Source organism: Oryctolagus cuniculus, chromosome 10, assembly GCF_051225735.1.
Source record: "Oryctolagus cuniculus isolate XC-2025 breed Fujian yellow rabbit chromosome 10, ASM5122573v1, whole genome shotgun sequence".
In the NCBI taxonomy this organism is placed as follows: domain Eukaryota; kingdom Metazoa; phylum Chordata; class Mammalia; order Lagomorpha; family Leporidae; genus Oryctolagus; species Oryctolagus cuniculus.
The window spans coordinates 123880759-124165828 of record NC_142876.1 but is presented as its reverse complement, the minus strand read 5'-3'; the positions used below and the strand labels follow the sequence as shown (position 1 = coordinate 124165828).

General features: G+C 55.7%; 2 protein-coding genes and 2 long non-coding RNA genes across 18 annotated transcripts; 2 read left to right on the top strand and 2 right to left on the bottom strand.

Annotated features, from left to right (window-relative positions):
- The first annotated feature begins 13579 nt into the window (after positions 1 to 13579).
- LOC149124474 (uncharacterized) lies at positions 13580 to 20150 on the top strand. Its single transcript, XR_016215173.1, has 2 exons — positions 13580 to 13908; positions 18721 to 20150. It is a non-coding gene; the product is annotated as an uncharacterized LOC149124474 (long non-coding RNA).
- A 29582-nt stretch (positions 20151 to 49732) lies between these two features.
- Positions 49733 to 221124, bottom strand: LOC149124473 (uncharacterized). 15 transcript variants are annotated; one of them, XM_089305674.1, is made up of 5 exons: positions 153752 to 154473; positions 141146 to 141313; positions 135634 to 135714; positions 114415 to 114508; positions 49733 to 50168 (listed from the first exon to the last, which is right to left on the bottom strand). In XM_089305674.1, the coding sequence occupies exons 2-5, from the start codon at positions 141152 to 141154 to the stop codon at positions 49933 to 49935; spliced, it is 420 nt and encodes a 139-aa protein (XP_089161800.1). In that variant the 5' UTR covers positions 141155 to 141313; positions 153752 to 154473; the 3' UTR covers positions 49733 to 49932. The 15 variants fall into 15 exon arrangements, 3 of the variants coding, with proteins under 3 accessions (XP_089161800.1, XP_089161798.1, XP_089161799.1); XM_089305672.1 differs by lacking the exon at positions 141146 to 141313; XM_089305673.1 differs by lacking the exons at positions 49733 to 50168; positions 141146 to 141313 and adding an exon at positions 95462 to 96529.
- An 8179-nt stretch (positions 221125 to 229303) lies between these two features.
- Positions 229304 to 268130, top strand: LRRN1 (leucine rich repeat neuronal 1). Its single transcript, XM_051831912.3, has 2 exons — positions 229304 to 229703; positions 264559 to 268130. The coding sequence occupies exon 2, from the start codon at positions 264733 to 264735 to the stop codon at positions 266965 to 266967; it is 2235 nt and encodes a 744-aa protein (XP_051687872.3). The 5' UTR covers positions 229304 to 229703; positions 264559 to 264732; the 3' UTR covers positions 266968 to 268130.
- Positions 232252 to 260868, bottom strand: LOC149124472 (uncharacterized). Its single transcript, XR_016214510.1, has 2 exons — positions 252380 to 260868; positions 232252 to 237140 (listed from the first exon to the last, which is right to left on the bottom strand). It is a non-coding gene; the product is annotated as an uncharacterized LOC149124472 (long non-coding RNA).
- Positions 268131 to 285070: the final 16940 nt, after the last annotated feature.

The window sequence follows — 285070 nt, the reverse complement described above, 5'->3', positions numbered from 1 at the left end:
ACACCGCCACAGCCACTGTGCACAAAAAGCCGGCTGGACCTCTGAAAGGGGGTGACTTTCTCCCTGTGTTTAAACTGCACTGCAGGATGGAGTCACCCTCCTACCTGAAACCATCAAAAATCTGGACCAAATACATGGAGATGGCTTCAGAGACCCTGAACACCAGGCAGTAAGTTACCTCCATCGTAGGGGCCGCCGCTGTGACACAGGCTGTGGCCTGTGACGCTGGCATTACATAGCACAGCTCCAGATCAAGTCCCAGCTGCTCCACTTCTGATCCAGCTCCCTGCTAATGTGCCTGAGAGGCAGCGGGTGATGGCCCAAGTACACGGGTCCCTGCCACCCATGTGGGAGACAAGATGGAATTCCTGGATCCCACCTTCATCCTGTCCTAGTGTCAGCCAAGAACGGTCGTTTGAGGAACAGACCAGTGGATGGAAGATCCTTCTGTCTCTCCCTTTCTGTCACTCTGTCTTCCAAATTTATAAGATAAATTTTAAAGAAAGGAGCATGATCTTTGAAAGACAGAACAAACTACGTGAGCCCTGTGATTGAGCCAGCACACTCTCCAGGACACACTCGGGAAAGGAAACTGAGGCAGAGCCTGGGGATGCCTTGCTGGGCCTCTGGGCAGACTCCAAGGCTGGCGCACCCAGGACATCAGATCGAACACAGGGCCTGTGCAGGAAGAGGGCTCTGGGCATCCACAAACGGTCCCCCTGCTGGGCAGTGCAGCCCCAGGCGCCCAGAGAGGACCGCCCACAGAAGAGGTAACAGGGCGGTTTCCACACATCACACCGGCTGCTCCCACACCTGTGGAGTGTCACGTGCCGTGGAACAGAGAGTTCACGCAGAGGACTGTTCTGTCACAGCTGGTGTGCAGGGCAGCCCCTAAGACAAGTGTCCTGGCCCTACTGATGGGTGGAGCGGATGTGTGGGCCACAGAATCGGTCACAACCCACATATGCCGTAAGATGTGGTCTAAAAGCTCACAAAATCCAGAGCCGCCAATGCCTTCCGTTCACTGTGTCGTCTCTCCCCCTCCCCACAGGGTGACACCTCTCAGCCAAGGTGATGTCAACCATGGCACCTTCTCCTCGGAGCCTCAGCACCCTGGGGCGTTCGCAGCGACAGGAAACGGGTCTGTGGTCCTCCAGGCAATGCTTGAGAATTCTGTGAAGGAGAAAGTGCTGCTGCAGAGCTTCCCAGGGCCTGGTCCCCTCCTCCCGCCTCAGGAAGTGGCCAGCTCCCTCCTAGCCACGAGGAGGGCACCGTGACCAGGTTCAGGCATCAGAGTGACGCAGGTGACAAGGCACAGACGCCGCTGGCTGAGCTCAGGCACAGAGATACCTCCTCGCTTTCCCGATCCTGAGCCCTGAGCCCACCTGGCCGGCCAGGAGGTTTGACTGAGGACTAGCAGAGTAAGGGGTGGGTCTGTGAGGCAGAACACCAGCCAGCGGCCTCCAACATGGCAGCCCCGGGGTGGGGGGGCTTCCGCGGGAGGTGTGGCAGGGAGACCCCAGAGCGGACGCACAGTCACACGTCATCTAACTCCATTTACAAGGGAAATGGGCCCAGCTGAGGACACTGACTTTGAAGGTGAAGCGAACACTCAAGATGACAACTGGGAACGAAATCCGGAGGTCCAGCTGCCATCCGAATGTGGAGTGCTCCTCTAGGGTTGAGACGCCGCCCCTGCTTCCTGGGGGGGGGGGGCTGGTGCAGGGTCAAGGTAGTAGCCTGCTTCCTGGGGGGGGGCTGGTGCAGGGTCAAGGTAGTACCCCTGGCCGGCGCCGTGGCTCAATAGGCTAATCCTCCACCTTGCGGCGCCGGCACACCGGGTTCTAGTCCCGGTTGCCCCTCTTCCAGGCCAGCTCTCTGCTGTGGCCAGGGAGTGCAGTGGAGGATGGCCCAGGTGCTTGGGCCCTGCACCCCATGGGAGACCAGGAAAAAGCACCTGGATCCTGGCTCCTGCCATCTGATCAGCGCGGTGCGCCGGCTGCAGCGGCGGCCATTGGAGGGTGAACCAACGGCAAAAGGAAGACCTTTCTCTCTCTGTCACTCTCTCTCACTGTCCACTCTGCCTGTCAAAAAAAAAAAAAAAAAAAAAAGGTAGTACCCCTGCTTCCTGCGGGGGGGGGGGGCTGGTGCAAGGTCAAGGTAGTACCCCTGCTTCCTGGGGGGGGGGGGCTGGTGCAGGGTCAAGGTAGTACCCTGCTTCCTGGGGGGGGTGGTGCAGGGTCAAGGTAGTACCCTGCTTCCTGGGGGGGCTGGTGAGTTAGGCCAACACTGAAGGCCACAGGTGTGGCAAAGGATCAGGGGACTTCCAGCTCAGCCCTAGGTTACATCCTGGTTCCCGGTGCTGTGGCATAGTGGGTAAAGCTGCTGTCTGCAGGTAGGCATCCCCTGTGGGCTCCAGTTCAAGTCCTGGTTGATCCATTTCCAATCCAGCTCCCTGCTAATGGCCTGCGAATGCAGTGGAAGATTGTCCAAGTCCTTGGGCCCCTGCATCCACGTGGGAGACCTGGAAGGAGCTCCTGGCTTCAGATTGACCCAACTCTGCCCATTGCAGCCACTTGGGGAATGAACCAGCAGATAGAAGACCTCTCTCTGTCCCTCCCCACCAGCTCCCGACACTCCATTATGTAACTCTGCATTCGGATAAATAAGTGAATCTTAAAAAACATCTTGGTTCCCGAGGAAGGGCCTGAGCAGCTGGAGGGACTCTGATGTCACCTGCTCCCCCGGGACTGCTGAGAGGACCAGCTGCCCCGTGTTGGGACACAGCAGGGACTCAGGAGCACAAGCCAGGACTGACTCCCCGCCTTAGCTCTGGCAGGAGATCAGACGGCGCGTGGCTGCTGACAATCACACCTTCCTCACCTCGCGGCCGGGAAGTGCACTGATACCCACAATGCCTGCTGTCGTGCACTTGACCCGAGAGCCTATGAGAGAAGAGGGCTCAGCAGCCTTGTAGAGCCCTGAGGGCCATTCCCCGGGTGCAGCCAAGCAGATCTTTAAAAACTCCTCTGTCAGCCAACAGTCAGTACCACACACCCATCTGTCTCACTCCTGTCCTGCTAGGCAGAACGCAGGACCGGGTCTCAGAGCAGGTGCAGCGAACCCGCAAACACCACGTCCCCAGGACAACAGTGTGTGAGTCCACGGTGGGGACCACAGTCCCCCTCCGGTGAAGCAGATGTCTCGGTACAGGGACCCACTCCCTTCCCACTTCAAATCAGACCCAACCCCAGCCCTGCCACACTTCTAGACAGTGGTGTGTATTGAAATGACCGTCTCCGATGAGGGAGCTGGAGTGTGGAGGCACAAACACAGCACAGAGTCTGGAGCGGGGGCTTCACCGCCCCCAGGCAAGGCCCTGCAGGCTCTGGGCTGACCTCCTGCTCCTCAGCTAATAGCCGGAGCACGGGGGCTGGGAGCACTGGCTGTGGTGTGGGACGAGGGCGGTGGGATCTGTTCTACCGAGGCCACGCCCACGGGGCTCCTCCACTCCAGGCGTAGTGGGAAAGCTCCTCCCGCACTCACAGGCGACGTGCCGAGATTCCAGCACGCAAGCCCCCTGGACACGGTCACTTTGAGAATACCGAGAGGAGTGGACCGCTGGCCACTTCGAGCACCATGTGGACTCACCAGCAACCCGAGGGCAGCCCTGGGGATGCTCCCGAGGTGCCCACAGAGCCTCTCCAAGGGCTGCAGAGACCCTGCAGAGGAGGCCGACAGGGACCCGAAACAGCAGGGTGCGGAGCAGGAACACGGCCCAGCAGACCGGCCCCCTTCCTCCAACCACGTCCGCGTCTCACTCATGTCGCCGTGAAGCCTCCTTTCGTTTCCAAGATCATCAGAGCTGAAGACGCCAGCGTTCTGAAGCTCTCACGGAAGGGAGCAGACGGGTGCTTGGAAGATGTGTCTTGCTAGATCTAAACCCGTCTTCTCTTCACACAGCCAAGTGCAAACACGGCTTCCAGCGCACAGAAGGCGCCATCAAAGCCGCGCCCCACTCCCCTCACACTTCCAGGCCTCCTGCACTGCCAGAGGCCAAGGCCCACCAGGTTTCCGACGTGGAGGACCTGGGCCAGGCTCACCGTGATATTCCATCTCTGGTGAACCGGGCGGAAGTTGGAACCAAATCCGGGTTCCACCATTGTGGCTGAGCACCGGGACACGACGGGACACCGCAGGGCGAGGGGCTGTGCTCGGCAACTGCAGATGGCCTGACAGTGACCGCCTCGCTGGGCGCCTGCCATGGCCCCCAAGCTGTCCACAGCCCTGGGAACAGCACAGCAGGTTCTAAGAAGGCCTCTGCCCCGGAAGTGACGAGACGGAAACTACACAAGTGAAACATGGAATGAGAGCAAGCCTGAGAGCTACGCCCCTGTGCCCGCCAAGCCAGCAGAACACCGCAGGGGCCATCGGCGAGGGCCGAGCAGACGCTGAGAGACGTGGGAAGGATCGCGAAGCGGGAGGCAGGACCTGGGGTCTCAGGACGCACCCGAGGCCGGGCAGGACCGAGACCGACAGAACTGTACCCGGCAACGGGGAGCCCCGGGAAGCCCGCTGTGGCACACGCAGGGGGCCCTGCCAGGAAGGGCTGCCGGCCGAGCGTCGGGAGCCAGACAGCTAACATACGGGGACCACTACGACGGGAACGCAGAGGGTGAGGAGCAGGACAGAGTCCGGGGCGGGGAGCAGGCAGCGGAGGGTGGGGCACGGAGGGTGCTGGGGCTGCTGGCCTAAGGCATTCAGATGTGAAGCAGACAGGACACCCGGTGGGGAGCACCTGTGGGCTCAGTGTGACGCCGAGACCCCTGCAGTGGGCTGGGCTTTACCCTGGATTCTCACGCCCTCACCCTCCACCTCAGCAACACCTCCCACACAGAACTGCTGGTCCCCACCCACCGCCGCCACCCCACCCCTGCCACCTGCCTCAGATGCTGGCCCCCCATGCTCCCCTGTTCCCCCCTCTCCCTCCTCCCATCCCCCTCGCCCTGGCAGGCTCCATCAGCAGTGCCCCGCCTAAAGCAGCTCACGCACAACACAGCGGCTCGTGCCCAGGGCTGCTTGGGCTGTGGACCGAGAGGCCCCTGTCGCGTCTCCACACCCCAGCCCCTCGGGGCTCTCTGTCCATGTCGGGTGCTTCTTCCACACTGTGGGGGGGTCAGGTGAGTGTGGACAGCAGAGCTGACCCAGGCCCACCCCACACCAGCTTGGGGACCCTGGGGAAAAGAACTTTGACCTTCAGAATTTAGGAAGAAAATGTCTCAGAAAGGAGCAGCTATGATCAGTGGAACCTGTACCACGTGTAACCACACAGGACCCCGTGGTGGGCCAGGCCTGCACCATGCGTGACCACACAGGACACTGTCATGGGCCAGGCCTGCACCACACGTGACCACACAGGACCCCGTGGTGGGCCAGGCCTGCACCACGCGTGACCACACAGGACCCCGTGGTGGGCCAGGCCTGCACCACGCGTGACCACACAGGACCCCGTGGTGGGCCAGGCCTGCACCACGTGTGACCACACAGACACCGTGGTGGGCCAGGCCTGCACCATGCGTGACCACACAGGACACTGTCATGGGCCAGGCCTGCACCACACGTGACCACACAGGACCCCGTGGTGGGCCAGGCCTGCACCACGCGTGACCACACAGGACCCCGTGGTGGGCCAGGCCTGCACCACGCGTGACCACCGGGATATCACGATGGTTTCAGCATGGCCACAGAGCTCTTTCGGCTCTGGGTGTCGTGTGCAGCACAGGTCCACGGGAATTCACTGCGCAGGGCATGAAGAGGGCTGAGCAGCAGCCCGGGTGGCAGTGGCCACGTCAGCCCGTCCCCGTCTTTCTCCAGGAGGCCACACAGCCCAGTGGAGGAGGGCAGTGAGCAGCAGGCCTGTGTGGAGCTGAGCAGATTCTGTGACCACCAGGAACCTCAGTTGCTTCATCAGCTACGTGGATCGTGGTCATTTCTTCTCACCCCGCATACTCCTCACAAGCTCTGATGTGGAAACAAACAAGCAATGTGAACATGTGATGTGTCCAGTTCCGAGGCTGGGTTACAGGAAACGCTCACGACACAAGTACTGCCACTGTCAGGTTGATGGCCAAGCTTTGAGCACCGGTCCTGTTCCCCTTGGATTTCTGCACCCTAAACCAGAACGCTCTCCCTCTTTGACCTTTAACTGCCGACAGACTTCAGTGTTTAGAATTCTTTCTTGCAGCTTTTGTCTGCACGCACGTCTTCCTTCCATTCTGCCCACTGAATGCAGTTTCTGCCCTGTCCACCCTTCTCCCCGTGCCCATCTCTCGTGGACTCTTCCTCCTTGATTATTGAGACTGGGAATCAAGTCATGGAGAGGCAGAGGGGGAGGGAGAGGGAGAGGGAGGAGGGAGGGGGAGGAGGGAGGAGGGAGGAGGGAGGAGGGAGGAGGGAGGAGGGAAGGGGAGAGACTGAGATGCTGGGAAGAGGAGCAGGAGGAGAAAGGCCTGAGCGGGAGACGGGCGGCGCTGGGAGTCCTGAACAGGAAGACCCAAGAGGAGGAAGTGGGAAATTCCTGCCAGAGTTGTCAAGGGTCGAAGCCGCATGCATCAGACGCATTTCTATTGATAATTACAATTATCTGTGTCTCTGCACACTCCTCCAGCCATTAACCCCCACCTGAAGGCAACATACACGTCACATCTGTGTGTCTTTTTACTGCGGTAAAGGGTTTGCTCTAAGAGTACTCAGTGAAAACCAGCATTCTTAAAAATCACACCTTCTCGTGGGTGTGCGATCGGTGCAGTAGTTAAAACACCACTCATGACGCTTGCATCGCGTATCAGAGAGTGAACTTCAAGTCCCAGATCTGCTTCCAACTCCAGCTCCCTGCTAATGACAGTCTACAGGGCAACGGGTGGTGGCTCCGTGCGTGGGGCCCTGCCACCCACAGGGAGGAGCTGCACTGAGTTCTTGGCTGCTGGCTTCTGCCTGGCCCAGCCCTGGCTGTTGCGGACCAATGGGGAATGAACCAGGGGGCAGAAGATCTATGAGTCTGTGTGTTTGTCTCTCTGTCTCTGCCTTTCAAATAAATGTTTCAAAACCACCACTTCTCACTATAGTTGCTGTGCTTATCAAATTGTCTACTAAAGCTGAGTCACGTACAAGACCCTCTGAGGCAGAGCCGGGCTCCACCCATCCGTGTGGAAGATGGCAACAGCAGCCCTCAGCCAACCCAGCAGACTTCCGGGATCATGCTGGGCTGCCTGCTGGGGGTTAGCACTCGGCCGGGACAGCCACCTCGCTTGCACTCATTCCGCGATGACAGGTCTGGTTATTTCAGAGATGTTTACCAAGAATGGCGCTAAGAGAAAATCAAACCGCATTTACTGTGCTTTGATATGTTTTGTGCAAAGAGAAAAACGCTTTTTGACATGTTACACAGCAAAAGGGTCTTAAAAATGACTCTGTCTTGGCTTCCTCATGCATCCGCCGGCATCACCCCTTACAGGGGAACAAAGATTTGCAGCCCTGAAAACATCTTACGGGCCTTGTTGGGAACACCAGCAAAGAGCCCGGCTTTCAGATATTCAAAGTAAAAGGCAATGCACAGGAGAAAATACTAACCACACATACAACTGGCAGAACACCACAAATCAGCAAAATATATCAACAACACAGAAAAATGGGCACCAGAAACAGGAATGCTTTAGAAAAACCAGCACCTGTGGCCATGGATGCACAGAACCTCGGTCCATCACCTTAGTTCCCGGGGAGGCTAAAATGAAGCCAGAGAGAGCCATGGGTGCCCAGAGACAGGCAGAGATGAGGAAATTCACGGGACTGGGCGTGGGTGGGGTGTGGAGCCAGGTGGGCAACACCCAGCCCTCAGGCCATCGAAGGCCCACGAAACCATCCGGTCCGGCCCTGCCAAGGCCACACCAACAGGACTCACAATTCAATAAACCGGTAGCAGGCTAATTTTTAAGTGGACTCTGTATGGCCTGCAAATGATGTGATAAATCTCCAAGTGGCCCTTGGCAGAACCAAGGCGCCCACCCCTGCTACGAGAACTATCGAAATGCTCATGTAATAAGCACGCTGGACACAGATCAGCATTATCTGTTCAGGTGAATTTTACGCATGCTTTATTTCCACGTCAAAGCTGTGAGTGTGTGTACAGGATGTGTTATATCCTGTAGAGGACACACATGCACACGCACACACGTGTTTTATGCAGTAATCTCTCCTGACTCCCAGGGGACAACTGAAAGCTCGGACAGTACCGAACCTTACATGCACCATGGTTTTTCCTGTACGCACACACACACACACACACACACACATAATGAAGTTCAACTCATTAATCAGTCCCCAATAACTAATGCCAAAATAAAACCACCACGATAATGCAGGGGTAAAACTTCTGTGGGTGGGCATCTCTCTCTCGAAAGGTCGAGACCATTTTTAACCCTTCTGGGCAGCAGGTGACCGTGGGTGACCAAAACCGCACTGATATCTTCTCCCAGCACGACACTGATGTTCAGACTGCGGCTGTCCCCCGACCTGGGTCTAACCAGCCCACCACTGACTTAGCCAGTTCTGGTTTTCCTAGGAAGACTTTCTCAATCCCTGTCCTAAACTGATGACATGTAGAGTCTGGTCACTCAGGGTGAGCGCTCTGTTCTTCTGGAGTTGGCGTCTGCTTGTGGTGCAAGACAGGAACACAGCATTCCACTGTTTCATTCAATCACCAGGTGACGCAGACGTGTGCACGGAAGGACCTGTGCACGTGGAGACCTGTACATGGAGGGACCTGTGCCCAGAGGCTGTGTGCTGCCCACTCTGACGTGGAGCCATGGCTCTGCTGTGCTGGGCAGGGCCTAGAGCGGCTCTCAGAGTCCCCCCCCTCCTGGCACGCGGAGGGAGGCTCAGGGAATCGGCCGCCACGAGCGGAACGTGGAACAAGCAGTGGCTGCCACTCTGGGGAGCAGCGGGCACAACACCAGGCCTTGTGCTAACAGCCACTCTCCGGGGGGCCTTTCTCTGGCACAGCCTGACCAGGGTGAGGCCTGGGGACAAGGCGCCGAGGTGGCATCAGGCCAGCAGCCAGTGTTGAGGTCAGACCTGACCTGGCCCCAAAGCCCAGGAGGAAGCGAGCCTACAGCAAACCAAGGAGTGAACTTGGACAAGGTCTCCTCCCCAGGCCTCAGCCTCGGACAGAGACTGGATGGAGGTCCTGGTCAGCAGGCCTGGGCTGCTCACGCACACAGACAGGGCACAGGCGCTGCTGCTGTAAGCCGCGAAGCTCCGCGTGACTCCCCAGCAGCCAAAGATCGCCAACGCCTTCACCGACTTCTACTTCGCTTTTCTAGAAAGTTCTGCAAGCTTTTCATTCTGTTTCATTGCACCAGTCAGCCGTCTGACAGCCTGACGTCAGCAGGACACACCTCACGATCATCTTTTTCCATGAACAAAATGACATGCGTGAGATTTCAAAGGAAACAAATCCAATCGGTGCCTGTTGAAGCCCCCGGGTCACTGCTCTGTGTCTGTGCTTGGCTGCGGGGCCAGATGCCTACTGTGCCTGTTCTCCAAGAGGCTCCAGGCCCAGGGCCAGCCTCCTTTCAGGGAAAATGCTCACCTCCTGCACAGCCTTCTGAAGCCCCTCCTCGCACCAGCTGTGCGCTGAGTCAGCAACTTGCAGACAATTCCCTTCACGACTCTTCTCTGCACTCCCCCAGGCAAGACTCCTGTGGTTACCCCGTAGCAAGATCATATAAACAACTTTACGTATCCATCCCCAAACTCGTAGGGATTCCTACTGGAGACGCACTAACTGTGTGTATTAATTTGATAGATGCCGGCATTTTAAAGGATTGGATTTTGTGTTCATTCAGACTGGGCTCCCCGAGTACCAATCTTCCCTGCTGTGTCCTCCGTGAGTAATTGCAGTAATACAGCAGTAACAATTAAGTGTCATTTCTCTGAGCACTTAATACAGGCCACGGTGTGTGCTGAGTGTTTTACATACTTCCTAGTCAAACCCTCACAGCCCTATGCGGGGGCAGCGTGGTCCATTTCTAGATAAGAAATATTAAAGCTTGCCTTTGTTAAATACATTTCCCAATGTTAAAAACTTAGGGAGCAATCAGCTGACAAATCAGCCTGGAAACCCCAGGTTTGCTTTGCTACACCAAGCCGTCATCCGTGTCCTGCACCCCGGCCTTCCAGAACGAGGGCTTCTCGTGTCCTGCAGTGTCCGCACAAGGAGGAGAGAGGGGGGCGCTCTGGAGCGTTCCATGTTTGCAGACTGGGATGGCGCGTGCGTAGCAGAGAGGCTACACCTGCACGTTTGTCTGGTTCTGACAGCTTGCTGGCACGTGCTCGCTCTCTGCCTTCTGCACGTCTTCCAGGCATACTAAGACCGCAGTCCAGGTGCAGGAGGCCAGTGGGAAACCCTGCACTCAAGGCCCAGTGCCTGTGAAGGCCTCCTCACCCCACCCCCACCTGCATCCCCAGAGCCGCCCGGAGCCTGGCCAGCTCGCTGCAGGGGCCTGGCCACGTGAGGAGTAGAACTGATACTGTCCACGCCCCTGTGGCCCCTGAGCCCAGCATCTGGACAGGGTCTGCGTAGAGGTTCTACCAGCCTCAAGAGGCCAACGACAGCAGTGCTGAACACGTCCCGTATTTCAGGTGGTTGCTGTCTAAACCCACAGCTGATCCATACAGCAAAGCCACGAGACCCAGGAAAAATCCCGCCGAGAAGCACTGCGTGTCCGTCCCGCCACGGATTCACTTACACCCGCTTCGTCTCACCCTTGGGCGCTGTAAGCAGGTGCTGTGAGGGTGACACAGGAATGCGTCACTGGGCGAGGGTGAGACAAGCCCAGCTCCGAGAGTGGAAACGTTAACACAAGGCGGAAGTAAACACAGGGGGTGCTTATAAATTGATTCAAGAGAGTGTCAACCTACTACTCCCCTATGAAATAAAATTAATCTGTAGCTGGCTATTTAAAGCACTGATTCTTCTTCCCACTTGAATAAATTAGATTTCCCCTACTCAGGAAGTGGGAGGTTGCATAGATGGGTGCCACCAACACTTTCCCCAGTTCACGTGTCTTCCAGCAGGACGTGGCGTCTCCCAGCCACTGACCCGCCAGTGTGAAGACTGCGGCTGCAGCAAAACACCTGAGACATACGAGCTGTGAGGGCTGTAAAAGCCACTCCGTGTAGGCTTTGACGTAGTCTTTCGTGTGGTGACATGCCAATTATTTACAGTAAATTCACAATTTGAAAAGTGCTGACATGTGTATCATATTTTGAATATTATAAGAATACATGTCTTCAATTATTTCATCATTATTTAGTACTCCTTAATAAAATTTTATGCTTCTAACCAGGACTTGGAGCTTTTTTCCTAAACTTGTATTTTAGGTCTCCCAAATTTTTACCAACTATGAATGATTTTTTTCCATTTTAATATCTAACGTTTCACAGTGTTCGAATTGTGCCTTGCTGGATCACTGGATTCTTTTCTGAGTTTTGCTAGAGCTTCCTTATCTGGGAAGTGTGTGATCTTACCCCTAAGAGCATGCTCCAGAGAGCTTTATCCCCTACGGGACGTTCGTCGTAATGGATTGACTGGAGCTGCCAATCGGATGCTGGATAAAATGACCACACTCCTGCCTTCAACACGCACACCACTCAGCGAGTCGTTCTGTTGTGGCTTCCGTGCTGATTGTGAGGTATCGAAGGAGCTTCCTTGCGTTCAAGGTTGTGCTGCATGGAGCAGGCTTCCTTCTATCGCTGCTCGACATCTCTGGTTTTGAATTGGGGGTAGATACCGAATCCTGAGTAACAGTCCCTGAGCTTGTGTTCCCACTCTGGTGTGGTAAACTGGATTCCAGCTTCCTCCTCAGGAACTTGACCCCACACGGTGTTCCAGAAACCTCCCTCGTGTCAACCTAGAACCACGCCTGTGGCTCATGTGCCATCAGGCACAGTCAGGTTCGTCTTCCCCTTCAGTCAATCATCGGTTAATACCATCTTTGTACTTTGCTTGTCTGAGGACAGCTTTGTACTTGTGCAAGAATCACAGATTGGCTTTGCTGGCTCTCTAGCCTGATTTCAGAGAGCTTTCCAAGGTGTGTGTTCTGCTGGACCTGAGACTCAAGCTCTTGTGGCTCTTTATTTTGGGATTCATTTGAACTAAGTACCGAGCCAACATCAGGTACCAGTCGGCTCCTCACTGTGGCCCAGATGGCTCCATGACAAGACAGATTCATCAACATAAAAGAACTGGGGAAAACCACAAGTCCTATCCAGCACCACTTCACTCAGGACTTCTAGCACGCTCCAGCTTGTAAAGCAACAGCAAATGAAAATGCGCCCATCACATCTGTCTTGATTCGTTTTCAAGTGTATTTTGAAGTATGATTAATGCTTTTATAAATACTTTTCGCTCTTCATCCATACCAATGCAGGCTTCAAGTTAATTCACTATTTCTGACTCCTTTCTTAATGCATTTTAAAGTCCATGGCAATAAATCAACCCAGGGCAGAGTCAAGCCTGTGAAACCCGATAGATTCTCCCACACGGAGAGAGGCAGAGAAGGCAGAGCCACGATGCTGCAGACAGGCGGGGATGGGTCGTGCCACACGCGGGTTAGTCGCAGACATTTCGAAACAATTTCTAATACCGAAAAAGAACACTTAATTTCCAATTCCAAAAAAGTTCTTTCTTTTTCCTCCTAGGCAACCAATAGGCTCTGGAATATTCCACAGACTTCACACACACACACATCAACTTTAAACACACTCTTTATTGATGTCACCAGATATCTGTGTTTGAGAAAGAGGTAAGGGCAGCATCCCAGGTCTGTCCCTGGAACCCATTCTCACGGGAGGCGACCCTGTCACTTGGACATCAAAGATTTTCAAAAATTACCAACACAAAACAGGGCTTGGAAGACACAGAAACTATCAAAAGTCAGGGATGGAAAGCTGTAAGGACAGACAGCATGACCAACGGCTCCAAGCAGAGACTTCAGGTAACTCCCATGTATACAGGGGCACAGAATGCGTCCCAGATGGGAGGCAGGTGAGCCCCGGAGAAAGGCACCCCCAGGTAGTCAGCATCATGGGGACAGGGACTCTCACGGTGGACAAAGACGCGGGTAGGTCTCTACTTAACCTCACTTCCGATGCATTAGAATTAGAAATGCCCAAAGCAAAGAATTTATAAGAAAACACAAGCAGCTATCGTTACACTGGGCTGGAGAACATTTCAAAGACCTTACTGATGCACAGTAACCCACCTTGCATGGATGCACAGTACCTGCACCCTGACTGGGTGCTAGTGAGGCCCCATCCTACACTGCTGTGCCAGGACCACCGCTAACCACACACCTCCCTGCAAGCATTCATCACTCCTGCTGAGTGTGGTGGCTTTCCAAGTACTCTCCCCCGCTACTTGGAACAAACACTTCACTGCTATTAACCCAGTCACCCCGCTGTGGCAACACACACAGCGCTCCCGCCGGCTGCCGGCTGCGGCGCTCATTAACCAGCTTTGCCCGCCTCCTCACGCATGGATGGAGCTGAAGGTCGTTAGAGAAAGTGAAACAAGCCAGGCAGAGAAATGCACACACGGCCCGGTCTCGCGGGCCTGTGGGGTCTGCGGAAGCTGGTCTCGTAGAAGCAGAGTGCAGCAGCAGCGAGCAGCAGCCGGGAACGGAAGGATGGCACTTTCCCAACCATGCCACACCAACACACATCAGCTGGGAGATCACCAAGGCTGTTTGCTTTAAAACGAAGGCTTTGTGTGTGGAAACAGCTCCCAGGCACAGGAGACTGGACGATTCCTTGTAAAACTGTGAGCCCACCAAGGTTATACAACAACAGGTAAGAAATAACATGGGGAGGGGGGGCGGTGGCGGCGGTGCTGTGGCACAGCGGGTTAAAGCCCTGGCCTGGAGCGCCAACATCCCATATGATCGCCAGTTCTAGTCCTGGCTGCTCCACTTCTCATCCAGCTCTCTGCTGTGTCCTGGGAAAGCAGCAGAAGATGGCCCAAGTCCTTGGGCCCCTGCACCCACATGGGAGACCCAGAGGAAACTCCTAGCTCCTGGACAGTGAGAGAGAGAGACAGAGAAAAAGGTCTTCCTTTTGCCATTGGTTCACCCTCCAATGGCCGCCGCGTCCAGCGCGCTGCGTCCGGCGCACCGCACTGATCCGATGGCAGGAACCAGGTGCTTCTCCTGGTCTCCCATGGGGTGCAGGGCCCAAGCACTTGGGCCATCCTCCACTGCCCTCCCTGGCCACAGCAGAGAGCTGGCCTGGAAGAGGAGCAACCGGGACAGAACCCGGTGCCCCGACTGGGACCAGAACCCGGTGTGCCAGTGCCGCAAGGCGGAGGATTAGCCTAGTGAGCCACGGCGCCGGCCATACAATAAATCTTAAAAAAATAAAAACATGGGGGTCCTGTGGGGAGCAACTGTGAGCAACTCGGACTAGACTAAGTTACTGGAATTAAGACTTATTCTATGCATCTGCTTTCCCACAATATGGCGCTGAGAAGGGAAACAGCTTCTACACAGCTGCCTCCAGTTCAACCAATAAACTGTGGGACCTGCTCCTGATTGGAGGAGAGCAGCGTACTCGGCGTGTGGGTAGCCGAGTTGGGATTGGCAGAGGAGGACTATAAAGGAGGAGAGAGATGGCATGCACCAGGAACATCTAGGGGGAACATCTGAAGGAACACCCGTGCAGCCCCCGAGAAAGCCGGCCGGCAGTGTGCCGCTCCCCTGCGGAAGTGGGGAATGTGGCAGGGGGAACCGCCCTTCCACGGAGGTGGAAGGACCAGCAGCCAACCCGGGAAGGGACAGTAGCCAACCAGGGAAGAACCAGCAGCAAGCCCAGGAAGGGCCGAGCAGACAAAAGAACAGCGCAGGGTCCTGTGTCGTTCCTCCACGAAGAGGGGGAGCGACATAATGGTGCCGTGACTCGGATATGAAGCCTAGGCAGGGTTTGGTGTCGTTCCTCCATGAAGAGGGGGAGCGACATAATGGTGCCGTGACTCGGATAGGAAACCTAGGACGGATAGGAAACTTAGGAGGGAAGAAACAGGAAGAAGTGGAAAATATCAGAGAGAGAGACTAGCAAACAGCCTAGGGAAAAGCCGGACGAAAAAGGTGCCGGAAGAAGCTATTGAAAGCCTAGGCATAGACTCAGATACGGACTATGGCGGGGAAGCTAGGAGATTGAAAGCGAAAGTGAAAACTGGAGGAGGCTTGGACTCGGATATGGACTGTGGGAAAGAAGTTAGGATTTAAAGTGAAAGCAAGAAGAAACTTAGATACGGACTGCAGGTTGAAAGTGAAAGTGAAACCTAGAAGAAACTTGGACTCGGATACGGACTGTGGGGAGTAGCCAGGAGAAATGAGAGGAATATTGTTGTAAGAAAACTTAAGGAAACATACCAGGTAGAGAAAAATGTTAGGGAGGATGAAGCCGCGAGTGCAGGCCGAGGCGGAGACATAAGCCACCTTGGAATTCTTCTGGTCACCCCGGGGAGCGAGAGGCGAAGATCTGGAGCCAGAGGCAGAGACATGGGCCGCCAGGTTGAAATTCGCCAGGTTAGTCCGGGGAACTTGGACTGAATGCCGGTGGTGGCGGAAACATTCGCGGAAGCCGCCGCGTGCAGAGAGAGCACGGGGCGTGAATAGATAGGGAACGCGGGGCTGGCGCGAGGCTGTGGTGCGGGCGCGAAGTGCGTGGAGACCGCGGAGCGTGCGCGCGAAGCCGAGCCGCGCAGAGCCAGGAGCCCGCCGGCGGGGCAAGGCGCCGGGAAGCCGCGCAGAGCCGTGAAGCTGCCGCAGGGCGAGCGCCGCCGGGAAGCCGCAGGGATAAGAGAAACAGAAGTTTAGAAGTAAAATGACAGAAATAGGAATGCTGGTAGATAGAAGTAAAATGGGAGAAATAGGAATGCCCGGAGATAGAGAAATAGAGAAATAGAAAGGCCTCCCTACAACACTGCAATGTGAGAGCTTGGATTCGGTCTGCCTGATTAAGTGAGGCGATGAGCACCTGCAGGCGGCTAGCAGCTTATGCGCCGCAGGTCACCGAAGACAGGCACGAATTAACATCAGTAAGGTCTCCCCCACAATACGGCAATGAGAAGGCTTGGATTCGGTTTGCCTGATTGTTAGGGCTTGTAAGCCCCTGCAGGCTGAGCAGAGCATGCGCTGCAGGGCACCGAACACAGGCACGCATCAACACCTAAAAACCTCCTCACAACATGGCGAAGAGAGGACCCGGATTCGGTTTGCCTGATTGATAGGACTTGTAAGAACCTGTGGCAACTCTAGCAAGTAGAGCAGAGGGTGTGCCGCGGGACACCGAAGACAGGCGCGTATCAACGCCAAAAAATAAAAAGAAAGGGGGATCTGTGGGGAGCAACTGTGAGCAACTCGGACTAGACTAAGTTACTGGAATTAAGACTTATTCTATGCATCTGCTTTCCCACAATATGGCGCTGAGAAGGGAAACAGCTTCTACACAGCTGCCTCCAGTTCAACCAATAAACTGTGGGACCTGCTCCTGATTGGAGGAGAGCAGCATACTCGGCGTGTGGGTAGCCGAGTTGGGATTGGCAGAGGAGGACTATAAAGGAGGAGAGAGACGGCATGCACCAGGAACATCTAGGGGGAACATCTGAAGGAACACCCGTGCAGCCCCCGAGAAAGCCGGCCGGCAGTGTGCCGCTCCCCTGCGGAAGTGGGGAATGTGGCAGGGGGAACCGCCCTTCCACGGAGGTGGAAGGACCAGCAGCCAACCCGGGAAGGGACAGTAGCCAACCCGGGAAGAACCAGCAGCAAGCCCGGGAAGGGCCGAGCAGACAAAAGAACAGCGCAGGGTCCTGTGTCGTTCCTCCACGAAGAGGGGGAGCGACATAATGGTGCCGTGACTCGGATATGAAGCCTAGGCAGGGTTTGGTGTTGTTCCTCCATGAAGAGGGGGAGCGACAGGGTCCGGTTTGGTGCAGGGGTTGAGACACTGCTGGAGTGCCTGGCGTTCACAGCCTGGCTCTACTTCCCACTCAGCTTCCTGTTAGTGCTTCTGGGACGGCAATGGAAGACGGCCACTGCCACCTACAAGGAGAGCAGGACGGAGTTCCTGGCTCCTGGCTTCAGCCTGGCCCACACCTAGATGTCACAGCCACTTAGGGAGCGAACAAACAGAAGAACGATCGATCAATTGTTCCTCCCTCTCTCTCTCCTTCCACCTTTCTAAAGAATAAATAAATATTTTAAAAATTTCTTGCCTTTTCAATTTTATTTATTTATTATCATATAGTTGAAAGGCAGAAAAAGGAGAGAGAAGAGAGAAAAGATGGGTAGGAGAGAGAGAGGGAGAGAGAAAGAGAAAAGAGACCTCCCGTCCACTAGTTCACTCCCCAAATGTTTGCCACACTGGGGCTGGCCCAGGCCAGAGCCAGAAACCCAGAACTCCTGAGTCCCTGACATGGGTGGCAGGGACCAATCACTGTGCCATCATCTGCTGCCTCCCAGGGCACACATAACGGGAAGCTGGATCAGAAACAGAGGCAGGACAGGAACTCGGGCTCTGCTTTGGGATCTGAGTGTCCCAGGCAACAGCCTAACTGTGGTAGCAAATGCCTGCCACAAGAGGTGGAGGTTTTTAAACACACAAGATGGGGGCCGGCACTGTGGCCAAGCGGGTAAAGCTACCGCCTGCGATGCCATCATCCCAGATGGGCACCAGTTTGAGACCCGGCAGCCCCACTTCTGATCCAGCTCCATGTTAATGTGCCTGGGAAAGCAGTGGAAGGTGGCCCACATGCTTGGGCCCCTGCACCCATGTGGGAGACCTGGATGAAGCCCCTGGCTTTGGAATGGCCCAGCTCTGGCCATCTGGGGAGTGAACCAGCAGATGGAAGATGTCTCTATGTCTCTATCTGTAACTCTGCCTCTCAAATGAATAAATACATGTTAAAAAAAAAAAACACAAGAATGACACACATGGACTTCAGCTGGCGGTCACCTCCAAGAAGGGAGAGAGAGGGACAGGAGCCAACCTCAGGAGGAGCCCCGCACTTAGTGAACGTCCACTCTGAGCAACAGTGGCAGCTATGGGCTGTCCACACTTTCCTACAGGTTCCAAATATTTAACAATTCAGCCTGTTGTTCAAATTAATGATGCTCTGTGTGTGTGCGTGTGTGTGTGCGTGTGTGTGTGACAGAGCGCAAGTGTGCGAATGAGCACTAACTAGCTCCTGTGAAGGCGCCGTGAGACAGACACGTCAGGAAGGAGTCCCCTGGCTCAGGGAGCTGGGCTGAGGGGAGACGGTGTTTTTCTGGGTGTCCTACGAGCGATGGCGGAAGAGGAGAGACAGGAACTGAGAAAGCAGGAGTCCCACCTGCTGACCACAGAGCCCAGGCTGCCAGCAGCCGTGCAGGTGTGCCCAGCGCACTCAGAAGTCAGCCCCTTCTACAAGGCGACTGCAGACTGCATGGGAAATGCAACTGCAAGCTAAGCTAATGTTGGTGTAGAAAGGTCGTTACATTCATGCAGTTTTAAGACATTTCTGATGAGCACTTGTATGTGCGATTTCCATGTTTTACACCTAAAGCTCTCTTTCAATTCCACTTTTCCCCCACAGTCTTGTTGAAGCCCCCTTGAATTTCTTTGCAGTGTCCAGGAAGCCCTACTGTCTTCTGCCAGACGTTTGCTTCATTCAGCCGGCTCGTGAAGGTTTCTGAGTTTGCAGTTCTTGGAAAGGACTCAGCTGAACCCGTGGCTGACGCGTTAGATTTGGAATGGAGGGGGGACACCTCCTCTCCAAGAGGAGAGCAAGGGCAGGAGAGGTGGGAATCTGAAAAGAGAATTCAGACACGGCAAGGCTTTGCCTACGGAAGTCAGACATCAGCACGTCGTCCAGGACACAGACTGAGAGGCACGAGGGTTCCCTGCTAAACACCACTCCCGGGCTTTCGTGTCCCTGTTGTGGAAGGCAACGCTGAGGCTCGACCTGGTCAGTAGACTTCTGCCTCCTGATTTCAGGAGCCTTCCCCTGCCTGGATGCTCCCTGGCCCCACAGGCGTGAGGTCGCCCTGCGGCTCCCTCCAGGATTCCCACCACACGGTGCCTGGGACCAGTCCTCGTGGGCTGCAGAAGCGCCAGGTCGCAGTCTCCTTGATTCCAAGAAGTTCTGCTTCTAGAATGTTCTTGAGTGCATGAGAAGCCACCTTCTCACTGCTTCTAGAAAGCTCTCCTCCATGTTCCCATCAAGTCTTCCCCCTTTCCGCTCTCCATCCAGACAGCCTGGACGCGCTCAGAATCAGCAGTGGGCTGCAGATGCTAACAAAGCCGGTGTCCAGAATACCGAGCCCACCAATCGTGGGAAGTCCCCTCCTCCTCTCGTTCGTTAGGAAGACCATGTCCTGCCAGTGTCCCCTCAGCAGGGGACTTGCTATCTCAGCTGAACTTGCTGCTCGGTCCAGTCCAGTAAGCGGCCTCACTGTCCCCCCCCGGCCCGGTGGATTAATTAGTTCTTCAATTGAACTGAACGTGTTTATGCACCGCACTGACAAAACCCGGTAACAACCAACAATTGTAAGTCTCTGTATAGACAAAATGACTGGATTGAAGATTCCATTTTTTTTGCACTGGAAACTACATTCTAGCCAAGTTTCCTTCCCCCATGGGCCCTTGACTTGCATGAATTCAAAGCTGATCTATCCCAAGATGTGCTGGATGCCTCAGCTGACAGGTCAAAATGATCGTCGGGGCTGGCACTGTGGCTCAGCGGGTAAAGCCACTGCCTGCAGTGTCAGCATTCCACATGGACAGGGGCTTGAATCCCGGCTGCCCCACTTCTGGTCCAGCTCCCTGCTAATGGCCTGGGAAAGCAGTGGAAGATGGCTCAAGTATTTGGGCCTCTGCCGCCCACTTGGGAGACCCAGGGGAAGCTCCTGGCTGCTGGCTTTTGTCAGGCCCTGCCCTGGCTGTTGTGGCCCTCTGGGGAGTGAACCAGTGGATGGAAGACCTCTCTCTCTCCCTCTCCCCAGCCCCACTTCCTCTGTGTAACTCTGCCTTTCAAGTCAATAAATAAATAAATTACATCTTTAAAGATTGTCATGAGGTATGGAGTGGGAGGGAGAGCAGGGGATTTGTCAGATGTATTCAGTTTAATCATAAAGAAACCAATGTGCCCAGCTCAAGATTTGTGATCTACATGCTCCCAACACGTGCACATGCACAGTGCAAAAACTCCTGCCTCCTACTCAGGCTCCGTAAGTCTGCTAGAAACACAGTGCCCTGGCCTCAAGACAAATTCACCGCCTTGCACAGCTAGAATCCGGCCAGAGACTCAGGACATCGCAGGAAACACGATCCTCCCTCCCCGCGACTGGCGGCTGCAGCACAGACCCACAGGAAGCGTGGCTGATAGGACCACGTGCTCTCACGGTGACGTCGCTGTGACTGTGGAAGGCAGCGTGCGGGAGACTGGCAGAAAGAGAAGCGGAGCGGGGCGGGGCGGGGACAGGAACACAGAGGGAGACGCTGTCACTACCGAGTGTGAGCCTCTCTCCTCCACTGCGTGGGGCCGAGCAGATACTGTGGACCAGGGGCAGGTTCTCGGGGGAGTCCTGGGCCTGGAGCCACCACCCCATGTCCGTGCCCAGGGACGGGATCCTTAGGAGAGGACGGGGCAGAGAAACAAAGTGACTGCCTGTGAGGCACTGGGACGCTGGACGTCTTCAAAACTTTCCAAGAAATGCCAGTGGTGAGAAGACGGCATGAGTATCTCTAAAAATTGCACCAAAATAAAGTCGCCTTTTAATTTCAATTTCCATGAACTTTCTGAAGAACTTTTAAAGCCATGGACGCTGGATGAACTGCTGGCAACATATGCCACACTGATCCTATAATTCACTTTTGTATATGTTAGGAATGAAGGAAAAAACCACATAGTAACTGTGACAGAAGGTGTAAGTGGACAGCCTCACGTAAGTCAGCCCCAGGGGGGCCCCTGAATTAAATCCTCACAGTTCTGGATGAGATGTCCTGAATTTAAAATGCCCTCCCCTTATAAATGCTGGTTTGTACAGTTTCCTGAATTTCTTCAAAATTACATTTCACATTTTCATTATGCATATCCTCCCTATGTATGCTCACCTTTTAAACTTTATTGAGTATTTCTCTCCCTTTTTCTCTGTTTATGGCCATTTTCCATGAGTAAGCAAACGTTTCCGTCACTACGCAGGAATTCCCACCCAGCCAGTGGGGAGAGGAACACCTAAGCGGCTGAGATGCGGGTGGCAGGCACGGGGCTAGAATCGCCCATTAGCCACACGACTGCTCGCGCCGCCAGCGTGGCTGTGTGCTCAGAGTGAACCTGCGCCTCGGCAGCACTGGAAACCAAACCTGCCACGAGCCAGCACCGTCACCCACACACAGCCACAACCACTCAGATTACTGAACCTATAAATGCCACGGTGCTCAATTCGAATGCAAGCTGCTAATAAACTTCACAAAAGAAGGGAACCAATTATACGTGGAGGAGGAGGAGAAGGTGTTCCCAGCCAAAGTCACGGACAACATCCCCGTAGGCTGTGAAGCGCGAAGCGCTCGCTGCAGATTCAGGGGCCGCTTCCGCGTGGTCTCCCGTGACGACTCAGTGTGGACCCCGGCAGAGTGCACAGAGCTCCACATCCATGCTGGACCAACGAAGGGAGCCAACTCCTCACACCAAGAACCACTCCCTGAGGAGGGCAGAGGGCTCCTGCCCACTGCCTCGGTCTTGATTCACTTAACTTCTGAAGGCGCAAACAAGGCACGGTCAGGAAGATGGGAAACTATTTCTGAAAGAAGAAAACAGACCAGACAGGTCATGTTTCCCAGCACTCAGATAGGTGACAGTACACAAAGCGTGTGCCCAAGTCACACACAGAGCACGGATCCCGGAGCCCCGGGAAAGCAGTCTTGCCGGGACATTTCCGCCTCTCTCCAAGGTGCTGAAGCCCAGGAGCTGACCGTCAGCGCCGACCACTGAACAGGCACATCTTGGCCTGTGGTTCCTTCCACAGACAGTGCGACTCCCATCACACAAGGATGAAGCTGGGTGGTTAACATGTCCATTAACCAGTTAAACTGCTAGCTCTAGAGAGTGCCAGGATAAATTAGTCATAAGCGGGTCGCCAAGGAAGGTCCTAGTACTTTATAAAGTCACCTTCAGTCTTGCCTTATGTGAGACTGTAAAACTTTGCAGGGACAAATTAATTATATTACAATTAACCACATGGCTATGTGTAGAAACACACAGATGTCTCAGATTTCATAATAATTTTGTAATAAAAATATGTTCAGCTGTTTGCCCAGAACATTTAGAAATTACAGCCACTACAGCTCACTTGGGTAGAAATCCACAGGACACGATTTCAACCACTGCCACTGAAATATCTCCCCATGTGTTACGTAAGGTTGAACTCTAGTTCACCTTATCTCACTAACACTCAGAGAGCCAGAATATTCAGGTAAACTCACACCTCACTCAGAAGGAATAAATGGTTATTAATATGCTTATATTTATGCTAAGGAGAGACTTCTACCTCTAAGACCTCCAAGATCATTGTGTATTAAAGGAATAATAATTTTCATAGGCATTAGGATCATGGGTCACTCTGGGGGAGGAAGACTGAGTGGGTCAAGAAAGCACAGGCCCCCTGGGGAACCTGAGGGTCACAGGTCCTATGGACTGGTGTGGGGGGACGTCACATGGATTTCCCATGGTGTTCATTGCATATCTGTCACCTGAGAAGCCTGGGGCACAATGTGGGGACCCTCACAGACCTCATCTATTTCCAAGCCAGCTACTGCTTCCCCATTTTTAATTGCCTATGGATTCATGTATCCAGACACTGTCACATGCCGTGTCATCATCAAGTATTTACCGAATGCCTGCTGTGTGCCAGGTGCCCCACACAAAAGCTCACAGACCCTGCACCAACGAGTCCTCATAGCAGGCAACCTGTGCTTTGCAGACAAGAAAACGGGGCTCTTGATCTCGTAACACTGGTCTGTAAGTGCAGGAGCTGGGATGGGAGCCAAGGCTTTCCGCCTTCGGAGACCACGTCTCTAGGAAGCGCTGCACTCTTCCTGGGTGCCTGCTTCCTCTGTGGTCTGTCTTCCTGAGCGGCGGTGGTTATCAGTTCATCTAACTACCTCTCTAGCCTGAGGGAGCCCTGAAATCCCTGCGTGGTCATCACGGCTTTTCCCCACCACCAACCACTTCTAGCCGAGAACGCTCATCTGTCCTGGCCAAACCCATGACCGGTCACTCTACTCCACCTGCTGTGACAGTAGCTGACCTTGTTCTGTGCAGGAGTGGGGAACATTTATTTCTGCCATGGGCCATTTAGATATTTATCACACCATTCCATGGCAACAATCAAGTGTACAAGGCCTTGATCTGAGAGAGAAGGTGCTTAAATGTGGGCAAAAAGAAAGAGGAAAAGGGAGGTTGGATGGGAATAATAAAAAAATCTGCTCTTAATTTTATTGTATTTATTTTTTTGACAGGCAGAGTGGACAGAGAGACAGAGAGAAAGGTCTTCCTTTTTCCATTGGTTTACCCCCCAGTGGCGGCTGCGGCCGGCGCACCATGCTGATCTGAAGCCAGGAGCCGGGTGCTTCTCCTGGTCTCCCATGGGGTGCAGGGCCCAAGCACTTGGGCCATCCTCCACTGCACTCCCTGGCCACAGCAGAGAGCTGGCCTGGAAGAGGGGCAACTGGGACAGAATCCGGTGCCCAGACCAAGACTAGAACCCGGTGTGCCGGTGCTGCAGGTGGAGGATTAGCCTATTGAGCTGCGGTGCCGGCCGCTCTTACTTTTACAGTCGAGTTCTCTGACACAGTCCCTTACTAAATGATATCTGCCGCTCCCTCTAAGCAAATGCGCATGCTCCATGCCCTCAGGGGGTCTTCACGGGGCCCTCCTGAAGAGTGGTGCGGTTGTAGGGAGCAAACATCTCCCCCGTGCCCATGACAAGTCAGCATGTGCTAAAATCCTACTCACTCCTTCTGCATAGCTCTGAGCAGAAGTCACATGTGCCCATTCGGATCTCCCTAAGCCAAGTCTGGCTTCCGTGCTGGTGTCACCAGCATCTGAGCTGTTAATCAGGGGTTCAAGCACAGAGGAAGCTGCCGGCGGGGGTAGTGAGTGAAGTCCAAGACAGAAGTTCATCCCTGCCCGGCCACAGGGGTACGGGGTCCCACTCACACTGAGGCCAGCACACGGCCCCGGTCCCCAGCCCAGGAGGGTCACAGGGAGAAACCCACATGAGGAGTCTTTGGGTTGTTAGTAACAAAGACAAAACTCAAATTTTGTTATTTATGTCCTGTGTCCTAGCGTCTTGGGAAGACCAATGCCCCTTGGTCGTGTTCAGGAGTCGCCTCCTGCATGTCTGTGTACAAACAGATGCACACCCATGTGTGAGGGTGTGCACACATGAGGGCACATCAAGCAGTATGTGGAAAAATGGATTTAAAAGATAAGTTTATTTGTGTGCAAAAAAAAAAAATTTATACCGGCAAAGCTCTCTCCTGCCTTACTGTTGCGGGGAAATCCTTTCTAAACCCTGCTGACCCGAGAGCACACATTTCAAGGAAAGTTCAAACGTAGCTTATGATCCCCTAGAGAAAGGCTTTTTACACTCAGATACCACAATGCTTTTCCCTATAAGCAATATGAACTGATTTATTAATTTATCTAACCCAAGTGCCTGCTTGCCTTGCAAGCCCATTAAGCTGCTACCAGTTTTATGTGTTTAGCAGTAAAATAATATAAATAAGGTAATCGGAGTGCCATTTTGGTGTTTAAGGCATTTAATATTTGAGGACTACACTTTATTTTAGTGGTGGTGTGAATTTTCTATAGGCGAGGTACTTTCCTGATAATTAATTACAGATTAAATGTAAACAGGGTAGCGAAGACCCCATCCATATTCATTCTAAATTAAAAGCGGTGGTTTTTACTAGTTAGCTCTCTGAAAGGGAAACAGACCTTGACTGCACATAACAAGGTGTCCGTACTCACCTTGACTGCAATTTACCGTTGACATCTGCAGAGCCACCCGTGCTCATTTGCTCTGTAAGTCACGGTGAGGGAGGCTGAAGTCCAGGCACAGCGACCCTCCTGGGTCACCTGGGAGCTCCTGAGCATCTGAAGCAAGCGAGAGCCTCGGCCCGTGGGCAAGGAGCACACGCTGCTGGCTGGATTCGCCTGAATGCCCAGGGACACTCTGCGTGCACACCGTCGGGGAGGGCGGGCTGGGAGCCTTCACACCAGGGACACTCTGCGTGCACACCGTCGGGGAGGGCGGGCTGGGAGCCTTCACACCAGGGACACTCTGCACACCCTCGGGGAGGGCAGGCTGGGAGCCTTCACACCAGGGACACTTCATATGCACACCCTCGGGGAGGGCGGGCTGGGAGCCTTCACACCAGGGACACTTCATATGCACACCCTCGGGGAGGGCGGGCTGGGAGCCTTCACACCAGGGACACTTCATATGCACACCCTCGGGGAGGGCGGGCTGGGAGCCTTCACACCAGGGACACTCTGCGTGCACACCCTCGGGGAGGGCGGGCTGGGAGCCTTCACTCCAGGGACACTTCATATGCACACCCTTGGGGAGGGCGGGCTGGGAGCCTTCACACCAGGGACACTCTGCGTGCACACCCTCGGGGAGGGCGGGCTGGGAGCCTTCACGCTGCGCGTTCACTGCCTCCCGTGCTCCCGTGGATCCAGGACGCTCCAGGCATCCAGCTGCTGGGACCGACACTCGCTCCGGGGAGATGCCTCAGAGCCAGACTTCAGCACAAGGCAACTCCAGGGGATACGTAAATCCCAGACAGTGATTAAATGTCAATCCACACATCAATGAATCTTTCCTGAAGCTCCTAACAAAGGGAAAAAAATCAATCACTATGTAGATTCACTATTTTTAAGTTAGCATAGTGCTTAGTTTATCTCGAGGGTGAGTCCTTGGGAAGCTACAAGCATACAAAACACAGCAGAAAAGTGAACTCAAATATCTTGATGCTCAGGGGTTTCACACAGGGCTACTTCTGCCCTGCCTGACAGCACTCTGAGCATCCAGATAGAGGAGAGACAGGTCCATGGGGGCTTCTCCCCTGCCTTCCAAACTGAACACGACCATTCTTACCTAAGGTTGCATGATGCTTGGCTGGGAGTGAGACAGAGTGGAGAGGTCACACATCACAAAGCCATGCACCAAGACGAACTTCTTCCTTAAGGAAGGCCCCAGCACGCCAGCAACATGCAGGGACAGAAAACTCACCTGGTGTTCTTAACATACAAGTATAAGCAGAAGTCCCAAGAGGGGGCAGCAAAGTAACAAACAGGCACAGGTGCCATTGTGAGGAGCAGTCATCGAGGCACAGCTACAGTATCAGGATGGGGTAGTGTGAGCATAAGCAAAGGCACACTGACCAACAGGGTACGAACCAGAGTCTAGCTGTGTCCCCAGTTTAATGTTCAACAAGGTGCTAAGTCCATCTAGTGGCCAAGAGTGTCCTCGACAGATCGTGCTGGGACAAACAGATTTCAGTATGAAAAGGGTGAAGCTGGGCCCCTACCTCACGCCATATGCAAGATCAATTCAGAATGTATCAATGACCTAAAGATAAGCATTAAAATCAATGGGAAAAGATGCACAGTTAAGAGTTCCTGATCTTGGATTTAGTAGTGAATTCTTAGTGCCACCAGAAACACTAAAGGTGAAAGCAAAAAATGACATCACCAAAGTTAAAATCTTTTGTACATCAAAGGGTAGTGCAAACAAAGTAATAAATATGGCTACAGATAGGGATATATATATATATGCGCACACACACATATATATATGATTTACTATCCATATTATGTGAAGAATTCCTCCAACTCAATCACAAGGTAGCCAGTTTTAAAATGGGCACAGGACTTGAAGGAACATTGGTCCAAAGAAGAGAGATAAGTGATCCATAACCCACTGCAAAGATGCCCAACATTGTCAGCCACCATGGAAACACAAATCAAAGCTACAGAGAGACAGTGGCTGATATGGTCCACAAACTCTGTACCTAACAGAAATGGAAACCAAACCAGTGAGGATGTGAGCAGAATGGAACCCTGGCCCACTGCTGGGAGAACCTGAAATGGGCAGCCATGTGGAAAACTATTTGGGGTTTTGGCAAGAAGTTAAAATAGAAACAGCAGATAATCCAGCTACTGTTGGGCCCTACTACTTAGGGTCTACGCCCCCAAGAACTGGAAACAAGGAGAGAAACAAATGCATGCTCAGTACACATAGTAGACTCACAGAATGACAATCGCTTTAAACAACACTCCGACCTCAAAATCAGCCCTTAAGGATTCCTGGTCTGGCTGAAAAGCCCATGAGAGCGTTTCAAGCATAGAAAGCCAAGACACTATGGCAAAAAAAGGTCATACATGAAGGACCTCTGTGAGTGAGACCCCAGTGGAAAGAAGGGGTCATCAAAGGAGGTAACTTTCTCTGCAGGGAGGAGAGAACTTCCACCATGCATATGGCCCTGTCTAAATACTGACAGAGTTTGTGGACTGTAAAGGCTTCCATAGCCTTGGCAGCTCACATAAAGAGCCTTCGGTGATCACTGAAATCATACATAAGTGTGTTTACTGTTAAACTAACAACAGGAGTCACTGGGCACTAACTTCCCATGCAGGATCTCCATCCTCAAAGAGTTGTATTATGAGAGTTAACTGTAAAACTAGTTACAGTGTGTCTGTGTGTGTGCAAACTGTTGAAATCTTTACTTAGTATAGAGTTCGTCTTCTGTGTACAGTTAATTGAAAATGAATCTTAATGGAGAATAGGACTGGGAAGGGGAGGGGCAGGAGGAGGAAGGTGGGAGTAAGGGTGGGAGGGTGGGTATGGTTATCTTCCCTTCCTGAAGTTGTACTTATGAAATTTGTAGTCCTTAAAAAATAATTAAAACAAACGCATGCTCAGACATTTTGACAGCAGCAAACACGTGACAGGTGGCGTAGTCACAGAATGGAATGCCCAGCCTGGGAAAGCAGTGCTGTTCTAACAGGCTACTTCACGGACGAACCTTAGAAACACACCAAGAGAAGTAAGCCAGACACAATGAAACACCTAGAGCAGGAGATTCACGGAGACAGAGAGTAGATGAGGGGTGGTGTTTGGACACTACTTGGGATGTCTACATGCAGTACCCAAGTCCTGGGATCAAGCCCCAGTCCTGCTCTCCCACTCCCAGCTTCCGGTGTGTGCACACTGGGAAGCACAGAGTGACGGCTCACATTCTCAATCCCTGCCACCCACATGGGAGACCTAGACTGGGTTTCTGGCTGCTGGCTTCATCCCAGCTGAGCCCTGTCTGTTGCAGGCATTTGGGGAGTGACTCAGCCAAAGGAGAGAGCCCTCCCTCCTTCCCTCTCTCCTCCATCCAAACAAGTAAAGAGATAGATAAAAAGACAGGAAATAAAGTACATTAGCGCTCAGTGGAGCCTGGGCACAGAAGCTCTGGATGAGAAGTGAGATCTGGGAACAGTGACGATGCTTGGGCAACACTGCATCTAATTATGCCACTGAGTCGCACACGTAAAGATGGTAAAAATGGCTCCAATCCCTCATATTCTCATCAGCACTCCCACACTGTTGGCAGGAATGCAAACCGCTGAAGCTGCAATGGAAAACAGTGTGGAGGTTCCTCAGAAAGTTAAAAATATCACCACCATATGATCCAGCAATCCCACTTCTGGGTTTCCAAGGAGGGAAAGTCAGAGTCTCGAAGAGACCCCGGCACTTGACTGCGGCAAGATTCCCCAAGGCCGAGCTAGGGAACAACCGCTGCGTCTTCCAGCACACCAGCGGCTGAGCAAAACGTGGGGCAAGCACGCAGCGGGGTTTATCCTGCCTGGAATAACATGGAATTCCGCGCTACACAACACCATGGATGAGCCCCAAGGACGTCACACTTAGTACAAAAAGCCAGGTACAGGCAAATACTGAATAATTCGTCTCATGTGAGATGGCCAACACACCAAATCCACAGACTCCAAGGGGAGCCCGGGGTCAGGGGTCCCGGGGCTGGCAGTAGGGTAGGGGGTTGGTGATCCACAGCTCGAGTCAGGGCTCGGGAGCAGCACGCTCCAGAGGGCTGCCACACCTGGCTGCACTGTGGCCGGCAGTGAGCTGGACAGCTGAAACGTCACGGTGCGGATCTGACATAACTGCCCCATCCCCGTACAATAAACTTGTAAAGATTTTAGGTTACGTATTTAACATAATACAAAGCAATCACTGAAATACTGAAAGAGCTATTTTTTAAAATTACTATATTATTTTACATTTACATAAAAGTCAGAGTGAAAGAGGAAGGAAGACTGATTGATCGATCGCTCTTTCATCCACTGGTTCAGTCCTCAAAAGCCTGCAACGGCAGGGTCTGGGCCAGGCCGAAGCCAGGAACCTGAACTCCACTTGAGAGGCAGAACCCAAGCACCTGGGCCAGGCGCATTAGCAGGGAGCTGGGTCGGAAGTGGGGCAGCTGGAACTTAAAAATGGATGTTAGCAGCACAAGCGGTAGCTTAACCGACGGAGACACAACGGCAGCCCAGGTTAAGCTTTTTAAAATACAGGTGAGGGCTAATATTTGCATAAAATAAATATTTCCAACTGCTGTGGCTAAGGAGTGATCAGTCCCCACAGACAGCAGCTGCAGACACGGGGTCTGAGGCACTGACCCGTATGGCTAATTGACTGCCTACAGTAAGACCTGCAACGCATGAACTCATCTCCGAAGAGCAGGGAGGATGGACAGGCAGTGGGCGTAGCACAGCCACAGAGGAAAAGCACAGAATGCAAAGACAAAAGGAGCACGTTCCAGGTGAGACCTGGGGAGCAGGAGGATCCAGCCCGCGCACCTGTCACAGCCCCCGCAGAGACGCACACAGGTGCCCCGCCAGCCCAGCCCATGCCCGGCGCTGTCTTCTCACCCCTGAAGCCCATGCTGAGCAGAAAGGGCTGCAGGAAACCATGCTGGAAAGACAACAGTCGCTGTGACTGTAGCAAGAATGCACACGACAGGTGCGACTGCCATAATGCGCACTCGGGGTGGATTTACGGTGCCGCCAGCCCCATTCTTTAAGAGACGATGATGCTCTTCTGTTCCTAAAGGACCCAGGCTGTGGAGCCGAGGCACTGAGGACCCAGGCAGTGCACGGAAGTCACAGAGATGCACGCACATCTCAACGGGAACAGCGGTCCCTGGGGGTGGGGAGGGGCAGGAGGCTGCGTGACACGTCCCAGCACAGTCAGAGGGGAGGCCTGAGCACCAGCGTCCACAGCTCAGGGGTCACCGTGGGTCACAGTCACACGTTACAACAGGCGGCTCTGCGTGTGGAGGAGCCGCGGGGAGGAGGATGCCCATCGCCTGTGTCAGGCTGTGCTGCAGGTGTCGCCCTGCGCCCACAGCCAGGTGCGCACATGACTAGTTAGGCAAGGGTTTAAAAATACACACACACACATAACCATTAGAAAAGAATGCTGGCAGGCAGATCACTCTCACACCTGCTCGGCTCCACACCTGCTGCACGAACTGAGACGATGAGCTCCAAGCTGCCAACTCCACCTGGGCCAGCTTCAGGGCTGTCACCTGTAAGGTGGAGATAGTGCGTCCCTGTGTACCCTCGTGGCTGCACCGCGAAGGCGCGGGGCAGTGCATGGCTCAGGGAACGACACCTGCCGGCCGTAGTTCCGTCAGTCAGACGTCCTGTCCCCGAGCTGCCAGCACCCCTGAGCATGGCTGTGCCTCACTTATGGGGCAGGCTCCCTCCCAACTGCCCCCTGTTGGCTGCAAGCCGCTCCAAGATGCTGCTGTTAAAGTGATGGACTTTGATCTCACTGTGCTTTCTTCCTCAACTACAAAATCTTGTCCGCGAGTCAGCTGGGGAACTGGCCCTCCGACTGTCAGGGGAGGGCGGGGCAAGGCACCTGCCGGGGGCCCGCTGGGACAGCTGCTCACCCCGCTCAGCATCTACAGCTCACACGTGCAGAAGAGGATGAGATCCTCGGCCCACTCGGGACCAGAGTTCACCCAAACACGCGCTGGGACACCTGGTTCTCACACTCCTCATGCTGCTCAGGGCCCGTCGTACCTCACAGCCCCACACTTGATGAGGACCAAAGGGAAAGCAGCCTCTCCATGTCACTCAGCTTTCCAGGGGAGGTGGACACCGTGCACAGCCCAGAAAGGCCACAGGCAGGCAGTGTCCAGCGGTCACACTCAACCTCTGTCCAGCTCTGACCCTTAAGACACACACACCCGAGCTGCGTGCCAAACGCTGGCCGGTGACTAAGCAACCGGGCACCGACATCACCGCTTTCCAAGTCAAGATGCCGTCTGAGGAGCAGCTGGCCCACCCCTCTGAAGAGGCTCAGCTGAGACGGGTAAACGTGGAGGCTCCCGCCTGGCGTGAGAGCAGCGACGGCTCCATCGCCCACTGGGGACCAGGTTCAAGGTGACCCTTCCAAGATGCATCCTCAAAAAATCAGCACAGCAACGCAGTCGTAAAAATCTACCTGGGCCAGCACTGCGGTGCAGCTGAAGCCTCTGCCTCGGCTGCTGGCATCATCCAGGAAGAACCTTCTGGAAGCTGGGTAGCAGGGCCTTAATTTCTAAGACCCCTGAGCACCAGAGAGCACAGGATGTGAGACTGAACCCCCAAACCTGCGCCACCTCGACTCACGAGACTGGCAGCTCCCGCAGCCCCACATGCAGACAGGAACAGTAAGGGCCAGGCACGCGGGGGAGAGAGCCCGTTTCCTATTAGCCCGCCTCGACCTCTTCCGTACGCACGTAAAGTTTGGCGAAGTTTCTCTTCCTTCAAACACTGAGCTCCACAGCCGTGGTGAGCGGCGACTGGGCAGGTTTAAATCAGCCCCGATGAAGACCGAGAAAAACACTGTCTTTTGCTGCGAGGCTCAAACACCATCTGATATTTGCATTCTAGAAATAGAAATCCAGCCGTGTCCTTTTAAAAGGTGGCTGAATTAAACAGGCAAAATAATCGAGGGCGGACACGCACTGACACGTTTGCCTGCGTCCTCCCATCTCACAGCTCTCTCACCCCTGCCAAGGCACGCAGTCCCCTCCCCCGCAGGTGGGAGGGGGCAGGACCCCCTCCAGGTGGTCACGGGGCAGGAAGACGTGGCCCCCAGGGATGTGAGCTGACTACACCCCGCCCCAGCCAGGACCTGCCCCGTCCTTCTCCTCCAGCCACAAAGCCACCGAAAGCTACAGATCCGTGTGCGTGCACATGCGTGTCCTTAGCTATGTTTCCAGGCTGGCTCAGCACTTGTCCCACTATCAGCTGCTCCCCAGGCCACGTCTGGCCATTCTGCCACTGCCCAGTGGCTCAGACAAGAGAGCACCGGACGCCCTCCAGGCCCCACCAGTGGAAAGCCCAGCATGCTGGGGGAGCCACCGCCCAGCTGTCCTTCAGACAGACTCACAGGGGCCTCACTGTGTGCAGAGCCCCGCCCCCGGGCGAGTGTGGACAAAAGACCCCGCGTGTGGCACACACAAGTCTCATCACGTTGCTCCCGTGCTGAGCCCTTCTCCCGCCACAGGGGCCAAACGCCCCTCAGAGCCTCAGCAAAGCCAGAGAAGGCAGGAGCGGGCTGGGGACCAGGCTCCGTGCTGCCTCCACCACCAGTCTGTGTGATTGACCGCGGGCACTGCTCTCGCCCTCCAGCGAGCCAAGCTCTGCACTGCACAGCCGTACATGCTATGCCCACTGCACGAGTTCCCCACCCCTTTCTCCCCATCCGCTCAGTGATTGGACTCCGGTGGCCTGGAGGTGACTGACTCGTGTGACCCCTCCCTGGGACGCCCCCAGTCCTGTCCTAGGTTAGACCATAGTCCCACTGCTTAGACCATAACCCTCGTCATAATCACCATCATTCATGTCCGCGTGTCTCTACTCACTTTTTTTTTTTTTGATTTAAAGATATGAGTTAGAGGCAGAGGCAGAGAGAGAGAAGTCGGGGGGCGGGGGAAGCCTTCTATCCACTGGTTCACTCCCCAAATGCTGCAATGCCTGGGGCTGGACGAGGCTGGAGCCAGGAGCTTCTTCCAGGTCTCCCATGTGGGTGCAGGGCCTCAAGCACCTTGGTCGTCATCCATGCTTTCCCAGGCCATTGGCAGGGAACTGGATTGGATGCTGAGCAGCCGGCACTCAAGCTGGCACCCACGTGGGAAGCCAGCACTGCAGGCTGAGGCTTGACCCCCTAGGCCATGGTGCTGCTCCTCTAATCTTTCGTAACCAGGTTTTCACACTTGTCTCCCTTGCTCAAGTCGGTTTTAACTTACAGATCCACTCCAGTTCCCAGTACAGAGCTCGGCAGCCAGGACTTGGGAACGCTCCTTTGGTGACAGCCTGACGTGGCAAGCGGTGCGGGCGTGGGGGTGTGGCCATGAAGACGACAATGCAGCCCCAGGAAGGGGGTCCAATGCTAACTCCGCGTCAGTGGCTGCGGAAGCTGAGTCGCGGACTCCTGCTCCGAGGGTCCCCACAATGAACTTCTTAAAGAACAAACGGACGGGGGCGGGGGCATCCTGACAGCTTTGGTTATCTACTGTAAATTCTACAGTTCTTGAAATGAAACACCGTCACCCTCCACGTGCCTGCTAAGTCCAAGAGGGGAGTTCTGGCGGGAAGAAACGGTCTTTTCCAGGCACCCTCCCCCCGCCCCCACACACACACGGGCAAGGATCCTCTGTGCACCTGTGCTGGAGCGAGCCCTACACAGTGGGGAGAGGAGGAGGGAGCTGGTAAGATGTGGCACAGCCCTCCGCAGCCTTCTCAGTGACTGGGGGTCAGACTGCGCTGCAGACAGGAGGTTGGCACCCAGCAGCCACAGCGGGAGACACAGCCGTGAGGGGCACCTGCCCCCATACTTTCTCAAGGCAATGCCTGTGTTTAACTTGGAAACTGCATCTTGCCCTGATAACAGGCTCTCGGAGGGAAGTTCACGTGTGCAAGCCTCAGCGTTCAGATGAGCTTCGAGGGTCAAGCGGGAGTGGCTGGAGCTCAGCGCAGCGCGCTCCGTGCCCTCCTGGGTGGATGAAGACAGAATCCTCCATGGAGCTGCTTTACCTGTGCTGCCAGTTCCTTCAGGAAACGAATGAAGTCGATTTTGGCTTCTTGCTGATTCCTGAACAGGAACCCGATAATATAGTCCTTTATAAAAGCCACTTAGGTATCATTTAAACCATGGCAGCATTAAAGTGCACTTTTTCCCTGCGGGCTCAGGTGCACAGAAGGGAGGTTGTCTGTTCCCGGCCAGTCTGGGAACCCGGGAACCCGACGCTGGGGCTGGGGCGGGAGGGGGCTTCCCCGGGGCTGGGAGTCGGCCTGAGGAGGGCGCCCCCTTCCAGGGGAAGCTGGAGTGGCGGGGCTGCCTGCTGCTCCCCCCACTCCTGCAGGAGCCTGCGGCGTCTTCTCTCCCCACTGACGCTCGCTCCGGCTCTCCTGTCATCCTTGGCCTGACCCGTGAGTCCGTGTGTTGTCCGTGGGGATCCATGCACTCCTCACCACTGCCTCAGCCCCAGGCCACCCCATCCAGCGGTCACGAGGACGCTGCCCAGGTGAGGGGCGGGGCTCCTGGCCCTGGACCTGTTTCCTCCCAGCAGTCCCCCACCTGTCCCGTTCCTGACCATCTCACGTCTGCGTGGCTGTGGGGGAGACAGCTGCGCACTGTGGTCCTTCTCGTTCCACAGAGCATGCAGAGGTCCCGAAGTTTCTGCCCTGAGGTTGGTGACTAGCGGCCAGCTGAACCTGTCACGCTAGAAGCCCAATCCAGGGTTGGGGACATGATGGACTGCAGTGAGACTGGAGCAGCGCTGTTCCACGGGGCCACTGCATGCTCCCCGGCTCCTGGGAGCACCCCGCTCTGCTCATTTAATCTTTACTGCATTCTGCAGAGCCGCACAGGTGCCAGGGATGTGGGTTCTCAGAGGTCATGGCGGCACCGCTAGACTCCAGTGTAGATATGCCTCCGGTTAACTCAGGTTTCGCAGGAGACCTCTCGCGTAACGGGCAAAGGCAGCCACACGCTGCTCTTGGTGCTGAACTCGCTCTGCCGGCTTATTGCACAAAGGATGACTGCAAATTGCACGCTGCCATTAGGCTGCTGCAGTGTCCCCGAGAACAGGCCGGCCGCGGGCCACCCGAGACAGGCCAGCCGCGGGCCACCCCGAGCCTCGTGGGCCCAGGCTTCCTCCTGACCCAGGGCCTTGCTCCGTGTCTGAATGCCAATGCCAGGAATGCACCCCGACACATGTTCTGCGTTCACTTAAAAACAAAACAGGAGTGAGAACTAGTGAAGAGAAACACAAGCAATGACTTATCCACCCGAAATGCAGAAACGAGCGTTCAGGGGAAATCCCAGAGGAAGCCCAGTGCCCGCCGCCTCTCAGCTTCCCGACACTGGGTGATCAGCACCACCTGCTTACAGCTAACTTATTTAAAAAATGTAAAAAAGCCCCAAATTTTCAACATATTTAAAAAACTGACCACAAAGTGCATACATACCCCATCAACAGAAAGCCAACTATCTTGTTTTTGAAGATCTACTTTGCTTATTTGAAAGGCGGAATGGCTCAGAAAAGTGGGGGTTGTTGGGAGGAGAGACGTGGTCACTCCCCAGACGGTCGCAATGGACAGAGCTGGGCGGGATCACAGTCAGAAGCCTGGAACGCCAGCTGCTCTCCCACGGGGGTCCGGGGTCCAAGCACGTGGGCCGTCTTCCACTGCTTTCCCAGTCACGTTAGCTGGGCCCTAAGTGGAGCAGCCCAGACTCGAACTCGTGCTCTGACACGGGACGCCAGGGTCACAGCACGGGCTTCACTGACTGTGTCCCAAGCTGGCCGCAGGCTAACCTCCTGACATTCAATAAATAAACTGCGGCTGGTGCCGTGGCTCACTAGGCTAATCCTCTGCCTAGCAGCGCCGGCACACCAGGTTCTAGTCCCAGTCGGGGCGCCAGATTGTGTCCTGGTTGCCCCTCTTCCAGGCCAGCTCTCTGCTGTGGCCCGGGAGTGCAGTGGAGGATGAGCCAGGTGCTTGTGCCCTGCACCCCATGGGAGACCAGGAGAAGCACCTGGCTCCTGGCTTTGAATCATCGCCACACGCCGGCCACAGCACACCAGCCGCGGCGGCCATTGGAGGGTGAACCAACGGCAAAGGAAGACCTTTCTCTCTGTCTCTCTCCACTCTGCCTGTCAAGAAAGAGAGAGAGAAAGAGAGAGAGAAAGAGAGAGAGAGAGAAAGAGAGAGAGAGAGAGAGAAAGAAAGAAAGAAAGAAACAAACAAACAAACAAACTGCACACAAGGGTTTGAGGAGCATGGATTTCAAGGGAGCCCTGACTGGGAGACTCTGTGAGATGCCCACTGGGGCAGTGCCTGGTGCTCTCACGGGACACCTGTCTCAGCCCTGAGAGACTGACCCAGAGAGGCTAACGGCTCCAGCAGGGGTTTTGCAGGGTCCTGGAGCAGGGACGGAATCTACCCCGAATGCCTGGGGTCGAGCGACGGCTCACAGCCAGGACTGCTGACAGTGGGCCCGGCTCTGGGTTCCAGCTTAGACATCACTGACAGGTGACGTGAGACAGAGGCCAGGAGCACCAATGGGAGAGAGCGGAAGCAGGGCTGGGATCCCTGGAGCCTGGAACGCACCCGTCCACAAAGCCGAGTGAAACGGAGGCAGGTGCAGGTCCCCACCTGGCCTTGAGGAAGAGGCACAGGAAAAAGGGGAAGAAGAGGGAGGGACCAGGCCCAGCGCAGGGGAGGAAGCGTGCGGAGCACCCACAGACTCCGGCTGAGCAACGCCAAGGGGGCGCAATACTCGGCGCTGATGCCGGCCGAGGCTGCCCACCTCCGGGCAGGTGCGTGACTGCTGCTACCAACAAAAACACACAGGAACCCAGCTTGAGTCCCTGGGTCCTGGGAACCCACGGCTGGGACCCTGTGCCCCCACGGAGCTCAGGTGAGCAACGCTGGGCAAGAGCAGAACCGCGTCAGATTCACATGAGGCGCCCGCGGGACGAGGCTGTTCCTTTATCGTCAGCCCCAGGGTGCCGTGTGCAGCCCCCCGGGGTCCCAGGAGGACCAGAACAGGGTCAGCCTGATCCTTAATCAGCATCAAAGCACCGTGTCCAACTCCGGAGGGAGCTAGCACCACTAACAGCGCGTGTGCAAGGAGGTGAATTACCTGTGCACTGAGAGCTACTTCCGGGGGAGCTGCCTGACACCGACTCTGCCCTCGCTGGAGACGGACGGCCCTCCAGGGCCCAGCACAGACCGGGGTGGGGGTGGGGTGCTGGTTAAGCCTGGAGGCCCCAGGCAGGGTGGGGTCTGTTCGAGGCGGGACTGGACACGGAGCCCTGAGAGCTGCTAGCCACCTTACTAGGAAGGTGGCATCTCTGTCCCTCTGTTCACAAGTTGAACACACAGTGATTCAGGGGACTTCAAAATGTTAGTGAAAAATCGATTTAAAAGTTTATTTGGGTGTCAGCACTGCGGTGCAGTGGGATCAGCTGTTGTCCTGACCACTCCACTTGAGATCCAGCTCCATGCTAATGGCCTGGGAAAGCAGCAGAGGATGCCCAAGTCCTTGGGCCCCTGCACCCACGTGGGAGACCTGGAGGAAGCTCCTGGCTTCAACCTGGACCAGCCTGGTCCCCTACAACCAGTTGGGGAGTGAGCCAGCAGGTGGACAGTTCTCTCTCTTTGTCACTCCACCCTTCAAATAAACAGATAAATAAATCTTTTTAAAATATTTATTTGAAATTCAGAGTTACACAGAGAGACAAGGAGAGGCAGAGAGAAAGAGAGGTCTTCCATCTGCTGGTTCACTCCCCAGATGGCTGCAATGGCTGAAGCTGGGCCAATCCAAAACCAGGAGCCAGGAGCTTCTTCAGGGTCTCCTGCATGGGTGCAGGGGCCCAAGCACCTGGGCCGTCCTCTGCTGCTTTCCCAGGCCATAGCAGAGAGCTGGGTCAGAAGTGGAGCAGCCGGGATATGAACTGGTGTCCATGTGGGATGCTGGCACCGCAGGCGGTGGCTTTGCCCGCTATACCACAGCACCGGCCCAAATAAATCTGTTTTTAGAAATTCCTAAAGACATTGGCTTGCTGGGTGGTGAGAATATCTCCATTAAAAATGTCATTTTAGAGGGCCAGTGCTGTGGCATAGCAGGTAAAGCCGCTGCCTTCAGTGCCTGCATCCCATATGGGCACCGGTTCAAGCCCCGGCTGCCCCACTTCCTATCTGGCTCTCTGTTACGGTCTGGAAAAGCCATAGAAGATGGCTCAAGTCCTTGGGTCCTTGTACCAGCATCAGAGACCCAGAGGAGGCTACTGCCTTTGGATTGGCACAGCTCGGGCCATTGTGGCCATCTGGGGAGTGAACCAGCAGATGGAAGATTAATCTCTCTCTCTCTCTGCCTCTCTGTAACCCTTTCAAATAAATAAATCTTTTTAAAAAATAAGGTATATATAAGAGAATGCAGGTGGTATCATATAGAAAAAATATTTAAGGAAAAAGAAAATGTCATTTTCCAGAAAACAAAAAACATTTCTGACAGGGACTGAAGCTTCCCCTAAGGTCACACCAGAAGGTCGCAGGTTCCAAATCCTGTAAGGCGAGTGAGGGAGAGCTGGAGGACAAGGGAGGTGACGGCAAAGGCCAGGGCGCTCTGAATACGCCACGTCCCAGGCTCTGATCCGAAGGACCGGCCATTCTGTCACCTCTGTCACCGTGCCGTGAACGCGCTCCCCAGGCCACAAGCTCCTGGGACGACTTCGGAGGCGGCCCAGCTGTGGACAGGGGGGCAGTGCTACGAGAAGGGGTGAGACAGGAAGTCAGACACACGCATCCGGATTACTGAGCAGCCGTGGGAAACATTATAAAACGGGAAAATCAGGCTACTGGATGGAAGACGCCCGCGTGCAGCTTTAAAAATGCATGAATGAGACGCGACGGTGCGCACTGACCACAAACCACGCAGGCCTGTCCCACAGCTCCGCCACTGAGGGGAGCCTGCCACGGACTGAGACTACCTTCCAACAGGAAGCCTGTGGCCCCAGTCTCTCTCAGCCCCGGGAAGGTGCGCCAATGCAGCGCCCTCTGAGCCCCCGCGCCCAACGCCCGCGCTGCACACGCTGCATTTTTAACGACGGCCGTGGGTTCTCCCTCCTGTGTCTGCGCGCGTGGGGCAGAGCTGCGCTAACACATCGTCATAGCGATGGGGAGAAATGCTGAGATGTGTTTTCTGTCCTGGTTCCCGCCTGCAAACACCCATTGAGTATCTAACTGTGTGATTCCATGATTGAAAAATGAAGCCGACGCCCAGCTCTCCGCTCCGTGTACTGCCACCAACACCCAGTTTCTTACTGACTTTTCCTTATGAGAATAAATGGAACTCATTTTCCTACTCAAGGACCCATAAATGTCATTTTGTGTTTCAAAACCTGAGCAGGCAGATGTGGCTTTCTTGCTCGTTAACGAGAACAGCTGAGTGCAGGCACCGCAGCCCCGTGCCCCCGGGATGAACCAGCATGAAGAGCAGGGTCCAGACTGGGGAGGAACCGCCCGTGTGGTGTGCAGGGCCACGGGCACAGACCAGCCTCTTACAGGAGGGGTCTCAGTCGCCACTGTGGAGGCCCTGGCTGGGAGACGGGAAGGCGAGACTGGAGAAGGCAGGTCTTGCGTGTGGACACAGAGGCGGTCGCTGTCCACGAGGGGCCTGGGCACTGCTGTGAATCCAGTGTGCAACATCCGGGACCCACCAGTGGGGAGCCCTCCCTCAGCAACTCTTGTTCAAGAGAGACTCACCTCACACACACACACACACACAGAGCTACACAAACCTACACACATACGGACACCCACACCCACAGACATGAAGAGCCCTAGACATGCCACTACACACACCCTATACATACTCTTACACACACTACCACACACAAACCTAAACACATGTTCACATACATGCACACACTACACACCCTCCTACACACGTCCACAGACATGCACACCCCTACTCACACACTGCACACACCCCTACATACATGTCCACACAGACATACACACCCCTACACACAGAGAGAGCGTGTGTGATGCACCTGGCGCCCAGTGCCCCTGGGCCCCCACCTGCACTGGCACAGACGTTCAGCGGTGGTATCCATGGAGCCCTTCCTTGCTGGTGTCTCACTGCCTCTGGCTGTGTCACCTTGGGGTACCCAGTGTGCCCCGAGCTCTCCGGGAGAGAGCCCAGGTGAGAACTACAGAACAGCACCTCTCGGTGGACAAGGCCAGCAGCACTGTCCATCCCAGGTGGGGCGGCTCTGAGTCCCGGGCTGCCAGGGCGGCCCTGGGCTGACGCAGCAGGACCCACACCCCAAGTCCTCTCAATGACACAGCCGGCTCCCTCAAAAGGAAGCGGCCAGAGCTGAGGTCGCCCACGGGGAGACGCCACAGACAGCTGCCGGCTGGCGAGAGAAATTAGGTATCTTAACTTCACCTCCTATATTGTAACTTTAAAAAAAAAAGATTTATTTACTTATTTGAAAGTCATGGTGGGCCAGCGCCGCAGCTCACTAGGCTAATCCTCCGCCTAGCAGCGCTGGCACACCGGGTTCTAGTCCCGGTCGGGGCGCCGGATTCTGTCCCGGTTGCCCCTCTTCCAGGCCAGCTCTCTGCTGTGGCCAGGGAGTGCAGAGGAGGATGGCCCAAGTGCTTGGACCCTGCACCCCATGGGAGACCAGGAGAAGTACCTGGCTCCTGCCATCGGATCAGCACAGTGCGCTGGCCACGGCGGCCATTGGAGGGTGAACCAACGGCAAAGGAAGACCTTTCTCTCTCTCTCTGTCCACTCTGCCTGTAAAAAAAAAAAGTCATGGTTAGAGAGACAGAGACAGAGAGAGAATGAGAATATTGGTCTTCCATCTGCTGGTTCATTCCCCAAATGACTTCAACGGCCAGGGCTGAGTCAGGCCAAATCTAGGAGCCAGGAGCTGCTTCTGCATCTCCCAGGTGTGTGCAGGGGCCCAAGAACTTGGGCCATCTTCTACTGCTTTGCCCAGGTGCATTAGCAGGGAGCTGGATTGGAAGTGGAGCAGGCAAGTCTTGAACTGGTGCCCGTATGGGATGCCAGCATTGCAGGGGGCAGCTTTACCCACTACACCACGCCACTGGGGCCCCTACTGCAGATTCTTACAAATGGGAGCTTGCCCCCTCTCTGGCTCAAGTTCAGTGCAGGAGCTCCAGGCTTCACACACAAGCCCTGTGGAGCCCAGTGCCCTCCACACCGCAGGTCACACGGGGTCACCCGCCCGGCTCACACCCTGGGTAGACGCCGTGGACAGCGCAACACCACGATTAATTAAAGTACAGCCACGCTTGGGAAGAAAGCACTGGAGGTCTTTCCACCGTGAAGGGATTTTGGAGAGAATCTTATCACAATTAAATTCCAATTTCACAGCCTGCTGGGTTTTGTCACAGCAGCAGCAGCAGCACTGGGGATGGCAGGCAGCACGGAGCAGCCACTGCCCGTCCCCGGGGGCTGCGGGACTGGGATCCGCCAGGCAGGGGCTCACTGGGGACTGGACGTTCACCTTCCAGGGCTTTTCCTCTGAGTGCCTCCTGCCGCACTGCTGGAGGAGCCCTGTGGAGCCCCTGCTGCACGTCTGAACCCTCCTGTGTCTGCGTGGGGGCATCACGGGGGGACACGGGGACCTGAGAGGGGGCCGAACCCACATCAGTAGGAGCAGCAGCCAGGATGGAGTCAGCGCCAGGCGCGAAAAAAGAGCGAATCAGAGGAATCATGCGGGACCCTGCGGTGTGGGCAGGACATCCGCCCCCAGGCCAGGCCGAGGGGACTTTGGACAGAACGCCCCTCCCCACGCTGGAAGGGGCTGTCCCCCCTATACAAGCCGGCCTTCCTAACAGCGACGCCGGTGCCCTGCCGCAGGCTGCCTCTTGCAAAGCCACTGCTGGGACATTTCATTAAACGGAGATGGGTCCTAAGCACTGCGCATGCTCGAATCTCCAAAGCTGGGAGGTGTGCACCGTCAGGGCCGTGCCCACACGGACGTGGAGTCTGCGGCCCGGGAGCGGAGGCGCCGGCCGGGAAGTGAGCTCCGGTGAGGAGGGTCTGCCCCCGCTTCTCCCGACTGCGAAGCCAGGGGTTTTAGCTCCCAGGCCACATAGTTCAGTGCCTGCAAGGTGCCCCCCGGAACGTGTGACAAATGCATTTTCTGCGCACATTAATCAGTAGCCATGGGGATTTCTCTCAATCTCCTGAGAAGTGCCTCTGTGATTTAAGTGGGTAAGTACAGGGCTTGGTAAATACATGGTATCGTGGCCCAGGGGGTTAAGCCAGGCCCAGCGATGCAGGCATCTCGTCCTGGAGTGCTGGTTGGCTTCTCTTCTGACCCGGGTCCCTGCTAACGTGCCTGGGAAGGCAGCGCACGATGGCCCCCGCCACCCACATGGAGACCCAGATGGGGTTCTGGGCTCCTGGCTTTGGCCTGGACCAGCCTGGCTGCTGCAGCTACTTGGGGAAAGAACTAGTGGATGGAAGATTGATTCTCTCTCTGATGCTCTCCTTTACAAATCAATCAATAAATTTTTGGAAACAAAAGACAAGGCACACAATATCACGTGTCAAGAACTCCTCTCTCTAACTACACTGAAAGCCTGAACAACGCTGTCACACGGGGTGCACCTAAGCCAAGTCCCGTGCACAAGGGCATCACCCAACGTTTGACAAAGGGACCACGGAATGTGAACATCTAGGAGGGGTCTTCTCAGGGCCACGTCCCTCCCTTAACGGACCAAGTTTCCGAGTACACAGCTCCTGTGAGCGGGAACGTGATGGTGGCTTGAGACCAGCAGGCCGACAGGGAGTCTTTATCATCATTCCTAAAACGACGTGGGGACTGGAAGCACAGCCCAAGTGCCACGAAGCCCAGGACCCTTGCTGGCGGAGCAGGGACCGAGGCCCCACATCTGTGCCACATTTTGCTGGGACTGGGCAAACTGTGAGATCAGGGTAAGAAGCAGTTCGGGGGCCGGTGCTGCGGTACAGGGGTTGAGCCACTGCAACACCGCATTGATACAGGCACTGCTTTCAGCCCTGGCTGTCAGTCTGATCCAGCTCCCTGCTAATGGGCCTGGGAACGCAGCAGCAGACGGCCCGAGTGCTTGGGCCCTGCTCCCATGTGGGAGACCTGCAAGAAGCTCCTGGCTTCAGCCTAAGCCAGTGCCAGCCACTGCAGCCATTTGGGGAGTGAACCAGCAGATGGAAGACCGCGCTCTCTATATAACTGACTTAAAAAAATTCTTTAAAAAATTAACAGTTCAGAAACAGTCCCAGGCCAACAGGCTAATAAAGCTTGTCTTGTCTCCAAGAGTGACATCTGTGAACGGTTCTGTCTTGCGCTTCTCGGAGATTAATTACTTCGGGAAGAGATTGTTAGTAAGAATGCAAAATTCCTTCTCACGGGACAAGAGAGCGGCGGTGGTGTGGGAGTTGGAGTCCCGAGCTTGCTAAATGCCGGTTTCGCTCCTGTACTCTGGCTTGCTTGCTTGCCAGCTGTAAGGCCATGACAGGCCTCATCCTGGCCCGGGAAGGAGGCAGGCCGGGTCCTTGAGAACAAAGAGAGTAAGTTCTCCTGGAACTTATGACCCTCTGCCCCCCACCAGCTCCCTTGGAATTTATGGCCCAATGCTTCCTGGCAGTTCTCCCCCGCCACATAGCCACATAAGGTATAGCCTTTACGTTTAAATGAACCAATAAACATGCTAGGTCCTAATACCTTGCTGTATAGAGAAGAAAAAGGTAGCCTATGCAGGAAATGACCTGCACCCTTCTAAGTGTGAGGCTATAAAAACCTCTCTTATGCAAACGAGAGGGCCTTTTGCCTGTGCACTGCTAAATGGCTGTGTGTGGGTAGGGGGTCCCAGCCGGGTAACAAATAAACCTCTGCTTTTGCATCCCTGACTGTGCCTTGTACATTGATTGGGAAATTCGGACACAACAGTGGAGGGTGGGAATGAGCAGCGGCATGGGGGGGGGGGGACATTGGCAGGAGCTCAGCCTCGCTCTGTGATCCAGCAGGAAGCAGGGTCTGTGGTGGGGCGAGACCCACCCAGCCTCCCCGAGCCTTGCGGGGGTACAGCAGGGCCTCGCGTTGCACGCCACACTCAGAGGCGCTAACTTGGCCAGGACGTGCTGTGCTGTGGCTCCCAGGTCTGGCATGCGCGGGCAGGGAGACGTCATCAGCCCCACCTGCTTGTCCTCCCTGCTCCAAAGGAGCACCGCTGGAGTCCTCTGGAGCGTCCAGGAACACAGACACACATGCAAATCCAGCACCTCACGGACTTCACACCAGCCCGCCAGAGCGTGCCCACTTAATGCGCAGCCTGAGAGATCTTGCTGTAGAAAAGCAGCGACAGCGGAGGCGTCAGAAACAGGCTTCTCGCACGGAAGCCATGACCGGTGCATCAGGGAAGCGACGGGCACTAACCTGGCCGTGGGTCGAGCTGCAGGCGGATGGGACCATTCAGAGGCCGGCAGCAGCACGCAACACAGACGCCTCCTTCCGGTGCTCGGAACTGATGGGTGTGCTGGGAGCTGCTGTGCTTTATGGAGGGACGAAGGTGCACCAGGCAGGACAGGGCAGGGGAGCTCACGGTGACGCTAGGGTGCCGGGTCAGGGAGCAGAATGGGGACCAGGAGGCTCCGCGGATCCCAGAGGCGGAGGGGGTATGAGGTAGGGCCATTTATGGGAGACGGCCCTGGCAGGTGCGTGTGGGATGAACTGGCAGAGGGTGGGCAGGGGCCAGCTGGAGATGCACAGTTTCATCTGGGGCCCGTGGTCCTTATTCTCAAGCATGAAACTCTAACACTGCACACCGTGAAGTCCCTGAGAACGCCAGAAAGGCCAGTTAATTACTATGCCGTTCTCACCTCTCTGTTGCATTTCTCCACCACTAGCAAGGGAGGCATTTATAGGAACCTAGGTATACGCTGAACATCTTGATAGAAAACTTTGATTTGGCAGCTTGAAACAAAGAGCGGATTTCGTTCAGCCTCAGACAAGATGATCGGAGAATGAGAAAATGGGAGAGAGAAACGTGAACGTTGTGGAATCTATAAATTCCCATCATCCTCAGGGTGCGTAAAAGCTGAGCTAAAACGCCGGGGAGAAATGGGACTCCTGTTTGCAACAGTAGCAGCAGAGAAGCACCGGGAAAACCAGAACAGAGCTCGCTGCTCAGAGACGAGGAAGCACCTGCAAGAAGCTGCCCACAGGCTGCAATGTACGCAAATCACTAAGCTGTCTGCACTTCGACCCCTCCCGCAGGCCCTAGGAGTCAGCCTCCGGTGGCTCCTCCAATCCCTCATACACGAAGAAACCACTACAAAGTTTAAACGACTTGCCCAAGACCCCCGCTCTTAAAAAGCAGAGCCTGGCTCTCAACACGGGCTCGTCGGAGCCGCCGTTCCCGCTGTGCTGCTAGTCTGAAGAGGCAGGTGGTGTCTGAGAAACTTGTAAATTTGGGCTTCTGGCAAGACGCCGGTGCTGCAGCGCTCCTTGGGAGACCTGAACCCCACCCTCAATGGCTGGGAGCCCTTCACAGACCATTTACTGAAACACGCAAGTCGGTAGTCGGTGAGTCTGGCTGTGTTGTCTTACAGAAAACCACAAATCTGAGATGAAATCCGTTCCCCGATGCGTTGGCAACGTCGCCACGTCCTTGCAGAAGCACTGGAGAGGAGAGGATGCTCTCCTGCAGACGCCACCTCTCCACGGTGTTTCCCACGCACTCTGTTAGCTGCAGACTTGACGCACAGGCTTAGGGAAAGCCTGGTGGAAATAACTCACAGGGCACTGGTCGCCTTTCAGACGGACGCACGTCCCACCTGGTGAACTTCCACAGAGACCAGTCCTGGAGAAGTCGCTGCGTAACACGCAGAGCCCTACCACACGTTCCAGCACATAACACACCACATGTTACAGCACAGAGCTTGTGTGTCTCTCACTGTTGCAACCACAAACTTGGCCGTCTAGGCTCCTCCCTTCCCTGGGCATCTTCCGCCAGGCGCCAACTCCTGGGGCCTCCCCTGCATCCCCTTGAATGGTGCCTGGGTGTCTTCCCAGTCTAAGACCCTCCCCCCACAATCCGCCCACCAAGCTGCCCACTGCCCCTGCCTACCACCTTCACAGGTACACGCGCTGCACCAAGGGCTTTCAAAAAGTTCATGGAAACACGTATCATGGAAAAATCAGGCATGGCTTCCAAAAATGCTCATAGCACCCAAACCAGCTTTTATTTTTATTCCGTTTTTCTGCAAGCTTTTGGAATCCACTGATATACTGTTCCGTCCTCAAGACGTTGCCAAATACCAGCCACATGGGAGGTGCCAGGTGCCTGGTGCCGGGCCACTGAAGGAACAGGTACTCTCTCAGGGCCTCAGCTCGCGCCCATCCCAGGGACCACTCTTCAAGGGCGTGGCCACAGTCTGTGGGCACACACGCACCACGTGGTCCCCCTCCATCCTCCTGCAGGAAGTGTGAAGCATGTGGGCAGTTGTAGCCTTCCCAAGCTCACCCCTTCCTCAAACAGGCTTTCATGTCCATCTCTGCTGTTCTGTCCTCATTGTCCAGCCCCTCACATGGCAGCGGCAGCCACTGCCCTCCCAGCTGCCCAGGGTCAGGCTCCCAGCACCCCTACACGAGACAGAGACCTTGCTCAGCTCCAGGCTTCACGTGTGTTTACCCAGAGCTGTGGTGCCCTTGCTCTGCGCACCTCGCCCGTCCCATCTTCCTGCTCACCAGGGCCCGGCATGCCCCGCTGCCTGCTCACCAGGGCCCAGCAGCCCCGCTGACTCCTGGTCCTCACAAGGGCCCTCTGCACTTCAGGAGACAGCCCCAAACACCTCCCAGGACACCTGGGCCTCAGCAAACCACACCTTCTCCCGGCCTGTGTGCCAAGAACGATTTCACAGTCACCAACAACTATCCAAACAAAATGCCCAGTGATGTGTAAAATTGGTGCAAAGTTCAAAACCTGATATCTATTGGGACACAACCATTAGTGCACATTGTCCATGGCAGCCACTCTGCCACCAAGAGGAACAGGGACAGCCCTGAGACCCACAAAGTCAAGGACATTCACAGCACTGCCTGGGGGCGGACAGATGAAGTAACACCACCAGGTTATCACACACCTGCTCTGCACGGACAGGTGCACTCTCTGCTTACCATCTCTGTGACACTGCCCACCTCAGGAAGTGGGTGTCGGCACTGTCCACTCACTGCCTCACTGGGACCCCACGTGGGCAGTGGGTATGAGCGCTGCCCACTCACCACCTCACTGAGACCTCATGTAGGCAGTGGGCGTCAGTGCTGTCCACTGACAGTCTGAGACCCTGTGTGGGCAGTGGGCATCAACGCTGTCCACTCATGGTCTGAGACCCTGAGTGGGTTTGGGGAGTCAATGCTGTCCACTCAGCACCTCCCTGAGACCCCGCATGGGCAGTGGGCACCAGCGCCATCCGCTCACCACCCGAGACCCATGTGGGCAGCAGGTGCTATCTTCTTCCAACGGCAGCTGCAGAACGGGGCTGGCTGAGCCGACTCAGAACCAGAACCAGACCTGAGCTCTTGGATCCCGCGGCCCCCATGGCCTTTCCTCCCCCACCACCGACGAGCTCTTTCTGCAGGGTCTGGGAACAACAAATTGGTGGTCCCGAGTGAAACACATGGAGCACACACTGCGGGGGCCAGCATCACCAGCCCCAACTGCCAGGGTGTGGGCGCCAGAGGGGCCTGCGGGCTCTCCCCACTCCCTAGGGTGGGGGCCTCAGAGGGACCTGGGGGCTCTCTCCTCCCTCCCCAGGGTTGGGGCCTCAGAGGGAACTGGGGGCTCTCTCCTCCCTCCCAGGGTGGGGGCCTCAGAGGGAACTGGGGGCTCTCTCCTTGTGGGGAGCAATCCGGACTAGACTAAGTTACTCGAATTAGGACTTATTCTATGCATCTGCTCTCCCACAATATGGCGCTGGGAGAGAAGTAAACAGCTTCCGCACAGCTGCCTCCAGTTCAACCAATTAACTGTAGGACTTGCTCCTGATTGGAGAGCAGCGTACTCAGCCGAGTTGGGATTGGCGGAGGAGGACTATAAAGGAGGAGAGAGACGGCATGCACCAGGGAACATCTATGGGGAACATCTAAGGGAACCCGTGCAGCCCCCAGAGAGCCGGCCGGCGGTGTGCCGCTCCCCTGCGGAAGTGGGGAATGCGGCCAGGGGGAACTGCCCTTCCACGGAGGTGGAAGGGATAGTAGCCAACCCGGGAAGAACCAGCAGCAAACCCGGGGAGGGCCGAGCAGACGAAAGAACAGCGTAGGGTCCTGTGTCGTTCCTCCACGAAGAGGGGGAGCGACACTCCTCCCTCCCAGGGTGGGGGCCTCAGAGGGACCTGGGGGCTCTCTCCTCCCTCCCAGGGTGGGGGCCTCAGAGGGACCTGGGGGCTCTCTCCTCCCTCCCAGGGTGGGGGCCTCAGAGGGGTCTGGGGGCTCTCTCCCCCTCCCCAGGGTGGGGGCCTCAGAGGGGCCTGCGGGCTCTCCCCCCTCCCCAGGGTGGGGGCCTCAGAGGGACCTGGGGGCTCTCTCCCCCCTCCCCAGGGTGGGGGCCTCAGAGGGGCCTGCGGGCTCTCTCCCCCTCCCCAGGGTGGGGGCACCTGAGGGGCCTCAGGCTCTCTCCTCCCTCCAGCCACCTTTACAAACCAGGAAACAAAGCCCCTCTCTGGCACAACTTCAAAACTCCTTTTATCACTTTTGTCTTTTATCTGCTGATCAAATTGTCCTTTAAAAGAATAGACTTTTAAAAGGACAGTGTTGTTCCTTGCATGCACATGACAGCCTCACACCTGGGCTTCCAGCCAGGGCTGGAGTTACCCAGGGCTATCGGCTTTCATTTTCCAGGATATGCAGAGCGGATCAAAGAGAATCAGACAAACAGAAAAGCCCAATTTTCCCAGAAAGCACCTGTAAGCTGGCATCTCATGGTCAAAGTGAGCAGATTCCACAGGAGTGAGGGAAGTTTTTAACATGAGCAAACCCGTGCGGTGCCTTGGTAATACCCATTTTCACTGTTTTTAATCAGCATGTAGTCGCTGTTCGTGTGGCTGGGGTGCGGCGTTTCACTCCAGGTTCGCAACACGTAAGGATCCGATGACGGAGCTGAGCCCGGCCATCACTGGCCATCAGGAAATGGCACTGCTAACGCCCTCTCTACGGTCATTGGAACACAAAGTCACCTGTGTCGCCACCGCTCCCCTGCAGTCCACAGAAGGTGAAAAGGGACCGATACGACCTCTGGACCCAGAAGCAAGGGTACAGCCCAGCACCAGGCGGTCCGGGCTCACACCGAGGCGCCAGCAGCCAGCCCTGGGCGGTTCAGGCCCATGCTGAGGAGGCACCTGCCGCTGGGAGACGTTCACTCCATCTCTGTGAAGTGAACCCACCCCGGGGAGAAGGGTCTTGCTTTTATGTAGCTGCATCCTGATGTGTCACTCACAATAAAAACCAACATTTATTGATCATGACTGTATTTCATGCCGTCTGCATAGACGAACTTCTTTCAACCCCACAGCCGTCCTGGGAGGTAATATTTATGAAGACCTCATTTCACGCATGAATTAGTAACGGCTCAGGGAGCGCGAGGCCCCGCCCAGGGCCAGGCAGCAGGAAAGTGACTCAGTCTGGTCTTGTCCCACCCCAGGGGGCTCCCTGGGCCTGCACCCCTGCTGCAGGGCTGTTCAGTGCAACGGTGAATGGCAAACACATCTCGCAGCCCAGTGTCCTCACTGTGCTCTGGTGGCAGGGCCCTAACAGCAACGAGTTCATTTTCGGTGTCAGTATTTTTAAGGAGCCCGTTGCCATGAAGATGGAGCCCCAGAGGTCCTGCGGTGAAGGCCTTTGGGCCTGCAGCTCTGTGAACAAACAAGAAAAGGAGAGCGAACGTTCTCTCACGAGGACATGGCAGCATTTCTGCAAAGACACTGAAAATCTCGGCCCGAGCCTCCCGCCTGTCTGGAAGGCAATTTGCCATCCTTAACGAGAAAGGCGATCAATGCAGCAGTAGACAATCACGTTTTAACTACAGCCACGCACTCCCCCGATCAATGCCGAGTCACTCCACTCACAGGAGAGTGCAGAGGTAAGAATTATCCAGATTGCAAGGAATTCGTCCGTAACTGCACTCTTATCACTAATCCATCCGTGCAATTTTGAGATAATCAGTTCTAAGGGCACACCAGAATCACACCGCGAAGATGGAAAGGAAGCAAGCAAAAGCTCTCCTCTCCCTCTCAACAAGCATTCGCTTAAAATAAAAGCAAAAGCTCCAGTTTCCTCATTGTCATAGTCTTGTTTATTTAGCTAGCACTATGGGATACAATATCACCACTTACTTTGGAGCAGAATTGTGTGTGTGTGTGTGTGTTTTTTCTATTTTCTATGCTAGCTTGTTCCAGAATGGATGGGTGCAATCCAGCAGACAACGGGAAAAGCATTTGCTGGGGGCTGGGTTCTGGGCTAACGTGTCCCGCTGTGAACACATCACAGAAGGGAAGACAGCAGAGGGAGCGGTCCGTCCGCACCGGAAGGGTTCCAGCTCTCCCTGTTTCCAAGTCGGGGCTGTTGTCACCGTGAGAAGAGCTGAGCCCGCGGCTGTCCGGCTGCTGGCCCCTCCCTCTCGACGCAGTGGGGCCTGGGAGCTCTGTGCTGAACCCCAGTGCCGTAGGCACCCGGAGGTAGACATCAGGCTGACACGGAAACTACGTTCTTGTCTCCTTCGCTGGCTCAGCTCCGTCTCTCTACAATCCTGAGTGGAACCGTGAGTATCTCAGGGCTTGATGGATTAGGACGACATGCTAAGCTCAAGAGATCCTAAAGAAGCTCCGGGGGCTGGCGCCGTGGCCCGGCAGGGAAGTGGCCACTTGCCGTGGGAGGGCCCGTCCCAGTCTCAGCTGCACTGCGGCTCGGCTTCAGAATCCGCTGCCCGCCCACGCACCTGGGAAAGCAGCCGCAGGATGAGGACGTGGCTCCCTGCCTCCGTGTGGGAGACTGGGACGGAGTTCTGGGCCATCTTTGGCTGTTGTAGATACATTGACTTTAACAAAAACAGAGTGAGTAATGCTACACTATTTCAACCTGTCTTGGCTGCTGAAGTCTCTGCTGGTGCCATCTTGTATGCCATTTGTATTGTAACAATAGATTGGATTATTTTTGCTTCAGGGAAAACATGGTCAGTAACATGAAATAAATCACTAACTCAGAAAGCAGAAGCAGTGTCAGATGCACCATCGCTACAGATGCATTTTTTTTAAAGATTTTTATTTATTTATTTGAGAGGTAGAGTTACAGACAGTGAGAGTGAGAGACAGAGAGAAAGGTCTTCCTTCCTTGGTTCACTCCCCAATTGGCCACAATGGCTGGAGTTGGGCCAATCCAAAGACAGGGGCCAGGAGCTTCTTCCAGGTCTCCCACATGGGTGCAGGGGCCCAAGGACTTGGGCCATCTTGCACTGCTTTCCCAGGCCACAGCAGAGAGCTGGATCAGAAGAGGAGCAGCTGGGACTCGAACCAGCACCCATACAGGATGCTGGCACTGCAGGTGAAAGATTAACCTACTGCACCACGGAACTGGCTCTGATGCATTTTTCTTTGGTTTTGCTCTTAACCCTAACGGCTGGATCTGAGAGACAGAGAATAAACGCATATACCATGAGGACTGCCTACTCTCCCCGAGTCACCACCACCGCCACAGGACAGGAGAAGCCGGCATCACTATCCCAGCCCTGCAGAGCAATTAAATCCCAAACCCTGAAGCAGGATCTCCCTGCCCTTCTGAGGACAGCAGGAGAATTCTGTCTCCAGTTACAGCAGCGTGGGTTCTGTTAGACCACAAAGGAACACAGGGAAGATCCTGCTTCAGGGTTTGGGTTTTAACTGATCTGCAAGAGCACGCTGTGGCCTCTCCGTGCCCACGCATTCCATACGGGGAGGGCGGAGTCATCCAACCACACTTGGAGACGCAGTGAGGCCCAGGCGGGCTGCAGCTGCACCAGACGGACTTCCTGCCCTGCTGTTGTCTCTAGACGAGGCAGTGCACGACCCCCTCATACATTAGCTGGTGCAAGGCAGCCACTGGGGAATCCTGACCCTCTGCAGACGATGGGATCCAGGACAGGTCCTGCCGCAGATCCCCCCAGATCCCAAGGGACCGCGTACGCCTGCTGCGTTCTTTTTAAAAGGTGTTATACTCACTGTCACTGCACATCTGGGTGAACTGCAGCCAGCAGAAGCCCCAGAAATGCTGCACTTACTTCTGAGGGCCCTGCGTCCCCTGCGACAACACGGACCCCCAGAACCTGCCCTCTGCGTACCCTCAGCGCCACGGGAGCCATGGCCGGGTCATGGGCTGTCACTCCCTTTGGATGTGTTTTCAAATTTCACTTTCGACGATTAATTTGGACAAGTGTTGGACACACAGCTCTTCTCCAGAGGGTCTCAAAGCCCGCCACACGGCACGGCACGGCACGGGCATCGGAGGACCTCAGGGGAGTCGCCCAGGCCGGGGCCTCCGTCTCGGAGCCTGGGCCTCTGTCTTCTGGTGGCTCCCGGCCATTCAGATCTACAACCTTCTACTGAACTGGAGATTCCACACCAGACCCCTCCTTTCCCAGCACTGAAGGCCCCGGTCCCACCTCTTCCGGGGCGGCGGGGCTGGACTCGAGGCGCCTCCGAGGCAGCTCTCTGAGCCCCACCGGCGGCAGACCTGCTCAGCACCCGGGAGCCTCAGGTCAGCGCTCAGCTTTGTCTCCCCGCACCCCCCAGGCTGAAACACGGGCCAGGACACAAACCATGCTGACGGCACGCGCTGGCAGGAGGCAGCCATCCCCGCTCTCAGCCAGGAAAACGGGCACCGGGCAGGGCACTCTGGTTCTCCTACTCCTAAAGCATCCGCACTTTCCCCATGCGGCTGAAACTCTCCCAAACACGGTCTCCCACTTCCTTCCACTTCACCCTCCTGTACTGGAAACACCTGGGGCCCCGGAGCCAGCAGCGACCCCGCCTCAGCCCTGCCTCTCCCACAGGATCCGCACCTCTTCTCATCCCAAACACAAGCCCCGCCCCCCCAGCCGGCAGCACCAGCATCGGCTGGAAATGCTGCATGCGGACCTCAGACACCTGCAGGGGCCTGTGTAAAGAGGAGGGCGGCCCGGAGGTCGCGACACAGGCCAGGTTCCCACCCCTCTTCCAGGACATACCACAGGCGACCCGCAGGGACCGGCACCTCGGAGTGCTCAGACCAAGGACACAGCACAGCTCCCGGAACCCATCAGCAGGGTCCTCCTCCATGCCCCCGTGTGTCCCTGCAGCTGTCAGCTGTCCCTATCGACGCAGACATGGCCACCGCTGCCCACCATCCACGAGCAGCTCCTGTCTCTCTTGGGAAAGCTGATCAAGAAACGGCTGACAGGGAGCAGGCTGGCCAGAAAAGCAATTTCCTGGTGCTGGAACCGGGACTTCTGCCTAATCCTGCAGCCCCGAGCAGGGCAGACAGATGCCCAGTGCCCGGGTCTGAGACGGCGCGGCCCAGGGCTCTGAGAATCCACCTGCCTGCAGCTCTGTCCAGGCCAGCAGGGAGGCCACCGCCTCCACCTGCTTCCTCCTCTTCATCACGTGCTGGGAAAGAACCGCAGGCCAGAGCAAACCGTGCACGCTGGGTGCCGTGTCCCGTCCTGCACCCGGCACAGCTCGTCAGCCCTGCGGCCTCAGAGCAGGGGCTTCACAGCGCCCGGAGCCAGGGCAGCTGCTGCGGAACACTGTCCACCTGAACCCCCGGCGCTTCCTGCTCTACCAGGGGCTGAGCTCCCCCGAAGTCGCTCACCACTGCTAGCAGTTGTGTGTACAGCAACGAGGCAGAAAACACAATTTAAATGATGCGATTTGGACAGGATTTTTTTAAAAAGGAAAATTGCATCTCTCAGTGTTCCCGTTTCCTTCTAATGGGAAAATGATTGAAGGGTCCGTCTTAGCATTCGCTCCAGCAGCCGATACAAAGGCTGAACGGCAATGTAATTATTTTCCTTTCTAGTAATTAACTGGGAACCTCTAATCATTCAATCTCGGTGCATTTTGATTCATTAAAGCACACTGTTCACATGTCATTTTTTTCTCCATGAGTGCATTAAACCTTCTTAAAGAGGCGCATGTAGAAAAACCGACGGGCTCAGATCAACTGATAATTCCGTCTGCTGCACTTACACAAGATGAAGTGGAGATTCTTCTTTCCATCAGAATTACTTGCAGACCTGAGCCGCTGATAACTCCGCAGGCCGTCACTGATTTCCACCCGAGAGCAGACACCGTGGGACTCTGGCGAGCAGGAGCGGTGCCCACGAGACTGCGCTGGGGAAATGGAAAGCCAGCGCCGACCGCTGCCGACCGGTGCACAGAAACCCTGGGTACGGGCGCTGGCGCTTCTGCTTACCCGGCAGAAAATGGCAAAGTCTGGTGTGCAGCAGGGGTGAGAGTACGGCTGTAACTCAGCACCGGGGGCCTCTCAGCCCGGGGGTGACTGCAGGAAGTCACCACTGCGGGTCCAGGAGCCCCCACAGCCGCGTGAGGTCTCGGACTCCGTGTTCTCCAGGACGGGCGTCACCAGGCCTCTGCAGCCGGCCTGGAGCTGCGGGTGGCGGTAAAATGATATTTTATCCTGGGATTTTGGTTCTAGAAAACACGCAAATGATACAAAGAGACATTTCTATCAGTTTTTTTTTAATGTGCACACATAGAATACTCCTTTATTTTCACAGAAGTCTTTGGTCCTGGATCTGTAAATATTACCTCAAAAAAAAAAAAAAAAAAAAAAACCATGTTGCTTGTACTCATGGAGATTCAAAACCTGGATCATGGTACGAAATTCTGAAATTCTACTTAGTATTGAAGCAGCACTCAAACACTGTCAGGTCCTCACGGCAGTAAGTCCACCCTGTGATGCCAAAGTAGCAACACGCAGGGCCTCTGTCAGCAGCACCCGGTCCCCTAACCTTACACACACATGATGGGTGACCTCTGTTACCAGCACCCGGTCCCCTAACCCTACACACACATGACGGGTGTGTCACCAGCACCTAGTCCCTTAACCTCCCCTACACATGTGGCCTCTCTCACCAGTACCCGGTCCCCTAACCTTACACACACATGACAGGTAGCCTCTGTCACCAGTACCCGGTCCCCTAACCTTATACACATATGATGGGCGGCCTCTGTCACCAGCACCCGGTCCCCTAACCTTACACACACATGATGGGTGTGTCACCAGCACCTGGACCCCTAACCTCACACACACACAATGGGCGGCCTCTGTCACCAGGACTCGGTCCCCCAGCTCCCCAGCAACCAGGAACAACAGGTTGGGACAGACGAGGCTGGCTGTGTTCCAGCAATACTTTGTCAACACTTAAATCACAGTTTCATTTAATTATCAAGTGTCATAAAATATCCTGTTCTGCTTTTTTTTTTTAACCCTGTGAAATGTAGGAGAGATTCCTAGGTAAGGCCACACAACCCGAGGGGCTGGGCTGGGCTGACCACGGCGACGGCTCTCACTGCCCCCGGGGCGGATGCACTGTCGGTCCACGCACACGCCCCCAGCAGCGGCCCCAGCGGTTCTGCGTCCGCACACCGCGCGTCTCAGCGCCCCAGAGGGAAATCCTTCACGCAGAGGGTCTTCGTGCTTTCTGCAGATATTCCAAATGGCCTGCACCAAGGTGGGACGGGTCCAGGCCCCAGCCAGGACGCGGCGCCCGCCCTCCGCGGCCTCGCCAGCCCCTGTCACAGGGGTCCACGGGCATCATGACGGCTCTCCCCGAACCTCTTCCAGGAGTGAGCCGAGGCTTCCTGTTGGCTCCCTGGGGAAGAGCTGTCCATTCTCTCCTCGCTCTGAACTGCACGCTTCCTTCCGCTGGGGACGGTAATCACATTCTAGAGATCGTCACACACGAGGAGGCCCCAGCGGTAAACCAGAGCGTAGGCCACACAAAGCAGAGCGGCTGTGAGCTGTCACCCCTGGTACAACCCCTGCGCTGGGCTCAGTGTTGAGCAAGCAAATCACAAAACCACCCCTGGGCGCCAGCACTGAGGCGTGGCCACCGGTGACACTGGCATCCCGAGTCCCGGCTCCTCCACTTCTGATCCAGCTCCCTGCTAACGCATCTGGGAAGGCAGCAGGTGGAACCCCAGTGCCTGGGCCCTGCCACCCATGTGGAAGACCAGGATGGAGCTCCAGGATCCTGGCTTCAGCCAGGCCCAACGCTGGCTGCTCGGGGCATCTGGAGAGTGAAGGATCTCCCTCTTCCCTCTCCTCTCTCCTTCCCATGCTCTGCCTTTCAAATCAATCAATCAATTTCTCATTTAAAAGAGCAAACAGCGACTCCTATTGAGCCATTTCTGACTTGCTCATGATGGTTTTTTGCTAAGCAAAACCCTCTATTTTTACTGTATGAGGTGGAACTCACCCCTCTTTTCCAGCCTCCAGATTTTGGGATTCACGGGTGGAACCCCTAGGAGTGAGTCTGCCGTGCCCCGTTGTTTGAGGCTGACCTCTGAGTGGAGGCGGCATAGATGTGTCACCTCGGTACGGCGGCCTCTACTCCCATTTCATTGTTTTCAAACCCCCCGTCCTGCAGTTCAGCGCGTATGCAGTGTGCCTCCGATGCCCGCAGTTCAGCGCGTACACAGCCTGCCCCCAACGCCGCAGTTCAGCGTGCATGCGGCCTGCCCCGGTCACCCACTGCTGCAGGCAGCCACGGTTGCCGCGCCCCCTCCTGCCTCCTGTCTCCCCTGGAGGCAGTGTGCGCTGGGGGACTCGGAGCCCTGGCTGATCCCCTGGGATCCAGCTCCCTGCTCATGGCCTGGGAAAGCAGCCTAAGATGGCCCAAGTGCTTGGGCCGCTGGGAAGAAGCACCTGGCTCCTGGCTTCAGCCTGGCCTAGCCCTGGCCATTGTGGCCATCTGGGGAGTGAACCAGCAGATACAAGATCTCTGAAATCTAAAACTAGTCAGCGGCCTGGCCTACTGCAGACTTCAGGGGTACAAGCCACCTTCCTCCCCAGCTTCTGGTTCCAATCTGCTGCATACATCCTCCAACGCCGACAGCGAGGTCCCACCATCCACAGACCTGGAGTACTCCCTTATAAACACAGTTTAACCAAGCACAGAGCTCAGCCACCTCCAAGTCCCGGAGTGGAAGTGGGAGGAGGTGGGAGACCCCCGCAGCCCCAGCCGTCGCCGCCCAGCCCCACCACTGAGTCGGCCCTGGCGAATCCGGAGGCCACCAGCTTGTCAAGGTTAAGGGACACAGCGTGGGCCTGGGCACTGGATCCCACCCGGGCCCCTGGCCACTCCCACAACGTCTGACACACAGCTGGGGGAGCTCAAATCTCAGCGCAGACGGCCTTTCCCACCCCGTGCTTCCGCAGGGGCCGGCTGCCAGCCCTGCCCCCGCCACCCGGAGCACAGTGCTCGGAGACCAGGCTGGGGCCCCTCGCAGCAGACACTCCGGGGTTTCCTGCAGACCAGGGCCCTGGGCTGCCTCCCCATGAAAGGGACACGTGGTGACCCCATGGCAAAGACCTGGAAGTGACCCAGTGGCCGGGCCAGGCGCTGACCCCATGCAGGGACGGGTGGGGCTCCCCAGAGCTGCCTATGGGACACCGGCATCTTGATCACAGCTCGGGTTCCCACACCTGGCATCACGCACAGCCCCAGCTCCAGCAGCTGCTCACGTCTAGTCACCTGTTCCCCTGGGGACTCCCCGCTGTAGTGGAGACTCCTACAGATAGTCAAATCTTTTTCACTACGTTACAATAAACACCTAAATCAGTTAAACAGCTAGGAAAAGCAGCAAAACAAGCTGTGGTTGCAGATGAGTTACCATGGAAACAAAAGGCGGCGTGGCATCCACTCACAGCCCTAATCCGGGCTGACACCTCGCAGGAGGAGGGGAGGATCAGACGCTGTCTGTCCACCTGTCCACCCATCCGTCTGCCGGTCAGTCATCATCGGATGCAAAGGTCACCCACCTGTACCCCCGAACTTCCATTAATTTAGCTGTGGTCTGACAACTGCAACAGAAACCCGTTTGCAGTGCCAACGATAGCAGACCACAGCTTCCCACACCAGTGAGCAGTCTGTGCCTGTCCAGTTCCAGCAGCCAGAGCGTGCAGGCTCCGTACTGACCATGGAAATCTCCAGGGAACACAGAGCTGGAGACGTTCTGCCCCCACAAACCCGGAGAGTACACAGGCGGGAAAGACACCTGGTGTAGATGGTAGAAACAAAGAGCTGCCCCACGCTGGCTTCAACCAGAACACCTCCTGCTCCGCCTTCCCTCACCGGCTCAAAGACCGTGCCAGGTGCTGCCGGGACGTGCCGGGGCCTTTGCCTCCCGCCGCGGCTTTCAGGGCAGTACCGTGTGAGCGGGCGGCCATCGGGGAAAACTCACGGCAGAGAATTCAGGTCGCCAAGTTTGCGTTCTGCCTAACGTCTCTCCAACCGGGTTCTTTGTTGATATCAAGTGATGAGGCAGAGGCTCCCCCTGGCTTCCTGTGAGACCCTCTGCGAGTCGAAGCGCACCATCAGAGACCCCCTCGAGAAACTGATCAAACCGACACGCATGAATCTGACCCGTGTGACATTTGTACCTTGGAGCACAATGACTGTGGGTCACCTTGGTGTTTTCAGTCTCACCAGGTATGGACTGAACTGTTACTTCCGCCCAGCTGGATGGACTAACACCCCAGGGAGGCTTCTGCAGATCTTGGGACACGAAATGCTACATCCCCAAGAGGCAGCTTCAGGGAGAGCTTGCTGGGTGTGTGTGAACAGGCGCGGGCCAGGTGCTGGGGAGCAGGCCCCAGGGAGGGAGGCACGCAGCCCAGCTGACGCTGCACCTGCTGCCAACCACGCAGAGCTCCGGCACACGAGCAGGAGACACGCACAGCCCCAGTTCTCCCCGGCTCTCCAGTCACCTGGGCAACTGCGGGTGACGGCAGAAATCACGTCAAAGGCCAGGAACAGCGAAGATCGCCAACTCCAAAGTCAGTATCGAGGACACACAGCAGATAAAGTGCGAATTCAGGGGTGGAGAAGCACCCCTGTGCGGCAGGGGTGCAGATCACAGACACATCAGGGAGACAGCGCCTGCTTTCACTTTTGGTCATTTCCGTCTCTCGGTTGGGAGGGTTAAGGTTTACAGGGCGGTGGAAGACTCCTGCATTCCTGAGGAAGATGCACTTCCCAGCTCGCCCCTGTGCACCTGCACCCCCGTCACGTCTCTGCTGCTGCTGCTCCGATGACTGCACTGAGTGCAGGTTTCAGGCCTGGCCTCCCAGGGTCATCCCACTGCCTCCCAGGGTCATCCCACTGTCTCCGTGCAGCCACCCTGAGGGCAGGGCCTCCGTCTCTGCGTTAGATGGGGCACGGAGCTCCCAGAGGGAGTGGGACTTGCGGCTCCTGGACTCTGCTACCTAACCAGGAGAATCGGGCTCAAAGCCAGCACCCGCCGCTCAGGTCCGTTTAAAGGACGAGCTGTTGTCTGTATCAGTTGCCCAGGACTTCCATAGCAGCGACCACTGAGCGTGTCAAGTTCTCTCTCAGTCCCGGAGACTGACTGCCAATCCAAGCACTGGCGTGCCACGCTCCCACTGGAGGCGCACGGGAAACACCGCCCTTGCTTCCTCCTGGCTCCTGGTTGGCCTGTGCAGTCCTCACACTCCTTGACTTGCGTCTGCCACTCCGTCTCTGGTCTCTGCCCCGATCGATCTTCACACAGCCTGTTCTGCATGTGAGTGTCTGTGTCCCGCCCTCTTCTTACGAGGGTGTCAGCCATTGGCTCCAGGGCCTGCCACCATCCAGTACAACCTCCTTTAGGATTAATTACAATGCACTATCTCCTTTCTCAAACAAGCTGAGAGATGGAGACTGGCAGAGAAAAACCGCTGAACGGGAGGGGCAGAGGGGCAGGAATTAAACTTAGACCAACCGAGGAAATCAAGTATTAACCCAGAGGCCCAAGGGAAGCCCGTGGAGAATGCATGAAACAAACTTGCCCACAAATCGGACTTCGGGAGGCTCGACCCAGAAGGCAGGTTCCTCTGACCCCCGGGGACACTGCTGCGTCCTGGGCACAGACAGCTGCCTGCCAGACGCGGGGACACGGGAGCTGGAAGGGCCCCAGCTGGCTCCGACTGCTCCCGGGGGGCTTTCACCTGTTACCTGCGCACTGCCCATTCTGTCTCGATTTAAGATCAATAAACCATGGCCAGCTGGCTTTATGTGCGACACGAGCGTCAGGTAGATGGAGAACAGAGAGCAGGCCTTCCGGAAGCTTCCGTGGAGGCCCCTTGGCGAGCTGGCAGGGACGCGAAGAGATCCCATCTGCTCCCGGTCCTGTCGCCTTACGTCCTTCCACGGCCACGACTGGAAACATAACCCTCAAACGCACTTGACGGGCAGAGCGTCAGCCCTGCGCTCGGCAGGCAAGGCACAGAGAGGAGATCCTTTTATTTTTTATTTATTTATTTTTTTTTGGTATTAACTCTAACACGAGGGCTAAATAATCTGGGATCATGAAGCTATGACAGTAAATATCAGTAAACTATTTCTTACAGACTCTGCACCAAGGGGAGCATCCCCAGGGTAAGAAACAAAGTGAATGTGTCACCTGCCACTACTCACCCCTGAGCGCCCACTGCAGGCCAGCAGTGGGGTGGGGGTGGGCAGAGGTGAGCCCGGCCATCCTGGATTTTCACCTAAGGAGCGAGCGCGCGCCAGAGAAGTCGCGTCCCTGGACTTTGGAAGTCGGTGCTAACACTGCCACTCAAGCACTCGGCCACGGGCCTGCATCGCTTTACAGGACCACGAGCACGCTGGCCACGCCCACGCCGCATGGCAATCACCGGGCCGAGAGGAGGCTGGGAGATGCAGAGGCGGGGTTGCTCACAGAACACTGGGAGACCCTGCACTCTCATTCCTGTCGGAACACCGTGGCTGAAGGCTTCAGTGTCACTGTCAAGCTCCCACACAGAGATCACAGAGATCACAGCAAGAGCAGGCCTCAGTCCCCAACCCCAGACCACGTGAGACCCACTGTGCCCAACCCCAGACCACGTGAGACTCACTGTGCCCAGCCCCAGACCACGTGAGACTCACTGTGCCCAGCCCCAGACCACGAGAGACCCACTGTGCCCAACCCCAGACCACGTGAGACTCACTGTGCCCAGCCCCAGACCACGTGAGACTCACTGTGCCCAGCCCCAGACCACGTGAGACTCACTGTGCCCAGCCCCAGACCACGAGAGACCCACTGTGCCCAACCCCAGACCACGTGAGACTCACTGTGCCCAGCCCCAGACCACGTGAGACTCACTGTGCCCAACCCCAGACCACGTGAGACTCACTGTGCCCAGCCCCAGACCACGTGAGACTCACTGTGCCCAACCCCAGACCACGTGAGACTCACTGTGCCCAGCCCGACCATGTGAGACTCACTGTGCCCAGCCCCAGACCACGAGAGACCTACTGTGCCCCAAACCAGACCACGTGAGACTCACTGTGCCCAGCCCCAGACCACGAGAGACCTACTGTGCCCAACCCCAGACCACGAGAGACCTACTGTGCCCCAAACCAGACCACGTGAGACTCACTGTGTCCAGCCCCAGACCACGAGAGACCTACTGTGCCCAACCCCAGACCACGTGAGACTCACTGTGCCCAGCCCCAGACCACATGAGACTCACTGTGCCCAGCCCCAGACCACGTGAGACTCACTGTGCCCAACCCCAGACCACGTGAGACTCACTGTGCCCAACCCGACGACGAGAGACTCACTGTGCCCAACCCGACCACGTGAGACTCACTGTGCCCAGCCCGACCATGTGAGACTCACTGTGCCCAGCCCCAGACCACGAGAGACCTACTGTGCCCCAAACCAGACCACGTGAGACTCACTGTGCCCAGCCCCAGACCACGTGAGACTCACTGTGCCCAACCCCAGACCACGAGAGACCTACTGTGCCCAACCCCAGACCACGTGAGACTCACTGTGTCCAGCCCCAGACCACGAGAGACCTACTGTGCCCAACCCCAGACCACATGAGACTCACTGTGCCCAACCCCAGACCACGTGAGACTCACTGTGCCCAGCCCCAGACCACGTGAGACTCACTGTGCCCAACCCCAGACCACGTGAGACTCACTGTGCCCAACCCAACCACGTGAGACTCACTGTGCCCAACCCCAGACCACGTGAGACTCACTGTGCCCAACCCCAGACCACGTGAGACTCACTGTGCCCAGCCCGAGCACGTGAGACTCACTGTGCCCAGCCCGACCATGTGAGACTCACTGTGCCCAGCCCCAGACCACGAGAGACCTACTGTGCCCCAAACCAGACCACGTGAGACTCACTGTGCCCAGCCCCAGACCACGAGAGACTCACTGTGCCCAACCCCAGACCACGAGAGACCTACTGTGCCCAGCCCCAGAACACGTGAGACTCACTGTGCCCAACCCCAGACCACGTGAGACTCACTGTGCCCAGCCCCAGACCACGTGAGACTCACTGTGCCCAACCCCAGACCACGTGAGACTCACTGTGCCCAACCCGACCATGAGAGACTCACTGTGCCCAACCCGACCACGTGAGACTCACTGTGCCCAGCCCGACCATGTGAGACTCACTGTGCCCAGCCCCAGACCACGAGAGACCTACTGTGCCCCAAACCAGACCACGTGAGACTCACTGTGCCCAGCCCCAGACCACGTGAGACTCACTGTGCCCAACCCCAGACCACGAGAGACCTACTGTGCCCAACCCCAGACCACGTGAGACTCACTGTGCCCAACCCCAGACCACGTGAGACTCACTGTGCCCAGCCCCAGACCACGTGAGACTCACTGTGCCCAGCCCCAGACCACGTGAGACTCACTGTGCCCAGCCCCAGACCACGTGAGACTCACTGTGCCCAGCCCCAGACCACGTGAGACTCACTGTGCCCAACCCCAGACCACGTGAGACTCACTGTGCCCAACCCGACCACGTGAGACTCACTGTGCCCAGCCCGACCATGTGAGACTCACTGTGCCCAGCCCCAGACCACGAGAGACCTACTGTGCCCCAAACCAGACCACGTGAGACTCACTGTGCCCAGCCCCAGACCACGAGAGACCTACTGTGCCCCAAACCAGACCGTGGGAGACCCACTGCACCTAACCCCAGGCCGCAGGAGACCCACATGTCCCAACCCCAGACCACAAGAGACCCACTGTGCCCCAACCCCAGACCATGTGAGACTCACTGTGCCCAGCCCCAGGCCACAAGAGACCTACGGTGCCCCAAACCAGACCATGGGAGACCCACTGCACCCTAACCCCAGGCCGCAGGAGACCCACACACCCCAACCCCATACCACGTGAGACTCACTGTGCCCAGCCCCAGACCACGAGAGACCTACTGTGCCCCAAACCAGACCGTGGGAGACCCACTGCACCCTAACCCCAGGCCGCAGGAGACCCACCACGCCCCAACCCCAGACCAGGAGAGACCCATCACACCCCAAACCAGACCATGGGAGACCAATCACACTACAACCCCAGGCCGCCAGAGACCCACCGCACCCCAATCCAGACCAAGGGAGACCCACCACGCCCCAACCCCAGGTCATGGGAGACCCACCCAGGCTGCGGGAGACCCACCACACCCCAACCCCAGACCATAAGACCCACCACACTACAACTCCAGACCGTGGGAGACCTACCACACCCCAAACCAGACTATGAGAGACCCACTGCACCCCAACTGTGAGGTGAGGAGAAAGTGCACACACTTCATTTTCTCCTTCTGTTCTTTTCTTTAAAACTTTAAGAATCATTCTTCAGTCACTTTTTAAAAACCACCAACAGGTACAAGATATTCTATCCCAGGACGGCTTTACAGCCCTGGCACGGCACCAGCTAAGTGGAAAGGGAGGAAGAGGAAGGGTGTGCCCCAGCCCTGCCACCTGTAGGCTCTCCTAGCTGCACTCTTCCTGCCCAGTGGAACACACCCACCCTGCACATTCTCCCCGTCTCCGTCGTGAGAACCAAAAGAGCAGGCACAAAAATACAAGTACCCTCCCTGCGTGGCATTAAATGTCCACGTGGTTCATGTGTGGTCAGAGGTAATAACCAAATCCTGTCCACTCTGCCTGTCAAAAAAAAAAAATAACCAAATCCACTTTTCCAGGAGCGATCAGTTCATCCTAATGTCCATGTGTCAATCATCCACTTCCTCACTGATTGTTTTAATTCAAAGTTTTACGTGACATAAGTAAAATGTGCGCACTGTCAAGAGTTAAAAGAGAAGGGGGTGAAAGTTTTCCATTATCCTTGCAAAAGGCATACAGGATCTGGCCCCTAAAGTATTTTTTTTAATTTATTTATTTTAAAAGCAGAGTTATAGACAGAGACAGAGAAAGCTGATACCTACAGTACTTTCATTTTTTTAAGATTTATTTTAAAAGCAGAGTGAGAGACAAAGATATACACACACACACACACACACACACACATACATATATATATAGAGAGAGAGAGAAGAGACAGACAGACAGAGGTCTTCCATCCGCTGGTTCACTCCCCAGATGGCGGCAAAGCCCAGAGCTGTGCCAATCCAAAGCCAGGAGCCAGGAGCTTCTTCCGGGTCTCCCACGTGGGTGCAGGGGCCCAAGGACTTGGGCCATCTTCTACTGCTATCCAGGCCACAGCAGAGAGCTGGATCGAAGTGGAGCAGCTGGGACTCAAACTGGCGCCCATGTGGGATGCCAGCACCACAGGTGGTGGCTTTAACCCGCTGTGCCACAGCGCCGGGCCCCTAGCATCTTCCTGTGTTTAGGTACACTGAATTCCAACACTGTGCACACCTGTGCACTCAGAGGCAGGACGACGTAAGCTCCAGGCCTGTGACTCCTCAACAGCCGCCCACGGCAGGCTCTGCAGAGCTCGGCACTGCTCACACGTGCATCTACATACACTTCTAAGGCAATCTGTGTTTTCCGGGAAAACCCCAAACAGTCCTGAAAGCCGTTAAGTGAAACCACAGTCCCTTAAACTCCACTCCTCCACGTCCACACCCCACAGCTGTCTGCCCTAATCTGCCTCCCGTACGCTGGGCCGGGCTCTCTGCAGTTTCTCGTTCCGCACCGCGCTGCTTCGGTCACCCCGGAACCAGGCGCGCTGTGACAGCTGAGAAGCCACGCGCCCCATCTTGACTGTTCTCTTTCAAAAGTCTCCAGGAGAGAATTTCAAAGCAAACCAAACTTAAAAGCGATTTGTCAAGTTCATCGGCATTCCTGAAAAGATGGAAGTTTGAATGCGATTGTTTTTAATTTATAAATTCAGAGAACAACTTCAAACATACTCAGCTCTATGGGAAGAGACAGCCCGAGTTCCCGTTGTCGTGGTTATTTCTATGTGGCTGAAGAGACTGGCGTGGGTACTGCGAAAGGTGAACATTCTACCCAAGGCATCCTCACAACGTCCTCACGGTGTGACCGGTGGACAGGAAGTCGCTCTATGTGGAGCGAGCAGTCTGCGGAGTTCTGAAACCTACATCTGTACCTGCTGGACTCTCACCGTAATCACAATAGCAAACATATCCAAGATTTTGCCTCAACATTTTGTCCCTTTTTACAATCCCCTCCTCCTCTCTACAATCACTGTGTTCTGTCAGTTTGCGTAACTCTGGATTTTCTAGAAGCTTCCACAACTGAAATCAGCGCACACAGTCTTTTCCCCGGCTCCCTGCGCTCAGCACAGTTACTCTGAGCTTAACGCGTGTTGCTTCGCTTGGCAGCTGCTTGTGAAGCTGAGTAACCCTGGCTCCACGACCCAGGATACACACGTGCGCTCTCACCCCGGTGAACGAGAACACACGCTCAAAGGCTGGCACGGGAATGCTCACAGAGCTCTGCTGAAGTCACTGCCCAGGCGTCCCGGCATCGTCCGATAGCCAGACCGTCCTCTCTCTCCCTGGTGCGTTCCTTCACCACCATCACACTGCCTTGATCGCCGAAGTTTTACACCAAGTGCTGGACCCTGCTGGCGTCGGCCCTCTAAGCTTTGCTTTCCAATCCTGCATGAGTCTCTGGTCTCCACCTAGGAACCTGACATCCTCTTGTCAGTGTTGGCACGGCACCTCGTCGTGTTTTGATCGGGGTTACACTGAATCTGCAGATGAAGACCGGAAGAGGAGAAACTGAGGCATGCCGAGTGTTCCTGCCCCTGAACACAGTTTCTTCCTCCACTCATTTGGTCTGTGATGTTGCTTTCCTAACACAGATCACAGATCCCTTCTTAGAAGTGTCTTTGGTGCTACTATCAAGGGTGCTGCACCTTCAGTTTCAAACTCCGACCGTTTAATCCCAGCACATAGGAAGGCAACTGATTTCACAGGTTACCCTTGTTCCTGACGCCTTGCTAGGATCGTTTCTGAATGTTGGGAGGTTTTTGATTCCTTTTAAACCATACGTAATCAAGTCGCTGACAAAGACACCATTCTCCTTCTCAGTCTGCCTGTCACTCATGCACCTGTCTGTCTGCATCCCCTCGGAGCTCCAGGGAGAGGTTGGACAGTGATGGAGAAACAGACGGCCTTGCTGCTCTTGACCTTTGTGGGAGAGCGTCTGGTCTCTCCCAACCATGAAAATTAGACACAGGTTTTCTGCAACTGCTCCCTCTCTGAGCAGTTCCCCCACTGTGGTTGACTACACACTGTGTCTTTTTTTTTTTTTTTTTTTAAGATTTGTTTAGGTTGGCACCGTGGCTCACTAGGCTAATTCTCCACCTGTGGCGCCAGCATCCCGGGTTCTAGTCCCGGTTGGGGTGCTGGATTCTGTCCTGGTTGCCCCTCTTCCAGTCCAGCTCTCTGCTGTGGCCCGGGAAGGCAGTGGAGGATGGCCCAAGTGCTTGGGCCCTGCACCCGCATGGGAGACCAGGAGGAAGCACCTGGCTCCTGGCTTCAGATCGGTGCAGCACCGACCGTAGCAGCCATTTGGGGGGTGAACCAATGGAAGGAAAGCCTTTATCTCTGTCTCTCTCTCTCTCTAACTCTGCCTGCCAAAAAAAAAATTGTTTATTTATTTGAAAGGCAGAGTTACAGACAGAGACAGAGACAGAGACAGAGAAAGAAAGAGAGAACTTCTGTTCCACTGGTTGATTCCCCAATTGGCCACAATGGCCTGAGCTTGGTCAATCCAAAGCCTGGAGTCAGGAGCTTCTTCTGAGTCTCAGACATGGATGCAGGGGCCCAAGGACTTGGGCCATCTTCTACTGCTTTCCCAGGCCATAGCAGAGAGCTGGATCAGAGGTGGAGCAGCCGGGACTCGGGCTGGTGCCCACATGGGATGCCAGCACTGCAGGCAGTGGCTCTATCTGCTATGCCACAGCATCAGCCCAGGCAACTGTGTTTTAGAACATCCTGAGACTTAGCATGTGCCCTAGCAGGAGTCTAGCCCCCAGCTGTGCACCTGCAGTGCAGGTGCCGGCTGCTGTCAGGCGTGTGCTCTGTCTCCGCCCATCTCTGGGGTCTGGTGCTCTGCTGTGCCACTGCACTCCTCTAGCTCCTAACTCGCCTTCCGCCTGGATTTCCTCTCCACGACTGGAGGGTCTCCCCCGTCAGTTCTGCCAGTGTCCACTCCCATCACATGGACACAAGTGTGTGACTGCCTCATGGTCTTGCTGTCCTGGGTCTTTCATTAACGTGCTGGGTTCTCTGTATCAGCACAGTCTTTAAAGCCCAGCTTCCAAAATGAGAAAAATAGGAAAAGAAAGGGAAGCCAAAAATAAAAACGAAGGGGTGCTGGCCCTTTAAATCCTCAGAAGTAACCTGGGCCAGATGGGAGGGGCTGTCAACCATTGGTTGGGGTGGGGTGTAACCACAAAGGCCTCCTGCCTGGCTGCCCCATGACCCCAGCAGTCAGCAGCCTTTAGGACCCAGGTCCCGGATGTCTGGAGGACAAGGGTCTCACAGGCCGTGTGCTGCCGCTGCACAGCGGGGCAGGCAGGGGCGCACGCCTGCTGCTCTCCGGGGCTTAGGCTGAGGGGCGTCAGCGGCAGTCACCGCCCGGCCTGCAGTGGCAGCTGACTCCAGCGTCCCCGGACAGGGTCTCCTGTGCAATCCCCGGCCAGGAGGGGAGACCGCCTCCTGCCCCGCCACCTTCCCAGAATCCTCCTCTGCCCGATTCTTAACTGGGTTGCTTCCCTCGTCCAGTGCTGAGTGGGATATGCAGATTCACACGTGAGAAACTGGGGGCTGTCTCCTTGGTGGGGAGAAGCTTGAAGGCTGCTGTTTGGGGGTAGGAGGAGATGGGCGCCCGTCAGCCAGCGGCAGCTAAGGGGACCCACAACTGTGTAGAGAACGTTTTCCCCATAGACGCAGACCCCCAGCTCCCCAAGCCCATCCAGGAGGAAGGACTCAGGCACACACAGCATGTGTGGACCACAGCTACCGACTGAAGTCTTCCCTCCAGCAGCCGAAGCACAGCAGGGATCCACCCGCTCACCAAGAAAGAACTTGAAAGTTCAACACACAGGGGCCCGTGTCGCGGCACCGCGAGGAAAGCCGCCGCCCACAACGCCCGCATCCCCTGTGGGCACCAGCTGGAGTCCCGGCTGTTCCACTTCCATTCCAGCTCCCTGCTACTGGCCTGGGAAGGTAGCGGAAGATGGCTCAAAGTCATTGGCCCCTGCCACCCACATGGGAGGCCTGGATGGAGTTCCTGGCTCTTGGGTGTGGCCTGGCCCAGCCCTGATCACTGCCAACATCTGGGGGAGTAAACCACTGAATGCAAGATGGATCACCCCCCACCCCGTGTGTATGAGTCCCTGTCTCTTTACTTCATACAAATAAACAAATAAATCTTTTTAATAAAAAAACACAACATATTTAATAAAGCAATGTTGGGAAACCATTATACAGTCCTGCCATTGAAGAAGGTACCTAAGTTTCTTTTAATAAAAATAAAGCAGTTACAGAACACTTAACACCCGTTTTATAAACAAAACAGCGGGGGGGGGGGGCTGGTGCTGTGGCGTACTGGGTGAAGCTGCCACCTGCAGTCCTGGCATCCCATATGGGCACCAGTTCGAGTCTCGGCTGCTCCACTTCTGATCCAGCTCTCTGCTATGGCCTAGGAAAGCAGTGGAAGATGGCCCAAGTCCTTGGGCCCCTGTACCCATGTGGGAGACCCAGAACAAACTCCTGGCTCCTGGCTTCAGATTGGCACAGCTCCAACCACTGCGGGCAATTGGGGCGTGAGCGAGCGATGGAAGACCTTTCTCTCTGTCTCTCCTCCTCTGTGTAACTCTGATCTTCATATAAATAAATAAATCTTCACAGCCACACACACACCTCTGCAGGATGGCACACAGATCCGCCCAGAGACGCCTTCGCTGGGGGACGTGCCCTGAGCCCCCCAGGCAACAGAGCTCACGCGGGAGGCAGTTACTTGTTGCTCTGTGTTATGCGACTCTCTTAGCCAGCAAACCAGGGAGGCTTATCTGCAGTAACAGAACCAGAGCCCCAGTGAGGCTCTCGGTGGGTGGACGGCTCTGCCCGAGGCTGAGACCATGGCCCCAGCGTCTAAGGACCCACCGCACCCACTCAGCGCAGCATGGCCTCCACCACTGAGCAGTCACCCCACTGCGGATGGTCTGGGTCCCCAGGGCACTCCGAATAAATGCTAGATTGGCCACGACTACTTCCCAAAGCAGCAGGTCCAGACCCATTAGAGCGCTGTGAGATCACTTAGCAGGTCGCGACGTGTGTGTGTGTGTGTGTGTGTGTAATCAAGCAGAATAAAAACGATTTGAATGCATTATAAGGGATGATTGTTTTGTAATGTATTTCAGCTAAGAGATAATAATTGCTTCTTAATGTATTTCAGCTGTATTTGCACACGTCTTATTGTCAGCTTCAGTCAAAGCAACCTGAAACTTACTTTCTATGAGACGTGTTTACTCGGATCGCCCAGGAGGCAAGCCAGAGAGCGCACCAGGTGAGAAGCAGCCAGACTCCCACACACCACAACCTGCTCTCCCACTACGTGTTACTGTGACTCCAATCCCCAAGCAAACCAGAACCCCGGCAAGCAGACGAGAGCTGGCCACTCCGGTGGGATCGCGGAAGCCGTCAGCCCATTGGGTGGAGCAGCTCAGGGGCGGGTGTCCTTTCTCTGCTTTCTGTTAAGTCAGAATCGAGAGAGACAAACTCGCCCTCTGCGTGAAGTCCTGGGCTTGGCTGAGTAGGGGAGGGCAGCATCGCACAGGCCCCGTCAGCAGAACTGAGAGGACAGGAGCTAGGATCGGGGCGTCCGGTCACCCCATGAAGTAGCCAGGGACCCCTCGGCTCAGGGGCGAGAAGGGGACCCGGGGTTGACGGACTGCACACCCCAGCTGGTGGTGCAGACACAGCAGCTCATGTCACAGCTGCAGAGCTGTCAGCAGGCCCAGCAAGCCTGCAAGGTCACCCAGCCCCGGGTCGGTGCAGCAGCGGGTTGTGCACAGCACGCTGCAGAACAACTCACGAAACGCCCGGGCCACTGACGCCCAAGGCTCAGAGGCAGGAGCCACCCACCGAGGAGAACAGCCGACCCCTCAGAGCCCCGGCGCGGCCTGGGACTGACGGTGCCGGCCATCTGCTCCCTCCCTTCCACCGCCAGAGCGCCATCAATCATCCGCGCTACCCTCGGTGCAAGATTCCACGGTGGAGGGAAGGCGGCACGGAGGAGGCAGAATGGGCGAAAGCCAACGGCTAGGTCCTGCGGCCGCTGGAGACGGCGGCAAAGATCCGAAAGCTCCAGGCTCCGGGCAGACTCCGTGGTTTCCGGCTGTTACCGAACAATCTGTCGACTCACTAACTGTTGCCCTTGCTGTCCTACCGCAGCCCAGGGACTCGGACTTCTCCGTCTGGCCTGGAGGGCGAGTCCCAGGGCCTCCGCAGGTGCGAGGAGCCTGGGCACGGCTCTGCCACGTGTGGTCACCACAGGGGCCCTCGCCGAGGCCATGTCCCTTCACCTCCTGTCCTGTGCATCCCCTGGGTGCGGAGCCACCACGCAGCCAACTCAGCGTGGCCACCTGCAGAGGGGCGAGCCGTCCAAGCCCCGCGTGGGGAGTGGATGAGAGGCTGGAGAAGGCCCCGGGGAGTGTGTTTATGTGAGCGCTCGTCTTCAAAGAGATTTCAGGGGAAGCTTGTCACTGAGCACGGAATTGAATGTTCAAGACTTCGCTCTCGTCGGGGATTAAGTGTTTTTTCCTGCTGCTTCTATTTCCAGAAATACCAAATGCCTACAAAGTGATGTCAACGGCGCCAGCACCCGGCTAGCAGCCTGCGTTGTGAGTGGCAGACGAGGCCGCCTTTCTGTTGGTCTAAAGCAAACCCCAGAAGTCTGACTCGGCGTGACCGCGCAGGTCCTCCGTTGCTTTCCAGCTCACAGCCTCGCCGTGACCCCGCACAAACCGCTGTTCCCGCTCTGAGACTCGTGCCTGCTTCAAGTCCGAGCCAAGTGGCGAAATTTGTGTGGTGAGGCCTTCTGTCCCCCAGAAGAGCTCTCAGAAGCACACTCTCCCTGCAAAGAATTAGTTCCAAAGACAAGACTGCTCCTGATGCCGTGGAACAAACGCCACTTGGGCTTGGCTCAGCAGGGCTGACCCACACAGAGAGGGGGGAACACAGAGAGGGAGTGCACGTGCTGCTCAGCTGGGAGCGGTCTCTGAGGAATTCCACACAGAGGCCGGGGCCGATGTGTGAGCCCTCGGGCATCGGCTCCTTGCTGTCTTCTCTACTCTTGCCCTAGCTGAACAGGCAGAGGATGTGACGTCGTGTGCACTGATGCTGCCGTAGGGCACGGACGTTGCTAGCAGGAAGGAGGTATTGTGACTTCGTCCTCTTGGATGGACTACTTTTCCTCTCTGCTGAGCCAAGTGCCACAGACTCAGTGGTTCAAGGCTATGCACACTGTTAACACCACCACGGTGCAGGCCAGGAGTCGGGGGGCTCTCCCCAGGCTAAAGCCACGGCACCAGCAGGGCTGGGCGACATTCTGGGGCCCCAGGCGAGAAGGCGTCCTTGCTCACCCAGCTCTGCACACAGGTGTCAGCGCCTCCCAGCATAGACCCAGCCTGCTCCACGGCTGCCTGCCTGTGCCTACGCTGGGCCTGTCCCTGACGTGCGGTGTCAGCACTGATGGGACACGCCTTGGGCAAGGACCTGGATGCATCAAAGGGCCCTCGAGAGAAAGAGAAGTTCTGTAAGGCACACACCAGCCAGCAGAGGCAGTGAAAGGCCCTTGACTTAAGTGAGCAAGTCCCACAGGCCCTGTAGGAAGCCAGGTTTCTTGGGGCACAGGTGCGACTCAGGCTGAAGTAAAATAAAAATTGTAGTTTATGGAAAGCCACACCCTGGGGCAGTGTTGTGGCAAAGCAGGTGAAGCCGCTGCCTGTGACGGGTACTAGTCTGCGTCCTGGCTTCACCAGTTATGAATCAGCTCCTTACTAACACCCTGGGAAAAGCAGCAGAAGATGGCCCAAGTGTTGGCCCCCTGCACCCACACGAGAGACCCCAATTAAGCTCCTGGCATCGGCCTGGCCCACGCTGGCCACTGGGGCCATGTAGGGAGTGAACCTGCAGATGGAAGATCTCTCTACACCTTCCCTGGCATTCAAATGTACATAATCCCTTAAACATTTTTAAAAAGCTGCATCCCATTAGATCCTACAAATCAATCTTTTTGTGTCTTGTGTATAGCGGTAGCATCAGAAGAGATCCACTCTCAGATGCAAACATCTGTGAACAGTGAAAGCTCTCGTCAAAACAGCTTCAACCACTGTGGAGATCGGTTCACAGGGATAAATACGTTTAAAGTGCATTTGAGCCTGGAATTAACATTATCTGCAATTCCATTTTATTATTTTGATCAACAAAATGCTCTAGAATCTTCAGCAGGAGCCTTACTGAATCCTGATTGTGAAGCAGGAATCAGACTTTTAACACTCTTATTCCAGAAGAGTAATGTGTGCGCATGTGCACATATGTACTTAGACAGACAAGCTATACAGTTCCCAAATACGTAGGATATACACGCCTGTAAAGAGCAACAAGGGCGCCTGACCTGTGGGGCAGCAGTCAGGACCCAGGACAGAGCCCACCCCCAGACTCCCAGGCGGGGCTCGAGGTCATCAACTGGAAGAGCCCCAGAAATCACAGCTCGCCCCTCAGTCTCGAGTTCCTCCCCAGGAGCACAGGGGTCGCCAGGCATCACCAACATTCGCTAGGCTCAGACCCAGAGCTCCAGGTGGGGAGGGACACCTCAGGACACCCCACAAGCTCTCGGTCATCCACGCGGTGTGAACCAGAAGTCCTTGAGCTCACCCACTGTGTTCAGTTACGTGGGCAGCAGCCAACCAGGGTCATTATATTCATTTATTTTCCAAAAACTTTCTAAAGTATTGCTCGAAGTCCCTGGCTCCTTGATTATTTTTATGGATTGATCTGAAAGGCAGAGTTACAGAGACAGAGAAGGGAGACAGAGAGAAATCTTCATCCAGAGGTTCACTCCCCAAATGCTCACAATGGCAGCAGCTGGGCCAGGCCAGAGACAGGAGCTTCTCCTGGGTCTCCCACGTGGGTGCAGGGGTCCAAGAACGTGGGCCATCTTCCACTGCTTTCCCAAGCACATTAGCAGGGAGCTGGATTGGAAGTGGAGCAGCCGGGACTTGAACCGGAGCCCATGTGGGAAACTGGCACCACAGATTGGCAGCTTCCCCCACTGTGCCACAGTGCAGGCCCCTCCCAGCTTCTTCTATGGAGTTGATGAGGAGCATCCAATGGACGTGGCTGTAATCAGTTCAGGCCCCATGACCCGGGCTCTCGTTACTACTGGAAACGGCATCGGTGACATCTTTAAATCTAATCGATGGAACATTCTGGTAACTCCAGAAACCCCAGAAGCAACTAAGAAAGCCCCCAACATTCCTGCCCCTCCAGGCTCACTCTCAGCACCAAAGTCTGAGAAAGAGAAAGGACAGGGGGCTGGGCGTGTGCCACCCCCAAGCTCTGTCGCTGTCCGTCTTACAGACTCAGAGAGAGCCCTGCACACACTGCTCCCCGTGCACGGCCAAGGAGAGGCAGCGGAACCTGAGCACACACCGTCAGATGTGTCCAGGACAGACGCTGGGTTTAACTGAGGGATCAGTGATTTGAGAGTGCTCAGTCTTGGAGCCACGCGACCTCTGGGGGACACGCAGCCCGGGGGGAGACTCTCAGAGGCACAGCTGCTTTCTAGCCTCAGGAGAGGACCACGGACTGCGGTGCCACCACGCCAGGACAACTCCTCCTCAGAGGCAAGGTGGCTGTCGGCAACACCACGCCCAGGAGGAGACGTACAAACCCTTTACCCCAAGTTCACAGAACACAAAGGAGCAGCTTCAGAAACACAGCGGAATCAGCTGTTCCTCAAACAGAATTCTGATGCAAATTGGTGAGCCAGCAAGAACCAGGAAAATCATTACCGGCTCCTCAGAGGCTTGGCTCAGCCAGAGGACCCCGGGGCCGAGCAGGGGCAGCAGGGCAGAACTCAGCCTTCCGACAGGCTTCCGTGTGCTTCTCGGGGCCTTCTGCTCATCTGCCCCCTCCCCCTGCCCTGGCACCTCACTAGGGAGCCTGTGGGCCCCAAGACCGCCACCGCTCGGGGACCTGTGGGCAGCAGAGGTGGCCAGGAAGGAGCTGAGGGCCTGGGGGAAGACGGAGGTGCTGTGAGGACAGGAAGATGGGGGGCAATGACGACAGAGACCCCCTGGGGTACCCCCGCAGGAGATCATGGGAGCTCCACGGTGCCGTGGCACAAGAAGCCTCGGGCATGACTGAACCTAAGGAGCCCCGGGCACGACCGAACCTAATCTGAACTCAAGGAGTTGGGCATCAGGGCATAGACGCACGCCTGTCACTTCCCACGCACAAAGGCGTGGACTCAAAGCCACCACCGCCATGTGGCCCTCCAGGGCCAAGTGCAACCCTCCAGCAGGGACAGAAGACAGCGTCTACACATCTGCCCAGCACGCCCACGGCTGCCTTCCCTGGAGCATGCGCAGATGAGGGGAAGAGCCTGGGAAAGCCCAAGACTGCACCGATGCACCTGCAGCAGCTGACCGGGGACCTAGGACCCTCTGGCCTCGCGTGGGCACGCAGAATGCATGTCCATGGAATGAGCCCGGGGTACCCCACCAGGAGGGCCCCGGGATAGTGAGATGCTTCCCGTGCATCTGGCGGGGGTCCCCCAGCTGGAGCCCTCCACGTGACTTCCCTACAAAAGGCCTTCCTGCTCCAACAAGGCCTCCACCTCTCACTGTCTCTGCTGCTCAGACAGCCATGTGACGAGCACTTGCCTCGGAGGCTGACAGGACGTAGCCAGCATGGAGACCCCATCATCTCCTGATGGCAAGCACCTCTTACAAATGCATGGAGCAGGGCCCCTGGAGGCTGGAGATGATGCACCTGCCCACCTGTGACCAGCGCTGTGTGGGCGTGTCCCCCCAAAGTGCAGGTGCAGGGTCAGGGTAGGAGGGCCCCTCCCTCACAGGGGAGGCAGCCCTGCCTCTGCCCCTCCCTCCCACCACCCTAGCATGCAGACCCCGCACACAGGGCGGAAGGAGCCTGCAGGTGCTAGTGCCCTGACTCAGGCTCCCAGAAGTGAATTTCCATCCTTTATACACCGCTGCCGTGTCCCCAGAGTTCTGCACACATGGACACCGGCAGCGATGGAATTCACAAGCCAATCAACACCACTCTCACCTGAACCCCGCTGGTTCTGTAACCCGGGCTTCCCCAGAGACCGGGAGCCGAGATACAGGGGACACCCCTGCACCCTACACTCTGCTGGGGGTGCTGGATTTGCTGTCACCAGTGGCTGCAGATGGGAGAGTCCATGCCACAACTCCTCACCCCACTCAGCAGGGGCCACGTATAAAATTACGTGGGTCCAGAGTCTCATTATGCGGAGGGGGCCCGTAGGATGGAGAACAGGAAGCAAAGTGACCGTGAGGAACACAGAGGCTGAGATTTCCAACTCTGCCACCCACGGGTGCGGGGGCAGGAGCAAACCGGCTGCAGCGATAGTCAGGATCAGCTCTGACACAGCTCGCCTGCCAGCCCCAAGGCGACCCGGAGAGGGCAGTCAGGGATCCTCATCCGGACACGGCACGGGGACCACAGCCGCTGCCCTGGGCCGGGGCAGGCATTCCAGGGGCAGGTCCAGCCCTGCAGGTGACTCGGATGCCAGGGTGTGAGCGCTGCCTGGGGCTCTCCCCCTGTTAGCTCTGAGCACCCCTGCAGCTCCCAGAATCCTCCGGGTGCCCTCCACACCGTGGGGTGGACTCTGTCCTTTCCCCAGCCCCGGGGTGACTGCAGATTCAGCCTCAGGGTGCCACGTGCTGGGGAACTGCTGCCTGGGATCCCAGGTGGCCTTGGCCTTGGGTTGGCTGCTCCGTCCTTGGCTCTTGCTTTGTACTAGCTGGAGGAAGGAAGACATCCCTGCAGGAGACCCTGGGGGGCTCCTCTGTGCCTCCCCTCAGGCCTCTCCCCACCCAGACCCACAGCAACTCCTTTGGTGCCTGGGACACACGGTGCACAGCGACACCTGTTGGGAGCATGAGTACGTTTTGCCAACATCCAGGACGGGAGGATAGAGGGCCTCCCTTAGGCACTGTACTTCTGCAGCTGGGTCGCCCAAAACCGCACACGGATGGGGCCCAAAGCGATGACCCGGCACACAGAAGAGGGACGCATCAAGCCCACAATGAGCAGCAGCATTGCTGACTCGAGCCCGAGCCTCCATCTTCCTTCTGTTTGGATGAGGACGCGGCTCACCCGGGAGCTCCTCCCAGTCTAACCCTTCTGCGCATCTGTGAGTCTGTGCTTCACAGAACACCCAGCCCCCGCCCCAGAGCCTTCCCCGCCGACAAGGTCACCTCCGCGAGGCACTTCCGGCGGCATGGAGCCCGGCCCAGGCGTGCCCCCACCGTGGAGGGGGTGACCCGGCTTCCTCCCGAGTGGATGGAGCTGCCGCTGGGCCGTACATCAGCGCAGGCGGGAAGCACCCATATTTATGACCTGCCATCTTTTCCTTAACAATTCATTTGTCACTGAATCACTTAACAGAAGTAACTTAATAAATCCCTCGTGCACCACGTCCCTCAGGCCCGGGTCACACTCCAGCCAGCAGCTGGGAGAGTCGGTCCTACAGCCGGTGAGAGAAGCATCTACAGTGATGAGTACGTAAACACTCCAGCACAGGACTCGCCTGGGTGTGCCGCTGCTGTCATCTCTCACTGCTCCGGGAACGTGCAGATAGCTTCCCCAGCACAGTTCCCATCAGCCCTCAATACCTGTCGTGTACAGCCCGAGACACCAGAACCAGGCTTACCACCTCGGAGGGAACACCGCGCACAGAAGGGCCACATGGTTACATGGCGATTCCGCCCAGAGCACGAGGGGGCACCAGAAGGGTACAGCCGGTGCACCCTGAACCACACACTGAAATAGAGGCTCTCGGTGCAGCCAGCACCACGATGGAGTCGGCAAGCACAGGGCGGCGTCCAGTCCATGAGCAACGAGCTACAGGGATTTTGGTGCAGGCATTTCTGAAGCCTTGGCGTGTTTTCCTCATCAGACTCCTCTCCACGCAGCTCCTGAGCGGGGATGAGTGCGGCCAGAGATGCACCTGCTCCGTCCCCCACTCACCCATGGGGTGGCAGGCCCTGCGTGAGACGTGAGGGGCAGGTTTCTCTACCACACGCAGCTGTAAAGAGCTGAAGCAGATTGTAAACAGACAAGGGTTTCCACCAGGGAACCCGTGATCTGCTTTCTTCTGCTTTCTTCCCTCCTTACTGCCCTGAGCTGGCCCAAGTCTTGCCACTGTCGTGTGCCCCCAGTCACCCCTGCCGCTCCAGGACTGAGAAAAACACCACGGAGGGGGTCCGAAGTTGCCACAGGTTTTCTAAGATTGTTCCCCAAGCCAGGTGACTCAAAGCCACAGGGTTCTACCTTACAGACTCGTATCTGCAAATCGCGGGGGAAAAGCTGACAAACAGAATTTAGCACTCCCCAAAGTTTCACTCTGTAACAGCGTATGACACGCACACAAATCTACACAGGAAAATCTATTCCTACAGCGTAATTCATCTCTATGCTTGAAAAGCCTTGAGTACTTTAAAAGGTACTGAAGGATTTACGATAACTCACAGGCATTCTTAACAAAATACTGCAACGTGGAAATCAGAATGCACACGTTAGAATATTTCACACCAAGAACCGTCTGGAGAAAAGGAAGTTATCTCCTTTACAAGCAGGAGCACACAAACATGAGCCATCTATGTTATTTCCCAAGTTCTAACTAAAATAATGAGACGCGGAAAAAGGAAGAAAGTGAATAAAGGGAAACATCACAGTGAAAACATCTGGCTCCTTGAGCAGGTCAGCGTCCTTGCAAACGATCAGCAGTGACCCTGACTGCAGCTGGGGACAGACTCGGTACAATCGTCACAGGAAACAGTGCTCCTCCAAGGTTACAAGCAGAACCACAGTGCCCTCCTAGAATCCCATGCCCGGGATGCGTCCCGGTGAGAGCCACACCCAGCACCACTGCACACCCACGTTCTCTGCAGCCTTATTCCCCACAAACAGCCAAGTGCGGCAACAAGCTAAGGCCCTGGCGATGGACAGAGAGAGAACCACGGGGCACTGAGCAGCCCTGCGAGAGAAGAACCCATTACGCTCAGCGAGACAAGCCGGGCACAGGAGGACCGGCACCACGCAACCTAACAGCTGCGTCAAGGCAGGTAGTGGACTGGCGGTGGACAAGGGTAGCAGGGAGATGCCAGCCATAGTGTACACTCAGTTACCTGTGGACCGGCTCTGGGGACCCAACATCCAGCAGACCACTATAGCAGCTGACACGGACCATGGTGGGTGACTATGACCATGGCAGTTGATACCAACCACAGCAAATGACACTGACCAGGGCAGGTGACACTGACATGGCAGGTGACACTGACCTGGTGACTATGACGAGAGCAGGTGACACTGACCACGGTGAGTGACCATAGTGGGTGACACCGACCACGGCAAGTGACTCTGACCAGGGTGGGTAACACAGACCATGGTGGGAGACAATGACCAGGGTGGGTGACACTGACCAGGGTGGGTGACACCGACCACAGCGTGTGACACTGACCATGGTATGTGACCACGGTGGGTGACACTGACCATGGTGGCTAACACTGACCACTTGCTTGACATTTGCTGAGAGCAGCCTTCGAGAGGCCTTGCCACCCCCACAGGCTAGCAGCATCGATGGTGGTGGCTGATTAACTCGATGGCTGTGATCACAGCGTCTGGTCACTGGGTGCACATCTCGACCATGGACAGGTCTGGCACTCACATGCCTTACATGTTTAAAAAAACAGCAGCGTTTCAGAGGACGGCAAAACGAGTGAGACTTGGTGTGGCTCCCAACACTGGCACTGGTTCCACTCTCAGTCAAAACAAAATCAAGTGTTAAGGGCCTTACAGAATTCAGAGCTAAAACCACCAGGGCCAAGTTCACTGGGAGACAGAAAAGAACCCTCAGACAACTGCAGTCACACAGCTGTGTCACGTGGGGCTCAGCATCCATTCTCTGGGGGACTCTGACGTCCCTTGGAAGGGTGGGCACGTGCTCACCTGTGCATGCATGTTTGCTGGTGTGCTTGTGTGTGTGTGCTTGTATGCATGTGTACCATGTGTGTGCGTGCATGTGTGCATGGGTGTGCATGTGTGTGTGTGTGTGTGCCGTGTAGAAAGTCTGCTAAAACAGAGCTTACTAGGATGTTTCTAAGATTCACCCAGGAAATGGACACAAGCCCTAACAAGCAAGGCTGCTAAATAAACTGAAGGATGGATGACAGTAGGAAGACAGGGAGGCTGAGGACGAAGACGAGGCTCTCCTGGCCCCGTGGTGCCTCGAGTAGCTACCACCATCCGTCCCTGACATGGCCGGCACCAGACTCGCACCACGTGAAAACACACAGCTGAAGAACACACACTACTCCCGCAGATAAATCCCAAGAGGCTCTGGGCAGACACTGTGTGAGAGAACACGTGCACACTGGAGGCTGACGGGATGACCTGCACAGCCAGTAGTACATCGGGCAAAGCAACAGCAAGCAAGCCGACTGGATCCTAAAGCTCAGATTTGAACAAATTGGTGAAACTGGACACAAGTGTGCTAGCAGTATTTTTTTACACCAGTCCTTTGGAAATGTGATGTTATGGCCTTAAGAATACCACCCTTTGGACCCAGAAATTCAACTCTGGGGCATTTATCTGAAGGGAGTAATGACAAAGAAAGCCATGATCCAGACCGACATTGACTGTGAGGTATTTTGTAGTCAAAACAAGCAGCAACTCAAGGATACAGCAAAAGAAGTGTTCCCATAATCATAATATGGAATATGGTGAAATAATCAGAAATAACAGAGACCGGAGCGCCATGATTTCTGTTAAGAAGCTGAGTAGACAGGAAGTCCCCTCTGGGGCACCAGGTGCACCTGTGCGGCAGGTGCAACCAGAAAACCCCACGCTGCCACGCAAGGAGTGGCCCTCCCTCTCCCAGTTCTGTCCAGTGGACGCGGTATCACAGGTAGTGCGGGCCAGCGACCTCCAGCAGCAAGCCGCTCCCTTCTGCCCCTCGTTCAGTTTTCCCAAGTTATAAACACACAGACGGACGCCCCCCAGTCACCTGCAGGTGCCTGCTCTCCTCCCCTCCCACGGGTGACACCTTTCCTGCAGGTCAGGTGCCCTCCTCTGGGGCAGACAGAGCCTGCACCTGCCGTGTTACACTACCCGATGCTCCGAGAACCCAGAGGTTCCAAGAACAGAGCCCCAAGTGACAGCCGCCTCACTTTCTCCACAAAGGGCGCCCTCCCAGGCTGCTCCCAGCACAACACTTCCAGGTGAAGAACAGGAGACAAGGGGGCGCAGCAGAGACACCCCCCCTACCCCCCAACCCCGTTCAGGTCCTTGCAAGACCTCAGGCGTATTTCATTTCGCACGGCAGCGCCCAGTGCTGCGCCATGCGCCGCGGGAACCTGGCAAGAACGAGCTGGGGTCATGGGCAGGGCAGCACAGTGCTGATGCGATGGCTCCCGCCAAGAGCCTCCCACGTGTGCAAGCGCCCGTCCTACCTGTGTCCGCGCAGTGCAGAGAGGGCCCTGGGGGTCGCTCCCGCCCAGCCTGCTCTGAGAAGTGCAGCTGCGGGGAGCCACTGCCGCTCTGAGAAGTCCTCTTTCAAGACACCGGCTCGGGTGCCTGGGCACGGAGGGGCCACCCCACTCCCTGGGCGTGGGCACTGCCTGCAGAGGCCCCCAGCAGAGCCTGGCGGAGCGTGGCTGCCTTCCCCCTGCTGCTGTTCCCACAATCCAGCAGCTGCTCCAAGTGAGCTCCATGGCCTGCAGGGCCCCAGTCGCCGGGAGCTCGCTGGCAATGCAGAGTCCCAGGCCTGCCCGGGCGTGCTCCTCGCGGACCACTTCTTTCATGCACTCTCTCCACCTGCAGGCCTCCTCGGGGTGGGGGCTGCTCCTTCCCAGTGCCTGCTGCCGGGACAAGGGGAGGCACCGACAGGGGAGACCCCTGGAGGCCTCGCCATGGCCGGCCTGGGCTGCCGCGACTGCGCGCCATCTCCGAGGAAGGTGGCCGAGCAAGAGGCGTCCGAGCTGGCAGGTTGAGCTGCTCTATGCCCAGGTCCAGAGTCTCAGTGGCCTGTCCCCCAGGCTGTCCCCGGCAAGCCTAGCTGTGCCATTGCAGCACCCCCAGGGCCTACGGCCAGGAGAGACCTGCACAACTCCTGTTGGCAGTGCCGTCCGACGGAGGTCCCAGTGGGGGTCCCGGCAGGCTGGGCTCCTGCCACCAGTTTCCAGGGCCTAATCAAGGCCTCCCAGCCTGGCTGGCCAGCAGGGATCAGCCTCCGGCTCCCTGAGGCTGGGAGCAGAAGTCGGCGCCTGGCTGCTCACGAGCACCATGCTGTCTTGCTCATCGCGGCGGGGTCACGCTCGGCTCTTGGAGTGCCCCATGCTTCCGCGTCATGCATGTCAGCAGCCGCCGCCAGGCCCTCTCACACCATGATGCTCGCCTCGCCCTCACCTCCACGCTCCTGTTCGCAGCTGCAGCAAGTTCCCTGCCCTCCAGGCCGCCTGTGCCGAGATGGGGCCCAGCTGCGGGGCCCGGGAGGCTCTCCTGCCCCATCAGGCCTTGTTCCCTGGTCCGCAGCAGACTCTCAGCATCCGGGCCTCAGGCACTCAGTTCTCCACCCCCTCCTGTCCTTCTCAGATCATCAGCATTCCCTACTCATTTTTCCTAAGATTAATTTTATTTATTTCAAAGGCAGAGTTACGGAGAGGAGGAGATACAGAGAACAGAGTCTTCCATCCGCCGGTTCGCTCCCCAGATGGTCACAACGGCCAGGGCTGGGCCAGGCTGAAGCCAGGAGGCAGGAGCTCCCTCCAGGTCTCCCACACGGGTGCAGGGGCCCAAGCCCTTGAGCCATCCTCCCCTGCTGCCTTCCCAAGCCTCAGCAGGGGGCTGGATGGGAAGTGGAGCAGCCCAGACTTGAGCCGGCACACACGTGGGATGCTGGCACTGCAGCCAGTGGCTCTGCCCATTGCGTCACAGCACCAGCCCCACTTCTTTTATTTTTACAAGGAATTGACAAAACCATCATTTAAAAGGTGTCATTTCCCATCTTGGGGCCTGACCAGGGCTGGGCGCAGGCTTGGCTGCCGTCTGGGCCTTGCAGGCCATGGCAGGAGCGTGGTTACAGGCGGCAGCGTCTCACGCCTGCTCCTTGACCAGGTCAGGCCTGCCTGCGTGTGGGGGAGGCCCGTGCCTGTGTCCCTGCTGGAGCGCCTGGGCGTCACTCAGCAGGTGGGTGACAGCCCGCTCTCCAAACTCTCCACCGCCTCCCATGTCTGTTGCTGATCTCCTGTGCAATGCGCTTTTAAAACGGCAAGGAGTTCAAACCCAGACACCACATGGACTCCTGTTACCCACTGGGTGCTGACCGGTTTCCTCTCATACTTGCTTCCACCCAGGTCTGCCTGGGAGACTCTGACAGGCTTTGTGGGCTGCGTAGATTCCCGTCTTCTATTGCCAGGGGTTGTTCGTGCTTCTTCAATTAGATTTTAATCCATTTGCCTGCATAAACTATCAGATAAAAGCCAGCGATTCTTGAACAGAAATTCCGCTCCACGCACACCTGGCTCCTGGCTTCAGCCTGGTCCAGCCCCAGCTATTGCGGCCACCTGGGGAGTGAACCAGCAAGTTCTCTCTCCGTAACTCTGCCTTTCAAAAAATAAATAAATCTTAATAAAATGAGCATGGAAAAAGAGTTTTAAGCACGAATTCGGCTTGATTCTGCCTTCCCCGCATCCCACCACACAGCTGACATAACTGGTAGACCTTGCTCCATGTTGTGAGCTCGCTGGCGTGGGACACTCCTGCCTGGCAGCACTGCAGCACAGGTCAGGAGCCGGGGCCTGGGGAGTGCCTCCTCTCACCCTGATGTGCTGACCATCACCAGCGAACCAGGCCTGTGCTGAGGGTAATACACACAGCCCATGGGAAACGCACAGTGCACAAACCCACACGTGACGTCTGCAAACTGTCTGCAGTAAAATAAACTGGCCTTGTGAGTCTATCTCCCCACCCCCCTCTGCAGCCCCTCCCCCAGCGAGTCCATCTCCCCACCCCCTCTGCAGCCCCTCCCCCAGTGAGTCCAGCTCCCCACCCCCCTCTGCAGCCCCTCCCCCAGCGAGTCCATCTCCCCAGCCCCCCTGAAGCCCCTCCCCCAGCGAGTCCATCTCCCCACCCCCTCTGCAGCCCCTCCCCCAGCGAGTCCATCTCCCCACCCCCCTCTGCAGCCCCTCCCCCAGCGTGTCCATCTCCCCACCCCCCTCTGCAGCCCCTCCCCCAGCGAGTCCATCTCCCCACCCCCCTCTGCAGCCCCTCCCCCAGCGAGTCCATCTCCCCACCCCCCTCTGCAGCCCCTCCCCCAGCGAGTCCATCTCCCCACCCCCTTCTGCAACCCAGCAGCTGTGTGGAATGACGTGGGGGGGGGCAGAAGGGGAGTCCCAGCCCACAGAGACCACGTGTCCTCCCCAGGCCCACCCCGCCCGGGGCCACTGCCCAGCGCAAACACAGTGCCTCGGACTCAAAGTCGAGTTTTATCATGAAGAATTCATGGCTGCTGGAAGGCTTTCCAGCCCTAAGAGCCCTTCAGCCACTCAGGTGGAAACGCTTAGTGGAAATGGCTCTCTACGAGCCGGGGTTGGAGACAGCCCCCGCCTCTCCCTGGCACGGGCTCCCGCCCACGGATTCTCCCCCTTCTTGTGGCTCTCCTGGCCAAAAGCTGCGAAGGCACCCAGAGGGAAAAAAAAAGCATACATCATTACTATAGATCATCGTCTGAGTCGGCGGTCACCCTAATCATTCCGCAATGCAAATGCTTACAGAAGCTCGGCGCGGCGGGTATAATGACAAGTCCCCGGTGGCCGCACAGCCGGTGAACAGCCATCGGCGTGCTGCCCTTCGGCACTCTGAGTTTGCAGTGAGGTCAAGAGCAGAGCTGCTCCAGCGGAGCGGGAGCTGCTGGGGAGACAAACGTCCAACCCAGGCAGCGGGCGTCGGCGCAGTGGCGGAGCCAGCACTCGGGACAGCGCAGCCCCTGTGAGAGTGCGCCTCTGCTTCCCATCCAGCCTCCTGCGAACGTGCGCCCTGGGAAGCAGCCATGGTGACCGCTACCCACACGGGACACTCGGCTGCAGGCATCTGGGGAGTGACCCAGCAGGTAGTACCAGGTCGGACTCTTTGTCTCTCTCTGCCTTCCAGATTAACATGCTGTATATTTTACGATTTATTTATTTGAGAGGCAGAGTTATAGACAGAAATAGACACAGAGAGAGGGGTCTTCCATCTGCTGGGTCACTCCCCAGGTGGCCACAAGGCTAAAGCTGCACTGGTCCGAAGTCAGGAGCGTTCTCTGGGTCTCCCAAGTGGGTGTAGAGGCTGAAAGACTTGGGCCATCTTCTCCTGCTTTCCTAGGCCATAGCAGAGAGCCGGATCAGAAGTAGAGTGGCCGGGACTTGAACCAGCACCCCTAAGGGATGCCAGCACTACAGGCGGCAGCTTTACTCACTACGCCACCTGTAATATGCTTTTAACTAGTCAACCCAGACAGGGAATCAACACAACCAGAGCACCTACGAAGCCACGAGATCGAGTTTTCCCAGTCGTCCAAGGGTCTCCCTCAGCTGGGCTCTCAGACAGCTGAATCCTATTCTCCGAGTGCCCTGCAAGGCTGAACGCAGGAAGCAACCCTCTCCTCCTACCGACTCGCACCTTCAGTCCGAATTTAACACTGAGCTGTTGCCTCTGAGCTCCACACTAAGACAGCGGGGAAGGGCGGCAATGCAGTCAGTTACTGAGAGAGGGTGGGTGTGCTGTCCTCGGAGGGACCTGGCTGCCAGGAAGGACGGGGGAGTTGGAGACAGGGCACTGTGCAGGGTTCACGCAAGAAACAAGAGGGACAAACCTCTCTCGCTTGCACACATCTGAGGTCCCGGGGGAAGGGACCGCGCTGCTCCCTGTCCACGGCACCCTGGAAGCAGGTGACTGTTGGCCCAGGGAGCACACTGTTCAACAGCTGCTTGGAGTGACGGCGTATTAAACTTACCTCCTTGTGGGTGGCAAAAAGGTTCATTCCAAGACTGGCAAAATCCGCTCCGACAGAGTATTTTTGTGCACTGCTGCACATCACCAGGCAACAGAGTGGCTGAGGCAGCGAGGAGCCCCGCCCTCCCTGACACGCGGTGCGCAAGCGTGGTGCTCTCCAACCCTGGCTTCCTCGTGTGCCGTTCCCTGGACACTGAGTGCGGCGACAGCATCAGTGGTCAGTGGGGTCTATGGATTGCTGACGGCGCTCAGCTCTGTTCACCTCTGCTGCACACGCGGCAGGCTTATTATTCTCTCGAGCAAACGATGATGCAGAACAGGTCAGGGGTTAACCTGCCGCTTGCCCCACAAGCAACCTGGGAGAAGCCACGCTCTAGCCAGGTTGCTGACTCCTGCTGCCAAGCACTCTGATACATAAGCAGAGCAAGAGAAAACACAGTGCCCAGGGCTCAGACTGGCTGCCCCTGAGCTCCGCCCACCCGCCCCTCCCATTCCCAGCACCCTCCTCATCTGTGAGTGTGCGGCTTGTTTCATTGTAAAACATCTTGGTACAAAGAGGCACCTGCAACCTCCGACAGCCCGCTCAGAGTGCAAAGGACAGGATGCAGTGGGCTTCACATCCCGGACGCCCCGCAGGTCTCCCGTCCTGAAATCCAGGTGAACCAAAGGCTGCCTGACACCAAACCGCATCGGAGGCCAGGCCAGCCCAGGGACCTCTGCCTTAAGCGTTTCCCCACCGCGCCCCCTCTCCCCACAGCACTCGTGGGAGTGCCAGGCCTGTGGAACCACTGTGACTGAACCACAGTGCTGTGCTCCTCTGGGTCCTCCCTGTCCTTGCTCCAAGTTACAAACTGGGCACAGGAGCCCCAAGCTGGGCTGTTTTCCCCATGGTTGCCGGCTGCTGGCGCCTCCTGGATTCGCTGGGCTGCCGTCTCTGATAGTTCAGCGCTGCAAGATCCCAGGTCTTGGATGCAAATCTGCCCCCTTGCTTCAGCCACAAGCAAAATGGGAAAGTGGAACCCAGGACCAGGAAATTAGGCACCTGCTTCAACTTCCAAATTCTCCACCTACCTCTGGGAATGCTGAGACAACCAATGCAGGTTGCTTCCTCTAAGGCTGCGTGCGGAAGCTGAAGGAAGTCAGTGTTTTATGTGGCACCTGCATTGCACAGGTTGAAGGGCTTCCCTGTCTACAGTAAGCAATGAGGACTTTGGCCTAATTGGGAGGAATCCAAAATGTTACAAAAATAGAATTTTTTTCCTGGTTGGTCTTTAATTCATTTTTTGTTCCTTATGAGGTCTTAAAGATTTTCAGTATGGGAAGCTTGCTTTATTGTTATTTTTCTATGTAAGTTACAAAGTAAAAAATTGGTTTGATTATAAGTAGGCAAATAACAACCTCTCTATGGCAACTGCTTCTAATTAAATTTATTACTCTGCTTCACAGGTCTGACCCCTGATTACTCAAAATGAATAAACCCTGAAATGCCCTTGGGGACAATGCATTCTGTTGACTGTCCATCAGGCTGCTGACGGTGATAATGATGGTAACTGTGTGAACTCTGTTCCCTTTCTGGACAGGCAGAGGGAGGGAGCTCCCAGCCCCGGTCCACTGGTCCACTCCTCAAACGCCCAGGAGCCTGGAACCCAGTGCACGTCTCCCATGTTGGGGCACAGACTCCACGACGTGAGCCCCCACGCTGCCACCCAGGGTGCACAGAAGCGGGAAGTGGGAATCAGCAATGGAGCCAGGACCACCCCAGGCACAGCAGGCGCAGGGTCCCAGGCAGCGTCTCCCCCACATCACGCCCTACCCCTCAGTGAACTAGGGAGCCCCTTCTGTGCATGCATCCCCACTGAGCCCCGATTTCCCTAGTACGATTCATTTTTCAAGTTATGTTTAAAGACGGACACGTCGAGTGACAAAATAGCCTATATAGCAATCTGGTATGTTTAGACAGCTGCCAGCGTCAGCTGCCAAGTTCTAACTTATTAGGGTCACCGCCAATCTGTCGCGTTCAGTTGCTGCAAGACTGGCGCCTCTGGACGGAGCTCCTCCCCGCCAGCCCCACCCCAGGTCTGTGTTCTTGGTGCTGGGGAAGCAAATCTGATTCACACACCCCCGTCCTGGCAACGCTCCGCACACACCCCTGATGCCGCATGCACAGCAAACAGGACGACACGTGGAGCAGAGTCTGAGCACCCCGCGGCACACGCTTCCCACCGCAGAAATGGCTTCCCACCCGCGGCACACGCTTCCCACCCGCAGAAATGGCTTCCCACCCGCGGCACACAGCTTCCCACCTGTGGCGCACGGCTTCCCACCCTCGGTGCACGGCTTCCCACCCACGGTGCATGGCTTCCCACCCGTGGCACACAGCTTTGCACCCACAGCACATGGCTTCCCACCCACAGTAACACCCGTCACACCATGAGGAAACGATGTGGTGCTGGTAGGCGGATGCTTTGCTTCATGGGTGTCTGACTGTCTGACTACCCGTGGGACAGCAATGGACCCAGAACCTGGGGAGGCATCGTGGCACCTGCGATGCCGGCGTCCGTCATGGGCTCTGGCTTGTGGCTGCTCCACTTCCCATCCAGCTCCCTGCTAATGTCCTGGAAAAAGCATCAGAGCATGGCTCCCATGTTGGGGCCCCTGCCACCCACATGGGAGAGCAGGATGAAGTTCCTGGCTCCTGGCTTCAGCCATCTGGGGAGCAAACGAGTAGATGAAAGATCTCTTGCTGTCTCTCTCAGTCTGTAACACTGACTCTCAAATAAATCAATAAAAAATATTTAGAGCCCAAAAGAGACATCAGATCCCACGCTTGTTGGAACCTCGTCCCCACAGGAGAGTGGGTGTTGTAGCACAGTGGGTTAAGCCACCATGGGAAGCCTCATTCCAAATCTGAGCTCTGGTTCAAGTCCCAGTCACTCTGCTTCCAACCCGGCTTCCTGATAACGGGCCTGAGAGGCAGGGAGAGACTGCTCAAGCCCACGTGGGAGACCCTGGTTCAGCCCCGCCCTGCCCTGGCTTTGCAGTCATTTGGGGGGTAAGCCAGTGGACAGAAGTGCGCGCGCTCTCTCTCTGTATGTGTCACTCTGCCTTTCAGTAAGTAAATAAATCTCTTTTTAAAATGATAAAAATCTCCCTATATGGGCCCGCAGGAAAATTTTTAAAATTTACCTGAAGCATTTAACCCGGGGTTCGCCACCCAGTAGGACCTCAGTGAACACCAACTGAGTCCATTACCATAAAAGTCCTCATCCCATGGCACTACCCAGCAACAAACCCAACAGACCCCTGGCACTGGATGAAGACAGGCACGGAAAAGCATTGCTATGGAAATTCTGCACAGTTGCTTAAATCTCTGAAGGAAATGGAACAAAATATAAAAATGCATGGGGCTTTAATGGCAGCTGAAAATGTGTGCATTGTGGATTCCCAGAGGTAACCTTCAGTGCTCTGAGGTATTTCCTGTGTCGTCTACGCAGACTTGCACCGTGTGTGGGTGGAAAACGGAGCTTTTCCCTTGCCTGGCTCCCACCAGAGAAGCAGGGAGACAGCCGTCAAATGGCCTCTCTGGTTTTCAAGGTGCCGCTGACCTTCCATGCCTTTGGAGGGGACAGAGATACACAGAGCATACAGCTCCTGCTGCACGTGGCTGCATCCTGGGTTAGGGAAGCCCCGGCTTTGGTAAAGCATGACCACGAGTTTCCTCGCTTCTCAATGGGGTGACGGTCCCTGGGCTGCATGTCTCCGGCTGCTGGAACCTCACACTGGATGGCAGCGGCACGTGACGCCTCTGCCCACCGTGCATCGCCAGGGAATCCCCGACCCCTCCCATGTCGGTCCCGCGTACTCCGTGGCGCATCACTAAACGCGTGGCTGCCGATGCGTTTCAAAGCAGTGGGGGTGTTTCCTGCAGGAGCATCCCAGGTGCCGATGGGTGCCAATTACTGCTCTCTAAGGTCTGCAGATCATTTCTGGACGACAGGAATGGCAATGGAGACTCGCCCTTTCCACGTCTACATCATGCTCAAAACCAGAGTCCTGACTAATGGCTTGGCCTTGTTCACGGTACATCATGCCAGGTCATGCCAGGGATCATGCTAGATCATGCTAGAGGTCATGCTGGGTCATGCAGAGTCATGCTAGATCATGCTAGGGGCCATAGTGGATCATGCTAGGATCATATGAGGTCATGTCAGGTCATGCTGGGTCATGCCAGGTCACGCCAGGTCATGCAGGGAGCCTGGAAGGAGCTTTACTAAAATGTCTTTTGTGGTTTATAAAGGTGATGACATTGAGCAATGTCACCAAGCTGATTTCAAGTGATGCCTGAGCTGTGACTTTGTGTCACATGACCAGCCCCTGCACCTGACAGCGGGGGAGGGTTACATTTGAAACCTCCCTGCAGTGTTTCTTGAAAATGCTCTAAAACAAATCAATGAAGCACTTTGGAGAGCATTGTTCTTCTCCAAGGAAGATGATGTTTAGAGCAGAAACTTGGAAGCAACCAAACGCCCATCAAGAGAGAGCTGGCAGCCTCTCTGTGGGCTGCGCTGTGTGGCCTCACAGAAACAGGCCACAGCTGTGGGTTTCAGTGAGGCAGGGCAGGTGGGAACAGTGGCCGTGGCCCGAGCACACGCCCACATGTGCAGGATCCCGGCCAGGCACAGAGGCTGAGCTCCAGCAGGGCGCAGGGCAGGGAGCGTGGCGCCGCTGTCCACAGACAGGAGCAGGGTCTTCGGGCTCATCGCTCATGCATCCCTACAGCAGCTCCTCCAGTGAGCACTGCACACCCGCACCTTCTCCAGCCACAGAAGACACTTCAGCGAGGCGAGTTCTAGGCTAACAGCGAGACCTAGCAACCCTAGCAGGGCCCCTGGCGTGACCTCACATGGGCCCTAGTGTAACCTCATATGGTCCCAGCATGACCTCGCATGACCCCTGGTGTGACCTCACATGACCCAGCATGACTTAGCACAGCCCCTGGCATGACCTCCGATGACCTCTGGCGTGGCCTGGCATGATCACGAGGGCTTCCTCCATGCTACCAGAACACACTTACACAGGCTCCTCCTCTTCTGCGCCCTCCCTCAACTTCAGGTGGGAGCCTGGCTGCTCGCTGGTGCTGCTCTCGGGGCCCTGTGTCCTGCACTGTGGAGCGAGCAGGGGCTGGAGCAGGTGCAGGCCACGTTTAGGGTCTGAGGCACAGCTGGGCTCTGAGCACCACTGTCTGAGGGGAGCAGGAACCACTGGAGCCACGGGGCGGCTCAGTGGGAACGGGAACCCCTCCTGGGAACCACCGGCCTGGCACCCTTGGAAATGCGGTCAGAGCCACGGGAGGCCTGCAGCCCAGCGCCTGCCGCATCCGCTCCTCCCCCGGCCCTGGCCACTCGCTGCCCTCTGCTGGACACCGTCCCCTCCTTTCCCAGGGTGTAGCGTCCAGCAGCACCCACGCGGCAGGATGGAGAGAGCTCAGAGGAGGCGGCTCCGTGGCTAAGGGAGGCCCTGCACTTCCTGAGAGACCCCCCACCCCCGTCCCTGTCCTCGCTGTGTTTGGTCCAGTGGAAACCAGCTGCCAAAGCACGAGAGGAGGAGGAGGGGCTTCCTGCCTGGTTCCCGGCACAGGGGGTTTAACTCAGCATTTCCTGAGCCTGCAGGTGGACCCGTCACACCTGCGGGAACAGACAGCGCCCGGCGACGGGCAGACACCGATGCATCTCCCGCTTCTCTGACAGCCGACGATGTGCTCGGTGGGCCTGGGAGCCAACGCCAGCACGGGGGAAGGGCACCCTCAGCGCGCAGCACCACGCAGTCACCACGCTCCAGCCGGGAGAAGGCAGCACAGGCGTGAGCAGTGAGCGCGTCCCCAGGCTGCTTTGAACAGGGGCCTCTGAGCGCTCCACGCCGCGGCCAGGGAAACCTCAAAGCTGAGATGTGGGGCGTCCCGGGAGGAGCCCGAGAGCCAGGGAGGCGCCCTCTGCTCTCCACCAGCCCCTCTTCTTACGGTGCACAAAACGCAGCCCCACCCCCGGCCCCCCAGAAAAAGGATGCATCTGGAGACTTTAAAAGTCAGCAGTGTTCCATCCTGGGCGAGAATCCTAAATGGCGGATAAACGAGAGAAAGCTGGGGCACACAGCAAGGGCCCTGAGACGCCGGCTGCCCGCCCCGCCTCCGCAGGGAGGGGTGCGGCTCTCAGCCCCTCCGGTCGGTCGGGCGCAGTTCCTTCCATGCAGCAGACCGCACGCCCACCCAGCTCCAGCTGGTGCATCGCCAACCTCGCAAACACCGGCACCTGCCCAGGCCCCTGGGCGCCAGTCCTCGGCAGAGACCTTGAAACCAGAGGTGGACGACGTCACTCTCCCAAGGTGACCGAGGACACGTTCTCAAGAGAGGAGAAAATACAGCTGGCCAAGGGCAGCATGGACTGCCCGGAAATGCTGACCGCAGGCTGACACGTTTTGGTCAGCGGCACCGCGTCTGGAAAGCATGGGGAACACTGCGCGTTATTTATGGGGCTCTTTTGGTAAATGTTTTGTGCAGAGAAATGCACATGAGGACAAGCAATAATTCACCTGCTTTGAAAGTTCCACTTTGTGGATATCTCGCCTTGAAGAAAGAATACTTTTTGTAAGATGTTCAAAAATATAATGAGGAAAATATAAGGCCAAAGTCTTCTAACAAAATAGGCCTTGGAAAAATTAAAAAATACACAGTTACAACAGCAATCCCTGGGCTCCATTAAGTTTCCCTAGACTAGCCTGCTTGTCGATATGGTCTGTGATAAACCTTTTATTACTACTACTACTACTATTATTATTATTATTATTATTATTATTATTTATGTATTTGAGAGGCAGAGTTACAGAGAGAGGGAAAGGTCTTCCATCCTCCTCAAATGGCCACAACAGCTGGAGCCAGGCCGATCAGGAGCCAGGAGATTTTTCCAGGTCTCCCGCACAGGTGCAAGAGCCCAAGAACTTGGGCCATCTTCCAGTGCTTTCCCAGGCCACAGCAGAGAGCTGGATCAGAAGAGGAAGAGCCGGGACTTGAACCAGTGCCCATATGGGACGCTGGTGCCACTGCTACACCTACTACACCACAGCGCCGGCCCTGCTTTTTTTTTTAAATCAGGAAATAAAACCATGAGAAAACAGTATCGTCAGATTCTAAAAGGTCATGTGACGTATTGGGGGAACACGTGTGTTCTTCAATGAGGAGACGCAGGCTTGCCCAGCCCCCTGCTGGGCTACAGCAGCGGGACCCTGAGCGAGGTGCAGCTCCTAACCCTGCAGAGCCTCCCATGTAAGCCGGGAATCAGCAGCGGCAATGTCCCGGAGCTGCAGCGATGTCCCGGAGCTGTCGCGATGTCCTGGCAAAGTGACCAGCCCCGTGAACGCATCCTCAGACAAAGGAGGACGTGATGAGGCAGCGTGGGTCAGGCCAACGTGAACTGGTTTGTAAAGGACACGCAGAGGCCGGCGCCGCGGCTCACTAGGCTAATCCTCCGCCTTGCAGCACCGGCGCACCGGGTTCTAGTCCCGGTCGGGGCGCCGGATTCTGTCCCGGTTACCCCTCTTCCAGGCCAGCTCTCTGCTGTGGCCAGGGAGTGCAGTGGAGGATGGCCCGAGTACTTGGGCCCTGCACCCCATGGGAGACCAGGATAAGTACCTGGCTTCTGCCATCGGATCAGCGCGGTGCGCCGGCTGCAGCAGCCATTGGAGGGTGAACCAATGGCAAAGGAAGACCTTTCTCTCTGTCTCTCTCTCTCTCACTATCCACTCTGCCTGTCAAAAAAAAAAAAAAAAAAAAAAAGGACACGCAGAATAAAAACAAAGTGCTCGAACCACTTCCCGCCACAGGCAGCGGACTGCGCTCAGCGGGGTCTGTGCACCACAGCTGCTACAGGAAGCAGTGTGAGCCCAGGAGAACTGTGCCGCACAGGGCAACCTGCGGGACCATCGGGTGCCGCCCAAGGGACCAGAGCTCCCAGACCTCCTGCAGCAGGCGGGACCCACCGTGGGCCTGGCCGCCGAGCTGCGAAGACCGGCTGTGGGCTGGCTTTGTCTGCGTGTCCTCGTGTCCCAGGCTGAACGCCTGCGACACTCAGAGCACACAGGGAGGCAGGGCTGGGACCAGGCCGGGACCCACCAAGGGGCTTGGAGCCTTTGCAGAAGGCAAGGTATGGAGATGCCCTGTGCTGAGGCTCCTCCCCGCTCCGAGGGAGAGCCAGAGCTCAGCCGCTGTGACCCGAGGCACCTGCCGGCTCTCACGGCGCCGCCCCCACACAGCACCCAAGTAACCAAGCCAGAGGCCCCAGACTGAGGGGCTCCTGGGCCCAGGGTTCACTGGCAGCAGCTCAGGGTCATCAAGTTCAACTGGTCGGGGGTTGGGCGTGTGGGCCAGCGGTTCAAATGCCCGCTGCCCACATCAGAGTGCCGGGGTTCAGTTCCTGGCTCTGGCTCCAGTTCCCGGTTTTCTGCCCGTGCAGGCCCTGAGAGGCAGCACTGAGGGCTGGAGTCAGCTGGGCTCCTGCCGCTCACGTGGGAGGGGTGCGCTCAGTTCCTGCGCCTGCCCTCCCCCTCCCCCAACTTCCACCTGCCATCTTAGGCATTTAGGGACTGAACCTATGGATGGGGGAGTGCTTGCTAATAAAAAATTTTAAAATTAAAAAAAAATTATTTGAACCAGGCGGAAACCACAGCTGAGCTCTAACCTGGGGCTGTCCACTGGAATGATCCTGTTTCTCTGTTCTGCTTCTGAGCCGGCTCTGTGCAAAGCTTCCCCTGCCCCCCAGCCACGCCCAGACCTGGCCCACGAGGCGCACAGAACCAGCACATGTTGAGCTGTGATGCACATCTTTCTAAAGTGTATTAACTCAGCCTTCTGAGTGCAATTTTAACATTTTAGCAAACTTAACAAAATTTAACAACCTGACAATGCTTTTGGTAAAAGGACAAAGCAGCACCCCAGAAAGAGCTACGTGAGGCACGCAGGCAAGCCGAGCACCGGCCCGACACTGCCCCTGCAGAGCCGGTGTCCACACCGGAACACGCCAGCGTCACAGAGTCGGGGTGCTGAGACCAGCCGACGGTCCTGTCTTTGGAGTTCTCCCCCTGCCTGATTGGAAACCTCAGCAAACAAAATGTTAGTCAATGAACCATTCCAGTGAATACAGAATTTAGCCCTAAAACACAGCCTCAGTCAGAAACTGCTTGACTTTATGTTTCATTTTAAATCCACGAGTAAGAACCAGTAGAGAGGGATATCTGAAACGACCTCTTTTGTAAAAAAGATTTATTTATTTGTTTGAAAAGCAGAATTAGAGAAAGAGAGAGAGAGAATCTTCCACCTGCTGGTTAATTCCCCAAAAGGCAGCAATGGCCAGGCTGGGCCAGACTGGGCCAGGCTGGGCCAGGAGCCGGGCACTCGGGCCATCTTCCGCCGCCTGCCCAGGCACACCAGCAGGGAGCTGGATCGGAAGTGGAGCAGCCGGGATCTGAACCATTGCTCACCTGGGTGCCGGGGCTGCGGCTGCGGCTGTACCCCCTGCAGGCGGGATTTTACTCCTCCAGGGCAGTCACACAGGCGAGTGTCTCCACCAGCTCTGTGCTGTCACGGAACGACACAGACTGGGCCACTTGTCAAGACCAGAGTTCACTGGGTCACGGTTTCAGAAGCTTTGACGTCCCAGGCTGAGGGCTGGCACCTGGCCAGCGCCTTCTTGTGCATCACCCACGGCACGGGGCCCGCAAGCGGCTGAGACGGAGAGGGAAGACGGAGAGCTCCTTTTCTGTGGCGTGCTCTCCTGACAGCGGCGCTGTCCACGCACGAGGCAGGGCCCCCTGGCCGAGCCACCTCCTGGAGAGCCCACCATGACCCATGGTTACCCAGGCAACCAAGCTCCCAAACGCCTGTGGGAGGCAAACCCTCGGGGCGGGGACTGATTTTGTGCCAGGGGCCATGTGGACATCCGTGGCTTCATCTGCAGGCCCTACAAAATCATCGACGTAGAAATCGGGGGAACGCCAAGTCCCACCTGTGGGTGCCTCGGCGGGGCCAGGGCCTGTGAGTCCTCGGGCCTTAAGGAGACAACCCCAGCCCTAAGTGGAGAATCACTGTGCCAGGTGATAAAACGAATCTTTGACTTTTGCAGACATGTCCAGCGTTTCTGGAGTGGCTGCAGCATTTCACGTGCCAGGGACAGGACGTGCGTCCTCACCGACGGGTGTCACTGCCCGTCTTCTCCGAGTCGGCTGGGGGAGTGAGGTCGACTCTCACCGCGGCCATCATTCGCCATTCCTGGATGTTCCTGCGCTCACAGCTCACGTGTTTCTCAAAGTGAACGTCTATTCACACACTCTGTCCATCCGTATCACGTCATCTGCGTTCTTCCCGAGCGGTGGTTTGTGCAGCCCGCCTGTGTTGTAAAATATCAGAAAACCACGCACTAAGGCCCAGGTCCAGCACAGGGCTCTTCAGATGCTGTGCAAAATGGAATGCAAGGGTGCATCTACTTCGGTGCAAAATCTTTTGAAGTCCATACATAGTTGTTTCTTAATGTGCTTTCTGTGACCTTTGTCAACCGTCTCCTGCGCACAGCTCCGAGGCTACAGACACCCTCGGTGGCCTTGCACGGAGCAGTCTGGTGCCCACGCCAGGTAGTGGTGGGGACTGTGATGACCCAGACAGCCTGTACCTCGGCCACCTGTGGCCTGGGGAGGCCACGTCTGTGGCTGCCAGATCTCCTCGCGTACCAGACTATCTCAGCAGTGTCATGGAAAATAGGATGTAAAGATGTTTGATTTTGTGCAAAAATATCTGACTACGTGCATGCGCAGGGCATTCAAAAAGTTCCTGGAAAATTCATATTAAGAAAGGAAGCATTGGGCTGGCACGGTGGCACAGTGGGTTAATCCTCTGCCTGCAGTGCTGGCATCCATTATGGGCGCAGGTTCGAGTCCCAGCTGCTCCATTTCAGATCCAGCTCTCTGATAATGAGTCTGAGAAAGCAGTGGAGGATGGCCCAAGTGCTCGGGCCCCCGCACCCACACTGGAGACCTGGAAGAAGCTCCTGGCTCCTGGCTTCAGATCGGCCTGGCTCTGGCTGTTGTGGCCATTTGGGGAGTGAACCAACAGATGGAAGACCTCTCTCTTTCCTCCTCTCAGTGTCTATAACTCTACCTGTCAATAAATAAATAAATAAATAAATAAAACCCTTAAAAAAGTGAGGTGTGGACTGTGAAGCTTTTAGCACACAGCAAACTTGTCCCTCACTGGTGTTCCGTGAACTTCTGGGAGAACGGGCACGCTTGTCACGCCTCACTGACCTGCGTGCGACCCCAAGCTTGCTGAGTTCGCCTGCCTGGGGGCACCTCCCCTGCCTCGCTCGGCTCACGTGTGCCCAGGAAGATCTCAGGACCGCCCTGCGCACACTCTCACATCAACAGGAAACCACAGCCACATGACGTATCACGAATCCCCTACCTTCCAAGATGGCCTAAGGATGACCGGGTAGGAACAGAAAATCAAAATCTAACCCAGGAAAGCCAACAAGCCCAGAGACCGGAAATGGGAAGCGCTCAGTTCCCCCGAGAGCAAGGCAGGCTGCTGGTCTCCGCGTGCCAGCTGCGTGCTGTTCAAAGGCACAGGTGGAGCCCGTGGAGCTGTGAGTGGTGCCCTCTGCTCCCCTTTTTCTTTTTAATGACTAAGGGGCCTTCCCAGCTCTTCTTACCTTGGAAAACATGATTTACATAAAAAGGCCAGCGTGCCTGGACAGAGATGCCGGACCCTGCCCGTTTATACTCAGCAGTTTCAGCGTGGAAGCGGCTCTCTGCAGTGGACATCCCGCTGGCCCACAAGGAGGTGCAGAAGCAGCCCCCACCCCCATCCCTGGAAGCACTGGAGGAGCTGTGCCCTTCGGCCAGGCAGGCTCAGCTCCCCACCTGTATCTCCACCCTTGATGTGGTCTCTGAGACCTCCCCCCTCTCCCCTCCCCGAGCAGAGGGATGCCGCAGCTGCTTCCAGGTCCTGCTGGACAAAGCCCTAGCACAGACCCCACCCCACCTTCCCAGAGGCTGTCCTGCCAGCCCTGGAGCTCCGCCCCCATCCTGCGCTCTGTCCCTGAGCACCCGGGCCTTTCAGGATATCCTGCAGGCCTGAACATTTAAGCCAGCACAGAGCGCCCCAGGCTCCCATGCAGCTCTGGGCTCTGTCTCTGCTCTAACCCTCAGGAAGGAAGGCAGAGCACGGGGAGACCCATGCAGACCCGCAAGGCACAGCGGTGGCCAAGCCTCAGGCAGGCAAAGGAGGGCGTGCAGCCAAACCCGAGGCCGTGTCTCCCACCCCCAGGGGTAGCTGGCTGTGCGCAGTGCCCAGGCTGCAGATCCTCAGCTGGGCCTGGGCCTGGCTCAGCACCCTTCCCAGTGCACAGGCCGCCCCCACACTTCGCCCCTAGGAGCCCCTTCCTGCGCCTACAACAAGGCCGCCCACTGCAGTGGCCATAGCCTGGCCCAGGGACCACCTCTGGCCGTGGGCCTGTGGCTAAACCTGAAGTCCTCTGCTAGGTTGTCCTCTGACCACCCCCCGATGCAGGAGGAGGCGAGGGGAGGGGCCCCTCCACCCTCCCTGGACCACCCGGCATCCTATTTTCCCCGGCATTCCCCAGCCTGGGGCTGTGCTCTGGGCCAGGCGTGGAGGCCACAGTGGCCAGCAGGGCCATGCCACTGGTATGGAGCAGGAGGCAAGGGTGGGTGTTGGTGGGGAAGGTTGGGTCTGGGGGAGTGTGCGAGAGGCGTGCGGGACTCCCCCCGCTGAGCGGCTGAGCAAGGACCTGAGCAGGGTCAATTACTGCAGTAGGCGCCCTGCAGGCGTCAGGGACAGGAGGACCCTGGAGGAGGGGGAGTGGCCCCTGCTCCAGGCAGCTCAGACGCGGGTGGGCAGGGAAGCAGAGAGCAGAGTCCAGGGCACAGGCGCTGTGGAGAGGAGTCGGGTGTTCAGGGGCTCTGAAAGGCAGGTGCTGAGCCGAGGTCCCTGGAGACTGAGGACCCGGCAGAGTGCGGGAGCTGCCGCTGTCCGGCGATCCCTGACTGCCGGCCGTGCGGGACGCTGCCGTGCCGAAACGCTCTCAACAGTCGAGTCCCGCACAGAACAGCACCGTGGCTTATAATGCCGCTGCTTCATTCACCCCAGACGATGGGAATGCCGGACACAAACGCTCGCAGCAGCACCACTCATGGAGCCAAAGGACCGTCAAGGACTGAAGGCATAAGCTAACTGTGCTCTCCCACCGCGATGCGGGGCACGCCTCCTGCTGTGTGGCATGGGTGGACCTGGGGACATAGCTGTGAGTCCCAGATGACAGTCACAGCAGCCATGCACTGGGTGGTTGCGTCTATGGGAACCGTCCAGAACAAACCCACAGACACAGAAAGCAGATTAACGGCCAGGGTTGGGGAAGTGAGAATGGGGACGCAGGGGAGCAAGAGGGGGTTCCCTGTGAGACAGGCGCTGAGAGGTTTTGGGCCCACACCGTGGCTGTGGCCGCCCGACCTGGGGGGTGCATGAGATGCCCCAGAGTCACAGGCCTCAAGACAGCACCCAGTGGTGTTGGGTGACTGGACTCTACCACCACAACACAGCAGGTGCACAAGAGAGGCGTGGTAGGCAGCAAAAGCCCCGCACAGTCAGCATAGAAACCCAGTTCCCCAAATAGCTCCTCCCCCTGCTGAGGATGGCTGTGGAACCCACTCCCTCCAGGAGCCCACCCCCCGCAGCGGTCCCTGCATTAATGCCCGGTCTTCCCTGCAACCAGTGCTCAACTTACTGCCTGCTGGAGATGGCAGGGGCACTGCCGATCTGCCCCCTGGCCCAGGGTGGTGCAGTGGGAGGAGCTCCTCCCTCCCTGCCCTCTCTTCCCACCCACGTCCAGTCACCAGCCAATCACCATCCAGCTGCCCCAGGCCCCACCCAGCCCTTCGCTAAGCCATTGGCAGCCTGCGTGGAGGGCGTGGCGTCTGCTCTCCTCAGCACCATTCGCCAAGCGGAGCAACCGTGCACGACCGGCACTGACCTGCACCTGCTCACGACCCACGCCAGGGGCGGCGCCGGGAAGAGTGACAGCACATGGGCTCGTGGGGTGTGGCACCCGTCCCCCAGATGACACATTCGTGCCGCCTGAACCCACCACTGACCACGTCCAGACATGAGAATTGTGTCCGCTCGGCCGGCACGCCGACTGTGGTTCAAACGCTGTCCTACCACGCCAGCAGTGTGTCAGAACCTTGGTGCGGCCACGCCCAGCACACTCAGCAGACACTCCCTGAGCGCCCCCTCTGCCCGCTCCGTGCTGGGACCAGGGAGACAGGCGCGAGGCAGGCCGTCAAGGGCACTGCCCGTGGAGGGCTGACAGCCCAGACGGGTGGCACAAGGAGATGCCAGTGATCAGGACGGAAAAGAACGGCAGCCACAAGCAGGGAGGGAGTCAGCGCACACTGGCAGACACACTGGCAGACAGGAGGCAGAGGCCCCGGCAGAGACGCAGGGCTGGGAGAGGCGGCCCGGAGCCAGCAGCTGGGGACGGCCGGGCACCGCCTGACCTGCTCTGGGGCTGCTCTGTGGTGAGAACAACCCTGGGAGGCAGAGCAGCCGCAGCTGCTGAGGAAAAACCCAGCCTGGCCGGCAGCACCGGGTATTCCAAGGGCACAGCGCAAAAGTGGGTCACGGAGCGAGCGAGCGAGCAGCAGGCGCCTGGGCCGCAGGCTGAGGTGGACGCCGGGCCAGAATCCCCACGGGAAGCCACGAGGCAGCTGCCCCTGGGCCTTCTCTGAGCAAGAGGATCCCAGGGACAGACAGGAGTCAGGGATGCCGCGGGGTCTGACGGGACCTCTGTCCAGGAGGGGCCTCCCAGGCGGTGGCCGTGGTGCTCCTGCAGCCACCAGGCCCGGGAGCTGGAGGCAGGGCTGACCTGGGGCTAGTGGACGGGGCCGGGGAGCCCCCAGATTTGGGGAAGAAGAGGCAGAGCCCTGTTGAGGCCCGGGAATGATTGGAGAGATCGGAAAGGGCTGAAGACCCTAGGCTCACATGCAAGCTGGCTTTCGTCTCGGGATCTCCAGAGGCTGGCCAACCACATAACTCCCACGCCTGCCTCCGTCCCTCTGGCCACTGGGAATAAGAGCTAGCAAATGGCCTCCTCATGGAGACGAAACAGAGTGGACGGGAGGTCTTTCCTCGCAACCCTAACACTAACCTAGCTGCAAACTCGCATCACATCTTCACAGCTGCATTGGACGAGCAATGGAAACACGGTCACGCGGGGGTCTTCACACCAGCCGACTGTGGCACAGGAGCAACAGGGGCTGGAGGCGGCAACCTGCCGTACCTGAGCACGCTGCCTTCCGGGGGACCGAGGATGCCACCTCCCAGGGAACCAAGGACATCACCTCCCAGGGAACCTGAGGATCCCATCTTCCAGGGAACCAAGGACGTCACCTCCCAGGGAACTAAGGACGCTGCCTTCCGGGGGGAACCAAGAAGGTCACCTCCCAGGGAATCTGAGGATCCCACCTTCTGGGGGAACCGAGGACGCCACCTCCCAGGGAACCAAGGACATCACCTCCCAGGGAACCTGAGGACGCTGCCTTCCGGGGAACCAAGGACATCACCTGCCAGGGGGTTCCAAGGACGTCACCTGCCAGGGGGTACCAAGGATGTCACCTCTGGGGAACCTGAGGACGCCGCCTTCGGGGAATGGAGGACGTCACCTCCTAGGGAACCAAGGATGCCACCTCCCAGGGGAACCGAGGATACGACTTTCCAGGGTGCAGGGTCTTCTCGGGGCTGCTGTCTGGGGTGATCTTTGCGCTATGAGATGGGCAGCAAAGGTACCACCTAAGGTGGGGTTTGTGCAGAGACTGCTGTTTGTGTTTTCTGTATCCTGTGATCCTACCACCTCCTGTGGGCCCATCCCTAGGGCTGCCAATGACCTGCCTGGGTGCCCAACCAGTGTCGACCACAGCCATCCCTGCTTTATCTAACGCACACCCAGCCCACACCTCCCTGCGCCACACCCCTTGAGGGCCGGGTCCCAGACAGACAGGGCCTCCCCTCCTGCCAAAGCCGAGTCCAGCACTTGTCCAGTTCCTCCATGAAAGTCAAGTAAGGGCGCCGGCCCCTGCCATCCCCTCTCCCTCTGCTGCCTGCCCTGCCCGCCGTGCCCCCACGTGGCCCCTTCCTCTGGGGACCTGTGAGTAACCAACCACCCTTCCAGCAGCTTGCCGGCCTTGCCACACCTGAGTAAATACAAAATCCCAGAACCTCCCAAAGGAACAGGGAAACAAACATGGTGAGAGAGCCATGCACGGAACAGCCACCGCCTTCACTAAAATGGACAGACTTCGACACATCAAGTAGAAAAAAGCCACCGTGCACGTTTTACAGTCTGAGCCCCTCTGTGGAAAGCTGAGTGCTGACGTGGGTGCGCGCGTGCCTGTGTCCGTCCGGCAGTGGAGTGAACGGGTCGCGCTCACCTGCTGCCGTGGCAGCCTCCGGGGACAGGGCTGGGCCTGGTGGGAAGGAGGACGTTCAAGGAAATCGCTCTCCATTTTTGCGCATACATGTCTTGCTGTCTTTAGAACAGAACTCTATCCATGCACCACTCACACAAGGGGGACAGTAAGAGTGACTGTTCAACACGAGACGGGTGCCGCTCAGGCCCGAGTCTGGCCTGGATGGGACCGGACCAGCTCCTCCCACCGAAGCGAAACTGGGATTCGGCAGCTTTTCACCAGCATGGGTCCTTCAAGCTTCCACTCAGCTCTAGTGAGCCCTCAGGGAGGGGCTCACGCGGGGGCCGCCGCGCTGAGAGGGGGCGTGACAGTATCACACACACACACACCCCGCCGACATGCACAGATTCGTTCCCCGCACCCATGCTTGGGGAAGGACTAGGAATTCAACTTTAAAAGCTAAATTCTCCTAGAATCTGCCTGGACCGTGCCCTGGACGCCAACAAGACAGCTCAGGGCCATCTGCTCATGCAGCGGCCTCTCGTGGGACCCTGGGTGATGAGTGACCACGGGGGAGTCTGCTCCGTGGACTGGAGGTGGTGGCCACACTCCATATTCAGTGCCTCTGAGGTTTCTGGGAGTTTGGGGCAGAGGGAAGAGAAGTTTCATGCGGCACCCACAGCACTGAGGGTGCGGGCTGCTGAGACTGGGGGCTGTGGCTCAGGACCCCGCGCGGGCTCTGCGGTCTGTCTGGGACCCTCTCCCAGCCCCACTCCACCGACGCGTGACCGTGGGCAAGGCCTCCGTCCCCTCACTGTATGATACAGATCATGGTGGTGTGAACGTCACTCATCCCTGGGCAATCAGAGACAGGGTTCAAGTTCCCGGTACACAGCAAGTGCGCGTTAGAACATAAATGCTTTTTAAAAGTCTCTGAGATGGTGCAAACTTAGACTCGGAAAATGTGTGTCTTCAGGGAGCCTCAGAGAAACCCACGGGAAGCACCCAGGGCAGGAGCTTCCAGCTCTGCTGACAGCGGCCCGCCGCTCTGCTGAGGAAGGCAGACCCACTCCTGCAAAGCTTAGATGGCCGCACAGCTTCTCCAGCGAGGTCACGATGAACTGTGTGGGTGACAGGGACAGCCGGCTCGGGAGGCGGGGCCGTGCTGCACGGAACGATTCATGAACGTGCCAGGCCCTCACCCAGCCTGGCACAGGCCCGGCTGCACGGCCAGCAGGTGGGAGGCGCGTCAGGCGGGACAACAGCACGTACGAAACAGCGGCCGGCTGAGGGCTGCCCCGAGCAGACAGTGCCGAGGAGAGGGGCTGCAGAGCCGGCAGCTCTCGTGGGTCCCCAACTGGCAGGGCGACGCTCGGAACGGCTCGGGCTTTCTGCGAAGACTTGAGCCCCAGTCAGATCAACACCGAAGCCCTGCTGGACCCGAGATCCTGCGGGAGAGTCGGCAGACAGGTGCGGCTGCGCTGAGCCAGGCTCACTCAGACGGGACCCACACTCAGTCCACAACCTCGCCCAGCCACGCGGAGCATGGCCCTGAGCCACAGGTCCCCGTCCTGGGGTGCCCATGGCATCGTCCCCTGAGACACGGGCAGTCCCAGGGTGCAGTGGGACCTACTGGTTCCAGGACTCGCGGTGGGCCAGGCCAGGTCGTGACAGGTCACGACCTCAGAGCACGGCCCCGTGCGGTCCTCGCGCACACGGTGGTCAGCACGGCAAACGGCCTCACGGCTCCCCTGCCGCCCTCAGTTTTAGAGAGAAGTCTTGGAAGCAACAAACCCTAGGGAGGCTTGAGAGGAGATGTTTGTCCTGACACAAGAAGAAGAAACAACCAAAACAGAAAAAAAACCAAGTGGCTTTGTTAATCACGCCATGCCATTGCTTGTGCTGTGACTCAAAACAAGGACCACACAGAATTTTAAAAGAACAGCCTGTGGGGGCTGGCACTGTGGCGCAGCGGGAAAAGCCGCCGCCTGATGTGCCAGTATCCCATGTGGGCACCAGTTCAAGTTCCGGCTGCTCCACTTCAGATCCAGCTCTCTGCTGTGGCCTGATAGCAGTAGAAGATGGCCCAAGTCTTTGGGACCCTGCACCCATGTGGGAGATCGGGAAGAAGCTCCTGGCTCCTGGCTTCAGATCTGCACAGCTCCAGCCATTGCAGCCAATTGGAAAGTGAACCAGCAGATGGAAAACCTCTCTCTCTTTGCCTCTTCTTCTTTGTGTAATTCTTTCAAATAAATAAATAAGTACTCAAAAAAAAAAAAAAAAAAGGACAGCCTGTGTGACCAGAGCTTCATGGAAGTGCTTGGCTGTGGGTGGGCCAGATCTTGTGGGCACACCTTCCAAGAGCCCGCGGACTCCTGGGGACGGGATCTCCTGCCGTGGTGCTGTCAGGAAGCCTAATGGAGTTTAATCACTTGAACTTGAATTTCAAGGTCAGGGTCGACATGAGAGGGTTAAGGGCCTGTAAGTGTGTTCTGTCCCCTTTCTAAAGCGTGCTTTAGAAAGGACTGGTTTCAGCTCACAGCATCACGTTGTGAGAAAGAACACAAAAGACAGAAAACCAGAACGGAGGGAGTGGGTCAAGTGCAGGCTCAGCAGGTCCTCACAGGGAGAGCCCATGCACAGCAAGGGAGCCGCCCAGAACTTGTCCCCAGAACTGCCCATTGTCTCGGCCCTGAGCCCGTTACACCCACGCGTCCCCCAGTGCAGTATCTCCTCCGTGTGCCCTATCTTATCCCTGGATGAAGACCCCGAGGCCACAGCCCCCTCCAAGCTACCAGCAAAAGCCTGGGCTCCCCTGCCCCCTGGTGTGGATGCTGGCCCTGGCTCACCCCCGCCTCGCTCCTCTGCGCTCCACCTCCTCTGCTTCCCCAGCACACCTCACCGGGACTTCAAGCCCCGTCCTCAGCGACAACACAAACCCCACGAAAGGCAAGGGTGACCGCTGCATGCCCAGGCCTGGGACATGCTGAGGACACACATCTGCTCCACGCTGACTCAATGACAGCTCAGCGAAGGAGAGGCGGAGGGGAGCCGGTGGCTGAGGTGCGCAGTCCAGCGGCTGGGGTGTCGCTCCCCCTCTTCGTGGAGGAGCAACACAAAACCCTGCCTAGGCTTCATATCCGAGTCACGGCACCATTATGTCGCTCCCCCTCTTCGTGGAGGAACGACACAGGACCCTGCGCTGTTCTTTCGTCTGCTCGGCCCTCCCCGGGTTTGCTGCTGGTTCTTCCCGGGTTGGCTACTATCCCTTCCACCTCCGTGGAAGGGCAGTTCCCCCTGGCCACATTCCCCACTTCCGCAGGGGAGCGGCACACCGCCGGCCGGCTCTCTGGGGGGCTGCACAGGTGTTCCTTCAGCTAGATGTTCCCCATAGATGTTCCCGGTGCATGCCGTCTCTCTCCTCCTTTATAGTCCTCCTCCGCCAATCCTAACTCGGCTGCCCACACGCCGAGTACGCTGCTCTCCTCCAATCAGGAGCAAGTCCTACAGTTTATTGGTTGAACTGGAGGCAGCTGTGCGGAAGCTGTTTACTTCTCTCCCAGCGCCATATTGTGGGAGAGCAGATGCATAGAATAAGTCTTAATTCCAGTAACTCAGTCCAGTCCGGATTGCTCCCCACATGGGGGTGTTTCCCAGCGTTAGTGTCCTCCTGTGAACACTGACCGGCAGGACTGGCCTCCAGCTGATGCCGAGCAGTGGCCATGAGACACCTCCCCTCAGAGGGGTGCCCAGGGCGCTGGGGCCCCTGTGAGCAGGGGCTGTGGCTATGGGAAGGACTTCCCTGGTCAGGGGCTGCAGTGTCCAGACTTCTCCCGTGGCACCGAGCCCTGCACGTGCAGCTGAGAACCCGCTGTCCCACGGCAGGTCGGGCACATTGCCTGCCTGCCACCTGCGCCCCGCAGAACAGGGGTAAGGCTCTTCACCTTCTCCCCAGGGGGAGGAGACAGGTTGTCCTGGAGCCCCGGGACCTGCAGGAGAGCCCTGGTTCCACCGCATGCAGCACTTGGCTTGGGGCAAATCACCCCTCTTTAAAGATCAGCTTTTCGGCCGGCGCCGCGGCTCACTAGGCTAATCCTCCACCTTGCGGCGCCGGCACCCTGGGTTCTAGTCCTGGTCCGGTCGGGGCGCCAGATTCTGTCCCGGTTACCCCTCTTCCAGGCCAGCTCTCTGCTGTGGCCCAGGAGTGCAGTGGAGGATGGCCCAAGTGCTTGGGCCCTGCACCCCATGGGAGACCAGGAGAAGCACCTGGCTCCTGGCTTTGGATCAGCGCTGTGCGCCGGCCGTGGCGGCCATTGGAGGGTGAACCAACGGCAAAGGAAGACCTTTTTCTCTGTCTCTCTCTTTCTCACTGTCCGCTCTGCCTGTCAAAAAAAAAAAAAAAAAAAAAAAAAAAAAAAAAAAAAAAAAAAACCATCAGCTTTTCATCCATCGATGAGACACAAGTCAAACGTCTCTAACCCAGAAGTCTCAGTCTTGGGTCCTGACCACAACACGCAGGCGGGAAAGTCCACACCTGACCCACCGCACAGGTCAAGGTCAGATGTGGGCACACTGACAGTGCTGTGTGACACTGGGGCGCAGCCTCCCAGGCACTGCTTCCTTCCAGCCAGCAGGAGACCTGAGCCCTCAGCTCTCCTGCCAAAATGGGTTTGGGCGATTGCTCCCCCAGACTTGAGCTGAGCCCCAGCCAACACCCGACCCTGAGCCTTTTCTATCCCCCGAGCAGGGAACTCAGCGGTCATGCCTGGACGTGGCTGCAGCACCGTGAGGACGAGCGGCACCGCGTTCTCTGTGGGCGTTTGTTCCACAGCGGGAGCCAGCGGCAGGCCAGGGGGAGCGAGAGGGGCCTGCATGTCCAGTCCAGGGCTCCGCTCAGCTGCTCTCAGGACATGGGCATGTGGCTTCGGCTGGTCAGAGGGGCTGCTTATCTGCGCTCTCTTCCAGAATACTTGCATGTTCCTGTGGTTGCCAAAGTCAAACCGTCTCCACATTACCGCGTCACGAGAAGGTAACACGGACGGGCGTAGGGGTGCGGCGGGTTCAGCTGCCACCTGCCTCACTGGCATCCTTGGCTGGAGTTCAAGTCCTGGCTGCTCTGCCTCTGATCCAGCTCCTTGCAAGTGCACCTGAGAAAGCAGCAGAAGACGGCCCAAGTGCTCAGAGTCCTGCTCCCACATGGGAGACCCGGATGGAGTTCCTGGCTCCCCATGGCTTTGGCCATTTGGGGAGTGAACCAGCAGATGGAAGGTCTGTCTCTCTCTCCGTCACTCTGCCTTTCAAGTAAATACATACATCTCTAAAACACAGGAATGTTAACGCGACAATGCCAGCATTTCAGAACTGGATACGCACGTGACAAATCGCGATGAGGCCGTCAGAACACGTCAGATCGCGATGATGTCAATCGGAGGGAAAGGAAAGCTTGCTGCTTCGGACGCCACAGCTCCACTGGCCGAGGCCACGGGGTCAGCCTGGGATCCCGGGCCTCCTGGTTCTCGCAGGGCCCACGGCAGCCCCAGCGTGCACTGAGGCACAGCGGCGGTGGCCCTGCCCACCCTGAAGTGTCCACCTCACCCTGGCTCCCTGGAATAGTATCACACTAACGAAACCAGAAATGACAAGAAGTCGGACAGGACCTCTGAAGCTGCAGGCCCCGAACCTGCCTGGCCGTGACCTGCCCAGGAGCAGTGAGCATCGGGGGAGAGCGAACACAAAAGGGGACCCCACAGTGGGGCCTGGCACCGGTGTGTGCTCCCCTCACCCAACACAACCACGGCCCCCAGACCTGCAGGCCCACAGCCTCAGGCTCACCTCCACCCCTGCTCCCACCATGGGCAGCTCGGGTGTCCACACCCTCTGGACGTGTGTGTTTGTATGGGAGCCTGGGAGTGCACAGGGCCAGCCCACAACGCCCAGAGGTGAGCCGCACCCCCATGCCTGGCCCCAGGCCCTGCAGCTCCATTGGACGGGCGGTGGTGTGTCTTCCCCTCATTGTCTGAGCTTGGGGGCACGGGCGGGCCCACTCCCCGGCTCGGCCCCACCTTCTTCCACACCACACACTACACCCTGTCACTCCTCTGACTCAGGCCCTGTGCCATGTGAAATAAGATCCCGACTTTTTAACCCCCAGGTTCAAGGTTCTCTCCCACTTGGCCCCGCCTATCACCCTGACCTCACACCTTCCTGGCTCACAGGGCCCCACCCCTCACTAGGTGAGGCAGCTGCCTTGCTCCTGCCCCAGGGCCTTTGCACATGACACCTCTGTTACACAGCGGATCTTCTCTAGCTCCAGCACCCGCTCCCCTTCACACACCATTGTATTCACTGATGAGCGTGCATGCTGCTTGTTCCACTGTGATGTCAAACCCAAGCCAGGAGGGGCCTTGTGATACTCACGGCATCTAAAACACCCACACACACGGGCAGCACTAACACTCGCTGGGGAGGTGAAGAGTGAGTGAGCACACAGCTGCGACACGCGTGACAACCTCAGCGTCTCCTAATGCAACAGCCCCTGCTCACCCCTCGGGCCCTCCCAGAGCATGCTGGGAAAGAGTCTCAGCCACGGCCAACACCACAGCTGCCCTGATGGACTCGTCCATAGCCCAGCTGTCCAGCCTTGGCAGGCAGTGGGGGACACACATGCGGCAGTGCCCACTGGACGTCAGCCGCCCAGTACAGAGCGGGGTGGGGGGGACCCAGCAGCCCCTCCTGGGTTCTGGGGAGAAATCTGCACATTTTCCGCCTACTGTGCCGAAGCAGCCGTGGTCACCGCTCCCTGGCCCCTGACGTCAATGCACTTGCTAAGGAACCAGAATCCGCCCCCCCGCTCCATCCTCTCCCTCGTGGGTCTGCTGCCCCCGGGGCTGCTGAAGGCTGCCTCTGAGTCCACGCCAGGAAGGGCTTGTGCGCAATGTCTTCACACGATGCCAAATGCCCCCTTATTCTAGTACAATCTGGGCATTTCTAGATATTACATGGGGAGCTGATGTTCACAGCGACATCGGCAGGGTCTTCAAAAAGTTCATGAATATGTATGACTTGAAAAATTATGGAATTTTCTGGCATCGAAATAGACTTATGTTCTGATGCCATTTTCCATGGGCTCTGAAGCACCCTCACGTGTTCACGTGAGAGGATACATGGGAACCCTTGGCACGTTCCCAGGTACTGCCAGCTCGCGCCCAGCTCTGGAGGGGGCATGTCGGCCCCACAGCCATGGACGGTCGCTGTCATGCACAGTCAGCCCCCGCCCTGCTCACTTCTGCCCCTGCACCCACGTGGGAGACCTGGAGGAAGCTCCTGGCTCTTGGCTCAGGACTGGCCCAGCCTTGGCTGTGGTGGCCACTTGGGAGTGAACCAGAACATGGAAGACTCCTGCTGATCCCTCTCCCTCTCTCTACAACTCTTTCAAATATACCAATAAATCTTTATAAAAACACCACATCCAGTTGTGTACCTTTAATCTATATATTATTTCTATCAATTATACTCAAAAAAAGGGAGACATCATAGGAACACCTAACGTCGTACAGGGGACCATTTACAGGCTCAGAAGTAAAACATGGGCCTGAGCCGCGGCTCACTAGGCTAATCCTCCGCCTAGCGGCGCCGGCACACCGGGTTCTAGTCCCGGTCGGGGCGCCGGATTCTGTCCCGGTTGCCCCTCTTCCAGGCCAGCCCTCTGCTGTGGCCAGGGAGTGCAGTGGAGGATGGCCCAGGTGCTTGGGCCCTGCACCCCATGGGAGACCAGGAAAAGCACCTGGCTCCTGGCTCCTGCCATCGGATCAGCGCGGTGCGCCGGCTGCAGCGCGCCAGCCGCGGCGGCCATTGGAGGGTGAACCAATGGCAAAGGAAGACCTTTCTCTCTGTCTCTCTCTCTCACTGTCCACTCTGCCTGTCAAAAAATAAAAAGAAGTAAAACATGACGATTATGCTGAACGCAGCAGTGAGGGTGGCACCAGGCAGGACGGGGCCTCGGGAACACTGCTCTGCTCCAGCCCGCGCAGCTGTGCCTCGGGCAGCCCTGCCTGCCACTCCCCTGCAGCTCCCTGCAGCTGCGTCACCAAACACCTGTCATCCTCCTGCTTCTGTGTCATCTCACACGTCACATAGCCGTGTCCCCTACACCCCTCCTCCTCCTGTGTCTGTGTCCCCTCACACCCCTCCTCCTCCTTCTGTATCTGTGTCAGCCTACACCCCTCCTCCTGTGTCTGTGTCCCCTCACACCCCTCCTCCTCCTTCTGTATCTGTGTCAGCCTACACCCCTCCTCCTGTGTCTGTGTCCCCTCACACCCCTCCTCCTCCTGTGTCTGTGTCCCCTCACACCCCTCCTCCTCCTGTGTCCCTCACACCCCTCCTCCTCCTGTATCTGTGTCCCTCACACCCCTCCTCCTTCTGTGTCTGTGTCCTCACACCCCTCCTCCTCCTGTATCTGTGTCCCTCACACCCCTCCTCCCCCTGTGTCTGTGTCCCCTCACACCCCTCCTCCTCCTGTATCTGTGTCCTCACACCCCCTCTCCTCCTGTATCTGTGTCCACTGACACCCCTCCCCCTCCTGTGTCTGTGTCCTCACACCCCTCCTTCTCCTGTGTCTGTGTCCCTCACACCACTCCTCCCCCTGTATCTGTGTCCCCTCACACCCCTCCTCCTCCTGTGTCCCTCACACCCCTCCTCCTCCTGTATCTGTGTCCCTCACACCCCTCCTCCTTCTGTGTCTGTGTCCCCTCACACCCCTCCTCCTCCTGTATCTGTATCCTCACACCCCTCCTCCTCCTGGGTCTGTGTCCCCTCACATCCCTCCTCCTCCTGTGTCTGTGTCCCCTCACACCCCTCCTCCTCCTGGGTCTGTGTCCCCTCACATCCCTCCTCCTCCTGTGTCTGTGTCCCCTCACACCCCTCCTCCTGTATTTGTCCCCTCACACCCCTCCTCCTCCTGGGTCTGTGTCCCCTCACACCCCTCCTCCTGTATTTGTCCCCTCACACCTCTCCTCTTCCTCCTGTATCTGTTTCACCCTACACCCCTCCTCCTCCTGTATTGTGTCCTCACACCCCTCCTCCTCCTGTATTGTGTCCTCACACCCCTCCTCCTCCTGTATCTGTGTCCTCACTCCCCTCCTCCTCCTGTATTGTGTCCTCACACCTCTCCTCTTCCTCCTGTATTTGTCCCCTCACACCTCTCCTCCTCCTCCTCCTGTATTGTGTCATATCACAGCTCTCCTCCTCCTGTGTCTGTGTCCCCTCACACCCTTCATGTTCCTGTATCTGTGTCTCCGGCACTCACTCTCTTGATTGGCCATGGCTTGAGTTTTATGCTCATACAGATATGGCTCTGATCAAGCCAAATCCTCCCTGTGCTTTGAAGCCTTGAGCCTGGTGAGCAGTTCTCTGTGATGTCTGAACAGGGAGTCTGTCTTCCTGGATGACTCCAGTTGTGTTTGTAGGGCACATTGCCTCCCCAGGAGTGAGCTGGTTTCCACTGCACCCTGGAAAGTTGACCCTCTGGGTTCCATGTCTGTCTCATTGTCTTTGCAGTACTCCTGTGTCAGCTCGGAGGCTGGGAGGAGCTGACCGGTGCAGCTGCTCCTGGCTGCCCTGACGTCAGGTGTGGGTTGGGGTACTTCACCCTTACTTCCAGAGTGAGTTCTCCCACAGTCAGGGCACGGGCCCCTCCCTTGCCTGGACACAGCCTGTCCTGCTCCCTCTTCACACTTCTGTCTGTCCATCATCTCTCCTCACTCAGCACTGACAGAACAGACGCTGGACCACGCCCCACCGCGAGGATGGCCTGCTGCTGTGTGAGCACAGGGCCGGTTCCAGGGCCGGGACTTCCATGCGGAAATCACCCCAGGACTCGGAGGCAGAGAAGCACACGTGTGTTTAAGGAGCTGCAGCTTTCCAGAGAGAAACCACAAAGTCCCTGTGTGCGTCTGTGACTGGGTAGGCAGAGCGAAGGTCCCCGGGCAGTGTGGCTGGGGCAGCCATGCCGCGCTTGCTCTGGGCCCAGCCTCCTGCAACTGCCGTCCTCAGAGGCAGCCACCACAGCCTGCAGGGGCCACGGCTTCCGGCTGTGCTCCCACAGCTGTCCTCGCCCTGGTGGCTGCTTCTCCGGAGAAGGGCAGAGGGCACCCGCATGGCCTCATGTGAACACAGTCACCCCAACCGGGGACTGCAACCCCCGCATTGTGGAGTGGACGCAGCTCGGCCGGTGGCACCGCCAGTGTGGGAGCAGGAGACAGTCTTCCTAAGCTCGGCCGTCATCTCTCGAGCCTGTTTCGTGCACTCTGCTCCTCCTTCCACCCAGGCAGTGGGCGAGTGGGTACAAGGATGTGAGCCCACTGGGGAGGAGCCTCAGTGGTCAGAACCAAAGATGGGCGGGCCCCAGCCAGCCACCCTGAGCTCATCATGCCCTCTACCCGGCACGGCTTCCTGCTGCTCGCTACATGGCGCTGTCCACACACGGGCTCCTGCATGCCACCTGTCACTCCCCATCTTCACACAGATCCAGCAACATCGCAGGGACTGGCACCGCCCTGCAGGGACCCAGACACTGGGCCCAGAGAGTGGCAGAGACATCACTCGCCAGGGCGAGACCCAGAGCAGGGGATGGGACCAGAAGCTTCTGCTCAAGTTCAAAACTGCACACCACCAACTGCACTGCGCCCTTCCGGCTGACACCACGCACGGCACCCCAGCGAGTTCAACATAACCCTCGCCACTCAGCGGGTGGCCGGCTAACCGGCGGCATGGTCCTCCCACGGGTGCTCATGGGAAATGCCGAATCACCAACTCAGTCTGTGGCTGCACACAAATGCCAGGTTTGGGTGGGCACACGAAGTCTGAGAGATTGCGCTGTGGGGCCCCCGTGCCCTGCGTGCCACAGACGAGGAGCTGTGGAATGACAGGATGACGTGTGTCACATGCATGCCACAGGGACCCTCACAGGACTCAGTCACATGGAAGCGCCAGCCGCGCTGTCTGGGGACTGAGCGCAGGGCATCGCAGCTCCAGGCTCCAGGTGAGCGATGCCTCCATGTGGGAGCTACCGCTCTTGCACGGACGACAGTCTCAGAGTTCTAGCTTGTTCTGAGCGAAGCAAGCTCCACGCAGATGAGGGAGATTTGGGGGCCCAACAACTCCACAGTGGCAGGCGGCGGCCCTGTGCATTGCCCTGCATTGGCACAAGCCCTGACCTCTCCCACCTGACACCGCCAGTATCTCTCCCTCACAGCCGGGCCAACCACAAAGGCCCCCAGACCTCGCTCCCCACTGGGAGTCCAGAACCACAGTGCTCGGTCAAAGCTGCCACGGTCCCTGCGAGTCTCTGGGAAGCACTGGGAAACCCCCCTGCCACGCCCGTCCCTCAGCCGGGGCCCGGGATTCTGTCCACTTCTCTCCGCACAGTAACATCCAAGTGCAATAACGCTTTTCCAATCAAGCCCCTAGCCTCTGTCTGCCCAGGTCTCTACTGCTCTATATATGAGAAAGAAACGCTGTTTGGATTTGCACATCTCTCAAGTCCCTGCCATTCTAGGATCCATGACACTCACTTGGTTCAGTAACACACAATGCTTTGAACGTCTGATTGGCCGTTACTTACAGGTGGAATTTGTCATGAACTCAAATACGACACTTATTGACAAGTACGGCCCCAGCTTAACTGTAAGCGTCTCATCAACTCACCACCCAAAGAAACCAACAGCTGAGAATATTTTTAAAAGAAAAGCAAGGAGATGCAGCAGAGGGTAAGGAAAATTCTTTCCTTGCAAGGCTGACTTACCGGGCTGGACACGAAGGAGGCCATGTTGTCGGTAGTGCATAGTTGACATACAGCGAGCCCGATGGTCGGCCGAGCGGGAACGGATGCACCATACCTGAGGGAGTAAAAGAATTCGGTGGAAACAACAACGGCCACGCAAAGAGGACGTCACGCTTCATTGTTAAGATCGAAGCAACATCATCAAAAATACTACTTGTATGGGAGAACCTGTGAAATTATAATACTGAGACAGCACCCGGGGAAACGCTAGTGTATTGAGTAGCTGACTTTGTAACTCACTAGCCGTTAGTTTTGGACACATAAGATAATACCTTTAATTAACTGATAAGTATTATTTAAAGGAGTAATTCACGCTTTAAAATGTAACTACAACGCTTGCTCTTTGCAGGTAATTTTGACAAATATGGAGCAACACGCAGGGCGCCCTTGCAATGACCTAACGCTGCCTCCCAAACACCATCAGCAGCAGCGGGTGCGCGCTGGACTGCCGCGGTCTGTGCCGGGCTGGACACACAGAGAGCGGAGACTGCGTGATTCGGCAGAGCCACGCGCTCCTCACGCGAGACGCCGGGAGGTCCTCGCCAGGAGCCATCCCACGACAGGGTGACCTCGGGCCCCTTTCCCTCTCCCCGCCAGCCGCCAGCCCCAGGCCAGGGCTGCAGCTCTGCATCCCCTCGGCACAGCAGTGCGGCGAGCGCGTCTCCAACACGCGGACTCCCGGGAGACGCGAGACGCAGCACGGGTCCTGTCACCGTTCGTCCCGGTTTCGGTGCTGTGTGCCAAACACCATGAACCACGGGCACCCTGGCGCATTGCTGGAGCGCCGGTTACTGTATTCTAATATCCGGGGGCAGAGTCTCCCTTCATCGTGTTTCTTGCTCGAAATTCTCATTTTCCCCAAGCATTTCAATCTGTAAGTACACGTGAATATCATGCCAGAAATTTAGAGAATGTCCTTTAGAGATGTAGCTGGTGCCACACTTGACCAGCACATTTGTTTAGGAGAAACGAAATATTTATACCATTTTCCTGTTATTTATACTATATTTTATTTATTATTATTTTATTTATATTTATCATTTATTTTTCTAAATTTTATTTTATACTATTTATATATTTTCTTTTATTAATATTTTGTTGACATTTATTTTGAGTCTATATTTCATTTTATTAATATTTTATTTACATGTATTTATTATTTTATTTATGATTCTGTATTTTATTATGATTTATACTATATTTTCCTATTCAAATATTTATGTTCAGCACCCATTCCCTTGGTTAAAACTTTCTCTATGAATAACATGTTAACTTCTACTTACACAAATTTTCTAAAAGTATCAATGTTACATAAGAAAGTAATTTTTAATATAGTTATATTTGGTTTAATTTTGGAGTTTTTTGGCATCTGTAGTAGCTTACGGCCAAGGCCCCCTGTAGTCATTCACTGTGATTTCCTGGCTTCTAAACATTTACGTAAGTCCCTAGGTCAGGCCTGTAAGTCCCTACGTCACACCCTGTAAGTCCCTACGTCAGGCCTGTAAGTCCCTATGTCAGGCCCATAAGTCCCTACGTCAGGCCCGAGCAGTGCAAGTACCACCCTCCCCCAGTGTGGACTCAGCGTGAAGATCCTCCTGACGCCCGTGCGTCCCGCAGGGCTGCCGTCCTCTCTCATGTGACTTTTTTGCTCTGAAGTCTCCAAATCTTTTTTTTTTTTTCATTTCCGACACTAACAACATAAATGATTAATACAAAGGTACTTTAAAAAGTTCCTGGAAAGTTGAATTAAAAGCATATTTTGGTGCAAAAGGTTTTTAAAATCCATACATAGTTTTTTTTAACATGTATTTCCATGAAATTTTTGAAGACCCTACCTATGAACTGATTTCAATATTTTTTCACCAAATAAAATTTTAATTTTTTTTCTTATTTTTATGAGAGAAAGAGACTGAGAGCCATGTTTGTTGAAGTAGAACTGTTTTAAGATACAGGCCTAGAAATGCCCATGCAGGGGTGACTTGGAAAGGGCACCGAGGGGCGGAGTGAAAGGCAGGCCGAGTCCGATGAGCGGTGAGGCGCGGGCCGCTCCCCTGTCCAGCTGGAAGCAGGAGGGCCACCACCCCTGCTCCCTGCGGGCTGCAGCACCTAACACAACAGGTGAGCGCCACCCCCGGAGGGGCAGGCACCGGTGACCCCCAGTGCAGGCTGGGAAGAGGGTCCCTTGAATCGGAGGCCACTGGGCACCTGAGACTTGAAACCCAGACCTTGGGCCAACCCGTGTGAGGGTCTCTGACGGTGCCCAGGGGATTTGCTCCCTACCTGGCCAGGGAAACAGGAGACAAGGGCCTGCCCCAAACATGGCATCCACAGAACACAGCGCACGGCAAAGCGACACGGAGCCTGGGGTGCCTCTGAGTCATCCTGCCCTGCAACCAGGCTCAGTGAGTGACCCCGATTCCCACCAAGCCTCAGGCGTTCCTCCTTCCACACAGAACAAGCAGCACGGAGGGACAGACACCAGCTTCCTATTGGACGGGGACGGATGTATCTGCAGAGAGAACCTTCCCTTTTTCCCCACAAAAAATCCCTTGTGCGTGTTTAGCTGTGTCGTAACTAAATGGCACAGTTACGGAGCCCCAGGTAGACAACAACAAACTCCGGAGGCCGCCGTGACCCCAATAGCAATGCCCTCTCTGCGGCAATAACTCGGGAATCGGCTGGGGCTCTTAGGACGACTGAACTGGACAGAAAGAGGCCAAGACCTGAGCAGCAGGTCACTTGCCAAGGACTAAGTAACGAATATGGAGAGGGAAGACCCGGTCAGAGGAAGGTGTGGGAAGGGGACATCACGCCTCCTGGTGCACTTGGCCACCTCGAATTCCGCCTAACCCAACACCGCCAATCAGCATTTACCATATTCTGCTTGCACCAGCAAAGGGCTTTCCACCCCAAAAGGTGGAGCTTGGACAAGAGCCGGCACCAGCTTCCTGAAGTTCCAGCCCACGGAGCCCACGTGGAACAAGCCCAGGGCACGTGAGAGGCATGAGCCTGCGGGGTAGGGTGGGGGTGAGAGGGACGGTGGGCTTGCATGGAACCCCCGCGTTGTGCAGAACCCGCACGTGGTGCTCCTGTCACGCCGGCACACAGTGAGACACCATCCCCCTTGCTTTGGGAGCCCTGGCTTGCTCGCAGCTCACCATCAAGTCCTTTGCTTTGGGTTGGGCCGCGCTAGCTGCAGACTCTCGCTCTCAGCCAACTTCGTGTTAACCCCCCAACATGGGTCAGAGTTCCCGCGAGCAGCCTGGCCTCCCCGTCGGCTCGTGGCCTCCCGGTCAGCTCGTGGCCTCCCCGTCGGCTCATGGCCTCCCCATCAGCTCGAGGGCTTCCCATCGGCTGGCGCTGGTTTCACTGTGCTATACTGTCTCCTGGCAGGACTGATTGAGGTTTGTTTGTTTCATTTTGTTTTGTTTTGCTGCAGCGCCGTGTTGAACGAATGAGATCTCAAGATGACTTATTTATAAAACACTGCACAGCCCTGGACAGAGGTCGCGTTGTTGGCTTGGGCTCTTCTCTGGCAACCTCAGATGGACACAAAGAACTGGGCAAGTGCTGACCTGGCCAGTGAGTCCCATGCTCCCCACACCACCGAGAGCTGACGGTGGAGAAGCAGGACGATGACACAGGGGCCCCGACAGGCGGGACAGGCTCAGCCGGGCGAAGTCAGAGCCTCCGCTGGCCACTCACTGGTCTATTCCGGGAAGCCACGAGTCCAGAGAGGCACAAGGTGGACGTCTCACAGGACTTGGGGCTGCCGGAATGGCTGTCTGCGGTGACCCCGTCGTGCTGGGCTCCTGCCCCACGCCCGCTCTCTGCTCTCTCCTTCCGAACCTCAAATCTCTAGTGGAAATGCCCACGTCTGCTCTCACAGCTGAGGCACTTCCTACTCTGCTCCCCCAGGCCCGCTAACCTCCCGGCAGCCGGCTCTGGGAACCCATGCAGTGACGGCAGCCCTGGGGTTCACCGGCTGCGGAGCCGCGGCAGGCCAGGCCAGTCACTTCATGTCTCAGACTCATTTCCTGAGCTACAGATTGAGATAAGCGCAGCATCTGCTCTGCAGGTGGTCAACATGTGTGTGTGGATGAGCAATGCTGTTTAGTTTTTAATTTATTGATTAATTTGAAAGCCAGAGACACACAGAGAGAAGACGACAGAGAGAAATGATCTTCCATCTGCTGGCTGACTGCCCACATGGCCACAACAGCCAAGGCTGGGCCAATCTGAAGCCAAGATCCAGGAGCTTCCTCCTGGTCTCCCATGCAGGTGCAGGGGCCCAAGCACTTGGGCCATCCTCCACTGCTTTCCCAGGCCACAGCAGAGAGCTGGATCAGGTATGTGGGATGCCGGCACTGCAGGCGGAGGCTTAACCCGCTGTGCCACAGTGCCAGCCCCGCAGGCGAACATTTCAATCTCAGTGTTTTCTCATTCATGCCCCTCGAGACACTGCATCGTTCCAGGGGGACATTCCCTGCCCTGCCACGAGGAACCCTGGACTAACCAGCACGGTCATCTAAGCCACTCCAGGGAAAGGTTAGGCCCTGCTGTGGACTAGTGACTCGGCCAGCTGCCCTGCTCGGCTCCCTCAACCCTCGCTCTCCATTTCCCAGGGCCAACCTCAGCCAACACCGGAGCTGGTGGCGAGGCTGCAGCCGCGGTCAGCGGTCAGCGGTCAGCGTGGGGCCGGGGGCAGGGGCTGAGCCCTACTGCAGCCACGGTCAGTGGTCAGCACTCAGCGTGGGGCCGGGGTCGGGGGCTGAGCCCTGCTGCAGCCGCGCTCAGCGCTCAGCGCTCAGCGTTTTTTGGGCCGGGGGCGGGGGCTGAGCCCTGCTGCGGCCGCGGTCAGCGCGGGGGCGGGGGCTGAGCCCTGCTGCGGCCGCCCTGAGGGCCCTCCTCCTGTGCTCCAGATTCTGATGTTTGCTGGCGCCCCTGGTGCTCCTGAGGCCCTAGTCTGAATGTGTCCCCACGATCGTGTGCTGGAAAATTCACCCCGGGCCCAATGGAGTGGAGAGCGGGGCCTTTAAGAGGTGATGGGGTGGGTGCGTGCCAAGTCTAAGGAGCCGAGGTTGCACGGCCTCTCGCTCTCGCCCTCTCTCTCGCCTGTCGACCTTCTGCACAGGGTGAGCTGAGAGTGAGACCTGCACCTGCAGCACACTCCCGTACATGCACGCCTCCAAGTGGGACAGCCAAACACAGCACAAAGCGACTGGACCCCCGGCGTGCGGCTGCCTCGCTCTGGTCACGTCTGTGACATGTCCCGTGTGTCTGCACGCGGGCTCTCCCGTGTTCCCATGTCTCTGTGTCCACGGGCCCCTCCTCACCATCTCAGTGATGTGCTCACGCCTGCAGGATCCCTCGTTCCTAGGTGCTGGAGGGGAGGACGCCGACGTGGCTTTGGGGTCACAGAGATGCCTGGCACAGCTGCTGAGCCATTAGCCTGTACTGCGATGCTGTGACGCTGCTGTCGGCATCGCTGGCTGCCACCGTGGAGGGGACGCTGAGGAAGTTCACGGACACAGGAAGTCAAAGATAACACCACTGTGTACTCTCTCCGGAGGCTTTTCTCTGCACCTCACAGAACAAACCCCTCACAGTCCTTTGTCCTGAGAAACGCAACACCAGGCAATGCCATTGTCACACAAACGTCACTCAGCTGAGGCGGTCATCTCTGGAGGACGCTGTCCAGCCCGCATCCCGGGCAGCACATGGACACCCGACTCAGTGATGGTGCCCGGGGTGGCACCCCAGGACTGCCAAGTTGAAGTCCGGCAGGGCTGGTTGCAGGACAGGCGACATCCACCCTCCCTCCAAGCGCTCGCCTGCGGGAGCCTCATCCCTGCTCTCCCAGATGCCCCTTCTGTGAGGCTAGGACCCCACCCTTACAACCCAATTCAACCTTAATTCCCTCCCCAGGGCCCCGGCTCCCAACACAGCCAGGATGGAGACCCGGGCTTTAGCCTAGGGTCGGGGGAGGAGCACGAGTCAGGCCACTGGGAACAGTCGCCCAGTCCGGGGTTCCGCGTTCCATGGCTGTAATTGGTCGGTGTGTCCCACTTAGTGACATCTTCCCAAGGTCACTGGCAGACAGAGGTCCCGAGCGTCCATACGAGGGGAAGGAGGCAGGGGCGAGGTGCCCCGTAACTCCCTCGTGGTGCGGTTCCCTGAGGCATGGATGTGACGGGAACATCCAGGCAGCAGAGCCCGCGAGCACCTGTGCCTCCCAGCAGGTGCTGAAACTCTTAGGGTCTCAGGCTGCCACTGCTCTCTCGGCCACCTGGAGGCCGGGGCTGGCATGGACGATCCCAGGAAGGGGCCTGGGCAGTTGAGCCGTCGCATTGCCATCTGGACGGTCCCTGGGAGAGCAGAGAGATAGCACTCCAGGTCCCCAGAGGTTCCCGCGGATCCCACCCTGCTCTGAGCTCCCTGCACCCTGTGGCCACCCAGTCGGGGCTTCCACATCGTGGGTTACAGGGATGCTTTCAGCACCATCGTCACATGCTGTGGCCACGCCTCTCCCCAGTCCTTGGCAAATCCCTTATCACAGTAACTACCGTGTATGACCCCAGCAGCAGGCAGCGGGCGGGCGACCCACGGGCAAAGCCTCAGTTCAGTTCAAGGAGGCGACCACGCTGCAGGGCTCTCCCTCCAAGCACGCTAGGCTGATGGCAGGGGAAAGGGCTCCAGAGACTGCAGGCTGTGCGCACAGCTGGTGCTCAATAAATAGCTGGAGTCACAGACTGTGCAGAGGGAGCTCTGTGGCCTCAGTGGCTGCGGACGGACAACTCCACAGGGCCGCCCTCCCCAGCCTTGCTGGCGCCCTCACTCCAGGCTGTGTCCTGCCTCCTTGCATCCACGCCTCCCGCTCTGAGCACGGAGCACACTCCCATCGCCTGCATCCCTCCCGAGCAGCCTGGCCCAGGCAGAACAGGAAACGTGAGGGACTTGGGCAAAGGCTCCTCCTGGGCCCACGCAGGCTCCCAGGCACACCAGCTGCACTGTTCCCCAGAGCACCAAGCTAAGCCCATGCCTAATCGCATCAGCCATCGTCGGCCACGAGCTGGCTGCGTACAGAGCACGAGAACACGCAGCAAATTAATGAAGAAACGCAAGGAGCCCGGCGCCTATCCGCCGTCTTCACGCTCCCAGCCCCACCAGCAGCCCGAGACGTGGGTGGTGCCCAGGGCCTGACTTGTGCTTCTGAAAGGGAGTCGTTCATAATTAGAGTTGTGTTGAATATTTAAAAGTTGCAAAAAATTACCATGTCTCTAGGAAAACGCTCCGTGGAACCTTGCAAAAGCAAGTCCAAACTCCGGCTGCCCATAAGCGCCTCCGACTTGGTATTAAGCGGGGAAAACGGCCTTCGCGATGGAAAGCAGCAGCGTTTGAAAAGCCAGTCCCTTAATTAATTGTCAGCTGACGAATGGGACTGAGCTTCCAGAACGGTGATGAACGGCCCAGTCAGCAACTCCTGCAAACATGGAAACTGGAGAGCTCGCTTTTCTATTATTTCCACATTGTTAAATACGAGCAGTTCCTCTCCCGTCCAAGGGTCATTTATCCAGCTTCTCCAGCTGTCTACAGCATTGCAAGAAAACAGCCGATTACCCCAAAAGCTCACACCGGGCCCATATACCTGCGTTCACCAGGAGACCTTCAGAAACCCCCTGGAACACAAGCTTTACAGATCTACCGGTTATCCCAGGAAACTTCAAACTGTGCAGAAGCAGAGCCTGGCCCACCAACCCCCGCGGGCTGGCCACATGGCTCCAGTACCACCCACAGCCAATCCGATTTCATCTGCTCCCCGTCTGCTCCCCTCGCAGAGAATCCTGGAGCAGATGCAAGGTTCATGGTTTCCTCTGTCACTAGTTCTTCTCTAAGATACAGAAAGTCCGACAAAACGAAGATGACTATCGCCACACCACAATCGCCGGCAATACCGTGATTCTCTGCTTCAAAAAACCGAGCCATCAGCCACCGGGGCAGGAGCCAGGGCACGCAGCAAGCTGGGAGCTGAATGACTTCAGGAAGTTCACTTGATTTTCCTGATTCAGCTGTCTCAAAAATAAACACGGCCGCCATAATGGTTACATTAGGGGTAACACTATATATACGTGGAGAATTCATTTTTAGGCATTTTGCTGGAATACAGTTCCCACGCCAAGAAATGCTCATTCGTATACAGTCAGAACAAGAGCAGACGCATGCCACGCGCCCTCACTGTCCCCCCACCCCCAGGTTTTCTTAACACGGGGAAGAAGAGTACATTGTCACTTATGTGGTCTGAGTCGGGAAGCAGTTTTTGCAACTATTTAACAAACTACACATCTACACAACTTTCACTTCCACCAACAAGGGAAACGTGGTGCCCAGCGGAGATTCCAACGAGGATTCTTCAGGTCCAGTCCTAACTCCACCTTGCTCTTTTTTTTTTTAAGTGCCCATTCTCATAAGCACTTAGCAACCCCCACAGCTAAAAATGCGATTTAGGTGCTGGCAACTCCGAGCTTTCAATCCCTCACCCGGACTCCACTTCTCAGCTCCAGACTTACGTCCCTGGGTGTCCTTCAGCGCCTCGCGACCCCATCCACAGCTGAGCCCCTGCGCCCCAGCTCTAGGCGTGCACTCGTATATAATAATCCACCCTGACACTCAGTGGTTTGAAACAGCAAGCTTGTGGCTCAGCACCCACGGGTGCTGGTTCTGCTTCACGTGAGACACGGTGCGAGGTAGGCTGGAAGACACAGACGACGCTGGCCGACAGCTGGGGACAGTAAGCACTACCAGCCGTGGGTTCTGGCGCTATGCCTTCCACATTGTCCCATGGGCTTCCCCCGTGTGACAAACACACGGCAAGGAGGAGCATGCCGAGAGCTGGAGGGGAGGCTGCGGGTCTCCCAGAGGGGCCTCTAGAGCGATGCGGTGTCACCATGGCTGCAGTCAGGGGACCAGGGCCCTGAAGGCGAGAGGGGATGGCCGGCTCAGCGGATGCTGGTGAGGTGACGCGGCGTTGCCACGGTTATGATGTCTTTCAAATGCCCAACCCTGCCCAGGGTGTCCCGTGGATGCCGCACCCACCCAAGCTGACAGCTGCGCTTCTCCCGCCTCCCCGCACGGCGTGCAGACCACTCCCACTATTTCCAACACCTGTGCCATTCCTCGGTCCCAAGGGCCTTTCCTCCCACCAGGAACTCTGTCCATCCCTGCACCTGCTCACACCCCAGCCACGGCGCTACCTCCTGTCAGGTCCCTCTGATTTTAAAGATTTATTTATTTGAAAGACGGAGAAGGGGAGGGAGAGAGGGAGGGAGGGAGGGAGGGAGGGAGGGAGGGAGGGAGAAAGGGAGGGAGGGAGAGAGGGAGAGAGAGGGTAGAGGGGAGAGAGATGTTGCTTTTACTGGTTCACTTCCCACATGGCCACAACAGCCAGGGCTGGGACAGGCTGAAGCCAGGAGACTGGCGCTGCAGTCAGATCTCTCACGTGGGTGCAGGGGCCCAAGTATTTGTGCATCGTCTGCTGCTTTCCCAGTCCATTGGCAAGCAGCTGGATTGGATACGGAGCAGCCAGGATCCGAACTGAAGTCTCCGTTGTGGGATGCCGGCGTTACTTACGCTGTTGCACCACAAAGCCAGCCCTGGTTAAGCCCCTCTTTCACTCACTCCCAGTAAGGCATGCCATTAATTTGTGTTACTTACCATACAAGCAATTACACTATGACTCATTTAATTAGAGCTGGTTCTTGTTACTCACGGCGGCTACTTTCTATAAAGTCACTGTGCACGATAAATCAGCAGGTTCCGAGGCAGCAGTGTTAGGGCTGGGCTCCTCCGAGCCTCAGCTCGCAGCACGCTCACCCTCTGCTGCACCTACAGCCTTGCTTTAGCCTGTGTCCCTTCAAAGACCCTTTGCGCAATGCATTTGCCAACACTCCCGACCAGCAGTGCACGGCGGCTCATGGATGAGACTCCCAGGTCACCCAACACAGCCTGCTCCTGCCCAGGGGCCTTCAGTGCTCAGCTCAGGGGTCATCCAAAAGGCCAAGCCACCCACCAGAAGCACAGAAGCCCAAAGCCCTAAATCAACCCCGAAAAGAACCCCTGTGGGTGGAGCACAAATTGGAACAAGGAGGCAACTCGGGGCCTCACTGGCCTCAGCTGGGAACAGGCAGAGCGGGCCACTCAACTGGCTCCCCCCTCCCACTCTGCCACCTGGGCATGTCAGGGAATGACGACAACAGCGCCCTGAGCACGCACTTGGGGCTGCAAAGATGTTCTCGTCAGTAGCTGATTGTGCAAACACGGAATCTGGGAACAGTAGGCATCCACTGTTGGTTCACCAGGCGCTTCCCGTGCGGCATTGTAAGCTCCAGAAGAGGAGCCTGGCCTGTGTCCTCGCTGTGCCCCACTGTGCCTGGCACATTACATGTGTGCAATAAATGTGTGTCCAACGCGCATTCTTTATAACTTCTGCTTTTGAGGATGTAAGAGTCAGTTCTGAGCTCCAACTCCCACTTCAGCTGCCACAGCAGGATGCACTCAGCAAGGTCACAGGGAAGCTTTTGCAAGACCTTGGAGAAATCAGGGCTTGTGATGCTGGGCTGAGGAGGAGGGAGGGGAGCTGGGTCCGGGTGACAATCAAGGGAGGGGGGAACCCGACCAGGTGTGAACCCAGCTCTTGTCGCCAGAGCCTACAAGCCAGAGTGCAAAGCAGAGGTTGTTTTGGAACCATGTCCGGGCAGTGGAGTGCCCCAGGGAGGTGAGGGGTGGACGAACGAGCAACAGGGTGGGGAGATGGAGATGGAGAGGAAGACAGCTCCCGATGAGACCGAATGCAAGCGGTGTGACAACCCCAGGTCTAACTGACCGTGAGTTCCTGGGGTCCAGGGTGTGACGGGAGCAGTTTCTGAGCGACGCATACACTCGGGGGAGAATCAGACAGTGGCCTGGGGTTCCTGACACGTCAGCGTCTGGGAGGAGTTGGCATCACGGCACCCGGGAACCTGGATGCCAAGCAGCTTGCAGGTCCAGGAAAGAGCGGAGAGCTAGTGAGGCAAGGAAACCCAAGCAAAGTCACTGCCATGCGCCCCTGGCCATGCTGGGAGGGGCGCGCTCACGCCAAGGCTCGGGGCACACAAGCCCCAGGGCCTATCCCAGCAACAAGTCACCGCACTGCCGTGAGAGGACACCCAGCGGCCGACCTGAGCAGACACTGCCTCTTGGATCAGGCCAGCCGAGCTGCAGGTGAGACACGGGACAGACAGTGCCTCCTGCCTGATCTGAACACTGCAGAGAACAAACTGGACAAAGGACTGAGCCACGACTCTGCGAGACGGAGACGATGCATTTATTTCAACCAAGATGTATTGAACTCTCATTAGGTGCAAACTCCAGAGGGACCGAGCACTCGGGAAAGATCAGTGCGAGGTGAACGCATCCTCCATCAACAAGGTGAAATCCCGAGCAACGAGACGGCCAATTACGTTCATTCCTGGGAGATCACACAGGACCACGGAGCCGACGGCTTTCTAATTAACATCCACAGGGCCGCTGCGTACAGGAGCAGTGGAGGGCGCCCCACCGAGTCTGGAGACGAGCAAAATGAACGGGCAAAACACTCCGGATGAGGGCTCAGTCAGAAGAAATGTACAGATTCTCAAATGTTCCATGGGCTGCCCCGTGCGGGCAGACACGGCATCACCGATGTGGCCCACATGCAGACCTCGTCACAGGTGGGCACACGACACAGTGGCAGGGCCGGCCTCCAGGCGCTGAGACCCCCACAGTGGGAGGACTGGAGAGCCGTGCCGGAGAGCTAAGTCTGCTTCCTCTCACTCGGAGCTCACACAGGCCGGCTCTGCTCCCCAGAATAACGCTGCCGGAGAGGAAACCAGGATCGGGGAAGAGCCTTGTGGGCCGTGTTCCACACAACCAGCCCTGCCTGCCTTCAGTGAGCACACTCAGGACTGGGAGACTCTGAGCTCTAGGCACACGTCGTGGTTTTGAAAATAAACACACAGCTGTTCACACAGGACTAGGGTGTTCAGCTCGGTGCACACCTGCATGAGACAGCTGGCCTGAGTCACAGGCCTCTGTGTCCATGCCCCAGTGTGGGTGCACACACTCCCCCCCCCCAGGCACACACACACATGCCTAAACACAGCATATACACACGTGCGCACACATGCATACACGCACACTCAGCCTCGCACTGACTGACCCTAGGCTGCTCCCTGGTTCTGACCCCCGAGTACTGCCAGGAAGCAGAGAGGGAGGCTGGCCACCCTGCAGCTTCTGAGCCGGCCCTCTCACAGGAGGCGCCCTCCCCAGACCACCCCTCTCCTGTAACTGCACTGCGCCTCTGCCGGCCCTCTGAGTGCCATTCACTGAGGACCAGGGCTTTCAGGGCTACAGGAGTTCAGGAGTTCACACCCGAACCCCAGCATGGACAGAGCACAGCCAAGGCAGGAGGCCCCGGCCTGGCCCATGGTACCGTGCCCTGGCCTCCTGTCATCGCTAATGCTGAGGATGTTCCCTGAGTTGCCACCCAAGGAGTCGGGACTTCATGCACCTGGGAGCAGCCCTCGGCCAGGACTGGTGGGCACTGGGGCAGAATCCCTGGGCAGCAGAGCTGTGGGCCTGCGTTCTGCCCCCGTGGGCTAGAGCTCCAGAGCCCACGGTCTGAGGAGCGCCCTTCCGCGCTGGCTGCCAACCAGTTCTGCTACTGTGGATGCCAGGGAGGTCCCCACAGGTGGACACTCAGCCTTCTCTGTGACCCCTGCCTGGGCTCGGCGAGTGTCCAGGACTGCTCGCCAAGCTCCGGGAAACACTTCGCTTAGGCGATGCAGCGCCCTGCAGATGGAAGACCTGTGGGGAGGGGTCAGATCCCACCCTGCACCCCCAGCCCCTGCCCCCTCCCAAGATCTGGGGGGGGTGCTCAGACTCCCACCCCTGCAGCCAAGGTCCTCCCGGTGTGTGGCCCACCCGAGTCACCTGGTCAGCTAAACTCAAGGACTCCTTAGGAGTAGGAAAAGGCACTCCCATTGCTGGGCAATTCTGAGGGTCAGGGAAGGTGCCGGCCCAGAACAAAGCTGGAGTTCAAGGTCAAAAAGAACAGGAAGGGCCAGGCACCTGCCCTAATTAGCATTCTTCCTTGACGAAGCTGGCCAGGGAGAACCAAGGTGTGGGTTTGGGTGAGATCTGAGCCGATGGCAGTCAACCGGCTCACATCTCCCTCAGCTGGGAGCGGAGTCCTCTCTTGGTAAAGCGGCCCCATCCCTGGGCTGCGGGGGGCTCGGGGCAGAGTTTGCAGCCCAGCCTTGAGGGTTGTTGACTCCACCCCCTGAATGACATCACAGCTCCTGGGGTCTGGGATCCACTAACGAACGTCAGGGCTGATGAAGCTGGGTTCAACTACCGCATTTCTTGTTAGACGTTGAACTCGCATCTGTTTTATTATTTTTCTCTTTCGCCTCGCTGAAATTTTATTTTAGGCCTTCACGGAATCCATGTCCACCTCAGCTGCTCTGTTCTTTAGAAGACACGGGCATCAGTGAAAACTTAATCTGCAAAAACCCGAGCACATTCTTTTATGATCTCAGCCTGTGCGGTGGTGAGGCCGGCTACATGCCCAGCCGGGCGCTCTGCAAACTCCGCGGCTCAGTCCGGCTTCTCCATCACGAGGGCCCTTCCTGCCCACCACCCGGCTCCCTGCTGCGGCTGCACCCTGTACCCTGCTCTGCCCCAGAGGAGGCTGGCATGTGACCGGCACAGTGGCCAGGCTGCCACAGAGGCTGTCACGAGCCTGGGCCTGGCACGCTTCCTCCTGTTGTCACAGGACCCTGGTCAGCTCCCCCCAGGGCAGGCGTGCGCCTGAGGAACGTTCCCAAGGCCTGCATGAACAGGTCCACAGGCCTGACCTGAAGCCCCAGCGAGACGTGAGACAGGCGTGCAGTGGAGGGCAGAGGAGCCCTCATCCAGGAGATGCATTTCAAGGCCGTGAATCTGCAGAGTACCGCACCCTACACACGCACACACACGCCCATACACTCACACACACATGCGCACACATGCACATACACTCACACACATGTACACATGGTAGTCGCACACATGTGCACACATGCGCACACATACTCCCACATGTGCACATACACTCACACACAGGCGCATGCACGCACACACACACAATGCCTTCTACATGCCAGCAGAGCTGCCCCATGACAACAGAGGTCACCAGTCCTGCCACGGTTTATGGCCCGGTGCCCCCTCTTCATCACCGCTTTTGTGCTCTGGCGCACCGTGAACACCAGCACCACAGTCGACACAGGGGACGGGGCGCACAGTGTGGCTACGCCAGGCAAAGGGACGATCCTGGCCTCGGGTGGACAGAGCAGGGGCAGATTCCACTGCAGCTTCTGATGGGCAGCGCTAAGCTGACCAACGGCGGAGCATCCTGGGGTGGACATCCTACAGGGGCTTCCTGGGAGAACCCGATCCCTGGGCTCCGGTCTCCCCGCGCTGAGGGAGCAGGCAGCTGCACTGTGCCCGCACTCCACTTAGGCCTCCCTGGAAAGCGCACGCTGCTACGCCCAGGGCTTTGCCACACCTCCGCCACCTCTCTGCACAGGCAGAAGCCAGCGCACCGCTCAGTGCACTGCGATTTGCAAACCCAGTCAGGAACGGGATCCCTGATGCGGGCCACGCAGGGGAGCGACACACACGTGGTCCCCGGCCACCCCCTGATCAGCACAGACAGCCCAGGTCCAGGCCCACCCAGGCCCGTGTTTCTCACCAGTCACTGCAATTCCCAGGAGACGCCTCCGTCTGCCCCGGGGATCTGAGAACCGTGCTTGCTGGGGACCAAGGAGAGCACCAGCTCTGAGCACCCCAGAACTGGGCTTGGACACCCAGGAGGGTGCAGTCAGGGTTGGGAGGCCGGCGCCGTGATACCCCGCCCCACTCGGCCCCGTGTGTGCTGGCTCGTGCAGGGGCCGAGCCTCGATCCACGGTGATTTCACACAACCATGCTCACCCTTCCGATGGCGTCAGGGCCTGCTTAACTTCCAGGTTTGTATCATGCGTGTCTTTGTGTTTTCTCAAACAGGAAGTGGGAGTACAGGAAGTACTTGTTGGAGCTCCCACTTCCTGTTTCCACGGAGCTTTATGGCAGCTCTGTCCCCCATGCCCCTCTCCAAAACACCACATCCACCTGCCCCCCCACCACCACAGGGTAAATTCTGCACACCGTCCAATGCCCGTGCCTGCCATGTCTTTCCTCCCCGATCCCCCTCCTGGTTCCCAGGGCCTCCCCTGTGCTGTCTACCTGGCTCACTGCTCCCGGGACCTGAACACCGCTCCTGCTCCCCGAACTGAACCCTGCGCTCCCTGGAGACAGCGGCAGCGTCTGAGTCTAGGTCAGTATTTGTTGCAATGAAGACACGCGTCTGTGTCGGTTTCTACTATGGAACAAAACCCCCCCATAACTCACAGCTTTAACATGACCGCCACCTAATTAGCTCATGACGCGAGTTCATCCCACCCCAGCCGACAGCAGCTGGTCAGGTCTGCAGCTGTGCCGCCAGGGCTGGCAGCTGTAGGCTGGGATGACAAGACTCCATGTCCACATTTTCCCCGGAGAGAAGCAGGGCCTGTTCCTGGGACAGCTGTCAGGGTCCTGAGACAACGGGAGGAAGCTTTGCAGGCCCAGGCTCATTGCGGCCATAGCACTGCTGCTGCCCCCTTCTGCTGACCACAGAAAGCTGCAGCCCAGCCCAGAGCCAGGCTGGATACAGAATGCACCTGCTGGGAAGAGGCTGTGCAGACAGACACAGGGCCAAGGGCACACCAGGCGGGAAGGGGAGGACTCCGGCCACTCGGCCATCTCTAAGTCCAGACCCCTAGGAGGTGTCCTCGAGCCCTACACACTACGGCTCGCCACAGCCTCCTCTCTGCAGCCACGGAACCACTCACCAAATGGAGTCACTGGGACCGAGTCCCCAAGGACACGCACTTGAAATGGCCGGTTCACCTCCTTGTTCTGCTCAAACTGAGAAACCAACAGTAAGGTCTCCCGGCCCCAGGCTGGCAAACCGCAAAGCCTCAGGGCTCGCACAGGTGAAATAAACGAGTGAACCAACTCATTCATTGCCTGGTGAAGCTGGCATCCCATGGGGGCACCGGTTCAAGTTCTGGTGGCTCCACTTCTGATCCAGCTTCCTGCAAATGTGTCTGGGAAAGCAGCAGGAGATGGCCCTAGTGCTTGGATCCCTGTATCCACGTGGGAGACCTGGAAGAAGCTCCTGGCTTTGGCCCGGCCCAGCTCCAGCAGTTGCAGACAACTGGGGAGTGAACCAGCAGATAGGAGATCTGTGTCTCTCCCTCGCTCTGTACCTCTGCCTTTCAAATGAGTGAAGAAAATCTTCAAAACAAAGTAAACAGAAAGAAATGTCTCCAGCAGGAAACCACAGTGGCGGCACCTGCATGAGGGCAAACGCCCCCTGCCCTCTGCCCTCTGCCCCCCCGGCCCCCCGCCCCCCGCCTGCTGATGTGCTCAGCAGGCCGCGGGGCCTTGCTGAGGTCCCTGGAGGGCTGTGCTCAGCCCATGCATCCCCTCAGAGCCCGGCACCTCCACTCCCCCATGGAGGACCCCAGTAGGTATTTTGTGCAGAAACTGGACACTGGGAGAAGAAAGTGCTTGGTTCCAAACACTTTGTTAACAAAAAAAATATACAAGCAAACCATGAAAGGTATCACCGAAACACTCGGGGATGGTGCCTCCGAGAGGGACACTGACTGGGCATCGGAAGGCAGCGGAGAGCACAGGTGAGCCCGGGAGAAGCAGGTGCCAGAAAACAGGCTCACTGTGCAGCCCATGGTGGGGAGGTGGCACAGCCCAGCAGACACCTAGTGCCGTGTATGGCACGTGGCCATCTCTGCTCCGGGAGGACTGGAGCTGCAGGCTCCCCTGGGGCCCGCCTGGCCCCACACAGAGGCAGCTTCGGGACGGGTGTGGCCCTGGGTATCCTCAGACACACATCGCCAGCTTTCACCCAGGACTGCTGCCTCCATCTGCGGCTGCATGCTCTCGGGACGTGCTGGGCAGGAGGCTAGGGCTCCTGCTTGTCCACTGAGAACCGGACCCACGTCCATGTCTGTAAACTGAGCGATGCAAACAAAGCACACGCAGCTCCCGTTTGCACTGCTCCTGGCCAAGGGCTTGTGCTCTTGCCCACTCATGCCTGTGGTGCTGCGTTCCTTCCACAGACGTCATGGAGCTGCCTCGGTGTCTCCCAGTGGATGGGTGGGGACCAAGGGCAAAGGGACAGCACGGACAACAGCCTCCCTGGCCCCTGGAGTTTCTGTTTCAGAGCGAGAGGGGTGACAGCAAGCAAGGTGCTTCAGGTAGGCCAGGGAACAAGGACGAGGGGGAGGGGCAGGGGCAGGAGCCGGGCGAGGCGCCCCTCACTGAGGCGGGGTGGGCGTGGGGCTCCGGGAGCACAGTGGAGAAAAGGCCGTGGCGTGGTGCCCGGTCATGCGGCAAGTTTGACCTGCGACACTGAACAAGTCTCTCCCTCACTGTGCCTCTCCCCTCTGCTGTCGCTGCCCTAACAAATGGCTACGTGTCCAGGATCCCGGACTCAGATAACCGGCCCTGGAGTGTGCGGCTCAGAAACAAGTGTGTGCGTGGATTCTCACACACCACGCGCTAGCGTCAGAGCCAAGTGAAAAGTCCCACAAAGTGGTGTTTCTGCCATGAGGCAGCAGGCTTAGCGGTTAGGTAACCAGGGTCCCAGGTAGGTAGTGACGGAGACAAGGGAGGTCACAGCACACACCTGAACGCACAGCCTGCGCCTCGCTGCTCCACACTGAATTTTCTTGTATTTTTTAGTTCAAGAAGCACCTAGAGTGAGCCTCCAGTGCGGATAAATCAAGGCAGGCAGACCAGGACGTGGGAGGCGGCAGCAGAGCCACCGCGGAAAGGAGCGGGGCGAGCGGGGGCCAGCACACGGAAGATGCCAGGGGCCATCAGACTCATTCTATAAATAAAGTATTTTTTTAATAGTCCATAAAAAAGCAGGCATTGCTTAAAGACACAGCTGGGCGAGATGACAAATGGCACACCCTTTCCATTTCTCTCAGGCACGCAAGTTTTAGCTGAGTAGGCATAAAAGAAATCACTGGACATGGTGCAAAGGTGGAAGAAACGGTGCCCAAGACCTACGTCAGCAGGAACCAAAGGCACTGCTGCTTCGGCTGCGGCCCCGGCGGTGGGCGCGGGGACCCGGCGGGGGGACACACCGTGGGAAAGCCCACAGCTCCGTCAGGTCAGCTCCGCGCTGCCAGTCAGCTCAGGGTGCCTGGTACCCCCGGGGCAAGGAGTTCATGAAAAGATTCTGCTGGGTCAGCGGTGCAGAGAAACCCAGATAAAGGTAAGCTCGCGGTTCTGACCCTCCGCGGCGAGCAGACCCCAGACCCCAACCGCAGCCAGGCTTCCGAGTACTCGCGCTCTCTCGAAGGCACCAGGAGCCGGCATCTGCTACCTGCGGTGTCACGGACGGTCCCCGCGTGGGACACCACCCGCCCACACCCCCAGCACCCCGCGTGCACGGGTCTCAGGGGCATCAGCCGTCACCCCAGTGCAGGAAGCGAAGCCAAAGCCAAGAGCTGCAGGGCTGGGCTCTCGGGCATCATCCGACCTGGAGGCCAGACGTGGTTCAGGAAGACCCTGACCTCTGTGCTGTCTGGGGTGTTCTGTTTGCCTGCTTTGGTGGCTAATGCATTGTGGCTTTTAAAAATTGAAAGAAAAAAAATCAACAATTGGGAAATTCCAGAGGGTGAAGGGTATGAGTTCCTCCTGCAGTTGTGAAAGGGCTGACGATAACCTCAGGGCCTCGCTCCCGGAGGGAGGCTGCTGGGCGAGGGGCGCTGTTCCAGATGGACTGTCTAGCTGGGGCCTCCCCCAGCCCCCGCCCTGCGCTGTTCTGTCTCGTTCAGCCTGCTCTCCCGAGGCGCTGCGCCTCCCAAACAAAATCCAAAGTCCGCGTGGCAGACCGAGACCAGGGACCCAGCTCGGGGTCTCGGGCCCAAGACAGGGAGGTCTTGCCATCAGGCAGCAGCTCCGTGGCTCTGTGGGCCTCACGAGCTGCCCATCACCCGCTCCCTGGCACCTCTCACCGCCCCGGCCCCTGCGCCACAGTGACCGCCAGGTGCTCGCTAAGCAGTCAGCCCAGCCCCTCAGAGGCGGGGCCCAGGGACACCCACACCGCAGCATCACAGGGCGAGGCCCACAGGAGAGGGAACCAAGCGAGAGCTGTCTCTGTCCCAGGAGCGTCTCAGTCTGCGGACAAGTCAGTCAGCGCACAGAAACCAGGGACAAAGCCACGGCTCTGAGTGACAGAAATTCTCGCCTGGCCGCACCCACTTGAAAGCTCACACCTGTCTGCAAAGGTTCCACCACTAACCGCATGCACTAACCACCGCAGCGCCCTGCCGGCCTGGGGGCTGGGGACCGGCGACTCGGTGTGTGCATCACACAGGTCCTGGGGGTGTCCCATGATGGCGCGCTCAGCCGGACAAGTAGGAGCCCAGAGCCGTAGCTGGGCGAGCCCGCCACCCTCCGGACAGATGGGACCCGCAAGAACGCACGTTCTCTGTGCAAGGCCAGGCGTGCACTCACGTCTCGGGATTCATGCTCCCCAGGCGACCCTCTGTGCAGCGCACAGCGGCGGCCGCAGCTTGAATAAAGTGCGGCTGACACGGGGTCGCAATCAGACGGCGATAAATGCTGCCACTGCCCCTGCCAACCCGCTGCCGCGGCTGAGGACGGCCCCTGCCTGTTCCCACACCCCCCGGGGGCATCCCATGGCAGGGCCTTCGCCATCTTGATTGCATTTTGACTCGCGCCTATAATGGAAATCCTTAAATTATCAAGTTCTCTTTAATTAGCTTAATGTACACGAAGATCACTTCGCTTCATTCTGGTTGTCTCGGAGAGGCTGCCAATGGATCACAATGGTGTCTTTATTAAATTGCCCTGGAAGCACGGGAAGCCCAGGACCTACTTGAGTCTAAAGCTACTTAATATGAATATTTTATGGGGGAACTGGGAGGTGATCTCGGCTCCGGAAACTTCTGAATCGTTATATTTTATTAGGCACGGTGAAATATTGATAGATGGGAAATAGCTCAAGGTTCTTCAGGTCACGGTTTTAGGAGGCGTTTAACTTCCAGGCAGCATCTGGGAACAGCTCCGCGCAGACACCCCGCCCTGGCCTCCACATCTTCAGTTTTCTCTGTGTTTCTTGAAGGGGGGGGGTGTAACCCCTGGGGCGTGCAGGAGCAGGGTTAGCACGGTTGCTGTCGGGAGCAAGGCCTAGGGTGCCACCGTGGGAAGCGTTAGGCGGCCCCGGGGGAGGACACGGCTGCAGCTCGGCCACAGTGAATGGCACTGCGGGTCTGGTCACAGAGCAGCCGCTGCGCACGCCATACTGAGTATGCGAGTTCCCGTTGGCCATCACAGCCAGGGTGCGGCTCAGGTGCTGCTCAACACCAGGTCCCTGCAGCAGCCGGGAGGCCGTCCCCAGCCTCCGTGAACTCTGTGTGTAGAAACCGCACCGCAAGCAGTGCTGGGAAAGCGGCCGCATAGGACCCGACCCGTGACTCCCTCATGCCCACCAGAGCAGCCGCACAGCCCGGTGAGCGCTCACCTCCGCCCCACAGCCCTCACGCAACCCCAAGCGAAGACTGACAATCAGCCCGCAGGAGTCACAGCCGGAGAAACTGCAGAGTCTGCTTTGCTGCTAAAATAGGCCAGACAGGGGAGGCGGGATGCCAAAGAGCCGGGGCTGCCGGCGTGGGGGAGCAGCAGGTGTCGGGTGGAGCAGGGGCAGAGCCCCCAGCAGGAGAATAGCTGGCAGCCAAGGGCGGCCCTCAGGGTCCAGCCAGGGGCACTAGGGATGCCGACCCCAGCCTCAGGCTTCCCAGGGTCCTTGAGCCTTGTGAACCCCCAGGTGGGGAGCTCATGGCATGGGATTCACCACCCAGCAGGGTGGGTGTGGACGACTCCCCGGCACGTCCCCCAAGGGAGGACAAGGGCCTGGCTTCTCCCGCTGCTCCTTAGGCTGACTGTGCCCCCCTCTCAGGGCTGGCTCAGGTCTCCCCACTCACCCGTCGAAGCTCCCTGCCCAGGGCGGACGTGACGACGAGTCCCCGGCACAGCAACCAGAACACTGCCTCTGCTCTCTCCTCCTGTTGTACAAGCACAAACCATCAGAGAACACCTTGCCCACATCCATCTGTATCCCCTTCAGGTCTGTAGTTGTCTATTACTGATTTGAGAGACAGAGCCCTCCGTCTGCTGGGTTCCCCCCCAGATGCCCATGACAGCCAGCTGGGAACACACGCCGGCGTCCCTGTGGGTGGCAGGGACCCAGCCACGGGAGCTCTCACCCACCCCTCGGAGGGCACGGCAGCAGGAAGCCAAAACGAGGCGTGACGGGAGCGCCCTGCTGGTGGCCGCGTCCTCCCGAGGGGCGGCTATCTCAGCTGGCCCCAACCCCACCCCAGATTGTGGTAAACCACGTCACAGCTCCAGGGACGCCAGGATGGAGATGAGGCTTTCTGACGCTGGGAGCACAGTGCGTGGCTCCCTGGCTCAGGGCACAACTGAGAAGTCAGAAACGCACTGCGTTAAAGTTTCCTTCTGCGCGAAGAGTGAAGTGACTTCTGCAATCCATATGTGATAAGAAATTTGTATTCAGAACAGATAAGAAAGCTTTGCAACTCAATAATGAAAAGTAACCTAATTCAAAAATGGGCCAAGGATTTAGGGAGACATTTCTCCAAAGAAAACACACAGCCACTCACTGCGTGAACACACACGGAGGGTCGGCACTAGAGAGGCACGGGAGAACCTCGGCAGCTGGCACCGCACACCCAGTGGGGCACGCTGTGTCACACACACACACACACACACACACAGGGTGCCTCCACACACAGAGGCAACACTGTAACCCCTCACCCCCACACACACACTGGGTACCACACACAGGGTAACGCTCTACCACATACACACTGGCTGCCTCCACACACACAGAGGGAACACTGTACGCACACACACACACACACACACATGGGAGACCTGGAAGAGGCTCCCGGCTTTGGACTAGGCCAGCTCTGGTCATCGTGGCCATTTGGGAAATGAACCAGCAGATGGGAGACCTTTCTCTGTGTGCCTATGCCTCTGTAATCTGCCTCTCCAACAAACGGATAAAATATTTAAAAAAGAAGGAGAAACAAAGCCAGCCCCTGCGTGGGGCCTGCTGCCAGCCTCGCCGTGCGTGCTCAGCTCGGGAACCACCACTCACGGAGGCAGAAGCCGTCCTTTCCTTGGATTAAACAGGTGCGCCCGAGCTCCCTGCTTCCTGGATGTCAGCAAAGCTGGGGCCACCAGCAGCGCCCGGTCCTGAGACCAGGAACCGAGCCTTGGCAGTGAGGAGCGAGCCGCGGCCTTCCGGAGAGGATTCCTGGGGAAAACACTCCCTCTTTGCTCGTTTTGCAGGTGTTCAAGCATGGGTAGACTCTTCGAGTCGGGATCTTGAAACAGTTCTTACTCTAACGACTCCCATTTCAGAATCGCCCTTCCCAGTTCCTACCTGAAGCTTTAACGAGCTCCGTCAGGAAATCCCTTTATCTCTTTCGGATTTCTGGAAATCCTCTGGTTGGACCCAGAAAAGCAAACGACTCGGGGTAAGTAAATTTCAGATCTCCAGCACGTACTAATATGAATGTTTGCTGCAGGAGCACATGTAAATATTTTATGAGAAGGATGCTTACCCAAAATAAACATTTTTAAAAGATCAAACGAAACTTTTATTTAGAAACCATCTTTCTCCAAGGAGTTCAGAAAGGCTTTATAAATGCCTGATCCTTTTTTAACACAAAGATTTATTTATTTATTTGAAAGGCAGAGTTACAGAGAGGGAGAGGCAGAGGCAGAGGGAGAGAGATCTTCCATCCACTGGTTCACTCCCCAGTGGCTGCAGCAGTCAGGGCTGGGTCAGGCTGAAGCCAGGAGCCAGGAGCTTCTTCCAGGTTCCCATATGGGTGCAGGGGCACAAGCACTTGGGCCAACTTGCACTGCTTTCCCAGACCATTAGCAGGGAGCTGGATCTCCAGTGGAGCAGCTGGGACTCGAACCTGCAGGTGGCAGCTTTACCCACTATGCCACTGCACTGGCCCCACTTCCTTGATCTTAAATCAAGAACACAGGTTCACGCACAGGGCTCCGGCGGCCATGTAGAAATCACAAGTCCCACTCTGGTGGGTCACGGCGCTGCTGACAGCTGGGGGACACACTCTGCGTGCCCAGGAGGAGGCTGGCCATGGCCATTTCCAGGCTGCTGGGCAGCAAGGCTGCATCTCGGGAGCTCCAAGCGTTTTCAGTCTCTCACCATCCACGGCTCAGTGGAGTGACAGAACGAAGATCGGGTCTTTGTTTCTCCCCTCTGCGCATTTATAGCCTCAACCCAAAGTTTCAGTTAATCTCAATGACAGTAAGTGGGGCAACAGGAAGGAAGGCGCTCGGACCTCACTGCTTTGCTTAAGAGCCATGCAGCCCCCAGGGGATCGCCCAGCTCCTCTGCCCCTCCCTGGCCCCGCCTGTCCATTGGGGTGCACTTGTCATGAGCCCTGGCCCGGGTCAGCACCCAAGACCTGGTGGAGGGGTCTTGGGCTTTTGCCATGGATACTCATGAGAGCTGGGAGGGCGGCACTGTGGTGCAGCAGGTTAAACCCATTACTGTGAGGCCAGCATCCCATATGGGCACCAGCGTGAGTCCAAGCTGCCCCACTTCCTACCCAGCCCCCTGTTCGTGCACCTGGGAAAGCGAGGCAGATGGCCTGAATCCTCGGGCCTCTGCACCCATGTGGGAGACCAGGAAGAAGCTCCTGGCTCCTGGCTTCAATCTGACTAGCCCCAGCCGTTTTGGCCATTTGGGGAGTGAACCAGCACATGGAAGACCTTTCTCTCTCTCCGTCTAACTCTGACTTCAACAGAAAAGGAGAGATCTGGGGCCAGTGAAATGAGCTGAGAGGGGTGAAGGGTGGGCGGGAGCAGGGAGAACAGCAAGGCTCCAAAGGAGACAAACAGGGAGAAGCTTCTGGAAGCAAAAGGGCTCCATAAGCGAGGAGAAGCAGCGCCGTGTGCATGGCAGCAACACCGACACGACAGGCTGGGGCCGGCTCTGGAAGCCGCCTCCTGGTGTGCAGAGGAAAGCAACCGGTCCTCCGTGAAGTCTCAGTAAATCCACGAGCCATCAAGGGCCGACGCTCCGTGGAGTGACACCAAGATCTGAATGCGCCTGAGGATAACTGAGGTTTTCTTTTTCTTCTTTTTTTTTTTTAATTTTTCTTGACAGGCAGAGTGGACTGAGAGAGAGAGAGACAGAGAAAAGGTCTTCCTTTGCCGTTGGTTCACCCTCCAATGGCCGCCGTGGCCGGCGCGCTGCAATCTGCGCACCGCGCTGATCCGATGGCAGGAGCCAGGTGCTTCTCTTGGTCTCCCATGGGGTGCAGGGCCCAAGGCCCAAGCACTTGGGCCATCCTCCACTGCACTCCCGGGCCACAGCAGAAAGCTGGCCTGGAAGAGGGGCAACCGGGACAGAATCCGGCGCCCCGACCGGGACTAGAACCTGGTGTACCGGAGCCTCAAGGCGGAGGATTAGCCTAGTGAGCCGCGGCGCCGGCTGAGGTTTTCTTTAAATAACTGGCAAAAGATGTATTGGAAAACATGACATGAAATCACGTTCCTGCTGAAAACCAAGCTGGCACCCGGGACCCGGACCTCTGAATGCTACTGCAACCGTCACTAACGCACAACCTCGGAGGTGCCGCAAGCCTCGCGATCCTTGGCAAGACATCGAAACCCCAACAACCCACTTATGCCAGGGCTGAAGAGAGGAGCTCACGAGGCACAGACAGGGAGGCCCCCGGTAAGGGGCAGGTGTGGTCCGCCTGCACCTGCACTGAGCCCAGACTCCAGCGACCCTCGGCGCTTCCCTGCTCACTTTACCTGCTGCTTCCATGAGTCCTTTCCCACGTGGAGACAAAAACCGGGACCGAGCCCAGCCAGGGGCCGCCCTGTAACAAGACTCCCTGTCCTTGAGAACCCCAGACCCAGGCAGCACATCTCCCCAAGGCTCTAAGTCCCAGGGACGACTCTGCTGACTCAATGCCCCAGCTCCTGTGCTGTGCCCACGGCCAACTCAGGGTCTCTGGGGAATGTCACTCGCCCTGACTGGTGCACTTCTGCAGGTGTGGGGACAGAACAAGGAGCTTCCCAACCCCGGCCACAGTCCTCACCTGTGAAAGATGCTCTAAGCAAAATCTGCATCGCCACGCGTCTGCCTCACCTGCTGACGTCACACAGGACTGGACTCACAGGTTTGCCACACGTCAGCTGTTCAAGTGATGGCAATGAGCAAGGACCACGCATCAACCGCCCACTGATCACCCTATCTCTCCAGAAACTCCGCCAAGTTCACCCCTGGGTCAACGCTACACCCCCGGCACCTAGGACGGACCAGCACCTGCGAGAAGTCCAGAAGCGGTTTTGCTAAGTGTTACACACTGGACACATCCCACAGTGCCGAAGCAGACATCAGGACGGAAGAGGATCCTGCAGGCGCAGTCAGCACACTACAAAGCGCGTGGGTCCCTTCCCGCGCCCTGGCGCCCTCGGCTGGAGCAGGAGGTGGGCTCCGAGCAGGGGTCTTGCAGCCAGCCTCGCGTCTGTTTCTTAGAACTCGGTCCGGTGCACCCCGCTGGATGGCTCTGCTTACACCTGCCACGTATTTGCCACCATGATCTCTGCCCTTCTCCGTTCCCAGCCCCCCACTCCCCACCCAGCCTATCTACATGTTGCCCAAGTCCTGAACCAACTCATTACATAAAACAGCCACGCGGGATGCCTCCAGCAGCCTGGCTCCCAGTCGATAAGCACACACCCGTCAACTTTGAAGTCACCGTCACCTGAAGGCACTTTTCTCAAGGATATTATGCAAAGCTCTCGCCTGGTAATCTCACCCCGAATCTAGCTGAGCTGGGGGCCCCCGCATTTCAGTTCATCTCATCTGCTTATCACAGAAATTTTACCTCTGAATCCTTCAGGGCTTCAACGTTTGAAGCTGAGCCCCGGCTTCTGTGGCTCCAAAGCCCATGTTGGGGTTTCTCCACTTGGCTGGCACAGCCCCTCCCCCTAATCTGGGGCAATGAATGTCGCTGATTAAATCAAAGAGTGAATGGTTCAAAGAGACACCATGGGGATAGGATCCAGTGAGAGAAGCCGGCCTCCCTCACAGCGCGTTAACTCTTCCTGACCCACACAGATCCCGGTGCGTGGGCTGACTTTATAACGAGACCTCCTGTTTAGCGAGGTAGTGGAGTAACGAACAATCCAGAGAGAAGTGTTCTGGGCTTTGCGTGCTGGATCTGAGCGGGCTGACAATGCGCCGCCTGAATTAAACCCTTCAGAAACTCGGCAAGAAGTGACTGCTTTCCAAGGAAGAGAATTATCTCGCCTCTGGATCCAGGCAGATCCAGACTTTGGAACACACTAGTTGTTCAGGCTTTGCCATCTGTTTGTATCAATCCATCTGTTTTGCTTGGGGAAACCAGATACCTGCATCATGGATTTGCTTTAGAAGATGAGAAGATGGTTTCTTCAGGAGGAAGCACCTGGCTCCTGGCTTCGGGTCAGCGCAGCACACAGGTCATAGCGGCCATTTGGGGGGTGAACCAACGGAAGGAAGCCCCTTCTCTCTGTCTCTCTCTCTCTCACTGCCTAACTCTGTCAAAAAAAAAAAAAGATGGTTTCTGAGCGGCTGGAACACATCACAATGCTCTGGGGTTGCCTCTCCGTGAGGATTTCCACTCACTTAGCGTCTATTTTTTTATTTAGTTAAAGAGAAGCTGTCCACCACATGATCAGAGGCGTCCTGTCATGTGCATCCTCCCAGGGAACACGGCCGTGCGGGTTAGGAGCCTGGACACGGGAGTGGCCGGGTAGGGAGCTCCCACACGTTCTCCCACTCTAGCTCGTCTCTCAGTCCCCGGGGGTGGCACTGAGACAGAGGCTTTGCTGCTTAGACTTGTGGGGCTTTCAATGGGAAAATAGGGTGTCTCTTGCTAATTTTTTTTTGTCAAAATTGCAAAGTCCCAGCTCAACACGAACGCTTCTCCTGTCAAGTCTTTGGCGGGCAGAGCGTCAGCAGGTAGGACGTCCATCAGGGTTCGCGGCGTCTGACTCATCACGAGCTGCAGTGGAGACTGGGACCTGGGAGCTCCAGGCTGTGTGACTATTGCAGGGATTTGTTACAGCAGCGCTCCACGACAGCTATGTTTCTGACATCAATTATTTAAAGCCCTCTCGTGCCGCAGCGTTTCATTGCCGCTGTGAATATGCTATCACTTACCCTGGCACAGAGATGATAAATAAGAAATTATTGCCTTTTAGACCGTAAGTACTCATTAGACCTCATCCTCTGGTCAGCCGGCACGTCTTGTTTCAGTTGGCGCTCTCCCCGCGGTCCTGGCCGGCATTCTTCACTGGAAGCAAAGTGGCATCGTCATGATTCCGAGGCTTTGTGCTCTACGTGCTGAACGACTGAACGTGCAGCACTCCGGAGGAACAGAAAATAATAAATGACCAGGGAAGAGCGCGCGGGTGTCAAACGCCGCCTTGTTGGTTTCAGATAGAAATTGGAATAAATTATTGGTTTAATAACACTGCTCCAGAGACTGCCAGTTTTCTGAAAATACAAGTGAGATGACACCCCGCCGCCTGGGTGAACTCTATCCAGCTGAAGACAGTTCAGGAACGCGCCCCCCAGAGACTCAGCTCATCTGCATTCAGCCCAGAGTCTGCGGCGATGCAAACACGCACACAGAATCAAATCGAGTCGTCAATTTATAAACAATTTCCCCATCATTTACAGATAAAAACGGACTCTGATCTATGCCTAATCATTACTACAGACAGAGCAGGGGCCCAGACTTCTTCCCCGTGTGGCCGCGTCACAAAGCAAGTAGAGAACAGGCTCAACAAAAGCATGGAATATTCTGGGAAATTCAAGAGGAGTCAGTGTTGAGATTCCTATAGAAAATTAGCAGATTTCTCCAATAAGGGAGTTTAATAATATTAAGATTCCTACACAGACTTAGATTTCCAATTTTTTCTTTAAGTTTTCTATCTTTATCTCCAAGGCAGACAAAGAAAAACAAACGAGAAAAAGAGAGATCCTTCACCCACCGATTCACTCCTCAAATGTCTGTAACAGTGGGGTTGGTCCAGGCTACAGCTGATGCATGGAGTCGGCCATCACTGTCCCTACTGTGTGCTGCTCCCTGCCTCTGTGACACACGGAGTCAGCTGTCACCATCCCTACTGTGTGCGGCTCCCTGACTCTGACACACAGCCATCACTGACCCTACTCCCTGACTCTGACAGCCATCACCATTCCTACTGTGTGCTACTCCCTGCCTCACTGACACAGTCAGCCATCACCGTCCCTACTGTGCGCTACTCCCTGCCTCACTGACACAGTCAGCCATCACCATCCCTACTGTGTGCTACTTCCTGCCTCACTGACACACAGTCAGCCATCACCGTCCCTACTGTGTGACACCCCCTGCCTCTCCTGAATGGATGGCAGGGACTTAACCACTTGAGCCACCTCAGGTTGGGCACTGGCAGGAAGCTGGAATCGGGAGCAGGGCCAGGTCTCACACCCAGGAGCTCCATATGGGCTACAAGTGTCCCTTAACCACTGTGCCAGCCTCCTGCCCCTGATTGCCAGGCTGTTAGAGCATTTTGCTAGACCTCCTGTAGGACAACAGATCCTACTTGACGAAATATGTTAGGATTTTCCTGTGCCTCAGAGACAAGCTCGTGGCATGGAAATGTAGAAAGACCCACCCTCTCACGCTACAAATACTCCCTGGGTATCAGGCTGTGGGTCAGGCACCAACAGCCCTGCAGGAGGCGTCACGTGAGGTCTAAGAGCAGGCAGACGTGTGGATGTGCACGCTCGGCCACATGTAAACCCTGGGAGCTTAGGTCGGGTCTCAGCAGAAGCAGGCACAGGTGCACGGAGCTCAGACAGAAGCCAAGTGAGCAGGGGCTTGGCCTTGTGCAGTGCCAGGCACGACTCCCCCGGACACGGGCTGAGAAGCTACGGCTGCTTCGGTGCCAGCAAACATGCAATCCACGCAGCTTTTCTGTAAGATGCATTTCCCATGAGCTTTTGGATGACCCCTCGTAGGCATGGCTTTCTTCAATTTTTTGTGCCCCAAAAACTTATTTTTAATTGTTTCCCATGAAGTCTCCTCATCGGCCTCGTAGCCGCCTGGCAGGGCTGGGGAAGCTGCACTTCCGTGGTGTCGTTCCTCGCCGGTGGCAGGGGGACTTCCTGACCAACTGGACAGAAAAAGGCCCAGGCAGAGGAGCGGGGAGACGGGAGCCAGGGCAGGCAGGGGTCCGTCCACCAGCACTGCAGGGCACACGGCAGCCTCTGCTTCCCAGGATGCTTGGGGCCATAGCAGGCTCGGGCGGGAACGCAGGGGCAGGGCTGCAGCTCCCAGCAGCCTCCCCCAGGGACAGCCAGCACAGGAGGGAGAGGTCCCGTCACACCTGGATAGTCACGCTCACCGTGGGAACAGCCGGACACACACATGTCGGGAGATGGAGGCTCAGAGGCCCATGCCAGGAATCGAGGCGGTGTGTCCAGCCCTGGGGTACCAGCAGGCAGCCTCGCCCAGGAGCTGCAGACCCTGTTGCTACCCTGGCTCCTTCATTGTGACCAGCAGGTGCTGTGCAAGACACCTGCTCGCATCACTAAATCCTCTGAGAATTCTCAACACCAAGGCCAGGCTCCCCCTCACACTGTTTCCACACGACTGGGCACTGTGAGAGTCTCCAGGGAGCAGGGACGGCCCCACACACGCTTCAGGAGGGAGCCCTTCAGTCTCCCAGGGACAGCTATGTGTGCTTGTCCCTGTGTGCCTGCTCCCTGCCTCTGACACACGGGGTCAGCACCACTGTCCCTGTGTGTGCTGTTCCCCGCCTCTGACACACGGGTCAGCCACCACTGTCCCTATGTGCCTGCTCCCCTCCTCTGACACACGGGTCAGCCACCACCGTCCCTATGTGCCTGCTCCCCGCCTCTGACACACGGGGTCAGCCACCACTGTCCCTATGTGCCTGCTCCCCGCCTCTGACACACGGGTCAGCCACCACTGTCCCTATGTGCCTGCTCCCCGCCTCTGACACACGGGGTCAGCCACCACTGTCCCTACGTGCCTGCTCCCCGCCTCTGACACACGGGGTCAGCCACCACTGTCCCTATGTGCCTGCTCCCTGCCTCTGACACACGGGTCAGCCACCACTGTCCCTATGTGCGCTGTTTCCTGCCTCTGACACACGGGGTCAGCCACCACTGTCGCTATGTGCCTGCTCCCCGCCTCTGACACACGGGTCAGCCATCACCACCCCTACTGTGTGCTGCTCCCTGCCTCTGTGACAGCCATCATTGACCCTACTGTGTGCTGCTCCCTGCCTCACTGTCAGCCATCACCATCCCTACTGTACACTACTCCATGCCTCTCTAATGCAGTTAGCCATCACTGTCCATACTGTGTGCTTCTCCCTGACACAGCCATCACCATCCCTACTGTGCGCTACTCCATGCAGTCATCACTATCCCTACTGTGCACTGCTCCCTGCCTCACTGTCAGCCATCACCATCCCTACTGTATGCTACTCTATGCCTCTCTAATGCAGTTAGCCACCACTGTCCCTACTGTGTGCTGCTCCCTGCCTGACAGCTATCACCTACTGTGTGCTATTCGCTCTCTGACACACAGCCATCACCGTCCCTACTGTGTGACACTCCCTGCCCCTGTGACAGCCATCACCACCCCTACTGTGTGCTGCTCCCCTCCCCCCGAGGTGCTCCGGCCACCTCCTGTGCACCATGCCTGCCTCCTGCCTCAGCCCCTCCCCTGCACCCACTCCTTCCCTGCATGACGTCCGCCAGCGAGTCCAGGAGCACCTGCACTTGACTTGACCCAGCTGCTGAGCAGGTGCCGCAGGGGCGCGCATGAGGCCCTGAGCCTACAGATTCAACACTGCTGGCAACAAGTACGCTAGTACCTCTCGCAGCTCCACCTGGCCCCAGAGCCGCTCAGGCGGCGGGAACTCTTGCCGCGTCCACGTTGGTGGAGGGAAGCTGCCCCAGTGGGGCCCAGTGCACGGCCGCAGGGACGCAGGGCACAGCCAGCAGGGGTCTGGAGTGGCCGGGGGCCCAGCTGCTCCATGGCACCTTGGGGCAGCAGGGGCGTGGGAGACGGCCAGGCAGACGCAGGAGCTGACTGCCCGAGCTCTGCAGGAAGCCCCATCCCGGGACGTTCTCATTTCTGGCTGGGAGCACTGCGTGGGCTGGCAATTAATTTTTTCTCTTGTGACAGAGTAGAACCTTTGGAAAATTCTATGACCCCCTACTGGCTCATCCTCATGGCCACAGTTCACGATACTGAGACAGGATTTTCTGTGTAAGAAAAAGATCCCAGGCAAAGCCAATCACTTCCCATGGAATCCCAGGCCGCTGACCCTCCCCAGTGAGATTCCGAGCTGGATAAGCACATGAAACCCTTCAGCCTGGCATTAGCCAAAGATTTAAAAGACAAAATTGGGTTTTACCTGCAATATGTTAAATGAAATTCTCCAAAGTAAGCCCATTTTTAAGGTAATTGAATGCTAAGTTTTCTACTTATTTAAGAGCAATTTCATTCCACCCACTTTGCCTATTAGCATCCCCACCATTCCCAAGCTGCTTCCCCGCCACAGTCTTCTAATCTCTGTGTCTTTTCAAACAGAGAAAAAGGTACAAAACAGCGCGTTCCCCTGTGGCAACCGGCTCTGAGGGGGCAGCACGGGGGCAAGCTTCCCTCGCCCAGAGGGACAGCTCCGCGCTCCCGCGGTTCAGCTCACTTTAACCTCATGCCGCAAGTTCAGACCCATCTGGATCCACACAAGGCTGACCACGCGGTGTCCACGCTGCCCACGGAACTCCCTGGCACCTCGTCCAGCTCTGCCATCAAGATGCTCGCTCAGCCGGTGCAGGGAGAACGAGGAAGCGGTAGGGGTCTGGGGTCGGGAGCAGCCTGAGCACTCGGGAGGCCACTCCGCTCCTCAGTAAGCAACGTGGCAGGCGGGTGTTTTCACGCAAGAGAATGCAGGCATTCGCAGGAGGCTGCTGGGGGCTCGTGGGGGCACGATGACGTGAACACGGCTCACTGGCCCTGTCCGGGCTCAGTGAGATGGCAAGTAGGGGGTCTTCCGTGGCTGCAGAAGGCGAGAGGCCGGCTTGGGGATGACATCACATGTGGGTAAGCGATGATGTCATCAGCCCTGGTGGACGCTGCTGTCCGAAGACTGGGCTTCACGGTTTCCTCCCAAACTCTCCAGCGAACACGGTTTCTGTCCCGGACTTGGGGTCACAGACACAGTTAACGATTTTAACCACGGCACCTGTGGACTCCTGCACGGAGCTCCAGTCGGTACTCTGCCACCCCAGTGTGCTGCGACCTCACTTCCACGCAGCCCACGTAGCACCACTGGCCACCTCCGGCAACCGGTGCTCAGCCGGAGGATCCCGCCCCTCAGCACCCACAGAGCTGCTTCAGAACACAACGTTGCCCCTGCTCTGTGGCCCACGGCCAATCCAAGTGGCTTCCCGTGCCGGCTCCGCATCCTCTGTCCCTAGCCCCGCGTCGCCCAGGTTCCTGCCAACTCCTAGCACCAGCTGCATGGGATTTCAGTCCCCGTCCTGCCCAGCACTGACCTCTGCACAGGCTGCCCCTGTACTCAGGACTCTCTTCCTCCCAGCCAACCCTCTCCACACTCGCCAAGCCATGGCCCAACCCCCCTTCCTCTGGGCAGCCTTGCTGGGGATGCTGGAAACTGGAGGTTGTGTCACACTGAGACCCGCCCCCCTCCACTGCACCTGCTCTCAGCAGCCTGGACAGGTGCATGGCTGTCCCCTCCGATGAGTGAGAAAGCAAGGGTGGAGGCTGCCCTGCCTCCCTACTGAAACCCAAATCGCCTTCCCTACCCTTCTTCCCCTATTGTGGCCATCAATTCTTTTTCAAAACCAAAGCCATGGCTTTGTCCCAAACTCTCCCCCAGGAGAAAGTGGGCAGGAAAAGCAGAATCCGTCAGCTTCATGAGCACTGGGTGGACAGGAACAAGGTCCTGTTTACTCAGACTTACTTTCTTTTTCTTCTGTAAGATTTATTTTTATTTATTTGAAAGACAGAGTTACAGAGAGAGGTAGAGACAGAGAGAGAGAGAGGTCTTTCATCTGATGGGTCACTCCCCAGATGGCCTCAATGGCTGGAGCTGTACTGATCTGAACCCAGGAGCCAGGAGCTTCTTTCAGGTTTCCCACATGGGTGCTGGGCCCAAGCACATGGGCCATCTTCTACTGCCCTCCCAGGCAGCAGCAAAGAGCTGGATCAGAAGTGGAGCAGCCGGGACTCGAACCAGCACCCATATGGGATGCAGGTGCTTCAGGCCAGGGCTTTAATCCGCTGAGCCATAGTGCCGGCCCCTCAGACTTACTTTCAAATCGGAGATATTTGCATTGCTTTCCTTTTGCAAATATAATATATTAAAACATTTCAATGAAACCAAGAGGCATAAAATGCAGAGGAAAATATCCCAGGGGCTGGCACTGTGGTGTAATGGGTAAAGCCACCGCCTGCAGTGCTGGCATCCTATATGGGTGCTGGTTCAAGTCCCAGCTGCTCCACCTCCAATCCAGCTCCATGCTGTGGCCTGGGAATACAGTGGAAGATGGCCCAGGTTCTCAGAGCCCTGCACCCACGTGGGAGACCTGGAGGAAGCTCCTGGTTCCTGGCTTTGGATTGGCACCGCTCCAGCCGTTGAAGCCAATTGGGGAGTGTACCAGAGGATGGAAGACCTCCCTCTCCCTCCCCACCCCCCGTTTCTCCTTTTCTTTCTGTGTAACTCTGACCTTTAGATAGTAAATAAATCTTAAAAAAAAAAAAAACCCTCCCATGACCTAAGCCCCCTCAGCAGCACTGCTGACAACCAGCTGCATACTCGCCGAGTTTCCCCCTGCATTTGAACAGACATTTTTGCTGCTACTTGTAAGATGAGATTTCTTCACAAACACTGTTGGCTAACTTACTGTGCAGGTCTTCTGGGAAGGATAAAAGCAGCCTTGGGTGGGAGCCGAGAGCAGCCGGTGCCACCCTTAGACCTGGATGCTCTCCAGGTAAACACAAGCATCACAGAGCAGCCTCATCACCCATGGTCACTTCCAGACCACGATGGAGCCAGACCAAACCGGACGACTCTATAAACCAGCCGAGACGGGAACAATGTCCAGAACAGCACAGAAATGTGCAGACACCCGCTTCCTGACCAGCCTGAGTGACGGCAGCCTCACTCTGGTCTCCCTCCTTGTAAACAAGATGCACCAAGATTCAGTCCCACGGGCTTTCCCCTCTGCCCACCAGCATCCAGCTCAGAGCAGAGCCCGCTTCCCCAGACCCTCCTCGGAACCACCTGACCCAAGACCGACCCCCTGTAAATCCTGACACCCGCCTCCCGCTGCACCACAGCGCCCCCTGGCATCACCCCCCCTCCTGGCAGTGCCATCAACCCGACTGGCTCACCCCCCAGACAGGTCCTGCTGGGCTTTGGCCGAGGGAACCCGACGCCAATCTACACATAGTGGCTTCTTTTTAAAATTCGCTTACGGTCCTCTGTCGTGTGGATGGAACAGACTTCATTCGACTGAACCCCTAATGATAAGTGTTTCTAATTACACTGCAGAAATACCCTTTTACACTAACTTTATAGCACTGCCTACTTATTTCCCTGGATAGATTTCTAAAAATATAACTGCTGAGTCAAAGATTATGTAATTCCACTTCACTTCTGCAGAGTTCTTGGTAATAACGTGGAGGTGATAGAGGATCATAGCAAAAAGTGTGGATGAGCACAAGGTACCAACCGAAGCCCGGTGTCTCTCCCCGGCCACTCCTGGGAGACCATCGCGTGTGTCCTGCCACCGCTTGGCACAAATAAAAAACAGCCGTGTTTGCTCACACACGCACGCTCATGCACGCCTATGGACACACTCTCCTTTCTGGAAACCGGCTACGCTAGGCTTGTATTGTTTTGATTCCTAGTGCAGAATGATCCATAACGCATACACTGCCACAGACACAGGATGGACACGGCGATTCCTCGGCGTGTGCCGCAGGATATTATGAAGGAAAAGGCCGGCTCTCAGCTTCGGTTTGCTCGATTCGAGAAGTCAGTGGTCTGCTGCTGTGGGCTAAGCAGCAGGTTAAGCCTCCACCCGGGGCACCTGCATCTCATCTGGGCACTGCTTCATGTCCAGCTGCTCCTCTTCCAGCCCAGCTCTCTGCTGTGGCCTGGGAAAGCAGTAGAAGATGGCCCAGGTCCTTGGGCCCCTGCATCCATGTGGGAGACCTGGAGGAAGCTCCTGGCTCCTGGCTTCGGAATGAACCAGCCCTGGTCATTGCAGCCATTTGGGGAGTGAACCAGCGGACGGAAGACCTCTCTCTGTGTGTCTCTCCCTCTCTGTCTCTAACTATACCTCTCAAATACATAAATATTTTTTAAACAAAGTCAGCTAGAATTTCTCTTTGCATGTCTTTTTGTATAGTAACCAAGATAATCTATAGCAAAGAGTTTCAGGCATGCACCTGGCTCGTGAAATGGGTATGAACAGATGATAATAACTGATATAGTCATTGCTACTTTTACTCATCTGGCTTATCTGCCACATTAAATTACCTCTGGGCTGGCGCTGTGGTGTAGCGGGTAAAGCCACCGTCTGCAGTGCTGGTGTCCCATGTGGGCACTGGTTTGTGTCCCAGCTGCTCCACTCCGATCCAGCTCCTTGCTAATGCGCCTGGGAGATGATGGCCCAAGAGCTTGGGCCCTGCACCCACATGTGAAACAGAGCTGACACTCCCAGCTCTTGGCTTCACCCTGGCCTGGCCCTGGTTGTTGCGGCCATTTGGGGAGTGAACCAATGGATGGAAGATCTCTCTGTATCTTTCTCGCTGTCTCTCTCTCCCCCTGTAACTCTGACCTGAAAATAAATCTTAATCAAAATAAATAAGTTACCTCCATGCAGCGTTCTACCTCTATCCTTTCGTGTTAAGAGAAGAAATCTAACTTATCTCAGCGTAAGACCCTCGGTCATGATCTTCCATCCTGGCAATGTACCAGGCGTGAGTCGCCCTGGCCAAACTCGGGAAGAAAAACCATCCTCTTGCAGTCCTGCAAGGCAGCACCCCACCCCCCGCTGTGAGCCCTTCTCTTCTGCCCCTCCGAGCCCTGGTGCGCCGGCACCTGAAACAGCTGTCACGGAACGAGCAGCCCCGAATTTGGGTGAGAACGAGGAGCAGAGAGAGGAGGCTCTGAGCCCAGGGTCCGTTTCCCCATCACAGGCAGAGCTCGGCCGCCAGCAGCCGCTCTCAAACGTCACACAGACGCAGCTGTGGCTGAGGTCCCGGGGCTCCGCCGAGGCCAAGGCACTTGGCAGGTTCAGCCCCAGGTGGCAGGGAGCCTGCTTTCCAAACGGCAGCTGCAGAGAGAGACTGAGTTCGTGGCGACGTACTTCCATCTCTCACTGCACCCGCGGACTCTTCCAGGCACAGGGCCTTCTTTGTACCCAGGCAGAGGAGTGGAGGAGGGGGAGAGGAGAGAGATGCAGGCAGTGGTAGGGAGGGATGGCGGGAAAAGGCAGGATGGGGGCACTGAGAACCTGGGGGAAGACCAGCATGCTGGGAGCTCAGGGCTCAGGGCCACGCACTCGAAGGGCTGATGTCTGCAGAGGCACCTGGGCCTCTCTGTTCAGCCTGAGCTTGGAGCCTGCAGGTGCCTCCCAGGCAGTGCCCCTGCCCTGTTCCTACAGGGGCCACTGTCGTGGACACTATTATCTGAGTTATTTCCTGGAGCCAAGCCCGTGGTGTCTAGTATCTTGACTTCAGTGATAAACAAGTGAACATCTTAAATACTAATTTTCCATGATACAGGAATGCTAAGCAGCTCTCCCAGATGTTACAGCCAGGGGACCCGGGGCACAGACGCCCTGAGCCTGGCTTCTGACGGCTGATCTGGCTCCTGTGTGCGTGGTACGCTGGTCATCTCCACCTGACAGGGGCAGCTGGGTGAGCCAGGGCTGGAGTCCCACAAAGAGGATTCCCCGGCTGTGTGCACATGCGTGGTGTACAGAGAGGAGCAGGTGGATGCTGAGGGAGGTGGCGTGGTAGGCCCAACTGAACCTGCATCAGGTAGGTAGACAGCGCCTGGTCGCGACAGAGGAGTCGCGTGGCCTCCTGGACTACTTACGAAGAAAGCGACTGAGAACGAGAACCCAGGTCAGAGGGCAAACATCGGGACTGGGGTCCCTGGAGCTCCCAAGTCCCGGAAGAGCACAGGGGGCAGGTGCCCTGCATCCTGCCCTTCACTGGGGCAGCCTGGGTTCCCCGTGCCGGACGAGGAAACCGCAGGTCACGGCGGTGCTTTTCTCGTGAGGAAACATTTCTTTCAAGACTGCAGTGGAGGCCGGCGCCGCGACTCACTAGGCTAATCCTCCGCCTTGCGGCGCCAGCACACCGGGTTCTAGTCCCGGTCAGGGCGCCAGATTCTGTCCCGGTTACCCCTCTTCCAGGCCAGCTCTCTGCTGTGGCCAGGGAGTGCAGTGGAGGATGGCCCAAGTGCTTGGACCCTGCACCCCATGGGAGACCAGGATAAGTACTTGGCTCCTGCCTTCGGATCAGCACGGTGCGCCGGCCACAGTGTGCCAGCCACGGCAGCCATTGGAGGGTAAACCAACGGCTAAAAGAAGACCTTTCTCTCTGTCTCTCTCTCTCACTGTCCACTCTGCCTGTCAAAAAAAAAAAAAAGACTGCAGTGGACACTGCAGAGAAAAATGCTCAAACCCACAGGACCTCGTGTCCAACTATAAGAACCCCTGCCTGAGGCGAGCATGCATGGCCGATGGGAGCAGGCCGACGAGGCACAGCGACAGCTGGGTGGGGAGCCGGGCAAAGCCCACTGCCGGCGGCTGCAGCTTCGGCCAGCCGGCGCCTCCTGGAACCCCTTCCTCGGACGGGAGCGCAGAAGTGGGACAGGGTGTGGAGCAAAGGTGACGGCAAGAAACCAGAACCTTCTGAGACCTACGCCTCCTCCAGCTCCAGGTGGGGACAGAGCCAGCCCGGGGCTTGCAGAAGCACAAAACGGCCCAGCCCCTGACTCTGAGCAGAACTCCTCACCCTCCACGACCTCGCGGGACACCCCTTGCTCCTCTTGGCTTCGAAGGCAGCAGGATCAGTCCAGATTAGTCCTGTGAAGGACGCTGGGCCACAGCCGCTCCCAGGAACGTCTTCCTGCTGCAGCTAACACGTCACAGGGCTTGTGTTCGTCTGCAGATACCAACAGGGCAGCGAGAGCCTCCTGTCCAGGAGGGGACAGGTGGAGAGAAAAGACAGAGTGGACACAGACAGCGTGCACGGCGAGGTCTTTGGAGAGCGGCGCTCGCTCGGCTGTACCATGCCCGGCCCAGAGCAGGCCTCTCCTGTGCGTCACTGGCTGAGTTTTAGAGGAGACGCAGCCTTGACGCAGTGGCTGGAGTTCCCACCATCTCTCCCGGCCCTGGACTCCAGATGACGGTAGAGTGGGGGTCCCTGACTCGGCCTGGGACTCTGCCCCCAACAGAGGCGAACAGCCAATGTGTGCCGCGCCCTAGGAATGCGCCTGCACCCCAGAATCACAGCGCTTTGGGTCCACAGGAACTTGTGAGGCTGGGAAAGACACAGGCTACTCTGAGTGGGAAACCCAGGGAGCGCTGGCTCACCGTCATTCGCTCTCTCCTCCCTGTAAGGAGGCGTCCCCCACTCACTGTGGACCACAGGCACTCAGCAGTGGGCTGAGCAGGCAACAGATGCGGACAGACAGCAGAGGTGCACAGTCCCAGGCGAAGCAGGGGTGGCGGCTCCCCGGGGCCTGCTCTGACTGTACCTGCTGCCCACCACACCCCTGTACAAGCCAAGGCTTCCTGTGCGCCAGACTCTGCCCCACAATTCTGACCCGACGGCGAAGTGCCGTGCCCGCCGGCAACGCTGCACCTTCTGTCGCCGTCCGTCTCCTTCTTACCTTGAGCTCCGTCTCCGCCCCAGGCTTCACGTGTCCCCAGTGCTCCATGCAGGGACCCTGCCCGCCGAGAGGCCCCGAGGCTGCGCCGGCACAGTCCCGCGAGAACACGCTCACAGCCCCTCGGTCTCCACGCAGCCCTTCCCTGCAGCTGCTCGCACGGGCCCGCACGCAGCTGATGCCAATTCTTCCACGCCCGCTCCGCTCACCTCCTTCTAACGAAAGCAAGCGCAGCTCCCCCATCCTGAATCTTCCCTAAAACAAATCCAGCAGTTTCCAGGTCTTCCCTCTCCGCAAATCTGAAGGAGAATCGAAAGGCCACATCTGCTAACACATCATTAAAACTTAGGGGGCAGCAGGTTCCCCTGAGAATTCTCGCAGGTACCTGTCCATGGAGGGGATCACAGGAGTAACACCGACCTTAAAAAAAAGAAAAAGAGGGACCAACACTGTGGTGTAGGGATAAAACCATCACCTGCAGCGCTGGCCTCCCATATGGTCACCTGATCCAGTCCCGGCTGCTCCATTTCCCATCCAGCTCCCTGCTCGTGTGCCTAGGAAAGCAGTGGAAGATGGCCAAGTGCTTGGCACCGTGCACCCATATCAGAGACCCAGGTGAACTTCTGGCTCCTGGCTTCCCTTGGCTCCTGTGGGCATTTGGGGAGTGAACCAGCTGATGAAGATTCTCTCTCTCTCTCTTTTTCCTCTCTTCACTCTCCTCTCTCTGCTTCTTCCTCTAACTCTGACTTTCAAATAAATAAATCTTTTTTAAAAAAAGAAAAAAATGACAGAACTGATGCTGCCTCGAGTCTCATTCCAACAACGAGTGACTTTTTCTCATGGATCCATGAGCTCGTAAAAGGAAGAAACCAGCCCCAGTCATCACTCAAAGATCTATTTCCACATAACTTTTTATACCTGCTGCTCGCTGAAATTTGTATTGTGTTTTTATGACCGACTGCCAGCCAACAAAGTAGCCCAGAAGAAAGTCTTCATTCTTAGAACCTGTAGATGTTAACCTTTTTAATGTTTATTAAATTCCAGCTTGTGTGCATATCTTTGTGGCAGCTAAGCAGACAGAGTGATCAATAAAAACTTTCAACTAAAAAATGTCCCTTTACGATACAGGTTTGCAGGAGACAGAGTAGACATAGGAGTTCAGTGAGGAAAGGAATCTCCTTTGTTTGGCTGTGGGAGAGACCCTTGTTCACGTATCCTGTTTCCCAGGGGAGGAGGGGGCTCAGCGCACCGCGGCTGCTGGGTTGGGGTGCCAGGCTGTCATCTAAGAGGAGCAGCGCAGCAAACGGGGTCACAGCCTCTCTGGCTCAGACGCGGCTGTCAGCTGGCAAAGGCTCAGGCGCGCTCGTCTTCAACAAAGCCGGCAGGTGCCTCCGAAGCAATGCCCTCTGCCGCCCATGGCCCCCGGTGACTTGGGGTGTGGCCCCGGCACCCCCTCGGCCTCATCCACAGATCCCAGGCTCCCCCAGCTCTGCGCACCCAGAGTCGCCCAGGCCCCAGGATTCGCCGGCACTGAAGAAGGGCCGTCCTGCAGGGCCCCTGCCCCTGGGCGCCAGGTCCAGGCCACCTGCGGACACGGTGAGCATCGGCAGCTGTTCTGGGTCAGAACTGTGAGCCCCAGATGGAAGCCTCAGGCCCACGGTGCCTCCCACGTGGTCGCAGGGGAGCCAGGGAGAAAGTGCTTTGCCCGTTAGCTACGTGGCCCCGGCAATGAGGACAGAAAGTGAAATACTTGCCATGTCCCTTCTCCCACGCTGGCCTTGGGTGGCCGTCTCCTTCGAAAGGCACACCGGACCCCGGGTAACGCAGGACAGCTCCTCTGAGCAAGGGTTTGGAGCCAGACGTTGTAGCAGGGGCGCCCAGGAGGAGGCGCTCACGCTCAGCGTCAGGCTCTCTGGTTATCAGAAAGGCCAGTCTGGGGCCTGGCTGGCTCCCTCTGCTCAGGAGGGCTTCAGGCCTGGTCTTCATGGGACCCCCCCAACAACGTGGAGCTGGCCCGAGCAGCCCCACCTGCTGCTGTCACCTCCCGTGGACCCCTCCGCTTGCCGGTGAGGCTGGGTCTGCGACTTCTAACCGTGCAGTGTGGGGGCACCGGTCACTCCCGCCACACAAGGCTCCCCAGGCTCGCTCCAGAGTCTGCAGTGCTGGCCTGGCAGCCATGGGCTGGGACATCACCGGCTGCTTCTGCAGGAGGCCACGGGGCAGGGGACGAGCGGGGGCACCTGCAGGAGAGGAGCAGAGCTCCGGCTGCCAGACGGTGAGATGCAGAGCTGTCAGCGCTACAGCCGCAGTTACACACATACAGAGATACATATAGATACATACACACACAAGCCCATATACATAGATACACAAACCCATATAGATACACACACATCCATATACATACACGCAAATCCATTTACATACATATACAAATACATATACATAGATACACAAATACATACAAATACTGGGTAGATTCATAAATGCATGTATGCACAATACATGAACACATTCATACCATGCACACAAGCACCCACGCACATTTATGATGAAATGCATGAATACATGTATGCATGCATACCACACGCACACATAAATACATGCATGTGTAAATCCTGCCAATGCCCTGAGACCACATGGAAGCAGACTTTCCCCCACCCCACACCACGGAGGCAGCCTCTGGAGAGACCTGGACCCAACGATGGGAGCCCAGCTGCGCCCCCTGCATGTCGGCGCACAGGCACCGTGAGACCACGGCGGTGCATGGTGTGAGCCGCACGGTTTGTGACAGCGTGCTCGGGGCTGCTCTGGCGAGGACAATGCCCGCTCTCTGCCCCCTGCCCCGACTCCAGCCCGACCAGCACAGCACGGCGACTGGAACATCCACCGTGTCAGATCCATGCTTGCAACACCTGGAGGGCCGAGAAGCAGAGAACACTGTGGAATGACCACGAACCCAGTGTTCACCGGGTATCCGTGCAAAAACGGCAGCAGGCAGTGAACACCTGAGCACAAAGCTACAAGTCGGCCTGGGAGACGCATCGAGCCCCCGCCGAGGAGGGGGACGCGGCCGGAGGGCGGTTGTTCTACTGAAACTTCAGTGTTTTCTGTGTCCCTTAAACGGGTGCTTCCAGACCCGACTGTGCTTTCTCCACTGACAAAAGGCTGGCAGGTGCCTACCGGGGGCACAGTAACACCGCGTCCCGTGTGCAGCTGCCCAGAGGAGGGAGGCATCTTCGTGTGACCAAGTGAGGAGCCCCCTGCTGGACGTTCCACTGGCTCCTCGCTCCACTCGGCGAGGGCCCACGTGCCCAGGGGCCCTGCCCTCCACGCTGCTTATTCCTGGCTCTGCCAGGTCTGTGTTGCTGAGAGACACACGTGCCCCGGGGCTAAGAAGCAGGATTCCCAGCCTAAGGGTTCCATTACTGCCCTGCCTCCTGGTCTCCCAGTGGGAAGGGGAGACCATCTCAGGGCTGGGTCCTCCACGGAGACAGGCACCTGTCACCTCCACGTGACAGCACAGCCCGGGGGAGGGGCGTGCAGGCTCCACCTCCAGCGTGCTCACACCCCCGTCCAAACCCTCCAGAGACCCCCGGCACCCTGCAGACCCTTCAAGCTTCTGCCCTGTGCCTCTGCCACAGCTGCCGGCTTGGCCTGGTCCCTCGGGACCCCGCTCACTGGCCAGCCGCACCCCCCACTCCAGCGCGTGGCTGCTGCCTGCCTGCTAGAATGAAGTCTCCAGACACCGCCGCCAGTTTTCCTACGCGTCACAGGCTCAGCAATGACCTCCGTGGCACCAGGCCCCTAAACGGCTGTATCTCCAGCCCCTGATCCCTGTTGTACCTTCTTCATCTTCACCGTGGGGGAGCACGGTGTTGTGTCCACGCGGCTTCTCTCCCAGTTGCGGGACCACGGGCGCTGGGCCCTGCCCCCCACGACCCACACGGCAGCTCACCGAAGCGGATATTCTATTGTCCCTTAGTATAAGGACGACATCTGTGGAGTGTCCTATCAGGGCTGTGTGCTGAAGCCATTGCTCGCATTATCTTATTCCCTCCTCTTTATAGCGCATTTTACGACGTACAAAACCGAGACGGAAAGACTTTAAGCTAGTTCAGGGCTCAGCCACACAGCAGCCCAGCAGCCAAGTGGAGACTGAAACTGAAGTTTCTCTGTTTCCTCCCTGCTGAGCGCTGCTGCTGTGTGCATGGGGGAGCTTATGACCAAAGTTCTGTCGTCAGTAAAAGGGTGAGGAGCCCATCACGAGTGATGTAGTTAACTCTGGCCCAGGCCGTCTCACCCACAGCTGAGAGACCGTCCACGGGCCCTGTCGGGACACTGAGATAGGAGTGTCAGATTTCTGACGTGCAGTCCAGGTGAATAACGTACGGGCTCACCTGAGAGTTTGCACCAAGACATAGACACACAGGAGCTTAAACCAGACACAACCCTGCTTCTGCTGGGTGAGCAGCTCCTGCGGCTCCGTGACCAGCACCCCAGGGTCCTCCGGTCTTGCTGCTCCCTGTGCCCCGAGCACTTGCCTTGGGCTCCAGGAGGCCCAGTGGGCGTGGAAGTCCTAACCTTAGCATCTCGCCCAGCCCCGACTGCTTCTGCGTCTGCCTCCTGGGCCAGCTCCCAGAGAGCAGCAGAAAGCGGTGGCCCCACCCGCAGCCATGGAGGGCTTGCTCCAAGCCACACACTCACTTCCCCCCTGGGGCGGGGTGGGGAGCTCCAATCCCCTGTCCCTCAAACAGCTCCAGCCCATTTCTGGGCGGGCCCAGGGAATTACTCCCTTCTACCTCATCAGAGAAGTTTAGGAAGTGCTACGCTGAGCCCAAGCGGATTTGACTGGAGTCAGACTCAGGACCCTCTGGAGTCCCTAACCGAGACAGAGTGCTGTAAGCAAAGCCAGGGCAGCAGTGTGCAAGTGCAGGAAGCCCCTTGGTAAAAAGGGCATCGCCCTGTGGGCGGGAGGAGGGTAGGTTCTTCACTCATTACCGCGCAAACTTCAGCAACACCTGGTCCGACAAAGCACAGGAAACACGGAGTGGCCCCTAGCGGGCCATCGCTGCGCTCGGGGGGAAGCAGGCCACGGCTGCGGGCCCTCCACTGCCGACACTGGCTGCTCACAGCTCTGGGGGCCGGGAAGTCTGCAGAGGGTGCTGGCAGACTTGGGTTCCCGGGAGGAGGGCCCCGGCGAGGCGTGGACAGCGCCGTGCGCATGCTCCGTGCTCAGTGAGCCGGGGATCTCTCGCCTGGGCGTCTCGTTTAAGGCACCGACGCTGGCGAGGAGGACCCGTGCTCAGTCCCTGCCCAGGGCTTGGTACCCTCGCGCCTTCACTTCAGGGTCAGGCTTCCAAGCTGCGAGTCGGGGGCACACAGCGGCCCGACCACAGCACCGACCACAGCTGGCCCCGCGCAGGCGCTCACCCAGCCTTTCCGTGCGCTTGAACGTGGAGGGAGAAAGGCAGAGACGGGGCTCTGGGTGGAGCAGCCCCGGCTGCACCACTGCCCCCCACCCCCACCCCCGTGATCGCCTCAAAGCCCAAGTACTTCCCACTGGCACTTCCACGGGCGCCCCCTGCCGACGCCGCCACACGGGGGTTCCAGCTTCAACATGAGTCGGGGGGTCACACCATTCTGTCCATAGCCGACTGTGTCAACTGTTCCGTCTCCAATGCTGAGGTAGAGCAGCCGGGGCTCGAACCAGTGCCCGTATGGGATGCCAGTGCTGCAGACGGCAGCTTTACCTGCTACGCCACGGCGCCGGCCCCAGCATATCTGTCCTGATGATGTGGTCTGATCAGGGCTGAGACTTGCCTCGGCCACGTCTCTGACTGGTGTGTGACTGTCCCCAGTTACTGAACTCAGCGCCTCAGCAGCGCCCCCTATAGAACAGAAGTAGTAATTCCCACCTCCCTGGGCCTATTTGAAGAACAAATTAAGCAATCAATTGAAAACATCCCCCAAGGTACTGGGAATCTTGCGTATACTTTGATCAAGGTGGCTCGCTCCACCCTAGGTCCCTCCCTCCCAGTGAGAGCTCCAGGGAGACCACGTGAGAGGCTGGGAACCGGCCTGGTGGCAGTGGGCTGCTCCCTCCGTGGCTTGTGCTGTGCAAGTCAGGCATCAGGGCCTTGCAGGGGTGAGGCGGTGAGTGACAGGTGGCGGCCAGATCACGGAAAATAATGCCTTACACATGACACCTGAACTCTGCCGTGGCTTCCAGCGCATACAGGGGGCCAGGGCCTGGCTGTGCCACACAGTCTTCCTGGAAAGAACCCAGAGGGCACCACCTCCAGGGCTCACAGGCTGGCCCTGAAGCCCCACGTCAGCGCCAAGCCCTGCGTGGAGCCCGCCGCGCGCCAGCTGGATCCGGTTCTCAGGGTCCCCCCATGCTCACAGCAGATGTCTCTGGCTCACATCCGCCCCAGGGCATCGCAGCAGCTCAGTCACGCTCCCTTCACGGGCCCAACAGCCCCCTCTGCGCCCCAACATTTAGCCCATTTATGAAACAATTCATCACACGTAGAACCGGCCTAACTGGACATGGGCAGAAGCACACCAGCCCGGGGCAGCAATGGAACAGACGCACAGGAGTAGAGACAGCTGGCCGCTGGCTGGGGCCATCTGCACTTGCTGGGGCAGGAGGTTTGCAAAGGAAATGGGACACACTGGCTCATCCCGGGACTCAGAGGAGGTTGGGGAAGCCTTGCCAAGTGGCGACTGTCTGGATCGAAGCACACGGGAGCCACATCAGGGAGACCTGGAGCCAGCGGAGCCCGGGCAGGCCGAGCAGGGCCCTGCTGCGTGGACCTGCAGTTCTGGGACCGACTCTCAGAGGCCATGTGCAGAGCTCTCTCTAACTCCACCTGGAGGAGCCACACTGAGAGACGCAGCTCCTGATGAGCCTTCTGCCCTCGCTGACTCGGGGAGAAAGGAAGACGCCGGAGACCCTCCCAGCACCAGACAGTGTGCACCGGCAGGCAGCCGAGCCCCTTCCCCCAGCTGCAGGCCCAGCATGAAGTCCCCGAGCAACCTCCCCTGCGTCAGGCCAGCATCTTCAACCAACGTCACTGGCATCAGTGCCAAGGACAGGATGGCCCAGCCCTTTCTCGGGGCCAGCACCATGCCTAGTGCCGGGCAGACCACATCTTGACCACACAGACAACCTGCAGGCCCAGTGTCCCCTCGTGGGAGAGAAGGCGTGAAGCTACCGTCTGGACTTCAGCAAAGAGGAGAGCTGCTCAAGGCCACGAGGCTGTCAGCGGGGAGAGGCAGTTCTTTCCCGCACTTGGCCGCACAGAGGACAGACGGGCACGGCAGGAAGAACGGATCGGACTCAGACTGAACGCTTCCTGCCGCCGTTCCTCAAAACCAGAGCCAGCCTGGGGAAAACAAGAGGAGACCTCATTAGCACTTGATGCCTGCCTGGAGGCAGGACACAGACAGGACGGTCTCGTTGTTATTCATTAATGAAATAAATCACTCTGGGCAGCAGTCAGCATCTCTGAGCTGTCTGTCAGCACTGTGTCTGTATCTCTGTCCCTGAAATAAATTTTATACACACACACATGTAACACATATAAAACACACACGTATATAAAACACACATATAACATATATAACACATATATAGCACATAACACACATATAACACACATATATAACACACATAACATACGTATATAACACATACACATATATAACACACATATATAACACAATGTAACATACGTATATATAACACACATATTACATACATAACACACGTATATAATACACATATAACACATGCATATATAACACACATGTATAACACACATACAACACACATATAAATTACATACATATATACATATATGTATATGCATATGTGAATCACTAAAAAGGCGAACTTGCCCCCAGCCCAAATCTCCCATCACAGTTTTTAAAATGTTTTTGCTGTTTATTTGAGAGACACCGAGACAGAGACCGGGCGTCCATTCTTTCACTCCCCAGCTGTCAGCAATGGCAGGGGCTGAGTCAGGACCAACACTGGGCGGTCAGTCCCGGTCCCACACGCACAGCAAGACCCTGGCTTCGCTCTCACTTCTGCCTCCCAGGATCCACACCAACAGGAAGCTGGAGTCGGGAGCAGGAAGCAGGCATCAAGCCCAGTGTTCCTTAACGGGCATCCTGGGTTCACACGCTGTCTGAACAATCCCCAGAAGCCACTGGGCTGTGAGGGTGCAGTGTTTGCTCCGCAGTCCCTAGCAGACCATGTACAAGGTTAAGGTCACGCCTGCTCAGTGTGCAGGGTGCAGCCTCTCAGGTGGAGGAAAGACAGCTACGTGGGACCGGCCCGCGAGCCCCAGGATGGTCCCGTGTGGCGGAGGTCACGGTGCAGTGAGGGACAGAGGTGCCCCAGCTCCCCCGCCGTCCCTTCTCCAGCCCCCTCTCCTGCCACCCCACCTGCCTGCAAATACAGTGGAAAACGTTACGGCTTCTGAGAGATTTCTAAATGGTTATTAATTCTGTGTTTAAGATGATAGGAGAGCATCCGGAGGCTAACCGGGACCGCGTGGCTTTGATGAGCATAATGAATAAAAACACATTGCCTCGGAGCCGGGAGCAGACACCCGGCTCCCACAACCCTTCCAGGGACAGGGTGAACGCTCTTCATCAAAGAACCCGGGGCACAGCGTCCTCACCACCTCCTGAGCCTCACCTGGGCCAGAGGGTGCTCCCCTCACCTGATCCACACTCCAAAGACAGACGCTGCACGGCCAGCACTGCCAGACAGCTCCAGCCACCAAAGACTGGCATGCATGCATGCACACAACTACATACACACACATGCATACAAGCACACACATGTACACACTCATACCAGCATGCGCATATGCACACACTCACATATGTACACACATTTATACATGTATATGCCCACCACACATACATGCACACAAGTACATGTGCACATACATGCATAGAAGCATGTGTACACATGTACACATACTGGCACACACACTCACATATGTACATACATGCCTGCACACACACATACACGTGAACACACATACATGTGTACATATGTGGCCATCCACATGTGCACCACAAACATGTCCAGAGCGGAAAGTTAACTAAGAAGTCTACCGGAGCCACGGACTGTCCGCTCCAACCTGAAGGCACATTTGCTTAAGTTTCCTAAACCAAATCTGAAGTCTGTTCTTTCCGACTGTCAGTCATTTCCCTGTCAATCACTCAGCACTCCGGTTTACCCCTGGTCTCAAAAGCAGCGTGAATTTCAGCCTCTCTCTTGACATAAAATACCACAGTGTCAAGTCTAAGCCACGGCCTGGAAGCCGCAGTGCTGAGACGCCGCCCTCTCTCTGTGGCTGTGACACCCACTCTGGGGGCAGCAGGTGCCTCACCTGCCAGGGGGAGTCCTCCGTGTCAACCCCACACCACCTGCGCTCCCACGGCTGGAGGAGCCACCTGTGGACACGGAGGGGAGTTGGGGGCTGTAAGCCCGGTGGAAATTTACCTGAAGCCATGCACAGTGTGTCCTCCGGGAATTACTACACAGTGGCAGGCAAATGTTCTCAGTACAAAACTTACTACCTGGCCGGCGCCACGGCTCACTAGGCTAATCCTCCACCTTGTGGCGCCGGCACACCAGGTTCTAGTCCCGGTCGGGGCGCCGGATTCTGTCCCGGTTGCCCCTCTTCCAGGCCAGCTCTCTGCTGTGGCCCGGGAGTGCAGTGGAGGATGGCCCAAGTGCTTGGGCCCTGCACCCCATGGGAGACCAGGAGAAGCACCTGGCTCCTGCCTTCGGATCAGTGCGGTGCGCCAGCTGTGGCGGCCATTGGAGGGTGAACCAACGGCAAAGGAAGACCTTTCTCTCTGTCTCTCCCTCTCACTGTCCACTCTGCCTGTAAAAAAAAGAAAGAAAGAAAGAAAGAAAGAAAGAAAGAAAGAAAGAAAGAAAGAAAGAAAGAAAGAAAGAAAGAAAGAAAGAAAGAAAGAAAGAAAAAGCTTACTGCCAAAGAGGGCGTGGAGCAACGCGTGGAGCATCCCTCTTGCTGTGCCCGCCTGGTGACTCGAAGACAGCAGGTCCTGCCCCCTGGAGTGACCGCAAGGGTGACACCCGCTTGCCACAGCCCTGGAACTGGAGCACTCACAGCTCCGTCACTGCCCCTCAGGTCCTCCAACGTGCGGCTTCCGCCTGCGAGGAGTTGGGGCCAGAGAGCCACGCGCCCGGGCGTCCCCCTCAGCAGATGGAGGGCCCCCTTGGAAAGGAGCTGTTTCCAGCTTCATAAACTCAATTAGGTAAAAGCATCAGGCTCAGGCAGCGCTCACGCGAGGTTCTTTAAGTCAGCTCAGCCTCTGTCCGCAGCCTGCCCACTCCTGAGTGCTCAGATTCCTGGAGCGAAATCCCTTTTGCTCTTAGGTGCAGATAAAGATGCCTGGGCATCAGTGCCCCACACTCCAAGGCCGACCACACCCTGCTGCCACACCCAGGACTCTCACTGGCTGTGCTGTTCCTGCAGGGCCACGTTCAGCCACCTGCTGTCCACCCGGCTCTGGCATCTCTCTCGTCTGAGGGGCAGAGGAGGATGCTCGTCCACTTGGCTCACGCTGGCCAGCCCTTGCAGTGAGGGCCCTCCGAGTTGGAAACCCCCACATGGCTGGGCCAGGAACCACAGGACCCCGGCTACAGTCCCGGGCGTGTGCTCGCATATCCTGTCCATGCCCTCTCGACATGAAATCACTTCCTGACCCCCACCCACGTGTCAGCTTTCTAGGGGCTGCACCCGGATGCTTCCCCACCACTGATTCACAGTCTCTTGGTGCTGGGGGCTGATGTCCAAGACCGAGTTGCTGATGGGCCGGCTCCTTCCAAGGGGAAGATCTGGTCCAGAACACGCGCCACACGTTCTGCAGCCCCCAGCCCTTCTCAGCACCACCTGCCATCCCCCCTCCGCGTCTGTCTGCCCTCTCCCTCTGTGTGCAGGTCCAAACTGTCTCCTGTGGTAAGGACAGCAGTCAGATTGGACCAGGGTGCACCTGACTCCAGGATGTTACATCTTGGTCCAACCGGTGACAGCTGCAATGGCTCTGGTTGCAAATGAGGCCAGACTCTGCCACACGGGGTTAGAGCACCAAGATGAACTGGGGAGGATTCGCTGCAACCCAGAGCAGGTGGCAGCTCCTGGCTTATCCCCTGGCCACGTGGACACGAGAGAGAATGGACATGAAAGCGCCTTTCAAACCCCAGCGCGCCACACTAACTCCGGGAAGTACTGGGCCTGACCCCCCTGAGCGCCTCTGGCCATCAGCGTTAACTTTCTGAGCCTCGTAGCCCACGGCCACGCGATCGACTCTCCTGACGCCACAGCCGACTGCAAACGGCCCCGCTCCTTCTGCAGAAGCGAATTTGGTTTTCCGTAAGTGCTTTTTCCTTCTCGTTTATCGATTGGCATAAAATGCCACTGAATGCTTAAATATTTATATCATGTGGCCTGAGCACTGGCTCGATTTTCCCAAAATAAGGAGGTATATTATCTCACCCTGCGGGCGGGAGCCACCTCTGCACTCCCGCCCCCCAGCACGGAACTGCCGTGAACAGACCCGTCTCCTGGAGGCACTGCCGAAGGCCTCTGCTTTTCACCTTCTCTGTCGGAAGTTTCCGAATGCCTCCCTTCCTGGAGGAGCCTTTGAAAGCCAACATGGCCAGAATGAGAGCCGTTATTTCCCAAGGAGGACACCAGTGGTGATAACCGAGGAGGGGCGAGCAGCCGTCAGCGTCCTGTGTCACCATGCACTGAGAGTGCTCCCCGTGGCCTGGCGGTCTCAGACACGCAGGTGTGGTGTCCCGCACTCCGTGAGGCTGCGCTCCCAGGGGCTCCAGGGAAGGGCCCCCTCTTGCCTGTCTGGCTCCTTGCAGTCGGTTGCCCCAGAGGGACAGGCAAGCCCTCCTCGGCCAGGCCGTGCACCCATCCCCTGACCCAGCCACGCGCCCATCTGCCTGGCTGCCTCCAGAGGCTGCCAACCGGGAGAAGCAACAGCTCCTAAACTCTGCCCTCAAAAGACGTGCATCAGTGCCCGCCCCCGCCTGCCTGCCCGGAGTCACCCAGCACCACGACATGTGGCCGTCCTGGGGGCCGTGAGCAAGCAACACCGCCGCTCTGAGCGTGCTGTGTGCAAAGGGGCAACGGTGCCTGCACCAAGTACCAAGCTGGGCGCAAACCGAGTGTCCCCTCCCTGACTCTTTTTTTTTTTTTTTTTTTTTTTTTTTTGACAGGAAGAGTGGACAGTGAGAGAGAGAGAGACAGAGAGAAAGGTCTTCCTTTTGCCGTTGGTTCACCCTCCAATGGCCGCCGCGGCCAGCGCGATGTGGCCGGCGCACCGCGCTGATCCGATGGCAGGAGCCAGGAGCCAGGTGCTTTTCCTGGTCTCCCATGGGGTGCAGGGCCCAAGCACCTGGGCCATCCTCCACTGCACTCCCGGGCCACAGCAGAGGGCTGGCCTGGAAGAGGGGCAACCGGGACAGAATCCGGCGCCCCGACCGGGACTAGAACCCGGTGTGCCGGCGCCGCTAGGCGGAGGATTAGCCTAGTGAGCCGCGGCGCCGGCCCCCCTCCCTGACTCTTAAACAAACAGACACACGGCCTAGAACAGTCTACAGCACAGACACGACCTGGCGTCCTCTCTCATTCTTGCTGGACTTGGAGACCCCTGGGCTGGAGGGCCCTTCACCTCAGCAGGGAGAGCAACCTAAGTGCCGGCCCCAGGGGCAAGGGTGAGAGACCAGGGCGCAGCCCCACCTCTGCAGCCAATACACCCCCTCCGCTCCCTCTGCCCTCGCTGTCTTCCCCTGCTGGAGCACGGCCTCTTGTCCAGTGCTACCACAGGTGCGTCCAGGGGCCGCAGGTCGCAGCACCAGCACTCTGGGTCTGTGGCAGCAGTGCCACCCTGGCCCCCACCCCGTGCGGCCGTGTCCCGTTTGCTGTAGCCCGTCTCCGGCTGAAGCTGCTGCTGCTGCCCTCTGGGGAGGACCCCTGTGACGGCTCCCAGGGCCAGGCAGAACGGTCCAGGGAACACTCATCCCAAAGCCCTCAACTCCATCACGTCGGCTAACACCCTCTCTCAAGGTCACAGTCTCATGTCTCAGGGCCTGGACGCCGTGAGTTCTGGGGGCCGTTTTCCAGCCCCCCACACACCGTGGAGACGAGAAGCCTCCGAAGCACTTCTCTAGGTCATTACTCTTCGAGCGGAGGAAGGGGAGGGGACCGACGCCGGCCGCCTCTCCCAGCATGAACGGCGGCTCTGCTCTCTGCCACACTTCCAGGAAGGATTGGGCGACTTAAAAACAGCCTCGAAGCCACACTCCAGGATGAGGATTCTCGACGCACTTTGCTGGCTGCGGGACAATCACGTGGAGAAGAATGCTCTTAGAAACAACGCGCACTCCCCCAGGCACGCGCTGAGGCCCAGGGTAGAGGCGGCCCTTGGCTCTGCCTTTCAGAGAGGCTCTGTGACTTGCTCTCCGGTCACAGCGAATCAGGGATTCTCAGGTAATGAGAGCAAGAGGGGCGGGAGAAGCCGTTTCTCAGGCGTGAACTGTTCAAGGTGACTTATGAGTTTGCTTATCTGACGGAGAGGGAGACACACAGACAAGCTCCTGTCTGCTGGTCCATTCCCCAGATGCCTGTGATGGACGGGAGGCTGAAGTCCAGAGCCCGGGCCCCGGTGCAGGTCCCCCACGTAGGCGGCAGGAACCCAAACACCAGTGCCATCATGGCTACTCCCTAGGGTTGGCGTTAGCCGGGAGCTGGAGCTGGATACTGATCCCGGGCACCAAATATGGGACACAGTGCCGTAACCACGAGCCCAAACCACCCCCATTTTTCGGAGGCAGGGTGTGCAGGGTGGCACTGGCGCCCCCGTCCCCACTGGCTCCTGGCTGACCTTCTGTGCACTGCCTCACTGCAGGACGTGATTCTCAGCCGGACCCACAGGCGGCCTTCAGGGGACTTCCCTCGGGAACTCGAGATAGCTGCATTCACTATCACCCAGGAGGCACCTGGACAGCCCCCGCCAACCACTCCCAGGCCTCCAGGGGCTCGGCTGCAGGAAGCCCCCAAAGGGGGGCTGAGACCACGCCTGGGCTTGGCTCTCCCGCACGTCCGGTTCCTGCCTGTCCTTCCTCAGCACCACTGTGCACACGCACGTGCGTGCACACACACACACACACACACACACACCACGGCACACCCCGTTCACCCGGGCCGGTGAGAACACAATCCTGGGCCGGAACCAGCCACAGGACTCTTCCAACCACAATCATAAAGGCTCGTGCTGTCTCTGGAGTTACCTGAGGTTTTCTACAGGAACACGAACAGCACCAGGAAGCAATGAAGGGGACACGTGGCAGCAACGTTCAGGCATCGGCACGCGTAGGAAGGTCGCTCGTGCCGCATCCGTCGGGAGTGCGTTGGCTCTGGGGCAGCATTTGTAATGAAGACTGGGGTGGGGGCATGGAAAGAGGAAGATGGCACAAGTGACAGTGCTGGGGGAAGGGGCCACAGGGAACCCTGGTGGGACCCAGTGCTTCCCCAGGCCCAAGACCCAGGAGCAAGCCGGTTTCTACACGAATGGGACTCAAAGAGGCTGAGCGGAAAGAGAACGAGAAGCAGGCGCCATGGCAAGGAGGCCACAGGGACTGGACACACAGACTCACGGGAAGACCAAACGAAGGCCAGGCGAGCCCGGAAGGAAGCCACAGTGATGAGAGGGTAAGTTTTTAGAAAGTGGAAAAACTGTTCATCTTCTAACACAAACTGAAAATGTGCCAGAGGTTGCATTTGGCTCAGACAATGGGGGAGCAAGTGCAGTGCAGAGAGTGAGCGGGAAGGGGCTGCAGACGGGCGCTGGCGGTGCTGGGAGGAAGCTGGGAACAGGTGCGTCCAGCTCCACGGAACGCACTTGCACTTCCAAGAGCAAGACTTATTTGCATATCCATTGCCAGGGGTTGTCCACAACTTACAGATCTCTAACTCAGCTGGGTCGAGGACAAGGAAAGGCCAAGACCACTGTGGGATCAGATATCCTGGGGGGGTAGTTCCTCCTCATATCCACCTCAAAGGACGCCCCAAGTCTGCTCCCACTGCTCAGTCCTCAGACTTCTCCTGAGAGTGGCCAAAGCTGGAGAAACGCGGGGTCGGGCAAGGCTGTCAGTTACCAGTTCTCAGAGCCCTTCATGGACATCTGGACGGGGGCAGAAAGCGGCCTGGACCACTGCCCGAATCCACCGGGCGCTGGGCTCTGGGTGGCAAAGCCTGCGCTGGGATCGCACAGTGAGGACAGAAGTGGGGGGGAAGCGCGTGGCCCCTCCTGCCCGAGGCTCTCGAGAGCTGCGTGGCTTCCCCAGTCCTGACTGGACAAACAGCTGTGTCATGGCTCCAGCCACTTGTCCTCGCCTTCCCTGCCATCCCGCCCCTCCCAGTAAGCAGCAAACAGCGCCCTTCCAAAGTAGCCCAGGGAGGGCTGCGAGCCAGAGGGGAACGCGGCCGCCGCCCCCACCACATCCCGGCCGCACAAGTCCACATTTGTCATCTGTGTCCAGCGTGCCTGCGGCTCTGTTACTGACCAAGGCGTGTCTCTGGAGAAGGGAACTGTGGCTGAGACACACCTGCCACGTTCCTGTCTGTCCACAGCTCTCTATTCTGAGTAGCGACGGCACTTGCTGTTGGATGCACAGCTGTTCTGGTCACAGTACACCCCTGGCGTCAGAGACAGCAGAGCAAGGGCGCCAGGCTGCTGCAGGTCTGAGCGCCCATCGCGGAGGCCCAGGGGGCCAAGCCGGCCCCTGAAATCAGACGTGAATTCAAGCCCCCACCTCGACAGCTGTGTGCCTCCAGGCCGGCGCCTCTCCTGTCTGAATGTCCACCTCTGCCGCCTGAAAGACGCACTCTCTTTAGCACACCCAAAAAAACACAGACCAGAGCCGGGGCGGCGTCTAAGCCAGGCTCCTGCGCTGCCTCCCCCCACCTTTCAGACGGAAGACCGAGGACCACAGAGAGGACAGAAGATATCTTATCTGCTGGCCCCACTGCCTGGCGGCTGCACACAAAGAACTTTCTAGACTACAGGCTTGGGCCGACGCATGCACAAGTTGGCAGGATTTCCAGAGAGCTTGGAGAGCCCCTCACACGCTGGCTTTTGACTGAAATCCCTTGAACGGTTCAAAGTCTTCATATAGCAACTTCCCGACCCCCAGGAAAGGAAGCGGCACGCCTGGAATCCAAGCTAAGAGGCAGATGATCTCCTTGATCCGAAAGCATGAACCCCAGACTGGGATCCAGTGCACGCCCGGTGCTGCCCTAAGGAGCTGTGCTTGGTGCCGACCTTGCGGCAGAGCAGGCTAAGCCAGCGCCTGCAGCCCGGGCGGGTCTTATGGGTGCTCGTTCACGTCCCAGCTGCTGCACTTCCAATTCAGCTCCCCGCTAATGCACCTGGGAAGGCAGTGGAGGACGGCCCAAGTGCTTAGGTCCTTGCACCCACGTGGGGGGCCTGCATGGAGCTCCTGGCTCCTGGCTTCAGCCTGGCCCAGCCCTGGCTGTTGCAGGCATTTAGGGAGTGAACCAGCAGGTGGAAGAAGGATCTCTCTCTGTGTCTCTTCCTGTCTCTTAACTCTGTCAAATAAAGAAATCTTAGACAAGAGAAGGGAAGAAAATGGAAGGGCAGAGGAAGGGAGGAGAAAGGAGGGGAGGGAGGAGACTCCACTTGCAGGGGCCCGTGAGCAGGCGCTGTACACAGCAAACTGCAGGCCCAGGCCAGGCAGGGAGCATCCACTCTCAGCCATCTGACTCCACACCCGTGTTTTACATCGAGAGAGAGCACAGACCATGGGAAAATCTCCTTCCTCCTGACCAGTGAGGAAGCGAGCAGCAGAAGGAGGCAGTGTGTATACACAGTGTGTGTGCAGGCTGTGAGAGGCAGTGTACAGTGTGTGTGCAGGCGTGAGAGGCAGTGTACACACAGTGTGTGTGCAGGCGTGAGAGGCAGTGTGTACACACAGTGTGTGTGCAGGCGTGAGAGGCAGTGTACACACAGTGTGTGTGCAGGCGTGAGAGGCAGTGTGCACACAGTGTGTGTGCAGGCGTGAGAGGCAGTGTGCACACAGTGTGTGTGCAGGCGTGAGAGGCAGTGTACACACAGTGTGTGTGCAGGCATGAGAGGCAGTGTGCACACAGTGTGTGTGCAGGCGTGAGAGGCAGTGTGTACACAGTGTGTGTGCAGGCGTGAGAGGCAGTGTGCACACAGTGTGTGTGCAGGCGTGAGAGGCAGTGTACACACAGTGTGTGTGCAGGCGTGAGAGGCAGTGTACACAGTGTGTGTGCAGGTATGAGAGGCAGTGTGTACACACAGTGTGTGTGCAGGCATGAGAAGCAGAGCTGAGACAAGTCTAACGACTTCTGGTTCCTGAGAGCAAACTCCCAGCTCTTTGGAATGAACAGGTGGCACAGGGTGGAGGTGGCAGAGCTGAGAGATCCTGAGCGCGTGGCTTCCAGGACACAGGCTGACACGTCAGCAGCAGTTCAGTGGCCTCGCGCCAAACTGACAGCCTTGGCCACGTGATCGTCCCCTTTCTGAGCGGAAGCCGCGTGCGGTTTCACATCCGCGAAGGCACGGGGCGGATCCCAGCCGAGCCAGCTCTGGTCCCGCTGCTGGCAGGAGAAGCAGAGCCTGGCACAATGGGGCCGCCTGCCCCAGGAAGTTCACCTGCAGCTTGCCGGGGCCGCGATCGGCGGAACAGGGGGAGGAACCCACGGTGCCCTGGCTGCCACAGCTCGGGAGGTTCGTTTTGTTCTTAACCTGGGAGAGGGAAGAGGAAAAGGAAGCGGCTGTTCTCTCTGTGAGTTGGAGCCTGACTGCAGGTGACACCCGGTGGCCAGGTGGGGCTGAGCCTGCGCCCCAAGCCCAGCCTCCCCCAGCACCAGCCCTGCTGCCCACAGTGCAGGGATGAGCCGCTTCGCTGGCTTCCAGTGGTCTGGACAGACAGAAGGGACACCCGGGGAAGGAGCTATCAGCCACGCATGATGAATGCCTGGAAACACAGGCACAGGAGGCCTGAGCACCCCCAGGGCTACGGCAGTGAGCTGGGGAGGCCCAGCCTCGACCACTGGGGAGCAGACAATCCCAGCGGCGGCGACGGCCCAAGAGGCGTGTGCCCACTGCCCCTGCTGCAGGAAGGGCCCGGCCGGCATCCTAAGTAAGGGGGTTGCTATGAGCAACCAGCAGGCTGGGAGGGAGGAGCCCCTCTCGGGCCCTGGGCCCAGCTCCCGGCCTCTGCGCCTCACTACTGCCCACCAGGATTCCGCGTGATGGATGCGAATCATTAACTGGACTCCCGGGCTATGTTTATGGCCCACGGCTCCGACCCCTGTTAAGGTTTCCTAATCAATCAATTGCTTCTGAAGCCATCTGCGGAAGGAGGCGGATGAGCGGAGAGGCAGGTGACACAGCAGCGGGCATCCTTCTCTGAGACCCCACAGGCCTGAGATGCAGCCCCAGTGGCTCTCCCACTGAACTTGCCTGTGTCTGCTTTTCTTATATGCGAAGCAGGAAAAATAGCATCCCTTGTTTTCGGCAGAATGGCTCTCAGAGCCCAAGAAGCACCACGCCTACCCTACGGTATCGCGACTGCCCAGTCTCATGCCCGAATCCCTGAGGGACGCGGTACACCAGAGCAGCCACCAAGACCACACACTCCTCCCGGCCTCAGCCGCGCTGCCCCCCATGTCTCCAGGCTTTGAGAGCAGGAAGCACGAAGGGGGGCCAGGAAATCAGGCAGCCCCGGGGCAGGGACTGAACAGGTGCCAGCTCCTGCCTCGCGCCCCTCAGGGTGCCAGGGAAGCCAGCCTCAGGGTGCTCCCAGCAGACAAATGAGGGAGCTGGGGTGCTGAGGACCTGCCAAGGAAGCTGGGCCTCTCACCCCTAATCCCACCCGCGGTGGCGCAATGGGGCCCTGACTCCAGGAGCGCCCGCCTGTGCTGGGCGCCTGACGGGCGGCTTCAGGCAGAGAGCTCGGGCAGAACGCCGGCACGTTCGGACGCAGACGATGCCTGCAGGAAGGCAGGCAGCGGCTCCCGGCGTCTGCTCCCTGTCTAGATCCCAGCTGTCAGCACGCTGCCTGTCCCTGGTTGGTGTCCAACAAACACAGAACAGACGGATGCAGAAATACAAGCAGAGATCGTTCGCCGCAACACCAGTGACCCATCAGAACCGCGGAAGAATCCCGTAGCTTATCAAGGGACATGAAGACAACATAAAGGCTGTAAGGGAACTTCCAAAAGTTCAAGCAAAGTGGAACTGAAAAGTCCGTACGCACACACCTTTTTTTCATGAACATTTTTTGTGACTCTTTGCATGCATGGGTTTCCAGAAAGTGTTCTGCACCAAAATGCACTTCTGATCCCATTTTCCACCAGCACTCTGAAGGACATTCAGCATTTTACACAGCGGCATCACAAAGGTTTGAGGAAGTAGCATCAAACTTGGCCCTGTAAGGACGGGGAGCCTCTGAGCCACTTCCGTGGGAGCTCCACTACCAAGCCCGCGGCGGGAGCTTCCCAATGTTCGCTCTGTGAAGATGAGCAGAGAGAAGTGCATGAGCGGCAACACGGAGACCAGGGAGTCTCCTGCCTACCAGACACAGCAGGAGGTGAGCGTGGCTGCAGCACCCGCGCTGGGAGTGCCCAGTGCCCCATAAGGACGGCTGGGAGACGGCAGCCGGAACAGCCCGCCGCCCTGCCCAGGAGTTCGGACCCTGCTCAGCAGTGCACAGTGGTAACTGCCTGCACCAGTCCAGCTCCCTAGATCCCTGTTTTGACGCTTGGCCAATGGTACCTTAGCAAACGTGATGCAAGCAAAGGCTAGAAAAGCACTTGGTGAAGGGGGCCTGGCCCCCTTCGCTGCTCTCAGAAAGCCGAAGCTCCACGTGAAGATGTCGAGGCCAGCCTGCCGAGGGTGGGCCACCAGCTGCCGGCAAGAGAGGTTGGTTCCCAAAGACCCCCACACCAAGCAGCCTACACAGCTCCAACCCCCGCGGAGCAGACCCAGACCTCAGGGTCCCCCAACACAGAGAACGGCGATAAACTGCAGGAAATGCTGAGTGCTTCGCTCCATGAGGTTTTCAAGTGGCTTGGTGTGCAGTGAACGCTGACTGACAGAATGGGGACATCACAGAGGGCTTTGGGGGAAGTGAGGAGACGACAGAGGCTTTATGATTAATCTGAAAATAGCTTCTCCCCTCCTATGGGTTCCCCCAGCCCCACAAAGCCCGAGATGGCCACACACAGGAAGCCTTGATGATATTAGGGACTCACCCTTGGGGGCTACTTGTCCTGGAGAAGACGCGAGACTTGCTCTTTTGGATAGAAAGTCCTCAAGCAAGAGGCAGATGCCAGAGGTGGGATCCCAGTTCCATAAGACACCGGACGGAGCCCATGCTGGACTTGACTGTGGTCAGCTGTCTCACTGCTGGCTGGGACTCCTGCAGCGTGGGCCCGGCCAGTGTCCTCACTGGGATGTAACTAGGGTCTGGGGCATCTGGTGACCCAAAGCGATGATGAGAGGCTGGATGCGTGCGGATGGGATAAAGCGTTGTCTACCGTGAGCCCCGGTGCTCTTCTCTCCAACAGTCGTAAGCAACAGGTGAATCACGGCTTACAAACCATCTCCAGGCGGGGGCCCCTCCCCCAGCAGCACCCTCCCCTTCTGAAGACCCACACCTGTGAAGCAGCCCTCCCAGCCACTCCAGGCTCAGCCCAGGCTGTGTGAGCCTTGGAAACCTCACAACGAACTGCACCGAGGTCCCAGGCGACCCGTGACTCACCGAGGGCCAACCAAGTCAGGGACAGAACCAAGGTGGAAGCCAGACCTCCGGACCTCCCGGCTGGTGCACAAAGCCATCTCTGTCCTCACTTTGCTGCTCAAATTCCCCGGAGACAAGGAGGACAGTCAGCGAGGACACTGGGAAAAGCCCGTGCCTGGTTTTCCACTAAACTCAGTGCACCCTGGCACAAGGCTTCCCCCAAGGGACCCTGCAGGGAGATAGTGAACAATGTGGGTTTGGTTCTGCTGACTTGACTTTACCTTAAAAAAAATTATAGCCCAGTGTAATTACGACAAAGAACCCAGACAGGAGCCTGTGGGACTCCACAGCCACCCCCAACACACATCCACACATTCTGACTTCAAAGGCAGCTGACGCCCTGGTCTCTGGTCAGCAGCCTTTCTGATGTCCGTGCAGATAGCATGAGTGGCTGTGTCTCTATGGAACCAATTATCTGCAGGTCTGGAAAATTATCAGGCTACGTTATGTTTCTGTGGATGCAAATTCAGATGCCAGGCACTGGTGCAGAGCTGGGAGCCATCCCAGCCCTCGCCAGGACACCGGCAGTCTGCCCCCCCCCCCGGCCTGGGGGCTGGGGCTGCCGACTTGGGTGGGGGTTGTATGCAGGGCCTATATCCACGAGTCTGTTCCACAGATGCCTCGCTCAGGCCGGCAAGGACACATTTCCTTTCGGTGGGGACGGACTGCTGTCTGAACTCGCCAAGCTGCTCATGTACACATGAAAAGCCACACACCCAGCTCCGCGGGAGACGGATGGGCTTTGGAATCCGTGACGAGCAAGATCCAGCAGCAGCATGGTGGGCAGATATTAGCACAGGCTTCAGGGGGAAGAAACGAGAGCCCCAGGTTTTATTATCGATAACCACAGGAAATATTATCGCTAGCAACGTGGTAAACAACGATAGCATGCGACATTTGCTGAGCTCCAATAGGTGACTGTGTCCAAACATCTACCCTGCCCCTTGCTGGGGGTCTGACCTGGAAAATCACCATGAGAGCTTCCTCAGGTTGCCTAACAAATAACCCAAACCCGGGTGCCTTGAACACCAGCAAGTTCTGGGAGTGAGGTCTGGCACCAAGGGGTCCTGGGCTGCACTCTCCCCCTGCCTCTGTGGATGGCAGGCCCATCATCCCAGCCACATGGACGAGTCCCCTTGTGTGTGCTGGTCTCTGGACCCAGGTCCCCCCCTCTAGAGAAACGCCAGCGACACTGAAAGGGGCTCCACCCCAGGGACTTTATAGCAACTTGAGGACCTCTGGAAAGAATCTGTTTCCCAATAAAGTCGTCTTTGGAGATGGGGGACTTGGGGTACACATGTCAACCCTCTGCAGAGCGAGGACAGGACCCGGGCATCACAGAGCTGCTGGGGCTGTGGGGTGGGGGGAGGGGCGTGTGATGCACCCGGCACTGCGGCTGGCATACAGTGGGAGGCAGGGGCACTGGCCACAGCCCTCATGGGCATGCAGCAGGAGAGCCCTAAAGCTCGGCTTGCTTTGCTTGAAGGGGAGAAGACAGGTTCTCCCCAGGGTGGCGGGCACCCAACGCTTCCTCACAGGGGACTTGACTTTTCGTCCAATGCTTTACGGGGAGCTACACGTTTGAATCAAGTTTGCTTTTCACTCGGATATCGCCAGCCATTCGTACTATGATGAATCCACTGTGAGTGCACAGCTCACTCCCCGCAGGGATGAACCTTCAAGGTGAACAAGCCACTGGGGATGGAGATAAGGTTCTGCTTCACCGGCTATAGTTTCCTGCTTCTCTCAAAATCGGTCCACTTCCCTGCACGTGCGTTTCTGCATACATTTTCTACATTAAAATCGTAGCATCTGACCTTCTAGAACAGAACTGTCAGTCTCGTTACTGCCTTCAGCTTCTCTGGGGGTTTATTCTCTTAGAATCACCCCAGCTACTGGAAACCCAGATAACCGGCATGACCCCTCGCAGACCCCACCGCGCCCCAGCCTGCTGCCCTGCTCCAAAGACGAACACGGCTCACTCACGACGCCTGCACTCTGCTGCAGTGGGAAGAGTGTGTGAAATGCGATTCAGTACTCAGATTTGGAAGTGGGGTCTCTGGAAGGCGACGAGGATTAGAAGGCTCTTAGGGGAGGGCCCATGAGGGCACTGGTGGCTTGGCAAGAAGAGGAGGAGAGGCGGGAGCCAGCGCACCTGCTCCGTCTCAAGCGTGAGGCCTGCGCCATGTCTGGAGCAGCGAGCACCACGCTCTTGCACTGCCCAAGCTCCAGAACCATGAGTCAGCGAAGCTTCTGCCCCTCCCCCAGCGTCCTGGGCCCACGCCCTTCTCTCAGTCACATTCCTCCCCTAGGGTTGGGCATGGCTTCCGGGAGCTGTGGGATGAACGCTAAGGCCCCTCGTATCAGAGAGTCCACCTTCAACTCCTCGGAGAGTCCACCTTCAACTCCCAGCGCCACTCCCTGCTCCAAAGTCCTGCCGCTTCCAACCCTGGAAGGCAGCAGAACCTCTCGAGGACTTGGGACCCGCCACCCGCGTGGGAGGCCTGCACGGAGTTCTAGGCCTGGCTCAGGCCTGAGCAGACTCAGGTGTTGCAGACATCTGGTGACTGAAGCAGGAGTTGGAGATCTCTCCCTCTCCCTTCCCCTCCCCTCCTTTTAAAATAAGCAAATGCATTTAAGAACCCAAGTGAGTAAAGCAGTAGAGGAGGCTGAAGCGTGAGGGGTGGCCGTAGGAGAGCAGAGCTGGCAGAGAGCATGCTGGGAGCGAGGCCAGGCGAGGCCTGCCCGGAGGCCGGCTGGATCAGAGCGAGGCTGTCGGGGGAGAAGGCGGCGGAGGAGCCGGCCAGACCCGAGGAGCAGAACTGCCTGGTGTGCTGCGGTAAAGGCCCGGCCTGCACGTGAGAGGGAGGAAGCCGGGAAGGCGGCAGGAGTGCTGGGCGAGCTCGGTACCTCCCCCAGGGCATCTGGAAGCAGTCGGGGGTTCTTTTTGTCTGGCCAAGGAGCAGGAAGGATCCTGCACCCCGAAAGCTCTCTCCAGTGACCAGCATGGACAATGGCCAAGCATCTTCCTCACTCACTCTCCACAGGTCCCGGCCATCTCCAGGGCTCTTGGAGAGCCGCTCACGGGCAGTATGGGGACCGCCACACGTGACAGCTGAGCATGGCGACCGAGGCCATGAGCTCTGCCACATATGCGATTTTAGTTCAGGAAAATGAACCGTACATATCCATCCACACATGGCTTGGGCTACCGTGACGGACGCCCCGGTCCAGAAGATGCTAAGCGGTGACTTCTCTCCTTCTAGAGCTAAATGGAACCTCGGCTCCCCAGAAACGTAGCTGGAGGGGAACTGGAAGGCACTGGAAGGGCACTCTGCGACGCGGTCTCCTGAAGGCGACTTCGTTCCGAGCAAGGCCGTTTATCCGCACCGGAGAACCGCTTACCAGCGCTAAATAATAGATGAGCATCATTTATAACTCGTGCTTCCGCACGCATTCTCCTAAAAGCACCACCACACTGCAGACTTAAAAGCTTCCTCTGTGAGTTCAGGAAGAAAGTTATGAGACCTTCGAGAACCATTCTTGTGACCTTGTCCGGGGCTTGCCGGGGCGGGGCTGCCGCCGGCTGATGGGGGGTCCCCAACACCCCGACTCTTCCAGTCCCTTTCCATCTCAGCTGCCCAGACTTCATGACGCCAGGTGGATGGGTGGGGAGGGCGGCCAGGCGTGCGTGGTCCATTAGAGACTCCCCGTGGCCTTCCGTACACGCTGGCCTGCCTCGGTGCTGCTGCTTTGCAAGACGAATCCCTGTCCTGTTGACTTCCCTAACTCCCCAGTCCAGAGCGCTGAGCGCTTAAACTGTCCCAGGCATGGGGCTGCAACTGGCCGTGTTCAATTCCTGCCGGCCATCATTCCCCTGGTTTCTTGCTTTCCTTCCTTCCCTCCTCCGTCCTACAAACTTCTCCCGATGGCTTCCTGACCGGGCAGTGAAGACACATGGGTCTCCATGCTCGGGGAGCCCTGACCTGCCGCCCCAGGGTGCCACGTGAATGGACAGAAACGTCATGTGCAAACCAAAGAGAAAATGATGAGATGGACTGTGAGAGCCAGCACGCTGTCGTCCCAAAAGTCTGCAAAGGAAAAGAGTCCCGAGGAATTATTTGGAAGCTATTGCAAAGCAAGGCAAATTGGCCTCCTTGAACAAGTGACCTTCTTTCTGTGAGGGGAGGAGCGGACAGAATACGCAGGGTGGAGACGGACTGGACTCCTGGGCCGTTGACGTTCCCCAATGCAAGGGGAGACTCCACCTCACTCACCGCCAGCTCTCGTCTCTGATTTTACCCCTCTCAGCCCTCAGGAGCCTCCGGCTGCAGGCAGGTGCACCTGCTGACTGCTCTGGGATTTTGCCAGGTCATTATGAAAGCATGGGGGTTCCTTGCCTCAGTCTGTTTTCTTCCCACGTTCTTAGCATTTCTCAACATTGACCCTAAGTCTAGATGGCTTACAAACAGCTTTCCTCAGCCACGCCAGCAGTTCAAGAATGCTCATGCCCCCGTGAACTCCCAGTAGTTCATGCAAACAACACCATTTTTGCAATGACAACTGATCTGTCTACCTGGGCATAGCTAAGCCATAAGGCTTTCAGGCCTTACTCTCTGCCTTGTACTCTGAAGCCTTCTGTGCACACACAGGAGGTGCACAGCACGGGGACAAATATCTGTCACCCACGTGCACCCACACTGCAGTCCAACAAGCCAGGTGTTTCCTTACCATCAAAGAAAGACTAGTGATGCCGTGGTGTAGTGGGCTAAGCCTCCGCTTACAGCATCAGCATCCCATGTGGGCACCAGTTCATGTCCTGGTGGGTCCTGGTCTGATCCAGCTCCCTGCTAATGCTCCTGGGAAAGCAGCAGGAGATGGCCTGAGTGCTTGGGCCCCTGCACCCCCATGGGAGACCTGGAAGAGGTTACTGGCTCCTGGTTTCAGATGAGCTCAGCTCAGGCTATTTGTGGCCATTTGGGGAGTGAACCAGAAGATGGAAGCCTCTCTCTCTGTGCAACTCTACCTCTCAAATAAATAAATTAATTGATTTAATTAATTAATTTTTAAAAAAGAAGGAAGATGAAAACCATAGGGAACTGACTCCCTGGGTTGCACAGCTACAAATGCAGAGCGAAGTTTAAAACGAGGTCCTTGCTCCACGCCAAGGGCCCTTTCCCCACATCAGCCCAAGACGGCTTTGGCTCCGAGCGGAGCGTCCACTGCGAAGACTGATTACCGCTGGCTAACGCGTGGCAGGAGGCTGCTTTCCAACCAGCCGCACAAGCAGCGTGCGGGGAGGATCCACCTGACGGTGCCCTCCGTGGTCACCTTCACATCTGGGAAACAGCCGCAACAAAGAACCGCCTGTGTCCCATACACCTGAGTCACCCTCAGCTCTGCTCTTTCCTCGTGGTCTCCGGCCAGACCACCCAGGGCTTTCTGGCAAAGCAGCTGCCGCGGGCACAGGGACCCATCAGAATGAGCCAGTCACCCGCAAGCAGACACAGAACCTCCTGGATGGGTCGTGTCAGCTGCAATACAAAAGCATTTCAGCAAGCTACGGAATGTCGCAGAGAGGACTGGCGATACAAGGGAGCCAAGGCTTTATTTTTGGAAGAGCCGATTCTTCCTGCATTACCACTTACACGTGTTAAGCAGCTTCCACAGCTGCCACAGGAATTCCACTTTGCACTGGAGAGGCGATGTGTGCAGCAGGCGCGTGTGCCGGGGTGCTGGCCGCCGGAGCCGTGAGCTCCCCTCTGCCGTCTGCATCGCTGTGAGCCCTGGCGCCGGCCTCCGTGTCTGTAAATAAGTTTTTCCCTCTGTAGCTGTTACAGTAGTGACCTACCACAGACATGTACGTGGTTCCTCTGTTCATTCTTCTGCTCACAAGCTGGAAACATGGACTTTCCAAGTCTACAAGGACCCACAAAGGAGTTAAGAGTGAGCCAGCCGGCTCCAAGAAACTTTGGAACTAAACCCCAAACCAGGAAGGACTCGCTGCGCTCACAGGTAACAGCCGGGCGCAGTGAGGGGCTCAGCGACAAACAGGACGAGGTTTCAGGAGCGCATCTGGGATGACCGGCGAGCCCAGGGTGCTCGGAGAGCTGGGCGGCCCACCAACCACAACCAGCTAGGGCCGGGCAGTATTTACAAGTGTCTTAGGTTCTAACAGATCAGTTGCAAATAATACAGCACAGGAAAATTTATAAGCATTGACAGGATAATTAACGATGAGGTTCTATCTCGGCAAAAGTTTCTAAAACGTTTTTAATTTGTTTATTTGAGAGGCAGTTACAGACAGAGAGAAGGAGAGACAGAGAGTAAGGTTTTCCATGCATTGGTCCACTCCCCAAATGGCCCCAATGCCAGAGCTGATCCAATCCAAAGCCAGGAGCCAGGAACTCCTTCTGGGTCTCCCACGTGGGCGCAGGGGCCCAAGCACCTGAGCCATCCTCTGCTACTTTCCCAGGCCATAGCATGGAGCTGGATCAGAAGCAGAGCAGCCGGGACTCGAACCCATGTACCCATGGGATGCCAGCACCACAAGAGGAGGCTTTACCTACTACACCATAGCACCAGCCCCTCAGCAAAACTTTTTAAAGTGTATCTCCCTCTTTCTGAGGAAAAACACATGAATTGCAAAGACCCAAACCTACGGGCAAGATTCAGGACTGCAAGCAACAGAGAATGGTTTTAGAAGGAACCTAACGAAACGACCAGTGGATTAGGTGTGCGTGGTACGTGGGTACGGGACAGGGGACCACACCCAGAGCCAACACAGCCTGGGTGTCCATCTGGATCCTTACACTGTGTCAGTCTGAGAAGCTACTGTTTTGCTTGTAACAGACTTTCACAATCCTGGAACTGCATCAATATAAATTCTAACATAGTTTCAAATCAAAACAAGTAACACTATAACTCTATAAATGTATTTTAAAACATATATAGAAACAATGAATAAAGAAATTAAATTAGATCATTGATAATTGGAATAGCTTATAATTACAATAAGTTTCATCATAATCATAATTATGGTATATTTTGTCTTCAATTTTAAGGTGTTTGTAGTGTTCCAAAGCTTTAATCACATTAAAATTGTAATTTCCACATTCTGAGAGCTTAATTAGCTGCATTTCTAATATATGTAAAACATTAGGGGCTGGTGCTGCGGCACAGCAGGTAAAACCACTGGCAAAAACACCAGCATCCTATGTGGGTGCCAGTGTGTGTCCTGGTTGCTCCACTCTGATCTGGCTCCCTGATGGTGGCCTGGGAAAAGCAGCAGAAGATGGCCCGAGTGCTTGGGGCCTGCCACCCGCTTTAGAGACCTGGTTGAGGCTCCTGGCCTTGGTCTGGCTCAGCCCTGACTGTGGTGGCCTCCTGGGGTGGAAGATCTCTCTCTGCCTCTCCTTCTCTGTAACTCTGATTTTCAAATAACTAACTGAATCTTCAATAATTAAATTTTTAATAATTCAAGTTTTATTAGGCATATACATTTTTATTTAATTGAGAATTCTACCAATATAGATAGAAGTTTTTGTTCCTCTCTAGTAAATGATCCACCAAGAAATCCAAGGATCTGACCAACAGAAGCAGCCTCAGAGAAAGCAAGCAACTTGTCTGCGCCCACACTGCAGGAGCCCAGATCCGGGCCTCGGACCCAGAACCCTGCAACCCCAGAGCCCAGGGTTACCAGCTGCACTCAGCAGTTCTTAACTTCATCTTTGTTTGTATCTGTTTGTTTATTTCAAAGCCAGATTGACAGAAGAGGGAAAGACATAGAAACACACACACACACACACAGAGAGAGAGAGAGAGAAAGAGAGAGCGAGAGCGAGAGCGAGAGAGAGAGAGAGAGAGTCTGTCATTAACTGGTTCACTCCCCAAACGGCCGCAGCCTCTGGGCCTGGGCCAGCCTGAGGCCAGGAGCCTGGAACTCCTATTGGGTCCCCATCAGGGGAGGCAGACCCCAGGACCAGGGCCACCTCCCAGTGCTTTCCCAGGTGCATTAGCAGGGAGCTGGTTTGGAACAAAGCAGCTGGGACTCCGGCCGGTGCCCTCACACAGGATGCCGGTGCTGCGATCGGCAACGTTACCCACCCCAGACACAACGCGGCCCCTGTATCCAGCTCCAGGCGGAGATTATTTTGGCCAGTTTTTCTCACACTATTTAGGGCACCATTCTGTATCACTTGCTAGTGGACGATTTGGAGTTGCCCAAACAGGTTGCCTGAGGGCTGAATTCAGCCTGGAGAACTGTTACCTCAAAACACACAATTTTCTGTTAAATAAGGAATGGATGAACTGACTCATTTTTCAGTCAGAGAATTTCCAACACGTCTTAGAACACTTCGTGCTGCTGTAACCGAACACCACTGTCCGGGGAATGTATAAGGAATGGAGGTTTCTCGGCTCCCAGCTCTGTGGTCTGTGAAGTCCAAGGTCGAGGGACCAGTTATTGGCAAGAACCTTCCTGACACCTCACAGCAGGCGGAAGGGCACTGGCGGGCACCAGAGAGGAACAGGGCCAACCCCGCCCTGGTAACAAACCCACTCCTGCCCTGACCACACAGATCCTCCACTGCACCCCGACCCGGTCCCTCCTCTCAGCCCTGTGACAGCGACAGCGACACAGCAGCGGGAGTCTGGGGGGACAAACACTCCAACCGTAGCCCCACAGAAGCATAAATTCTCCTGAGAAACTGCAACATCAGGCAACAGTGGGTCCTCACTGGCAAAAATCAATGGAACCTGGTGAGGGCTGCCGCGGAAGGAGGTCCCCACCCAGCAGACCGCACTGCCCGGCCCCTGTATGTGTGCGAGTGTCCTGAATCAACTTCACAGAGACCCGCAGGTCACAGCCTGTGGGCAGAAGCCGCCCTCAGAGGGGAAGCTGCCAGCTCTGATGCTGAGGACACCTGTGTCTCATCTCAGCAGGCAGCTGCAGCTCCCAACTCCAATTGCGGCCAAGGAGATTCCGGGAAGCAGCAGCCATGGCTGAGACGGGGTTCCTGCCAACTGTGTGGAAGACGGGCACTGAGTGCCTTGCTCCCAGCTTGGTCCAGCCAAATCCCAGCTACCGCAGGCATCCGGGGAGAGAAACAGCAGCTGAAGGGTCCTCTCCCTCCCTCCCTCCCTCCCTTCCCCCTCCTCCCCTCCCTCCCCTCCACTCCTCCCCACCTCCCCACCTCCTCCCTCTCCCTCTCCCTCTCCCTCTCCCTCTCCCTCTCCCTCTCCCTCTCCCTCTCCCTCTCCCTCTCCCTCTCCCTCATGAATTTTAAAAAATGACTTGGGGGGATTTTTTTTTGACAAGCAGAGTGGACAGTTAGAGAGAGAGAGAGAGAGAAAGGACTTCCTTTGCCGTTGGTTCACCCTCCAATGGCTGCCGCGGCCGGTGCACCATGCTGATCCGAAGGCAGGAGCCAGGTGCTTCCTCCTGGTCTCCCATGGGGTGCAGGGCCCAAGCACTTGGGCCATCCTCCACTGCACTCCCTGGCCACAGCAGAGAGCCGGCCTGGAAGAGGGGCAACCGGGACAGAATCCAGTGCCCCGACCGGGACTAGAATCCAGTGTGCCGGCGCCACTAGGCAGAGGATTAGCCTAGTGAGCCACAGCGCCGGCCGGGGGAATTTTAAGTACGAGGCATAGGGGAGAGTGGCGCCTTCTTCAAGACCTCCAGTGTTGGGGGAACATGCTGCCCAGCAAGTTCTCTCCAGGCTCTGCTCCCCGTGTTACGATAAGAATTCAAAGTGTAAGTGAAGTGCAACAATAGGAGACGGTCTATTTAGAGAGAGTAACAGTCAGACGTGAGTGCAGGCAACCCCACAAGGAGGGATTCTGAACCAGAGGGGCCTGAGACAGAAAGATGAAGAGGGAGAGGGAGAGGGAGAGGGAGAGGGAGAGGGAGAGGGAGAGGGAGAGGGAGAGGGAGAGGGAGAGGGAGAGGGAGAGGGAGAGGGAGAGGGAGAGGATGGATGGACAGGCTGCTCACGAGGAGAGAGAGGGCAGCGCTGTGCCCTGAGGAGGGGGAGCACCCGAGTCCCCGTGGAGAGGGTGCAGGCCTCCGTGGGCTGGCTGCCCACCCCAGTCCAGGGACCCCTTTGTGGGGAGGCAGCGGAGCCGCTGCAGGGACACACGGGTTGGAGTTGGGTGGGCGCAGCAGGCACCCTGTGCTCTGGGGAGGCTGTCACGGGGTCTCCACGTGCAGTGCTGCATGCAGGTGTCCATGCCGCCCTCTTCCTGCCGGAGAAGACTCAGGTGCATCTTGGGAAAGCGGGAGTTTTGGGCTGCATGCGAGGGGCGGAGTTAGCATGCAGGACTGGACACAGACGTGAGGACAATTTTCCAGCTCTTTTGTTCCCCGAGTGACTCCTTGCCTAGCACCCTATTCAGGGGCCGGACTTCTTCTGTCCCGAGCAGACACAGCTGTCCTGACCTGACGCCAGCTGTGCGCAGTCAGCTGCCATTGGTGCTGACAACTGTTGCACAGAAACACTCTAAACAGCACTGTGCAGAGGAGCGCACAGACGAGTCAGAGGACGTCAGAACGGCCCGGTCCACCCATCCGAGCGTCTGTCCGCCCACCCACTCTCACTCATTTACGAAGGTGCTCCCCCAAGCACCGGGCTTCCCCGACCCTCTCCGCTGAATTCATCTGTGTGTTCACCAGCTGTGGGGAATATGTGCCGGGTACACAGCAGAGTCCGCCCAGCACCCAGCGGCCCCTCGGTGGTTTGCCACAGAAACCAGAGTCTAGCCCCGTGGTAAGTGCGAGAAGGCAGCTGTAAGAGCACAAGACCAGAGGCTGCCCCCCACCCCGACCCCGCTCAGGTTTCCCTGGGGAGGTGACGTTACTATCGTGGCCTCCCGGTCACTAATGTCCCTTTCCACACTCTGCTCAGGATCACTGGTTCTCGCTTCCCAAGTGAACTCAGCACAGTTCATGCAGACGGAGCGCTCCTCAGGCACGTAGCTCTGTGGCAACGGCCTCACGCGGGTCAAGCACCCAACCACCACGGCAAGTCGATCTAAGACTCGGGCCACTGCTGAGCCAGACGAGGAGCAGCAGAATCCACACGGACCCAGCTCCAAACCCCCCAGCAGCAAGGAACGTCCACACCCTAAGCACAGGAGACCCTCTAGTGCCTGTGCACCGCCCAGAGTGGCCCCACGCCACTGCTCCGTGCCCTTCCCGGGCTGGGGCCGTGCACAATGCCACCACGATGCGTGTGCTGGTACAAGGAAAACGACGACAGTGCCTGAGCAGGACACCAGACCCGCATGCTCATCAAGGTGCCGTGTGCAGAGGGGCACCAGCCAGAACTCGGGGCCGTGTGCCAAGGGCATCCACCATGCCTCCCCGCCCGGTCAAGCCCTGCCCTGCCACGCTCACTGAGCCCGTCCACAGGACCTCTTCCAGCCAAGCCTTCTCCCAGGTGTTGCAGCACAAGCCCACAGCCAAGCCCCGGCTGGTGGCTCCTCAGCCTCCCATTGGTGTCCACCACAGGGAGTCAGAGAACCTGCAGTCAGTGTCACTGTTGTCCCCATTCTGATCAGGAATCAGCAGTGCCAGAGGAGGTTCAGTACTTGCCCAGAGTTGGAAAATTAATGTCGAAATCAATCCTGGCTTTCCACACCCCAACTCTCAGCTTTCCTGTGAAGAGCCGGAAAGGGGTGCACAGTAAGCACACACGCACCCCCACACACATTCACGCACACATGTGCACACGCATGCACAGGCACACACACACCACCCACACAGAGCAGCCTCTCCCCAGGGAACATGCCAGTACACAGGAACCCACTGTAGTGCTGACTCAGTGAGAGTGAGGGTGTATGTTCCGTGTGTGTGTGTGAGTGTGTGTGTGATCCAGTGAGGACACTCGGGGCAGGATGCAGTGTCAGAGAGCAGCATTCAAGGGCCCAGGAGCTCCAGCTAATATTGCAATAAAAGGAACACATGGACTCCTCAGAACCCTTATGCAACACAACTCGCCACGTTAGCATTTCAAATAGGAGAACCAGTGCCTAGAGACACAAGGACTGTGGCCACGGGGCAATTCTGTCCCTGGTCAGCGCAACTTGATCACTCACTGCTAAGCAGATATTTCAGAGCCAAAGAAGTCCACGGGAACTGGATCTCCCAGCGGAAGCTCTCAGGGGGAAGGGGGACAAGCAAAGGCCAAGATCCACTGGCCACAGAGGAGCGAAGCCCAGACGCTAACCCCACCCACAGGCTGGGGCCTTTTCTGCCATCCTTGGGGGACGAGGCAGACCCTTGTGCCCTTGTCTGAGGGCCAGGAGGAGCATTTTCCAGCTTAACCTCACAAGCAGGAACTCAGCTTCCTCCCAGGCTTCCCTCCAGAGCTGGGACCTTGCGGGCTTGCTCACCCCTGCGACAGGTGCACCTCTGTAAGTCCTGTCTCCTGCGACGGCGCACCAGACAACTGGATCTCAAGACACCTCCGTGAGAGGGCAGAGGCCGCGGGGAACCCGGGAATGCTCTCCTCCAGACAAGCAAACCCCGCTGGGCCAGAGCTCCCCTGCACCTTCCAGCCCGAGGAGACGCGGGCCAGTTCATGCGAGATGACATTCTGATCTCACGAGCGTGTGGACGGTTCCCACAAGGAAAGCTGAGGATATTTTATTTACTGACTTCCCTATGTTGGGGGCGGGGCAGTTTCCAAGCACCACAATATCGTGTAATAAATTCAGCAACATTTCCGGTGTGTATTTAATCACCAGTGGGCTTCAGTATTCAAGAGGACAAGCTGGTAGACAGGCCTTGAATATGAAAAATTACTATACTAAAGATATATTGAATCATTTTATAAATATGTATTCATTTATTTGAAAGGTGGAGTTAGAGAGAGAGGGAGAAACAGAGACATATCTTTCACCTGCTAGTTCACGCGCCTTATGGCTGCAACAGCCGGCGCTGGGCCAGGCCAAAACCAGGAGCCAGCAGCTTCATCCAGGTCTCCCCCACGGGTGGCAAGGGCCCAAATTCTTGGGCCATCTTCCACTGCTTTTCCCAGGCCATTAGCATGGAGCTAGATCAGAAGTGGAGCAGCCAGGACATGAACCAACACCCAAATGGGATGCTGGCGTCACAGGTGGTGGTTTTACCTGCCATGCCACAACACGGGCCCGAATCATCTCACCAAACAAAACCAATCAAATCAAAGGGCCAGCGTGTGGCACAGCGGGGCCAGCGACCGCCTGTGGCGCCAGCATCTCATGTGGGTGTCACTTCATGCCCTGGCTGCTCTGCTTCTGGTGCAGCTCCCTAATGGCCTGGGATAGCAGAAGGTGGCCCAAAAGTCTGTGCTCCTGCATCCATGTGGGAGACCCAGAAGCAGCTCCCGGCTCCTGGCCTCAGACTGGCTCAGCCCCAACTGTTGTGGCCATCTGGGGAGTGAAGCAGCGCATGGAAGACCTTTCTCTCTCCCCCTCTGCCCTCACCCTTTTTACTTAGTAGCTATTTCAAATAAAGAAAAAATGAATCCTATTTTTTAAAGCCACCACTTCTAGAGCACATGGCACAGTGTCTGCCGCTCTGAGACGGGGCTCTGGGCTCAGTTTCAGTCACTGAGGAGCTCATGGACACGGGGTCGCCTACCAAGCCTCACAGGGGTCTGCATCTCCCTGTGCCCATCCCACGAACGTCCACTGGGGCAGGACACTCCTCCCACACTGAGGCCACAGCCATGCAATAGAACACAAGGGGGAACACGGCTCCCGCAGATGAGGGGGGCAGCCCAACAGGGCAAGGCAGGGGGAGTGTGGGGGGCTCGGGGGCAGCTCGTGGAGTCGCGGCTCCCCTGCGGAGCTGCCTGGCAGCCAGGCAACGTGGGGCCTCGCCCCGCACTTCTGTCACAGAGTCGCTTGTCGAAGGCCTCGGGCAGGTTCAGAAACAGGCGAGGCCAGAGGGTGCGGGGACCGGAATCTCTCAGCACCGAGTGTTGGAGGTGCAGTCCAGGGCTTTCCTGGGAGGCTGGACAAAGCTGGGCACTGGGCGCAGGAGACCTGAGTTCTAATCCTCATTCGCTTTCTGGGCTCTGTGACCTCTGGCAAGCCGAGGTGTCGTTCGAGACCCCCCAGGTGCCAAAAAACAACCCTGGCCCCCGAAAATGTCCAAAAGCGTTAAACGTGATCAGGGATCGGAATGAGCTCTGTGCTTGGCACACGAGGCACCATGAAGGGAGGGGCCTCTCAACAGACGGACAAGATGGGGGCTGATGTATTTTCCACAGCCGGAGCCTCTCCTCCCCCGGGGCATGCCCTCTTTCTCCCAGGGGAAGCCGTAGGTAGCCCGGCTGTTGCCCATTGTTCCCTTGAGGCTGCTAAATGCTACCTGTCACATCTCGCATGCCTTCACCAAATACGTTCATTTTAAAATCACAGACTCCATTTGCAGCCATTCAAATAAGCCAACAGGAAAACTCTGCTGGGACATGATGCAGGGCAGGCAAGGACCAAGTGTGGGTCATGCGGGGGCCGGATGTCACTCATGGGCAGACCCCAGCCTCAGGGAGTGAGGAGCCGGGGACCGGGGAGCAGCCGCGGGCGTGCGTGCGTGCGATCATTTGTGTCTGACTGGCTGGATCCTGAGCACCAACAGGAAAACAAACTTCCACTGTGGCTCCTCTGTGGCTTCTCATTACCCAGCAAAGGCGGCAAAGCCTGGCAGAGATATTTAAGTGTGGACTTGAAATACATTTGTCATTTATATTCCCTGCTGGCGAACAAAAGAAAGAGGCCTGGTATTTTTCCAGAGTCAGAAAAAAACAATGCAAAGCTGGGAGAAGAGGAGCCGTGTGCCACGGAAGGCCCAGGCCGGCGCGGACAGACACCAGGAACACGGGCAGAACGTGGAGACACAGAGGGAGCTAGGGGTGGGAGCCCCCAGGAAGCATCTCGGACGCTGGATCCAGGCGGCAACAGGTGTTCTTGGAAGCAGGATCCTGGATTCCGCCCAGGCCACGTCTTCTGTCAACACGGGAACAAAGGATCGGCACAACCCCCCTTGCCTCTGGCGGGGAGCAACGGGCTCTGATCCGCCCACGCGGGCTGCAGCGCCCAGCCTGCCTGCTATCTCCACTCGCAGGCCGGGAAGGGCCTGGCCCCTGACAGCGCTCCTGGAGCGACCCTGCTGCAGCCTGGACCCAGAGCCGGCCTGCGGGGCACTGCAGCTGCTGTTGAGGGGCACACACACCCCGCCCGGTGCACCCTGTTCCCAGGAGCTCGGAACAGCCCCTCACAGGGATGGAACACCCGCCAGGCCGAGGAGGGGCCCGCAGGAGCTGTGGCCACAGCCCACACAGGGAACGAGTATGTGCAGGACAGGACTGACATCCTGGATGGAGCCTCTACAGGAAGAACGTGGCCCAGGACGCTGCTCCACCCCCACCTGAGACGCACATGCCTGATTCATGGGACCCCACGCTTGCCTGGCAGTGCACATCAGACAACCACTTTCAGCTGACCACACCGGCCACCAGAGGAGGAAGGGGCTTTCCACGTCCCTGTGTAAGGACGCCGTGTAATCACACATCTCTTTCCACTGCTGGGAAGGAAAACCTAAAATAGGGGCCGGCACGGTGGTGCCGCAGGTAAAGCCGCCGTCTGCAGTGCCAGCATCCTCTATGGGCGCTGGTTCAAGTCCCGGCTGCTCCACTTCCGATCCAGCTCTCTGCTATGGCCTGGGAAAGCAGTGGAAGATGCCCAAGTGCTTGGGCCCCTGCACCCACGTGGAAACCAGGAGGAAGCTGCTGGCTTCAATCTGGCCCAGCCCTGGCCATTGCAGCTGGAGTGAACCAGCAGACTCTAATTCTGAATTGTGAACAATATTTTAAAAAGAGGAAAAGCTAAAGTAGCCTTAGGCTTGCGATTCTTAACACTGTCATTCCTGGCTGGATTTGCACCCACACGGCACCATTCCAGAAGGACGCAGTCCATAAGGGACCATGTTAATGCAGAGCCGCAGAGGTGAAATCCTCCCGTGTCGAGTGTCTCCGTGGAAACAGGCAGCCCTGAGCCTCCACCCCCGTTCTGAGAGAGCAGAGCACACGGGAGAACACACCTCCACGGGGTGACGATGGCCCCCCAGGCAGGGGGCAGCAGAAGTTCTCACCTAATGGTGCAACAACCCAAACACTTGGGAAGGCCACAAGGACTTGTGTCCGTGCTGCTCGGTGGTTCTGACCCCTGCGGGAGGAGGGTACGCGCACGCCTTGTATCAGGGCTGCTCAGTGGTTCTATCCCCTGCGGGAGGAGGGTACGCGCACGCCTTGTATCAGGGCTGCTCAGTGGTTCTATCCCCTGCGGGAGGAGGGTACGCGCACGTCTGGTGTCTGTGCTGCTCGGTGGTTCTGACCCCTGCGGGAGGAGGGTACGCGCACGCCTTGTGTCCTTGCTGCTCAGTGGTTCTGACCCCTGTGGGAGGAGGGTACGTGCACGCCTTGTGTCCTTGCTGCTCAGTGGTTCTGACCCCTGCGGGAGGAGGGTACGCGCACGTCTGGTGTCTGTGCTGCTCAGTGGTTCTATCCCCTGCGGGAGGGGGGTACGCGCACGCCTTGTGTCAGGGCTGCTCGGTGGTTCTGACCCCTGTGGGAGGAGGGTACGTGCACGCCTTGTGTCCGTGCTGCTCGGTGGTTCTGATCCCTGCGGGAGGAGGGTACGCGCACGCCTTGTGTCAGGGCTGCTCAGTGGTTCTGACCCCTGCGGGAGGAGGGTACGCACGCGCCTTGTGTCTGTGCACCGACCGTCCTTTCAAGGAAGGGCTACACAGACAAGGGCCACGCCGTGTTTTACAAGACCACGGTTTCAGAGCACGAACGGCAGGAGGAGCACCGCGCACGTGTCTTCCCTGCAGTCTAACCCTTCTCTGCAGAAAGCTGAGTGTCCACGTTTCAGGAGGTGAGCAGGTGACCACACCTGGAAGAGGACAAGCCTGGCCCCCAGTGAGGTGCCCCTGGAACATCAAGGTCGTGCACGGTTGTGCAGTACCGCACCGTGTGGTTTCAACTGTCCCAGTCTAGTCAACTTGCAGACGCATGTGTGGCCCAGAGGGAGACCCTGGAGGAGAATTTGTACCAAGGCCCTGGCTCCACCTTCCTGACAAAGGGGGGTCCTTCCTGAAAAGCCGGCACCTTCCAGCTCTTTGCTGGATCCATGCCAAAGCCAGCAAGCAAAGCCCACTCCCCACCCAACAGCTCTCACTCAACAGGTTGCCTTCTCCCAACTTCAATGCATGAAAAAGTTGTGCGGACAGGAAAGCAAAAGATGGGTGTGCGTCGCTGGACACTCGCAACGCCCCTCATGGCCCGGCCCACTTGGCCCTTCCGCGGCTGTTGCCTGGCTGTCCCGCTGCTCCCAGCTCTGTCCGCAACAGAAGGACGTGTGGACACAGACAAAGGGCAGAGGCGGAGGGGTGGGTGTCAGAGGCTGTGGGAGGGAAACACAGGTGGGGCTGAAGACAGCAGGACCGAGCACTCCACAGAGCGATTGACCCTTTCCATGCATTTCTGTGCCTCCTCCCCTGCCCCAGGTAGTGCCTCTCCTTGGGTGCCAGATCCCACAGCCAGTCACCCCACGGGCGGCCGGGAATACCTGCGTTCCTGCCTAAAGGAATCCGTTTATCCTAACTTACTCAGTTTAATGATTTTCGATACCCCTTCTGTGATTCTTTGTATAATTAAATCCTTACACAGCTAAACTATTGAAATAAATTCACAGATTAGGCAGAACAATGCTACGCTCCTGTATTTGTTGCATTCTTGCCATTTCATTAGTGACATTCTAATAATAAATCTCAAATACTAAAAGTCATCAATTCAAATTATACAATGCAGTCATTTCCAAGACCCAGAGAGATCAATCAAAATTCTAAGATCTTTCCGTGAAATTCTGCAGCTGTTTGGAAATCAGAGGTCAAGACTGTGAGGGGACTGTGAGAGGTCGGCCTGCAAACCGAGAACTGGCGGCCGAGGCCCTGCCAAGTAGCTTGTAGACGGTGCCCTCAGATAGACTCACAAGTCTAGGGCCGCCGCCTGTGACGCCAGCATTCCATAGACGACAGTGCAAGTCCTGGCTGCTCCACTTCCAATCCAGCTCCCTGCTAATGGCCTGGGAAAGCAATGGAGGATGGCCCAAGGGCTTGGACCCCTGCACCCATGTGGGAGACCCGGAAGAAGCTCTGGCTCCTGGCTTCAGCCTGGCCCACTCCTGGCTGAGCTGTTGAGCCATCTGGGAAATGAACCAGAGTATGGAGGATCTCTCTCTCTAACTCTTTCAAATAAATAAATAAATCTTGATTTCTTTGGAAAAAAATATTCAGGAGTCTTTACATTTCTGCTTTCTATGCACACCGTTTCACAAATATTTTCCTAGGCGTTCATAGAGTCATTTCAACACGCTTCCTTCCTTTTAACAATGCGTGTGTACTTAAGGGAACCCACAAAGGCACAGTGAGAAACGCACTCAGTGGGCACGTCCTGCAGCCCAGCGGACAGTGCTCACTCCTTACCTGACCTACACAGCTCACGCCAACAACCTCTCCGCAGGGCTCACTGTGCTCAGTTATAAATGAAGACGTGCAGGAACACAGAGAGAAGCAGCCGCTCGCCTCCTGGTCCAGGGCCTGCCTGCAGAACCGTCTCCCCGGCCACGCAGCTCCCTGCATCCAGCAAGGAGCAAACGGCTCCAAGGCGTCTTCTACTCCATCTACTGTCCACACCTTTCTCTCAGCCTCAGCTGAACACTAAGAAGCACCACCTGGTGTGAATTTTCTGAGATTCAGTTTTTGCATTTAAAGGCACTGAGACCATGGACTTAAACCTAAGGGTATAGCTAAAACTTTGTCATAGGACTCCAAACTCCATTAAGTTGACACCTACTAGTGCCATCTTACATGTTAAAGTGATCATAATAAGTGTGTAACAGATCATACAGATAGGATTAAGTGTCAAAGAGATCATATAAATAAGACCAAGTGTCTGGTAATAATAATAGATAGAATTAAAAAGGAGAGAACGATCCAACATGGGAAGTGGGATACACAGCAGACTCATACAATGACAAACGCCCTAAATAGCACTCTAGCCTCAGAATCAGCCCTTAAGGCATTTGACTCTGGCTAAAAAGTCCATGAGAGCATTGCAGGCATGGAAAGCCAAGACACTGCGGCAAAAATGATTTACTCAAATGATCTCTGTGAGTGAGATCCCAGTAGAAAGAAGGGGCCATCAAAGAAGGAGGTACCTGAAGGGAGGAGAGAACTTGCACTTTGATTATGGCCCTGTCTAAATACTAATGGAGTCTGTGAACTCAAGAGGCTTTCATAGCCTTGGAAGCTCATGACAAGAGCCTCAGTGATCACTGACTTCATATATAAGAGTGTCAATTGTTATATCAACAACAGGAGTCACTGTGCACTTGCTCCCCATGTAGGACCTCTGTCCTTAATGAGTTGTACTATGTACTAGTCTTTATTTTTTTAATTTTTTTTTAATTTTTGACAGGTAGAGTAGACAGTGAAAGAGAGAGAGGACAGAGAGAAAGATCTTCCTTTGCCGTTGGTTCACCCTCCAATGGCCACCATGGCCGGCGTGCTGCGGCCAGCGCACCGTGCTGATCCGAAGCCAGGAGCCAGGAGCTTCTCCTGGTCTCCCATGGGGTGCAGGGCCCAAGCACTTGGGCCATCCTCCACTGCACTCCCTGGCCACAGCAGAGAGCTGGCCTGGAAGAGGGGCAACTGGGACAGAATCCAGTGCCCCAACTGGGACTAGAACCTGGTGTGCCGGCACCACAAGGTGAAGGATTGGCCTATTGAGCCGCGGTGCCGGTGTGTCTGTGTTGGTACAAACTGTTGAGATTTTTACTTAATATAGAGTTTACCTTCTGCAAATAAAAATAATTAAAAATGAATCTTAATGAAGAATGGGATGGGAGAGGGAGTAGGAGGTGGGACAGTTTGGGGGTGGGAGGACGGGTATGGGAGGAAGAACCTCTACAATCCAAAAGCTGTACTTAGGAAATTTGTATTAAATAAAAGCTTTCTACTATTAAAAAAAAAGTCACTAAGAACAAATGCTACTGAGGCCAGAAGACCACTTGGAAGTTCTCCGCCCGGTCTCCCAGGTCCCTGTGTGCCAACAGCCATTGCACGACCCCGCCCTCACAGGAGGAGCGAGGTCACTTCCCCGCCTTTTGGCCAAGTCAGATGTAAAGCAGGAGCCAGTCCTTCACAGAAGAGGGGTGAGTGACACAGCTTCACTGGCCTCGGCCTGCAGGGGATTCAAACCAAGCGGAGCGAAGATTGTGGGACACTCCCACAGCCGCTACCGCCAGCAGCCTCTCTCTGGGTTGGGCTCCGTCTCGGCCCGCCCTGTGCTGCCACAGGATGACGAGCACAGAGTCAGAACCAAAATGCGTGCTGCTCCTGGCTCCGCAGGCTGGGACTTCTAAGAGCCAGGCAGCGCCTCTGGCGGGGCCTTCTTGCTCAGGGGAGGGGCAAAGATGTGGCCAGAGGGAATGACAGTGAGTCGGCGCCTCAGCCCTGTGTCCGTCTGCACTCACCCCCTCGTGTGGGAGTGGCCTGGGATGCAGACCCCTCCCGGAGTTCCCCGCAGGTACTCTGTGGTGGACGTGTTCAAGTCTGCCCCCAGGAATCTGACTTCCCTGGACACCACCCTCCTCTGAGCGGCTGTGCAGCCCACACAACACCCTCACTCCCATGGGCGTCCTCGGGAACCCCGGTTCTGTGCACAAGGCTCCCTCCTAAACTCCTCTGGGAGCTGCTCGCATAGGCTGGAGGTTGCTCCACAACAGGAAGGAACTCGTGGGAGGCTGCTGAGAGAGCAGTGATTGTACAGCAGAATAAACGGATGCTGAGAGAGAGGTCAGGCGGCACACCCCAGCTCACACAGCTAGGGAAGCGGCAGGGCCAGCGCCGGAATCGCCCTGAGCTCTTAACCCCAGACCAAGTTGTTCCACTACAGAGAGCCATGCACAAGGGGCTTCCATTTGCTCATATCCACAATTGCAAGCTGATTCTATACTGGGGGTCTGAAATAAAAAGGCTATCAGTAACATCTGAGAATCTAAATAAACAGGAGACCTGCAGAAGGACTGTAGTCAGATGTGCAGGCTGATTCATTCCAGCCGGCGGTGCATTGTACAAACCCCAACACGGGGGCCGGCGCCGTGGCTCACTTGGTTAATCCTCCGCCTGCAGCACCGGCATCCCATATGGGCGCCAGTTCTAGTCCCGGTTGCTCCTCTTCCAGTCCAGCTCTCTGCTGTGGCCCAGCAGGGCAGTGGAGGATGGGCCAAGTGCTTGGGCCCTGCACCCACATGGGAGACCAGGAAGAAGCACCTGGCTCCTGGCTTTGGATCAGCACAGCGCCCGCCAGCCATAGCGACCATTTGAGGGGGCGAACCAACAGAAGGAAGACCTTTCTGTCTCTCTCTCTGTCTATAACTCTACCTGTCAAATTTAAAAAAAAAAAAAAGAACAGAGCTTCAAACTCCTGTAAATCACAAGTACCAGGTGCAAACACAAAAGATACGTGACCTCTTAGAAGCGAGCCCTCTCCCCGGATGCCTGCGTGAGTTTGCTGAGTAAGTCTCACTCCTTTCTCGGAAACTGCATCACCAGCAACGATCCAGGCTTCCACTTCCTGGGGAGAAATGAGCAGCCCACATCCTGGTGACTTCATCAGCGCACCCACATCTCACCGGGCCCCACCACGCGCACTTTCCTACGGATGAGAAAGATGCAGGGTTTGAGCCCCATCCATCTTCTGTCCCTGCCTTACCCACCGGTGGCCTGACGGGAACCTTGAAGCCACTGGGGCGGGGGAAGGGCTCAGGTACAGTTTGTCCCGAAGTTAGCAAAGCACTTTACAGTCTGCTATAATCATGTGCAGTTATGGGGATTAGCAATTATTTGAACAAACCATTCCCGATGAGGGCTGCTTCAAGATCGATGTGAACAGGAGAGAACTCTAGGCTGGTGCCACAAAGCTCCATTTGGGCTTCAATGCTCTTCAATGCTTTAATCAATATACATCAGATTAAAATGTAGACTGTGCGTCTGCAAAAAGGAGAGTGAGAGAGACAGGGAGAGAGAAATTCTTTGGAACACACAACTCTACAAAAGATAACAGTGCAGGTGCCAACAAAATAATGTTTCAGGACCATCTCCATGGGCAGCAAAGCTGAAACCAGTCAGAAGAATCCGGCAACCAAGCAGCAGGCTTTCATATTTAATCCCCCAAAAAAGGCAAGATCAAAGAAGCCCAGATATAATGAATATTTTGAATAAAATACCAATGACTTTTGGGTCATCATTGCCCCCAGCTCCCCTGCCAGACATGTAGCTCTCGGGATGGCAAACTCGAAGCTGAGGCTGGACATGGGGGAGGGTGGAGCTAGGTCCCTGGGCTACACATCTGCCCAGAAGGGAGCAAACCATGCAGAACCCAGGGGTGCTGCCCCCGGAGGGCCTGGGCAGAGCAAAGACGACGGACACAAGGCAGTGGGCTGTGGTGAAGCCAGGAGGTCCAGAGGTCCAGGGTCCAGATGCAGATTGGGGCTGTGAGAAGGAAGACCTGCTGAGTCAGGACACTGGCCCAGGGCTGCCTTGGACAGCAGGTGAAGAGACCTCATGTATGGACAATGAAGCCTAGACTGCACACAGCAATCACTTGTCACAACAGACTGATGTGGGCAATGCAAGTATTAATGTCTAATCTAGTTTCCTGTCTCCTAGCAAGAGAGAAATACTAAGTGAGACCAGTATCATCCACAAATGAGAACAGGATTTATTTAGCAGTGAGGGAATAAACAGATATGCACATGAGAAATGTGTGGGCCGCCCCACACAGAGACCCCCAACATGAAGGTCCCATGAGAGAGAAAGGAAAAACCAAGAACACGTGGGAGAGTCCCTCTAAGAGCAGGAAAAAGAACAGAAGTGAGGGCTGTGAGGCCGTGTCACTCTGCAATGCAGACAGCCGACTCCCGCTATCACCTCTTCCATAAGGAAGGCGATGGAACCCCAATTGGATGCACAGACAGGGTAGGGTCTTAGCATGCGCCCTGGTCCTGCCTGAGACAGGTGCACCCTGGGCAGGTGGGTATATAAAGCTGACATTTGCCGGAACACAAGAGTTTCAGCTCGCCTAACCTTTAACCAACGACAGCCACACCTGTCAGTATCATGTTTCTTTTGATTCTTTGTCAACAGTTTTAAATTGCGACTCTCCAGTAGCACAGAGGCAGGCAGGGGTGTGGGTGTGCCAGCCCAGGGGTGCGCAGCGGCTGAAGCCAAACAAATGAATGTGACAAAGGCTCCCCGGTGCCAGCCTCTGAGAGGTTTTCCAGGCACCCCCAGTCCTGATTGCACCTGTAGCAGCCATTCCTACCACAGAGCCCACACGGGCCACAGCCCCAGCAGAGGAACACACCAGCCTTTGCCACTGACCAATCAAGGCAAGGCCACAAGCACTGTGGACAAATTAGAGGGCTGCACTGCACCAGGGTCCCTGTCTTTCACCTTTCGGGGCTGGGAATTGAGCGACAGCTGCCAAACTCCTCTCTCTGTGCACGGCTTTCTTCCGCTACCCCAGTGTCAGGCTTGGGGGTTCTACAGCACTTCCTCTCCCCAGTTTGGGGGATCTCTGGGACGAGGTCAGGAGGGACCCTTGAGCTGGGGACAGGTGCAAGGGGCAGGGCACGGCACAGCAGCTTCCACACGGCAGGGCTGCTTGCCCACTAACACTCCTTCGGCCGAAGACGACTTTGTGAAAACAAGTGCAAACCGAGTTCCCTTCCAGCACACTTGGATCCTAAGGCTAGTGCTCCCTTTCTCCTGAAGCTCCTTCATCTCATCCTCCTTGTGGCGAGACACTGAAGGAAAACAGCAGAACCCAGCAGCCCCCGCGCTCTTGCGGAAGACAGAGACGGAGCCCCGAGTCTGCCGAGGAGGAACCAGGGAGCTGCTCAGAGGGGAAGAGGGTCCCCTTGACGGGTGTACTGCAATTTAACTCCTGAGTGCAACTCCAGAAAATACTGCTTCTACGGCAGATACCCTGTAAAGGTGTCGCGTAGCCGACTCATTTCCAGGTGAACAGCACCAGTACCAATTCTAGGGCAAGAGGGTCGCCTGCTTGTGCCGCGCCCTGCACGGTTTGCCTTCATCTTCTCAGTGTTAGAAAATCCCGGAGTCTCTTGTCATCTGCGGGTTCTTAAAGGCACAGCACCACATGACCACATGACACATGAGGACTCGCTCGTAACACGCAAACGGGATTTTCTCATGTTTCTGAACAAGTGTGATAGGAACCTGCCTGGTCCTCCCAGGACCAAAGCTTCTTTACGAAAGGGTTCGAAGTTCCGTAGAGAACACAGGAGCGAGAGGGGCAGGTGGGAGAGCGAGGGTCTGCTTCCCTCTCTCTACTGGAAGTCAGCAAGTCATGCAGCAGTTACAATCGAGTTTAGGGCGAGGGTGGAGAATTTCAGTTTGCTCAGCCTCTAGAGTGAGGAACATGGACATTCCCGCTGGTCAGCGGTCACTGGGCCACGGCCATCGGGATTGGGGTCCCACGCGGGTTAACTTCCCCAGGCTGCCGAGAACTGCAGCATCACAACCCAGCTGGCTTCCCACGGCTCCCAGCACCTTCTCCCAGGGGTGGGCAAGGCCACGCCGCCCCCTCCCAGGCTCTGAGTGGAGCCGTCCTCCCGGCTCCCAGCTGCAGGCTGCCGGCGGCGACCGCAGTCCTTGGTGTGTCTAGGCAGCGGCTCCACCCTGCTCATCTCCCCTCCTCTTCCTCCAAGGCGCCAGTCGCGTTGGAAGAGGGTCTGACTGCAGAATGACTTCACCTCGGCCAGTGATGTCTGTAATGGCTTCATTTCCATAAAGCCACACTGAGGTTCAGCGGCTGAGAATTGCAACGCATCTTTTCAGGGCAATTAACTCAAGCAGTACTTGGTGAAATCTGACCGGGAAGGCTTCAGGGCACGGCCGTGGGGAACACTGAACAGAGGCCGAGTCCAAGCCAACACATGTGCACAATGAGCCCCTTTTTTCCTGCAAGCTTTTACTTAATCAATATAAATTTCATAGGTACAGCTTTAGGAATATAGCAGTTCTTCCCCCCATACCCGCCCTCCCACCCTCACACCCGTCCCACCTCCTACTCCCTTTCCCATTTTGGATTATCTTCATCTACAGAAGAGCAACTCTACACTAAGTAAAGATTTCAACAGCTTGCACTGACACAAAGTATCAAGTACTGTGTGAAGACGAGCTTTACTGTTAATTCTCAAAGTACCACTCATTAAGGACAGAGGTCCTACATGGGGAGCAAGTGCACAGTGACTCCCGTTGTTGATTTAACAATTGACACTCTTATATATGAAGTCAGTGATCACCGAGGCTCTTGTCCATGAGCTGCCAAGGCTATGGAAGCCTCTTGAGTTCACAAACTCTGACATTATTTAGACAAGACCATAATCAAAGTGGAAGTTCTCTCTTCCCTTCAGAGAAAGGTACTTCCTTTTCTTTTTTTGAAGAATTATTTTATTTATTTGAAAGACAGAGTTACAGAGAGAGGTAGATACAGAGAGAGGGGTCTTCCATCTGTTGGTTCACTCCCCAGATGGCCACAACAGCCGGAGCTGCACCGATCTGAAGCCAGGAGATTCTTCTGGGTGCAGGGGCCCAAGGACCTGGGCCATCTTTCTGCTGCTTTCCCAGGCCATAGCAGAGAACTGGATTGGAAGAAGAGCAGCCAGGACTAGAACTGGTGCCCATACGGGATGCCAGCACTTCAGGCCAGAGCTTTAACCCGCTACACCACAGGGCCAGCCCCAGTACCTCCTTCTTTGACGGCCCCTTCTTTCTACTGGGATCTCACTCACAGAGATCCCTAATGTAGGTCATTTTTTGACACAATGTCTTGGCTTTCCATGCCTGAAATGCTCTCATGGGCTTCTTAGCCGGATCTGAATGCCTTAAGGGCTGATTCTGAGGCCAGAGTGCTGCTTAGGAGCCCCTTGTCTTAACAGGCACAATCAGCAGGCCCTGGCTGCTGGACCTTGCACAGCCAGCTCACCAGAGATGAGCAGGTGAGAGGGAAGGGTTCATTTCAAGAAGCCAGCATCATGGGAAAAGAGTGATCCCTGGACCAAAATGTGCCCCTTCCACCCAACAAGGCAACAAAAGGGTTTTAAAGGGAAGGAGTAGGGACCAGCGGAGTCTAGGAAAAATGGTGAATCCAGCGGAGTGTTAACAAAGCAGTCTTCCAGGATTTGCTCTGACAGTGGGAAACCCGGGTGTCAGCCCGGAGGAGGCTTCTCAGCTCTCTGCAGAGGACGGTGTGAGGTCTGCCATTTGGAGTTATCTCCTTTCAGCGGCCTCCTGGGATTCTTACGCCAAGATTCTTACCCATAAGACAGCACAGGCCACTGGCAGTGTCGGCACTGCGTTCTTACTACTTAGGAGGGAAGGTGGCCTCATTGCTGTGACCTTCCACCACTAATAAGCATCCCCACATCTTCCCCGGCATTTCCTCCCCAAGCACTGGGCAGCACACCCCTGACACAATGCAGCCAACCCGGACGTACGGCGGAGCCAGAGCCATCACCGCGGCTTTCCCGAAGAGCCGAGTGAGCACCCAGGAGCTACGAGGATCAGCCCGGTGGACACGGAGAGCAGGCAACGCAGGTGTGTCTGATGGGGACACAGCGGTCAACTCACAGGCCAACAAAATAAGCCACCAGACAGCAGAGGCATCACTGTAAAAGGTTGCAAATGCTCAGGGAAATTGGAGTGGGGGCTGGAGGTCCTTACAAGGCTCCGGTCTGAACATCTTATGGATTAGGAGGGCGGTGGGGAGCGCTTACTATCTGCTGGGTCTTGCAGTAGATGCTTAAGGTAGAATAAAATGGAATTTCTGTCTGCAAGATCCTCCCAGCCTGGCAGAGGAGGAGAAGTCAATTAAAATCTGACATAATTAGATAATAGGTGACCCATATGGGCCGTGCTCTATTCTGAGTCCTGACACGCATCTGCGCGCTGGTTCCCCACCAGCGCCCAGGGCAGGTGCTATTTCCATCGCCCTTCTGCAGCGGAAGCTGGAGTGAGGCAGGTGCAGCTTGCCCAGAGCCGCACTCCCAGGAAGGGGCAGAGCTGGGACTTCATCCAGAGTCTGACTCTGGAACCTCCCCCCAGCGTGTTAAACTGCATCGTCTGCCCAACCTAACGCAGAAGCCATGACGTGCGACCAAAGCGGTGTCCAAGCCGAGGGCGGATCAGGCAGGAGGGCCTCACGAGCAAACAACTCCTGAGCCACACCCAGAAAATGGCAGCCACCCGGGAAACGCAGCGGCCGGACGGGAAGCGTGGAGAATCCATCTTCCCTCGAGACTGTTACACAGTCACGTGTCGCGTGGCGACCTTTCGGCCAGCGATGGCTCATGTCCCTGAGATTATGATGGACATGAGAAACGCCCATCACGGGGGGAATCCAGCATTCCCGTGTCAGCCCGGCACGCGGGTGCGCGTCGCTGTAGTGACGCTGCTGTAAGCAAGCCCAGGTGCCGCCTGTGGTACACAGGGTGATGTCCCTGACGGTGGTAATAAGTGACGATGTCTCTGGTTTACCCGCAAACTACACCACACCTGTGTCATGATTTTTGTTGCACTTTTATTTATAAGAAAGGGGAAATCAATGTTAAAAAGCCAGCTGTGCGTGTTGTGCCAGCAGCAGCCGTGCACGTCGCCTGCTTCCCAGGTCACCTCCTCTTGGGCTCCGTGGACTCTCCGGTTGTGTCGTCCGCCACGGCTGTGGGAGCAACAGGCTGTGGCAGGCAGCCCGGCGTGCTGTAGGCTACACCCTGCTGGTTTGTGTGCGTGCGCCCTACTCTGTTTGACCAAATCGCGTAACTCTGCTTTTCTGAAAACATGTGCTGCCGTTAAGCAACGCACGGGCGTATGCGTCAGACGGATAAATTAGGAAAAGACCCTCCATCAGTCAGCATCTGAGCTGCCTCCACCATGCCCAGCCCGCCCACCAAGAGCTGTGCTGTGGGAGGGAACCGGGGTAGGGGTCGGGGGCAGGGAAGGTGACCTGGATCGGGGCTAACGAAGCGAGCGCAAGATGCTTCTCAATGCAGAAGCTGGAGCCCCAGCACCAGCGGAGAGAGGAGAACCCCAGGGAGTGGGATCACCGGCTCGCAGCCCAGGCACGGGATGTGGGGCCAGTGAAGTTCATCACCGCTGCTAAGGCTCAGCTGCTGCCAGTCTGCTCCAGCCCGACCTTTGGTCCGGCCTCTAACAGTTGGGAAATAGACCAGAACGTCAGACGACATCAAAAGCAGAGCGAGCGACGTCCTGATGCGGCCATCGAAGCCCAGGACTGCTTTGACTTCTTGTTTGTAAACTGACACATAAAACCTGCCTGCCCGTGGGGTGCCGTGTGCTGCTTTGACATCTGTGCACGTGTGCGATGTTCACATCAAGGCACCCAGCTCCTCAAATACCTGCCCTTTCTTTACGGTGAGAACACTCAAAATCCCTTCTTCCAGCTTTCTACGGAGCCACCTGGGACACGGTCGCTCCCCAGTCACCCTGCGGGGCAGCCGCAGGCCGGAGCCTCCTCGTGGCTCCTGGCTCAGGACGCATCCCCCAGCCTGCCCTGTCCCTCTGCGTCCCTGGCTTCCCCCGACGTCTGGAACCACCTTGCTGCTCCCGTCTTCACTGAGACCAGCTCCTCGGATTCCCCCGGGGGTGAGATCAGTCTCTCTCCGGGCCTGGTCTGTTTCCCCCATGGCAAGAGTCACAGCCTCCACTCTCATCTGCGTTCTCACAAACAACAGCACTGCCCCCGTGATGGCTGAGTAGGCTCCTACTGTGTACGTACACCGAGTGTTCTTTATCCATCCCTAGGGATGGACCCCTCGGCTGTTCTTGGAGACTATGGAGAGTGATGGACCACATGGAGTGCAGCCATCGCTTCAACAGTCTGAGCCCACCCCCTTGGCTGTGTGCCGGGGCCGGGTTGCTGAGTCACCCACAGTTCTGTGTTCAAGGAGACTCCATACTGTTTTCCACAACAGCTGTACCAATGCTATTTTTTTTTTTTGACAGGTAGAGTTATAGACAGTGAGAGAGAGAGAGACAGACAGAGAGAAAGGTCTTCCTTCCGTTGGTTCACTCCCCAAATGGCCGCTATGGCTGGAGCTGCACCAATCCGAAGCCAGGAGCCAGGTGCTTCTTCCTGGTCTCCCATGCGGGTGCAGGAGCCCAAGCACTTGGGCCATCCTCCACTGCCTTCCCGGGCCACAGCAGAGAGCTGGACTGGAAGAGAAGCAACCGGGACTAGAACCTGGCGCCCACATGGGAAGCCGGCGCTGTAGGCGGAGGATTAACCACGTGAGCCACAGTGCTGGGCCCTGTGCCAATGCTTCTTCTCACCAACAGGGCGCCCACCCTCCCCAGCACTGCTGCCTTACGTCCTATCAGTCACGGCGATTCTAACCAGTCAGGTGATTGTAACCTCTCTAGTGAGGCAGAGCATTTTACCACGCACCTGCTGGTCATCTTCGTCTCCCTTTGAAAAACTTATTTCCGGAGCTATTCCCCATTTTTAACTGGATCATCTGTGGGTTTCGTTTTTGTCCATGAGGTGTCCGAGACCCTCGCAAGCCCCGGCTGTGAACCACCGCCTGTCAGATGTGCCGTCGGCAGGGACCGGCCTCCGCACCGCAGCTCGTCTCTCCGCTTTGTTTGCTTTGCTGCGCACCTGCTTCGTTCAGTGAAGTCTCAGCAGTCTGTCTCTGCTTGTTCGCTGTGCAGGTCTTGTTCAGAAAAATCCTTGCCAATTCCAATGTTATTAAGCAGTCCCCCGATGTTTTCCTCTGGTAATGTTATGGTTTCCGGTCTTACATTCAGGTGGTTAACCCTTGTCGAGTTAACCTTTGCATGCGGTTGCAGACAGGAGTTAAGTTTACTTCTTCCTCCTGTGGATACACAGTCCTCTCAGTGCCGCTTACTGGGAAAGACCATCGGTTCTTCAGCGATGTTCTCGCCACCTCTGCTGAAGATCCGGTGCTGCAGACCCTGGTTCACTCCCAGTCCCTCTGAATCTGCTGCTGGTCTCCGTGTCTCCTTTCATACCAGTACCCTGCTGGGGTGGTTTCTTTAAGATTTGTTTTGAAAGAGTTAGAGACACACAGAGAGAGAGGTCTTCCATCCACTGGTTCACTCCCCAGATGGCCATGACAGCCAGTGCTGGGCCAGGCTGAAGCCAGGATCTTCATTCAGGGCTCTGACATACAGAGCAGTGGGGACACCAACACTTGGGCCACCTTCCATTGCTTCTCTCAGGCTCATCAGCAGGGAGCTGGATCAGAAGTGGAGCAGCCGGGACTCAAACCGGTGCCCGTAAGGGAAGCATGGGATGCAGGCGTCACAGGCAGAAGCTTTACCCACTACGCCCCGACAATGCCCCTACCATGCTGCTATGGTCACTATAGATTTGTCGTATATTTTCAGGTCCGGTACTGTCATGCTGGGCTAGTCAAGTTTTGTGATTCAAAGTGAATTTTAGGACTGCTTGTGCCAGTTTTATGAAGCATGTCACTGATATGAAGCACGACGCTGGGTGGTATGGACAGCTTCACAACACTGATTTTCCCAGGCCTGGCACATGGAATATCTTTCCATTTCTGTGTGTCTTCTTCAATTTCTTTCATCAATGTTTTAGAGATTCCATTCCAGAGCTCTTCACTCCGGGTTAAATTTATCCCTAGGATTTTGTTTTTGTAGGATCTGTAAGTGGGACTGCTGTCTTGATTTCTTTTTCGGGAGACTCACTGTTGCTGCGTCGCAGTGCCACTCCTTTGTGTACACTGAGTGTGTATCCTGCAACCGTGAACTCATCCACTGGCTTTCAGAGCTTTTGGTGAAGTCCATGGGGCGGTCCACATCCAGGAACCTCATCTGGAAGCAGCAATGATGTCCTTCCTCCTCTTCCACTGGACACCCTTTACTGCTGTCTCTTGTCCAAGTGCCCCGACTCTATGCTGCATGCAGATGGTCAGAGTGGGGACCCTCGCCCTGTCCCATTTCTTACGAAGTCCTCGGCCTTTCCCGTTTCAGTAAAGCATTAGCTGCTGACTTGTCACCAATGGCCTCCATTATACTGATACGTCCCTTCTATAGTTATTTTAAAAAAAGATCTATTTAATTAACTGAAAGGCAGAGTGACAGAGAGGGGCGGGGTTCCTGCTGGTTCACTCTCCAAATGGCCACCACAGCCAGAGCTGGGCCAATGCAAAGCCAGGAGCTTCTTGTTGGTCTCCCACACGGTTCCCAGGGCCCACACACTTGGGCCATCTTCCACTGCTTTCCCAGGCTAGTAGGGAGCTGCATTACAAGAGAAGCAGCCGGGACACGAGCCAGCGGCCACGTGGGATGCTGGCACCTCAGGCAGCGGCTCTACCTGCCGCGCCACAGCACTGGGCCCTGCAGCTAATCTTTAAGGAGCTTTTATAATGAATAAATGTTGAACTTTGTCAAATGGCTCTTCTGCATCTGTTGAAACCATCATGATTTTTGTTCTTTCAACACGGTGTATCGTGTTTACAGATTTGTGTATACTGAACCATCGTGGCACCCTGGGGTGAGTCTACAGATCACGGGAATAGCACTTCTAATACGGTGTTAGACTCCATTTGACTTTATTCTGCTGAGAATTTTTGCATCTATTTTCGTTAGGATACTGATTGGCCTGTAGTTGTCCTTGTGTGTGTGTGCTTATCTGACACTGAGTGGTATCGGGGTAACACTGGTCTCATAAAATAAGTTCGGAAAAAATCCTGTTTTCTTGAATAACCTAAGAATATAATTGTTAATAGTTCTTTAAGCATTTGGTAGAATTAATTCAACAGTGAAGCCATCTGGTCTTAGTTTTTCTTTGATGGGAGAATGTTAGCAACTCAATCTCTTTTTTCATTATTGCCTTGTAAACACAGTCCGTTTATTCTTGATTCAACCATGGTAAGGTGCCAGTCCAGAGATCTGTTTCTTCCAGGTCATCAAATGTGTTGCTGTATCATTCATAACAATCTCCCATGATGTTTTGTGGTTTTGTGGTGTAAGTTGTACTATTTCCCCTTAGTCTACCTAAGTCTTGATCAAATGTGTTTATCGTTGACAGTTTTTTGTTATTTTGTATTTTTCCAGTTTCTGTTCCATTCATTTCTGCACTGATTTCACTAATTCTTTCCTTCTGCTAATTTGTATTTTTATTAAATTATTTGACAGGTAGAGTTATGAACAGTGAGAGACAGAGAGAAAGGTCCTCCTTCCATTGGTTCACTACGCAAGTGTCTGCTACAGCCAGTGCTGTGCCGATCTGAAGCCAGGAGCCAGGTGCTTCCTGCTGGTCTCCCATGCGGGTATAGGGCCCAAGCACTTGGCCATCCTCCACTGCCCTCCTAGGCCACAGCACAGAGCCAGACTGGAACAGGAGCAGCCGGGATTACAACCTGGCGTCCATATGGGATGCTGGCGCTGCAGGCAGAGGATTAACCAAGTGAGCCATGGTGCCGGCCCCTAATTTGGGGTTTGGTTTGTTCTATTTTTCCAGTTGTTTAAGGTGCAGTCATCAGTAGTTACTTTGCTATCTTCCTGTTCTTCTTTGATGCAGCACTGAGGCCTTAAACCTTCCTCTTGGTACTGTTTTTGCTGCGTTCCACAGGTTTGGGTGTATCGTGTCTCCACTTTTATTTGTAGCAAGAAATCTTCCTATTTCCTTTTTAATTTCCTCCTCTACCCATTAGTTTCTCCGGAAGAAGGTAATTTACAAGTATTTATATGCTTTCAGAAGCTTTCTCTGCTGATTTCTAATTTTATTGTAGTCAGAAAGGATGCTTGACGTAATTTCAATCCTTTTTAATTAAGATTGTTTTGTGACTACCATGGAGCCTACAACGGACAACGTTCCACGTGCTGTGCTGTTGAGAAGAACCTGTGTTTTGCGCAGCAGTTGGGTGACACGTTCTGCAGATGTCGAAGTTTCAATTGGCCTATGGTGCATTTTCTTTTTAAAGGTTTATTTATTTGAAAATCAGAGTTACACAAAGAGAGGAGAGGCAGAGAGAGAGAGAGAGAGAGAGATAGAGAGAGAGAGAGAGAGAGAGAGAGAGAGAGAGAGAGAGAGAGAAAGGTCTTCCATTCGCTGGTTCATTCCCCAATTGGCCACAATGGCTGGAGCTGTGCAGATCTGAAGCCAGGAGCCAGGAACTTCTTCCAGGTCTCCCACGCGGGTGCAGGGGCCCAAGAACTTGGGCCATCTTCTACTGCTTTCCCAGGCCACAGCAGAGAGCTGGATCAGAAGTGGAACAGCCGAGACTCAAACTGGCGCCATATGGGATGCCGGCACTGCAGGAGGCGGCTTTACCCACTACGCCACTACCTGCCCATTGATCCCAGAGGGCTGTGAAAGTCCCCTCCAACCACTGAGTTCACCTCTCCTCTTTGGTCTGTTACTATTTGCTTTATATTCTTCCTATCTGAACAAGAGCTTTCTGGACCCAGTATTCTCAGTTACTTCCAACACTTTGGAGCTGGCATCCTCTCTATCGTTTTCTGTCAGCTTTCTGCCCACAAGCCCGTGTCCGGAGGAGTGGGACCCCTGTGTCTCATTCTTCCCTCCTGCAACTGGGAGAGCACTCTCCCTGAGTCAGACATCCGGTATTATGACTGAAACACCTGAGGATCTCCTTGCAAAAGAGAAGGTTTAGTTTGGCTCGCACTGTGGAGGTTCACAGTTCAAGGTCAGGCGGCCCCCCTCTTCTGGCATCGGGAAGGAGCGGACATTGGTGGAGCAGGTGCAAAGGCAGAGTCCCAGGATGAGCCAGGAAGTGAAGAGATGCACAGGATGTGCACTTGGCTTACAGAGCCCTCTGGTAAGAGCTACCTTCCCAGGGCAAGCCCCAGGGTCCCCAAACCTCCCACATCCCAGCCACCCTAAGCAGACCAGCATCGACCATTAGCAGTAATCCATTCACTGCTAGCACAGCTTCTGGGGCTGCCTAAGTGTGTGGAGCCAAGTCCTATTTAACCCTTAACACACCCTGTCCAACCAGGAGGTTCTAGTTTGCTTTGGGGTAAACTCAGTTGAGTTAAATCTAGCAGTGACGGAGCTGCCTGGACACAGACAGCTGTAGCCTTTCCCGTGTCAGGGACATTTTCTGTTATATTTGTGAGAAAGCCTTCGGGGTTCCCAGCACTCTCCAGTCCCTCCTGGGCCCCGATCAGCGAGATATTTGCTCTTTTAGTGCTAACCCAAACTTCCAGTAGGCGTGCTGTATTTTTCGACAGGCAGAGTGGACAGTGAGAGAGAGAGACAGGGAGAAAGGTCTTCCTTTACCATTGGTTCACCCTCCAATGGCTGCTGCGGCCGGCATACCACGCTGATCCCAAGCCAGGAGCCAGGTGCTTTTCCTGGTCTCCCATGGGGTGCAGGGCCCAAGCACTTGGGCCATCCTCCACTGCACTCCCGGGCCACAGCAGAGAGCTGGCCTGGAAGAGGGGCAACCGGGACAGAATCCGGCGCCCCAACCAGGACTAGAACCCGGTGTGCTGGCGCCACAGGTTGAGGATTAGCCTAGTGAGCCATGGCGCTGGCCATTTTTTTCCTTTATTCTCTCAGCAGTATATTTTCAAATACCCTGTATTCAAGTGCACTGGATTCTTTATTCTGTTGGATCTATTCTGCCATGTATGCTTCCTTTTTTTACAAAAAGATTTATTTTATTTAGTTACAGAGAGAGAGAGAGAAAAAGACAAAGAGGTCTTCCATCCACTGGTTCACTCCACAGATGGCCCAAACTCGGGGCCGGGCCAGACTGAAGCCAGGAGCCAGGAGCTCCTTCCAGGTCTCCCACGTGGGTACAGAGACCCAAGGACTTGGGCCATCTTCTACTGCTTTCCCAGGCCACAGCAGAGAGCTGGATTGGTAGTAGAGCAGCCAGGACTGGAACCAGTGCCCATATGGGAGGCAGGCAGCAGCTTAACCCCCTGTGCTACAGTGCTGGAGCAAGGCCATTGATGCTTTCTATCAAGTGGTTTTTTTTTTTGTTTTTTGTTTTTTTTTTTTTTTTTGGACAGGCAGAGTGGACAGTGAGAGACAGACAGACAGAAAGGTCTTCCTTTGCCATTGGTTCACCCTCCAATGGCCGCCACGGCTGGTGCGCTGTGGCCAGCGCACCACGCTGATCCAAAGGCAGGAGCCAGGTGCTTATCCTGGTCTCCCATGGGATGCAGGGCCCAAGTACTTGGGCCATCCTCCACTGCACTCCCTGGCCACAGCAGAGAGCTGGCCTAGAAGAGGGGCAACCAGGACACAATCTGGTGCCCTGACCGGGACTAGAACCCAGTGTGCCGGCGCCGCAAGGCAGAGGATTAGTCTACTGAGCCGCAGCACCGGCTCTATCAAGTTTTAAATGTTGCTTACTGTACTTTTCAGGTCAACGATTTCTGTTTTTTAATTATTTCAATATCTCCATTAAGTTTATATCTTAGCATTTTAGATAATTTCTCTATATTTGCTTTAATTTCTTAATATTTCCTTAAAAATGGGTATCTTGAAGTCTCTGTCCAAGAATTTGCACACATCAGTTGCTATATGGTCAGTTTCTGGAAGTTTATTTTGCTTGTTGGTGAGGTCATGGTCCCCAGTGATGTTTGCTGGCCTCATTGGTGCACCGAACTGTGAGGGTTATTAGCACAGATTTGTCTGGTTTTGCTTGTGTATGTCCTTTCATAAATCCTAAGTAGTCTGCTCACCGTCTCAGAGCTTGTGGGCACTTCAGCTGTCTCAACACCAGAGGGCGCTCTGAGCGTAGGCGTGGCTTGATTGTTCTGTTGGTTTGTTGATGCTGCTTCAGCACTCAAGATCAAAGCAAGCCCAGACTTAGCCTGAATCCCGGTTGGTTCACTGCTCCAAGGTCTGAGGAAAGGTACTCTGCCCTCTCCCTCTCAGTCTGTCTCCGTCTCTCTCACAGCCTGGTGTCGGGGGAGGAGTGGAGGCCATCTCAACGCTGCAATACGACAATGCTGGATGACGCTCAGAGCCCAAAGCCTGACAGAACAGCACAGCACAGGGACAGGACAAAGGCCCGCACCGCTAGGGGCTGCGTGCCCCCGAGAGGGACTCGCAGCTCAATAGTGCCGCCACCAGCCACAAAGGAGTCTCAGTCCAACACTGGGGCGGGGCCTGAAGCCTTGTCCTCGGGCACTGGCCTGGGACAGGGACTGTTCAGATCTGCCCAGGGTTGGTTTTTACCAGCCTGGCACCAAGTTCCAAGACACGGTCCTGGGGTCAGCTTCCTGCTGTACTCCCCATCAGCCGTCAGCCTAAGGTTGGAGCAGGATGGCAGAGGCATCGTTTGGCCACCCACGCTGCCTCTGAGCTGAGTCACACCCGGGTCTTGCAGCCCCAAGACCTGTGCGATCTGAGGCGGACACACAGCTGGCAGCCACGCAGGCTGAACCCCAAGTCGTCCCACTGGGGTGCGTGTCTGCCTGGTGCCAGGACCCATCTGTGAGCACCGGCCTTGCCGTGGGGACCGCTGGGCTCTATCGGGTTCTGGGTCTGAGCTCCCAGGCCACATCTGACACTCTCCTGGCCTGCTCCCCAGTGGCTGGGGTCTTTCTCTGCTCTCAGCCTGGGGTTGGGGGGAGCCGGCCCCTCGGCTGCTGGGTAAGAGGAGACCAGAGCCTCCGTCTGCAAGTGCCGGCCCGTGGGGTCCCGTCTGTTACCACGGCGGGGCTGGTCCCGAGTTCCAGCCTAATTTCTGGCCTCGATTCTCTCCCCCTCCCGCCAGCTCTGCTGTTTGTTGTCGGGACAGACACGTCCTGAGCCGCTCTTTCCTGCCTGCCTTCTCCTCAGCCCTGTGGAAGGCAGTGTGGCGTGTGACCAGCTGTTCCGTGGGGAGACCTGCACAGGAGTGCCAATGTTGACCCACCCTCCACTGGAGTCTTGTTCATGGTCATCCCAGAAGTTGTCCAGTGCTTTAACATCACGCAGAACAAACACTGGCACAGACGCTGTAGCGGAAGCGGTAGCCCACGCCTGTCAGTTCTCCCCTCGAGTGCGAGGTCCCCTGCACACACCTGAGCCTCCTACCACCCTGGACCCCCACACTGGCCCCGCAGCTGGTCCTGTGGCTCCTCAGGGAGGAGACACAGCAGGTCTGGGGACAGAGTGCATCCAGCTGTCCCCATCCGCCAGTCTCTAAGGCACTCATTTGACAAAGCAAGCATCACTCAATTGCAACATTCCCAGGCGTGCCGCCCTCTGTGCCTGATGCAAATTTAGACTTTGCTGGTTTGGTTCCTGAGGTTTCCCAACAGAGATTCCGGGCCATGACTAGGGGGGCAGAACTTGAAAAACCAAGAACAGGGGCTGGTGCTGGGACGCAGTAGGTTACGCCTCCGCCTGCACTGTCAGCATCCCATTCGGGCACCAGCTCCAGTCCCGGCCACTCTATTTCCGATCCAGCTCCCGGCTTACAGTCTGGGAAAGCAGTAGAAGATAGCTCAAAGGCTTGGGCCCCTGCACCCATGTGGGAGACCCGGAAGAAGCTCCTGGCTCCTGGGTTTGGCCTGGCCCGGCCCTGGCTGTTGTGGCCATTTGGGGTGTGAACCTGCAGATGGAAAACCTCTCTCTCTGTCTCTGCATCTCCTCCTCTCTCTGTGTAACTCTGCATTTCAAATAAATGCAGATTTTTTTACAACAGCCTTGGTTTATGAAATTTCTTAATAAACAGCAATCAATAAAATGTCCATCACAGAAGAGAAGCAACAAGTAGGAGAAGAGAGGGCGTTGCAAACAGGGCCTTGGTGTAAGCTGTGGGGGGATGGCGGGCTGGGAGCACAAAGACCATGTTCCGGTCCGTCACCGGTCAGGAAAGCCAAGTGTAGAGATGTGCGCAGCGGCAAAGGGGGTCCTGCGCTGTGCCTGCCCTGACAGGAGGGATCCGAGACTAGACATGCAGGCACCGCTCACGGCAGGCGGGTGGCGCAGTGCCTCCGAGGCAGCAGGGAGCCGGCTCTGTGGTGCGCAGAGGGGCCAAGCTCGGGCTGAGCACATCCCAACGTGGACCAGGTCAGCCGAGCTCGGGCTGAGTGTGCCCCAATGGGGACCGGTCAGCCGAGCTTGGGCTGTGTGCACCCTGACACAGACCGGGTCAGCCGAGCTTGGGCTGTGTGTGCCCCGATGGGGACCGGGTCAGCCGAGCTCGGGCTGTGTGTGCCCCGACACAGACCGGGTCAGCCGAGCTCGGGCTGAGTGTGCACCCCGACACAGATCGGGTCAGCCGAGCTCGGGCTGAGTGTGCACCCCGACACAGACCGGGTCAGCCGAGCTCGGGCTGAGTGCGCCCAGACGGGGACCTGGCCTGAACGCATGCCTGGAGGCTCTGGAGCCCAGGGGCGGGGACGGCTCTTTATGCAGGTTTCCAACCAGGTGTGCATCAGCACACAGGTCAGCGGCCTTGCTTTCCCACAGCAGAGGCCATTGCTGCTTAGTGGGAGCAACTAATTTGCCCAAAAACAAGAGCTGTCACCAGTCAAGTTCAAGTTCACTGGGAACTTGGGTTTTGCATCCTCTCACTGCCTTGTGAATTCTGCCTGCCTGTGGTTCTGGGTCAAAGTCGACTGTGTGTCACGATGATTTCTCTAAGGGGCAGGCAGACGCGTGGGTGTTTCATAGCTGCTGTGAGTCAGTGCTGGGTTCAAGTCCTGCCTCCACAAGTCACTCACTGCGGGATTCAGAGCAGGTTTCCCGCTTTCCCAAGCCTCGGCTCTCGCAAGGTCAAACAGCAGCAACATCCAACTTGTGCAACCACTAGGAAGCGGAACAGGACGGTTTCCCCAACTCCTCAGTGGACAGGTCGCACGCACCAAGTTGAGTTTGGAAAACACTTTTTCCATAAACATGGAGATGTCACAAAAACACAAGCACCCTGTCAGGAGAGAATTGCGAGTGCTGAAAACGTGGTCGACTTCTCTGAAGTCCATGCACCGACCCCAAGCTTGTGTGAGACAGGGCTTACAGTTTCTTACGGGAACATTCAGACTTTTCACAGAGAAAACAAGAACAGACCAGGAGCTCCGAGCCTGCCGCGGCTGCCGCTGCTCCTCCCTCCCCGAGGGCGTGGGGCGAGTACACCCCGAGGTGGCGGCCTCGGCGCCCGAATCTTGGCTTTCCCCCTCCGGAGAGGCAGCACTGAACCAGCCTACCCGTCCACCCAGCGGCCACCTCTCCCCGATGTCAGCCCTGGCCCCGTTCACCCGACTTTTTGAAAAGGAGCACAGCGGGGACGCATCCCTGCGGCCTTCTCTGTCCACACCGAGGAGCCCCGTGGCCTCCCTCCCCGGATCTGCAGCTGGAGGCCTCGCCTACGGGGGCAGCGACTACCGAGTACAGCCCACCGCGTCCCACCAGTGGGGCTGCATCCCACGCGTGGCTCCCTCCCTGCACTTCCATTTCCACAGGAGGCCAGCAGCGGGGACAGGGATGGGCACCGATGACAACCAGGGAGACAGAGAGGGCCCAGCCGGCTCACCCTGGAGGCCACGCGAGAGCTGCCTAGCCAGTACCCGTGGAGTGTGGGGAGCAACCCGGACTAGACTAAGTTACTGGAATTAAGACTTATTCTATGCATCTGCTCTCCCACAATATGGCGCTGAGAAGGGAGAAGCAGCTTCTACACAGCTGCCTCCAGTTCAACCAATAAACAGCAGGACCTGCTCCTGATTGGAGGAGAGCAGCGTACTCGGCGTGTGGGTAGCAGAGTTGGGATTGGTGGAAGAGGACTATAAAGGAGGAGAGAGACAACATGCACCAGGAACATCTAAGGGGAACATCTATCTGAAGGAACACCTGTGCAGCCCCCAAGAGAGCCGGCCGGCGGTGTGCCGCTCCCCCGCGGAAGTGGGGAAAGTGGCAGGGGGAATCGCCCTTCCACGGAGGTGGAAGGGACGGTAACCAACCCGGGAAGAACCAGCAGAAAACCCGGGGAGGGCCGAGCAGACAAAAGAACAGCGCAGGGTCCTGTGTCGTTCCTCCACGAAGACGGGGAGCGACATAATGGTGCTGTGACTCGGATATGAAGCCTAGGCAGGGTTTAGTGTCGTTCCTCCATGAAGAGGGGGAGCGACATAATGGTGCCATGACTCGGATAGGAAACTTAGGAGGGAAGAAACGGGAAGAAGTGGAAAAATACTGGAGAGAGAGACTAGCAAAGAGCCTAGGGAAAAGCCGGATGGAAAAGGTGCCGGAAGAAGCTATTGAAAGCCTAGGCATAGACTCGGATACGGACTGTGGGAAAGAAGTTAGGATTTAAAGTGAAAGCAAGAAGAAACTTAGACTCGGATGCGGACTATGGCGGGGAAGCTAGGAGATTGAAAGTGAAAGCTAGAAGAAACTTGGATACAGACTGTGGGGAGAAACCGGGAGAAATGAGAGGGGAATATTGTTGTTGGAAGAAAAGTTAGGGAAACATACCGGGTAGAGAAAAATGTTAGGGAAATTGAAGCCGCAGGGGCAGGCCAAGGCGGAGATGTAAGCTATCTTGGAATTCTTCAAGTCAGCCCGGGGAGCCAAAGGCGAAAATCTGGAACCAGAGGCAGAGACGTGGGCCGCCAGGTTGGAATCCGTCAGATTAGCCCTGGGAGCAAAGGACGGGAAGCCAAGCCGAAGGGCGCAGATGTGAGCTGGGTTGAATTCGCCAGGTTAGCCCGGGGAACTTGGACTGAATACTGGTGGCAGAAACGTGAGCTGTGCTGTGTGACTCGTGGAAGCCGCCACACGCAGAGAGAGCGCGCGGGGCACAGGTAGATAGGGAACCCGGGGCTAGTGCAAGGCCGTGGTGCAGACACGAAGGGGCGCGGAGACCGCGGAGTGCGCGCGCGAAGCCGGGAAGCCACGCAGATGAGAGAAGCGTGGGCTGAAGCGGCGCAGAGCCGTGAAGCAGCCTCAGGGTGAGGCGCCGAGAAGCAGCCTCAGGGCGGGCGCCAGGAAGCCGCGGGGATAAGAGAAACAGAAATTTAGAAGTAAAATGAGAGAAATAGGAATGCTGGCAGATAGAAGTAAAATGGGAGAGATAGGAATGCCCAGAGATAGAGAAATAGAGAAAAATAAGGCCTCCCCCAACATGGCAATGAGAGAGCTTGGATTCGGTCTGCCTGATTAGGGAGGTGGTGAGCACCTGCAGGCGGCTAGCAGCTTATGCGCCGCAGGTCACCGAAGACAGGCACGAATTAACATCAATAAGTCTCCCCACAATACCGCAATGAGAAGGCTTGGATTCGGTCTGCCTGATTAGTAAGACGATAAGCACCAGCAGGCAGCTCGACCAGAGTATGAGCTGCAGGTCACCAAAGATAGGCACGAATCAACACCAATAAGTCTCCCCACAATACGGCAATGAGAAGGCTTGGATTCGGTTTGCCTGATTGATAGGGCTTGTAAGCACCTGCAGGCAGTTCTAGCAGAGCAGAGCATGCGCTGCAGGGCACCGAACACAGGCACGCATCAGCGCCTAAAAACCTCCTCACAACATGGCGAAGAGAGGACCCGGACTCGGTTTGCCTGATTGGTAGGGCTTGTAAGCACCTGTGGGCAACTCTAGCAAGCAGAGCAGAGTGTGTGCCGTGGGACACCGAAGACAGGCACGTATCAACGCCAAAAATAAAAAGAAAGGGGGATCTGTGGGGAGCAACCCGGACTAGACTAAGTTACTGGAATTAAGACTTATTCTATGCATCTGCTCTCCCACAATATGGCGCTGGGAGAGGAGAAAACAGCTTCTACACAGCTGCCTCCAGTTCAACCAATAAACAGCAGGACCTGCTCCTGATTGGAGGAGAGCAGCGTGCTCGGCGTGTGGGTAGCAGAGTTGGGATTGGTGGAAGAGGACTATAAAGGAGGAGAGAGACAACATGCACCAGGAACATCTAGGGGGAACATCTATCTGAAGGAACACCTGTGCAGCCCCCAAGAGAGCCGGCCGGCGGTGTGCCGCTCCCCTGCGGAAGTGGGGAATGTGGCAGGGGGAACCGCCCTTCCACGGAGGTGGAAGGGACAGTAGCCAACCCGGGAAGAACCAGCAGCAAACCCGGGGAGGGCCGAGCAGACGAAAGAACAGCGCAGGGTCCTGTGTTGTTCCTCCATGAAGACGGGGAGCGACAGTGGAGTGTGCTTCTTCTGGGGGGACATGGAGCAGGCCAGCTGCGTGGTGCTGGGCGTGAGGCTCTGGGCGTGAATTCCGAACAGGAGCAGAGGATCTGCCCTGAGCCCACCCAGGGCCCATCACGGGAGCTTCCCGAGGAAAAGCTGGGTCCCCTTCAGGGCAGCAAGCACAGCCCGGGTGTCTGCGCCCACCTGGCCCATCCCCCTGGGAGCCGGCGATGCCGCCAGGTCACTTGCACCTAGGAACAATGCTAGTATTAATGCTGCTACAGTGGGCTAGGAACAATGCTAGTATTAATGCTGCTACAGTGGGCTAGGAACAATGGTAGTATTAATGCTGCTACAGTGGACTAGGAACAATGCTAGGATTAATGCTGCTAATATGGGCTAGGAACAATGCTAGTATTAATGCTGCTACAGTGGGCTAGGAACAATGGTAGTATTAATGCTACTACAGTGGGCTAGGAACAATGCTAGTATTAATGCTGCTATAATGGGCTAGGAACAATGCTAGTATTAATGCTGCTACAGTGGGCTAGGAACAATGGTAGTATTAATGCTGCTACAGTGGACTAGGAACAATGCTAGGATTAATGCTGCTAATATGGGCTAGGAACAATGGTAGTATTAATGCTACTACAGTGGGCTAGGAACAATGGTAGTATTAATGCTACTACAGTGGGCTAGGAACAATGCTAGGATTAATGCTGCTACAGTGGGCTAGGAACAATGCTAGTATTAATGCTGCTATAATGGGCTAGGAACAATGCTAGGATTAATACTACTACAGTGGACTAGGAACAATGGTAGTATTAATGCTACTACAGTGGACTAGGAACAATGGTAGTATTAATGCTGCTACAATGGGCTAGGAACAATGCTAGTATTAATGCTGCTACAATGGGCTAGGAACAATGGTAGGATTAATACTACAGTGGGCTAGGAACAATGCTAGGATTAATACTACTACAGTGGGCTAGGAACAATGCTAGGATTAATACTACTACAGTGGGCTAGGAACAATGCTAGGATTAATACTACTACAGTGGGCTAGGAACAATGCTAGGATTAATGCTACTACAATGGGCTAGGAACAATGCTAGGATTAATGCTACTACAGTGGGCTAGGAACAATGCTAGGAGTAATGCTACTACAATGGGCTAGGAACAATGCTAGGATTAATGCTGCTACAATGGGCTGTGCCCGTCCAGAGCAGGTGCAGAACCAGCTCCAGCCTCAAGGCAGAGGGCCTGCACCTGTGTCACCCCCTGCCTTTACCACCAGCGAAGCAACCCAAGTTCTCCTCACCGCACAGACCAGGCCATCTACGCCAACCGGGTGTTCATGGGAGACTTCAGGCCAAGCGACCCCCAACACCGGCAGACGAGGCCAGACCGGGAACGCTGCTCAGAGCCGAGCCGGCATTTCAGAGCCCCCGTCAGGGCACGGCCCAGGAAGCAGACGTTCTACGGGAGGTTTACAGACATCCGTTAGCTGCCCTCTTCCCCTCGTGCACACCCACTTACTGCTTTATTAAAAAACAGAGCTCGCTGCGTATACTCGCACTACATCCCTGGCACCGTGAGGTGCTGGGGGGTGAAATGGTTCCTACGATGACCACGGGCCAGTCGCCCCTCCCCCGCCGTCCACTCACTGGACTCAGCACCTGTCACTCACTGGGGGCCTCACGCTGCACATCGCCCTCTGCACTTTCCCATCCCTTGGCCGACACCCTCACTTCCCTCCGATCTGGGCAGACCACCTTCCTGACAGGGTAGAACGCCCCGACTTCAGGCAGACTGACCCACAAGGCTTCGACCCTGCAGTGGCCAGAGAGCCGGGCACACGCGGTGCAGATGGGCACGGATCTGGACTTTGTTTCCTTTGCAAGCAGGTGCTAGGAGGGGGATGGAGGTGGCCACCCATGGGCACACGGCCACCGAGCCAGCATGGCCGGGGAATACGGGGTCAGCACGTTCTCCACGCCGGTTTCCCACCTGCAGTGGGTTTAGCAGGGCGTGACCTCATCAGGGACCAAGGAGCACTGGGAATTTTAACTACTTTTTTTTTTTTTTAATTATTTACTTGACAGGCAGACACACACAGAGGTAGAGTGGGAGGGAGGGAGGGAGAGAAAACACTTCCAGCTGTTGGTTTACTCCTCGAATACTTGCAATGGCCCCAGGCTAAGGGCGAAAGCCAAGAGTTTGGACCTCACTCCAGGTTCCCCACGTGGGTAGCAGGAACGCAGTCATGGCAGCGTGACCCTGCCTCCCAGGGCTGCCTTAACACGAGGCCGGCATCAGGAACAGGGCCAGGGACGGAGCCCAGCACGCCAATGCGGATGCAGGTATCTTAGCCGGCACCCAGCGCCTGTGTCTAAGTACAAATATTTCTATTTCACAATTTTTCTGGGTTTCCAGTCATTCCAGGCAAAACAAGACCTGCATCGGCACAGGAGAACGCTCGCACAGCACGAGACGGTGGCTGCCCACTTTAACAGAGCACGGCCCCTCCAAGCTGTGCAATACCCCCGCGGCTGGCACGGCCCCCCAGACTGGCACAGCCCCCCAGACTAGTAGGGCCCCCCAGGCTGACGTAATCTCCCCAACCTGCAGGCCCCTGCAGCCTGGCACCGCCCCCCCCCAGGCTGCAGACCCACCCCAAGCGGGCACAGCCCCCCAGGCTACATGACACCCCTGAGGCTGGCACGGCCCCTGCAGCCTGCATGACCCACCCCAGGCGGGCACAGCCCCCCAGGCTGCACGCCCCCGCCCCCGGCTGTCCCTTCCCTCACCTGCGGGCCTTGGCAGCGTGGGCAGTCCCGTGAGCCCCGAGCGGCCGCTGCGCCCTGGCTGCCCGTGCTCGGATCTCGGCTGCTGGGCTCCGTAGCATTTCTGTGTCTCTCCCCGCGCAGGGCCTTCCCCAGAGCAGGTGCCACGCATCCGAGAGGAACACACGAGTAATGCAGTTTGAGGACGGCCGCTGAGGTTCCACTCAGACCTCCCCTCCTGGGCGCAGGCCCCAGGCTCCTCCTGATGAAGCCAGAGGTCACGTGGACTCCGCCCGCAGCCCCGCCGCCCACTGGGAACCACGCAGAGCGAGCCCCAGGCCTTCCACACCAGAAGGGGGCGTTGCTAATTACACAGGTTCAGCAGCTGGTGTAGGTGGTGCCGGCACCTGCGAGGACCTCACGGGAGACCTCGTGAGACAGCCGAGGCGGTGCTGGCCACAGCTGCACGGGCGGGGAGGGCGGGAGCTGCCCCAGACGGAGTCGGAGTCGGGCTGGCTGCCGACGCCTGACCTTTGCTCTCCTGACTGGTACTCTTCTAATTAATTAATAAGAGAGAGCGGCACAGAACTCTCCCACCCGCTGGTTTATTCCCCAAATGCCCCTGGCAGCTGTGACTGCACCAGGCCAAAACCAGGATCTAGAACTCAATCCAGGTCTCCCTCACGGGTGGCTGGGCCCCAGTCCCATGAGCCATCACCACCGCGTCCCAGGGTCAGCAGGAGGTTGGTGGAGGAGCTGGAGCCGGGTACCAAGTGCAGGCACGGGCACCTCACCAGCCAGGACGCCTGCCCGCCTCGGACGGCTGCTTTGAGTTCACCCACGAGCCTGTGGCGTGGACAGAGAAAGTTTGCCTCTAAGAGGCTGACGCAGGGATGCGTGGGTCAGGCTCGCTGCCCGGCCCGGCCCGCGGAGCTGCCACGGCAAACATGCTCTCACGCTCTGCGCTCAGAAAGCCCCGGCCTGCTGAGTGCCGCCAAGACACCCGGTGCTGCCGCCGAGTTTGCGCCTGGCGAGGAAATCCCACGGACACACGGGTCTAACAGAATGATTTAGGCAAGGGAGGGCCTTCAAAGGGATGTGACCTGAGCCCGGTCCTTTTATCCATGTGATGACGACATTCGTGGGAGCACACGTGGGCTTTATTGTATTCCCAGGGCGTCACCAACCCATCTCAGCGATTTGCACTCCCCAAATCTACCACTCGGAGTGCTGCAGGCTTTCAGAACTTAGGAGCTCACCCTGGCACTTGGGAGAGCTTACAGGTCTGTTAGGAACTGGATACACACCCAGCGCAGACTTAGACAGAGTTTCCTGGGCGAGGCAGACCAGGTGATGGCTAGTGGATGCAGACGGGCACAGGCACCAGGATCCTGTTTTGTTTTGTTTTAAGGCCAATATAATGTTTTCTTATTCAAAAACAGAAAGTGTAAAAATGATGGTATTCAGGGCTTTCACCATGGCACAGAAGGTTAAGCCACCACCTGTGACGCTGGCATCCCGTAGGGGCGTTGCTCCACTTCTGATGCAGCTTCCTGCTAACGAGCCTGGGAAAGCAGCGGAAGATGGGCCAAGTCCTCGTGCCCCTGCACCTAAATGGGAGACCCGGACAGAGTTCCAGGCTCCTGGCTTCAGCCCGGCCAGCCCAGGCTGTTGTGGCCATTTGGGGAGTGAACCAGCAGATGGGACTTCTCTCCATCTCTACCTCACCCTCTCTGGAACTTTGCCTTTCAAATAAAGGAAAAATCTTTTCTAAAACACAAAAAAAATGTTTGTACTCCCTCTCTGCGCCAGCCCTTGTACGATTATTATCTCATTTACTCAGTCCAAACCCCCCGGTGGGAGCGCCAGCCTCTGTGGCTCAGCTAGAACCAGAACCTCCCCAGGCTGGGCCGAACTTGGTTCTGGTTTCAGAAGAAGTCCGATGTCATCCCTCAGCCCCACCCACACAGGGACAGAGCCAATCCCATAACCTGCTTCTGCCACATGGCTCCCCTGGCCGCACCACGGCCCACGCAGCATCTTCGCGAGGGGCTGGCTGAAGCTCAGGGCTGAAAACAGCCTGCAGAGCACAGCAGGTGCCCAGCACCCGCTGGCCGGCCAGCGTCCACGCCTCTCTCCTCTCCTGGGTCCCTGGCCACAGTGCCTTCAATACAGCTGGGCCCGCCCAGCGTTTCCAGAATAAGCTACAGGGACAATCAGTCTGCAGCAAACCACAAGGGTGACCGCAGAGTGTTCAGAAAGCACTGAGGATGGGTGCCCACGTCCTGGCACGGGTGGAGGACCCCTGGGCTGACGGCGCACCCAGGAACTGGCGTCGCGCCCCTCAGGAGTGTGGGGAGCCTCCTGTCCCCTCCTCCCCGGACGGTGCCCAGGTCACTGCTCAGCTGCCAGCAGCACTGGGGCCCCCACGCCAGGACAGGCCCCCCGGGGCTGCGACCACACAGCTACCCCTAGAGGTCCAGGTCATGGCGACGGCGACAAGCGTCAGCCCAGGTATCAGGCCACTGATGGACACACAGGCCTGGTCAGGTGGTTCCTCACCACGTCTCACATCCCCGTGTCTCGGTGACCGCTCAGGCAGCCGTTCTCCTGTCACTGAGAGGCGTTAGGGGGACCAATCGTGGAGACCTCTGTGTGCGTCAGGAGCTTGATCCAGCTCCCCTTTCTCCTGATTTCTGCAGTCCTGTGCTCAAGGTGTCTGTCGGAACTTGGCCCAAACAATCAGCAGTTTTCCTGTAACGGTCTCCACAGGGACCCTCCACTTCAGAGCGCTCCCCTCGGAGCCGGTGCCACGGTGCAGCAAGTAAACCCGCACCTGCCCATATGGGTACCGGTTCTAGTCCGGGCTGCTCCTCTTCTGATCCAGCTCTCTGCTATGGCCTGGGAAAGCAATGCAAGATGGCCCAAGTGTTTGGGTCCCTGCACCTACGGGGAGACCCGGGAGAAGCTCCTGGCTGGCTTTGGCCGTCGTGGCCATCTGGGGAGTGAGCCAGTGAATGACAGATCACGCTCCCCCCACCCCATAACTCTTTCAAGTACATGAATGAGTCTTTTTTTTTTTTTTTTGACAGGCAGAGTGGACAGTGAGAGAGAGAGAGAGAGACAGAGAGAAAGGTCTTCCTTTTCCATTGGTTTACCCCCAATGGCCACCACGGCCGGTGCTGATCTGAAGCCAGGAGCCAGGTGCTTCTCCTGGTCTCCCATGGGGTGCAGGGCCCAAGCACTGGCCATCCTCCACTGCACTCCCGGGCCACAGCAGAGAGCTGGCCTGGAAGAGGGGCAATCGGGACAGAATCTGGTGCCCCAACCCGGACTAGAACCCGGTGTGCTGGTGCTGAAGGCAGAGGATTAGCCTATTGAGCCGCGGCGCCGGCCCATGAATGAATCTTTAAAAAAGAAGTTCCCTTGAAAGCCCTAGAATATGCCCTTCTGAGCAGAAATACCACACAACAAATCTGCCACGTGCTTCCCTTCCCCGCACCCCTTCCTGCTCCCTCTGGGACTGCAGGTGAACCTCCCCGGGCTCAGAACATTCTCACTGCTGACAATCAGATAACACAATGCAGTCAGCCAGCCGGGACCTGCAGAAAATCCTTGCCCAAACACCTCCACGCCCCTTACCCTTGGGAATGCACAGGCCCCAGGGACCTCAGAGCGGAGAGCACCCAGCTTGCAGAGCTGGGGGAGCACCTCACCACCCGGCGGGGACGGGAGGAGGCTGGGGAGGGGGTGGGCGGAGAGGCAGCCCGCAAAGCCTGGACACAGGTGCACACACACACGTGTGTGGTGGCAAATCCCGTCAATCCAGTTCTACTCAGCCACACAAATGCAAGTGACTGCACACAACACAGGTGAATCTCAAAGTAATTACGCCATGAAAGACATTCTAGAAAACAAACCAATCCCCGGTGAGCTAGAGCAGGCGGGTGTGGTGACAGTCGGCTCAGGCAGCAAGCTGGGGCCCAGGAAGGAGCAGAGCTCAAGACGGCAGAGACCCTAGAGGGCTGCGGACCTGCTCACCGCCTCGAGGTGACAGCGACTTCAGGGGAGCAGGCGGGCCGGCACCGCAGCCTGGACGCGTGTGCAGCTGGTCACACGCCCACTGCTCGGCCGCAGCAAAACCTCGAGGCCCAGGACCCTCCCTGGACAGCAGCGTCCCCGTCCTCGGTGCCAGCACCAAGGCGTCTGCATGCCCCCCTCCCCCCGACCCCAGGCTGCTTCCCCGCCCCCTCCCCGGGTCTCCAGGCGTGGCTGCCGCCTCCACTCCCTGAGCTCTCCCTGTGTGTGTCCGGATCCAGGTTTGCCCTTTCTAAACAGGGGTCCCAGTCACACTGGGTCGGGGCCGCCCCACTCGCCACGGCCGCTTCGAGGGCGGCTCAGGTTCTGAGCTCCCGCATGTCGGCACTGCCACACGGTGCAGCCCACGGCAGCAAGCACTCTGAATAAATACCACGCCAGCAACACCCAAGCTCAGTCGTGAACGCCACGTCACCCACGCATTTTCCCTTTTTTCCAGGTTACCTCTTGAAATAGGACTACGGCCCAAACATCCAGTCTCAGCCTCTCCCTCCCTCTCTCTCTTGTTTAGACTTAGTTCTCTCGTTCCTTCTCTGCCTCCCATCACTTAAACACAAGCACAGTTTATTTTTTGATGGCCATGCACTGTTATTTCTCCCGGAGAGTGTATGAGGCACAATGTGATGTTTTGATTCACGCACACACTGTGTGACAAGCGAATCAAGACCATCAGCACTTGCATCACCTTGAGTTTGTGATTCCTTATGGTTCGTGCATTCGGAATCCTCCGCTCTGAGACGCACAGCGCTCATCTTCATTGCATCCAGCCCACCCTGCACAACACCCAAATCTGCCACTTTCAACTCACAACCTTTTTGTGGCGTCTTCCTTCTCAGAACGCACCGAGGCGGCGGGTGGCTTCCGTGGGGCGAGAGGACAGCCTGCGTGAGTCGGGGCCACGGGGCTTCCACGCCAGCTGCTCTCTCAGCCGTCCAGGGCAGCCGCCCCGCTGCGCTCTGTCAGAGCTGGACATACTCCCTCCCCCGGGCGCAGGCCCCCTTCTCCCTCCTCCTGGCGCCAGCCCTGCTGTAGCTGTGAGCTGACATCTCCCTGTGGGTTTCATTAGCTCATCACTGATCATTAGCGAAGTGGAGCGTTTTCTTCACATACATGTTGGCCATCTGTGTAGCTTCTGAAAAAAGTCACCTCAGATCGCTTGCTCATTTTTTAATTGGGCTGTTTTCTTGCTAGTAAGTTGCCCGGGCGCCCGTATGTTCTGGTTATAATGCCTCTGCGGAGCTTCCCTCCCACCCTCGCTGCGGCTGCTCCCTGGTCGTGCGAAGCTCTTCAGCTGGCGCACACCCGTGTGACAATTTTGGCTTCCACTGCCTGCACGCTGGGGTCCCGTGTGGCAACGCGCAGACCCGTGTGACGATTTTGGCTTCCACTGCCTGCACGCTGGGGTCCCGTGTGGCAACGCCGTGGTCCACTAACCATGTCCACAAACTCCTGAGAGGTCTGCGGGTCACACTAACAGAGCAGGAGGCCCCTGACCTGAAAACCAGAGAGCTGGGTTCAGGCCTAGCTGCCCCGTGAACTGGATACAGGGCTGTGGTTCAATGTCAAATCCAGTGCAGTTTCCCAGTCACTCTGCAGTTCACATAAGCCTTAGCACTTTAAAAAGTTTTTTTTTTAATTGTATTTGTTTGTGAGGTAGAGAGAGAGAGAGAGAGAGAGAGAGAGAGGTCTTCCATCCACTGATTCACTCCCCAAATGGCTGCAATATTCGGAGCTGTGCTGATCCGAAGCCAGGAGCCAGGAGCTTCTTCTGGGTCTCCCACGTGGGTGCAGGGGCCCAAGGAGTTGGGCCATCTTCTACTGCTTTCCCAGGCCACAGCAGAGAGCTGGATCAGAAGTGGAGCAGCCAGGTCTCGAACCAGCGCCCATATGGGGTACCAGCACTGCGGGCCAAGGCTTAGCCCAGTACATGCAGCGCCAGCCCCGAGCATCAGCCTTGGTCAGCTGTAACAGGATGGGGGTCGTCCTGACTTCCCGTGGGCTCCTGCATTGAGCTGCAGGCACGGTGCTGCCAGACACTGGGCAAGACCTCAAGAACAGACCAGCGCCCGTCTGCGGCTTCCTCTCCCAGTCACAAAACGCCAAACGCCAAACGTGACCTCTCGTTTGCAGAAGACTGGGTGGATACGTCACACACTCAGCACTGCACACGCACCGAATCCTGCAGAACAGGAGCCCGGCAGGCGAGCGCTCAGCCGCCCGCAGCAAGCGAAGACACTGTTCCCACGCCCAGGGAGGAAAGCGATGCGAGGCCTTGAGGACAAAAATAAAAAGCGGCCCAGTGAAACGGGGACACGCCGGCAGAGGCAGGCACTAGGGGGTTGCAGAGGAATCCTGGGAGCCCGTGCTCCTGCAGAACCCGTTTATACCGCTTTGTCTGCTCGATCTGCCAGTCTTTCTTTCATTGCCTCATAGGAACCTAGGACTAAAAGTAAGTGCGCATATGGAATTTACGGTAATGGGAGCCCTGGATTCCAGCACAGGGGTCTCTGAGCGTTTTCCTATGAGGAACAGCTGTGAACTTCCTTCAGGTTTTATGCTTACCGAGAGAAAACTGGAGCCTAAGCCACAGACGGGGCCGCTGACACTCCTCACCGCCCTTGCTTGCAGGCCCTGGGAGTGCGGGGGAGGCCGGGAGTCACTGGCTCTGCACACAGTGGAGGGCTGGCTGCTGTTCCATGGCTTCGCGGCCTGTCTCACGGGGCGGCCCGCAGGGCGCTTTGCCCACGGCAGGTCTAATGCCTGCCCAGGACACTGCCGCAGTGAGAGTGCACAGGTGGAGACCAAGGGCCAACGAAGCTGCCATTCCCACGCCACAACCTGCTAATGCCGGTTTGCTCCGGACGGAGAGGCTTCCTGGTGCAGGAAGCTTCGGATTCAAGGCCTGAGAGCCTCGGGGAGCCGACACAGTGCTCACCATGGACCCATGTCGGCTGACCGGGTTAACTGCTGAAGATAATTCCAGGGACGCCTCGGCAGATGCCGTTTACATGCTCTCAACTCATTTCTGGAAGAAGAGCAGCTGTGTATGCGCCGTGCCCCAGTCCGCCGTGAAGCGTCGTGGCAGGCAGGCGAGGGGCCGTGCTCACGGCCCGCCGGGGTTTCAGGGCTGCAACCCGAGCTCAGAGCTGGCCAGCGCACTGACACTGGGCGCTCCATGAATATTTCAGTGAGGGAGAGGAGAGGGACGCTCGACCTCTAAGGCGGTGGCTTTGAAAAGGCAAGGTTTTCTTCTCAAGATGAAGTGTCCCTTTAAATGTCGAATACGATCACCCCCTCCAGTCGCGCCTTATTTCCCCTGGTTGGCCACATGGGTCAGCACAGGAGGACTCAAGCAACAAGGATGCGCCTTCACCCCCGCCGAGGGACCTCGGGGGAGCGTGGGGTCCTGAGCGCCTCCGCCCGCTGTCAGCTCTGAGCCCTGGCGCCGCTGGAGTCCTCGCACTGCACCTGCAGTTCCAGCCTCCCTCAAAGCCTCCAGGTCTTCCAGGAGGCCCTAAACAAGTGCGCAGTAAGATGAGGTCTTTTTTTTAATTTTCCTGTAACAAACCAATACATTCAGGGCCAGGGCTGCTGAGCTTGCTGGAAGCAACTCCAATGGGTCTGAGGCTTCACCGGGCCAGCGCACACGGCTGGGTTCTGCTGCTGTTCCCGGGAAAGGCGACGGGAGCCTTCAACATAGGGCGCTCAGGAGATGCCCCCCGCATGCCGGCAGGGCCTGCCACTCCGACCACTGCGCCACTGGGGCAGCTCTGGAAACTTTCGAGAACTGGGTCAGACTTCAGACTCCGCGGAGTTCCGCCTCGCTGGCCCTCGGCCCCCAGCTCAGCACAGGGACCCCCCTCTCCCTGCCCGCGTCCAGCCGGCCTGGACCACACCTTCCCCTAGGGTTCTTTCCTTCTGCCGCCACCTCAGCGCCAGCTCCCAGCTTCCTCTCCCACCCTGGCTTTGGGGAAGAAGGAGGCCGGCGACAAACATTGGCTTCACTGCCTCTCCTGGTGCCTCTGAGACGCGGACCCTGTGTGGGCTCCGGGACAGCACCATCCACCCGTGGGAGCTGCTGCCCTGATCCGGCCTGCTATGACCTGGCTAATGGTCCCTGCGGCTGGCATCCTCCGAGCTCACCACACACCATGACAGCCCTGAGCATCTCACTCTTACCCCGCACGCCGCTTCTGCGCATCCCTCTCCGGAGCCCAGGACACCAAGCCTTAAAGGTAAAGTGCTCTGCCACGGGGGCGCAGCTCACACCAGGCAGTGCCAGGACACAGAGCAGCGCGTGCTGGCTTCGAAGCTCGCAGGTGGAGGCCAGGCCCAGGCCACGCCAGGGATTCCTGTCCCTGCCTCGCCGCCTGCCCCAACTCGGCGGTGCCCCCGGCGCACCCACCCACCCACCCACCTTTCCTCCACCAAGCTCCGCCTCCCGGGCCTCGGCATCCCCTCCCGGTCCCACCCAGGAGGGCAGGCTGGGAAGCCGAGCCACGGCAGCAGCCCCAGGAGTCCCGCATTCCGTGGTCCCTTGGTCATCTGCCATGTGCCCGCCCCCACAGGCCCAGCTCCTTTCCAACCGCGGGAACGGGGAGAACCAGCATGTATCCGGCGAGGAACCGGGCGGGCGGGGTTCTCACGCGGCGCGGTCACGGTTCGGTTCTTCGGCCTCCTCGTTCCACTGCGGCAGCCCGGAACCCAATTGTCCCTCCACGGCGTCGCCGGCTTCTAACCGTGGTCCCCTCGCTGAGCGTGCCCAGGGCACGCCAGGGCACGCCGCACTTTCTGGCCAACGCAAAGTGGACGGAGACGCAGGGCACCGAGTGGCCACCAGACGGCCATGCCAGGCGCCTAGGCGCGTTCCAGGGACCAGAACCACGCGGTGACCGCTGTTGCGTTCGCCCCCGGCTTCCACGCAGCGTCCTGCGCGGGGCCCGAGGCCCCAGGAGACGAGGCCACCGCACTCTCCCGCTCCGTGCGCCTCACGCAACTTTCCCCGCAACGTGTCGCAGCCCCCTGGCTTCAAAGTTTCAGGAACGTTCTCCGAGAGCCGTCCTGGGCGGGGGCGGCGCCGCCGTGCAGCCGGGGGTCCAGCCTCTTCTCCCCGCGGCCGGCTCGCAAGGGGCAGGGCCGGCGCCCAGGCCGGGCTGTGTCTGCCCGGAGCCCCGCGCGCGCACAGCCCCGGGCCCGCGGGGCCTCCCTGCACCCGCATTTTTTGGTTTTTGTGTTCGCTTGTTTTCCTTTCCGGGTCCGTCCTTCACTGAGAAGCGGCGGCGCCTCCCTGGCCCAGCCGCGGTCCCCGGCACACAAAGCGGCGGCGGCGGCGGCGGCGGCGGCGCGCGGGGCCTTCGTCGGGCGGACCCCAGATGGTGCCCAGCACGGGGCCGCGCGGGCGGGGGGCGGCGGCGGCGGGCGGGGCGGTGCGGGCGCGGCGGCCAATCGGCGCGCGGCCCATCAGCTGACCGCCGTGCCTACCCCAGGTGCACGCCGGCTGCGGGCGCACAAAGCGGGGAGCAGCCGGGGCGCCGGAGCGAGCCGGGAGCAGGCGAGGCCCGCGCGCCCGCGGCTGCAGCGCCCGCCGGGCGGCACGGGGGCCGGCGGCGTCCCTCGGTGCCCGGGGCGCCGTCCCCGGGACCCGGCCGCGCGCCGCGCCGCCCTCGGAGCCGCACTTGCAGACCCTGCCCGCCTCTGCCCCTGCCCCCAGAGAGCCGGACCGAGCCCGGCCCCGCGCGGCAGCTGTTGCTCGCTCCGCCGCCTGTCCCCGAGCCGCGGGGCTGCGCCTGGTTCCCCCCAAGGAGCCCGTGCGCGCCGCTCCGCGGGTCCTGCGGCCGCCGGTGCCGCCGCCCCCGCTGGCCGGGCCTCGGGTAAGTGCGCGGCCGGCGTGGAGGAGCCTCCGGTGTGCGGGCGCTGCGGGGTACGGTCGCGGGCCTCGGGGGAGCGAGGGGGCGCGGCTCGCGGGGTCGGGGGGAGGCGGAGGACGTCGGGAAACGGGAATCTGGTGCCCCCCGCCCCCCTGAATACACGGGGTGCGGGGAGGTCACTGGGGAGGGAGGACACGGACGCGGACACAAAGCCGGGCCGCGAGCCGGGGAAAGGCCGGCGCGGCTGCGGGGGAGCCGAGGGCGGCGTGGTGGCCGCGGCCGAGCGGGCGCGAGCGGGGTCCCGGGCGGAATTCTCCCGCGCGGAGTGCGCCGAGAGCAGCGCCCGAGGGAGCCTCCCCTCCGGGGCGGGGCGGGGCGGGCGCGGCGGGCGCGGGGGTCCCGGCCCGCCCGGGCTCAGGTCTGAAGCGAGGAAAGTTTGCCAGCGAGGGTCCTTTGTGCGGCGTGGGGAGGGCGTGGGCCGCCGCTGACCTGGCGCGTCCGTGGCCCTGCCAGCGCCGAGAACCGCCGTGGACGCCTGAATGAATGAGTGACCGCCCGCGGTGTCCGTGGTCTGAGGTCGGCCCGTCCCTCGTCCTGTCCGGCCGCGAGTGGTCCCGGACCCGGCTAATGCAGGGGTGGCCCAGGGGTCTGGAGAGCGTGTGCGCCCGGGACCTTCTGGACCAGAGCGTGTTGTCTGGTTTGTGCAGTTTGCTCCGGTGCCGCCAGAGCCCGGTAGCTGACAGCTCCCGAGCTGCCCAGGACTGTGTGTTTAACAGCCACGGCCAGAGGAGGGGGAATGGGGCAAGTTCAGGAAGGCGCCTCCGTGGGTCCGTCCTGATGGGGCAGCAGTGGTGTCGCGGTCCCTGGAGTCCCTGATTTGCATGCAAATGTGAGCAGATCCTGGCAGCTGTCTGGCCCCATCCATTCACAGGCGGAATCTGAAGACAAGCAGTGCTCAGTGAACAATAGACCTTAAGAAAAAGGCATAAAGGCGCAGTGTGAGTTCTTCTGTTGGGGAATTCCATAGCAGGCTGGCACCTTTATTCCGGGGCCAGATCCTGGGAGCAGCTTTGTGCCGGGGGCTCTTGGGGCTGCTTGCTCTTTACCTGGCTGCCCGCGCCTGGGCCGCCCTGCAGGGGGGCATCCCTGGCCGGTGAGCCAAGTGCTTCCTTGAGGCACACAGCCCCTTAGTCTACCTGGGGTACCTGGGAGCGACTTCTGAGTTGACTTTTCAACTTTGGGCACTTCTTTTCTTTTTCTTTGCATGATTCTCCCTCGTGCCCTGACCCTTGCTGGCGATGGTCCGAATGGAAGAGGCCACCGACCCGCGTAGAAGACCTCCCTGGAGGTTCAGTGTGCAGGGGGCGTCATTGTGGCTTCTCCGGGCACTGGTGGTGATAAAGCCCGCTGTCCCCAGCACTGGGAGTGAATCGGGGTCACGGTGCAGGTGCAGAGCAGTCCCCAGAGCCGGGACCTCCTGGCCCTGTCTAACCTTAGCTGATGGGCACAGAGCTCTGTTGACTGAAGGCGGGCGGAGTGGGCCACACAGGGGGTCGTGGCTACACCCCTGAGCGTCCAGCGCCAGGGGCCCCTTTTGTCTCAAACCCCTTAGAGGGCGAAAGGGTCCCATTCACTGAGCAGCTCCTGCCCCTGCGTTCCAGCCACTGAGCGGGGCATTAGAACACACCCCTTCCCCACCCCCCAAAAAGCCGACATTGTTTTGGGAGGCTCAGTGTTTGGGAGTGGGCGGGCAACAGATGTTAGTCTGCTATTTTACATGTGTCCTTAAGTTATTTTTGCTGGTTCAGTGCCTTTGACACATAAGGCAGTATTTTTCCCAGGAGGAGAAAAATGAATTGAATGAAATTTAAGAAGCAAATGTGACGGCCAAGTTCGCACTGTCTGTCCTAGGGCTCTGTGGAAGTCAGGAATAGCAGGTCACTGTCGCACACTGGAATTTTGCCGTCCTGATGGACCTAAGGGGCTGGACATTTCGGAACTAGATTTTAAACTGTGTGGCTGCAAAGGTAACGCCCGGGGACTTCCTGGGGAAGGAGCCCACTGCTGACTATGGGGATCTTGGGCCAGGGCTGAGCTCTGGAGGGGTGTGAAGTTCTGAAAATGCAAGGGAACCTCACCCTGCGCCCCTGCTGGTGGGGGAGCACACCAGGTGTGAGAAAAATCCCCTGCCTCCCAGGGCTCCCCAAGCCAGCTGACTACACATAACGGGGAGGGGAGGGTGGGCCTCTTTGGCCACCATAAATAAACCACACACCATAAATAAAATACGATAAATCACAAGACGTGGGTGTCAGTTTCACTACACTTCACAAAGCCTTCTGAAAAGTTATTTTTAAGCTAAAGAATAATCGTCCTCTGGATGATTCATTTGGGCATTAATATAAAGTTGCTCAAATACTGCTTTTAATTTTTAAAAATTATTATGCTGAACATCTGTTTTGGGTCAAGTCAATCTGAAGATAAAGCAGATTCCATTTTAAATCAGATTTTGGTTTCTAGGAACAATGGGAATATCTGAACTCATGGATAGAGCTGTGATTAATATTTTATTCAAGATGAAATTATAATTATATAGATGAAGTCAGAAAAGCATGTATTCTCTGGCTCGAAGCACAGAACAGAGACGAAAGTTAAACCCTATCTGTAAAATTCAGTATGTTACTGACCAACAGAACCATCAATATAGAAGTCTTTTAAATGAAGCTGGTTTCTAAGTTTTCTTAACATGTTACCATTAAATTTTCTTATTCTAGCATAGAGTCCATGACAAAGTGTACCACCGACTCAGAAATGGACAAGTGCTTCAGCCGTGACTTAAGATAGTCTGTGATGAAGCAGTATATATTTGCAGACTTTGTGGTCACCTTGTCGAATCGTTATGCATTTTATCCAGTGAGACATATGCCATGTTATGTTACACACTGCTTTAAAAAAATCAACACTATGCAGACTGAGTATCTACTTTTGACTTGGCGCCGTTCTCCGCTAGCCGTCCGTCATCCAGCAGGTGGGCAGCGATTATCCCGTCATGGCGAGCTGGTGCTGGCTCGTCTTAACCCCGCCAAGCCGCGGCTTCCTCCTTTGTCGTGTGACGCTGGGTGGCTGGGGCCGGAGGACTACCTGCCATCTGCAGAGAGCTGTGGAAGCAGCTCGGAGGCCGTGCAGCTTCCTGACCAGGATCCCTGTGCCCAGACAGGGGAGCCCAGTGCCCGCCCCCACGGTGGGAACACTGCCCAGCCCCCGGTCCTCGGAGCTCCCGGCAGCCTCCAGGGTGCTGGCGGTCTGCTGAGGGCTCGGTTTTGAAAGCTGTGCAGTGAAAACTGCTGTGGGAGTAGCTCACGCTCTTTGTAGCTGAGACGCTGCGATGCGATCGGAAAACCCCCGGTGATGATCAGTGGCCTGTGATTTTCCTGGCGCGGGCCAAACTAGCCGCCATCTATTATACCGCTGGCAGCTGTGCGCACTCCACAGCTGGCCCCTCATTTGTGTATGAAACGCACACACTGGTGGCATTTTTTGGTTACCATGGTTACGTTAACAATATACAGGGGACGTGACATTCTTCTACGGGAAAGGTTTCTGTGGCTGGTATTTGGCAGACCTGCCGTGAAGGACAACCGCTGAAAGTTTGGGAAGCACACGGGTCATCTGCCATGGTGCTGGGCGCCATCGTTAGGGTCCCGCGAGGTGAGCCGTCCTACAGGCGTGTCGCGTCCGGACGCGGCCATCCCTGGCTTCCCCAGCGGAGTGCTTCCCACAGTGCCTGCCCACTGCTCTGCTTTCAAAATCTGCCCTTTTGGCTGATGACTGTGCTTTGTGAGGTAATGCATTAGCACAGTCATTGTCCGTTCCCGAGGGGTCAGTGGACAGCACGGAGCTGAGCGTGTGTCTCCCCAGACCTGGGATCAGAGACCGCCAGTCTGCACGGTGACGCCATGAGGAGAACGAGCCGCCTCATTTAGGAACACGAGAAGAGCTTGGCAGAGGGGGAAGGTGGCTTAACTGGCTTCATGCCTGTAATTCCCCCTCTAGAAAAAAAAAGCTGAGTGTGGCAATAAAGAATATCATCAACCTGCATTGTTATTTCACAATAGTAATAAGTCTTAATTTGCATCCATAATAACAGCGTGGTCTAGTGCTGCACTGGGTCAGGAGGGGCAGGCTGGGCTCCCAGCTCTGACGCTCACGACTGCACGTGTGACCTTCTAGATGTCCTGTCGCCGCTCCGGGCCGTCAGGACCCTCGGGGTTGTGCGGAAAAGGCCCGGGCAGCGCTGGCGAGCTCTGTAGCATCTCCACTGCGCAGAAGGCGGCTCCTGCCCAGGTGCGGTGACGCCAGGCGCAGCCCCAGCTTCTCTGCTAGGTCACCCTCCTGGCCCCTCGTCCCCAGCCAAGAGGTTTTCTCCTCCTTGGAAAACTTGCTCCTCCTCTCATGGACGCTTCCCCACCGCCCCACCTGGGCCCTTTGGAGATCATTTCACCGAGGGAGCAGGAGGCTGTTTGTGATCTCTGAGCGCTGTGCACCCGTAAGCATGCATTCGGCACCAGCTGCATGCCAGGTGGCACAGGAGGCACTCGCTTGATTTTTCTGCAGTTTCCACATTCAAGCCATACACCTGTGCTTCTCCGCAGACACTGAGTGCCCAGAGAAAAGCACTGTGCGCTTCGTCCAGGTGCCCTTCCCCTCCCGCGGACATCGAGAGGGTGTGTTTTGGTCAGCTGTCACAACTAGTGGTGGTGTGCTACTGGCGTGCGGTGGGTAGAAGCCAGGGGTGATGCTAAAATCTCTGATATGCACAGAACAGTTCCCCACGACAAGGAATATTCTGGTCCCACGTCCGAAATGCTGAGTAGGGAGGCCTGCTCCTGTGAGCACTGTCTTGCCCTCAGCGAACTTCATTTTGGAAGCAGTTCCAGAAAGGGGGGCGGCAGGAAGCAGCCCTGCAGAAGCCCCCAGGGAGCAGCCTTGATGGCGACCGTGGCCGCCAGCAGAGGCTTCGAGAATCGCGCTGGCGAATTCACAGGACAAGTGTGCACCGGGAGCTGCTTTTCTGTCTGGTCTCACTGAACATCAGCGAGTCGGACAGTTGCTGGAGCAAGGGTAGACACTGAGTTTGGGCAGAACTGAGTTTGGGCAGAACTGTGAACGGGGTGGAGTTGTTACTTCCTTGTAGGGCTCCCACAACCAGAGAAGAGACTGGCTACCGAGCTCAGGGCAGTAGGAGCCCACGTGGGGCTGCATGGCGCCTTCGACCTTCAACAGCAGGATCCTAGATAGGTCTCTCCTGTGACCTGCGGCATCCTGAGACGCCAGGGATTGCCATTTCTTCTCTTTTCCCCAGTAATGAGGGGACTCATGCCGGGGAGTGCTTTGTGGTGTCCATGGACGAGTTACTGAGTCTTACAGTGACCCTCTGATGTGTCCTTACACCAGCACAAGTGGGAGTTGTGAGAGATCAGAATCTAGGGAAAGACCAGAGCTGGGGTAAGACCCAGGGCACCCTGCCTCTCCCCCACCCCACGCCTTTTCCACTCAGATCATGAGGGCAGGGGCAGAACAGGTAACGAGGTGACAGTGACTCAGCATTCTAGCTCAGAGAAAGAACAAGGGAGACAGGAGTGACTGGGCACTCATGGATTCTGTCCAGTCCGTTCTTGTGGATGCCCTACCCCAATAAACTTTGCTACCTTGCTTACTTCTGCCAAAAAAAAAGAAAAGAAAAGAAAACAAAGGCACCACGCAGGGACACTCGAGCTGGCGCTCCCACACACCTGAGGACTAAAAAGGCCGTCTCTCTAATGTCTTACACTGCCTGTAGCAGCTTTCAAATATACTTGACAAGCTTGGGAAAAGAGGTTCACTGGAGAGTGCGGGTTGGTGTACAAAATGAGATGTGAAATGAGAAAGCCCAGGACCCCCGGAAGGAACGGAGGGCCTTCTGCAGCAGATCCCTGTCCTAGCTCTGCTTGATTTTGCTTGCCTCTCCGGCAGCAGTATTTCCACTTTGCTAGCCGGGGTGCTGACCAGTGTGGTGCATGCATGGGCACGCGTGCGCACACGCACACACGCGAGGACAGATGGCATGTGGGGAAGTTTATGTTTGCTTGTTTAACAAGATTTGCACGGTGAAGTGTGTTTTGGAGACTGCCTTCTCTCAAGGTCTCAGGGGTTGCCGGCTTCTCTGGGATGGTGCCAGGCGTCTTGTGAGAAGCCAGACTGAGCAGCTGCATGGTGCCTGTGGTTTCCAAGATAATGCACACGAGTTTCCCGGCGCTTGGCCACATCCCGAGGGCTTCCGGGACACTGGTGGAGTCTATGTTAACTCGTTGCACCACCACAGACCCACTGAGGACGGAAGGGTAGCAAGTCCCAGATTGCCAGGCCAGGGTTCTGTGCAGGGAGGCCTGGGCATGCCACTCACCCCTCCCCAGGGACCAGGTAGCTTTGCTGTGTTCCACAGGGACACAGCCAGCCCTCTCCCGTACTCAGAGGCTCTCAGCTGCTTTCCCAGGAGGCTCAGTGAAAAACATGAGTTGGTTCTATGCCACCTGAAAGAAAAGCGCAGAACCAGGACCAGCACCATGGCACACTAGGGTAAGCCACTGCCGGCAATGGCACCATACCATGTGAGCACCAGTTCGAGGTCCAGCTGCTACACTTTGATCCAGCTCTCTGCTGATGGCCTGGGAAAGCAGTAGAAGGTGGTCCAAGTGTTTGAGCCCCTGCACCCACGGAGAGACCCAGAAGAAGCTCCTGGCCCAGTCTTAGTCATTGTGGCCTTCTGGGGAGTGAACCAGCAGATGCCAGATCTGTCTCTCGCTCACTCGCGCTCTCGCTCTCTCCCGCCCTTTCTCTCTCCCTTTCTGCAGTTCTGGCTTTCAAATAAATAAATCTTTAAAAAAAATAAGAAAAGCACAGGAACATGGACAAGGGTTGCTGGGAGAAGTTTCTCTGCTCATAGGGTCGTCCAGTTAAGCTGGAACCGGGAGGAAGCTCCCAAAGCCATTCCTGCTGGGATTGAGTACTGGGGGAGAGACGCGCTCCACGCACACGAGGTGTTTTCGTGATCAGGAAGAGAATGTAACACAGGGCTCCCACGTGGCATCCCCAGAGCTGCCCATTGTCCTGACGTGGCGGAGGGCTGAGGGTAGAAGCAGAAGGCGCGGCGATGTCCTCGTGCTGCCCAGGTGCTGGAGAGCAGCCCAGACGCCTTGGATGCACGGGCTCACTCTGTCCTGGCAGTGACTCCATAATGTCCACACAGTACAGAGAAACTGAGGCAGCGAGCCGTGAAGCAACTCGCCCGAGGTCCCACGGAGAGTGTGTGCTTGCATATTTGTGCAGCGAATGCAGGAGCAGGAACGCATGTCTTCTGGCTCGGAGGGGAGAGACCGGCTTTCTGCAGGGCACTGTCAGGAGCTGTGAGACCAGAGACGGGGAGAGCGGAGAGGTGTCAGGGCGGGACTGCGAGCCCGGGCTGCTCACACACGTGCTACGTCTCCTCCTCTCTACTGCACTTTAAACCAAAGGGTGGGGCTGGATTCCTCTTCATAGCCCATCCAATTTTGTCATTCCATTTAAAATGGTGTTTCTTTAATAAAACATTTTTACTACTTTCAGTTTTGAAATCTAATACTTGTTTCATTTTAACAGTCATCACTGAGTTACCCTTTAAAACTGCGTTGTATACATTCTAAGTATTAAGAGCATATTTAAGATAGATAATTGTAAATGGCTAAAAATGCATGCTTAGAGACTGCATTCTCCTGACCATTCTCCCGCCTGCATATTTAGTTACATGGCTGCTGTCTAAATTTAGAAAGTTTCTAAACATTGGCAAGTGTTTTTACACAGAGGACAGGCAGAAATAAGAAAAGATCCAGCTTGAGAAAAGTATTGTCTTTGGCACTTGCAGAGATAGTAGATTGTGGGATCTTATCAAGCTCCTGACTAGTTCTCAAGAGCTGTGAGCTGCTGCAATATCAACCACCTCTCGCTCACGGATTTCTTTGAAGATTCTTGTGCTTTACGGTTTCCTTCTGACATGCACGTGCCCCTTCCTGCCACCCTATATGGGGTGTCCAGGCCAGGTTAGGGGGAGAGCGGGCAAGAGGGCAGTGTCCAGGCCAGGTTAGGGGAGAGTGGGGAAGAGGGCAGTGTCCAGGCCAGGTTAGGGGAGAGCGGGCAAGAGGGCCGTGTCCAGGCCAGGTTAGGGGAGAGTGGGGAAGAGGGCAGTGTCCAGGCCAGGTTAGGGGGGACAGCGGGGAAGAGGGCAGTGTCCAGGCCAGGTTAGGGGAGAGTGGGGAAGAGGGCAGTGTCCAGGCCAGGTTAGGGGAGAGCGGGGAAGAGGGCAGTGTCCAGGCCAGGTTAGGGGAGAGCGGGGAAGAGGGCAGTGTCCAGGCCAGGTTAGGGGAGAGTGGGGAAGAGGGCAGTGTCCAGGCCAGGTTAGGGGGGAGAGCGGGGAAGAGGGCAGTGTCCAGGCCAGGTTAGGGGAGAGTGGGGAAGAGGGCAGTGTCCAGGCCAGGTTAGGGGGGAGAGCGGGGAAGAGGGCAGTGTCCAGGCCAGGTTAGGGGGACAGCGGGGAAGAGGGCAGTGTCCAGGCCAGGTTAGGGGGGAGAGCGGGGAAGAGCGCAGTGTCCAGGCCAGGTTAGGGGGGAGAGCGGGGAAGAGGGCAGTGTCCAGGCCAGGTTAGGGGGACAGCGGGGAAGAGGGCAGTGTCCAGGCCAGGTTAGGGGGAGAGCGGGCAAGAGGGCAGTGTCCAGGCCAGGTTAGGGGGGAGAGCGGGGAAGAGGGCAGTGTCCAGGCCAGGTTAGGGGGGACAGTGGGGAAGAGGGCAGTGTCCAGGCCAGGTTAGGGGAGAGCGGGGAAGAGGGCAGTGTCCAGGCCAGGTTAGGGGGGAGCGGGGAAGAGGGCAGTGTCCAGGCCAGGTTAGGGGAGAGCGGGGAAGAGGGCAGTGTCCAGGCCAGGTTAGGGGGGAGAGCGGGGAAGAGGGCAGTGTCCAGGCCAGGTTAGGGGGAGAGCGGGCAAGAGGGCAGTGTCCAGGCCAGGTTAGGGGGGACAGCGGGGAAGAGGGCAGTGTCCAGGCCAGGTTAGGGGAGAGCGGGGAAGAGCGCAGTGTCCAGGCCAGGTTAGGGGAGAGTGGGCAAGAGGGCAGTGTCCAGGCCAGGTTAGGGGAGAGCAGGCAAGAGGGCAGTGTCCAGGCCAGGTTAGGGGGGAGAGCGGGGAAGAGGGCAGTGTCCAGGCCAGGTTAGGGGAGAGTGGGGAAGAGGGCAGTGTCCAGGCCAGGTTAGGGGAGAGCAGGCAAGAGGGCAGTGTCCAGGCCAGGTTAGGGGGGAGAGCGGGGAAGAGGGCAGTGTCCAGGCCAGGTTAGGGGAGAGCGGGGAAGAGGGCAGTGTCCAGGCCAGGTTAGGGGAGAGCGGGGAAGAGGGCAGTGTCCAGGCCAGGTTAGGGGGAGAGCAGGCAAGAGGGCAGTGTCCAGGCCAGGTTAGGGGGGAGAGCGGGGAAGAGGGCAGTGTCCAGGCCGGGTTAGGGGAGAGTGGGCAAGAATCCCTGTCGACACCACGTCTCGGCTCCGTGAAGTGACGTGCTTCCCTGTGCTGCGTCCCTTCACCGGCAGGCTGGGGTGATGACAGAGCCCACCTGCAAGGCCCTGGGAGCCCCAGTGGGAGGGTGCACAGAAAGCCCTTGGCACAGCTCCTGCACCAGGGCTATTACTTAGCAGCCAGTGGCAGCCAGTAGGAGTGGCACCATCATGCTGAGTGTCCACACCCTGAGCACGCTACTTCTGAGGCAAGTGGAGAGATTTTAAGGGAAAGGAGACTCAGACTTGATGTTTTACGATGCCAGTAGTTCATGTGCTTGTCACCTCTTGTGGCAGACGCCAAGAGCTCTGTGTCTGTCCGTGCATACAAGCCGTCTTGAGTTAGCCGCTGTGCTCTAAAAACTGGCAAACAGGTGAGTACGCCGGAGTCTTTGCGGTTTGTTTCTAAATTCTCTAGATCCACTTACTTTTCCTTCTCTGAAAACACTTAAACGCCCCTAAGTAGCACAGAGTCACATTTTCCGACCAGAGAAAGTAGATCAGGTTCGATGCTACCATTCCACAAAGAAGAGCTGAACATAAGACCCTGGAACTAAGAGACCCCAGCAGCTTCCCCTCTCAGTGTCCACGGTTGTGCTGGAGTTGTTGGGAGCACTAAGCTCTTAGAACAGCCAGCATCTTGGAAGTGCTTGGTCATCGGTGCTGCTACATTGCTAACTCTCGGGACAGCATCTTCACGCATCATCAGCTTGCTTCTTGACCACAGGAGGCTGTGGTTGGGACCACTGCTGTGCAAGCAAGGAGGAGCCACCTGGTGATCAAGTCCTGGAGACCCCTGGCGCCCCCGGGCGTGCTGGCCAGGGCAGGTTGCTGTGGCTGAGCCTCTGCAGTGCCCCTGGCTGTAGCCAGCAGGATCTCCATGTGCAAGTGAGGGGGAAAATGATGCCTCTGCTGCCCACATTGCCCTTGAATTCCATGGGAGAAGGAAATAATTGTTTACAGGGAACTTCGTATCCGTCGTGTTGCTTGATCTTCAGAATCGGGGCTTCCCAAGGTGGGCGGTGGCATTTACACATAACTGGGACCCTCCATACCCTTAGCTTGGAGACAGACGCAAACACCGGCTGGTCCTGTGGGCTGCGTGTTTTGAGAAAAGCACATAGCAACCCTAGGGACTAAGTATCAGCCCATCTTAAAGATGGGGGGAAATGCCAACAGGAGGCTCTTTCCCGGTCCCTCGCACCAGGTCCGCACCCAGGAGCTGGCCCTGTGAACTGGGGCTCCCTGTGAGCTGTGTCGGCTGCACCGCCCTTGATTTTCCCGCCTCCAGTCCAGCATGTGTCATGGTAATTGAGGGTTACTTTTCCATCACTGTAATACCGCCGTCCCCAAACAGCTCCTGAAGGGGAAAGGCTAGAGAAGCAATTGGCACGTGTGAAATGCACTTTGCAAATATTTGCTGAGTGAAAGGAGAAAGAGATTTCTGTATCATAAGTCTGTTTCACTTTGTCAATACTGATTCTTCTAAATAATTTCTATAAAATTATTTCCTCTGTGGCTTGCGAGAAAACGAGGAGTTCATAAACAAGTGTTGCCGTCAGAGATGGGAGGTGGTGCTGCTTTGGAGAGGTTACTATGGAAGGTTGAACTCATTTGAGAATGCTTTTATGGTATCATTGCCAAGCAGGAGTTATTAATCCAAGTCTTCACTGAATGCCTGTGCAATAGCAAGTGCGGGTAGCAGGGTGGTGGGAGGGGAGGACAGTGGACATGGCATCTTTCCTATCCAAAGTGAGAGTCCAGGCTTCACGGCGGAGGGAGACTCCGTAAAAGGAAGACAGAATAATTAAGGGCGCATCTGTAGAAAATCCACAATGAAGTAGAAAACAGCACGCTCAGACCAGATGAGGAGGGGTTTGAATCTCGGCTCTGTCACAGTTAGCCATGCAGTCTTGGTTAAAGGATCCATTGACCCCAGGTGCCCCCATCTGCAAAGTGGAAGCAACCCCCAGCACTGCTGTGAAACTACCTGGGAAGGCCCCTGGTAGAATTCCGGAACATGACAGTCATTTGCATGTACCAGTCGGCAGTTGCTGACAGCATCCTTGTGTGGATCTTGTGTGGCCGTGAGCTGAGGAGACAGTGGTGACCACTGGCGGTGAGATGTGCCCCCTTCCACGCAGAACTTGTGTGATGGGGAGAAATGCAGTGATCCAGTTATGGCACAAGAACAGTCGAAATGACGGCTGTATTAAGTCCTGTGACGGAGAACTCCACGGGGCTGGGGCAGTAACGTGGAGGCTTCTAAGAGAGGACCTCCCCAAGAACTGCAGCACTGAAACCGGAGCCTGACGTGTGAGAGTCAGCCAGGTGGAGGTGTGCAGAGGCTGCAAGGAAACTGGTGAGCGAGGAGCAGAGACCAGGGTGGCTTCGGATAGGATTAAGGAAGGAGGCTTTGCTTTTCCCTGCTTCCAGAGTGCCCCTGGAGTTCGGAGAAGACAACTTGCCCAACGTTCAGCACGGGGGAGCTGCTGTGACGTCAGCAGAGGTTCGCTGCCTGGAGTCCTGCCAGAGAGACAACGCCAGAAGGCTAGACTTCCTGCAGCAGGCAGTGGCGAGAGCGGTCCTGCTGTGTCCGGGCTGCGCGGTGGGATGGCGGTGTCTGACCTTCGTGGCCTGGCAGGTGACCAGCGGCGAGAGGAAGGGCACCAAGGAGGAGGCCTCCCTCCTGCATTCCTGTGTGACCTCAGGCGTGCCGCTGACCTTGCTGAGTCTGGCTTGTTCCGTTGGAGAGTGATGAAAAGCAAGGATGCCGGCAGGGTGCCCCGGTGGTGGGGACTGAGCTCCTCTCTCTGTTTGCTCTCTGTTGCCACGCCCACCCCACCGTCCCCTGCCCTTTTCCTGTAGATGAAGCTTCCATTGAGATGTTAATGTGACTGACAACGCAGCACCTGTGTTGCCCAGAGATGTTGCATCTTCATGTGCTGTAGGTATGGCCAGCACCTGCCCTAAGGTGTGGAATACCACTGTTGCAATGCTCTCCTGGGCCACACGGAGCTGGTGGGGCTGTGCGGGGTCCTCCCCCAGCTGTGGAGTGCGTGTCATTAGGGCTCCCATCGCACGTGGCGCCAGTGATTGGTCCTCAGTGCAGAGATCTACTCTGTCCAACCTCAAAATTATTCTGGTTCATAACACTGAGGTCGTTTCAACACCCAGGTAGCATGTTACCCCGTAACTGTTTGAGTTCTATCTTTGAATTGACTTAGAACTAAATTCAGATTCTACCACAAAATAGTTATCAAGGAAGATGGGGGATGGAGTCAGTTCTTTTTCACTGAGGCGCAGAATTGACCTTCATGCTGTGCCATGATTTACGGCGTCAATCTCTGGTTCCCGCCACTCTTATTACTGGCCTGCTTTTCTCTCTGTGCCTCTTGAGACCTTAAGAAATCTTGTTACTGGATCTTATGAGAAGAACTCCCTAGCCGTAGCCTCACCGCCAAACCCACTCCTGAACGTCACCGAGGAGCTAAGAGGGAGCAGTATGGCCTCAATCCAGAATCAGCTGCAGTTGTCCGAGGAAGGCAGGGCCTTCGGCAGAAGAGCAGCAACCAGGAAGGGGAGTGTCAGCCTCTTCCTGTCCTGTCACTCACGGGAACCCATCCAGCCTCTGCAGTGGCTCCTGCTCTTGTCCTGCCCAGTCTTGGGAGCCTTGTCTCTAACCCCCACCCCATTCTCGACATGTCATCAACTGTAGGACCCAGTACTTTACTGTGTAGTTAGGTTCCCTAAACCCCTTCCATGTGGTTCTTCCTCTTTGTCCCACCACTGGTCACCCCTTATGTAGCTGTTTTAGGTGCTGAGCTGGAGTTGCCGGGACCCATTATGCCCGCTCTCCAGTCTCTCAACCACGACTGCTGGGTTCACCTGTCTGAACTACAGACGTGACCCACGGTTCTCCTGGGCTGTGCCTTTAGTTGTCCCCACTGCCTGTGGGATTGTGCTGAGTATCCCCAACGCCCCTCCATACGCACCCTCAGCTTCGGGCGGACAGACTGGCCGTCGGTCTCCTGCTGGGCTCTGCTTCCTGTGGCAGCCAGCTCACAGCTGCTGGGCCATCTTGAGTGAGTTTACGTTAGCCTTGCCCACCGCTCGTGTTAGACTCTGTATTTATCCCCCCAACATTAGTATGTTGGAACTGAAGTACCAAGGCGATGGTTTGGGGAGGCAACTCGGTCGTGCGGGCCTCCGATCCTGAACGACTAGTGCTCCGAGGACAGAGGGGGGGCGCTCGAGTCTCCGCTGCCACCCGAGGACCAACCAGAGGCACCGTCTGGGAAGCAGAGCACCGTCCTTGCCTTGATCTCGGAGTCCCAGCCCGGAAATGGGAGAACATAACTCTCTTCTTGCTAATTTCCCAGTCTCAGGAATTTTGTTGCAGCAGCAGGGATGGCTCTGACACCTTGTAAATGGTCCCTTTTTAAAACCTTGCTTTCCTCATTCCCTTTTGAGTGTACCCTCTGATTTCTTCTGCATCTCTAAACAAGAATAAGAAATGAGAAAAAAAAAAAACACAACTTCCTATCAAAGCGTCAGAGTCGCTCCACGTCTCAGCACCACCCTGCCTTTCCGTCTCAATTTCTGTTCCTGTCTTGGAACCCTTGAAATCCCATTCAGAATGAAATGGTCCATTGCATGTGGCTATCCCAGGTCTGCTGCTCTCGGCCTTGTCCTGGGGGTGTGCCCGTAAACATTAAATAGCTGGCTCCCCAAAAGAAAGCTCTGATTTGTAGGACCGGTTTTAAGCTACCGACACCTTCAAGTCTCTGAACTCGGATCTGGAAAGGAATGCCCACCATGAGCCCCACACCCCTGCTCTGCACACAGGTGCCCCTACCTGGGCTTTTCTGGACCCTTCTGCCCCCTCTCCCGTCCCAGGGTCTTACACAGAAGAGCTGCTGGATAAATGAATTCGCTTCTGTCACTTTTGTAGGAACAGTGCAAAAACCTACTTCTTAGCCACGTGTTAGCAGTGATATTTCTCATGGTGAGTGCTAACACGGATGCTGGTTAGATTTCTGAGACTTAAAAGCCCTAAAGTGTAAATAAGCTACTTGTTCACATTTTCTGCCAAGTGGCTGAAGCTTACTGCTTAAACTTGCTCAATTCCCTAAGAAAATAATTCTCATTTGTTTTCAAGTTATGTCATCATTATCCTTATTTAAATATAATTTGAAGTAATAAGTCATCATTAAAATATATTCCCTCACTAACAAAGCCATTTGAATATTCCATAGTTTATGTCTCCTTGAGACTAAAACTCTACATAAAATTTCTAAGGAACATGTTGGTCCTAAATTCATGAGATTGTACTGTAATCTGTTTTCTTTTTTTTTCTCAAACAAAATACCTCACATATTTAATCCTAAATTGACCTACCAGTGCCTTGCACAGAAAGGGAAAACCACACTGTCGGTGGGAGATGCCCAGGTATGCAGACAGTGGCGGCCTTGAGACACCGAGAACGTGTGTGCCGTCCCACGTGCGGTCAGCGCCTTCCAGGTGCGGCTTGGAGCTGGCTTCTCCTGAGTCCCCCTGAAGTCGTCCCTGATTCTATTCCTGGTTTCCATCCAACCCCGCTGGGCAACAGGATGATTTCGCTTGAGTGCCTTGCCAGCATCACTGCTGAGATTGTTGTGAGACGCCATGGCGAGGAACGGCATCAACCTCACGTGCAGGGTGGTGTGGGCAGGGGTCGGGGGGCTGCGGTTTATTCCAAGTTGTATTCTGTCAAGAGAGCCCCTTTAGTGAGCCAGGCTTTCCAAGAGACAAGTTTAATTTTGCTTCATTAAAAAAATGCTTCCTGTAATTAAGGTTCAAACCCTAAGTGTGATTTCTATTAGAAGGTGCTGAGGCGAGTACGTAACAGGTGACAGTACCCTAGCACGGCATTACTCTGTGGTGAGCTGCTAAGGAGGACATTACGGGTATCCAACTAGAATGATTCTTTGTACTTTGAAACATGAATCCAAGAGAAACTGTAGAACAGACTGATTTGTAATGCCTGCTGCCCTCCCAATGTTATCAGCTGCTCCTTTGCATCATTTGGTTACACACAGCCTAAACTGTGTTATGAAAGACCATTCCAATAATGTGCACTGGTGGATTTATGGTGCACAGGTCATCAGAGATGTAAGCACTTTTTTGGGATTGGCTCATTAGTCTCGGATGCATGCTAAGATAGGGGACCACGCTGGCATCAAGGAGACTCTGTAACATGAAACTGCTTCAAATTCACGGTGCTCGCTTTCACCTGGTTTCAATTTACCAAAACAATTTAAAAACCTGATTAACAGAAATCCTAATTAACTAGACTTTTCCCCCCCCGCGAGTCCACTTTTAAGAGAAAATGGAAAACAGGAAGAAAATAAGTTAATATCCAGGACTTTAGATTAACAAAAAATAAAAGATTTCCAACGTGAGTTCATTATCAGGGCCCTGAAGAAAAGTATGTCTTAAAATTTTTTTTTTAAATCTTGAAGCCTTGAGCTAACCAGAAAATTCAGTCTGCACCGTACCTAACCTGATCTTCCGGTTGGCCAGGGCTTCTGCACCGCGTGGTTTCCTCCCTGATCCTGAGAACGCTGCAATGCACTCTGGCTACTTGCAGGTGGCCCGGGACGACGGTGGAGGGAGCTGGACCACAGAAAAGGCACTGACTTTGAGCCCGGCCTCCGTGGCTTTCACCGATAGCTGTGGGATTGACAAGTTGCTTGGATCCGTTTGGATTCCCTAAGCGACAGAAGCAGCAGGGTGGGCGGGTGGGCAGATGGAGGGACATCTGATCAGAAGATTTATTACAATGATGTCCTCAAAAGACTGGGGACTGAGCGGTTCACCTCTGCCGCCTGCAGAGCGGAGGCACCGTCCAAGTGTTGTAGGAATCTGAGTGCCGTGGCGAGCATGGCCCACACGGGAAGGCTCGTGTGGGGAGCGTGCTCCCCAGTGCGGCCGTGTTAAGAGGTGGTGGGCCTTTAAGAGGTGCAGGTTCGTGGGTAGGTCACCACGGGATGTGCTTGGAAGCACTGCCCAGTTCTCACGGGACCCCAGTCTCGCTCCGGCATCCTGCCTCCCCCGGGACCCCAGCCTCCCCCAGGCTCCCTGCACTGTGATGCCATCTGCCACGAGGTCCTCCCTGGAGCTGTGCTGATGCCCGAAAACCCAGCTGTTTTGTGATAGTCACGGAAAAGTAACTGATAGGGCAGAGGGAGCCCCCTGCACGGTTTTTGTATGTTACCTGCTCCACACCCCGGCTGGCCTATGTTAGAACTGTGCACTACAGAGCCACTGGGGCCCCCAAGCCTTCGGGGGAGGGGGGATCCACAGCACAGAGGGTGAGGGGAGGGCTGAACAGTCAGCCACATGTTTTGCCTCATTCTTGTGCAGTTAGAGTTCTTTAAGTCCTTATCAGAGTGAATCATCACATAAAAATAGTTTACGAGAGGAATTTAAAACCAATTTCAGAGTTTGGGAACACAGGGCTTTCCTTTGCCTCTTTAAAACAGAAGAAATTCAGCGTGCTAGAGTTCCATCCTCAGAGGGCGAGGACGCTGCCGCCTTAGCCTCGGCCAGCAGGAAATCCCCTGCTGAGGGTAACGTACGCTACCCTAGATCTGTCTCCAGGCTTTACGGGAACATTTTAATTTGGAAGGGATATGTTCTTGACATTTTCCCAGTCTAAGGTTTAAACAGCACTCAGTCTTCCAGTTGGCAAATTCTAAGCAGTCCAACTCTTGGGAGACATATCAGTGCATCAGAGCTGTTGGCTCGCATATTATTGGATTTTTTAATAAAAATTTTTAATAAGAATGCTTTTAAATAAAATGTTGTTAAAATGTCGATAATTAAAGATCACTGCTGTATTTTAAAATAGAGCAAAAGACAGGGCAGAACTGTGGTTGAGCAAAGACAATCAGAGTGCATGTTCTGAAGGGCACGTGAACGTGTTTGCCGGCTCCCCATGAGGAAGGTTATTTCACTTACTGCTCAGCCTCGGCCGGTCTGGGAGCAAAAGCAGGCCTGGCCAAGTCTGCCGAAACTGCGGCCGCCGGCTGGGTCCTGTCCCCACCCTTCACACGGGCACTGCCAGTGCTGCCCGCGACCAACCTGGCTTCCCCGTGGTGCTCGGGCAGTGCTCCCTGGCCAGCCCAGAGCCGTCGCAGCACTCGCTCCTGCTGCAGCCTTTGTGAACACAGCACGACGACGTCCAGGGCTGAGGGAGAGACCACGCCGTACACTGGGAAGTACTGAGAGCGGTCCTTCTAGGCATATTAGGCTGCCAAACTGAAGATTTAGCCCTTATTTAACATGTAATCATGCTGCTAATTACAAAGCAATTACTTCACACAGACGTATTACAGGAAGAGAATTAAAATAATCTGTAAAAGCCTAAAATTACTTGATTTCATGGCGGTTTTTATGTCGCTGCACTTGCTGGTGCTAGAGCGGAGCAGGAACGGCAGCCCGTGGTTGGCTGGCGTGCTGTGCCGTCAGTCTCTCCGCTCGGTAATGGGAAGTTGCTACTTTATGATTCCAGCGATGCAGGTAGCCCATTTCGTGCGAAGGAGAAAAAGCAAACTTTCTTGACTCCACAATGAATTAAACAGAAAAAACAAACAAAAACACAACTTTCTTCCTACTCTCTTTCCCTGTCATAGAGCCTCGGGTTTAAAGGGGATTTGAAAAACCAAAGGTCCGAGAATTCTTCCAGCTGGTTCTGCTGTGTGACGTTCAGAGCGTCGTGGGGAGTGGTCCTGGCGTGCAGCTGAGACACTTCATGAATAATGATGAGTCTCGCCCGCTGGGGCCCAGAAGAAGCTGCCGAAATGATTGAATTTAGCGCAGTTTTTTCACCTGGAGAAACCACAGCCTGCCTGGTCAGAGGCTTACAGGCGGCAGTACACACGAACTCCCTTCATGATCACTTAGGGGCTCTCGAAAGGCAGGGGGACGCGGGGAATGAGCGACTCCAGTGCACTACGTGTCAAGTAAAATTAGCATTCATGCAAAATAACTTAAAAGGGTGGTTAGGACCCAGATGGGCAGCTTTAGAATCCTGCACTTCGCTGGTCTTGTAGGGCTGCCATGACCAAGACCACTGTCCGGGCAGCTTTAAACAACAGCAGCGCTCGTCCCATTGTTTCATCACAGGCCCAGAGGCTGTTCAAGATGGAGGTATCAGGGTTCCCACAGCATCACACCTCCTCTGAAACCGGTGAGCGAATCAGTCCTCCTCCCTGTCTTGCTTCTGGGCGTTGCTGGCAAACCCCAGCGTCCCTTGGCTTGGCCCTGTGAGTCTCCACTCTCTGCCTTCACTGTCACGCATGATCTTCTCTGGAGCCCCACCTTCACGTCCTCTTCCCTCTGTTAAGATCACTACTCATGGGGTTAGGGGCCTGGCCTACTCCAGCCTGAGTTTATCTTTACATATTACATACGCGGCAGCCCTACTTCCGAACGTGGTCCATCACTCGGTGTCCTGGTTCCTGGAGGACACAGTTCAACCAGTAGCAGGCAGCTTGGTGCAGATCAGGGGACGCGTAGTAAGAGTCCTAGGTCTTCCACACACAGCATGAACTCATCCTGTCCACAACCCCTCGAGGAAAGGATGCCAGCACCTGTCTCCAGGAGACGTGCAGCCCGGGGAGAGAAGGTGAAGTGCCCGGGGCTGGGCCTCGGCCTGCACAGCCTGTGCCCGCCCCTTCTGCAGAGCTGCCTTCTCTAATGTCTGCTTCCCCCTCTTCTTATATCGAGGAAGACAGGCAGGATACACGTGACAGGATCCCCGAGTTCTCAGAAGTCATTCTCACCTTTCCCGCAGCAATGCTAATTTGCCTTGCTAGGTTTTAGAATTACTTTTCTCTCCTGTCTTCTGCAATCCTCTGCCTAAGGACACGATCCAGAGAAGGCTCATGATTTTGAGGGGAGGATATTACCTAGACAGGCTTGTTTGTTTATTCAACACCATTTGGGGGGTGCTGCTCTGTGTTCTAGCAGGCCCTGTGCAGCAAGCTTGCCCTCAGCCTGCCTCAGCTTCAGGAAGTACGGCTAGGCTTGGCATCTGGCATGGGGCTAAATGCGTTCTGCTCGGGTTATTTTCTGGGCAGCGTGTTCTTCAGCCCTGGGCACCTCACGTACAGCTATAAGGAAAGCCGCGGTGCGCGCGGTCGCGTCTGATGCAAGCTCTGCTGGCTTCACTGGTTCCTTCAGATTCAAGTTACAAACTCTTTTTCCGAAAGATGTAGTTAGTTAGTTAGTTATTTGAAAGGCAGAGCAAGAGAGAGAAGCAGAGAGATTTGCCATCTGCTGGTTCATCCTCCAAGTGGCCACAATGGCCAGGTCTGGGCCAAGCCGAAGCCAGGAACCAGAAACTCCATCCCAGTGTTCTGCATGGGTGCCAGGGGCCCGAGTACTCGGGCCGTCACGTGCTGGGTTCCCAGGAGTGTCAGCAGGGGCTGCTGGGGCTCAGATCAGTGCGCTGATGCGGGATGCCAGCGCCACGGCTGTGACTTAACCCACCTTGCCACCGCGCTGGCCCCTCCAAGGACGGACTTTTTGATAGTTTGCTGGCCTTCCTGCACTGACTTTTGCACACATGTCACCCAGACACCTGTGTAGGAGGCTTTGTGCTCTCCAGTGTGGCAGAGCAGAGGGAAGCCCAGGATCTGGAAGGCTGAGTGTGTCTGATGTGGGGACCCTGGCTCCTGGGACTGACGTGTCCAGTGCTTGCAGGCTGGTCTCTGTGGTAACTGCAGGGCCCCCCAGGACAAGCTAAGCTTGGGTTAAGTGAGGCTGAGGTTTAGGGTTAGCCTGGGTCACCTCTGAGAACACCCAGATGGCTCCACAAAGTCAAGTCTCACTGCCTCTGTAGTTAGCAGGCCTGGCCCACACAGTGCTGGCCCCTCTGAGCCCGCGAGTGCTGGAAGCCAGGATGGCGCAACCTGGAGTGCTTACACTCGGCCTGCAGTAGAGCCTTCCACGGAGCTTTTAAGGGTTCCCGAAGGCGACTTAGGGTTTCTCAACTTCACAATGGTGATGGTGTGGGAGGAGCTTTGAATTAGGCTGTTCCCGGGTCTCTGGGGGGCTGGCCACAGCAGCAGCAGATCTGTGCTGGCCCCTTGAGCACGCGGGAAGCAGCCCACACTCAGCAGCTTGCTGTGTCGCTGAGCTGGGAAGCTGTGCCCGTCAGGTGTACTGAGTGTGTTTTCTCAGGAGAGCACCTCCAGGGCTCCACTGGGACGTGACACGGTGGAAGCCGAGGGGCATCTGTTTATTCCAGACCTACTTCATCGAAATTGACACGAGGCACAGGATTCTGTATTCTCCAGGGGACCCCCGGGTTAATCAACAGCTTGGCTATGTATTGCTCTGTTACCCAGTAGGATAGTTAGGGTGACATCTGGTACTTTAAATTTATTTGAAATCGGCTGAAATAATAAGATTTCCACTCTTCATTCCCACCGGCCACATTTCAGGCGCACGGTAGCCTTTCGAGAGCTGCTGCCCCAGGTGGAGGCGACGTGGACACGGCTGCCGCTGAGCCGGGCAGGCCACGCCCCCACACTCCTCCCTTGCACTTCGCGCCGGCTCACAGAATACCTGTCGTGTTCCTTTCTCACGCGATGGTGAGCTCCTTAAGGGCAGGCTATGCGCACAGTAAACACTCACTGGATATCTTTTGAATCTAATTAAATTAATTTGCCTCAATCAGAGCCATATTAGCAGATCTCACTTGCAAGACAACTGACTGATTTCTATCGGGGTCTAGAGGAAAGGATGGGTGGGAAGTTTGCACTCTTTTCTTAAGAGCAAGACTTTTTAAAGCACGGGGTTTGTAACACCTGAAGGGCAGGAAGCACCCAGCAGCTATGCGAGTATTAACAGTCACCACCGTCACTGGGCACTCGACAGCATATTCTCCCTGCTTGTGCTGTGACTTGCACTCTGTGTCGAGTGCCCACTAGGGAACGTGCATCCTCACTGGCATCAGATGTCCGGCTCCACATAGGACCCTTCCCCCTTCACTGTCGCTCCCCCTCTTCATGGAGGAACGACACAGGACCCTGCGCTGTTCTTTTGTTTGCTCGGCCCTCCCCGGGTTTGCTGCTGGTTCTTCCCGGGTTGGCTACCGTCCCTTCCACCTCCGTGGAAGGGCGGTTCCCCCGGCCACTTTCCCCACTTCCGCGGGGGAGCGGCACACCGCCGGCCGGCTCTCTCGGGGGCTGCACAGGTGTTCCTTCAGATAGATGTTCCCCTTAGATGTTCCTTGTGCATGTTGTCTCTCTCCTCCTTTATAGTCCTCCTCCGCCAATCCCAACTCTGCTACCCACACGCCGAGTACGCTGCTCTCCTCCAATCAGGAGCAGGTCCTACAGTTTCTTGGTTGAACTGGAGGCAGCTGCGTAGAAGCTGTTACTCCTCTCCCAGCGCCACATTGTGGGAGAGCAGATGCATAGAATAAGTCTTAATTCCAGTAACAGTCTTAGTCCGAGTTGCTCCCCACACTTCACTGCCTGAGACCTTGGCCAAATCACTTCATTTGCCTGGGTCTCCATCATCTATCAGAGTTGGAGGCATACTGGTACCCACCTCAGAGCTTTGAATATGAAATTATTATTTAATAAGTGCTAATCACTGTTAGCGTTCCAGCTGCTCCTGAGCCCAATGAACACGAAGAAGTTAGAAATGAGAGTGTCTACAAGGCTAGAAAACCTTCATTCAGAAACCCTGCCTCCTCCTGTACTATCAGTTTAATTCTGTGAGCTTCCTGTTTACATCCTTGAGTCCAGAATAACTAAGGCAGAGCTATAAATGTTTTGGTAGATGCCTAACTCTTATTTCATTTTTGATTGGTTTGTTTCCTCAGTGAAGGGTTTGGCTGGTAGAGGATGGGACTTGTCAAGACCACTGGGCACAGGGACAGCTCCGGGTGTCGCCCAGCCTCTCGTGGGGCAGAGGGGGAGAGTCCTAGAACTGCAAGCGGAAAGCCTGCCTTCCCAGAACTCCATGGCTTAATTAGCATTGCCTCATTAAAATGACCATGGGATTATTTTCTTACCTTCAGAAATACTTCTGGGAATGAGCTGGGAAGGGAAGCGTTGGGTTTTGAAGGCAGTCTTAGAGCTGGGGAGTCTGCAGGTTAGTCTTCCTGAGCTGTCGTGTCTGGTGTTGGGTCTGAGGGAGAAAGACACACGCTCTGTCCCTGTGCATCAGAAGAAAGAAGGCAAGATCTGGGACCTGCCACACACTCACGTAAGGTTCGATGTGAGCTGAGCTGCCTTTGCTTCAAGAGCCTTCTGGTATTCTGGAGATACACCCACCCTTGTCCGAGGGATCCAGCAGGTCTCTGTGAGGCCCACGCTATTTGGCGGCAGGGGAAGCCTCCTTAGGCCTCCATGTGCTGTGCCGGGCTCAGATCGTTCCGGAAGGCAGTGGCCTTCTAGAGCCCGGAGTGCTGAGGCCGCTGATCTGGGCGTCTGCTACGCCCCTGATGGTCCTGATCCTCAGGTCCAGAATCAGGTTCTCTGGGATAGAGCGGGCTCCTGGAGGCGGGGCTTTAATGAGGATGGCTCCGCCGCTTCGCAGGCACGTGTCAGGAGCAGGCTACCTAATTTCTCAGTGCACCAGTTTCCTGAGCACAGGGACACAGCATTCCCATCCTGGGGATTTCTAAGGGAAAAACGATGCACCCAATACACGATTTTAAAGAAGAAAAGCTGTTCTAGATAATTGTAAGGAAACATTCATTTCCTCACTGGAAGAGTAGATACTCACTTGGGTTCCAGCCCCAACTCTGGTTTTCAGATTGGGAGCGTGAACGGAAGTTTCCATTTGCTGAGGTCCTACCAGACACTCCTCAGCATGTGTTCTCTTATCTGATCCTCAGAAGGTCCACACAAGACAGACACAGCTATGCGTTCCTCGGTCCCTAAGGCTTGGTCCAGTGCTCCAGGTCTTGTACCACGTTGCTTCTCATGGCACTGGGGAACCAGGGCAGACTCGGGGCTAGACAGCTTGTGTGCACCACTGAAGGGCTCCCTTGAGACCACTGCACGTGACCTCTCCCTGAACACCAGAGCTGATGACACGTTGGACCACACATTCAGTGTAACAGTAGATGGTAAGGGAGTCAGTAAAGTTAGCCACACTGCATTATTACTCCCGAGGCTGCTCCTATCCTGAATGCCCACTTCCAACTCCTACTCATATTTCAAACCCTCTTTACACTTCTTACGTTTGAATTTCTGTGCCCTTACAGAGCTGGAAACACATGATCTATCACCAATTTAAGAGTTTAATTTCTGCATTTTAACATTAAACTTGCAGTCTGGCTCTGCTTATGTAGAACAGATCAACCATTACAATCAATTCTCACTGTATGGTCTTTTTTAAAAATCAATGAACATTGTTTATCTGAGCTAATTTTTTTGAATAACTTCGCCATCAGCATCATAGATGGAGCTGCCTACCTGCACATGATCTACGGCACAGGCTTAAAGAAAACCGGCCTCTGCCTGCACTGCCCTACACTGAATGAAGTTTCCTATTCCTAATGAGCACCTGACTAACGGAGCACTGAAGGCCAGTGTCCTTGGCAGAGTTTCCAGTCCTGCCCAAGTGACAGGGACTGTGAACTTAAAGTAACTGCAGGTTGAGTGGAGCAGTGCAGGATTCTGTGAGCAGACAGTATGGAGATGGGGAATGGAGTCAACCTTGCTCCTGCGAACACGGCACTTCCTTTCCAAGGTGCCACCTCTGTCGAAGATGCTATTTTAGACATGCCCAGTGACCTCGATGGCCCTCTCTGACTTTAATAGCTTGTGCCACTAAATTTTCCCTGGCAGGCTTGCCCTCTTGCCTTTGGTCAGTACACAGACTCTGAGGGGGTCCATGTTATTCTCTAGGGCCCTCCCTGGCCATGCCAAGCCGCGTACGTGGGTTTGGATTCATGCTAGCTAGCCCAAGCCTTCAGGTTTGCTTTTCTTCTTCTTCTTTTTTAATTTGCTTTTGTAATTCTTAACCTCAAACTGGTCCAGCCCTGCCATGTTTACCATGCTTGACCAACCCTCCTGAAAAGGCTCACACGCTGGCCATGGCCAGCTCCTCTTAGGAGCTGAATGAATTGTGACCCCAACTTGGATGCTCAGCTTGGAGACCAGCTGTGCTTTTGTATTTTTCCCAGAGCTGCTGGCCGAGGCTGCACCTGCAGCATGATGGCTTTGCGCTGCCCTGAGAGAGGAAACAAGATGAGCACAATCACAAAACCACTGTGTCTGACCTCTGCACACTCGTGTGCTTATACCAACCAAGTACACGGGAGAGCTTCGGGCCTTTCATCAGGGTATCTATTAATTGACAACAATAACAGATAGAAAAAGAAGAAAATAAACAAATTCTTCTCTGAGAACCAAGAAAATGTTCACAGGAAATTAAAGGGGTCGCACTGGGAACAGCTGAGCTGGGGAGGAAGGCAAGTGGGTTTAGTTGTGTCCCTGCCAGTTACCTGGGTGTCCCTGCCAGTTACCTGGGTGTCTGGATCACCTGGGGGGTCTCACCATCCCATCTGCACTGAACGTGGCTCCTCCCAAGAAAAGCAAGCAAAGTGAACTTCCGTCAGAATACTGCTGTGTTTAATAAGCCCAAGGACTTCTTCAGAACCAAGGTTCGTGGCTTACTAAATTAGATTTATAGTGATGGAGTATTTGCCCGTGTTAGTTTAGGATTTGTAGTGATCATGTAGTCACGCAGTGCCGCCTGTAGTCAGCTTTACAGGCGGTGGTTCTGGGTCAGAGGACGCAGGCTGGCCGCAGCGCGCAGCCCTCCAGAAGCAGCTGTGTGCAGCTCCCACAGCTGAAGCACGTTGGACGCCTTGTGGGGTGCACACCCTCTCTGGCTTTTCACGTGACCACTGCTCTCTGTTGTGTGAGACCCAACTGCCTGTACCACCTGGCCCCAGAAGTTCTCCAAAACAAGTTCATAAGAAAGAAAAAAAAATGAAAGAAGACAGGGAAGGAAGGGAGAGACGAGGGCTTGGCTGCAGCGTAGTTGACACCAAGGGAATGCTGATTTGGCCAGGAGCTCTTCCTCAGAGCTCTCTTACTGCACGAGGAATAAAATAAGACGGAAAGTCACATGACATGCTCAAGGTCACCCACAAAGTGTGGGGAAGCCAGAGTTAAGAAGCCCTCATCCTGCTGCCTGCTCCGTGGCTGGCTGGTGAGTGGCGTGGGCTCTCAGCTGCAGCCCCTTAGCCAGCGAGCCTGGGCACGCCCCACTGTGTTCTTGCACGGGGATGCACTCACTGCGTCCTGAGTGCGATATGGAAACTATTACAGCACTTGCTCCTCCCCTGCAGGCCCTCCATCTGCAGTCACCAGCGCACACTCCAGGGTGTTTGGCTCTGGAAAGCGAGTGAGCTACAAAGATAATCTTGGAAACTGGTTAGAGAAAGAAATCCAAGGGTCAGAAAGGGTCAGAGGTCAGACAACAGTGCAAGAAACTAATGTCTTCAGACTGAGAGCAAGTGTCCCCCCTTGTTCTCTTTCTCACCACACACCCGTCCCTCCCCAAGGTAATAAAATACACCCCACGTGAAGAATTTGCTGTAATCTCCCTCCCTCCCTCCCTCTCTCTCCCTCTCTCTCTCTCCCTTCACCTGCACCAGCCATCTACATTAGGGTTCAGAACTTGTAGTAAATAATATCTCAAAGGCACCATCTCCCAATCCAACTATCCAATACTTTCTTTCCTCTTCAACGTCCATAAAAAAAGACTTAGATTCAATTTGAGACATCCACTTGCAACAATAGCAGCGAACATCTATGGGACAATTGCTCTGTGCCAGGCTCTCTGCAGGGTCTCTACATGCAACACTGAATTCTAATTCTCTCACCTCCCTTGCAAACCAGGTTTTATGGTCTATTCTTTCTAAAACAAACAAAAAAGGAAACTGACAGTTAAAAAGCTTCCCTCAGTTGCCCAAGGTCACGGAGCTGAATCTGAAGCCAGGTCTGTCTCTTCTGATGCCGCATGCTTGATGCTCGGCCATTTCCTGTCTCAGAAAGCTTGCAGACCTCGCAAGTGGGACAGCACCTGTGCCTGCAGAGGGCCGGCGGCCTTCAGCCACTGGGAGACTCTGGTGGGTCCCTCCAGAGTAGCGTCTAGCTCCACTTTGGTCCTGTGGGAGCAGCACATGTTTAAATTTTTAATCTTATAGGGCCAAAATGAAAGCTTGCTCGGACAGCAATCCCATTTCTCCATTATTTAAGCCAAGCAAAATTGAATGCTGCGTTCACCCTGGATCTATCTGAAGACCAAGAAAGTTAAAGAGGTGTGTGTGTGTTTTTTTTTTTTCTGAACATTATCCGCATGGTGAAAATTTGCCCACCAAAGAAACTATGCATAAAAGCATGCATCCAAGGAGATATTTTTATTCATTTTGGGATCCAATTTTATTTCTTCATCATTGTGACTACACTGTCTACGACGTGATGTCAATTTCCAGGTTGTCGGTTGTGTTTTATAATTTGCTTGCCTACATAGCATTTTAATTTAGCTCTAACGAGATGTTTGGTTTCCAGATTTCTAACACTATTAATTCCAGTAAACATGGATGGAAATATAATGACAATGAGAAATAATAATAATAATGACTGCACCAAACACCTGCTGTGCCCAAGGGTTTTAAGGAAATTCGCTCATTCATCATCTCCCAGTAGCAGGGTGAGAATGAAACGTAAAAGGCAAACTTGATGAAGTACTGGAGGGTCAAATAGCATGTGAGGGCCCACGAGGGGGCACACTCTTTCCCCTACTTTCACGTAGGTGATTTTTCTTAGTTATCATAGTTTTAATACATGGAGAATATATCATTAGCCTTAATTTTATCTCTGGAAACTGAGACACAAAGAATTTGAAGATTGCACAAAGTAACACATCTCATAGGAAATCAGAATATAAAAACAGGTCACTTGACACCCAGGAAGGAGTCCTTCCTGCAGCCCGGGAGCTGCTGCAGCTTTCTCCCCTACAGAACCGGAGTACACAACCATCATGATTCTGTGAGTGGGTGTTTCTTTTTGCCCAGCTCCGTAAGAACTTGGTACAAAAGGATCCTCGCCCTAACTCCTACCAAGTACGGACATTTATTAGACCAACATAATTCCAGGGAGAAAGCCAGAGCCAGTGCCAAGCTCACTGATACTGACGACCATGCAGTCCTCTTCCTTTGGAATCTTTATATTCAGAGCAGAGTGTCCCCAACAGATCTTGGGGGGAGGGGGAAGAATCATCAAATTTAATTGCATAATTGTCTGTGCGCTTCTTTTAAATGGGTTCCGTGCCAATTCCAGGACTTTAAAGCTGTGATTTGTTATTTAAGGGATTGTCTCTTCAAGCTGCCAGACTTGTTTGTGGACCCGCACTCTGGTGATGAGCAGGACAGTTTCTTCTCACACTTGACAGACATAGCCAGTCACACCCAGAATAAAGAAGTTTCACTTTTTTTTAATCTGTGCCAGCCACTTTTTATCTGCTACAGACTGAGTTTGTATGAGAAAAGCTGGCCTGCACGGTAGTGGATGTGCTTCCTTTTTGTTGTGGTGAATACATAGTATTCGGTAGGCCATCTCCCGTGTGCATAGTATGAGGTAGGCCATCTCCCGTGTGCATAGTATGAGGTAGGCCGTCTCCCGTGTGCATAGTATGAGGTAGGCCATCTCCCGTGTGCATAGTATGAGGTAGGCCATCTCCCGTGTGCATAGTATGAGGTAGGCCATCTCCCGTGTGCATAGTATGAAGTAGGCCATCTCCGTGTTTTGGGTGCGGTTCACTCACACTGCTGGGCAACAGATCTGTCCCTGCTCAGCTCTTGGCAACCACCTTCCTACTTCCTGTTTCTATGATTTGCACAACTTTGGAAACGTCATGTGAATGGAATCATACAACATAAACTGTTTGGTGATTGGTCGGTCCCACAGTATGCTCGAGATTTGCCCATGTTGTGGCCTGCGTGAGGATTTCCTTCCTTGTAAGAAACTCGATGATGTTCCATTAGGTGCAGTGGTCGCTGGTATCCATGGGATACCCGTACACGTGCAGTGCTGTTATGAAATAATGACCAGAGAAAAGCACGTGTATATGATTGGTAGTTTCTTTTCTGAATGTTTGCAGTCCACAGATGTGGACCTTGCAGACCTCAGGGCAGACTGTACATACCACATTTTCTGTGTGCCATCATTTGTCATTGGACACTTCATTTGCTTCCACCCCTCAAAGCTGTTGAGAATAATGTGGCAGTGCACATAGGCATGCAGCGTCTCTTCAGGTCCTGCTTTGGATTCTTGTGAATTTCTATGAAGAAGCAGAACTGCTGGACAGCACAATGATGTGTCTTTTAATCGTCCTGGGGAGTCTCCATGCTGTTTGCCATAACAGCTGCGCCATTTCGCATTCTCAAAACCAGTGCATAAAGGTTCCTTCCCCCTCCTTGCCAACACTTGATGTTTTGGTTTTCAGATAGTGGATAGGGATAAAGTGATGTCTTGTGGTGATTTTTATTTGCACTTGTCTTAAGATCAGTGATGTTGAGGATTTTGTTTTCATGTGATTGTTGATCATTTGTGTGTCTTCTTTGGAGAACTGCTGATTTAATCCCTTTGCCCAATTTTAATCAGATTATTTTGTTGTGGCTGACATCCTCATGGTGGAGTTAACGGAGCTCCTTACCTATTTTGGACATTAACCTCTTACTTTGGATATTAGTCATTTATCAACCATATAAATGATTTTTAAATATTTCTCATTCTGTAGGTTGTTTCCTAAGTTTTTTTGATTGTTTCCTTTAATGAATGGAAGTTTTTTAAGTTTGATATCATCTCATATGTCTGTTCTGCGTTAGCCACCTGTACTTTAGTTGTCATATGCAAGAACTCATTGCCAAATCCAATATGCTAAAGTTTTTCCTCTGTATTTTCTTCTTGGAGTTTTAGGATGTTAGATCTTATATTTATGCCTGTAATACATTTTGAGTTAACCTTTGTGTATGGTATAAAGATTCAGTTTATTTATTTTCCTGTCTGCCCAGCACCATTTGCCAAAGAGACTGTCTTTTCCCCATGATGCAGTCCTGGCCTGCTTGTCAAAGATCAGTATACAGAAGGGGTTATTTTTGGGCTCACTGTTGCATTGGTCTGTGTATCTGTCTTCATGTACAGCATCTTGATTACTGTTGCTTTGCAGTATGATTTGAAGTCAGGACTTGTGAAGTCCCCAATATTGTTCTTTTTTTTTAGATTTTATTTATTTATTTGAGTGGTAGAGTTACAGAAAGAGAGAGGCAGAGACAGAGAGAATGGTCTTCTATCCTCTGGTTCACTCCCCAAATGGCTGCATCGGCTGCAGTTGAGCTGACCAAAGCCAGGAGCCAGAAGCTTCCTCCAGGTCTCTCACGTGGGTACAGGGGCCCAAGCACTTGGGCCATCCTCCTTTCCCAGGTCATAAGCAGAGAGCTGGATCAGAAGAGGAGCAGCTGGGACTCAAACCAGTGCCCATATGGAAGGCCGGCACTGCAGGCCGAGGCTTAGCCTACTATGCCGCAGCACTGGCCCCCAATATTGTTCTTTTTGAAAATTATTTTTGTGATTCAGAACAGTATTAAGTCTTCAGTCCACAAACATGGATGTCTTTCTGCTATTTGTATTATTTTAAACTTCCTTCAGGGCGCCAGCATTGTGGTACAGTGGGTAACCCCAAAGTCTGCAATACTGGCATCCCATATGGGCAATGGTTCATGTCCCAGCTGTTCAACTTCCAATCCAGCTCCCTGCTAATGACCGGGGAAAGCAGAAGAAGATGGCCCAAGTGCTTGGTCCCCTGCCACCCACATGGGAGAGGCAGACGACGCTCCTGGCTCCTGGCTTCCACCTGGCCCATTCCCCGCAGTCGCAGTTGTCTGGAGAGTGAACCGGTGGGTGGAAAATACTTTTCTCTCTGACTCTCCCTCTCTCATTGTAACTCAGGCTTTCAAATAAATAAAATCATCTTCCTTTAGTAATGTTTTGTAGTTTTCCATATAGAAGTCCTTCCCCTCCTTTGCTAAATTCATTCGTAAGTATTGTATGTTTTTAAATATTCATTTATTTGAAAGGCAGAGCAGCAGAGAGAGAGAGAGAGGCAGAGAATGAGAAAGAGAAAGAGGGAGAGAGAGATCTTCCATCACTGGGTCACTCCCTAAATAACTGTAATAGGTCAGTGTCAGGCCAAAGCCTGGCACCAGGAACTCCATCCTCAGTCCCCACTTGGGCGGCAGGAGCTCAAGTACTGGGGCCATCGTCTGCTGCCTTCCCAGGCGCAGCAGCAGGAAGCTGGAAGTAAAGCAGCCAGACTGGTAGCCGGCACTGCAAGTGGTGGCTCAGCCTGCTGCGCCACAGCCCTGGCTCTGCTAAGTAAAGTATTTTTGATGCTGTTGTAAATGGGCTTGTTCTCTTGATTTCATTTTCAATTAGTGATTGTTAGTTTATTGAAAGACAACTGATTTGCATATCGATTTTGTATCCTGTTATTTTGCTAATGTCATTTATTAATTTGAACTGGTTTTTTTTTTTTGTTTTTTTTTTTTTTGTTTTTTTTTTGACAGGCAGAGTGGACAGTGAGAGAGAGAGAGACAGAGAGAAAGGTCTTCCTTTGCCGTTGGTTCACCCTCCAATGGCCGCCGCGGCCGGCGCGCTACGGCCAGCGCACCGCGCTGATCCGATGGCAGGAACCAGGAGCCAGGTGCTTTTCCTGGTCTCCCATGGGGTGCAGGGCCCAAGCACCTGGGCCATCCTCCACTGCACTCCCTGGCCACAGCAGAGGGCTGGCCTGGAAGAGGGGCAACCGGGACAGAATCCGGCGCCCCGACCGGGACTAGAACCCAGTGTGCCGGCGCCGCTAGGCGGAGGATTAGCCTAGTGAGCCGTGGTGCCGGCCTGAACTGTTTTTTTGAACTCCAATTTCACAAATTAAAAGAGCATGTACTGTGTGCACAAAGGTGATTTTCTTCTTTTCAAATTTGGATGCCTTGTGCTTCTTCCTGCTGTCTGACTGCTCTGACGAGGACTTCCCACGGCAGGTTGGGCGGAAGTGGCGAGAAGAAACACACTTTCCTTGTTCCTGATCTTGGAGAAGAAGCTTCCAGTCCCTCACCACCGAGCGTGACTGGAGCTGGGGGCTTTTAGTGTGCGGCTTTTATTATGCTGAGGTCGCTTCCCTCTGTTCCTAGTTTGAAAAGTGGTTTTATCGTGAAGGAATGTTGGACTTTGTCACGTGGCTTTTCTGCATCAACTGAGCTGATCATGACTGCGTTCTCCCGCCTGCTAATGTGGTGTATTCGCTGGTTTTCATATACACTTCCTGAACTTCCAGCTGTAAACGCAGCTTGTGCATGACGTGTGATCTGTGTAATGTGCTGGTGATTGCAGTTTGCTGGTATTTCAGGGAGACTTTATGTCAGTGTTCATCCGTGCTATTGGCCTATAGTGTTCTCATTGTGACAATGGGGTTACTTTTAAACAGTTATTGAATAGCTCCAGAGAAGTGCCCTGTAGTTTCAGCATTTAAAATGATTAAAGGACTATTAGGCTTTGTTCCATGAATAATGTCCTGTTCAGGTTGGTGATATGTGCTACAGGTAACTCAGAAGGAAAAACAAATAGGGATGTCTTCAACACCTTTTCTTTTAAGTAAGTTTAATTCTCTGCTCCCAAAGGAGTTAGATTCAGATTTGGGCAAGGAAAATGTCTTCCTTCGCTGTTTGTTATAATTTCTGGGTTTCTGTAATTGGTTGATTAGTTTGTTTAAAGAAGTATGTGTATGTGTCAAGGAGAAACATGACTCTCTGGAATTACATAAGAAACTAAAACGGGGGCATTACCCATGCCAAAATTCAAGCTATGACCCACAAGTCATTTTTCAGTACACAAGAATGTATTGGGAGTATCTCACACAACGTTGCTTCTCCATACATTTCCTTGAATTCAATCAAAACATAAAAATTAGCTGAAATTGCATCTCAGAGTTGTAGAAAGCAGGTATATTCTTCTGTTTTTCTGTTTTGAATTAACACCGAAGGGCAGCTGACAGTAGAAATGCCCTTAATGCTTATCATGGCTCTTGCAACTGTTGGAGGATTACCATAGAAACGAGTGGGAAATGTGTGGAGATGACACTTGCAGTATTTGGGAAGGGTATTTTCTGAGATATGTTTTCATTTCATGGTGCTAAGTTTCGCAGATACATAGGAAATGATGAAGCAGGCAGACGTGGTGTAGTGGGGGAGAGGAACACCGCACCTGCCCCCCCCCCCCCCCCCGGAGGGCAGCAAGCTTCCTGCAGCAGGTCGTCTCCCTCCTACCTCAGACTTCCCAGAATGTGCACTGGGTGACCTCATCTTGTTAGGCCAGTAACTTAGTGTGCATTTTTGTAAAATGGCAAAAAAAAATTCTAGTACTTTTTGTTTTTTTATACTAAGGCATGAGTTAACTATGTAACTGTCAGTTCTTGCCACTGGCATTGTTTACTTCTTGGTCAGTCACCAGGATACTAAGAGCCGCGGTGTGAGCTGAGAGCCTGCTCCATGCTGAGCGCTGGGCTTGGGCACATTACTCACACTCACACTGGTGCTGTTACTGACTCTGTGCAGTGATCTCGTGCAGGTACAGAAAACACTGTCACTGACTTGCATTCCAACAAGACAAGTGGAAAGAAACACGCAACTCTACTTTTAATACCTTAACAAGAGACTGGCCTAGTCTTGAGAAAAGAAAGCAAACACTGGATCCATGATGGCTTATCCCTGATTGGAATCCAAAAGATGAAACCATTAACCATGAATCTTAGCTTCACATATCAGACCTCACAGGTTTTTTAAAACCAACAGACGGGGACCAGCATTGTGGTGCAGCGGGCTAAACCACTGCCCATGATGCCAGCATCCCATATCAGAGCACTGGTTCATGTCCTGGCTGCTCTACGTCTGCTCCAGCTCCCTGCCAGTGTGCCTGTGAAAGCAGTGGAAGACAAGATGGCTCAAGTACCCGGACCCCTGCCACCCACGTGGGACAACTGGTGGAGTTACAGGTCCCTGGCTTCAGTCTGGCTCAGCCCTGGCCATTACGGCCACTTAGGGAGTGAATGAGCAGATGGGAGGTTTTTTCCCTCTGTGTGTCTCCCTTCTATCACTCTGACTCTCAAATAAATAAAATAAAAAATTTTAAAAAACAAATAAAGCCGACACACAGATGGCCAGTACAATGAAATATGCTTAGCTTCCCTTCTTCCTCTTGTACTCTGACAACCATCATTTAGCAACTAGAATGGGTGAGCACTATGGTCCTATGATAATAAATATCATTAATTTCCGAGAGCTTTTTTTTCATGCGCTAGTCACTGTAGCGGGAGCTGCATGGAGATTCGTTTGACTCACTCAGCAATCCTATGCACAGGGTACTTGTGTGACCAAGCTTACTTCATAACTGAAGGAGATTAAATAAGATCTCCGTGCTCCACAGCTACTAAGTGGCTAGCACCTGTCTCTTAAGATTGATGAAATCCTGCGGGTGAGTTATACACACATGTACAGTAAGGACGCCTGTGGTTAGCGAAGGCTAGTGGTGTAGTGGAAGAGGCTTTTCATTATTTAATTCAGACATGGCTATGAGAATACAGGATAAACAGGTATCTTCCCTTCACAGGTAAATCAAAAATAAAAAAATAATTGCACAAAAATAATTGAGCCTGAAAAGCACTGAATGAATATGTATACAGACTGTACTATTTGGAAAAGAAGGGATTCCTAGAAGCAGAGGAGGTATTAAACAGAAACTAGTTTTCAGTCTTTAATGGACTACCTACCGTGCATTACGCAGGCGTGCCCTTTCAATGTCTTGGAGCTGTACGCATGCCTAATGCTGACGCCGCCTTTGTTTTTGGAGAAATGACCTCTGCGTCTGTGGTTCAGTGACTTCCCAGTGCTTTCGATTCCGGTGCAATTGTGAGAGTGAAGGGCTGGGTTTGGAGTGCAGTAGGTGGGACACAGCGAGAGTGCCCTGCCGTTTACGCTGTCCTGTTACTGTGAATGCACTTCCAAGATTTCTGTCATCTCATTTGCGAGTGGCTGTGCCTCTGTAGTAAACACAAGGGCGGGGGAGTGATGTGGGAAGTGCGGGACCGGTGTAACGTGTGTCCTCATCTAACTTTCAGGCACGTTTCCGGAGTTTGGTTTGGCTGCAGTAACTCACGCCGCAGAGCCGTGCACATGCCTGGGCTTAGGAAACACAGGTAAAAAACTGCCGACCGCTGCCTGCCTTTCAGGAGCTCCAGGAAACCACGTTTGGGTTCCGGAATTCCTCAGACCTCAAGCAGGACCTCGCGTGGATGTGGACATCTTCTGCTTGCTGTCTCGGCTGCGCGTTCCGGAGCTCGCGAGGGCCTGGCGTCCGCCTGACTCTGCAAGCCAGCATGGCGAGGATGAGCTGCGCGGCAGCGGCTTGCGTGTTGGCGCTGGGCCTGCTCCTGACCTCCTTAACTGGGTCTTCCGCGCCGAACAGCGAGTGCCCACAGCTCTGCGTCTGTGAGATCCGGCCCTGGTTTACCCCGCAGTCGACGTACAGAGAAGCCACCACCGTCGACTGCAATGACCTCCGCCTCACCAGGATTCCCAGCAACCTCTCCAGCGACACGCAGGTGCTCCTCCTGCAGAGCAACAGCATCGCCAAGACCGCCGACGAGCTGCAGCAGCTCTTCAACCTGACCGAGCTGGACTTCTCCCAGAACAACTTCACCAGCGTTAGGGAGGTGGGGCTGGCCAACCTGACCCAGCTCACCACGCTGCATCTGGAGGAGAACCAGATCACCGAGATGACGGATTACTGTCTGCAAGACCTGAGCAGCCTCCAAGAACTCTACATCAACCACAACCAGATTAGCACCATCTCTGCCAACGCTTTTTCAGGCTTAAAAAATCTTCTGAGGCTCCATCTGAACTCCAACAAACTGAAGGTTATTGACAGCCGCTGGTTTGATGCGACACCCAACCTGGAAATTCTCATGATTGGGGAAAACCCTGTGATCGGAATTCTGGATATGAATTTCAAACCCCTCTCAAATTTGAGAAGCTTAGTTTTGGCAGGGATGTATCTCACCGATATTCCTGGAAATGCCTTGGTGGGCTTGGACAGCTTGGAGAGCCTGTCTTTTTACGACAACAAACTGATCAAAGTCCCTCAGCTTGCCCTGCAAAAAGTCCCAAATCTGAAATTCTTAGACCTCAACAAGAACCCCATTCACAAAATCCAGGAAGGGGACTTCAAAGACATGCTGCGGCTGAAGGAGCTGGGCATCAACAACATGGGAGAACTCGTGTCTGTGGACCGCTATGCCCTGGACAACCTCCCTGAGCTCACGAAGCTGGAGGCCACCAACAACCCCAAACTCTCTTACATCCACCGCTCGGCCTTCCGAAGCGTCCCCGCCCTGGAGAGCTTGATGCTGAACAACAATGCCCTGAACGCCGTTTACCAAAAGACGGTGGAATCTCTCCCCAACCTGCGTGAGATCAGCATCCACAGCAACCCCCTGAGGTGTGACTGCGTCATCCACTGGGTCAACTCCAACAAGACCAACATCCGCTTCATGGAGCCCCTGTCCATGTTCTGTGCCATGCCGCCCGAATACCGGGGGCAGCAGGTCAAAGAGGTCCTGATCCAGGATGCAGGAGAACAGTGCCTCCCCATGATAGCTCATGACGCCTTCCCCAACCACTTAAACATGGATGTTGGCACTACGGTTTTCCTAGACTGCCGGGCCATGGCTGAGCCAGAGCCCGAAATTTACTGGGTCACTCCAATTGGAAATAAGATAACGGTAGAAACCCTTTCAGATAAATACAGGCTAAGCAGTGAAGGGACCTTGGAAATATCTAACATACAGATTGAAGACTCGGGAAGATACACGTGTGTTGCCCAGAATGTCCAAGGAGCAGATACGAGAGTGGCCACAGTCAAGGTGAATGGGACCCTTCTGGATGGTACCCAGGTGCTGAAAATCTCTGTCAAGCAGACGGAATCCCATTCCATCCTAGTGTCCTGGAAAGTGAACTCCAACGTCATGACATCAAACTTGAGATGGTCCTCTGCCACCATGAAGATCGACAACCCCCACATAACCTACACTGCCAGAGTCCCAGTCGACGTCCATGAGTACAACCTCACCCACCTGCAGCCATCCACAGATTACGAGGTGTGCCTCACGGTGTCCAACATTCACCAGCAGACTCAGAAGTCGTGCGTAAACGTCACCACCAAAAACGCGGCCTTTGCCCTGGACCTCTCCGATCAGGACACCAGCACGGCCCTCGCTGCCGTGATGGGGTCAATGTTTGCCGTCATCAGCCTCGTGTCCGCGGCTGTGTACATTGCCAAGAGATTTAAGAGGAAAAACTACCACCATTCATTAAAAAAGTACATGCAGAAAACCTCTTCCATTCCACTCAACGAGCTGTACCCTCCGCTCATCAACCTCTGGGAAGGTGACAGCGAGAAGGACAAAGATGGCTCTGCGGACACCAAGCCCGCCCAGGTCGACACATCCAGAAGCTATTACATGTGGTAATCCCATGGATATTTTGCTTCTGGTAGTAAGGAGCACAAAGACATTTTTGCTTTATTCTGCAAAAGTAACAAGTGGAAGACTTTTGTATTTTTGACTTTGCTAGTTTGTGCCAGAGTGGAGACGATGGGTGGATAGTTCAGATTTTTTTTAGTATAGCGTATTGCAAGGGTTTGACAGAGCTGGCAGCAACTCAAGGCTTCCAGCTTGTGTTTGGTTTTTATTCTTATCATTATTATGGTTATATTATTATTGTTATTATTATTATTATTATTATTTTAGTTGGTGTGCTAAATCCAGTAATGCCGTCCTAGCTACGATGCTCAATAAATGGATCACTGGAGGCTGGGGCTCCCCTGTGCTTTCACCAGTAGCATGACCCCTTTTCTGAAGCCATCAGAGAAGGCACCTTGTCCTCCAAGAAGCTAACACACAGCTCTGAAGCAGCATTGAACCTTTTGTAGCAATCTGGTCTACAGACTTTTAACGCAAGAAGCTAAGTATAGACTTGCTACCTTCCTTGAATGATGTCAGTTGACTGTACTGTAATGTTGTATCAACTGAATTGAATGTTTGCCTTTGAATCATGATTTTTCTTTCTTGTTTTATTTTTTTGTAATAGTTAACCAGGCTTAGAATAAGCTAACAGGCAATAGAAATATGTAAGCCAGAGTTTTTTAATGTAACAGACTACATGTTAATTGTTACCTTATTCTTTTTATCTTTAGTAGACACTTTTAAAAGAAAAGACAATAATTTTGTTGTGTTTCACTCACCAACATGTGGTGTATAATGAAGACAGAACTATAATAAATTAGTTTTGTTCTGATTTTTTAGAACAGTTGCAATAATGTATCATTTATAGTTCTTGCTAGTTGAAGTGGTAATGTTTTTCACATCTATGAAAACAACAACCAAAATAAATCAGTTAAGGCATGTTGCTTTTTAAAACTAGGCCGTAAAAAGTTTTGAACTCTTTTTCTAAGGGAAGAAATATATATTTTAATGAAGATATTATTCTAGTGAATAGGATTTCTATATTTTCAATAATATCACTGACCAGAACCGAAGGGGGGAGGTGTGGTTCATATGAAGAAAAAAGGTGTATTATTGTAACCGTGCATAAGTAAACAAACATGCAAAAATATATTTGAATACTTTGGATATATCATTTTCTGCAAGGCTTTTGCTAAAATCTGATTTCATTCCTTTAGTGTCCATATTCTCCATGCAGGTATAACACAGCTATGGGGTGCTGTAGCTCATGTGACATGGTACTGCTCGCTAACAGTAGTCTGTGCTGAGACCAGCAAGGGGTTAACAGGAAGTAGAACAACCTCTGCACAGCTGGCATTTTTCATCCAAAGATCTAGAATAGATAGATGCTTCTGGTCAAATTAAGTGAAGTTTAGAGCGGAAGGAGCTGGGTTTGGGCGGAAGGCCAGTTCCACAAAGGGCAGAGTGAGCGGAAGCAGACTCACTGGACGCTGGAACTGGGAAGGCTGAGCAGAGAGCAAGCTGGCTCAGACGGCAGCTGTCGGCTCGCTGAAACGAAGAGGCTGTGGGGACCGAGAGGAAGCAGGTGGCAGGTGCACAGGGAGAGGGAGCCGAGGACAGTCCTCATGAGCAAGGGAAGGGCTGTCTTCCCTCCTTGCTTTGCAGTCACTTCAGAAAGAGATCACCAGTTTACTTCCCATCTGGGCGGTGCGGGCGAGCACAGGTGTTGGAACAAGGAGTGTGGGACCTGGAAGCAGCCCTTCCCTCAGAGGAAAACGGGGGCACCGGGAAGGCCTGAGGCTGGCCCAGGGCAGCCCCTGCCGCCTGACTGGACTTCACACTCTGGGTTGCTCTAGCCCAGTAACCGCCCAGACTCCAGGGCAAGACTCCTTATTCACAGCTCTGAATAACCTCTGATTCCCTGCGGACTCAAACTCCATTTAATCTCCTACATTGTAGTACAGGGCACTCCAGAGGGTCAGGGCTGCGTCCGCATCGCTGGCACCACCAAGTACACTGTGGAGAACACAGGACTGGAGGCGCTTTAGATGCACCTTGGGGCCATTCCTGTGGCGGCGGCGGGAGGAGGGGTTACACTGAGTAGTGGGCCAGCTCACAGCTTCCCTGGAGCGTTAGACTACAAAAGCGGCCACTGCAGGTGGAGGCATCGCCTACCCCAGAAAGCAATGATGGAGAACACCCGAACCATTTCTCTATTTTGAACATATAGGAAGCACCAGAAAATCCAAGCACCGCCTTGGCAAATCAATGGAGGGGGAAACCTTTACTTTGTTCTCCCACAGTAAAATACTAGAGCTCGTTTTTCCCTGTCTGTGCTCTTTGGTTTGTTTTCAGCTGATAGAAAGCAAGACGGCGGAGTTCTTTCTTCCCTAGCCAAGCAGTTCCTCATTTGTACTTAATTTGATAAGCTAGCCATTGAAATTAGACATCACACTAGCTCCTCAGTGATAATGGAGGGTCTATCACCTTCACCAGGGAAAGGACTGTTACAGGTCACTGCTCACTTCCATACTCTCTTTTGCTTTCTGCTGCCCCAGGACATACGCTGCATCGCTAACCTGGTTGTTTTTGGAGCTGTTTCTTAAAACAAGCATTCCCTAATTTGCCCATTTAATTAACAGCATATCAAGCCGATGCCAAGAAGCTAAAAACAAATGTAAAGGTTGTTATCAATGTTTCTAATTTGGCTGTGTGACTTGCCAAAAAAAAAAAAAAATGTATCTCCCTTCTTTTGCACACAGTACTTGCCTGTTCCCTCCCTCGGCTTCAGTCTGTTCCTTCCTCTGCTGGGCACACCACAGCCAGGCCTGCCTTGATGCTGGCTTTCTGTCTCTGAATCTGTTTTCTAAAACATTCTCTTCTCTTCATCACTGCTCTTACCATCAGGAGAAAGGGATTTCTTACACTCTGCCGTAAAAACCGTACTTTCTGCCTGTCCGGTTACCGAAAGAGGGACTGCATTTAACTCCTTGTGCCCACACATCTTCCTGAATCCTGTCCCTCTAGCCCTGCTTGCAAAAAGACTTTAGTTTCTAATTTCAAAGTGGTTATCGGGGAGGAAAGATAGGTTTTAGAATCACCATCATTCCAGGGGAGGATTCTGGCCGAGAACCTCTGTCGGACTGCACCTGATCTGGCATGGATTCCCCTGCCCCTCCCTACCCGCACCAGCCTTCTCTGTTCTAGGAGACTCAGGAGACGTGCGGGAACAGAAGGCTTTTATCTTTGCTGGTGGGGGCTGCCCAGCACAGCCTCACAGAATGAAGCAGGTTGTCGTTTCAGGACCCCTCAAGAGCCTGGAAGGTGCTGATACCAATGATGCAGCATTTGGCCATTGGTGCATCTCAGGGAACTACTATGTGTGACAGGCAGGAGCAGCTGAGAAGTCTGGGAAACTGGCTACGGTTCTTTCCAAGTTAGAGAGAAAACTAAGGAGCAATCGTTTTTCCGATAGCATACAGCTCTGTAAGACGCAGACTGACAGCACTTCCTGCTTCTCTCCCTCCGTCCAACACCTGCTCAAGGGGAGGGAGGGGCTCGTGTGACAGAGCAGGTGTTGGGGTCACAGCACGGTACCCAGATACCTGGATAGAGGAGCACTGAGGGAGAGGACACCCAGGACTGTTGATGTCAGGATTTATTTCTCTCTCCTTTCGGAAACCTTGCATGCTAGGAATTTGTGAGATACACGAGAAAGCTTTGTTTACACCAGGCCAAACTTGAATTCTAGTCTTCAGCTGCCTTATGCTACCCATTTCATCACACACTTCATGAGACTTAAGAATGTCAAAGTTTTTGTGGAGGAGACTCCAAGCTCATTCTTTCCTTCGCAGGAAACTGGAAGGCTTTCAGAAAATTAACGACAATCTCTCCAAGATTCAAATGAGGAAATGTGAGGTTCTTATGTCTGGGTGGAAGCTGATATACCCCAAGACACAAACAGCTTTTGAGTCATCACAAGCTTTGTGGAGTTTGTAGGTGTGTCCACATTTTCAAACTCTTATCCCCCCAAAGCCACTTGGGTGCCCTGATACATTAACATTGTATGGATTTAAAAAAAAAAAAAAAACAAATGCAGTTGTCCTCCCAACATACTCCATTTACCCAAACGTGCTTCTTGTGAAAGTCACTGGACACAAACTGGACCCCAGGGCCGTCCTTCTCTTCCTCACCTTGGCCTTCCACTTTCTCTCCGTAAGAACACGTTGCCGGGGCTATCACTATGGCACAGAGAGTAAAGCCAGTGCCTGCATTGCTGCCATCCCACAAGGGTGCCAGTTCAAGTCCTGCTGCTTCGCTCTCTGCTAATGCATCTGGGAAAGCAGCAGAAGATGGCTCAAGTCCTTGGGCCCCTGCAACCATGTGGGAGACTTGAAGGAGCTCCTGGCTCCTGGCTTCAGATCAGCCCAGCTCCAGCCATCACAGCCATTTGGGGAGTGAATCAGCAGATGAAGATCTCTCACTCTCTGTTTCTCTCTGTGTGTAACTCTGCCTTTCAAGTAAATAAATAAATCTTAATTTATACATTTTTAAAAATATTACATTGACAAGGTAAATTTCAGCAGGGCCCTGACAGAATGATCACAAATTTCTCAGAAGGAGGCATTTTACTGCATCGTTTGTGTATTAGCTTTTCTCCCTAAAACATGCAGAAGGCAGGTGGCCCTGAGCAGAAGGGGAGAATGAACCTGTCCTAGCACGCTGGCCTGCTTTTTACAGCAGTGGCCCTGGAAGGGGAAGAGAGCCATTGACTGTGCAGCCCTGTGCTAGGAGCGCCACACAGGTTGTGTACGTGGAATCCTCCCATTGCCTGGGACATGAGTGCCATTGTCCTCCCCGCATCAGCCAACAGTGGTTTACTCAGGCCCAGGGAGTCCAGTAACCTCCCTGAAATCATGCAGATGGCAAGAAACAGAGCCGGGACTTGCACTCGGGGCTGTCCTAAAACATGTCGTTTTTCAACTACAGAATGGTCCACAGCTATTTCAGGGTCAAGAGCACAGGATACGTAACCCAAAAGCACAGCTGGAACTTGAGATGAGGAGAGTGGAGCACAGGAAGGCTCCGACCTCAAGAGAGGCCTCAGAGCACAGGGTCCAACATAAGGCCCAACCCGAGATCAGTGCGGCCGGCTCCCATAGCCACAAGCCCTTCATCTGTGGACTCAGCCAACAGCAGTCGGAAAGTACTGGTGCAGAATCCCTTATCCAAGATGCTTGGGACCAGAAAGGCTTTGGATTTTGGAAGATTTGTATAGTCTTTACCAGTTAAGTATCTCCGACATGAAAATCTGAAATCCAAAATGCTCCAAAACCCCCAAATTTTGGCACATTATTTTGGGGCTCAAAATGTTTCAGGTTTCAGATTTTTAGATTCGGAATGCTCAACCTGTATTTGAAAAACAATGCATCTGTCCCGAACGTGTATAAATGGTTTTCTCATCATTCCCTAAGCAACACAGTCTAACAACTACTTACCCAATAGCTACATTGTATTAGGTGTTACCGGGAATACAGGGATGATGTAAAGGCTGCAAGAGGGTGTGCAGAGGCCATGTGCAAACACCATGTCAGAGACGTCAGCACCCTCAGGTTTGGTGGCGGTGGGCAGGACGGTGTCCTACAACCAACTCCCTAAGGATGTCGAAGCACAACTGTCTATGGAAGTCACAACAAGCTACAGAGGACAAGGTAAAGGTTTTTGACAACTGCACACAAACACCTTGAGGAAACTGAAGCTGAAGCGAGAAAGACAGTAATAAAAAAAAAAATTGCAAACACGTAAGGTGTAGAGTGGGTGGGACTAAAAGCAGATCCCAGAGCTGACCCACACCGAGCATGGGCAGACATCCCATGCCGAGCTGCGAGCGTGGCCTGTGCCTGCCATCCTGGGATCCTCCTTGGCATTACAGGCACGTGTTCATAGCCCCATTCCTCACCCAGAGAAACAGACTGACTTCACTGTCACAGGTGACGAAGCCAAGCTCTTGCCTTTGGCTGTCAGACTCACGACTCAAGTCAGACCACGGAGCAGCTCCTCACCAGGCTTCCGGGGCCCTGGGCTGGCCGTCACCTCTGTGTGACCGACTTGGTTCTTCCCTGAGGGTGGGAGTTAGGGGAAGGGCAGGCTTCCTGATCTCCAGAGGACCTTTCAGAGGTTTGTCGACAAAGCACTACACCACAGGCACAGGGGAAAGAATACAGCCTCTCCAACTGCTAGGGTCCATCCCACATTTTAGCCCTTCCTCCCATCTGCTTTTCAGAGCTATCCCACACCATTCCGGACAGACCTGTTCTGAGGCCTGAGGACACTGACTCCTGTAAATCATGCCATGAGGAGGTGGGGCTGGGGAACTGAAGGGAAGAATTCCATGCGCACCCTAGTGCCGTGGTCTCAATGGCCATAAGCTTGCTTTACAAACATACTATTCCTATGTTCCAGCGGCGTGCTGAACCCTCGTGAGAACACCACACTCCCCTTAACAATGCTTAGGTGTGAAGGCCCCATGGAAACATGGTTCCTGTCTGCCATTTGTTTAAGAATAGCATGTTTCTTCTGATTATAATAGCAATCTATGTTCACCAAACGAAATCTAGAGAAAAATCTGAAGTAAAAAATGACATATTATTCCATGATTCAAAAACTAGATGAGATATTGATGCACATGTATATATATATATATGTGTGTGTGTGTGTGTGTGTGTGTGTGTGTATCCATACAAGTATAAAAACACTATATGACTATAGAATCAGAACCCTGGTATATATGATATTTTTCTATTATGCAAAAAGTAAGCCTTTTTCATGTGACTAATTTCTCTTGAAAAAATGGTATGAAAGGCCATGCCAGTGTCATTGGATATCCTTCCTATGGAGGGATTTTGCCTCTTTTATGTCAAGCACCGCCGGCCTGCCCAGGAGACAGTCAGTGAGGATGACAGACCATGCAGTGTGATCACAGCCTCAGTGGGACAGGATGGCGGGAAGGCTCAGGCAGAAGAGAGCGGGCAGCTGGGAAGTTCAAATTTCAGGTCTTAGGCCGAGCTGGATGAGGTGAGCGTCCCACAAGCAAACATGCAAAGGAAGAGGGAACAGATCACCATGACTACCGGGTGGGCAGGGACAGGGAGGAAGCTCCCCAGAGCACCTGGGGATTCTGGAGGCACTCAGAGGGCTGCCGAGAGCACAGAGGACCTGAACAGGAGCTGAGGTCAGAGGGAAGCTGCAGCGAGGTCTTGTGCAGAGGAGAGAGGGGCAGGTAAGTCATGCTAGCAATCCGTGGTCCCAGAAGAAGCTCTGCTTCCAGTTTCTTTGTCTTTCACCGTTAGCCATTCCTCATAACCTCTGGGAGATGCCTTCCTGGTGAGATAAGAGGTGCTTGCAAGAGTAGCTTGATAAATCTTCCTGTGTCATTGGCCTCAGTGTGCAATCAGCTGCGGTAACATGGAAGGCGCCAGCATGAACCAGATGTGAGAGTAACCTAACTTCTTCAGCGTAGCCCAGCCCGTGGCCTGCCTGAGTACAGGTTTCCTTAGGTGCACGGTGTAAAGGAAGTAGGATGCATACCTTCGGAAAATTCAAACTGATAATGCAGAGTTTTAAAGAACAAATGAACTCTGTTCAACTTGTCCCTTGAGCACTAGATATAAAGACTTTTTTGTGTGTCTGCTTAGACAGTATTCTGATTTTTTTGGTATTGAAACAGTCAAGGCCTTAGGCTGGGAATGAGAATAGTAATGAAGAACAAGCCATACTTTGATGCACCTACCCCCAAATTCACTTATTGCACTTCCTTTGTTTCCCAACGTAAAATAAGTAAAGATGTTGTGACATCAGTTACTACAAAACACTCCTGAATCTAGACTCTCTTCTGACAGAATTTCCTTTGGATTCTTAATTGAATTAATTCCAAAGAGCAGAAATTCAGGGTTGCAAGAAGAGACCGACAATCTTTTGCTGGGGGCTGATATAACACTGCCTGGGTTTTTTGTTTTGTTTTTTTATCACCGGGAGTTTTGTCCAAACCCGTTTTCGAATTCCATCAACCCAGCCTCGGAATTACCGACTCTCTTTGAGAAAGATTCAAATGACCATCTTACAGATCTTAATTCCAGTCCATTTCCCCAGACAATGTATGTCATAGTTATTTTCCCATTGGCCACATAAATTGAGACAAAACAGTCTGTGGACAATGAAAAGCATTTGACAATCCAAAGTCAATAGCGCTTGACTGAACGAATGAAGTCTTCCGCGAGTGTGCCTTTGAAGGAGGAAGAAGCCTGTGTGGAAGCAGATGCCTCTTCGTGGTTCGGCTTTGTTTTGTCTGGTAATAGATTTTTGGACTGTTGCAGAAAGCAAGCTGGCATTTGGGAAACAGACTGCATTTCTTGAATTTTCCTTTTTTTTTTTTTCTTCCATATTGAGACCTAGGAAATGTTGCCTTAACTCCATTCCAAGTTTGTGAAATCATTCAGCCTGGGACATCTGCTCCACTGAGCCATTTGTAGTCATCTGGAATAGTTTGGATTTGTGTTCTGCTCCCCAAGGTGCTATCCTGAACACACCAAACAACAGCCTACGTTTTCTGGGCCTACAGCAGCTCTCAGTGGATCCAGTAGCCATGGACACCCCCGGCACAGACAAGCACACGCTCTTTATCGTGCAGGGGGGTCCACTTTCACAAATCCCTCAACTCTGGAAGCCTTATGAAAATCGTTCCCCCACCAAATCTCGCCCTTTGAAGATGACTCACAGGAATTAAGTCTCTGTCAAGTTCCACATGTACCAATGGCGGGGCTGGGGAGGAGCACTGACACAAGGGACAAGTGGAAAAGCCACACTGTGGGGTCAGCATAGACAGAAAATGCTGCTTAGGGACACAGTGGCACACATCTTCCTCACTGAACTCTGTAACATGCAACCTTGCTTGGAGTGCAGAAATTGCATAAAATTGGCTCAAAGACGAGACTCTGAAGCTGGTCTTGAGTGAATCCATGTTGCCTTCCCCCCTCATGTTCTCTAAGCAAAGCCGTCTGAGATGTCTACAATCACCCCTAACCCCTGCCATGACGCTCCTCTTCTCTGCAGGTGACATCAGCTCTGGGGAGGGAAGGAAACTCATTGAACCTGGAAAAGCTGATGCAGGGCTGGACTCTGTGGGTCCCCATCTCTAAGTTTCCTTTTAGTGGTCCTGGTCAGTTCCCTGGGGAATTTGGAAGGAGACATCCAGAACAGCTGTGTCCATGAACTCCAAAAGATTGCATACGGCTGCCTTGACCATCCCTTGGTTCTTGACCTTGGAGACTAGAGAACAGCTGACAGGGTCAAGAATGGCCAGCGGTTGCGGTCCAATGAACTGGACAGTTCACTCTCTGCCGCAGTTTTGGTCTCTTCTTCCACAAAAGGTATTCAACTGCTCGTGTTTTCTAACCCACTAGCTTCCATCTCCACATCACTGCTTCTTGTTCTCTGCTTGCAGTCACAGGAGGCTGCTTCCAGCCTCGGTCACACCTTCCCACCTGACCACACACGCTCTCCCTGGGCACCTCCTCCTCAGCGCCCCGCTTCATTCTGTTTCTGCAAAGCTGCTCGGGCACAGCGGCCCAAAGCCCCATGTCCAGGCAGTCTAGCCTGTTACGCCTTCTTCAGCAGGTGCCACCTCTCCCTCAGCAAGTCACCCACCACAAGGGCTGTGAGGCGGGGCCACGTTGCCTCCTTCCCTACCGCACCCCCAGAGCCTAGGCGAGCATCTGGCCCCTGAACTGTAGCCTCTGAACCGTTTTCTTCCCTTCCTCAGATAATGATGAGTTTATGTCCGACTTCTGACCGAGGACCGAGGCGCTCTAGGGGCAGCCCTGCAGTCTCCCTCTCATCCCAGGTGCTGCCTGGAGTTCTCCGCCAGCACACTGAATTTCTGCTGTTCCTTCGCGAGTCCTGGCGCTGGTTCTCCGGGGCTGCCGTAACTGAACAGCAGGCTGCGGTGGCCTCCACCGCAGGAACCGATTCCCCTCCGTGATGGAGGCGGGCAGCCGCGGCAAGGGCTTCAGGGTCAGCGTCCTCTGAGCCCCTCGCGGGGCTGCTGGGTGGCTGGCTTCTGGTCTTCAGCGTGGTCCGCTCCGTACGCCTCTCCTGGTCTTCAGCGAGGTCCGCTCTGTACGCCTCTTCTGGTCTTCAGCGTGGTCCGCTCTGTATGGCTCTTCTGGTCTTCAGCGTGGTCCACTCCGTACGCCTCTCCTGGTCTTCAGTGTGGTCCGCTCCGTACGCCTCTTCTGGTCTTCAGCGTGGTCCGCTCTGTATGGCTCTTCTGGTCTTCAGTGTGGTCCACTCCGTACGCCTCTCCTGGTCTTCAGCGTGGTCCCCTCTGTATGCCTTCCCTTCCCCCATTCTTGTAAGGACAATGGATTAGGGTCCATCTTAATGTTCTCATTTTAACCTGATTATCTCTGTAAAGACCCCCGTCTCCAAATATGGCCGCCTTCTGAAGTGTCAGGTTATGAACTGGGTGGGAGGAGGATTCAGCCACCAACAGTCCTGTCTGGGAGGCCTGCTGGGATGAGGGCTTGCAGTTGACCACTGGGTTTGGGAACCCTGCCTGGGTAGAGTACACGCTTCATGACATACAAAGTGCGCTCTTCTTTCCACGTCACCACGTGGGTAACCCCGGCCTGTGAGGGCTCGCTGAAGGAGGGAAGCTGGGGACTTCCACTGACCTTTTGGTTCAACAGCTTTCCTGCACAGATGGAGAGACTCAAGCCTGTGGAAAGTTCTCCCAGCCGCTGGGTGGGAAGCCAGAGTAGAACTAAGTTCTCCCAAACTTCAGAAATGAGCACATGCTGCTCCCCCAACACTTCCTTGTTTGCATCCTCAGGAGAACTGCCCAAGGCCTGCTGCTTCTGCTCGCTGGAGACGTGTAGTCTGGGTCGGATGTGGTTTGGGCTCTGCGAGCCTTGCTGCTTGCACCCATGGCACGTGTAGGAAGGCCCTTTCTGTTTCCAGCCCAGCACTCTGCCTGGACCAAAGGTGCTGAGCAAAACCGCAGGGAGCCACCACCCCTCCAGGCTGTTTCTCCTCCCGAAGAAAGACACAGTTCTCGAAGTACGGGGCCCTCATACTTTGTCAAGAAATAACCCATCACTAGCTTCTCAAACACCACAGCACTCTGCTGCCCAGGCTGTTGTTCTTGACTCTGCTCCAGGCAAAGAGATAGCTGGCATGAGAGAAGCATCACGGCTCTGAAGAGGCTCCACTTTCCCCAGCTGAATTCGTGAGCCATAGGCACATCAGACATGCCACCCAGCTCCCTACCTCGCCCCAAGCCCCAGAGCTCCTGAGGTCGCGCTACCTACTGTCTGAGGAATTTCAGTTTAGAAGAAGCTGGGCCTTCTGAGGGAGGGAGGCCTGTGGCGGCCACAGGAAGGTCCCTCACTGAGCCATCCCTGTGCATCCACTGCTCTGGGTAGGACCACAGCACAGCTCGCAGCCCGGTGACAGCCCAACAGCACAGTACAGGGGACCAACGCTGCCTTAGCCCAGATGCACATGAGAAAGGAGGAACTACAGGGCAGTCCTGAGGAGTAGCCGGTTCCAGTGGCTGCTACCTTATCTCCGAAAAAGTGAATTTAAGCAAGGAGACACCACTCGAACTGTGGAGAGCAGAAAAGCAGTCACCTTTGGGGGGGATTTCTAGGGGTGGGAGCAGGGCGAGCTGGAACTTGGGAGAGTGGGGGAGAGATGAGGCAGCGCAGGAGGCAAAGAAGTCTGAAGGGAACTGTGGTCCCGGGGCTCACAGCTCCGCCTCGAGAAGGGGCGGTCAGACACAGTGCTTTCCCGGGCTGCCCCGACCTGGGCCCCGGCCCCACCCGAGTGCTTCAGATGCACACTTCCATCTAATCTTGGAAGCAGCCCGCAAGACAGCTTCTGCTGCCTTTCCCTCTTCCACAGGGAGCAACAGAGGCTTAGGAGGGCCAAGCAAGTTGCTCCAGGCCACCCACGAGGCAGAGCTGGGTACCTAAGCCCAGAATCTCTGCTCATCACCACTGTCGTGGGACTGCATTACGAGGAAAACTGAGTGCATGGGGAGGGCTGAGATGTCACTCTGCGAGTGGAAGGAGCCAGCGCAGGGTTCGGGACACTGCAAGGTGCACACGGTGTCATTCTTCAGGAAGGCCGGGTAGTAACACCCAACCACAGACCAGGCGTCCACACTCACGCAAAACACATCACCCTGGAATTCCTACAACCACAGATTTCAAGACGAAAGGTTCTTTGACATCTTTAGCTCCCACAAAGGAACAGATGTAGTCAGAAAGAAGGAAGGGGTCTCCCTCCCTGCCCACTGCCTTTCTGAGAAGGCGCCAGTCATGAGGCCGTGGGGCCGCAGCACAAGGGAGGCTGCAGGAGCAGGGGGTGGGTCCTCGCAGGCGGCTGTTATGGGTTTAACACACTTCATCTTTGGATCTGTATGGATGCGAAAATCAGTTCCCCATGGAGGAAGTACGGGGATTATCCATGGCGACTGATCAGTCTTGTTGTGCAGCCGTACTGCCGGCTCACTTCCTTCAACGGCTCATGAGTGATTACGAGTGTCTCCACAAAGGTGGCCAAGCCTTGTCACGGAGGGAGAGCGTCATTCACTCGTCCCTCACCAAGCCCGTCTCTGTGGAGCCCCTGCTCTGTATCAGGGCACAAGACAGCCAAGCAGATCTGGATTCTGCTCCCCTTGAACTTTCGTTTTTAAGAAACAACCAGATAACACTCACGTTAGACAATCAGTTGACAACAGCAGCATCCAGCAAGTGCAACAGAAAAGATAAAAGAACAGAGAGGACAGTCAGTGGTGCGGGCCTGGGAGCCGTCCATTCGGACCCCCGGCTCGGCAACCTACAGAGCGTTCTAGATTACGCTGATATGGAAAGACTGTCCCCCGGTGCTGAAGAGGACGCTGTGCTACCCAGATAGCTCCCTAGCAGAGGGCTCACAGCAGCTTGCGAATGGCATTTCCATTCATCACGGCACACTCCTGAGAGGCAAGCGCGGTTCAAGCCTCATTACCTCTATTTAAGCCAAAGCAGGGCAGGGGCTGGAGAGCCACCTTCAGCCAAATATTCAGAGCCAGCAGCTGTGGGGCTGCTGCGCGTGGAGCTCGGATCCCCTTCTCCCTTTTCCACTCGAATGCTCATTCCCCCCTTCAGAGCGCTTGGAAGAAAATCAGATTTTTCTTAACTCGGAAAAAAAGGGACATATTTGTTACACAAAAACAATTGTTCCCAGTAGTCATTAATATGAAGTTTATTTAACTAAACGTGAAAGTTTCCTGTGTGGGGAACTCAGCAGAGAGAGTCACGTATTGAGTGACTGTGCTGAAAGGCTCAGCTGGCTTTCTCCTTCTCTACAACAAATAACCCTACAGCAGAAGATTCTTTGATGTGAATTCATGGTCCCCACTTCAAGTGGGATTCGTTATAAGGCAAAGTCATCACCACTCATATCCTGAAGATCACCTATCAGGCCTACTGGACATTAGAAAATCATAAATGAGGGGCCGGCGCCATGCGCACTAGGTTAATCCTCCACCTGCGGTGCTGGCATCCCGTATGGGTACCAGGTTCTAGTCCCAGTGGCTCCTCTTCCAGGCCAGCTCTCTGCTGTGGCCCAGGAAGGCAGTGGAGGATGGCCCAAGTGCTTGGGCCCTGCACCCACATGGGACACCAGGGAGAGGCACCTGGCTCCTGGCTTCAGATCGGCACAGCTCCATCCATGACGGCCATTAGGGGAGTGTATCAACGGAAGGAAGACCTTTCTCTCTGTCTCTCTCTCTCACTGTCTGTAATTCTGTCAAATAAATAAATAAATCTCTTAAAAAATAGAAAATCATAAATGAAATATTCTGGAAAGGAGGAAGAAGAACGGCCTAGCTCAAACCTAACGCTCCAGACAAGGGCTGGGTGTCTGGCATGGCAGTTAAGATGTCATTGGGCCGGCGCCGTGGCTCAATAGGCTAATCCTCCACCTTGCGGCGCCGGCACACCGGGTTCTAGTCCCGGTTGGGGCGCCGGATTCTGTCCCGGTTGCCCCTCTTCCAGGCCAGCTCTCTGCTATGGCCAGGGAGTGCAGTGGAGGATGGCCCAGGTGCTTGGGCCCTGCACCCCATGGGAGACCAGGAAAAGCACCTGGCTCCTGGCTCCTGCCAGGATCAGCGCGGTGCGCCGGCTGCAGCGGCGGCCATTGGAGGGTGAACCAACGGCAAAGGAAGACCTTTCTCTCTCTGTCTCTCTCTCTCACTGTCCACTCTGCCTGTCAAAAAAAAAAAAAAAAAAAAAGATGTCATTGGAATGCCCACATTCCAAATCAGCATGCCTGGGTTCGAGTCCTCGCTCTACTCCCATTCTAGCTTCCTGCCGCTTTGGGCCCTGGGAGGCAGAGGGTGATGGCCCAAGTGTTCGAGTCTCTCTGCCATCCACGTGGCGGAGCTGGACTGAGTCCCAGCCTGCTGGTTTCAGCCTGGCCCATCTCTGGCTGTTGGCAGGTGTTCTAGGAGTAAACCAGCAGAAAGAAGATTGTCTGGGGGCTGCAGTATGGCATGGTGGGTAAAGAGATGGCTGTGGTGCCAGCACCCCATATGGGCAACAGTTTTAATCCAAAAAAAAATGTGAAATGACTTATCAAAGCCAGACTTAAGCTTCTGTTTCTTGAATCCAAATCCAGTGCTGTACGTGGTGAGGCAGGCACCAGCGTGGGCTTGCCATGGAAGTCAGGGGACTGGTGGCTCAGGAAGGCCGAGGACGTCTGCCTTCCTCCTAACGACAAGGCCAGCCAGTCACTTGTTACCTGTTCAAAGTCTGATGCCACTAAAGGACACACAGGAAGGACATAAACATACAAGAAAAAATGGTGCAAACAAGTCTCAGAAAGTTTTTACACAGATCCTCAAAATATTACTGTGTTACTGTATTTGTTGTCTCTCGACTCCTCTCTGGAGCTCTAAAAATAAGTTAGAATAAGTTAGAGACACGATGTCCCTTCATCATTAAGTAGCTCAGTGTATATCCCCAAAACACAAGAATGCTCTCTTACCTGACCCCAGGATAATTTACAGTATCAAGGATCAGCACAGATAAATACAGTTATCCAGGTCATACAAGCTTTGTTCTGACAGCAAGAGAAAGCTCCAAGGTTATGAGCTTCATCCTGTTTTCATACCTTGTTTGGCTTCCTTGCATCTGGAGTAGCTGGGTCTCTCGCGTTCTACAACACTGACATTTTCAGTGCGGACAGGGCAGTTGTTTTTCAGAATGCTTCTCAATTTGGTTTTGTCTGAGCCCTTTTTTCATGATTAGATTCAAGTTTTGCATTTTTTGGCAAGAATCCACGGAAGGGGTGCTGACTTCTCAGGGCGTCACCTCAGAAGCCACATTCCACGCGTCAGTACCATTAGCTGCACTGATCGCTTGCTGAGGGCAGTGCTTTCCCCTCTATAAAGTCATTCTTTTGCCCCTTGTCATCTCTGAAACTTGTGTAGTCTTAAAGAGAAATACTCTGAAGCCATGTCAGTATCTTCTGATTCCTCAGACTTGCACTCATTAGCATGTATTGAACATCTGTGCCAGGAGCAGATGTTTTTATAAAGTTTGCCAAAGGATGATCTGCTTCCCACTCAGTCATGAAGGTAGACACAGCCTAGAGGTACACTGCTCCTCTGATTCTCCTGCCTTCCAGTTCCCCTTTCATATTCTGTTTTTCTTCCTCCCTCTCTCTAGAAACACAGCCGTTCTGGGAGTTAAAGACTGTTTTCAAAATGAGTCAAAAAGAACTGACTATCTTTGCCTAAAGAAATAAAGTTGAAAAGCAACAATAATCATAGTGACTTAAGAGGAGACAGCAGATTTCTATGTTATATATTTTCTTTCTGTTTAAAGATTTATTTTAGTTATTTGAAAGGTAGAGTTTATGGGGCAGAGGGGGGGAGAAAATCTTCCATCTGTTGATTCACTCCCAAAATGACCACAATGGTCAGGGCTGGGCCAGACTGAAACCAAGAGCCAATAGCTTCTTCCAGGTCTCTCACGTGGGTGCAAGGGCCCAAGGATTTGGGCCATCCGCCACTGCCCCCCAGGCACATTATCAGGGAGCTGGATGGGAGGTGGAGCAGCCAGGACTTGAACTGGAGCCCATATGGGATGCTGGTGTCACAGATGGAGGCTTTACCCACTATGGCACAATGCTGGCCCCACACATGGCGTATTTTCCACAAAGCCTGTTTTTCACTAAAATGATCTTGTAAAGTTGGCATCTTGAAACATGACACAGAGGTACTCAAGATGAGGATGCTGGGTTTAAAGCCCCCATTTTGGTAGCTGCATTCCCAGGGGTGTGGGCTCTGGGGTCAAACAGTCTAAGGTTAAAAACAGGTTCTCCCCCTCATTCATCGAGAGTCGACAAGAACTGCCGCTCTGCAAGTCCTTTCCCTCATCTGCAGAACAGAGATAACAACAATTATTGTCCCTACGAGAAATGACTATAAATACTGAAAAGACACTGCAAGTAAAATAACCAACACAGAGCCTATTTGTAGCCTGCACACCTAGCCACCATTTCTTGAATAGTATCTGATTTGGAGAGACTGCCTTAGCCACCAGAGACAGAGTCATAAGACAGACCCATTTTTGTGCATGCAGAGCCTGCACATAACAATGAAAACACCTACACACACACACACACACACACGCACTACAATAAGGGATTATCATCAGTGCAAACATAACCAAGGCACGCACAGAATGCCTTGGAGAGGGAAAGCTGAGTGTAAACCTTTCTTAATGAGGACAATGAGAAGATTTCAAAGAGATTATTCAATGATTGATCCTGTAAGAAAAGCAGAATTTTGCCATTTCGAAAAGTGAGGATAAAATTGCAGTTGATAGCACAATACAGCCAGAGTACAGAGAAATAAAAGTAGATGACATGTCTGGTGTGACCACCGCCTGGATTTTGAGGTGGAGAGAGAGAAAGCAGGCTGCACAGGCAGGCTCCTCCTCCACGCAGTGACCAATCCGCTGACTGATTGAGTCTACAGAGTCACCGAGCAGGGCACTGATCACACAAGTGGGGCTAAGACAGATACGATGTCTCTCTTCATGGAACTTACTTTCCGGAACATTAGCTAGAGGGGTGCCATCAGAGATCGCATAGCAGGGTGGGGCAAACCTTTGAGCTCATGTTATAGAAAGTATCAGTTTCGTTACTCAGGTATTTGAGAGGAAACTCATTGTTAATGAATCCAAGGCCCATGTTAGTAACCGCAGTAACACCAGATGCTTCTATTCACATGAGGACAGGTTACAGTGCAGCTCATTCTTATCTGTGACTTCTTCATGTAATCTTGAATTAAGTACGAGAAGCATTATCCAGTATCTCAGTTACAGATATGGAAGCTAAGGTCCAGAATATCAAACAGTTTGCTCAAGGTCACTGCAAACTTTCCTCTCAACTCTCCAACAGAGGACAGGCTACCTGGGAGAGGGCCTCCGGAGGGCCTGGAGGCCAACACTCCCTTCATGGCACTGAATTACAAGTACAAACCCTAGTCAACCAGTTCCCAGTGTGGGGAATGACTGCACCTTCCAAAGAAAATCTTACTGAATAAAGATGAATATCACAATCTGAATATTAATGACAATAGCTAAAACTTTTCAAATACAAGTATTCACAGATTCCCAAAAAAAATGTCTGCACCAAAATAAACTTATCTTTCCATTCCATTTTCCGTGAGCTTATCCAAGTCCCTTCATGGCACCTACAGTCAAGGCTCCTGCCCTGGGTTATTTCCCTTATGCCTGACCACGATTTGACGAAGTAGATATTATTCACTGTTATAGCTAAAAGCGTGGAAGACAGAAATGGATTTAGTGCTTTGCCTGACGTCACAAGAGAGGCAAGGGAGTTAGATACAGGGTTCTGTAGGATCTCTACACTGATGCATCTGCTGACCTCGACACCCTGAAATACTCTAACACATGGTGCTATTCTCAGCTGACAGGCATCATGGGCAATGCTGACTCCTCTGGTAGGAGCAAACGTCATCCCTTTCCCT

Bases quoted from the DNA above. Each gene is read 5' to 3' on its own strand.
- LOC149124473 (XM_089305672.1), bottom strand. From the start codon at position 153,991: ATGGGGGAGCTGCGCTTGCTTTCGTTAGAAGGAGGTGAGCGGAGCGGG. The intron at 135,715-153,751 runs GTAAGAAGGAGA...CTTGTACAACAG, and splicing joins GGGCGGAGACGGAGCTCAAG to GAGGAGAGAGCAGAGGCAGT. The intron at 114,509-135,633 runs GTGAGTGGGGAG...TTACTCCCTCAG, and splicing joins TGGGCAGGGAGCTTCGACGG to GTATGGTGCATCCGTTCCCG.
- LRRN1 (XM_051831912.3), top strand. From the start codon at position 264,733: ATGTGGACATCTTCTGCTTGCTGTCTCGGCTGCGCGTTCCGGAGCTCG.